The sequence below is a fragment of the Chrysemys picta genome, chromosome 2, assembly GCF_011386835.1.
Source record: "Chrysemys picta bellii isolate R12L10 chromosome 2, ASM1138683v2, whole genome shotgun sequence".
Lineage (NCBI taxonomy): Eukaryota > Metazoa > Chordata > Testudines > Emydidae > Chrysemys > Chrysemys picta.
The window spans coordinates 228996844-229285201 of NC_088792.1; the positions used below are offsets into that span (position 1 = coordinate 228996844).

Below are 288358 nucleotides of genomic sequence, written 5' to 3' on the forward strand. Positions count from 1 at the left end.
TGCATCACACAGTGTTTCAGAACTATATTTGGAGAAGTTTACATAATTTATCTGCTTTCCATTGCACCTTCAAAACAAGGTGTGTTATTAGAAAGTCATCAGTACAAATGTGCACTACTGACCATGCAAAGTTATAGCCTACTATACACTTACTTTAATTATTTAAAATCAAGCAATAGGAGGTAATCTTTTCAAAAGGCTAGTTTATTTCTTCTGTTCCTTAAAGACCTAGTGACAGTACTTGAAAAATGGTCCCCATAGCCTTTAAAAATACAGTAGTCAATTGATCTATTATAGGCTCTATGCCCTTAAAGTACAACCTTAAACAAAATCCTGTTGCAGAACTCATTCAAGTACCCCCTTTGAAAGTATGTTTCATCTATTTATCACAGTACAGGATAATAAAGAAAAGGCTATAGATGACATGATTCTAGGTTTTTTTTTAACTGTAATATTAGATGTTGCTGAGCTGAGCGACAGGATTATTGTCTGAACATGCTCACTGTAAATTTAAAATGAAAAGGAACAAAACAATACTGCCATACAACTTTTACTGGCACAATCCAGCCTATGAAAGTGTAAAGACAGTACACATGTAGTTCATTATAGGGAAGAGATTGTCTGAATGCTCACATTTCTATTTTGTTAATGGACATGAATGAATGGGATCTGGCTGCCATTTGATCATTCAGGAAACAGAGGGTGAGGATTTAAAAGTAGGCCCCGATGCCCTGTTTGGTGCTGCCTCCTTGCCACAGCACTGATTGGTGATGAGTCACCCAGCTTTCCTTTCTCTCTGAGATTGTCCTTCTGCTTGGCGTTCTTGACCTGGGTTCTTTTAGCATGCCATTCATTCTAGTGACGGCATGACTGAAAAGTGTTAGGATAAGATTGTTGCAACAAGCCCAGTTTTCACTGGCTTAGGCAGGGCCCTACACGATCAAGCTGATGAAAAGATTAAACAGAGCCCTATAAATATTCATATGTGTACATATATGTTTTATATAGAACTGTTAAAAGAACATTGAGTGTGTACTGTTAATTAAGAGGATGCTAACGCTAGGGTTGCTTATACAGCTTTTACTGTATCTCCTTTTTGTATGCATTCATTATAGCATTTTGTTACATGATCAAGCATTGCCAACCCCAACTATTCAAAAATCATGGACTTGACACCCCCCAACTCCCAAAATTGAATTTGTTTTAACAATCATGAGATTATAAAAGCCAACAGTTCTGGAAGACTTTTTATTTGCTTGCTGTATTTTGAGGCTTTACGGTGCAATTGGGTCACGTTTTCTAGCTCTTCTCCACAACCACGAGAACTAGAAAATTATGCTGTTGTTATTGTTGTTTTTAAATGAAAGCTGAGATTCTTATGTAATCACTTGACTCCAGGATCTGGGGCTTTAAGAAAAATACCAAATATCATAAGTCCTGTGATAAAGTGAGATTGAGCAACATTGTGCGATCGCAAAGTATTCTTCAAGTAACACAACAGACACTTTTTTGTGTAGTACTGCATAACTCTTCAAAAGTCATTTACATGCAAGGTGCTCAGTGATTGAAGCAAACACTTCTACAGACACCTGCACATTTTATACACAATGCAGTGGGCCACAGACACTTTCCTGCTTTGAACTGATGGGTACACTTTATAAAGTGCACATGGACCACTGCACAATTACAAGATGGATAGAGAGTGAGGCACTTTACAGGCTTAGCAGAAATGACATTTAGATGCCAAGACGATGAGGAGTCCTAGGGGGAAAAAAAAACCCTCTACTGTGCATGACCAGTAACTCTCCAATCAAAACCAATTTCCTCAGGACCAAGAAATGAATGCATAATTGGGAAGCTGAGGCAGAAAATGGCTTAGAACTAGAGAAGGGCATAGCAGGGAAAATGGAAATGAAAATGCATCACTTCAGTGATGGGGAGGAAATGACTAGGAAAGGATTTCGGGCAGTACTGTGGGAAGGTCAGCAAGAGGGAGAGATGCCTCATTTTGTTGAGAAATGGAAAAGGAACAGGTAAGAGGAAGGACGAGCTTCTGGTGAGTGTGGAGACGAGAGCAGTTTAGTGATTTTCAGTTTGTTGAGGTCAAGAAAACCCTGTAGGAGAAGGGAGAATGAATATGAATGAATAAGTTATTTGATATGAATATATCTCACAAACAAATAAGAAAGCAATCCTCAATTACAATTGTGGGGGACAACTTCGCTATCACTCCTATGCATATTGGTTCAGTAACATTTTTAGATACAGAAGTAAAAAGAAACTCCACTCTCACAGTGTAAATATTACAGAAATAATTGTGACTTGATTTAATGATCCTCCTGGAGTATGTAGCAAGTCACTGAGGATAGGCTATATTTATTTCCTTTACTCCAAGCGCCTGTAGTTGCCTGGTCTTTAGAAATATACCAATTCATATCACCTCTTAACCTGTAAATCTACAGACCACAAAGACAGATTTAAAAACAGGTGAAAAAAAAAATGTTTGTATCAACAACAAGTCCTTAGATTTTCTGCTTGACACACTGCTCCTGTTACAAAGAATTGTGTCAAAAAACAAAATGAGAATATTCAGCGCTCCATCTTGTTACTTTGATCCTCTCATGTTTAGGAGATGCTTCTTGTTTAACCTAACAACGTGACTTATTTTACCCAAACAATGTGGGACGATGCGTGTGTAAATGTGCACGTGTGGGATTTAGCACTATACAAAGCCAGCAGTGGCAGAAAGGCCCACTGGAGAGGGCCTGCACCAGCACAAGAGACCCACAACTCCTGGCACTTCACCAGGCAAAGATGTCCCAGTGAAGCAGACATCACAATTTAGGCCCAGGTCCTGCCATCAAATTATGGTAATTTAAGCAGACACCTGGCCCGGGCAAAGACCCACCAGAGTCAATGCTGCTCAGCAGCAATACAAACAGATGAACTTGCAGGTCTTGCAGGATCAGGGCTTTAGTGAGTCCAAATGAATAGAGTACTCTGAGAATACGTATGTCCGTTTACACAGCATCTTTCATCCAAAAGCATATTACAGATTATATACATTCAGCACCACTGAACTGCAGCAGTTTCTGGAGAGGACAGCAGAAGCCAGTTGGTACACAGAATGCTGTACCACAGGGACAGGAGAGGGTTAGTGAAGTGACTTGGAAGCACTCTTACAAAATGCATCAGGAGCCCAGCTTCGGTTTGTAAAGTCTGGGTTGCTGAAGCTGCAGTGCCAGAAGTGTCTCTGAGCCCAGAACATGAAAGGCCCCCCACACTGCTGCCACGGGGCAGAGGCAGGCTCCCAGTTCAATGGATGCACCATGATAAACTGCCGAGGGTACATCGCCCACCCGCAGCAGCACCCTCCACAGTGGCACCGCAACACTAATCCCAGCCTGGTGCAAAGGGGAAGCCCCGGCGGAGAAGAAGGGTCCTGGGAACAAGCCTGCCCTGCACTCACCCTGCAGCAGCAGCTCCTGTCCGGTGAAGCCAGGCCTTGCTCCCCTCTCTGAGCATTGCGAGCTGGTGCACATGACAGAGGGCAACTGGGCCAAACCTGAGTGTCATTGCAACTCTATGTGGCAGGTTGCAAGGCCCAGAGCAGAGAGTTGAGCCCAGACCACTGGGACAGGAGCCACTGCTGCAGGGTAAGTGCCGGGCAGGCTCACTCGCTAGCCGAGCACCCTGCTGGAGGTCTCCCCTCTGCACCAGCCCAGGAGAAGTGTATATTTGCCTGATTTTGCACCCTTGGTTTCATTTGTATGTGAGCGCAGTTGAACCCATGAACCCACAATGAAGTTGCCCCTGTGCTGCTGCCTCGATAAAGTGGAGAAATGAGGCAGCAGTGCCATAAGAGACCTTCAAGCACAGTGCCTTGGCACAGAGACATCGGGTCCATTTCTCCCAGTTCCCCTGCACAGCTCTGGTCTCCCTGATCTCAGGCCTATCTATTTCCATACACTAGTATTTTTCCCAAGTCCCTGCCCCTCAAGCCCTCCCCAGTCCTGCTATGCCTTCCCAGGCTCCTGATAAATCCAGCTCAATCCAGTTTACTCCCAAATGCCTGCTCACTCTGCATACCACTGCTCCCACCAGGATGTGCCCTGCTCACCCATATGGTTTCCAGAGTCCCATTTCTCTCCTACAAGCCCAGCCCATTCTCCCAGCCGGTGCTGGGACTCGCTAGGGGTATGCGCACAGTTGGTGATTTGGGAAGCAGGCTAGCAGCCTCAGAAGACAGAAGCAGCTGACACATCACAGCAGTTCTGCCAACTTGAAACAGTTATTTCTGAATACAGGGAACAACTCCTTATGTGTTTAATTGTAAAATTTCATGTGACCTATATCCAAAGTATTTGCTGCGTGTCTGAGAAGTTTGGAATTTGTGGGGAGTGTACTTCTTTGCCTACAGCCCTCCCCCCCCCCCAAAGTAAGGCAAACTGGGCAAAATCTCAAAAGGGGATCATTGGAAAATGTTACTATTTCACGAAAAATAAAGTACATTAAAAAAAAATCAGTTCTCCCATGAAGGATTGTGCCAGATTTGAAAATTAAATTCAACAAATATGAAACTGGGGGATTTTAGTCACAACAGTCTTTACCATGGAACTGCTGTTGCTACCTCCATAATAATATTCTCACTCTCTCTTTCTCTCATTCTCATATTTGCATTTTCATGTGAAACTTGCAATTGTTTTGAGATGTAACCTGATCATTTTACTAGAGTTTTCTTATTTAAAATTTACCATGTTTTTATATTATCTTAGACACACACAAAAATACTATTCTGTTATTAAGAAAGCTGTGCTGGACTGAATCATATTTTTAAGGTTCAGCAATTTTCACTACTTACAGTTAATTATGTACAATGTATTCAAGAAGACAAATTCCAAATGGTACTGAGCTATCTTTTAATGTTAACTATGTATTTTATGAACTCATTTTCCTTGTATGCACTTTAAATATTTCATCATTTTCTTTTACTGTTGCTTTTTTATGTATTTTTTAAAACAATAGATGCTTTGGCCCAGAGCCTTAAAAATTAGATAAGCATACTATTGCCATAAATATTGCAAGCAAATACTATTATCTCTGTTCATATAAATTGATCAGCATTTCATTTATAGTTTAAAATTCTATTATCATCCATTAAATTCTTAGACAGGGAAAAACTAATTCTGAGATACATTTTTCTCATCCATGTAAATGGAAAAATCCTGTAAATATTACTCTGTATTCTTTTACATTGTGTTAAAACAATAGGCTATTGCTTTTCAAAGGGACTCAGGTTTTAGCCCATGAAAGCTTATGCTTAAATAAATTTGTTAGTCTCTAAGGTGCCACAAGGACTCCTCGTTGTTATTGCTAATAGTGTTTGCAATTCCAATTTCAAATATTTTCTGTAAGCTCTAATAAATATGTATATTCAGACTTCTGATGGTTAAAAAGAACATGAATTATGCTAATTAGTGTATTTATACTATGTGCAAGAATAGCTAAAAAGCTAAAGACTTTCAGCTGAGATCAAGTTTGTAAAAATAACTCACTTACTTCACTCAGAAAGCCTACCAACCAAGAAGCTTTGAGAATATTATAGCTTTCTCAGAGAAGAAAATGTTTTCTTGGAAATTCCAAGATAAAGTTCCTCTTTATTTACAAACAAAACAAAACAGAATAAATAAGGTAAACTAATATGCAGTGAAGGTCACCCAGATAATCTTAACTCTGTTCCCAGTCAACACTACGAGACTGACTAGAAACTCTGGGACAAACTTCTCTATCACACAGACGTATCCCAGTGACCACAAAACTGCATTCAGTCTAACTGATCCGTGCACACTAGTTAAGGTTGTTTCAGTTCATGAAAGTCTCAGGGTGGTACGATGGGACATCTGAGCTTGTCTGAGTGACTTTAAATGTGTATTTGCATACTTTTAAATGTTTGCTTTCCAAGTTGTACTTTGGAATTACCATGGTTTCAAACTTTCTTTTTTCTTGTTCTTGTTTTTTGTTTTGTTTTGTTTTTGTTTTCAGGATGAGAGAGGGAAGTTATTTTTGGAAAATTACAATGTTATCCTGAGTGTTTTGGCTGAAGTTTTAGATTCTTTTAACCTTAATATTAAAAATACCTGAACTTTTCAGCATGGAAAAGAGATGACTAAGGGGGGATAATGATAGAGGTCTATAAAATCATGACTGCTGTGGAAAAAGTGAATAAGGAAGTGTTATTTACTCTGTCACATAACACAAGAACCAGGGGTCACCCAATGAAATTAACAGGCAGCATGTTTAAAACAAACAAAAGGAAGTACTTCTTCACACGACACACAGTAAACCTGTGGAACTCATTTCCAGAGGATGTTGTGAAGGCCAAAACTATAACTGGGTTCAAAAAAGAATTAGATAAGTTCATGGAGGGTAGGTCCATTAATGGCTACTAGCCAAGATAGTCAAGGATGCAACTCCATGTTCTGGGTATCTCTGGCCTCTGACTGCCAGAAGCTGTGAGTGGATGACAGGGGATGGATTATTCAATAATTGTCCTGTTCTGTTCATTCCCTCTGCAGCACCTGACATTAGCCACTATCGGAAGAAAGAATACTGGGCTAGATGGACCATTGGTCTGACCATATATGTAATTATGAAAATTACATTTTCTTATGTAATTATAGGTTCACAAAGGGTTTTTGGTTTGGGTGGGGGGTTGTTTTGGAGGTTTTTTGGTCTGGGAATTTCCTTACATTTTAAAAGATGAGTAAGAATTGCTCTGTGACAGGAATCCCTGTAGGATTTACAAACCATGCAGAGACTCCCGACCTTGCAAACCATACAGGAATGTCCTTCCCAGACAACCTCCCTCTCATTCCCCGTGCTGGGTACATTTCCCCATGAGGTTTTCCCTCTTCTATGACTCCCAGATAGGCCCCCCTTATCCTTCATGTGGTTCCTCCATTTAATCATCTGCATCTATGAGTAGTGTGCAGACTACCTATGGAGTCATGGCGACTTTGCAAAGCATATATCAAAATGTGTATGTGGGTGTGTAGTGCACAATTAGTTCAAGGCCCAGTTTTTCAAAAGTGACTGATTTTGGGTGTCTCCTTTTCTGAATGCTCAGCTTGACAGTCCTTTAAGCTCTTTTGCAAATTCTGACCAATGTGACTGATAATATGTATATGAGAGACCAGGTGGGTGAGGTAATATCTTTTATTGGACCATCGTCTGTTGGTGAGAGAAACAAGCTTTCGAGCTCACGCATAGCCAGACCTGAAGAAGAGCTCTGTGTAAGCTCAAAAGCCTCTCTCTCTCATGAACAGAAGTTGGTCCAATAAAAGACATTACCTCACCCACCTGGTCTTTCTAATATCCTGGCCCAGCATGGCTACAACAACACTGCAGTGTAACATGTATAGCAGGGCCTGGCTCAGTTCCACAAATGTATTTAGGAGCCTAACTCCCATTCATTTCAACCAGTGCCTTGGCTCCTATGTAGGTGAGGTTTGGTGGTGCAGTGTTGCATGTGCTTTCTCTATCCATTGAGTAATTTGTTTTTTTAATAACGCTTTTGACCCCATAGCAGAAGGGATGGGACCTGCCGTAAGTAATTAAGTCTACAGGCGCATGGCTGCTTACTTTTCATCGCAGCAGATAATCAGAATGTTGTTGCTCAAGTGTAAAATGCAGAAATAAATGATCCTATATAATACAGCTTGGAGTTTTCATTTTAAAAATTATCAGTGCAGAAGAACAAAAGTAGGGAGCCCAGCACCCACTCTGGAATTTCAATGCACAGGATCTTTAACATATTTTGAGAGGCAATCTGAATATAAAACAGAACAAAATTCAATAATCTGATATTTAAAATGACGGATTAGATCAGAACTCTAAGTATTTTAACCTCCCTCATTGCTGCTTTGAAAGAGGCATTGTTGTACACATTCTCTGGTTCGTTTTGTAACTTACAAACCCCTAGTGTTTAATAAAGTGGAAAGTTTATCCTCCATACACAGAATAAAATTGTGCATTACCCAGAAGAAAGTCTAATTACAAAAGATACTATTTTAAAAGTTTGACTTCAGAATCTCAGAAGAACATTTCCTAGAACAGTATTACTCTAACTTCCAGCTGACTAGAAGTTATAAGATGATCCACTAAATTGCCTGTTTGGCCTAGAAATTTAATATTATTGTTTGTTGTTACTTGTACTGCGGTTGTGCTTAAGGCCTCAAACAAGATTGGGGTCCCATTGTGCTAGGTGGTACAAATATAGCAAGAGGCACCCCTTGACCTAGAAAGCTTATGCAGTATAAGGTAACAAAAGAAAAACAAGGGAGGGGGAGTTGGACACAGCATACAAGCACAGTGGTCAAGTTGGTGAGAAAAACACATCTTGTTAGCTCCATTTATTCTGGCCTGGGGCAGATGACTGGATGACCAAAGGCTGGAGGCGAGGGATATTATAAGAATGCATATGATATTTACACACATTAAATATTAATAATGTTAGGAAACTATGCAATGGGAAGATTTTTTTCTCAATGCTGTGAACCAGGCTAAAGTATATCCACAAGTCGATGAACATCCCAGCAGTCAGATACAATGCTAGAGGCATCATTATAATTTAGAAAGATGGTTGACGAAAGGGAGTTCATTGTCCATTTACAGTAGCTTGTAGAGTTGTTGTTTTTTATCTTGGTCCATATTTTTAGTCACTTTTTTCCTTTCTTTTACTAGGCCTATCTCAACACTGCTTCCTTAGGAATGTGTGGCCTCTTTCTTTTTCAAACAATACTGCATCAGTTTACTCACTACCTGATTAATTTGGTTGCCTTTGCACCAAAGCCTATTGAACTCAGAGGCCCCAATCCTACAATGACCTCAAAGGGGTTTGCTTCTACAGAACTCATGGCAGGCCTGGGGCCAGTGGGTGTCCTTCCATTGACTTCAAAAGCCTTTGGCTCCAGCCCATTTGGGATCAAGAACATCGTTCTCTTCATTCATGTCTGGAACTACAAATAGAAGGAGAAGATGGGAGGACCTTATTGACACAACACTCTTTTGTAAGCAACCAGTCTATTGGTTCATTGGCTTCCCTCGCTGTAAAAATGAGGATAAGGATACTGATCTTCTTCGTAAAGTTTCTTTTAGAGCTATGGATGCAAAGCTCTAGATAAGATGTAGGTATTAATTATTATTAATTATTATTTATTATCTGTGTCCTTATGCATTGGTGCAATTTCTCAATCATAATACTAGTTATTTTAGTGTGCACTTTGTTTCTGCCAACATTTGAGTAACCTCCCTCTCCTAAGAGAATCTCTCAATCTCTTCCCTAACAATGAACTGTGGAGCAGATGATCACATGAGTAACATTCAGATTGAGACCAAGTGACGCATCAAGTTGTATTTTTTTTAAACTTTAACCTTCATTTTACCTGCCTGCTGACATAATCATTCTGCTTTGCAGGAGATGAAAAACAGTTATTTGCTTCTGCAATGACAAAACTGGCAAAAAGTGATTTCTCTCACGCGCTCGCTCTCTCTGTCTCAGTGATGTATTTGAAATTGGTGAAAAGGGGTAATTTGTCACTTTTGCTCTAGGTGCATTGTTTTGGCACAACTCTGAACCCTAACAGAAAGATCTCAACATGTCTAGAATGATGCTTGTTATACAAATATAGCCATGTCTCCACATTAAGCTCTGCTGTATGCAGCTGTAAAAGAATAAGCCTCTGCTGCACTACTTCTACTTCCATTTGACAAACATAAAAAGCCCAGGGCATTGGTGTTGGCTTGTACATCATACCATTGAGAGTTTCATTATAATTATGTGGTCTAATGTAAGCCCATGAATTTGCAATGATGAACTCTGTAGCAGAGGACCTGTACTGTACACTTCAATTTTCACTTCAGCAAGGCTACATTCCATAGCAAGCTTTGCTTTGTGCAACATGATTGATTCAGTGGATTTGAGTGCAGGGTCTTCCAGGTCAGATTCGACTGCTGAAATTCTACGGTGTTGGGTTGTCAGAAAGCCTGCAAACCACATTTTGAGCATTATTAATGTACTCACCCTGAACATCATGCAATCAGAAATGTAAGTCCATTGGAAATACATTTTGAAATGACTATTTCTTTAAGCAAATCTAACTAGAAAGAGAAGAGGATTTTAAAAACAAGCTATAAAAGGAACATTTGACACAAAACAGGTTGACATGGATTCAACCCTGGTGTAAATTCACTGTTGCAAGGAAGGCTGTCTGCATGACATTTCCAGCCCAATGAAGAGTGAAAACAATGCAAAGGGTAGTGTGATCAGGCCCATTATCTCTAAGTACTCTGTCCCCAGATTGTTCCATTAAGGTACAGCTCTCAGTAGGAAGCTATGTGGGGCTGAATCACCTGCTTCAGACATGATGCTTAAAAGAATTGGCTGAGGAACTCTTGGAACCACTAATGTTGATTTTTAACAAATCTTGGAACACTGGGAAAGTTCCAAGGGTCTGGAGAAAAGTTAATGTTGTACCACTATTTAAAAAGGGTAAACAGGATGACCTGTATAACTATAGGCTGGGTACCCTGAGATTGATCATGGGCAAAATCATGGAAAGGCTGATCTGGGATGGAGTCAGTAAAGAATTTAATGATGGTAGCATAATTAATGTCAATCAACATGATTTTATGGAAAATGAGTCTTGTCAAGCAAATTTGATATAGTTTTTTAATGTGTTTACAAATTTAGCTGTGTTGACATAATATACTTAGACTTCCGTAAGGCTTTTGACTTAAGGTATGTCTACACTGCAATCGGGAGGTGTGAGTGCAGCATGTGTAGACATTCCCAAGATAGCTTTAATCTAGGTAGTGCAAATACCAATAGCAGTGAAGTTGTGGGAGCATGGACTTCAGCGTGGCCTAGCTCCACTAGTAAGTACCCAGGGCCCAGGCAGGCTTGTGTAGTGCTGCCACAGCTGATGCTGTTGGTACTCACACTAGATAGAATAAAGCTAGTTCAGGTATGTCTACACATGCTGTGGTCACACCTCCAATTGCAGTGTAGACATACCTTCAGTCCCCATGACATTCTGATAACAATAATTAGCGCTATACAAAATCAATGTAGTCATATTAAATGGATTTTAACTGGTTACTTGATAGATCTCAAAAAGTAATTGTAAATAGGGAATCATCATCCTATGGAAATTTCTAGTGGGAATCTATTTTTGTCCAATGCTATTCAATATATTTATCAATGGTCTGCAAGAAAACATAAAATCACTGCTGGTAAAATTTGCAGATTACACAAAAATTGAAAGGGTGGTAAACAATTATGTGAGCAGGTAAATTATGCAGCCCCATCAGGATCATTGAGTAGGATGTGCTCATTTGAATAACACATTTTAATACATCCAAATACAAGATCACACTTACAAGATGGAAGACAATATGCTGGAATACAGTGATGTTGAAAAGGACTTAGAGGTAACAGTAGATACCTAAAGCTGAGTGGGAATGGAATTTTTTGCAGAACTGCAGCCCGGCACCAACAACTGCCAACCAAGCAGCCAGAGAGGCGGGCAGCTCACTCATGCACTCTCCATGGGGGAGACAGCTGGCCAGCTCCACAACAACCCATAGGTCATTGGGAGCTCAGGGTTCGGGGTGGAACAGGGCATGAGTTAAGCTACTGGGGAGCCTGGTTAACCTCCTAGGTGTGTAGCCGAGGCGGCTGGGAGAGAGGGTTTACCTGGACTGATGCTCCAAAGCCAGGGGCTCTGAAAGCTTTTATATCCCTAGCTGTGCGGCAGCCTGCCAGATGGGTTGGAGCTCAGAGCTGGGAGCCTGGAAGCACTGAATCTGAGATACCATATCTGGCAGGCTGCCCCAGAGCTGCCCAAGAGCTGGGGAGTCTGGAAACCCTGGGCTTTAGCGATCAGATACTTTTTTAGCCATCATATTTTTTCCCTTTTCCAACCAGCACTCACTCTTCCTAATGCCCCACTGGTACCTTCATGTAAAGGAATAATAGAGCTAGGTCAATGCCTTCCCTGACCCGTCAACAACTATGGGCAAATCCACCAAAAATCGTGCAGCTTCTTTTACCGAGTCATCAAATACAACAGCAAACTGTATTCCAGCTATGCACAGTGTGTTCACTGTTCTAGCTGCAAATAACACCACCGTATATGCCAGTTTCTTTATTTAAAAAGGTGAATTAGCAGAGAGAGAGAGAGAGAGAGAGAGAGAGAGTGATGATTACAACATTTTTTTCTTTTTTCCATGCACATATGTTAGCTTTTTTTACATGTTATTTTAGGTAGGAGATTCACAGACATTTATTCACATCCCTATTTTCTTTTATTTCTTTATTAACTTTAAGTTGGCTTGTGAACTTGGTGAGTTCAGTTATTTTTTTCTTTATGAAAAGATGCTGGCTAATCAAGTAAGTTTCATCACACTTTCTTGGCTTTATTTAAAAACTGTAAATAGTTTTGGTTTCTAACACAATCATCCTTATTTCTTAAAACTTCTTCAAATATTTTTGGGCAAAAGAAAAAAAATACTTGTTTTAGTCAGATCAGACTTTTCAGCTAATAGAGGGGGGTATTTCATTTGTACAAACAAAAAGAAAAGCCAATCCATAAAGCTCAGTATCTTGCACTGTAATTCTTGAGCTGAACACTTTCAGATACATTAAATGTTTTACTTAAATATGATTTCCAGCAGCCAAAATGTATGCAAAGGGAAGTGGCAGGAAGAAACATATTCACTGAATACTGACTAAAATTCAGCAACTTCCTTGAACCTTTCAGGTTGCTTGGAATTGTTTTCCATATTCTGACTTCCATTATCTGTCTAGTCAGCACATTTACAGGCAAGAAAGACTGAAATAAAAGGGCAAGGAAGTTTAAATGTTAGCGGCTCCCAAAATAAGGGCATTTTAAAAAAATCAGAAAAGGAAAATAATTTTAGAAAGCATTCTATATGACTGTTACCATTCATGTTTCATCACTCACTAGGAGTTGCAAAAGCCCCTCTTATCTCCTCAAGGTAACTTTTAATTTTATAAATGTAATCTACAGACTGATACTAATTCCAATAAAACTTTCATGTCATCCCCTATAGGAGTTGTGGTCTAGTTTTTCCAACTCACTTCATCAGAGTCTATAACAGCAAAGACAGAATTTCTAAATTGCCAAAAAGATCCTGGTTTAGGGCATTTATAGGATAAATCTTTTCAATTAGGACGAAAACAACCACTACACAATAGCCTTTACAGGCTCACAAACTACCATACCACCCAAGATGTTAACAAGCTGGCATGTTTTGAGCATCAAAGATAGAGAGGAAACTGTGTTTACATGTTTGGCACAAAAACTAATGAGGAAAGTCAATTGGCCCTTTGTCTTGAGGGTCTGAAGAGCTGAGCTCTAATGTTTGGTTTCTTGGTTGGCACTTGTTCAAGTAATCACTCGTGGCCTGACAAAGCAGCACTTGTGTTTTATTAGTGGCCATGCTGAACTCTCCTGTCTGGGCTGTGTTCTCTCTCAATAGAGTGCTGCACCAGAGGGCACACTTATTTGAAAACACTAAATCAAAGCATGATGATCTTTGCCCGACAAATGAAACTAAGAGAACAGAAAAAAATGTTTACAGCAGCTCTCCTTTTGTTAAAGGGAGGTGGGGAGACAACAACTAGAGTGTGTAGAAACTTTGGAAATGCCAATGACAAAAATAGCAAAACTTTTTTCATATAAATTGGACAATATTTTCAGAACCTGCAGCATTCCTTTGTGCAATCTGTTTAAAATCAATGTGGTGGAAAGACTAAACTTGTTATTCACGGTATGCAGTGTGGTCATAAGCATTTTTAACTGATAGGTTCTGCCTGGCATCAATGGAAATCATGTGGGTGCAAGAAAAAGTACATTCCAAGGAAGCTGGGAAGCATTGTTTCATTTTCTTGAATCAGATGATGGGCAAACCTCAGCAGGTTTGTAGATTGTTTTGTTAAACTCAGAAGCAAACTTTGGGTATTTAAGAAATCCTGTAAAATCCAGCTGGAAACATCATGAGACTGGGCTTTCTTATGAAATTGCTACTGTACCCTGCTTTTCTTTAGGCTGAAAACATCACGAGGTCAGACTCGCAAACCCTTACACTTGGCCATAGTCCCACTGATCACAAGAGATAATCTCATTGATAAGGGTTTGCAGAGTCTCTAAAGATGCCTTCATGGCATCACTTTCACATCCAGGACACAGCTGGAACCAGAGAGATGCTAAAATGAAAAACAATGTCTAAGTTAACAATGTTTTAGAACCTTCAGTATTTGGCTTAGGTGGAAAATTGGGTATTTTATCCAAGCCAGCTTTCTCCTCCCTTTTTTGAATCTCCCTTTTCACATCTTTAGGATTTACAGAAGTTGGATTTTCACTGTGAATATAGGTCTGAGTTTGTAGGAATCCCTTATTTTCATAAGTGTCTCAGTGAGGAATGTTAGCCAACTTAGGCCCTGAACCTGTAATACTTAGGCAATACTTAAGAAAACTTTACTCATTTGACTAGTCCTATTGACTTCAATTGACTAGCCACACAACAGTAAAGTTATGCACACGGTTAAGTATTTCCATGATCGGGGCTTTAGAGAGGGCATTTCTTAAAACTGGAAAAATCAGCAGCTTGAATCTGTTTGAAATGTACTTTTAAAAGGACAGAAAAAGTCCTTAGTAAATGTAGTTCTTTTTCAAGGACAGTTTAATTAAATCTAAATGAAATGGGTATATAATTTATTAATTCATTACACATACAGAAGAGAAGCACATATTTTAAAGTTTAGAATTTATGGCATATAATTATGTAAATTTTCCTGTGCAAAGTCCATGATTATGGAGGGCTATGTTAAGGTTTTAAAAACATTATAGGATCATATCTTCATTGGGAAAAAGAGCTAAAGGGCTTTTATTAATTAATTATTATTACTATTTTATTTTAATATAGTATTATTAGCCCCTAGGCCCCAGTCATGGCCTAATGTGCTAGGACAAACACACAACAAAAAAACAGTCCCTGGCCCAAAGAGTTTAAATGTTCTGGTATACCAGAGATGATATTTAGATGAAGGCAGTGTCCTTAGAGCAACTAATACAGAGCACTGTGATATCGTATTCTCGTGTTGATAAACCTACAGTGTCAGTGCCACAGTGTCGAGTGTATATAGTAAAGTAACACAGTTCTCCTTTTAGTGAGGTCCTTGAGGTTGCCTTCTTTACATTCAGAGGCTGAACTATATACCAAGAGTGCATTTAGTGGTACTATTCCAAAACACAGTGCAGGGTTTGGTCATATGACATAAAGAAGTTGGTGAAAGTTGAGTGGCTTAAACCCCATACATTCCCATGGAAAAGTTCCTGCTAACGTCCAAACTGATAGAATCCCAGTGTTTGGATCAATTTCTCAAGATAAAATTTCTACTTTTTATCATGCTCTAAAGCAAAATTTCTTTCTATCCCTTAGTGTCAGCAATACATAGCTGACGCTGAACCTTCATTTAAAAAACGTGGTTTCTATTGATTCAGACTTGTCAATACTTAAGTTGACCTAGGAGACTGGCAGTTTTCACTGACTTAGTTTTCACTGACTTTGTTTTCTCCTCTGCAACATTGCCATTTACACCTCTACTTTGATATAACGCTGTCCTCGGGAGCCAAAAAATCTTACCTTGTTATAGGTGAAATCGTGTTATATCGAACTTGCTTTGATCCACCGGAGTGCACAACCCCACCCCCCCGAAGCACTGCTTTACCGCGTTATATCTGAATTCGTGTTATATCGGGTCGTGTTATATTGGGGTAGAGGTGTATTTCAGTGACTATTTTGAAATGATTTTTTAATGTCTCAGGAGTCTATTTGTTGTCTTCAGTGTAGTGCAGTACTTCACATTGAACTGGTGCTCATCATTAACTCATGCACTGCAGTGGTATGAATTATACTTTAAAACTTAAACAAGGCAAATACCAGGTGGGACAGCATAAAGAGATTTTCAGTATTTCCTCCAAATTTAGACCAGTGTGGTAGTTAATAGCAAAATAAAATTCTGAAATTTGTGTACATATCATTTCTGTGGAGAGGGTAACATTATTTTTTTTTAAAAAAAGACTGATATAAATGATTTCTGATAATTAAACACTGGAGACATTTCTCAAAGATTTATAAAAGACTAACCAGATAGTGATTACTATTTGCTTGCTTAGCTGCATTGTATTACAAATACAAATTACCCACCATTATTGTATGACTCAAGTCATAGTAGATATAGTTAACAATTTTCAGATGTAAATACTACACTGTGAAATGCTACAAGTCATCAGTTTACATTTTCCAGATTTCTCTATTCTTATTTCTTATTTTTATACCTAGTTTAAATTTGGGTAAGTACTTACAGAGATATACTGAATTTCTATATTGCATTTAAAACAAACATATTCAATTCTGTTATCTACAAATATATATATTTTTAAATTGCTAATTTTCTATGAACACAGACATAAGAACAGCCATACTGGGTCTGACCAATAGTCCATTTAGTCCTGTATCCTGTCTTCTGACCAGGGCCGGCTCCAGGCACCAGCTTCTCAAGCAGCTGCTTGGGGCGGCTGCTCCAGAGAGGGGCGGCATGTCCAGCTATTCGGCGGCAATTCGGCGGACGGTCCCTCATTCCGCCTCGGAGTGAAGGACCTCCCGCCAAATTGCCGCCATAGATCGCGATCGTGGCTTTTTTTTTTTTTTTTTTGGCTGCTTGGGGCCCTGGAGCCGGCCCTGCTTCTGATAGTGGGCAGTGCCAGATGCTTCAGAGGAAATGAATAGAACAGGGCACTTTTGCATGATCCATCCCATGTTGTCCACTCCGAGCTTCTGGCAGTTAGAGATTTAGGGCCACACAGAGCATAGGGTTGCGTCCCTCACCATCATGGCTAATAGCTACTGATGGACCTGTCTTCCACAAATTTATCTAATTCTTTTTTGAACCCAGTTATACTTTTATACAACAAGTTCCACATGTTGACTTTTATCTGAACAATTCATTAAAATGTCAGCTAGGGCCTGTTCCTCAGTGCGTACACAGAGCAAATGCAATAAAAGCCAAGTCCTGCAGCAGCTACCTAAGTAATTACAGTCATTACAATGGGAGTTTTACTTGTATACAAAAAGTAGAGTTTGGTCCTTGCAGCTGAATCCCGCAACCTCTGATTACAGAGTACAGTGCTTACTGGAGTGAATAGCTGCACTGAAGCCAATGTGATCATGACTTTATGGTACAGAATAAAACGAGCAGCCAAGCAGTAGAGCTGGATAAAAAGATTCACATAAAGTGATTGATTCTGTAGGACTACCTGTGGGGTTATGACGAGTAGTAAGGGTTTACAGGACTGGCCCATTCCACCTCAAGCCTGCAAGGAGCTCATCCACATAGATTCCTGTGTGCCCAAGCAGACATTCCTCCCTGTTGGACTGAAGACTTACTGATAAAATTTGAAATATGAAAAATATCTGCCCGTTATCTCTCTGATGGCTCCTACTCTGTGCCACTGGAATGGTAGAACTGCTGAGATGGTGGAATAAAAGCAGTAAAACATCTTTCTTTATACATATCTTTGTAATAAACATGTTTGTGTGGCAGGATAGAAGGGCTAGGCACAATTAAGTTTCTTGATAGCGAATTTCCATCTGCAATATGGTTCTAGATGTAATTGTAAATATGACTGTATCTATGGATATTTTTACACTGGGACATACTGTAGTTCCTGAATCAAATGAAGGCAGGAATACAGCAGTGTTAGATCAGGAGAAAAGCAATGGTGGTTGTTTGGTGGAGCAGTTCAGAGCTTCTGGCCTTCTTAGCAAAAATGGAGACATTCATGAAAATATCTGCAGTGTGAAATTGTATCACATTTAATTAACTAGCACAAATGTCCATTTGGTCCTTAATTTTGCAGTAATTTCTGGCAATACTTGAGAATCTTTCCTAAACATTCTAAAAATCTTTCTGCTTTCTATAAATATATTTCTATAAATACGCAGCAAATTTGCTGTCATCTTGGGTGCAATCATGCAATGCTTACTTAAGCAAACCTCCAATTGACTTTAACATGAGCTTTGGCCTGCAGAGCAAATTTTGTTCTTTGGCCTAAATTTTTAAACATAGGTCCCTAAAGTTAGGCTCCTATATCCATATTTAGGTTACTAAATAAAAATGGCCTGATATTCAGAGTTGCCCACAAATCCCACTGGAGTTAAAGAGCTGCTCAGCACCTTTGAAAATCAGATCATTGTTATTAAGTTGCCTAAATTTGGATTTAGGGACCTGACTTTAGGCACCAGTCTTTACAATTTTGACCTTTGTGTGTGAGTCTCTTCCGCCAGCTCTTTACTACTTAGTCACCCTTTTTCCTTCAGCTTGTAATGGAGTATGACTATTATAATTAGTAACCTTTAAACATTCCCTTTACACACTAAGTCCAGTTTTCAGATCACAGCCACATAGACATCTTCTGTTCTTACAAATGCACTAAAATGAACTTCCTTTAGGTTCTCGTTATGTAAAAAGTCAGGAGATAAATTTACAGAGATATATTTAAAGCCGTCCTATAACCCAGATGACATGCAGAACGTTGTTTTTAATAGACGGTACCGTGTTTTATGCTGCCCTCACTTCATGGCACAACAGCCGCTGAAATGAAGGGAAGCTGTGTGTGTAGGTCTAGGTATTATGTTGTTTGTTAGGTTCTGGGGGTGCAGTCCAGACAAGAGTGGGGTTGTGTCACCACCTGCTCTCTTAGCCTGGGCACCTGGAATGCCCTGTTGCTATGGCTCACAACCAGCAGCCAAACATGCGGGTCATACCATGAGTGCCAATGTGCTGTACATCCCTGAATCAGCAATCCAGCAGCCAGCCAACAGCACAACAGCTGTGTGTCCTGAAGTGTCCAACCCTCTCCTAGATCACTCCGAGAAACAATAAGGTTCGTTTGCTCCTTAAAAAAGACAAAAGCATTATTAACTTAACTGCAGTTTACACTTTAAGCACTGGTGAAATAGTTTTAAGTGATTCTCAAGTGAAAAGGCTGGGAACAGTCAAAGAACAGTTGCAGTTATATTATTCTCTCTTTGTTAATTTCAGGCGAAGGAAATAGAACAAGACAATGTGTATAGATGAGTAAGCGGCAGAAAAGGCAGGAGGAGCAAGAAATGGATGCTGAGCTCACCAAGAAGCAGTTAGAAAAGCTGTGTGTACGGTGAGGTCTGTAAGTAGCTGATCAGAAGAAATTGGAGCTAGAGGTCATGTTGCACTCAGATGCCATGAGGTAGGATGGGCACCTGCTTCCAACCGGGGGCCAGAAAGAAATTATTATATGGCATTTAGTGTTAGGAGGGCCCTAGAAAATTGAAAGGAGAGGTGTTAGATTTCCTCTTGTCTTAAAGGATAGGGACCCACATTATTCCCTCCAATGACAAAACCCTCAGGAGAGTTTTAATGAGGTGAGTATCCCCTCATTAAGATCCTCACACACGTTCAGGTGGGTGGGTACAGGAGGTTGCCCCACTGTGTTGCTGATGTTTAGGCTTGCCCCCTAACAATCAGCAGGAGAGACCATCGTAGGCCCCCCAGTAGACACCGCTCCAGGCCTCCCAGGCCACCATATAGGCCTCCTCCACCTCCCTCAATGTAACCCTGGACAGCACAGAGAAGTTGCTACAAGGCCCAGAGGTGGGAAACAGCGCCACATAGGCAGGTGAGCTCTCTCTTCCTTGTAAAAAGGAAGATATCTATTTGTGGAGGGTCTCTTCTGTGCATAGCGCTGGGGGTGGGGGAGGGCACAATCTGGCAGAGGGGTACATTCTGCCTTTAGTTACACTGACCTAACACCATTACCTTCACCAGTATAGCAAAGTACAGAATTGGGCCCACCGTGTTTGCTCGGCCTACTTGTCCAAGGGATTTAAACTGAATACAGTTTAGTATTGTCTAATATATGGTACTCCTGTTGGAACATTTTAGGCCTAAATATGAGCAGATCAGATATGAACAAGGAACTGCACATACAATTTTGCCCCTTAAGTCTTAACACTTCCAAATGTCCCACAGAGCATTAAGATAATGCAAATGGACAAAAGCTCCAAGCCAGGCTTCTGAATAGACAATCTACATCCTGCAAGTTCGATTAAGCCAGCTAATTTTCAGTCAAACAAGCTAATTTCCAGACAGATTCTTCTGATGTTTTCCCTCTGTTTGTAATTTGCATCATTAAATAGCTTGGTGTTTCAAATCACCCACAGTAGTGAGGTCACAAGGTTTTATGTTAAATAGCAACAACCTCAGCTTTTTAAAGAAGAAACAGAGCAGCTGATCTGCTGGTGCATAATTTTCTTTCTTTCTCTCTTTTTTTCTTTGGGGTGAGAGAAAGAGGGATGGGAGCTTCTTATGGATCATAGACATTTTACTTTGGAAGGGAGAGCAGCTCTATAGGTCTTTGTGCTCTAGAAAGTAATACAGGATCACAGATGTACTTGATTATCAAGAAATCTTTTTTTTAATGGTTTCTCCTTCCCTCCCCTCAAACAGCAGGTCATCTTTCTGACATGAATAGATCATTTTAAGTGGTACAAAATTTAAATGTAAAAGGAAAAATTAAAATACCAGGAAAAATTCACGCATTGAATTTGAAGATAAAAATTGGTTAACAACATTCAATATTCTAGAAAGTGATGCTGTTCCAACTACTTGGTATATACAGTGATGGGAAACAGATGTTTCACAATTATTTCTGCCTGCGCTGTGTTTCCACATCTGAGCAACAACATGCCATATACAGAGCATGAATCAAGGACACCTTGGTTCAGTCTTCCTCTCCAGTAAAATAGCATTTTTTCTGTCTTTTTTTAATGGTCACACACAGTAAATTGATGGGATACAGGTATCCTGAAGCAGTTTTTCCTGCTTGGTCACTGGGATTGGAAAAGACTGAATCTTACAGCTTCATGCTGTTTTCACTGATGTTGAAGACACATATCAGTAAATATTCTAAAATAAAATTATCGCACCAAACATTCCAGATCCTATTTAACTAAGGGATCCAGCATGTACAATCTGTTGCTAGGTTCTATTGTTGTCTGTAGTGCTACTAACGTTTCTTCTTTCCCTACTGTAACATGATTTATGTATGTGTGTATATGTGTCAAACATGCACACATTCATACATAAACGTGGGAAATGTTCAGCAAGAAACTGTCAAATATCATGAAGAGCTGCCTTAAAATTGAGGCATTTCGTGCAATTATACAATGTGTGTGTATGTTTATGTATGAATACATGCCTGTGCATATGAGGTATATACTCACATACCCAGAGGTAAGACTATGGTAACTGTAGAGGATTGTGGTAAATAATCTGAGTGAGATTCGAATAGGCTGATTTACTCAGAATGGTCTCACGTTTGAAAAGTCAATAGGTAGAGAAATGGCAAGATGTTCCTGGAGAAGTTTAGTTAAGCAACAACCTTGCTTAACTAAACACACTGAAGGGATATAGATGTTCTGACCTATCTACATGAAGTACAGATAAATGAAATATAAAGCTCCATTTTTCAGGAAATATCATTGCAATCCCATCACTGGTATTTATTTGGGCAGCATTATAGTTTATGATGCATTGCACTCTTTCTTTTCTTGCAAGTTATCTGTTGTTTTATTCAATACAATTAAGAGATAGGAGTTGAAAATGTGTTGTAGTTTAATTCATTATACATTTTCCCTTTAAAAAGCCATCCTGTGATGTAGCAGAAGATAAGAGATGGTGCCTTTTCATTTAATATTTATTAAGCAAAATAAAAAAGCCTGTTTTGTAGAAAACAAATTACATGTTGCCTGTCACACGGGGGCCTCGTACCAGTGAGATCTGGTGCACAGAATACTGACTGAACCCAATGAGTTTGAAGTAGGCTGTGTACACAAACATTTTGGTGTAAGCGTCCTTTACTATTAGTATGTGTGGAGACCAAGATGAACTTGCCATGCACAGATCTACAAGAAGATTGAGAAAAGAAGAACAGGAATCCATTATCTGCTCTTCCCTATTTAGATACTGCAAAAGAATATGAAAGTAGTTCAACAAGGCAAATGATCCAAGAACAGTTCTTTTAAGTGTATTCTGGTGTGTGCAAACATGACATATTTAATTAGTATTATGTTCTAGCTTTTTAAGAAACCCAAGATTTTAGATAGTATAATTACCTTTTAACAATGTACAGCTGCTAAACTTCTCAGGTAAATAGTACCCAACACTGATTTTTTGAGCACATCACAAATAACCGCTTTCCTAGCAGAGCTTTTATAAATGTCAGGACGCAGAAGAGTAAAACTACTGTAGGAAGGGAAACACTTTGAGTTCTTATAGATAAAGCAAGGCCTCAGAACATCATACCTATGCAGTAATCAAACGTGATTTAAGGCAGAACAAACAAGCAAAAAAGCCCCATTAAATAGATCATGAATTTGCTTGTGGGTCTGTAACAGATGTGTTACTAAGGATGCTTTGTTTACCCAGTTGCCAGTCTGTCGAAGAGAATCTTCCGTGTGATGCTGCTTATCGCGCTTTTAATTCTGCTTGGGTGAAATTGTTAGCCTTGAAAAAGCAATTTTTTTGGCCCCACTCTATCTGGCTGCACAGAATTTTCAAAGCACCACTATGTTGTAAAAAATGCCCTTTTAATCAGATTACCCTTGGCGAACGTCCCAAACTCAGGCTGAAGTGCAGTGCTTGTGGTTTCTCAACAGCTTACACTAAGCCTGCACCATGGAAATAATCTACTTTTAAAACCCAGGAAACAAATCGACTGCACTAAGGACATAAGTCGCTGTCATTAGGGAGTGATTAGGCTAAACATTTTCATACACTCTGGTAGCCCAGTTTCATATTGTGCATCTCTGTGCTGATAGAAAGAATGGCACCTCAGATAATTGTTTGACTCACCCATACCAAAAAGATTTGATATTATATAAATTCAAATTAATTTCCCTCTAATAATTGCAAAAAGCAATATATACAGAGAATGATTTTCTTTTCATAAATTGGAAAATATAGTAAAATCAACTTTACATTCAGTCCTTGAACTGGAGATCGTGAGTTTGATTAAAGGCTATACACTATAATATTTTTTGACGTGCATTAGCTTCTCCTAAAAATCCTGTCACCTCCTATTATGTTACTGCTACTTGTTTTATTCAAACATTCTTCCTTTAATACATAATTTATGTAGGAAATTCTGTGTGTTTTTGAAGAGGCAGCTACCATTTTTCCAATTTACCATTATAACTCCATGTCTTCAGCTTTCTGTGATGTTGTATTTTTCATAGTGGGAAAATACAACATCACGATGTTTGAACAGAAATTATTCTGCTCCCTTCCCCAATTTTCCTTTTACAAAACAGAAAGAAAAAAGAATTTGGATCTGACTCTGTCTAATCAAATTATCTGGTGTATGAGTCAACCTTGCTATTTTTGTACACACAGAGCCAAAGAAGAAAGGATCTAGATGTCAGGTCCTGGTGACTGAAGAGCAGAAGGATTATTTTTTTCAAACTGGAGGTTGATCTAAGATCTGACAAAGATAGGATATTCAACTGGTCCAAGGCATAAGCCTAGTCCACTCTTGATCCCTACTTTGGCCATTCTGTTGATAGTTTCATTTCTAATTTATGAAACATTTCATTAATCCTCAATCTGTCAGGCCCTTCTTGACAATAATGCAGCCTGACATTTGAAGGATTAATATTTATTAAACATCCTATCCTTCAGAAGTCAAAGAAATGCTCAATTCATTTCAGCAGCAAAATCTTCCAACTCTCAGCTAGCTGCAAACACCTTGCCACACCCTCAAAAAGGCAAACAAACAAGCAAAAAATCAGAAGGCTACAAAATTAAGTGAAACATACAGGAGAATTTTTTTTAAAAAGAGTTACACAGAATACTCCTTCAAAAGACTTTGTTCTGTGTACATTTAAGGTATTCTTCTTTCCAAGCATATGTTCTTGCACTCTTCCTTCCACTACGCACCCCCCTTTCCCACTTCATAAATAATTCATAGCCTGATAAATATGCAATTTCAAAAAGTGCAGACATGGAAGCACTGCATTAAAAAAAAAAAAAAAGCTTTGCTTTTCACACAGAAGACCTGAGCTGCACTGAACGGATGACAAATTTTCCAGTATTCAGAAGCTGTATTATATATAAATATATATATGTGATAGGAGTGAGACTGTGTTTCTGGTCTGATTCCTCGCCTTGCTATACATGTTGCAAATTGTCTGTGGAAAACTGTAACACAAAACAGATTTTTTTTAAACATGAAGTTAGCAATGTTTAAAGTTTATTATAGAAAGTAGCGATTAAACGCTTTCAAAAAAGCAATGCAGTCATTTGCTCTCTTGTTTATCATGTGCAGATATTGCAGGTATTGCATGTACTGTACGTAATTCTCTAGTACTAACCCCATAAAGGTCTCAATCTTCTAAGTTTTCCCTTAAGCAATCATTTATTTGACATCATGGGAATATTCTTTGGAGGCCCATTTAACAAGATCAACAGTAAACTGTTCTGTCTGTTGCTTTCCTACAGGTAAAGATCACCTAAAGTAACATGCAGTATAAAAAGCAAAGCAGAGAACCTCCATTTTGTGAACTAATTGCTTGATTACCAGACTGAAACAAAATGGAGGAAAGACTTTTTTGCAAAAGCAGCTCAGTGCTGACATGACAGAAGAGAAAAAGCATTAGAAGAAAAATGGTGCTTATAGAACATCGGTCATAAAATCACAAATATAATATGGAATATGAAAAATATAGATAATTCATACATATTCCTAGAGCTACTAGATGCCCAGCATTCTGTACAGATGGTATTTTAGTTTAGCAACAGTTAAAACACAAAAATGATTTCAATTCATGAAGTGTAACCTTTTGGATGAACACTTAAATTGGAAACACCATGGGTAAGAAATAGACCTGAGCATTTAATTTGGACGGACTAGTTGGAAGCCTATATTTACTGTACAATAATTTCAGATTTAATTAAATCACTCTGCTTCTGCCAGTCACACCAACACTGTAAAGATGATTAATTGCATGGTTAAATGAAATATAAACTGCCTTAAAAGTAACATCAATGCACAGCTCTGCAAACAGACACCATGTGATAGATTTAAGTGCAAGAGCCTACCTGTGTCTCTTAGAAGCATGCCATAATTAGAAAGTGGGCCCTGTATAGGAAAGTAATCATTGTACCAAAAATAGAAGCTTTTACAAGGCATTGTTTTTCAAGACAAATCTGAATCCTTCCCCTCCCACTGACGTGATTTGTTATCTTATATAAGAGTTTTCACACAATTTGCATTGTCATCTTATGAATTGGCTACCGGTATACAAACAAGAGCTGACACACTGTAATAGCGGGACTGTGCTGTCACAACAAGGCAGCTGGACAGTTATATATTCCACTTTGCTTGCATTGTATTTTGATTCACAGCAACAGCAGGACAAAGGGCCTGACAGAGTTAACCATGGATTGTCACCTTGATTTGTCCAGTCTAGCAGATATGCAGAAATGAATTATATTCTCCTGCTTATGAACACAACACAGAAGCAAATAAGCTTGCAAACAGTATTTTCCAAACTATAGTATCTGAGAAACATCAAGCATCTTCAGAGATGCTGCATGCTGCATATCTCCATAGCAGGAAAAAAGCAGAAAGAACTAGCAGATTAGTGAAGACACTGAAAGCTGCCTCTTCTATAATGCAGGATGTTGTCGATAGTAGAAACAAATTCTTTTACTGAGTGCTATATAATTTGTCCTGTGCTCTGCTTTTATTTTTGATTAATGGTTTGACAGTGCTTCGCTATTGAAGTTTCTATCACTAATGTAAGCTCTTTGGGGCAGGGACCACTTCTTATGCTATTTTTTTTATAAAGGCTAGCCTGGTGCTATATGCTTAATAGTAATAATGTTGAAAAGAAATGTGTTTATATGTACGTGGAATCCAATAGCTATGTTGAATTAAAATTTTATCGTCTAAAAGATTAAAATCAATGACTTCAAATCAATTTCTACTATACTATAGTTCCAAACGAAATATAAAGAATGCCCTATTTTATATTTACTGTCTGGAAGGGTTGTAAATATGAAAGGTCCAAACTATGAGGAAGTTTACTGCAAGGTGAACACGACAATGGTTTGAATTACTAATTTTTGACAACTTTTCTTTAATGTAATGTGCAGCATTTTAATAGACCCAAATGCGTACATGAAACAAAAACACCAGAAATTTTCAAAAATTATAAAGAACAAATTGTCTTCTGCCATCTTTCTTAGAGGATAAGAAATCTAGCTCCCTCTGCTTATCAGGAAAGCAAATTATTGCAGTGTGCGATGTACATTCTTGTATTAAAAATGATTCCAGTAAGCAAAGGTCATTTTAAAAATACTTTATTTTTTTATACAAGACAACAAGCAGAGTGAGTCTTCATTGTGGTTTTCTACTACCACATTTTTATTATTAACTTTATGAAAGACGTAATCAAACCCTCATTTTGCTTAAGCTACACACCTCACCATAATGTGCAAAATACTTGTCTCTGAAGAAAAGCCTTTCAGAAATTCATCATTTATACATCTTTTTTATTTATGAGATAAGGCTTATCAGAAGATGTACTGTTACATATCACAATAATGTGTTCATTTTTGAGCATGCAGTATCTTAAGCAGGCATGGAAAACTAAATAGATGTAATATTTGTATGGTCTTTATTAGTTCTGAATCATAAACTGGGTATTTTTGCAGTTGTATATACATTTTGTTCTACCATTCACTGTGTGTCCATTTTTTTAATAGTGAGCATACACCAAAATATTACATGACATCATAATGTTTCTAAGCATAGCTGAAGCTATATTATGTATTAAAGAAGGAAAAAGTAAATAAAATCTTACCCAGATACAGAAATGCTAATGTGCATCCATCAAAGAGCTATACATTCATAGTAAAGGTTTCAGCACAAATAAACCCCTTTATTTTAGTGTACATGTAAAAAAAAAGTAAAAGTAAAATAAAATAAAATTAAAATAAAAAAATCTTATGATTTCTTTACCAAAATTGTTTAGGAAAACCTAAAAGCACCAAAAGAACTATTTATTGTCCAAGGAGAAAATTGCATAGATTTGTCTTTCCTCGGAATTCTATGCAGCCAACCGTAATAGCTCTTTGACAGTTCACCTGACTGCAGCAGAAATGGGAATGTGATGGTTACAGTGGATGACAGAAAGGGGCCATTTGAAGTGCTATTATGCAGTTTACATGAGAAAATTTCAGCAGATTTCAGCTTTATCTACTTATGCCATGAACATTTTTTTGTTTTTTTCTAGTTGTGCATGGCTTACAATAATGAAAGTTGCATTCTCTTCTGGTGCTGCCATACAGGATTGTACACCTTAAGATGTAAAATTTCATTAAAGATTTATGTATTGACTTTGGTGATTCACTATGGTTTAATAGTAAAACAAAAATGCATACATCAGTTCTGTCTTGTCCATGAACTATATTTTAAATGACTGTTATATTTGTTTTATTCCATCTGGTTCGTCTTGTAATTTCAGGTCTAATATAAACCAGATATTATATTTTAATACTTAAACTAATGAAGGAACATTCACTTTTTCAGTGTCTCTAAGAACAGACTCTACTGTAGAACGCTAAACATTTAAATAATTGAATTAAATCTTTAAATGCTTTGATGTAAGGACCCAATCCTGCAAGCTCTTATTCACCTAACTGGTCCCATTGAAGCAAATGCGGCTATTCCTGTGAGTTAAGACTGCTCATGCAAACATGGGTTTGCAGGATTGGCCCCTCAATTCTTAAAAATGTAAAGGGTCCCATCACAGCTTTTGAGGTGTCTTTCCCCTGCAGCTTTGATATATTGTACAGATGTTGATCTTAAAGGCAAAAAGAACAGCAACATCTAAAAATACTAGTTCTTTTTTCCAGAATGCAAAAGCAAAAACAGAACCCAAGTGGATGTTAACATAGTGGTAGTTTTCCACCAAAATATTCTACATATCAAAATAACCCTGGAATGGTAAGGGTTGAATGAAAGAATAGTTGTGAGGTAAACTATCCTAACTTACATTGTATTTACAGGTGATTTATAGATTTTACAAAATAGAGAAACTAAGCAACTGTACCCTTTGACATATTGTTAAGCAGATCGTCTATGATTCTAGTTTCCACGCAGGGTCAAGAGTGTTGACATGCGTTTAATCAGCTACTCCTCCTAAACCATGAATCAGAACAATTGTTGTCAGTTTCAAATAGTACAATTGCCTGAAAATAGCAAAATATATAAAGTAAGAACACACATCAAGAGTACTAAAAGTTACCAGTATTAGTTGTAACACTGATTTAACAATAAGCATTTTCTGCTTTTTGAGGCACTGAACCGGTACCAAGAGCATGACATCCATCAATTTTTTCCCACTTTTTGGTGACATAATTACACTTGCTAAATATATTGCTCTGCCAGAATGTGTATTTTACTTAAATGCAAAACTTTTGCATTTATTCCTCAACATATGTCTTTTCATATGTACATTTTTTATAAAAAATATATAGTTATACACAATATATATTTTATATGCTATGTATACATACATGTATTGTGCTACCTATCTTGTTGTTAGCTTCTTTGTCAGTGTGTACTTGGTAGGATTGGAGAATATTGGGTGCAAAGTGTCTTCATGAAGGGGAAATGAAATCACTCACCATTAGAGATAAGTATGACAAGCTCCTTTTTACACTAGGATACACTTGTATTAAACAGAATGGCAGGGTGCCTGAGTGAGATTGCATCTATTACCAATGATGGCATGAAAATGGACACTTATTAATCACATGTTTTGAAAATAATTATCCATAGCTTTATAAATGCTATTTAGAGTAAATCTAAGTCAAGTTTTTTTTTTCTAAGTACATTTGCATTTGAAAGATTGTTTTCTCATTAAGTAGCTTTAGGAGTTTATATTTTCTGTAAACCAAGTATTAAGTATGTGTAACAAATCTATCGTTTCCAAATGATTATAAAGTTAACATGACACCAATATTGCATGGCTAGTTTTAAAAAAAACAGGTCATAGTCATTATTCCGAAACAAAAACTTGGGCCATGTAGTATTCTTTGGATGTATTTTGATTAACAGTAGGATATAATATATAAAAATGTCCATTTATAACTAAGAAATAAATAATTAATGTTTTGGTACACAGAGTATTTAAAAGGACATTTAAAACAAATATGATGATCTGAAGGCTCTTTTGGGATTTTTGTGTGTAAAAATGATTTTTGTGGGTAAATAGTTTTCTGTGTATTTTGTTTTATCTTCTATACAATTCACAATAGAGATTAAGCAAATGTAATCTTTGCAATCAAACCAAATATAGTAGTATGAAAAAATGTATTGTAAAAAAGTCTTAGAACATAGTAGAGTTTCTAATATGCATAAAATTTATCCATTAAAACCATATTTTTCATCTGACCAAATTATATATATTAATGTTCTCTCTATATATACAGTACAAACATTTGTAAAAAATATTACTGTAAGAAATAATTATAGTAAAAATCCATTATCTGCACTAAATATGTACACACAATGCTTTTATTATGACCATATTTTCTTTAAATTGAAGCTTTAAATTTCCTAAAATAGTTGTTAAAAATAAAGCGATTAATACTAATTAATTACAAGTAAAAAACTATGTTGCACTTTGAAAAAAATCTATCTGCACTCTCTTTTGATAGAAATGATTCACAGGATGTTTGAAATGTTCCAAAGCCTTCTTGTAAAGAAACTGAGCTATGTTGTATGATTTCAAATATTGACTGTTTTGGCTAGTCAGCATCTTGAAGCTTGTCACTTCATATCCACTTAGATATTTGGAAGGTTTGTGTTTTGCTTTATAAGAATATTTCGAACTGTTACTGCAGTAGTAATCGTCATCATCTGCTACAAAGTATAAAAATATTATTTATGATTGCTGGTGCATGATAGTGTGGCAACTTTAATATGTTGTATTTTGTGAAAAGAACAAATTTGTAGAAGGAAAAAATGCCACAGGAAATAAATAAATAAATGGGTAAATAAATAAAAAATGGTCTGGCTTTGAAAAATATTTGTAAACAAGGCATATCTAGTTTTTAAATCTAAATATATATTTTTTTAAAAATAATGCCTTTTATAATATAAACTTGAATATTTAAATAATTGTTTGTTCAGTTTTATCATAAATAATGGCTACCATAACTTATAGTAAATGTTTTGACAATGATTTACAAGTCTAATAAAATTATTGTAATTGTTTCATTCTTGAAAACATCTACATATTTTATTAATTTGATCCAAAACTACATAGAGGTCTTTTTAAAAAAAATATTTGGAGAATTTTATTTTCATTTGATAACAAAAAATAAAAAACAAAAAAACAAAAACAAACCCTCCCCTAGGAATCTTTTTTATAAATACAGACAATAACAAAATGTGTTTGTTAAAGAGTTTTTCAGAACTTCTTTTCTAATATTAATCTGATGTCAATATCAAGACATCAAATTAATTTGGGTGTTTACAGTACATGTTATTAAGGATTAAACCCTACATTTATTTGCATAGGTAAAGGATTGACTGTAGCATAGGTTTGGTAATTTGAGGACTACAAATAAAGCACTCTATATAAAGAGGGACCTATGTCCCTTTTTGGAGTCTACTTATGAATTCAAAATGCAAAATATGGTTATATATGTAGTTACCCAGGAATACAGATGATCTAAAATACAGAAAAGATTGAAATACCTGCAACTCATCTTTTAAACCCATGGAGCTGACCAAAAATAACTGCAGGTTGAATATTTGGTACTGTACCAGCATATTTATTACAGTGTTGTTGTTTTTTTTTAACTTTTTTTCTTAAATGAATGAAGAATATGTTTGAGGCATGGCAATGGTTAATATTTTAGCAAGGCAACTAATACATGTATGTACCTCTTTAAAATTCTCACCTAAAATACTTGTACATCGCAGTCTTTGGCAAAGGGATGAACCATTCCATGGACTACTGTATTAACTTGAGGGAGATAAACACTTCTCTGCTTCTATATGATTAAAGCTACAATTAGTAAAATATACCTGCATTAGATAGGCCCTGATTCAGCAAAGTTCACTAAGCACATACTTTATTTTAAGCACATGCTTATGTCATCCCTATTCAGAAAAACACTTAAGCATGTGTTGAACTGCTTTGCTGACTCTCATACTGCATGATATACAAACAAATGCACCATGTGATAAACTAACATTCACTCATTTGTCTCCCTCTTAATGCCACACTTTTTCTTATGCTTTAAAGAAACATTGACTTACTGTACACACTGTAGGTACTCATATAACTCTCCTGCTGTATATTGTGGCACACTGACTATATCTTGAGTTTTATCTGTGTCGAGTACCTTTTTAAAAATACTATGATTATCCTTTTAACTATACATATTCGTGCAGGAAAAACAATTCAATAAAAGCAGGATAAAAGCTAGAATTATGCAAAACTGATTAAAATCGCCACATGAAAAAAATGTTATTTCATTTTGAGTAATTTTGAACCCCTTCAAAGTTCCCTTTATGAAATGTGATTAAAAGGCCTTTTAAAATAAAAAACCACACAACAATTCAAAGTTCAAACTATTGATTTTGAAGTTACCTTTTTCCGGGAACAGGCCCATTTTTGTTTGGAAATGAGTTCTCTTCCACTGGAACATCGGTCCAATTTTGAGTTGAAAAATCATGACACATTGAATTTTTGGCTAAATGGACACACGTTGTGTCTTGAACAAACTGAAATATAGAGAATGTTCCTGCAAGTATTTCTCATGCTTGTGGTAAGCAGGGCCGGCATTTCTGCCGCCCCAAGCAAAAAAAAAAAAAAAAAAAAAGCCGCGAGCGGTGGCGGCAGTTCAGCGGCAGGTCCTTCACTCCTAGAGGAAGTGAGGGACCTGCCGCCCCCGAATTGCCGCAGGTGCCGCCCCTCTCCCTTGGCCGCCCCAAGCACCTGCTTGTTAAGCTGGTACCTGGAGCTGGCCCTGGTGGTAAGAACTACTTCTATTTGCTTCAGCCTGCCTCTGTTCTTCTATGTTTTATTGCATAGCTGAGTGTAGCCAAAGTAAATTCCTACAGGTGATAGTCTGAGGACCCCCTCAACACAGTTAACTTTCCCAGTTTATCACTTTATAGTAACAATGCTGTGTCACTTTGAAAATCCCTTGTATCTTATCTATGTTATAGTGATCTGGTAGTCAGATACTATGCTGCAGTATAAAGCATATATATAGGACAGACAACTGCCTAAAGACATCTTAAAGGGAACTGTTATTTACACTGCCTGGAAAGTACTCTGTGCTTCTTTACTGATCTTGACTTTGATTCAAAATTTACATTTGGTGTCAATATTTATCGGATTTTGAGAGTTAAATTCAGATCCAGGGACTCATCCTGGCTGAGGCTGCCCCCACAAACCACATAGTTGCGAGCTCTGTAGAAAAGACAATGACACCTCAATGTTTCCCAGTCACTGCTCACTTCTCCAGTACAGATCCCAGATGCTGTGGAATCCAGACCAGAAGGAATAGAGGCTCAGAGGTGGCCAAGACACCTTCTGTGCAGGCCAGGAATGTTCTGCATGCAGGGGGGGTCCCTTTTGTTTGCATATCTTTGGGGGAGGGGGGGAATGATCCAGGTCCAAAGAGGGAACTGTGATATAAGGCTTGCTTTGAGCCCAGGAGTCTCCCATTTTACAGTTGCAAGCTACAGTTACATGCCACCTGAGTAGTTGAAAATATTAGAGAAAGGAACATGATTGTGGCTTTGTATCCATGACAATCTTATGTGGAACTTGTTCATCTTTTTTGGTGAGGTTGAGGCAGTGTTTGCTTGTGACTTTTGAGGGAGATAAGCATGTGTAGTTACCTAAAAGTCTAGAAGGGACATCAGAGGAAGCCAGATCAAGCCTATTATTCTTTGGCCAAGATCTGCAGGAGGTCACTTGGGCAAAAACAGTGTAAAATTGTTATGACAGCTTTTTATAATGTGTTGATTTGATAAGAGAGATGATGTGCAAATAAAAATGGTGAATGCTGTTAAAGGTTCATACACTAATTGAGAGCCTTTTAAATAGTAACAAGGGGCTCTCTCTCACTCTGAAAAATTCCATTAATTGACAGAATGGTTTTTTATTCGAATGGAGGTTTTGTGAGTTTTAGGGTTAGAAAGACATCCCAGGGATGACTGCCAACCTATGCAAAACTAAGGGCCCAATTCCCCTGCTGCAGGGTAGGAGTATTCCTCATTGAGTTCAATGGGAGTTACTTACATAATGCAACAAAAGGACAGGACACAGGGAAGAGGTACTTGATGATTGCCAAATCATTTTTGCCCACCTGCTTTAATATTGAATGATATCACCATGAGAAAGAATAAAGGGAAATTCTAGGAACTTGGGGGACCAAGATTCTTGAAAGTGACTAATGATTTTAGGGTCCTCAATTGTTACATATCTAATCTTATACCCATTAAAGAGGCCTGATTTTTCAGAAGTGGGATTTTCAGCACTGTCTGAAAATCGGGTCACTTTAAGGTGTCTCCAGCTGGGAACACACACAAAAAAGGCCCCTACTTCTGAAAAATCTTGCAAGGTTGAGGTTTTATGGCAAGCAACTCTACTCTTCTGAACTGCACTGCAACACAATTCCAGTGCTTTATAAAATATCAAAAACATGTATATACATACTATACAGTTGCATGTAGGATCAATTATTAGGCCTCTATTTTTCATTTTAAGTAACAGAGTATATGAGATCTTTTCAATGAAAGCGGTACACAGTACATTTAAAGATACAGTCTATCAGTGCTTTAAAAATGTTTAAAATAAAGGATTTTGCCTATTTTGTTAAAATGAATATGCCATAAGTTGTGCTCTCTCAGTTGTCCTGCTGATTTATTTTAATATGAACAAAATCTAATCTCTGATTATAAAGCAGATTATGCATGTATTAAATTCTTTAAAATTAGAATATACTTAATGCCGTTCCAGACATGCAAAGCAGGAGAAAGTATTACACACCTAAACAACAAGAAGGGTTTTAAGCTTAGATTTCTACTTTAGTACAATTCTCATTTAGGGAAATAAAGAGTTGTACAATCTACCATTCTATGAAATGCAATAATGATTTTCATTTTTCTCAGCAAATCACAAAGTAAAAGAACTTAAACAGTTTTTTTTTAATAGCTGGGGGGGAAAAAAAAACCCGATGCATTGGTTTAGCCAACTGTATGCTTTGCTTATCGGACATTTTTTCCCCAGGAAGATAAATTTTATTTTGTAGTTAGTAGAAATGTTTTCAAACATTCCAATTTGGTCACTAAGACTTCAATTCTGCATTGAGGGAAGACTACTGTGCCCCAGCAGAGCAGTGCTGACTCCTATAAATCTGGGAAGGTGCACAAGCTCACCCAGGCAGAATGCACTGTAGGGTTGGGACCTAAAATGCCTTCCATTCAGCTCCCTGGGTGGGAAACATGTTTGGATCTGCGGAGGGGTAGGCAGCCCCAGAAGGGGTGGAGGAAGTGCATGCTGGGGAATGCGGGCATGGGGCCCTCTTCCTCCAAGAGCTCTCTACCTCCCATTGGCCAACCAGATGAAGATGGCAGCTCATTGGCCTTTGCTCCCCTCCTCTTCATTAATTTAAACCTTTGCTCAGGCTTTTGGGTCCTCTTTCTCCCTTTAGCAGCGTTCTTTATGGACAATGAACTTCATTCCTAAAAGTGGTTCCTCTCAATTAGTCTTAAGGCACGTAAATGTAATGGTGTGGGTAAACTTGCATTGATGCTGCTTGTGCTGTATCTTTGCTATGGATAATCAGAGAACTTCAGTCTTCAGGACTGTAAGTTTGACACCTTTCATAAGTACTATTATATATAATCTATTTATTTATACAGTATATCCCTTGTTCTACAGAATAACTTTCCTTTGGCCTAAGGATACTGGAGTTCTTTTCCCTTTGGTTGGTTAGGGTGGTTGATAGGAGCACTGATATTAGTGCTGACTAATACAGACATTAGTGCCTAATTGTTTTTAAAGTAGATAAATTCAGAGGTCATGGCAAGTGGTACAAAATAAATTATTAAATCATAAATTCACTACAAAGAAGGAGACTACAATGGAGCTGCTGTCCCCTTTCCCTTTCCTTGATATGAGTGGGCCACTTGTTATCTGATTAGCTCCCAACGGCAGTGGAAGAGCCAAAGGATGGGAGTCAACTGACAACATAAAAGACAAAAGAAGAGAGAGTGGAAGCCAGCCAGGAAAGGATGAAAGGCAGGCTTAGAACACTTGTGCTCTAAGTGAGCTGCCCACCCCATATATGGGGCTGTGGCTAGATGAAATGTTGTACATTGAACAAAGCTCTGAGTGGTAGCTGCTTGAATGGTGGTCATTGGACTAAGCAAATTCAAGTCATGTAAATGTTTAAAAGAGTTTATTGCTGAATACATTGAGGGTTGAACTCTGCCTAGTAAAGCAGTAAAATAGGATGTCATCTCCTTTTTATATTCATCCTGAAGAGTCCGAGCTGTATGGAGAAAGATTTGGCTTCAGATGGGGAGGGGAACATTGCCCATTTTGATCAGTAGAAGCAGGACTGACCCATGGTGTTATTCCTTAGGCAAGATGTCTATGGGATAATGTTTCTAATGTTTTTTGTTGGTGAAGTAATGTTGTGGCCTTTTCTTTCTAATTAATGTGGTGGCCTCATTTTAAGGGCTAGATCAGAGGCAAGGGTGTGGTAGAGAGTCTCCCAAAGTATGATGAGCTTTGAACAGCACGTTCTAAAAGGAAAACACAGAGCTTTCTAGAATGTTTATGGTGTTGCTCCTTATTTCAAATTCTGTTTATGCTGTTAAAATTTGCACATATTCTTTTTTAATGAATGCTACATGATTGAAAGATGGTGAAAGACATACTATGCGAAGCTTGTTAATATTAGTTCATTAAACTAAAACAGACCTAATTGGCAATGAGACCCTATTCTCTTGAACATTGTAGACAGGCTTTGAGGTAAATTATCTACCTCACAAACTATTAACCACTCTATGTCTTTCTATTTTATCTTGGATTCTTGTACATCCCCATTATCACAATATCTGAACACCTCCTGATCTTTTAATGTATTTAGCTACGTATCTTATTTACCTATTGTCTAACCTCCCTTTTCTAAACACACTAATTGAGAAGCTAGCCAAAAAAAAAAGTCTCCAGTGCCATCTTTCAACTGCCAGGATCCTGGATCCTTCTGTCAGGTTTCAGGCCAGGGCATGGTACTAAAACAAGCACTTAGTGCTCTGACAGATGGGCTTCTCTTGCCTATAGACAGGTTTGTATCCACACTCATCATGTTGTACCTCTCTACAGCATGTGGTATCACCAATTGCCACATATTCCTGTCGCACCTCCAAAAAGCTGCAGAGTGAATTTCTTCAAAGGTGAAGTACAGAGGATTGTTACAAATATATTTTCCTCCTCCTCCAAAGCCCTCACCTACAGAGTCCCACAAGGCTCAATCCCCTCAATCATATTCAATGTTTATATGAAGCCATTGAGACAGATGGAGAAATGATGTGGACTGAAGTGTCAGTAGTACTCAGATGACACCCAACTCCACAGCTCCTTTACTTGAAACATGAACAGCATCTCCCACCTGTGAACATAACCTCCATGAGCGACCTTCTACTGCAGCAATGAAGCTCTCAACCAATAGGAGGAGGCTCGTGAGTGCAGGAGACAGAACTTTAACAGGGCTGGCTCTTGGCTGTGGGATTCACACCTGCAAGAGACAAGAATGGCCAGAGATCCCACCACTTTCAGACCTAATCTTTGAATTTAGCTTTCCCCCAGGGAATTCTTCATACATAACACACTCATTCATATGCTTGTGTTCTCTTTCTCTCTCTTCTAAATTAATCAAGCTCATTTTCCTTCAGCCTGGGAATGAAGAAACAGATCTTATTATTATTTCTATTTTTGAATTCTTGGAAGGCAGTCACATAGGACAACTAGATGCTTATGTGAGAACATAGGTAGATAGAAAATAAGTTTGTGCACTAGCAAGGTGATCTTTTTAAATCAAAATTATATAGAATTTGGAAGTTTAATATTAACAATCAAATAATCTTCACGTTTTCAATCATAAGATTTCCAACTGATAATAAAAGTTTCAAGAAACAAAAAAATTCTTCTAGCAACAATTATAATTGTTTCACAGTACTCTATCTTGGCAACTTATGAAAAATGTTCCAGAAAATAACCAGTCTATAGAAAATAAAGACATGCAACAGTAGCAAGCTATTCCATCTGTTCTGAATGATTAAAAATTACTGCACCCTACCCTATTCCTAAATAAACCCATTCTCAAATTAGAAACATCAGAAATAACATGCTGTGCAAATTGTAAATATTCAATTTCATCTCGATTTTGCTTGAAGGCAGTCCCTGCCTTTGGACTGTATTACCCTACATGTCCATCATTATTCTAATATTATAGACAACAGCCAACTCAAGTACTTTTTAGACTAAAGATGGATAATGGTACTGTATACTAATAATCTATTACTAGTCATCAAGACAAACTGGGAACATCCCTGAACCTTATTAGTACAAATTATTTTACAAGTTGTATTTTGGGTATCAAAACATGAATATCGATAATAGGAATAAACGGTTTTCTTACCTATGCTACTATCCAGTTATAATCATTTCAGCAAGAGGGTTACATCATGCCAAGGTCAGAAATTGACAGAGTAATTCTGGGTGCAAATATCTAATATCCATTTCTGGTTTTCTTTAAATAATCATATTTGATTTGGTTCCATAGAAATAAATATAAAATATAAAGAAGTATTCAATGTGAATTATTGAACGGCACTAGGGAATCCTGCTTTCTGATGAGTCAATAGCCACGGTAATCTCCTTCCTAGCACAACACCACAAATTGATTCTGCTTACTTATTAAAATCTTATTACTTCACAAATTCACACAATATCAGTGATTATAAGCACCGGGGGCAGGGGGAAGGGTATAGTAAAAAACATGTATAATTGGAGAAAAAAAGAAAAAGTATTTTTGTTCACTGAGACACATCACAAAAACAATGAATTTCCACAGAAGGCTATTAAGTTCTTAAATGAAAAGTTCCTAGTGACATTTTGTAATGTATCTAATCTTGCACTACACACATTGAACTCAATAGGACTACCCACATGCATGCAGTTACTCACCCTGCATAAGTGTCTGCAGATTCGGGCCATATATAGGGATTCTGGGTAAAATTTTCAAACGCTCCTGGGTGACTTAGATGCTTTTGAAAATTAGTCTTAAGCTCTTAAGTCATGTAGGAGCCTAAGAACTTTGGAATTTAGGCTGCTAAGTGGATTAGACACTTGCAATTGTACTCTCTGTAACTGGGACTGCTAGCCATTGGAGATGAAAAAGTACTGCTATTTATATTTCAGCTTGCTCTGAGCATTCCTTTGTCGGCAAGTGTTGTCAACACTTTCCCCTTATCATAAGAATAATTATCAGATATATATTTATTAAAACAACTTGTAAAATGAAATAAGAGGTATAAAATGAATTTAATGTATTAGCTCTGGGCCCAATCCTCTATGCATGGAATTCCCACTCATGCCACCTTCCTTTCGTATAATAAAAAATTGAATGTGTTTTTATCTGCCTTAACAACCTAATTTTTCTGTATTACTTTTCATGCAATTCGTTCAAGAAAGACTTCTGGGGTTAGCCCTTGCAGTTTGTTAAGGAATTAATTAGATCTAGCATCTGTGAGCAGAATGGTTCCTACTCTTATTTTAAAAAGAGATGCTATCATTTGACTCCCCGAGAGTCAAAGACAAACACAGTTACCCGGCACCTATTGTATGTCTACATTGCATCAAGCCAGACTCTGACTCAGGTTTGAACCAAAGACCCCCTTCCATTTACACACACAAATCAGTCAGCACTTAGAACCCTGTCCTAGGACCTAACTAGAGGCCTGGGTCAAAGCCCCAGACCTTCTGGGACTTGGATCCAAGCTGTCATTTTCAAGTGTGAATCCAGCTCAAGCTGCAAAACTGAGTCAGAAGGTCTGTGTAGGGCACTATGAACATGCTAGCATGGCTCTGAGACCCAGGTCCAGCAGCTGTAAACCCAGGTTTACAATACTATGTGGACGTTCAAGCATGGAAGTGGAAATACTGTATCCACAAGCTTGGGTCCCACAAACATAGACGAATCATGCCTCCTCATTCTGGGGAGGGGAGGTCACAATCTAAAGGGGAGAAGCGTGACTGCCCCATGTGTCTGCTCTGCCCAGTGACCCCCACCCCGCCAGGTAGGGTTGCCAGGTGTCCAGTTTTTGATGGGAACACCCAGTCAAAAAGGGACCCTGGCAGCTCCGGTCAGCACTGCTGACCAGGCCGTTAAAAGTCCAGTTGCACGGGGCTGGCAGGCTCCTTCACTGGTTCCACGCGGTTCCCGGGAAGCAGCCAGTATGTCCCTCTGGCTTCAAGTGATGGGGTGACCATGGGGGCTCTGCGCACAGCCCCTGCCTCAAGCGCAGGCTCCACAGCTCCCATTGGCTGGGAACCGCGGTCAATGGGAGCTGTGGGGGCGGCACCTGTGGGCGGGGGCAGTGCGCAGAGCCCCCTAGCCCCTAAGCCTAGAAGCCGAAGGGACATGTCACTGCTTCCTGGAGCCCCCTGAGGTAAGTGCCTCCTGGAGCCCACACCCCAAACCTCCTCCCATGCCCCAACCCCCCGCCCCAGCCCATAGACCCCTCTCACATCCAAACTCCCTCCTGGAGCCCTCACACACCACATTCCTCTGCCCAAGCCCGGATACCCCTCCTGCACCCTGAACCCCCTCAGGCATCCTGAACCCCTCATTTCTGGCCCCACCCAGGAGCTTGCACCCCCAGCCAGACCCCTTACCCCCTCTCGCACCCCAACCCCTTGTCCCAGCCTGGTGAAAATGAGCAAGGGTGAGGGAGAGAAAGCAAGGGAGGGTGAATTGAGCAGGGGGCGGGCCCTTGGAGAAGGGGTGGGGCAGGGGGTGGGGCAAGGGTGTTCAGTTTTGTGCATTTAGAAAGTTGGCAACACTACCGCCAGGGCTTCCATGCTCTCCCAGCTCCATGTTACCTGCAAGGGAAGCTCTGTCCTTCTCCAACTGTGTCTCCCACCCAGCATGTTTGGCCACTCTCCTGGGCAGCTGGGCCTGGGTGGGGAGCGAAACAGAGTTGTTTCGCATACGGCTGAAGCTGGCCGCTCAGGGTCACTGTTCTGTGCAGCATGGTGGCTGCCTGAGAGAGAGGCTGGCTGTGGCAATGGGGGTGGCCACTCCTTGCCCGGGCCTGGCTGCTGGGGACAGGGGCCAAGCAAGCCAGAAATGTGCCGGGGGTGGAGGAGAGGATTCCGGCTCACTTGCCCCCAGTTCCCTGGCAGCCGGGGCTGGCTCACTGCCGCCTCTCCAGCCAGGCTTTCTCTCAGGCAGCTGCCGCACGGCACAGAGCAGTGACCCTGAGTGGCCAGTGTGAGAAGTGGCTGGTCCCGCCCCCCTGCCTGGGCTCGGCTGCCAGGGACAGGGGCCGAGCGTGCTGAGGGTCAGGTGCAGTGGGAGAAAAACAGAGCCCTTCTCCCTCCTCCCCAACAAGCCAAGCAGAAATTTGATTGGGGGCACTTGACCCTGCATTGCCCCCCTACCCATCGCCTATGGCCACAAACCTGGGTTTACAATGCGGTGTAGATATACTCTAATAGTCCCATGGAGGGGGGGAAGATGGAGTAAGGCACATTATACGGTGTGAGGAGTGCACAGTGTGAGAATTTGTCACCTGCATCAGAGTGCATGGTCCTGGAGCCTGGTGGAGAATTCAGCCTAGTAACACCACATGGGCCTTATAGTCTTGTTAAAAGCATTTACAAATGTTTTTGTCTAGTTTCTTAAAATGCTGAAGTCTGTAAGGACTGCTTCATGCTTAGATAATTTGGAATTACATTTAATAAAGTTGTGACCTAGTTTTCATCCAAAGATGACTGTCTCTATCCTCACTGAAGCATAAAGGTAGCAAAAATAAAATAAAATTAAAAAAACCCAAGTCTTCTCTAGGGGACAAATTCCACTTTCACTCACATCCCTCAAGACCTCAGTGGAATTGCATGGGATGGAACTGAGGGCAAAATTTGTCCTTATATATTTTTACAATATACCATAGAGCTAATATTTATATAGCACTATAGTAGTATAAGTACTATAATTATTGTATCGACTATAGAGCATAGACTAATTATTATATTCATTTTACTTAAAATAAGTGCTGCTCAGTACCTCAGTCACAATCTACCTACCCAGGTACTTATATGGCACTCATTATCTGCGTACCTTCCTTGAGTTCAAACGATCACAATGCTCTCCGTCTCATTAACCCTCCTTCTCTTTTCATCTCTTCAGTCAAGCCACCAATTAGGCATGCATATATGCAGCTGCTAGTTTTAATACACTTTATTTAATTTTAGTATTTACTTCACTACTTTTAAAGTACATGTGCAGATGAAAAGATAAGCAACTGAGGAGGTTGTTGCTGAGCAAGAATGATGGGTACTACTCATTGCTTGACAAAGTAGAAATTATATTTGGCCTTCCGGTAGTCCAAATACTGAAAAGGCATAGATGCTGGCTATATAGCAAACCGACCCACTGTGTTTAGAGGAAAGGTTGGCCCCCAAACTCTGCTTTTAAAATTGCATTTTTTTTCTTCTAATTTTTCTTCCCTTAAAAGAACAAGGAAAAATGAAACAAACTTAAAATAAAATAAAAATACATGAATATGATGTTAAAGTTGAGTTTTAAACCCAATCAGAATGGAAGGCAGTTCAGAAAAAGCTGCCAAGCTGACAGCTGCAGGGGGCCTGTGAATACTAGCATGACATGTTTACTACTCATACTCCAGAGCTAAATAATCTAAAGTAGGTCCAGCTTTGAGGTAGTAACTTGATACTCCTAGGGCAAGTCTACACTAGAAGCACTACATCAGCACAGCTGCACCAATGCAGCTCCACCACTGTATCGTGTCTGGTGAAGACGCTGTATGCCGACAGGAGAGCGCTCTCCCATCGGCATAATTACTCCACCTCCACAAGAGCTGTCAGTGGGAGAGCGTATCCTGCTGACATAGCTCTGGTGTGGACAGGGCTTAGGTTGCTGTAACTTACGTTGCCCAGGGGTATGAAGAAGACACACCTCTGAGTGACACAAGTTAGATCAACTTAAACAGTAGTGTAGCCCTGCCCCTAGTGAATCAGGATGTTTCCTCCTTTAATGCAACTTGTTGTGCAGGTTTCCTTTGAGGATGAGAACTGAGAGGTCACATATGGAGTGATCACTTTGTGAAAAGTGTTCACTCACGGGCGATAAGGTGTTTTTGTCTCTTATCATTTTTCTGTGTGAATTCTTTCGAGAGCATAGTGATTGTCTGGTTTCATCCATTCAGTTGTTGTTGGGGCATTTGATGTACTGGATAAGATACACCACATGTTGTGATAGGCATGTGTAGGACCCATGGATCTTCAAAGATGTGTTGTTGGGGGTACTGACCAGAGAAGACTGGGCCTTGCAATCTGCAAGCCAACTTGAGTAACTTCAGAAGGGATCCCCAGACTTGCCAGAAATGGCCCTACAACAAAACCCAGAAGGTTCAGAGTTAAATTTTCTATGGCAATCTCATTTCCTTTTGACAAGACAACACTTGTGTGTTTTCATTATGGCTGTACTTTGTGGCTCTTACTCCATTTTTATTAATCTTTCATTTCCGTGAGAGTGTGCATGAGTAAGACCAGAAAAAAAAATGGTGCAAATACCTCTGGATTTTTGTCACAGTACTTAGCTTAATTCCTCACAACCCAATTATTTCATTTCAGCAGAGCTGACCCATAAGCCATGACTTTTTGTAATGTAGCACTTATTTAGATTAGTTGACTATTTAAATTATTTTTGAAAAACTATAGTCTGAGATACCCATTTTGTTATACTAGTTTGCACAACTGGGTACTATATCTATGTGCAACACACACTTGTGTGTTTGCATATATAAGAGTATCCCATAAAATGTACAGGATGTTCAATCAAATTGTTGGGATTTCCTGACTTTTTGAATGCTGCTTTCACAACCTCAACACTACATGAATGCTAATATTTTTGTTTCATATAATTTTGGTTGTGCATTATACACATAATATATCTGTAGCTCTGGATAGATTATACCTGGTCTTTGAGTGGGAGCACAGGGTAAATTAGAAATTTACATAAATTAGAAAGCTGCAGCTCTGGATGACAGCTTAATATAGACTTAGATTAGTGGATCTAAATGTTTTAGGTATAAACACCATATGGACATTGTAAATATTAAACATTTAAAATATGCTGGTAACAGTTAGTGATAAAATGAATTGTATGTAAAAAAATACATAAGTTAGTTTTTGGATAAAGTCATTACTTCCTATAAATTAGACATAGTTACTTTGTATCTCAAATCCAGTATATCACAGGTTTATTTTCAAAACTGGCTTTATTCTTATCATGAAGGTACTTAGAAAAACAAGACAAAAACTGCAAGACAATAAGCTCCTGGGCGGAGGGGAGCCACACCTATTATGTTCTTAAAGTCAAAGGTGATCATGAATCTCTAATTTATTTCTAGCTGATGAAATTCATGAAAATAACTAGACATAAAAAGCATCTTAGCTCCAGCCGTGAAAATGATGTCTTTAAACAAAATTAAATATTTAAAACAAACTATACATATGATTAATTTAATATGTGTAATCTATTCTGTGACTAGAAAAGAAATGCATTCTTAATGGTGAATGAGAATAAAATAAAAAACTCTTCTGAAATTAATTCCATAGGGTTGGAAGGGATCTCAGGAGGCATCTAGTCCAACCCCCTGCTCAAAGCAGGACCAATCCCCAGACAGATTTTTACCCCAGCTCCCTAAATGGCCCCCTCAAGGACTGAACTTATAGCCCTAGGTTTAGCAAGCTACTGCTCAAACCACTCGGCTCAGCTCTGCTGTCCCCCTACCTGACTATCCCTTGCAGGGTGGGACATGAGTTGGAAGAGAAGCTGGAGCTGGGCAGGGGGGCCACAGGGCTTTCCTCCTGAGCTGGTTTACTGCCTGGCTGGACTCCCCTGGATCTGCATTCAGAGTTGTGGAGGGTACCAGGTAGACAGCTGAGTAGGTTCCATAGAGCAACAGTCTGCCCAGCGGAGAGAGCTGCATCTAGTGGCAGGAGGATGTGACTATGGCTACCTCCATCCTTGTCCAGGCTATCAATTCAAAACTTAGTAGGTGGGGAATAAAAACAACATTGCTGAGGGCATCAGGCTACTCTCTCCTCCTCCCTCTGCTTGCCAGGTGGATTGAGGAGAAACAGAATGATGTTCCCTACCAGCCCCCCCGAACCCTGAGCTAAAAGATGGTGGAAGCTGTCCCCCATTCCTCCCTAAAATTACACCCATGACCTGGATAGTGAAAGGGAGTAATGAGGCTAGATTTTGTCCTGCAGTGTTTTTATTTGTGAACTGTGCTGTGCAGGCATTTTATTTAAGAGATGAGGTGAGATACAGAAATATTCAGGAACTTGCCCAAGGCCACATGGCAATTCAGTTACAAAGCTGGGGATTAGAAACTAGGTTGATTTTTTTCCAAACAAAAAAGCTCTTTTAGACAAAAATACCCTCTTTTCAAAAATGAAAAAAAAATTGGGGGGGGGGGAGGTGTAACAAATTGACAGTGTTCTTATTCTTGAAATGTGCTGCAAAGCATCTCCTGCCTTTCTTTAGATGTTTCCCCCCAATTTTAATCATTAATGTTATTGAAATTGTTAATTTACAAAAACGGATAGTTTAAAAATTCATGAAAAATTTCAAAATGTTGAAGTTAAAACAATGAACATTTTGAAATTTTTCATGAAAATAGTTTTTTAGAATGGTTTTAACAGGAATACAAGCCAGAACCCACACTCCCACTCAACACAACAAAATATTCTAGTGCTTGCAAATTTTGGAAGTTATGAGTGAAAGAGTGGTGCTACTATGTGAAAGAGTGGTGCTACTATGTGGTGATATTCATTATCATGTCACAGTGCTGCATAGCTTTAGAGTCAGGCTTTGGTTCACCAAACTTTGCTTCTAGACCACAAAAAATGAACATTTCTGGGTTTTCCCTATATCACTTTTACTGAAGAAATCACACCCTGGCCTCCTGTACAGTCACTGGGGAGAATTATGGATTCACCCAATGCATCAAAAATATGTTGGTATCTTGCTGAGGCAGAAATGTGTGTGTGTTTGGGGAGAGAAGATATTACAAAGCTTCTGGGGGCACCTCACCTTATAATAATATATGGAGATATGCCTATCTCATAGAACTGGAAGGGACTCTGAAAGGTCATTGAGTCCAGCCCCCTGCCTTCACTAGCAGGACCACAAACTGATTTTTGCCCCAGATCCCTAAATAGCCTCCTCAAGGATTAAACTCACAACCGTGGGTTTGGCAGGCCAATGCTCAAACCACTGAGCTATCCCACCCCCAATAAAGATGGTGATATCTATGTCCACCCATGAGGTTATTCTAGACAGACACATTAGTAATGGGGTCTTATCACTTATAGGTGCAACTGATTGCTACTGATTCATTCTGTTTTACTGGGAATATTAATCTCTCCTGAAATGATGTTATTCCTACCTGAAAAGAAGTCTGGCTCATTAGCAAGGCCAACAGAACATTTTGTGGCGTGACTGATGTCAGCTTATTGCTACTCTTACAGTTGTTATGACATGTAAATAAAGCTGCAGCCTTTATCTTCCTAAATTTATTATATATTTGGAAAAAAGAAGAGGGTATGGAAGCTTACCAGGTTTAAAGAAACACAATTTCTTTATTAAAAAGAGTTGGTAAAGAATTGAAAGTTATAAAGCATTTAATTCCATTTTAAATTAGGATTGTTAGATAGCACTTCTAATCAACCATTGTTGTATTAGCAGGCTTAATCTATTAAAACTATGAAACAGAGATGCATTCCTTATATTTTGAAATAAATTACCAACCTAGTTTAGAGCAAATATAATTCAGTTCAGCACTGTGGTGAAATGGTGAAAGAAAAAAATTACACATTCTTTGCTTAATTCACAAAGTAAATATATACATTTTGCAAAGATATTCCTGTCAGTGGGCTATAAAAATTCTTCCTGATCAACTTCATCATTAGAATAATAGCTAGATAATTATAATGGCCATTTCTCTTTCTAATGTGGACCATAGAGTATTTGTCCGTGCTTTTGTGGCTCTCACCTGGGTTATTATAATCCACTCCATGTGGTGCAACACTCAAAGATTACTCAGAAACTTCAGCTCTTCAGCTAGTCGAAAACATGGCTTATCACGTCATCAATATTTGTTGCTTTTGTTCTATATAGTCCTATATAGTTCGAACCTTGGCCACCTAAGGGTAGGTCTATACTTACCTCTGGGTCTGGCGGTAAGCAATCGATCTTCTGGGATCGATTTATCGCGTCTTGTCTAGACATGATAAATCGATCCCGGATCGATCCCGGAAGTGCTTGCCATCGACGCCGGTACTCCTGCTCCGCGAGAGGGGTACGCAGAGTCAATGGGGGAGCCTGCCTGCCGCGTCTGGACCCGCGGTAAGTTCGAACTAAGGTACTTCGACTTCAGCTACGTTATTCACGTAGCTGAAGTTGCGTATCTTAGTTCGAAGTGAGGGGTTAGTGTGGACCAGGCCTAAGAGATGGCCCCTCTCCCTGTTTGCTGCCATGACAGTTGAGATCGTTAGCTGAAATACTCTTTACAAGCCTGTTGTGACGTTATTGATATACTCTGGGACCATATGTAAAGGGGGTCAAATGGGGTGTCTAAGACAAGGTTATGGTTTGCTGGTTATAATTATGCTGTCTATATGTATGTATCAATTTTGTAGTTGAAGTTAGGAATATTGGCTCTATACTATCTGCATTTCAAACTTAGGCTATGCTGCTGGGTGACATCCCAGACAACATGGTGTTAGCTCTGCCTAGCCTGCTTGATGGCCCATTAAGGACCATCAGCTATACAATGGACCCATTGAGAGAAGGCAGATACGCCTTGTAACTCAGCAAAGTATGCAGGGACTGGCCCATGTGACTCCAGACTCCATTTTGCTGTAATTTTCCACAGTAAGAACAAAGAGGTGTTCTTACACCTGGAAAAGACTATATAAGGCTGATGCCTCATCTCCATCTTGTCTTCAATCCTGCTTCATACCTCTGGAGGAACTTTGCTACAAGCTGAAGCTTTGAACGAAGGACTGAGGACCCATCCCAGCGGGGGATGTATTCCAGAGACTTGATTTAAACCTGCAGTTTATTCCATCGCTGCTGCAAGCCTGAACCAAGAACTTTGCCATTACTGTATGTAATTGATTCCATTTAACCAATTCTAACTCTCATCTCTATCTTTTTCCTTTTATGAATAAACCTTTAGATTTTAGATTCTAAAGGATTGGCAACAGCGTGATTTGTGGGTAAGATCTGATTTGTATATTGACCTGGGTCTGGGGCTTGGTCCTTTGGGATCAGGAGAACCTTTTTCTTTTACTGGGGTGTTGGTTTTCATAACCATTTGTCCCCATAACGAGTGGCACTGGTGGTAATACTGGGAAACTGGGGTGTCTAAGGAGATTGCTTGTGAGACTTGCGGTTAGCCAGGGGGTGAGACCGAAGTCCTCCTAGTCTGGCTGGTTTGGTTTGCCTTAGAGGTGGAAAAAAACCCAGCCTTGGGCTGTAACTGCCCTGTTTGAGCAATTTGTCCTGAGTTGGCACTCTCAGTTGGGTTCCACCAGAACCGCATTGTCACACCTGTGTACCTGAGGCAAGGTGTTTTTTGGTCTTTGATTCCAACTCTCACTGCCGCTGATGGTCCATCAGACAAGCCTGTTGACCTTCAGGACATTGTGTGATATGCTTACTCAGGCTGTTCCCTGAACAAGGAAGGGGGATAATAGGGAGGAAATAGAGCTATTTGTGGGAGGAAGTCCATTTGGTTTCATACTGTTAATGGTTGTTTACTGTTTTCACTTTTGAGGATGAAGACATTTTATAAATGGACTATTACATAAATCAGTATTCAGTATATAACAGGGTGTACAGGCTATTTGGGAATGTAAGGGGTTACCTTTTTGGGACAGAGACACTCCATCTCCTTTTAACAACCTTACCAAAAGCCAAGGCAAGCGAAAAAACAGCTGGAGTTAACCAGGCACAACTGCTTCCCTCTTCCTGATCTGATTGTGGGAGGAAGGTGGATCCTCTTTCACTAGCAAGATCAAGTGGATCCTCTCCCCAATGAAAGAGGCTGGCTTCAGAAGGAAAATTGGAGACTTATGGGAAATACTTACTTGGCTGGGTGGTTATGTCTTGGGGCAAGTGTTTTATTTTTATGCTGAATTGTTATTATTATAAATTGAAGGAAACTGAGGCTCATATACCTGGAAAAGACTATGATATCCTTTGTGATTATACAGCCGAATCTACTTTAAGTTATTACTTAAATAAAAACCCCATCCCTGGATGCTGATATTGTCATTTGGGCTTAATAAGAAGCAGGTTACTCCCAAAGTTAGATCCAACCCAGATTTTTTATTTCCTATGCAATAAAGAAGTTGACAATTAGATTGGAGAGAGGAGGAGAAGGCTGTCACTCAAAGCTGTCTTATATTGTTCTATTTATCAAATTAAATCCTTACAAAAGGAAATGAAGTTACAAATGGTGTTTTTGGCTTTTGAGGTATCTCCAGGCTTTGGGGAAAACCACAGCATAGTTCAGCTGAATAAAATCATAAATGGTGCTTATCAGAATACAAAAGGGCCTCCTGACCAAAATTCATATGTTTAATATTCATTTTTATGCAAAATGCAACTGCAGCGTAGGGTGACTTATACAGAAGGACTAGGACAAAACAGAGCAAAAATAGTAATAAGACAATATTCCTCACAAGAGAGATGCACACCAGTTTTGTTTTCCTCTCTCCCCAGCCTTATCTAGATTAGTTGCTTTCAATACACACTCACTGTGTTAGAAGAGATGAAAACCTGGAAAGTTTTATGGGTGTATATTGACCGCTATCTGTTTAAGACTGGATAGGGGGACCAGATCACAAGTGTGAAAAATCAGGACAGGAGGTGGGGGGTAATAGGCACTATATAAAACAAAGCCCCAAAATATCAGGACTGTCCCTATAAAATCGGGACATCTGATTACCGTAAGACTGGATCACCATGTGATCATTATCTCAGAAAAATACTGTGTTATAGCTTAGTTGTTTCAGTATCAAAATCAATTTATTAAAACTATACCTTATGGATGAACAAAGTAGCATAAACAGTGGATGTGTTCATAAGAATTATGATGTTATGCTCTATCTCATTTCGTTTTGTCAAGATATTTGTGGTTTATGCCAATCAATCCACACAAGCATTTACAAGCAACCTCTCATTTTTGTAGTCCTTTCTGTTCTTCATGCCTCATTAAGTACATTAACATGTTTGATTTTTAATTTGCTAATTTAGTTCAGAGTCCAGCATGAATGCACTGCACTATCTATTATAGCGATACCTATTAAGCCATTTTGTGTACTTCTGACACTTAACTTACAAGCATCTAAAATCAGAAATACTAATTGTGGTTTTGTGGTGAGAAGTCAGACCTAAGAAGCTGCATTAGTTCTTAGGAGAATAGGAAACGGGAACTGACAATTGTTCCAAAGCTGCCCAGTGAAGCAATGTTTCCTTTAATGCAAAAGCTATATGAGAGAGTCAAAAACCTTACTAGGTCACCTAGTTTATTCCCCCTGCCAAGGCAGGACTCTTTCCTACAGTCCAATATTCAATTTACCAAGTTCTTAGCTTCTGCCATTTCTCTTGGGAGACTATTCCAAAGCCTAATTGACCCACTAGTCAGGAAGTTTTACCTGCTAGTCAGCCTAAATTTTCTCTTTCTAATTTCAGCCCATTACTCTTAATTTTAACACATTAAATAATTTCTGGTGAGGGCTGACCCTTTGAATATTGTAGACTAATATCATCATGTCGCTAAATTATATATTTTTAGTTCTTTTAACCTATCGCTGTAAGTAAACCTATCCTTCCAGCCCACTAATCATTTTTTAAATTTATTTTCTATTAAGACAAAAACAATTACAAATCATTCTGGCAAAGAATCGGTTGCAGAAGTCAAATAATAGTTCATGAGCATGATTCTGTGTACAGAAACTGTGTTTAAGTGTAGAGAAAGATGTACCAAGATATTCCCTTCTCAGGAAAATCCACAAAAGAGACACTAAGGAGACAATTAGGTCAGAAAACATCAAATTATTCTTCTTGCTTTTCTTCTAACAATAGCCTGTTAATATCCTTTTGATAATAATAATTCAGAACTAACTGCAGAATTCCAGGGGCAGAGCCGTATAGACATTGCATGACATTCCTGTTTATGCAACTCTAAATTATCCTGGGCTTTTTGTAATGCAAATTCCATGTCTAATGAACTAGCCTATAAAGCCAATATGCTCTCCCCCTTTAAATCCCTCATTTAGGCCCACTTATTATTAATAATTATTTTTATTTCTGTAGCATCTAGGAGCCCCGGTCATGGATCAGGGCCTCATTGTGCTAGGCACTGTACAAACACAGACAAAAGAGATGGTCTCAGCTCAGTAGAGCTTTCAATCTAAGAACAGGACAAAAAATAACAGGTGGATACAGACAGTCAGATCACAAGCAAACAATGAAATAATGCTTCACTTTGAGCCTTACTGAGATTGCCGAATCAGGCCCTATGATGGTCAGATTTCCCAGGACACTATTGAGTGTTTTACTAAATTCCATGGGTGGAATTTTTAAGGAAGAGCCGGTTGGAGAAATTCCAAACACTTTTTCATTGGAATTTGCCAATTTGTTGAAAGCTAAATGTTCTGTGGAGACAGTTAAATTTCAGTGAAGCTCCTCTGGAACCCAGGCAGAGTTCCATCGACCTGTCTGGTTTTCTGCCCGACTCCTCGGCAGCCAGCCTGGTGGGCTGTGGGGGAGTCCATAGCTCCCGGGCAATGTCAGCTGATTGCAGCAGGACTACTCAAGAGCTTAAAGTTGAACACATGCATACGTGCTTTGCTGAACTGGGGCCAGAGTTCCTCCACACTTTGTGGGATTAAGCCCCCTTACACAAACCTCTCAAAGCACTTCAAAGTCTTTATTTAATTAATTGACCTCAGATCACCCCTCAGACGAATGCATTACTTATCACAATTTTACATACAGAGAAACAGAAGGATGTACAAGTCAGTAGTGAAGCTCAACATTCCCTGATTCCCAGTATCCTGCTCTATTAGAGTACTTCTGTATTGTACGGTGACCATAGGCAAAGCCTGTATTTACTATACCTCCTAAAACTCTGAGGGAGAGGAAGAGATGGAACTAATCCCTACATTTTTCTCTAAGAATACTCTTACTCCTCCTCTTTTTCCATTATGAAGATATTTTCTGACGATCTAATCATTCCATGCTATTGGAAAAGTGAGCTTTACTAAGAAAATAATATTATTGGCCAAATTCTCCACTCAGCTGTGGAGTTGCCCTGGTGGCACTGCATGGCTCTTTGAAAATTGCAGGGTATGGCTGTGCTGTGCAATCCTTGTTTTTGGTTAGTAACTGGCTATTTCTACAGCAAAATGCAACCTTAAGCACCAGAATTTGTAATCTTTCATTGTGTTTCTTCCCTATAAATATATCTCAGCTGTGTCTTTGGTGAGACAAGGGAATTTTGTTTTCTAGTCTGTTTGCCCTATTTTTCCATTGTATATTTCACGTGTCTACGAGAGAATTGCCCCATAGGATGAAAATCAAATGAGCTGATCTCAAAAAGAATTGCATGGTCTATTTAATAGAACTTTTTAAAGTAAACTTTACCAAACACCAAAAAAAAAAAAAAAAAATCTAACCCTTATCCCCAGATTAATTCCACTGAGATGGGAAGACTTTTTTTTCCAAGTTAATTTAACATATATGCACCTCTATTTGGAGGAGGACAGTATTTGAAATGTGATTTATACATATACTGCACAGAAAAATAAAAACATTGTCAAAACTTTTTTTCAAGTCTTTTATTGAGGACATGTATGTGTCTGAGCCCAAATCCTAAATCTTATAATCTGTTTGAAGGGGTTACATCAGAGCTTCTAATCTTATTTACAGAATACTCATATGTCTATAGTTCACTTTAATATTCAAAATGGAAAAGTCTGGAAAAAGTGATTTTTGTCACCAAATTCTTTGTGTGATCATTTTCACAACTTTTAAAAGACTGTGTCAGCCTTCAGCACATTTGTTAAAGTCTACTGAGACATAATAGCTTGGTTATATTCAGGGCTGGCTCCAGGCACCAGCTTACCAAGCAGGTGCTTGGGGCAGCCACTTCAGAAAGGGGCGGCACGTCCAGCTATTCGGCGGCAATTCGGCGGACAGTCCCTCACTCCCGCTCGGAGCGAAGGACCTCCCGCCGAATTGCAGCCGCAGATCGCGATCTCGGATTTTTTTTTTGTTTTTTATGGCTGCTTGGGGTGGCCAAAACCCTGGAGCCAGCCCTGGTTATATTCTTTCAGAAGGGACAATGGGTGAAATCTTGGCCCCATTGCAGTCAATGGCAAAACTCCCATTCTCTTCAGTAGGTTTCTATTCAACCCATACATTTGTTTATTTCTATATAGAGCATTTTGGAATAGACAAGAGATTACTTAAATCAAACCTCTTCTTATAACACCAATATTTGTAAGACTGCTATCACACCCTATAAAATGCCATTAGAGTTCTCTGACTTTTTTAAGTTCATACTTAAACTAACATAAAATTGGCATTAGATTCTGTATGCAAGGAGGACTAATCTCTCATACTGCTATAACCCAGCTAAAATACTTATAGTACTTTCCTAATCCAGTACTCTACTATTTCTTGATCTACTAAAATATATGTGTGTGTGTGTGTGTGTGTGTGTGTGTGTGTGTGAGAGAGAGAGAGAGAGAGAGAGAGAGAGAGAGAGAGAGAGAGAGAGAGAGAAGGGGGGGACTGGAAGAGGAGAGTTGCTGTGTCATATTCATTTTATGTATTTATTTATTTTAGAATCATTCTAGGCACAGCACGATCTGTACAAAACCATGCTCATAAAAGTATTGCTTTTGTTTGTTTGTCAGACATAATAATCAAAAAAGGACGTAGAATCAGATTAGTCCATTTGTTCGGCTAACAATTATTTCTTATTAAGTCCCAGAAAGTTTCATGTCTGGCTAATCTTGAATGATAGTCCTAATCAAACTTTCTGTTGTCTCTTTCTCCCCGCATCTGAAGAGTGTTTAAAAGTAAACACAAATGATGGAAAGGGAATCCCTATGGCAGAAATTAAGAAATAAAATACAGGGATTAACCTCCAGCCTTATGTGCCTTTATCTCTAGTCTGCCTTGCATCCAAAGAGAGACTGTTTAACCATTAAAAAAGATTAAAGGTATTAATTAGACTAAGAGATAGAAACCTATCACCCTTCTGTCAGAGCAGACCGGAATAAACCTTCTACGAGATTAAAAAAAACAAATCTATATTTTTAGAGTTTGGCCTAAACAACAGTCCTGTTGATCAGCTTTTTTTTTATTCTTATTGTTGGCTAACAGATTAAACAAATGGAGCTGCAATCGAATAAAATATTTGATGCATCAGTGTATGAGAGGCAAAAACACTACTTTCTCCTCATATCAAAGTAGTTTACAGCGCTATATACAAACAAATATAATGATGTTGGGATTTCATAAATCTATGTAAACAAAACAATAGAAGAAGATTAGCCGAAAGCTCCAGCAATGGAACTCTGAGTTGCCTTGTTTTCCTAAAATGAATCTACTATAAAGTACATTTAAATTATGTAGGATACTATTTTAAATGTCCTTTTCAGCAGAAACAGATATTATACCATTGTCAGTTTTATGCCATATCTCACAACAGATTAGATGTTGTTTAGAGTCAGTTGTCATGGGAAGATTACAAAGTATTATTCAAGAAAGGAGACATTTTGAAGAAGATGGTTTGTTTTTATCCAAGAATAACCCGTTTTGTATTTTTTCAATCTTTGTATGATTTTAAAGTATTTCTTACAGATTAAAAAAAGATTTTTTTCTTTCAGCTTTCAACTCTGAATTAGACATCCTTATAAAAAGAATTGATGTTAATAAAATACGTTCATCTCATCATGTGCTAAAGGTGACCCTGTTAGAAAAATAGATTATGATGAGGTTGGAGAATTATAATGGGCTCTATTAAATAGCACTATTTGAAATATGTTGAAGGCAGCTGCTAAACAGCAAATTGAAAAAAATGATATTAAAGGTCACAATCAAAGAAATACTTTGGGCATATACTAAGAGCTGATAAACGACAATGGACAATTTTGCATAAAGGTAATACACACACACACACACACGCACGCAGTGTTAAAGTCTGATCTTGCCTACACCAGTGTACAGCCCGAGTAACAGCTTTAGAGATGGTAGTAGAATATACTGGATTTACACTGATGTAAATGTTATGAGTCTGTCTCACTATATTCTGTGTTGCCTTAACTTTTATTTATTTAATCGCTATATCAGAGGAGAATTTCTGAGAACTCTGCAAAGAAGTATAAACAAACAAAACGTTCGAAGAGATGCTTCTGGTCTCCAGAGCTAGTTTACTGTTTCTCTGTGCTTTATGGTATGAATAGAAGAATAGGTGTGATCACTTCTAATTCTTTATTTAAGGTTTTCAGTCAACATAGGCCAACTTCTGCTCAATTAACTGGTATAAATCCAGAATAACTTCAGGGAGGATAAATTCAGCTCTCAATAAGACTGGTATAAATCTGGAAAAACACTTATTCGGGGTGAAATTTGACCCCATAATTTGAAGTTAATCTTCACGTATTTAAAATATATTTAATAGTGTTATCCTGACTCCTTGATGCCTAAAACTAATACAACCACAACAATTTTCTTCTGGAAAATAGTGTCTCTGGTTAAATGATATTCTAGCAGTGTCTTCTAGACACTCAATGTCTCATTATAAACACTGAGCAAAATTCCAGGTCATGTTGTGCACATACTTACAGTCAGACACCAGACTGAGGCGTTGGGAACTGCATCGGTGATGAATATACCAAATCCTGACATGGCACAAAGTACACAGACTTTTGTTTCCTCTTGTTTCATAAAAAGCATGCTGAAGGGTGCTTCAGAAAGGGGCAAGGCCAAGGGAAGAGAGCCATAGCACTGCTATGAAAAAAGCACAAATTTTATGGATTTTAGCCAAATGAACTATTCTGGAGCACGAATACTGTATATCATGCACAGGACTTCATGGCCCACGATAAGGCTATTTCTCAAGTGTTTGGTCACATACATATGGTAATACACTTTACCCCTAGTTAAATTCTCATGGTTTGTGGGGGGATGAAAATACCTCCCCTGTGTCATTCATGCTAGAGTTACACTCAGTCGGAAGTCATTGGACACATGGGTTATGCCAGGATCAGAGTTCTGGCAATTGGCATTTCATTAGCCAGTTTTGTCATCCCAATCTCCCAAGCTTCTCATCCCAATTGCCTCCTCTCACTCACAGTTGCAGTCTCGTTGCCCAATCATTTCAATTCTGCCCCCCAAATTCCCAGCTCCTTGTCCTCAGTCTCCTTACATAGCCAGTTCCTCCCACCACTGTTCCTCGTCTAAATCGGTCCCTCTAATCTAGCTTGGCCTCCAGTCACCTCCTCACACACCTACATTCCCCATCCCCACTGGCTCCCAGTCCCAGTCTCCCTCCCTAGACTCCAGTTTCAGTGTCCTCTCCCCCCACTGCTCCTTTTCACGGACAGTCCCAGTTGTCTCCCTGCATCCCAGCTGCTTTTCACATCTGTCTTCCCTCCCCCATTACTTCATTCCACCGGCTCCACTGGTTTGCAGTCTCCTTGCCTAGCCAATAACAATCTCTCTTGGCTCCTCATCAGATCTCAGTCTTCCTCAATCTAGTGGCTCTAAGTCCCTCCCTGTTCCCCTCTTCAGATCCCAATCCCAGTCTCCTTGCCCAGACAGTCGCAGAGTCAGTCTCTAATCCCAGTCCCAGTTTCTCTCTCCACTCCTGCCAGCCTCCAATCCCACTTCCTGGCTTCTCGTCCCAAACTACTCCCCCATCAGTTCCAGCTCTTGTCCCCTCTCATTTGAATCAAGCAGCTTCCTCCTCCATGAGCCCATCAAGGAGGTCCAGGTTTTATCAGAATCATCTCCTCTTTGAGGTAGCTGTTCTGGGAAATCTGTCAGGGTGCTCATTACCCACTGCCATCTGTCCAGCTTTATGGGCTCAGAATCATCTTGGATGTCCTGGTTTTTTTTGTGCCTCAGAGGTGGCAACCTTAGCAACAGCCTAGAGATGGAAAGTTCTGTTCAGCCCTGAGCTGGAGCCCTGTGTGGACAGAATATTCAAGGAATTTAGCTTCTAAAATCTAAGAAGTCTGTACTAAGCATGTATGAACTGTGATTTTTCACGGGCTTGTGACTTGGTCAAATTTAGGCTGGTTTTCATGGGTGACAAAAGGCACATCCCTGACACAATGGCCACTCTGCTGAATTTTAAGTTCATGCACCAAAGGCTTAGGGCACTAGAAATTCTCAAATGAAAGGTCATCAGAATTTTTTAACGTGAGCAAAACAACGTTTTTTTCCCCTGTGCCTGGTGTTTTGTAGTGGCTGAAACTTTGTAGCTGAAATTAAAAAAAAATAGAACTGGCATCTGGCCTAGAAAATTTCAGCCCAAATGGTTAAAGTTTGACATAGTTACAAGCAGTTGAAACAGGGGTTTTATAAAAGGAAGTGTCACACAACTTTAATGAAGGATGGTGCTACCAGCTGTGCTTGTAATCACTATTTGGTGTATACAGGCCAAGATATGTACAGAAGGACATACTGTCTGACATCTAGTAGGTTATATCCATTTTGGTATATAATGTGGGGTTTGGCCACCATATTTAGAATCTTGCCATTTGGTTTTAACAAGCTTCAAATCAATTTAGTAAAACAAATACAAAGAATTATGTTGAGATAGAGTTAATTGTCTGACTTAAATTGACAATTAAAATTCTTAGATAAAGCAGCCTTTTCAGCCTCAACTGAGCTCAGTGTATCTCTATGTTGTACAGGTGTTTCTGAAACATTCTGAAATTTCATACCAGCAGCTCCCATAAGAATAGAATCAGTTTACCAAACTTGCTACTATGTGGATCTGAGAAGAGAATGTTGATGTTAAACTAGCAAAAGCAAAGAAGTTACTACATTGTCACCATCACTTCATTTTTCATGTATGCAAAGGTGCAAAGTTTTTGTAGCACACTTGACCTCAATGGGAGCTCCATGCAGTTAGGAAGAATACCAAAGTAGAAAACTACCATGTGGAGAGAAGAATGTTGACCTGTTCTTATCACTTTTTTAAATAGATGATGTGTTTTATTCTTTTTGTTTTTAAATTAGAGCACAAAATAAACAGGGAAGGAAAAGAAAAAACATTAACAAGGAGCAAGTGTCAGTGTCACAAGTCACTTTGACTATTGTATCATGTACACTGATCTTAGGACCATTTACAGTGTCCTAAGAGCATTCTCTGTCTTTTACTGGAGCCATTCCAAGGTCAGCCTTTTGTCAAGACTTTATGCACTTAATGCAATAATATGCTGAAACTCTGCTTATTAAGGACACTATAATTACTTTCTTAAGAAAGGAAGATCCAAGGAAAAATTGATAAATTAAAGAACCCAGAGGCGCAACATGGGCCAGTCAACTAATAAGACTAGAAGCCAGACACTCGAGTTCTAATTCCAGTCTTCTCATTGACTGTGGTCCCAACCCTACTCTCATGATACTCCATGGGGCCCAGATCCTCAAAAGAATTTAGACACCTAACTCCCCTTGAAATTAATTGGAATTAGGCATCTAAATACCTTTAGGATCTAAGCATGGGATTCACTTCAGTAGAGCAAGATCAGGCTTATATTGCCAGACCTTGGGAAAGTCACTACCTCTCTCCCTCCATCTGTAAAACTGGAATTATTATACTTAATGACATAATCATAGCACTGTAAAGATTAATTAATGTGTATACATTGGTTTAAAGATGAGAAGTGCTTTATGGAATTATGTTTGAATTGGTTAACTTAAACTTCAATATTGTGGGTACAGTTTTGGGGTCCACAATTACACCCATTTTGATGCCTAACTACCTGACTTGTGGGTACAGTCATGTTGTTAGACTTCAAAATGGGTACAGCTATGGGTGAAAATAAGTGAACCTTCATTTAAGTATGGGCGCAAAACTATGTCTGCAATATTAGAGGTCTTTTTTGAAGTTGTAGGCCTGTAAGTGTTAATTATTATTATTATTATTATATTATTTTGTATATTAACACACAAAGTTCAGTTGATAGATAGATAGATAGATAGATAGATAGATAGATAGATAGATAGATAGATAGATAGACTTCTTTTTAGCTAGAAGAATCTAAAACAATTTTGATGGGTTTAAGATGCTAATTTGTCAACTAAAAACAGCTAAACTGTTTTAAATGCAATTTTGGGGAAAAACATATGTGGACTGAGAACTTCTGTGTCATGCATCAGTCCAAAGCAAATTAAAATAGCTGTGTTACTGTGGAAAACACTCAAACACAAGGCTCATAATGGATCTGTTAACAGACCCTTAGTTATAGTGGTGATGCTGAATGCCTCCATAGTAATATATTTCAAATGATTTAGTTGACTAAGTGCTTCAAAGAACACAAGAAAATATCATTTGAAGTACTAGTTCAGTTGGGCAATTTGAGCAAATGTCATTTTGAAAGCATTTTGGTTGGCTTTTCACTTCAAAACCCAGAGATGGGCAAAGAATTTTGACGCATAATGGACTTGATTTTCCTCTTCCATGCACTGGAGACTACATTGACTTCAATGGTGTTACTCCTGATTTTTTATGGAGTATGTGAGAAGAGAATCAGGCCCCATATTGGAAAACATAATCCCAACTATACATATAAAATGATGGGGTCTATATTAGCTGTTACCACTCAAAAAAGATCTTGAAGTCACTGTGGATAGTTTTCTGAAAACATCCACTCAATGTGCAGTGGCAGCCAAAAAAATGAACAGAATGTTGGGAATCATTAATAAAGAGATTAGATAATAAGACAGAAAATATCATATTGCTTCTATATAAATCCATGGTACACCCACATCTTGAAAACTGCATGCATGTGATCGCCCCATCTCAAAAAATATATATTGGAATTGGAAAAAGTTCAGAAAAGGGCAACAAAAATTATTAGGGGTATGGAAAGGCTTCTGTATGAGGAGAGGTTAATAAGACTGGGATTTTTCAGCTTGGAAAAGAGACGACTAAGGGGGGATATAATTGAGGTCTATAAAATCATGACTGGTGTGGAGAAAGTAAATAAGGAAGTGTTATTTACTCCTTCTCATAACACAAGAACTAGGGGTCACCAAATGAAATTAATAGGCAGCAGGTTTAAAACAAACAAAAGGAAGTATTTCTTCACACAACGCACAGTCAGCTTGTGGAACTTTTTGCCAGAGGATGTTGTGAAGGCCAAGACTATAACAAGATTCAAAAAAGAACTAGATAAATTCATGGAAGATAGGACCATCAATGTTTATTAGCTAGGATGGGCAGGGATGGTGCCCCTAACCTCTGTTTGCCAGAAGCTGGGAATGAGTGACAGGGAATGGATCACTTGATGATTACCTGTTCTGTTCATTCCCTCTGGGGTACCTGGCATTGGCCACTGTCAGAAGACAGGATACTGAACTAGATGGACCTTTGGTCTGACCCAGTATGGCCGTTCTTATGTTCTTATCTGTGATGTTCCCTTCCCACCCTTTATATTTCTATTCCCCATCCTGTTGATGTATGGGCTACTATATGGTACCTGGAGGGCCACTGACTTTTGAATCAGAATGATGATACAATTGCATAATATTGCACTAACACTTGCATGTTCCTGCACCTTTTGTTTAAATGAAAACAGCACCAACCAACAAGATAGGAGAGAAAGCAGCATTTTTAAAAATTAAGAAAATGTAAAGTAAACCCACCCTGTTACCCTATTATGAATCATAACCTTTATGTGAAATCATTGCAGTACTATTGTCCTTGCCAGTAGGCAGACCTATCAACCATGCATTTTACAGTGTATGAGCACTAAAGATAGTACCTAAATCCTTTTTATATTCCCCTTTGGCCGCCTTTCTTGCTCTGGCCTCATTCTCGTTTCATGGGCAAATGCCCAGTTGGCCAGCCCTTCTGGCTAGTCCTCTGGCCTTTTCAAACAATAGAGGAGGAGGACTAAGAGTCGTCATTTTAATGTGCATCTCCTTGATCCCTTAGGGAAGGCCCCAGGTGATCCAAACCTTTCTTGGATTTCTCATCTCCTCACCACTGACATTTCTAATGGTGTCTCAAGCACACCCCTCATCCGACACATTAACACCTAAAAGCAAATTGACGCTTCCACTGTGACCATTCCTGACCTATTGGTGGAATCAAACTTTACTCTCTTGAGCATAAGCACTAGCTGTTCAGTTCTGAAAGTGCTGTGCCTCACTGCTAGTTCTTCCAGGTGTAGGCAATTGATAACAAAAGGATTTAATTGTGTTTAAAAAGAGTGCCACTATCTACGATCAGCAGGTATAGCGGCTATATTTAAATTCAAATTTCTACCAATGCACCTTTGTGAAAATGTACATCAGCCTGTGTGTGTTCACTACACTCAGTCTTAGGAAAACAGTTTAGTCTTACATCTAATTCTAGGTCAATGAACCCCAGGGATGCAAACAATATCCTTTTAACAATAACCTGGATTTATTGCACAGGAAATATAATATTAATAAACATCAGAGATGAATATGGTAGTGCATGCAGAACTGGTAGCTGATCACATTTAGTTACCAGATCACATTTCACTCTGTTATGGAGGACAGGCTGCACTCTGTTTTCATTCAAAATGTCTTTTTTTTTTCCCCCTGGGTTTTGGAGTATTTGAATTTAAATATTGGCACAGCCTGTCAAATGAAAAAATCTTGGCAGCCATGCACTCTGCTGTAGAGACATTTTACTTAACACGAGTACCAACATTACGACATTTAAAATTGCCTGTATATATTTTTTAATTATGCAGACCTCCTTTGTTTACATATGATCTTGGATATTCTGGCACTGATAGAAGTTTACCAGGTTCTAGCACCGAGTTTATACTGATAATTACTCTACCTCGTGAAATGAAAGCAGCATGAAATAGCCTTGTGTTGTATAAAAGCCATTCAGAGGTTCCACCCTAAGATCTGATTTGGTGCAGCTCCATAAAAACCAAATGCACATCCCAGGCCAATAGGCCATGTCATTTCCAATTATTACGAAGCCAGATTAAATGCCTTGTCAGCTTTTTCAGCCCTGCAGTTCCAACAAAGCCTCCTCCAATCAAGGTAAACTGCTGCCATTGCTACCCTAACCCCAAATCTCTTAATACAATGATTTCTAGTTTAAAGAAAAAAGTTCTTTATGCAAACATTTGCTATAACATGTCTTTAAAATCATGAACTCCTACAAACAGGCTTCAGAGGATATTAAATTCTTGTTACGGTTAGATTAATTCCCTTCCCAGTTTACCATTCACACAGGCCCACATGCATTCATGGATGCTATTTTGTTTGTACATTTTTATTTTCAATTGTCCATTAGGCTTTCTTTTTAAAAATGTAAAGTTAATTTCAGTACATATGGTTTTAATCGAGAGCCCTGTGGCCTAATGGAGAGAGAGCTAGCATTTGGGAGACATTACTTCTGTTCCTGGCTCTGTCACGGGCTTGCTGGATGATGTTGGACAACTCACTTCACTCCCTGTGCCTTAGTCTGCTTGTGTGTAAAATGGAGATAATGATGCTGTACTCCCCCGTAAAGTGCTTTGAGATCTACTGGTGAAAAGCACTGTATGGTGGTGGCGGTGTTGCAAAAGAAATCAGACTGGCAATCGCACCCTAAACATTCAAGTACCAGGCTTATACCCAGAACAGGAACAGCACAGGGCATCAGAAGTGCCAGTTTTATCACACTGCCCTTCCGATGTGCCTCAGTTTTGATTAAGAAGCATCTTAATCAACATTAAGAAACAGGGGTGGATCTATGTTTTTTGCCGCCTCAAGCACGGCAGTCAGGCGCGGTTTTGGTGGCATGGTCCGCTGGTCACACAGATTCGGCGGCATGCCTGCGGGAGGTCTGCCGCTGCCGTGCCTTCGGCATCCCAGCCGCCGAATTGCCACCGAAACCGCAGCACCAGCGGACCTCCCACAGCAAGCCACGGAGGGCAGCCTGACTGCCGCCCTCACAGCGACCGGCAGGCCGCATCCCGCGGCTTGCCGCCCCAGGCACACGCTTGCTGCGCTGGTGCCTGGAGCCGCCCCTGCCTGGAAGGGTGAGTTGATACTTCATTCTTCCTGTCCAACTGAGACTGCCAACATGGGTGCCAATTAGAGCAAATTAGAGTGGTGTTTTTTGTAATGTATTCACTATGAAATGGACAGAAACCACCAACTTATTGTCCATTCTGGATCAGATCTCCCCTTAGACCAATGCAATTAACAGTACTAGAATTAAGCATGTGTTAGTGTCTCTTCCCTTAAACCACTATTGTCAGGATTACATAATTGGTTCCAAAAGCTTGCTATGGACTGTAATTTAGTATGCTCTGTTTTGAATATTTTTTTTTTACATCAAAAGGAAAAAAAGTGACTTTTAAATTGAAGGAGAAAGAAATACAGGATACTTCTTAGAGATAGTTTTATTATTCCTCTGACTCAAACAGATCTTTTATTTTTTAAATGACATTTTGCAGTCCATTAGTTCATGATGTGAACTATTGCCTTTGGATATTAAGAACAAGAAAAAATATTTTCCTTTTTTAGAAGAAACTACAGAATCTCTCATGTTCAAGTAACTTTTATTTTTAGCAAGGTTTTTTAAAAGATTGTTCATTTATGGAGTTTGTGCACAACTATCTCATCCTAGAGATGCCATGACAGTGCACTGCACCACTGATCTAGGAACAAAGAAGTCTTCAAGCAAGATACATACATAGTTAGAAGTACTGAGGTAAGCATGGACAGCATAAACTGAAATGTATATGGAAACATTTACACTAGTGATGGGCAAACCTAAAAATATTTCAAGATCTGGTTCAGTTTTTATAAGCATTAGAAGAGGGACCCCAGTACTTTTTCTTGACCCCAGTGCATTTATCACTCTGGGGTCAAGAAATATCCCGGAGATAGCTATGCAAAAAGAGATTGGGTCCAACATGGAATCCCTCTCTTGAGCATCTTATATAACATGCTGAAACAGTTCTACTGAGCTCATTAATTGGGAAAGCTTAATAACCAATGAGTTTGATTTCCACTTATACCAGACAATGAAGTCTTCAAGAATAAGAATGCTTGAAGATTCCAGTACCATATTGTATCACACTGTACCTCAAAATGACAACCTGTACCCACATATTCACCACTGTTATATGATTATGATTTGTACAAAGTATGCCTTGTGTGGTATCATTTGAGAAGTCATGATTTGTTGATGATTACTATCCTGTTGAATTATGTATTATCATTGTATGTGAAGTTAGGAAGTTTTGCTATATGTATGTTACTGAAATGTGAAATTCCTTATGACATGTTCTCTGCTGGCTAACTCATTTTCTTCAGTGTAGTTAACAAGGACAGAATTTGGCCCCGAAGATTGGTTTTGCCATACATACAATGGTCAGATGTTCAAACTACCTGGTCTTATCCAAAGAGTCTACTCTATAATCAAAGATGAATCAAAAAGATGGGCAGTCATCCTCATTTACATTCCGGTCTTCACCACTGAGCTTATCACCATCCATTCTCACTCATCATACACATCAGTCCTACCCCAAAGGATATAATGACAAACTAACTAAGGGCCATATATCTGCTTTCACCACCAGTACCACTACACTGCTAATCCACCAAAATACTCTGTTGTGCGTATACAGCTACGTGTAACCAACATTACTGCAGAAGAGTACCTGTACCATATTGGATGGGGCAGATCTTCAGCTGGCGTAATGAAGTTATGACATTGGGGTCACCCAATGAAATTAATAGGCAGCAAGTTTAATACAAACAAGAGAAGGTACTTTTTCACACAGCTAACCCATGGCGCTTATTGCCATGAGATGCTGTGATGGTCAAAAACATAACAGTTAAAAAAATTAACTGGATACGTTCATGGAGGATAGGTCTATGAATGGCTATTAGTCAAGATGGTCAGGGTTGCAACCCCCTGTTCTAGGTGTCCCTAAGCCTCTGACTGCCAGATGCTGACAGTGGACAAAAGAGGATGGATCACTCCATAATTGCCCTGTTCTGTATACTTCCCCTGAAGTTCAGGTATGGGCCACTGTTGGAGACAGGACAGTGGGTGTGACATACCCCAGTATAATGCAGACTAATGAGTAGCTGTGTCATTCCTGCCCTCTAACCTGGGGTGCCCTTTAAACTGCTTTGCTGCTGTAGCTTCCAGCATGGACTGCTCACAAACAGCGTCCAACATGCAAGTCACTCCCAGCTATGTCTTTGTGTGGGCTGCAGCCAGCCAGCCACATCTTGGCTCTTACCAGCCTGCGGGGTGACCACAGGGTTATACTGCAGGGTGACCACAACACATTCCCAGTTTTATAATTTCTTCCAGAAATGTATATCCTGTACTTCCCAGCCCTCGTCTGGACAATACAAGTTTATATAAAGTCTGTTATTTCTTTAATAGAAAAAATAAACACACAATTTACCACCCCAAAAGGAGTTTCTCAGACACTTCAGTTTAAACACTCTGGATTAGATAAAACAATAATGGACATTTGTTAACTACAAAGGGATAAATTTTAGTAAGTGCAAGTAATAAGGCATAAAAGTCAGAAATGGCTAAAAGAAAATAAAGTTAAAATGCTACTGGTGCCTAACTTAAACTATATAAGATTCAAGCAAGGTTTCTCACCATATGCTTTCAGCAGCATTACTGATCAAACCCTGTAGGTCAGGACCCCTTCACCTAAAATCCAATGCTTCCTTTGTTACTTCAGGTGCCATAAATGCAATGGAAAGGGGTGCTTTGGGGTTTTTGTCCCTTCTTTTTATAGGTCCCTTTTGAAAAACATTTTCAGTTGGGTGCCAGGAGATAAACGGCTACGGGGAAGGATTTTCCCTGCTGCTTTTTTCTCACCTGTCTGATGACTCTGTTTACTGCTTAAATGGAAACTAAGTGGAGCACACATTCCTTTGTTTAGGACAGACCTGTTTGCCAACCTCAGTTTGGAACATGTGTTAATAACAACATACAGTGGAATCTTAAAACTTCTTATACAATGTTGACACACATTTTATCAGAACAATAATGACTAGCAAATTATGAGTTTTCAAATGATGCCTCACAATGGACAATGATTATTACAATAGTGTGTAGGGTGTGGACATGGGGTACATTCTGTTACACTGGGCAAGATGGACTATGGTCTGACCGAGTATGGCAGCTCTTGTGTTATGTTCTCATAATTTACACCTGCAATAATCAATAGAAATATCCACAAACTTCCAAGCCCCTTGAGAGAAATATCTTCAGGACTCTGGAAGAAATGTTGTGCTTGGATTTCACAACAAATTAGAGATTTAATTAAAAATCTTGTTAAATTGAACACTAGGGATTTAAAATATAACATTACACCAAACCCATATGGCTTTGCCCTTAGTAATACAGATGGATCTGAGTGAAGATCCCAGACCTTCAGTCTCTATCTGAGGATTTCAGTGCAATTTACAATTACTGATTAATATAGCTTCCACACAAAATGTGTGATTATTGTCCCTCTTTTTCAGATCAAGAAATAGGCTAATAGAGGTGGAGTGACTTGTCTGTGGTCATAATTTTTATCTGTGGTAGAACCCAGGTCTTTCAACTCCCAGGCTGCTGTCTTAACCAGAAGACCAGCCTTCCTCCTTTTGATAACACTGTTAGTACATTTTACTACAAAAAAAGTAGAAATTCACTTTGCAATTGGGCTTAATTCTACACATTTTTGCATTTTCACTTTTTCTACTTTGCCAGAATGTTGGGCTGCTGTTGTCATATTCTCCCAACATTTCAGCTACATGTCAGAAAAAATCATACCCTGGAAAATAATGAGTTTCAAAATAAAGATGAAAGGAACCATACTTCTTAAAAGCCTTCCAATGTATATATTTGTACTTTGGAAATCATATAGATGATTATCACTAAGGCCCTGAAAGATAATCTTGAACAGATCTAGACAATTAAATCTAGACAATTTTCAATGTCAGGTACATTCCATAGGTGGTTTTGAATTGTCTTTTGGTTGAAGCTCTGCTCTCTTGAATTGTCAGAGGGCAGTTGCTGGATGGAACCCATCTCTGATTTAATAGTATATATGAGCACTTCAGTTGGTTTCATACTTAGGTCCTGAATAAACTGTACAGTAAAACTGCAGCATATATATACCTCATTAACAAAGACAAATACTATAACAATGTGTGTATATGTTTATTAAAATTCAGCTTAGTGGCCATAAATTCACATCTGTCCTGATATACAGTACATTCCTTTGTCACACTAGGCTTTTTAAAGATGTTGGGAACAAAATTCACACACACACACACACACACACACACGTAAGGTTGAAAATATATTCCCCTATTAAAGAATGTAAGAACATTAATAGAATGTTTATAATTTAAAAAAGAAAACAAAAACTAAACCTACTAAATCACAAGATTTAAAGTTAAGATTCTAACATAAATATCCACTCAGCCCCTATAAACGATGCAAATTATCAGTGGTTGCCACCCTCACCAGTTGCCACACACTGGGAGACCTCTTGCCAGTTGCCACACAAAATGTAAGACCCTTGAGTACATGAATGGCTTCTTAAGTAAATGAATTCTAGCAGTATGTTCTAAAAACTACACCTATCCTTCCATTGTATCATAGCTATGAGAGGGTCTCTGCTATGTATCAGTAGTTTGTCAATGGAAATAAGATCATATCACTGTATCCTTGAGATGTCAAGTCTGTGCTGGAGAGAACCTCAAATGTTTTGTTAGCAAACAGTGCAAAAGACAATTGCTGATAATTAACAGTAAGTCATTGTCTAAGCGTGCAGGACCCAGGCCAAGCGGATAATGTAATAGGACCATCTAAACCGCCTCAGGTAATGTCATGTGATCTAGTGACTGACCTAAGGAACAAGGGCCAAGAGGAATCTGACAGTCATGTGCTGTGGTTCAACAAGGCTAATGGGGTTGTCTGATATTATTGTTCTAAGACCCTATTCACCACCTGTGTGAGTGGAGGGAACTTTACTTGGCAGATCTTATCTTGGTCATGTGGAACGTGGGGAATGGATCCTCTGTGGCATCATTTTTCACTGTGTGGGGCTATGCAGAAACTGCTCTGCACAAGCTCTGTGGGGTTAGGGCTCTGCTGTGTTTTGGGAGTGAGGGGAAGTGGATGAAGGGAACAGCCAGTTCCACAGAATTGTCCTCTGCTGACCCTGCAGATTTCCAAAAGGAAATCCGATCAGGAGTTAATACAGCTTGAAGTTGGGTCCTATATATAGCTAACACTGTGCAACTGTGGGGGGCTCAGAATGGTAACATGGTTCCTAAAGGACCATGATGAGGGTCAATAGTTGTGGATTAAGACTAAATCTGGGGCAGGACCTATCAAAGAAAAGGTGCTTCTGCAGCATGTCAAAGTATTCATTGCGTATGCACGGTACATTTGATTCTGGGACATAAGCTTCAGAAAAGGTCTCATTACAGCAGAAATACATAAAACAGGCAACAGGCAACTTCACAATAAAGTAGCACCTCACTAATCCACACTTTGACCTCATTCCTTGGCTGTGCTGGAGCCACTTTTTGGTGCACTCTAAGCACAAACTGGCCCTGAAACAAGAATTGCCAGCCCACAGGCGGATCACAACAGTGTAAGGGAAGACTCTGCAAAATGGTGGATTCTCTTCCCCTTCCCCCCAAGCCCCGATAATAGAAAAAAAATATTCCTAACTAGGCTACTTTACAAAATAGATGATTCTGGAGCCTGTTTAGTCACAGCAAATCACTATTGGCTCTGAAAAGAATAACTTATTCTCCTGAACATATTCAGATGTGTAACCAATAGGGGGCTGACACAGCGCAGAGATTGAAATGCAAACTTCTAACACCATAGGACATCACCTGAATTTGTGAGACCCCCCTGCAGGGCTTAGAATCAATAAACCGATGGCTGGATTACTGTGATCTAGATGTATAGAGGTGTTGTTTTTCTGTGGCAGGTATACTATTGCTAATATTTTGCATTTTAATATTTAATATTAATACATTCATTTTCAAATGTAATTTACTTAGTTAAGACGTTTTAATTTTACATAACAGTTTCAAAATCCCAGGCCACATTCTGTTCAGGTATCAGTGGATGTATAAGAAGTTAGGCAGGGCATTCACCTAAATATTACAGATTAGGCACACAAAAAGTATAACATTTAAGACTGAAGTCCAGTATCTGATCCTGGTTACACTTGTGTAAATTTTGAGTGAAATCCACTGCAAAAAACATAGACCATTCTCGAGGCAACCTCAGCTAGTGGTGAACAAAATATATATGACCCTACAAACCAGTGTACAGGAAAGAACTCCTGTATTAAGAACATAGTGAGGTTATACCATTACTAAGGTACAAAAGAGGCATGAGCAAACAAACACCACAGCAGCACAAGTCTTGATACTGCTGATGAAACTTCTTCCTAACACAGTTTCCTAGAGCAACACACACACAAATAAAAATGTGCTATCCCAAAGTGCATCTGACACACCCCCAACACAAAGGGTCCATTCAAAATGTGAAAACTTTGTGTCCAAATGTGTCTATGTTCAGAGAGCAACACATAAAAGAAGATACCTGTACAAAAAAACTTGCAGGTTTTGGAGCACATAATACATGCCCCCTATAATAGTGCTTTGGTACCACTCAGCAAATGACTGGCAGTCAGTGCCATTTGAGAGTCATAGTGTAAGACACAGGAAGTGTTGCTTATTTGCATTTGGCAGCATACATAGGCTATTGCTAATGTCCCCTGGCAGGTTGGTATGAGTAACCCACCTTCCCAGTCTATCTTCCTTACTAGCCACAATCTCCAAAGCTTTTTCATCACTGCTACATTGGCTCTAATTTTCAGTAAACTCACACCATCTCCAGTATCCCATTTCCTGTTTACAAGCACCAGGAGCCAAATTGTGTTCTGTTACATTGGTGTAAATCCAAAAACACTCCACTGAAGTGATTTACAGAGATTTCCTAGTTTACATGTCTGCCTCTCTTCAGGGAAACCGCAATACAGTTGTCAGCATACTGAGCACCCCCAACAAGCCCCTAATGTTGTGGGAATGTCTGCTGTCCACCCATATTCAACACGGAAAATGTTTTAAAAATAATTAAATTGATATTAAGTAGGTACCTTTTTACGTAACTATGGCATCTAAGCCGTATATATTGAAAATCTGTTTCAAATATTCACCGCTGTATGTTTTAAAAATTACACACATTTTAAATATATATTATATTTGTATTAATCTATGGAGAATATATATTATACCTGCAACAATATTTTACAGCATAAGTATCTCTATATTTAATATATTTAACAAAATATTTGTCATAAATATGAGATTCATGATGACACTATTGTTTATTTGGGAGCATGTTACAATTCTGTAATAAAATATATAATCAGTGTTAATAGATTTTGCATGTGATTTTGATATATATTAATTATAGGTAGGGCTAGTAGCACAGCCTGTTTGTAAGGTTACTTGACACTTCACATTATAAGACCTTGTTTTAAGTTGCTTATTACTTTGCCAAACTTTAACCATTTGGACTGAAATTCTTGGGTGTCTGCCTCAGGCTAATATATATAAATTTAAAAGTTCTGGCAGCCTAAAGCTTTTTCAAAGATCAGGGACTTGAAATGTGGCAGCGGGTAGCTTTTGTGGCAGGGATGTGCCTTTTGCTAGCCCTGTGAAAATCAGCCTAAACTTGACCAAGTTATAAGCCTTTGAAAAACCACAGTTCACACAAGCTCTTTACAGACTTGCTAGATTTTAGCAGCTAAATACCCTGAAGATTCTGTCTGCACAGAACATGCTCCAGCCTCGGGCCAAATGGGACTTTCCCTTCAGTTGAAGTTGGATCTAGCCACCTGACCTACCTAGAGCAGGGACTGGTTGCCTGTCTCTCCTGTGCTCTGCCTGCTAGGCCCAGGAACTGTGGAGGAGGATGTTGCCTGATTTACATGCCAAGGGGACAACAGCTGGACCTGCTGGCTATGTAGGGGGAGCAGATTGGGGAAATGAGCTGGGACTGAAGGTTATCAGGGGTGCAGAGTGAAATGAGGACTAGCGGTAGAGCGGAGATTGGGATAGGCTGGACAAGGAGACTAGGAGCTGGAGAGGGAAACAGTGGGGGAACTGGGAGCCAATAGGTGGGTAGGAGACTGGGACTGACAACCAGCACGCTGAGGGGAGAGGAGAGACTGACCTAGCAAAGGAGCTGAGGTGTGTAAGGAGAGCTGGGACTGGCTGGGAAGAGACTGGGATGAGGAACCAGGGGAAGGGGGACAGACTGTACAAGGAGCCTAGGGTGTGATATTGGAACTGGGATACAGTTGGATGTAGAAAGCAGGTGGGGGAAGGGTGACAAGAGGCCAAGGGGGAGAGACACTGATTGGACAGGAAACCTAGAGGTGATGGACTATGGCTGGTTGGTTGGGCAAGGAGACTGGGAACGGGGACCAGAGGGTGGCAGGAATGGGCATGGTTGGCCAAGGAGACTGGACTGTGAGTGGAGGAGGGAGATGGGCACGGAGAGTCCAGAGGGGTGAGACGAGGCTGTGCTGGGCAAGGATATTGGGAATGGGAAGCCTGAAGAGTGGAGACTAGGACTGGCTAGGTGAGGAGAATTGGAAAAGACAGGACTGGGGACAGGGGAGTGAAAAGACAGGACTGGTGACAGGGGAGTGGAATGGGCAGAAAAGTCTGTACCCACTAGAGCACATTCTTTTCCACAGCCTGCAATGGAGCCAAGATTACTGAGGCTAACCTTTCCTCTGCTGACAGGAAATATTTATTAAACCCACTGGCAAAGTGTCCCATCCACCACTAATGTTGGTCCCTATAGAGGATGACAACCTACTATAGCCATCATTTACTCCATTAGTTCAAATGGCAGAGGTTTGGACTCTAAAGTTTCCAGTCCTGCTGATGACCTCTGTGTGTGTCAGTCTGGGGTCACATAATGGAATTTCTGTTTTATCAGTTTGCTTTTTTTTTTAAACCTAGGAAATCATAGAATCATAAAAGTATAGGTCTGGAAGACCTCAGTAGGTCATCTAGTCCAATCCCCTGCACTCAAGGCAGGACTAAGTAATAATTACACCATAAATGACACAGACCACTACATTAAAAGAAGATTATCAAGGTTGCAAAGTCATAAGAATATAAGAACTGCCATACCGGGTCAGACCAATGGTCCATGTAGCCAATTATCCTGTCTTCCTACAGTGGCCAATGCCAGATGCTTCAGGGAGAATGAACAGAACAGGTAATCATCAAGTTATCCATCCCCTGTCATCCAGTCCCAGCATCTGGCAGTTAGAGGCTTAGGGATAACCACAGCATGGGGCTGCATCCCTGACCATCTTTACTAACAGCCATTGATGGACATATCTTCATTGAATTTATTTTGTTCTTTTATGAACTCAGTTATAATTTTAGCCTCACAACATGCCATGGCAATACATTCTACAGGTTAGTTGTGTGTTGTATGAAAAGTACTTCCTCTTGTTTGTATTAAACCTGCTGCCTATTAATTTAATCAGGTGACCCCTGTTTCTTTTTAATTGTGGAAAAGAGTAAAGTAACACATCTCTATTCACTTTTTCCATACCATTCATGTTTTATAGACCTCTACAATATCCCTCTCATAGTTGTCTCTTCTGTACGATGAACAGCCCTAATCTTTTTAGTATCTCCTCATATAGAAACTGTTCCGTACCTTTGGCTATCTTTGTTGCCCTTCTCTGAACCTTTTCCAGTTCCTTTTTGAGATGGGGCAACCAGAACCAGATGCACTATTCATGGTGTGGGCGCAATAGGGATTAATATAGTGGTATACACCTCTACCCCAATATAACGCGACCCGATATAACACGAATTCGGATATAACGTGGTAAAGCAGTGCTCTGGGGGGGCGGGGCTGCGCACTCCGGTGGATCAAAGCAAGTTCGATATAATGCGGTTTCACCTATAACGCGATAAGATTTTTTGGCTCCCGAGGACAGCGTTATATCGAGGTTGAGATGTATTTTCTGTCTTATTGTCTATCACTTTCCCAATAGTTCCTAACATTCTGTTAACCTTTTTGACCACTGCCGAGGACTGAGCTGAAGTTTTCAGAGAACTATTCACAGTGAGTCAAGATCTCTTTATGGAGTAGTAACAGCTAATTTAGCAGCCATCATTATATATGTGTAATTGGGATTGTTTTTTCCAATGTACATTACTTTGCATTTATCAATATTGAAGTCAAGCAAAAGTTAGGAAGTGTCTTAATTAGATCCCCTGGTGCATATGCATTATGATATAGTCTTTAATTACATAATTGCAAACTATTTTTTGCCTGGGACTTAGAACTTGTCTATATGAAGAGCTAGTGCTGTTTCAAACAGCAGTACATCAAACCACACTACAGAACTTCTTGTCCACGGTAGAAGGGTCCACATGGCAACTTAGTACCCAGCAGGCTACAGCAGTGTAGATTTGTGCCCTAGCTTGCTGTGCACTTACTTTCTTTATAGACAAGCCCTTATACTCTCTCATCTTGCACTTTTGACATTGCAGAATACTAACATCTTCTATACAGTGATTAAAAAAAATAGTAGTAGTAGTAAATTTAACAATTTTTTTGCCAGCGTGCCCTAATAGGATTTAAGATAATTTAGGGCCACTGAAATCATTAGAAAGGCTTTGTTTTATTGCAGGTATTACTAGATGAAATTCTATGGTCTGTGTTATACAGGAGAAAAGACTAAATGATCATAGTGTAGTATTACCAACCCCATGTGTTCAAAAAGAATGAGTCAGCCTCCTCACCCCACAATAATCATGAGATTGTCTTAAAAGCATGAGGGATTTTAAAAAACAAAACAAAATCCAAAAATATTGGGCCTCTATTTTTGTTCTTTTGTGCCTTTTGGGGTGGGAAGGGTCACATTTTCCAGCTTTTCTCCACAAGTATGAGGGCTAGAAACTGTTTTTAAGTGAAAGCTGAGATTCTGACATTGTCACATGATTCCTGGAGCACAGACTTAAAAAAATATTGCAAGACTCACAATAAAATTGAGAGTTGGCCACACTGTCAATCTGTGTAAATGCCTCGTTTTAAACAAACCACAGTTACTGTTCATTTTTTTCAAACTCACTTTATATCTGTCCCTTGAAAGCTTTAAAATGAAATCTTTCCTTATCAGCCTTAATACCTCAAATGCATCTACGAGTACAGTTGTTTGTTACTCAATAGTACAAGGTTGTTGACATTACTATTTTACTTTGGAATAAAAGCAGCAGCAACTCCCTGTTTAAAAAAATACATAGTCTAAAGACTTATAAGTACTTAGTAACTAGACAGAAAGCCAAATTAGGCAGCTCAAATTTGGGTCTGCAAACCTTTGACAGTGTCATTTTAATGAGCTAATACAATAAACTTTCCTCCACCAGACATGTTTCTGCTATCTTTCTCCTCGTTCATGGAATTGTTGTCACTCAGGCCTGACACGCTCAACACAGTTGGAAAGACTTTGATAGTGACCTCAATGCCTGACACAAATCATTACTGCTAGCACATTTGTTATTACATATTTGTAATTGCTCCAGATACTTTGTATCTGGCAACACCAATCACCACAGCATGAACATCTTCTTTTCTTGTAATGATAGCATACTTGAAGAAATTAAACATTTTAAGTGCAGAAGCTTATAGTCGCTGTAATTAAAGGTTGCAAATCTCTGTTGTACAGTTGCACATGACTGAAAGAACTCCTTGCTCACAGTACCGCATTATTCTCTGTCAATGAAATTTGGGACGCTAGTTCACCAAATAGCATCAATCATAAATTTCCTGGTGAGCAGCTGAAATGTTTGGATGGTTTTATTGAAAGGAAACTAGAAAAGCCTCATTACCAATACCAACAGCACACAGGAATGCTTGGAGAAAGCACGACAGCTGTAATCTCAATGGGAATACTTGATCATGTAATGGACAACAAAGGATGGGTGTAGAGGAAAAATCCAGTGTTCAACACTCAAAAATAAAGGAAAACTAAAATGAACAGCTATAGATAAAGATTGCAAGGAACTCTAGAGTGTGTTTAGAGGGGATATGCTCATTGCATAGAAATCAAGGTAAAAAAACTTAGAAAAAGTTTTTGTTTTTTTTAAACAATTATGAGTGATCCCTCAAGGGAATTTTTATATGTCAGTTTTATACTTTCTTATGTTAAATGAAGTGAAACCACTGAGACCTCAGGCAGCTAACTGCTTCACCAGGCAAGGATTGAGTAAGTAATTTCCTTTTTATCTGGACAGTAAAAAATATTACTGTGCCACCATAGCTTATAGGTTATGACAAGGCAAAACTTTATGACTTCTGGGTTTCAAAGTAGGTTGTAGAATAACAAAACAAAACAAAATAGTGGATGATTCTGGGTTTTGTTTTAAATAATTACTTTTAGGGATTGAGATTCAACTAATAGATTAATGCACAATTTCTGTTGTATCCTACACTCTCTGTATTGACTTGAGATTCCTAGGGAAGAGAAGCCTGAACTAGTAACAGCTTAAAATAGGAGAGTTCAGCTAGGGTAACTCTTAGCTTTTTCAAAGCCAACTGTTAACGTTGATAATAAATTAATAGGACATCATCATTCCATTTTTGTTTAAGACCACGGTTGCTTTTCTACTGCAGAGACAATATAATCCTCTTCATCCTGATTTGACTAAAGCCTGGAAGCCTGCTGAATTGGAGCAAACATCCAAAAGTGTCTCTGCATGTCTAACTTCCTAGTTTCTGTTCAAGATCTTTCCTGAAAGCTACTATAATACTGAGATTGGCTTAAAGAATCTGTCTTAGGTCTTTATAGAACTTCTATCGCTGTGGTATCTATGCACTGTAAGAAGACACCTCCCAGACAGAGGTCTCTCTCCAGACAAAATTTGACTCCACAGATCCAGAGCAGGTTCCACTAGCCTCCTGGATAACACAGTCACAGACGCTGCACCTCACTCGAAGAAGGGTACTTCCCCTTTGGCAGCATCAATAACAACCATTCTACTGGTGTCCAAACCTGTGCCCTTCCCAGGGATATATCATGGACTCAGGTAAATGGGAAAAGTAGCAATGTAACCGTCTGTGTCCTTACCAGGAGCAGATTCCATGCTGGTTTACTGATAGCCCACCAGAAAAGGCATTTTAAAGGTACCAGTAACCAAAGCATGATATCCTTCTGAACAATTTGTCTACAACAGAGCTCAGAAAGGGAGGAAGAAAGGACAGAGACCCCAGGGTCAAATATTGTCCCCTCCTGACTCAAGGTGCTCAGGAAGCAATGGAAGCTGCCCTTGAATGACACTCATGGACAGGAGAGCAAAACAGTGTAACATATCATTAAAACTGAATTAGTGTAAATTTACAAATGTTCTTGACAAAGTGGTGATTTATGTCAATGTCATGCATATACAAATGCCTCCGAATGATCAGTATATATTTCTGTCTTCTCTGTTACTTACTAGGTCCCAATCCCAAATACAGGTGCCTCCATGAAGTCCTATTGACCTCCGTGGAACTCCGCTCAGATACAGAGATCTGTATCAGCACATCTGTTTCCAATAGGAGCTGCTACATGTCCCTGTGTAATACAATTGACTTCACCATTAACATGAATAAATAGAAGCCCAGTCAGCACCACTTATAAGAACACTTGTTATAAGAACTCTCTGGGTACAGCTGCTGAGTCTCACCCGTCATGCTCACAGAGAGTTTTCCCCTCTGTAAAAACACATTCAAGACTCCAACATTATCACTTTTACCTGAACAATTCAAAAAGTCCATTTTAGTTAACTCTTTTGGCTTCTGTGACTTTAAGGGTAATTGATCCGCACCCCTGAAAATTAGGCTATCTTCATTTAGGTTCCTAATTATGGACATACACACCCAATTTTGAAAATTTTGGCTTGAGCAGAGCTTGTTAAAAAAGACATGAGAGGAAAAGAAACTTCTATCAGCAATAAAGTCTTTAATTCATTGGTGTGAAAATGCAAAATTTACACTTTGCCAGTTTTACAGGAAAAGTGAAAACTTATACTGCACTGAGTTTAGAAATTCCACTAAATTGTTTAAAAATCCATTTTTCTGCTTCCATGGTAGGTGCAAACAGTCATTGGTAGCAACATTTCCAGAAAGTAACTTTTTGAGTGGCAAAACCTGTCTGTTCATTTAGGGGAAGTTGTGCCAGATGTTGTATTTGCAAACATTGGATATCAGCTTACATTCCTCATGTACACAAACTCCCATTTAATTTGCACTGGCAGTATGCAGTAGGGAAGGAATGTAGGATCAGGACCTTTTCCATATTGCTTTGGTGTTTAATTCATGCTCACTGCTGTCTCTAGAAATAGTTGTTTTGGGGGAGGTTTTAAATGCCATCTTTGCCAATGTTCAGTTTATGACAATTTATTAAAATCATTTGTTGAGTTCCAGTTATGGTATAGAATGATGGAAACTAGTTTGGAAAGCAACATTTTAATGAAAGCCTATTTATCTAATAAAATCAGCAACAGCAATAAGATTTAGGCATAAAATTTAATGGCGATACATCTGCATATCACACACAAGTAGCATTTTTTTAACTTGGCTCTTAGTTAGATTCCAAGAAACTTGTCTGCCATTTACAGTCAGCATACCATGAAGATATGAGCCCTAACATAACTATCACACCTTCTGCCTTTTCTTCAGTCACTGTGTATAACTGCAGGGCTCATATTAACATTAAGGGGAGTTCCATGCATGCATCACTTGGAGAAAACACCCTCTGAAATATTTTAACGTTATCTTCTTAGACAGGTAGGTATGGCATTAATGATGCAATCGCAATGTGCATTATTAAAGCATCAGGGCAATGAAAAAAAGAACCACGCAGATTTCCAAACACTTTCTTCTTAAAATAGTAAGCTGGATCAAATGGAAAAGTTTTGAGAATCCTGCGAGAACGACATGACTTAGCTGCATATTTCTCTGTAATTACAAAAGATCTAAAACCAGCGCACACCCTTTTTCCTTCCAGAGACAGCAGTGATGTGATAATAAAGACCGACCTCAATATGTAAGCAAATCACAGAAAAGATGCTCTCAATTTATCATAAACATCCAGAGGGTGAAGAGAGAAAGGGGAGTTTACGCAGGAACTGGTTGACCTCTGCCTTCTTTTCTTTTCTTTTTTAAGATATAGATTTTCTTTCCTGTTAATATTGTTAATATTTCACCAGAATTGTAGTATCTATTATATATATTTGGGGGTGTAGAAAAAGTAGTATTTGCAGATAATGAAACATGAGTGGTTGGTGCTAATCAGGGCATGGGGCTGAAGGGGACTCTCAATCTCCCCAGTTATTCCCAGGTAGAGAAGAAGGTGAGGAAGGAGCAGATAGACTGAGGCAGCAGTACATTCTTTCTTCTCTCCAAGATAGCTGCCTTGGGAAAGAAAGCTGCCCAGCCTACTTCTGGGGTCACTCTTCTCTTTGATAGCTGCCAAGTAGATGACTCTGCTTCCCTCTCTGAGTTTGCACTGGCTCCCTTTCCCGTCTGCTTCCTTTCACTATCTGCAATATGGGAGGTAGGATGTTCAAATGGAGAGAGTCATCATAGTTGCCATCAGATAACTTTACTTTATGTCTAACATGACAATTATAATTACACAGGGCTCAAATTGGAGCTTGCAAACCCTTCTTGATGTGTTTGCCCAATAGAACTGTACACATTGTATCTATGGGGCAAAATCCAGGCTCCATTGAAGCCAATGGGAGTTTTACCATTGACTTCAGTGAGGCCATGATTTCACCCATGGGACTCACGGCACTGCTTGTCATAATAAGTACCAATCAGTTGGGATCACATCATTGAGTACAAACCTTTCAACAATGGCTATGATGCACATTTCAAACACATGGAGTACACTAGTTGTCCGCTAACAAATTATTTGCTAGAAGCCACTTTTTATTCAATGATGCATTTTTAGACTAACAAAGGCAACAATTTATCAACCTTGTTACCGCAAACATAGACCTAGGGCCATACACAAGAGCAACAGGACTAACATTGCACAGGCCCCTAAAGGACAGCAATGGGTGCATCACTAAGGTAGGGATTTGGTTCAGATGGATATGCATCCAGATTCTCTGATTCTATGTACACAAACACACCCTTCTCCCTACAGCAACATGTCCTGGCTTCAGAGTAATGCTTAAGAACATAAGAACGGCCATACTGGGTCAGACCAAAGGTCCATCTAGACCAGGATCTTGTCTTCTGACAGTGGCCAATGCCAGGTGCCCCAGAGGGAATGAATAGAACAGGTAATCATCAAGTGATCCATCCCCTGTCACTAATTCCCAGCTTCTGGCAAACAGAGGTTAGGGACACCATTCCTGCCCATCCTGGCTAATAGCCATTGATAGACCTATCCTCCATGAACTTATTTAGTTCTTGTTTTAACCCTGTTATAGTCTTGGCCTTCACAACATCCTCTGGCAAGGAGTTCCACAGGTTGACTGTGCACTGTGTGAAAAAATGCTTCCTTTTATTTGTTTTAAACCTGCTGCCTATTAATTTAATTTGATAACCCCTAGTTCTTGTGCTATGAGAAGGAGTAAACACTTCCTTATTTACTTTCTCCACCCCAGTCATGATTTTATAGACCTCTATCATATCTCACCTTAGTTGTCTCTTTTCCAATCTGCAAAGTCCCAGTCTTATTAATCTTTCCTCATATGGAAACTGTTCCATACCCCTAATAATTTTTGTTGCCCTTTTCTGAACTTTTCCAATTCCAATATATCTTTTTTGAAATGGGACGACCACATCTACACACAATATTCAAGATGTGGGCATACCATGAATTTATATAGAGACAATCTGATATTTTCTGTCTTATCCATCCCTTTCTTAATGATTTCCAACATTGTGTTCACTTTTTTGACTGCCTCTGTACATTGAGTGGATGTTTTCAGCGAACTATCCACAATGACTCCAAGATCTCTTTCTTGAGTGGTAACAGCTAATTTAGACCCCATCATTTTATATGTATAGTTGGGATTATGTTTTCCAATGTGCATTACTTTGCATTTATCAACATTGAATTTCATCTGCCAGGTAGTTGCCCAGTCACCCAGTTTTGTGAGATCCTTTTGTAGCGTCTGTTTGGGACTTAACTATTTTGAGTAGTTTTGCATCATCTGCAAATACTGCCACCTCACTGTTTACCCCCTCTTTTACCCCTTGGTGATCTCTTGCCCTCCTCTGGCATATTCAGGGCATAGATGACAGATTAGTTTCTCTCTTTCTCATCCTACACCGGGGCATGGTCTTGTAAAACTAGCCACTGGTATATGTGATGGGGTATTAGCCTTTGGTAACCCTGTGAATATCAGGGTCCAGACACCCCAATGGGAAAACAAAATGTTTAACCCCATCCAAAATAAGCAGCTAAACCAACTGCCTAAAAATACTACATATTTTACTGTATTGAGTCATGTTTTTTGTGAAAGCTTGTGTTGAACTGAACTTACTAGTCATTCTGAGATATGTCTAGAGGGTGTGGTTAATAATGTATGTATTATATATATGTAGAAAATTATAAGGGCATGGCTACACTTGCAGATGTAGAGCGCTTTGAGTTAAACCAGCCTTCGTAGAGCGCAGTAAGGAAAGCGCTGTAGTCTGTCCACACTGACAGCTGACAGCACACTGACGTGGCCACCTTAGCAGCTCTTGCAATGGTCTCAGAGAGCAGTGCATTGTGGTAGCTATCCCAGCATGCAAGTGGCTGCAACATGCTTTTCAAATGGGGTGGGGGGTGGAGTGTGACAGGGAGTGTGTTGTGTGTATGTGGAGGGAGAGAGAGTGGGTTTTGGGGGGTCTGAGAGCATGTCAGCATGCTGTCTTGTAAGTTCAGACAGCAGCAGATCTCCCCCTCCACCTCTCTCTCTCTCACACACAGCATTCCACAGTAATGGAGCAGATAAGCATGTCAGCTGTCAAATGGAGCTTTCAAAGGGCATATCCAAAACAATGACAAGAGTGGCCACTTGACTTAAGGTGATTATGGGACGTTTCTGGAGGCTGATCTGAGTGCAGTAATGCAACACCTCATTCACACTGACGCTGGGGCTCTCCAGCAGGGGGCGCATCAAACGTTATTCTACTCGCCGAGGTGGAGTACTAGGAGCGCTCTAGCCGTGGAGTCAGAGCACTCTACGTGCCTTGCCAGTGTGGACAGGTAGTGAGCCAGTGCACCCGGGGCTCCTTTCATGTGCTGTAACTCGCAAATGTAGCCAAGCCCTAATTGTAACTGTGGTGGGACTTCAGCATCACCACACAACAGGGTGGTGGAGCAATCTGGCAGGGAGGGGCTACCTCCCCAACCAGACGAGACTGGCTTCAAGCACCTAGCCATTGTCCAGAGCAGCAAGTTCCAGTAGCAAGAGGTGCACCCTTTAGCTACTACTGCTGCAAATAATATTATTTTCACTGTGGCTATTATTAAAAAATGTTCCTCAGCTCTGAGATACAGGAAAACCTCCCCCTCATTGGTAAAACAGGGATTTTGCACACTTTAAGCAAACTAACGGTGTGGGGGGGAGGGGCCTCAAAGAGGGATTCCAGACAGATCAACCCCTTCTTCCAGTCCCCTTGGTGGAGAAGAGTCACAACTGCCAGGAGTCATTCATCTCATGGAATTATTTGAGTGGCAGGCACAGATTTACTACCACTGTCACTCTGCCACTCATCTCAGCTGAGATGTCCCTCGTAAGCAGGGCCTCAGACACTGCAACTGTGTGTGAGAGAGAGATGTTAAGTAGGAAAGAGACAGAACAGTGAAGCCCGGTGGGCTGCAATGAAGCCAGTTCTTGAGCCTCACCATCATCCAGACTGATCAAGCAGAGGGCTATATTTACCTGATCTAAATAAATACATAAAAGTGGGGCATGGGGGTGGGAATCATGACACCCAGGAAGGAAATCTCAAGCTTTTCTAGTGTAGGCAGGGTGTGCTGTATGCAGTTCCTCCTCCCAGCTACTAGGCACTATTCTCAGGCACGATGATCAGGCATACAAGGCTCCCACCCCTCCTCCTCCTCCTCCTCCCCTACCCCAATTGTACCTCACAGTCAGAGTGGGTGAGAAACAACAAGGAGAAATGGATCTGTGCAGTCGCAGGTGTCAAACACTGGTTCATATGTGTTACAATCTCCCTCTGTGCCCAATCCACAGAGGATTTGAGTCTGTTACAGCCCTAGCTAGGAAGTTTTAGCTAAAGCTGTTCTAGCTCATGCTTTTAGTTCTGGAGGTCTACAATTCATTTCTCTGTGTGTCAGCTAAGATAACAGCTATCAGGGTCTTTACAATGGAGGCCACACATGCAGGGAAGTGTGCAGGATCGAGCCCTAAGTCTTCATGACAGACAATTCTAATGCTTTATGGTGCAAACTTTGAGCATCATTTTAAAAAATGCTTATTTGCAGTTGAAATGGAGTTCAGGTGCTGAGATACAGTTCTCACCCACCAGCAAACTGCAAGCTCAACATTTAGGCTATGTCTATACTAGAGCGCTTACAGCGGCACAGCTGTACCAATGCAGCTGTAAGATCTCTCATGTAGCCGCTCTACACTGACTAGAGAGAGCTCTTCCGTCGACATAATGAGACCACTCCCAATGAAGCTCTCCCGCCGACATAGCGCTGTGCACACTACTGCTTATGCCAGTGAAATTTATGTCACTCGGAGGGACTTTTTTTCACACCCCTGAGTGACACAAGTTTTGCCGACATAAGTGATAGTGTAGACATGGCCTTAGGAAAAGTAACATTTCTGGGTATGGGATATATCTGGATAAGATGGAGAATACAAAGCAGTGTGGGGAACAGTGATAAAGGAAGGGGCAAGACTATTCTTTAGATTGTCAGCTCTTTGGGGAACAGGCCTTCTCTTAGTTCTGTGTTTGTACAACTACTAGCACAATTGGGTCCTGGTCCATGACTGGAACTCATAGATGCTACCAAAATATAAATAATAATAGCAATAGAATGTGTGCAGTTAGGGTATCTTCTATGCATAGAACTGCACGACATAAAACTGCTACTGAAAGACAATATCAACTCTAAGACATGGCAAATTATTTTAGCCTGCAAATCTCCTTAAAAGACTCTGACAATACAGTACAGACAATAATAAATTCCAGGACATCTAATGGAATAAACATCTCAGCCATCGGCCTCCAGTACTTTGATACAATATGGTACATTTAAAAAAAGAAGAAACAGCTTATGTTATTTCAGGGCACTCAGATTTTGGAAGACAAAATGTTAGATTCCCTCAAATTTTTGATTTTATTATTTGATTCTAGAATTAACTATTTGTATTATGAACGTAAGAAGAGGCATAATAATGTATTTATAATGTCTTTGTTGGACAAAGTATTCTTGTGAACTAAAATCGAATTTGCATTTCTAACACATAGATGGTCAGAAATATAGAGTACATGACAATATCGTCCTGCAGTTTTAACATTTGATCAGTACACTAAAATGTACTCTATTTACCGGAAAATACGAGTGCCAAAGCTAAAATGCCTTATAAATGTTCTGAGTGATCATACATATATTTGAGAGGGTTTGGGGTTTGTTTGTTTTTGTTTTTTAATAAAAAAAGGTTATCTAACTGTAAGACATTAGGAGTGAAGTCCTGGCTCTATTGACATCTATTGCAAAACTCTCACTGACCTGAACAGGACCATGATTTTGATCAGTGTATATGCTATATATAGTATAAACCCATCTGACTTGTGACTTCTTCAGATATAGAGCCTCCTGCTGTCAACTGACTACCCAGATAGATAAAACTACTTACCCATTCAATGCCATAGCCATCTACATGCAGTGTTGGCAGGCCATTCATTTCCATTTTATAGGAGGCGTGCATAGCTTTGGTTGTATCGCCATTGGTCTTAAGTCCCATAGATTCTGCAGTTTTTTGCATCTCTTCCAGCATTTCCAGCAGTCAGTCAGTTGTCTCTCCACGTACGCCAATATCATCCACATACCTGAACTCTTCAAAGATGAATCTTTAAATATCTCATCCTCTAGTTTGGCCTCAATCAGCTTTGTCATCAGATAGCCTATTAGAACATTAAATAACGTTGGTGAGTGAATACATCCCTGGTGTACTCCTGCTTCCACTGAAAACCAGTCTGTAATACAACCATTGACCTGCACACAGCTAAATGTACTGCGGTACAGTTCCTCCACTAGGCACTAACTTTTCAGGCACCCATACTGACATAGTAGTATCCATAGTGCTGATCGATGCACTGAGTCAAAAATGGCTCCAAAGTCTATAAATGTGATGTTAACTTCCATTTGTCGTTCTAGTCATTTTTCAGTAACATTCTACAGAGCATATATGGCATGGATTGTCGATCAAACCATATTGATTGTCTCTCATTTTTTGGGTTGAGATAATATGTCAGTTGGTTCAGTAGTATGATTGTAAATACCTTCCCTGGGACTGACAACAGCGCTATTTCCCTATAATTTGAGCAAGCTCATCGCTCTCCTTTTTGAATGAAGGGATGATATAGCCTCTTTTCTAACCTTCTGGAGCTTGACCAGTTTCCCAAACTTTAAAGACTATTCTATGAAGCTAGTGAAGCAACTTTGGCTTCCACTTTTTAGTAGTTCTGCTTGAATATTGCCAAGATCAGGTTGTGATGCTGGTATACCAGGTGCCATCTCATGCCAAGGTCTCCAGGTTTCAACTGAACACTGAAAAAACACATAGTTGGAATCAATCTGACTTACCAGTGTATTCGTATTGTTAAATTAGGTATTAGGATTATATAAGAACGTGTTTAGACTTTATTGAATGCTTGCGAGTTACTGCATGCATTAATCTAACTTATAGAAGCTGTATCCCATATTGTAAGGTAATATTTTAATATTGGTGATGTAAGCTTCTGGGACTGTGTAAATCACTAGACAGGAGAGAGACATTAACTAGTGTAAAGTGTTGAAACATTAAAGGAAACAAAAGACTTTGTTGTTCTATGCTTCCCCCAAATGAGTTCCTCCCATCAGCTGAGTTCACAGCTCAGAGCACACTGGGACAAGGGGAAAAACACACCTAACAAGAAGGAACTGGACCTCTATGCTTTTTGGACTCTGGGGGCAAGTTTTCTAAGCATAAGCAAGGGATCCCCAGAGGCTTAGCCCGGGAAAGCCCTAAAGGACATATAGAGCTTGCTTATTATAGAAGCTTCTATTACCTCTTGAAACTTAGATTGTAACTCATTTGTGCATGTATGTTTACCTGCTTTAACCTTGTACATAACTCTCATTTCCTTTTCCTATTTAATAAATCATTAGATAGTTTATGATAGGATTGGCCCCAAGCATTGTTTTTGATGTGAGATCTAAGATGTAACTGACCTGGAATAAGTGACTGGTCCTTTGGGACTGGGAATAACCTGAATATTGCAGTGACTCTTGGTATAAAGGACTATCTATGACAAAGGTAGGCTTATTTGGATGGTAAGACAGATCAGAGTACCCAAGGTCTGTGGCTCCATGATTAGGCTGTTATAGTGCCTGAGGAGTTTACCCTTGATAATTGGTTGGTTAAATCTAAGTATAGAACTCACAACCAACTTGGGGTCTGCACCCTGGTTTTTCACTGTCTGCCCTGAAGTTGGTACTTGCACTCCTTAGTCACTGCAGGGCAGTTTGACACAGGTGCTTTATCATTTTGTAATTGTTTGACCACAAGCATCACTTCCTCCTGTGTCACTGGCCTGTTTTCTGCTGGATTCATTTTTGGATTAAGTTGTAGTTTATATCTTGGGAGGGATCTGTTCATTAATTCACAAAAATTCTCATGCCAACACTTACATTCTGCATTAATGTCCTGGCTGTATTCCCCATTTTTGTCCTTAACTGGCAGAAGCTGTGAGAGTGGATGTCCAGTTAGAAACCTCACAAAGTCTCAAATACACATTTCTGGCCATGCCTTTCAGAAGCTTCTTCAATGCACTGCACCATACTATTCTCACAATTGATAACGATCATTTTGACAGGGCCTCCTAACTGTTCAAAGACATTTTCTATACTGTCCATTTCCTCCATTCTTCACTGACCCTGACCTTCCAATGCATCCATTCTTCATTGCGCCTCTTTTTTCTCTCTCCCATAATTTGATGGTATCATCTGTAATCCAACATTGCTTTTTCATTGTCCTTAGTCCAGTTGTTCTCTAGCAATCTCTGAGATAGAATCCCAAAATAAAATCCACTCTTCCTCCACGGTAGGTAGATGGCATATAACAGTGGTATGCAACCAGGGGCCTGGGGCGCCCTGGGGGGCCACAGGCAGGTTTCAGGGGGTCCATCAAGCATGGCTGGCATTAGACTTGCTAGAGCCCAGGGCAGAAAGCTAAAGCTCCCCCATGCAGGACTGCAGCCTGGGTCCCTGGGGCTGAAGCCAAAGCCTGAGCAATTTAGCTTAGCGATGTCTCCCATGGTGTGCGGCCCCAGACAATTGCCCTGCTTGCTACTCCTTATGCTGGCCCTGGCTTTTATAGGCAGAAAAATAGTTGTTGTGGCACAGCTGGGCCGTGGAGTTTTTATAGTATGTTAGAGGGGCCTCAGAAAGAAAAAGGTTGAGAACCACTGGCATAGAATAGAGAATATTTGTTGAAAATCACTACTGCATAACTATTAGCAATCACTTCATCATAATGCTTATCATCAATGAAGCATTTTGCTTTAATAGTTACTCATCCCTGGAATTTTATTAAAATGAGTTTAGTCAAGTGTTTCCGAACTGGAATGTGATCCAAAGTTGCATTGTCACCCAATGGATATTGAAATGTATACTTACGGCAATTCTTGTGCTGAAACCAGGTAACCATTAAAAATAGGCCAAGCAAATTCTAATAGACGCACATCATTATCTGATTCCTCTTCTGGTAAGCTGTGTGGTCCCAGTCCCAGTTCAAATCCAGATGTAGCATGGCCAATTCTCGCATTCATATCTCTTAAGATGACTATATAATTAGGGTGACATATTGGATATAATGTCATCTAACATGGCATAGAATCTTCTTAGTGCCAGTCTCATGCACATCTAAAGTGGGAGAGTTGGGCAATGACCTGGCAAAGCATCGCTAGTTTTGACATGAACAAGAAAAGGACATAACCCTTTGTCAGATTCATCTTCTTTGGCAGTTTCCTCTGCTACACACAATGGAACCAGGCTTCAGTATTCATTTAAATCTTCTACTACATGCAGAGCACATGATGATGGTTCCTCCATAACCCACAGACAGGGGGAAGCACCCAATAGAAAGATTGTATATCCACTTCTGCAGTGACATTAGTATCTGAAGATGGGATCATCGATGGTTTGATCATTAAAATCTGTTGAGAAAAATGACTCTCCTGGCTGAAGAACTGGAAAAGTTGAATGTTGCTATATGTGGCATTCAGGCATCATGGTGGCATCTGAACACTGAGAGCACAGTTCTGACTTGTAGTGGTCAGATCTTTCAATTGTTGCATGCCTGTGATACATCCGAGAGGCACACTGATATTACCCTGGTTTTAGAGTGACCAGATGTCCTGATTTTATAGGGGCAGTCCTGATTTTGGGGTCTTTTTCTTATATAGGCTCCTATTAACCCCCACTCCCTGTCCCGATTTTCCACATTTGCTGTCTGGTCACCCTACCTGGTTTTGGCCTCTATGGCTCGATCTGTGCACTTGGCAGGCTTTTCCTCCACATCTGAAGGTAGGACATATGCTAATTATTAGTGCATATGCTCCATGTGGTGCAAGGCCTGATGCCAAAAAAGAAGCTTTAGGAATATCACTGCCCAAATATTCAGTGGGCCTCTGATTTTTATGCACCCAAAATTACTGCAGGCAAACAGATAACTGCATTGGAGAAAAACTCCCCTCTCCCTCCCTTGCAGGCACAGAAGGCCATGACTAGAGAGGAACTGGCGTGGCTCCATTGTGTGAGCTAGGGACGGGGGCATGATTCAGCAAATCAGTGCATACGGCAGAACAGTCATAGGCACGGACTCCTTCTGGAGCAAAAAATTATAGGGGCACGGGCTTTGCTAGGGAAGGATTGGGGCCTGTGTATGCAGAAACATCCCTCTTGCTGCTAGGTTAAGGGGGAAGGCATGAGAGCAAAATTCAACCTTGAAGCTGTTATTCCATATAGTCTCTAGGGAGAGGAATCGCTTCCCCAGGCAGACCTCCTCAGAGCACATTCTCATCTATTCAGGCTGCGGACTGGGAAGAGGATGAGACATTATCATGAAAAAGTAGCTTCAAGCCGCACATCTGTCTTCAGTGCTTTGTGCAGGCTCAGTCTACTTGTGCACACACTGCAGGACTAGGGCCTTAATTACCAGTAAATCAGAGGCGCACTGAAAAATATGGGTCCCAAACCTCCAACCTAAGTAGCCTATTGAAATCAATGGGACTAGCTGCATGCATACGGTTACTTGTTTGTGGAAAGGCTGTAGAATCAGGCCTTTATTTATATGTTTGTTTAGTAGATCAATAACATCCAAATATTGACATTTTCTAAACTATTAAAATGCATTTGAAAAACACCTTCAAAATATATATATAGTTTTTCAGTGTCTTATTACCTTGTATTTCTGCATTGCACAACATTTTTCAAGTAGGAGACTAGACCAGAAAGTTGATTCAGATGCAACTATTGGATAACAGAAATAGCAAAACAACACTGCTTGGGGGGGATCTAGTTACTAGAGTACAGCATGTTGGAATTGTCTGACCGAATCGTTTAGAAAATGACTTAATATTTACCATTAATATACTGTTGATATTTTTTTATATGGAACAGGAGGAACAACTACTCAGACATTAACAACATCATCCAGGCTCTTAGATAACCAGTTTAATCTTCTGCTACATGTTTTGCAAAAAGAAAATTAATATTCCTTTTACATGGAGCTTGAAACAAAGTCTAATTTAAGAAGATTAGCTGACAATTTAACGGATTGATCCAAAGATTGTTTTAATTTGCAAATAATCTCCTAAATGTAATGAAATCTCTCAAGTAACATGAAAACTATTCTGAATCCAAAACTAATGAGCTATTGATTCTTTTGTTATGAAATCATTCTATTGGTCGGCAATATACCTTTGGGCCACAATGTATTACATGAGCAAATTACAGTAGCTGATGCTGACAGTGAAGAAATGACAGCAGAGTTTTTCCTCATTAAAATCCATGCTGAAAAAATGTAAAAGCTAACTTTTTCCTCTAGAAAACAAACAAAAAAAATCAAGTATGTTTCATTTCTGGCCAAACACACACACGCAATATATATATATATATATATTGAATAGCTGAATTTCTAGTGAACCTAAGCCATCTTTATTTCCAAGTCAGAAATCTATCCTTATAATTTTTATATCTACGTTGGATGTGGTTACAGAGAATTAGACAAAGCCTGTGTAAATACATTTTGAAAGGCCAAAATTGTCAAATCTGGGTGGAACATAAATTAGCAAGGCACCTAAATCCATGTTTAGGCATCTAAATTGAAGTGGTCTGATTTTCAAAGTTGTTGAATAAAACTTTCATTGACTTTAAAGGGAGTTCTGAGTATTCAGCACCTCTGTAAAGCTGGAAAAATTACTTAGGTGCCTAAATATGGATTTCATGTTCAAGTATGTTCAAGTGAGGTCAGTTCTGCCATTCTTAATCAGGCAAAACTCCCACTGACTCACAGATGCATGCTCTCACTCTGCCATCCACTCTCTCGCGGAGGACCATCATCCTACCTAAACGCAAAGGAAGAGGGTAAGAAAGAGAGTTAGCCTGATGTCCCTTTGGCACTGTCCTTAAATTTTCTCCAAATAAAAATTTAGTTCGACCATAGGGCAGGGCCAGATTAAGATTCAGGCACTATAGCCTGTGTCTTAAACCCCAGCTCTTGGAGTTGCATGATGAGATCAGACGCTCACCTTTCATTAAAAATAAAAGGTGGTGGTGCCCTTATTTTTGTGAAGAAAAGCTTGAAAATGTGAGTCAAGCATAATCAATATCAACCTGAGTCTGCAGAGAGCCTGAAACAACAGCTCAAGGAGGTGTGAACTGCCCCATGCATTTTATCACTAAAAGTTGTTGACTTGGGGGGCCCCACTAATATCAACTTAGCTAAGGACTCTATATGGCAGGCCTCTCGATGCTGCCACCCTATAATAGCTCTGCAATGGTGATGTCAACGAGGGCCTCCTATGCAGAGTCCTATACACCATAGGATGGGAATGAAAGCCTTTCTCCAGACACTCTGTATGACTGAAGCCAGGGAAAGGTGATTTGGGTTGGGGGAGGCCTAGCCTACCTAAACAAGAGGGATAGCAGGCCCCCACTAGCCCAGCAGACGGCTCCTGTGTGAGTGGCCCCTGCCACTGCCATTCCAAGGAGAAGAAGCTGTACAATGCATGGTGGTATGCAAAGATTCCATGTGTGGTGTGGGAAGGGCCCTGGATTGCCTTAGTCCAGTACTTGAAAAATGAGCTAACTCTCCCTAACCATCCTCTATGATCACCTACAATCAGAGTCTAATCCTGTTCAGGGAGGAGTACACAATACTGAAGATATGTGTGGGGGGAAGCCACATAATCACGTGATTAAATCAGCCACTTACTCCACATGCAGCTCTCTCTTCAATAAATTGGAGGTAAATCCAGGCATGATAGCAAAAGTAAAAGCCATGGGGCAGGCCAGCTATTGCTGAATAGGACAGGGCAGGAAAGCACATCAGATGAACAAAGCTAGCACAATCACAGTGTTATCCAGTCCTCATGCACAAATGCACACATTAAGATGTAGGAGGGATTGCTTGAGTGGAACACATTGTACCACCAGCTTGCACTGAGGGGAAGCACCATCTCCTCAAGACAAAAGCACTGATAAAATAGTTTATCCCGGTACCTTGGGATTTTCTATCCTACCTATCACTGCAGTATCTCAACATTTACCCTGCCAACCAACATGGGGCAGCCTTTTGAACAAGAACCTATTGAAATCAGTGCCCATGCAGGTAAAATACACAGTAGGGGAACCCAGGAGGAAAGTGTAGCCTGTGACTCACCCCGGGACAGCACTCACTACAGCGTAGGCCCTGGTTTGATCCACTTCACCACTGAGACAAGATTTTCTCTTTACAGGGCTGCTACTCACCGTGATTTAGTGCAATGTTTTGGACTTAATGCCCATTTCTAGTCCTGTCCTATCTTCACCTTCAGCATGCCCTCCCTTTTCAAAACTGCAAATTTAGTAGGAATGTGGCATGAGGGCATAAGGGGAGGGTGGCTGGTAACATGCCAAGACTCGATCTGGATGTGCAGTTGATTTTCTGCTTTTGAGTAGGCCACTTACGCCCCTGGTGGGAGATTTAACTGTTTTACCCAGTGATTTATGTCAGCTGTAACCCTGAGCAGTATTAAGCTTTCTAGAAGGCTGGATCTTGCTCTTGAAGTATTCCTATTGACGTTGATGGGAATAAGCTAAATCAAGTGGCAGTTGGTTCTGAATTCACAGAAAATGTTTTCCTGTTGAAAAGAAATGGAACACAAAATTAAAGAATTCTGTCTCTTGCTCAGAGCTAATGGAATAAGAGTGCTTGATCAAAATTTGGTGAGGTGAATGGTGGGTTCTGAATATATTTCCTGAATATAAATTATGAAATATATTAGTTTCCTTTTTCATTTATTGCATGCTTGTTGTTGATTTTTTTCTGAGCATATTACTATCCTAGTAGACACATGTACTAAACTGTTCCACATCTCTAAATAGTTACAGATTTATTATAATATGTAGTCAGCCATTTGTATTGTTTATGTGCCAGAAATAGCGATATGTACATCATACAAATTTAGATATAAAGAAATCATTACATTATTGCTAAGTGTTCTAAATGAAAAACTCTGGCAGTTTATGTGAATTATCAAGGGACATTTGGAGTATCCCTAGTGGTTATAGGACATTTCCATAAAGCCTGGTAAGGTGAAAAATTTGCAAGGACAATCTGACCATCTGTCATCAGCTGGGTTCCGTGACACTGAGGGCTCCTCTGAAATGGCCAATAGGCCTCATGCATAACCAAGGCCTTGTGCTTTTGCATATGTTGACCTGGGCAGATAATCCTTCATAATTTTTTTTGTAACCATTTCCATGCTGCCTTTTAAAGAAAAAAGTCATTTATATCAGCTAGAAAATAAGTTTAAAAAGCTGATTCTCTGTTGACACTCTGTCTAAACAAATTCACTGCAGATCAAAGACATTTTATTAATAGCTCTTTCGAGTATTCCATAAAAGCTAGAGAAAAACTGTTTTGCTAAACTTTTGTGTGACTTGGATGCTTCATTTAAACTGTAAATGTAGATGTTAAGAACATTTATTACACTGCCAAGATTTATTGCTAACAGTCTCATTACAACTAGATTATTTAAAAGCAGAATGCATTCTGAAAAAAATAAAAACATTCCTGCAGCCTAACAAAACCATGTTAGCCTGGCTATATAGTTGCTCAAATAATGAAGTCCGCATCTCACAGCAAAAATCAAAGATAAACTGTTCTTACAATGATGTCAAGCACCACTTAAGACTTGCAAATACAGTACTATCACATGATAGGTTTTTCACTAATATGTAAGGATTGCAGCTAAAACTCTTACAATATTGGTGAAAGGAATTAAGACATGTTAGAAAAATCAACTACCGGGACACATTTTTACACTTTAGCTTATATCCCTTACTGCTTGGAAATGAAGGATGAATACAACATATGTCCAACATTTGCTTCTATCTGAACATCCAATTGTTAGCGAGTAACAGCCACTGTCAGAAGAAAAAGAATGGAATGAATATATGATGGGAACCTCCCTTCTGTCAGTATGACACAATCCTATGGGCTTTATTTCGTCCTTGACACATGCAATGTTTACATACGTAGGACCAAACTCCCACCATCTTCAAACAACACATTATACATGTGTGGAAGTAGCTCTCTCACATATGGGGGGAAATTGTTATACCACAGTCCATCACTGTATTCTTCTAGTAAACAAAGCCTTTTAATTACTTACGGCTATATTCTCCTCTCTACAGACATAGATCCCACTGATGTTAATGGGAATTACACCTGAATACTGAAGGGTGAATAGATCCATTAAGGTCTAGGCCTGCTCTCAGATCTCCACCATACACGGTATCACAAAAATATAGAATAAGCTAAGTATCTTCCCTGTACTTTTTATTCCACTGGGATACCTCTTTAAGCATTGACATCCAGAATCACAGGACATATACCGATCTTGAGCTGTGTGTATACTCTCTATCCTGGGATTTCCATATAGACTGTAAACTATGGCCTTGCACATCTTTCATGTTAGGGACAGTGGACCTCTTAGGAGACTGCAAAGCCAGCCTTTGTGGCCTGTGAATCCAATGGCTGCTGCCTTTTCCTGATTTGAGGACCTAGAGACATAAAGGAGTATCTTAGTGTTAATGCATTTCTAAAATTTGCAGATGTAAAGCTACATAAACTGATCACTAGGGTTGAAAGTTTAGTGTTGGTTATTCATGAAGATCACAGATTATTCACACTCATTACAGCCACCCAGGGTTAGCCTTCAGGGTCTGTGAAAAACATGCCCACAGGTACCTTGATTTTGTCGAAGGACTTCAACACAGTTTGCAGCTGTGGGAGGCATGGCTGTCCAAGCTTCCCAGGGAAGGCATCTCGCTACCACCTGCTTTTAGCATGAGAAAACTTTGTCTGCCTGCTGTGGGTCAGCTTCCGAGCTCCACCAGCCACAGGTGATGCAAGCACTGACTTCCGGGTCTTCTTAGGCCCCACTCTCTCTTTACATGTTAGCAATAGACACACTGTAGCTCCCAAGCAGTCCAGGCATCTCCCTGGAGTGTCCAGCCCCGACCCTCTATTCACTCATAGAATGCCCACAGCTGCCATTCCTGAAAGAATAGTACATACCAGCTTCCCAGTTACACCTCAGGATCACCACTCTGTGTAACACACATGGCATTTAGATGTATTTATAGTAAAAACAAAAAGTTTATTTAACACAGAACGGAGATTCAAGAAGAAGCAAGTAGAAATAATGGAAACAAATGATTATGCGTAGACTGTCGGTCCTTCATCAGTTGAGACTGAGCAGATCACAACATGTCTTCCAATCTTCTCCGGCCATCCTTTGCCATGCTTGTCCATATCTCCTTGTTAGGAATCATCCCACCTCTTTGAAGGCCGACCGCGTGGCCATTTCTGTTCTCGCAGATATCACTCGGATATAGCTGCAGTCCATCTGTTGTCGCTGAGTCCCATCCATCACATTTTGCTGATCCTGCTTTCAACAACGTCTCACCCACTGCATTTTGCTGATCCTGCTTTTAACAATGTCTCGCAATCCAGACCTCTGCCTAATTATTTCGTTGGGGATGTGATCGCTGAGCGAAATGCCCAAAAATGTTCATTCCATCGCCCTCTGTGTGACAGACAGTTGATGTTCTTCAATCTTTGTCAGCAACCATGTTTTGCTGCCATATAACATCGCTGGAAGCACGGTCGAGTTGAAAAGATTCGCACGAGTTGTTTTGCTGATCTTTCCTTGGAGTCATTGAATGTGCACCATCCAGCTTTTTTTCTGTGCGGCAGTTCACCTTTCTGATTGTGGCTCATGTAGGATTAATATCAACTGTGAGCAGCTAAACCATCTCAGGTTCACAGATGATATAGTGCTGATAGCTGAAAATACAGTCCAGCTTGAGAGAATGCTTAAAGAACTGAATGCAAAAAGTAGTCAAGTCGGATTTAAAATGAATTGGTTAAAAACAAAATACATGAGATCAGATGTTCTGCCAAGAACCCAAATAATTCTTGGAGGAGAGCAGATCCAAGAGATTGATAAATACGTTTATTTGAGCCAGGAAGTCAACAAATAGTTATATAGAAAATAAAACCTTAACACACTTTCTAGAGCCTAAACTTAACTAACAAGCTATTGTCATGTCATACAGAGCAAAAGCTTCACCTCAAATCCTTCCAACATATTACAGCCAGGCTTGGTTGTGACCTTCTATTCAGAAGACAAGTCACTCTTGGCTCCTCAGTAGAAAGATTCCCTGTGTCTCTTTGCAATCCAAGATATGTTAAAACAGCCCTTTGATCTTGATTCATAAACATAACACTCCCCTACTGAATGTTCTTTCCTGTGGCCTCCCTCCCTTGTTGATCTGGCAATCTTTTAATTAGCATCAGGCTCCACATGCAGATATTGTGCATTGTGTATCTCACAATGCAGCCTACACACTTGACCAGACAAAAAGAGATAAGTGTCTCCTATCCCCTGCCTGAACAGAATCTGTCCAAGGCCAGTCACCTCTTGGTGACCTGCTTTTAACTATAAGTGTTTTCAGAACATACATTTCCAGTGTAGATACATAACTTGAATAATACTCATATATACATTTCACAGTGACTAAAATCACCTGTGTGTTACTGGCTATTGGAAGAGACCTCACATGCTACCCTTTGGCGCACTATTATGTAGAAATGAGACCCAGGGAATCCCTGTAAACCCCTATGCACTCCTGTGCCCTCTTCTAATTGGCACCAAGAGGTTCCTGGGTCACACATGATGGATGATGAAAGCTCCCTCTCTGTTGGCTGCCTCCAGGGATGCCTTCAGCTAGGCCAGCTCCCCTCTGAACTGCCAATGTTACCCTTAGCTAGAAAGAGGGGGATCTCAGTAGCAAAGAGAGGCTGTGTAGCCTTGGCATGAGAGACTCTGGATTATTAACTACAGCTCTGACACTGGCTCACTCTGTGGCCTTGGTCAAGTCACAAACCTTCTGCCTTGGTATTATCCTTTTACAGATGGGAAACTAGCACTTCTCTGGAGGAGAACAGAGGAGACAAGCCCCTGTTCCTTATGGGCAGTAAGTGAGTTTGGTGTGTGTTGTGTGGTTTTGTTTTATTACTCTGCCTTTTTTTTTCCTGTTCAGTTTGCCGGGGCTGGTAGGGGGCAATGTGCTGTGAGACACAGAGCCCTGCGTAGGGGCAGGGCTTCCCTGATTAGGATTCCTATAAAGGCAGCCAAACAGTCAGCCAGTAGTAAGCAGAGCTGTAAACAGGGGAGTTTGAATGGGAGTTCTGTTGGAGGAGTTTGGGGGAGAAGGGTATGTGGTGGCCTAGTTTGGTTTTTGTTTTTGGTTTTTCTTTTTCCTCGAGAAGACTTTAGGCAGGAAAGACGTAACCTAAGGAATAGAAGAGACAATGAAGTTGCCTGGATGTGGAAGCTGCAGGATGTACATGATCCTGAGGTGAGTACCTGAAACGAGCTTTATTTGTGTGAAGTGCCACCTGATAGAGCTGATGGAATAAAAGATCCAAGATTTGGAGATGCAGGTGGAAACTATGGTTGAGTTTTAAAGGGGATTGAAGCAGATGATGAGGGAAAGCAAGAGGAGGCTGAAGGGAAAAGTCAACACTCACAGATGGAAGCTGGGCTGAAGAAGTCTGAGGAGAGACTGCTGGGTGAGGAAAGTGGCCATTGGAAGCATGTGATTACAAGAACCAGGCAGAGGAAAAGACTGACTAGTGAAGGAGAAATAGAGCTCAGGAATAGGTTTGCTGAGTTGAAAAATGAAGAAGGTGCACAACAGGCAGTAACTGAAGGTGGGAAGGCAAGGAAGAAAAGAAGAGCAGCTAGTCCTATAAGAAAATGGGGGAAAGTCAATGGAGATAGCCAGAGTTCAGAGCCCCAGGAGGATACAGGATGACTTGCAGCCAGAAAGAACAGAAGGGGGAAGGCTGGAGAATCACACCATCACCAGGAAAAGGCAGGTCTACGTAACTGGTGATTCCCTACTAAGAACAGACAGGCCTGTCACCAGAGCTGATCCAGATAACAGAATGGAGTTCTGTTTGCTGGGAGCTAAAATATGGGATGTGGACCTGAGGCTAAAGAGGATCTTAATGGGATCAGGAAAGAATCTACTGACCGTCCTTCACATGGGAACAAATGATACGGCTAGATGCTTGCTGGAACATGTCAAGGGAGACTGTGATGGGCTGGGGGAAATGCTTAAGGAAATGGAGGCTTGGGTGATCCTCAGTGGGATTCTACCTGTCCCTAAAGGAGAAGAGTGAAGACGAGACAAAATTATGATGATGAACAGATGGCTCAGGCAGTGTGTATAATGTGTGGTTTGGGACAGTTTGACCACTGGGAAGCATTAATGGATATTGGACGGTTCTCATGGGATGGATTCAGTGGCTTGAGCATTGGCCTGCTAAACCTAGGGTTGTGAGTTCAGTCTTTAAGGGGGCCACTTAGGGATCTGGGGCAAAATCAGTACTTGGTCCTGCTAGTGAAGGCAGGGGGCTGGACTCAATGACCTTTCAGGGTCCCTTCCAGCTCTATGAGATAGGTATATCTCCATATATTTTATATTTTTGACTCCATCTGAGTAGGGAGGGAAATAGACTTCTGGGATGGAGGTTGGTGCAACTGATTAAAAGAGCTTTAAACTGGGAACTGGGGGAGACGGTTGGGAGATTCTCATGTAATCTCCACCTCCGATTCTAACATTGAGTCGGAGGAGTAGGAAAGGCTACAACTATGAAGAAAGGAACAACTCTGGGTAGGAGAATGGATGTTAAGAGGAAAGTTAGAGCTTCATTGGTATCGGCAAACAGTCAGGTAGGCGATACTGGCAGAGGAATGACTGTACCCAATTGGGTGAGGAATGTGGGCGAAGCTAAGCAGAAACAACTGAGATGTTTGAACACCAATACAAGTGTAACCCACATGCCTAATAGAGAGATCTCTCTTTAAAAAATCTATTTGGGAACTGGGGTAGGAATGAGTTGTGGCTGGCTCATTGTTGGTAGGCAGATGCACAGTTAGCTCTCCACACTCAGAAGTTTCTGGAATTGAGTGTGGTAGTTTTGGGTATTCTCGGTAGGTTCCCTGTTATGGACTCATACTCCATGAGGGCAAGTAGTCAGGACAGCTGCTTTGCAAAAGGCCATGTGCACTGTGTGGGTTGGGAAAATTGAGCCCCTGGAGCAGAAAGCAGGCTGTTTTCCCTAGCTCTGAAGCATTTTGCAACAAGTTAGTGATATTGTTAACCTTCCAACAGGGAAGCCCTGGCCATGTTAATTATAGAAAGGGAAAACAGAGGGAAAATAATTTATTTATTTTATTTTAATTGTATACTTTGAATGTTTGATTTTTAGCCAAACTGTTTTAGTTAAATTATTTCCACTAGTATGAGTCACCAACTTTTCTCTTATTTAAATGGGATAATGGGGAAAGAGTCACTTATATTTTGCTATTCTCAGTTTTGTATTTTCTTATATATTTTTTTTTACTCTATATGCTTAACTGAGTGGTTGGTTAATTGATTACCTGACAAGCTAATTGACTGGTTTCAGCAGAGAAGGAGGAAGAGTCTGCATGGATTCCAGCTGGAGACTTCTACAAGCAAGTAGAGGGAAGATGTTGCCTTTAACTCAGCAGATTTGGTGATCAACTACTCTAACTGAAAGAACGAGGAGTATTTGTGGCACCTTAGAGACTAACAAATTTATTTGAGTATAAGCTCAGGTGAACTCAAACTAAGCTTTTGGGAACTCTGAGTTTATTCTCACTGTGTTTCTGTGGGGACTGACCTATTTAGATTTAATTTGTTTTATTTATGTTTATGCATCACTGTGAAGATAATGTATGCAACTCAAAGTAGCCATGTTATGTTGTAAATATTAAATTGTTATTATTACTATTTATTGTTTCTTTATCATAAGATTTTATGTAGCTGCTACTTAAGAATTAAGTTAATTCCTTTTGTTCTTTTTTGACCTGATTGTGAGGAGATTGAGCCTGTGCAATCCTTGCTGAAAATCCTTAGTGACTGAATTCTGGATCTCCAGCTGCTTTTCTATGGGAGATGGACTTTTAGGCACTGGAGAAGGGCAATGAAGTAAACACCCAAAGGTTACACAAGGAGCCTGGGTAACAAAATGGAGGAACTAGAACTACTGGTGCAGGAATTTAAACTATATATTATAAGGATAACTGAAATATGGTGGAATAGTAGTCATGACTGGAATTGAAGGGTACATGTGCTGTTCAGGAAAGACAGAAATAAAGGAAAACATAACATTGTATATTAATGATGGGGTAGACTGTAAAGAAATTAGAAGTGATGGAATGGATAATTGCTAATATAGGTCCCATTTTTAAGAAAAGGGGAAAAAGTGATCCAGGAAACTACAGGCCTGTAATTTGACCTCAATTGTATACAAGATCTTGGAAAAAAAATTGAAAGAGAAAGTTAAGGACATAAAGGTAAATGGTAATTGGGATAAAATGCAACATGGTTTTACAAAAGGTAAATCATGCCATATCAATCTGATCTTCTTTGAGAAGTTAACTGCTTTTTTAGACAAGGGAAATGCAGTAGATCTGGATGTTATAGTTGTTACAGTTCCGCATGGGAAATTATTGGTTAAATTGGAGAAGATGGGGATTAATATGAGAACTGAAAGAAGGATAAAGGACTAGTTCCTAAGTGGCTGCAAGACTGAGTTTCATAAGTTTATGGAGGAGATGGTATGATGAGACTGCCTACAATAGCATGTAGCCAATCTGTGACAGCTAGCAGCAAATATTTCCAACACCAGGTGATTGGACACTAGATATGGAGGACTCTAAGTTACTACAGAGAATTCTTTCTCAGGTGTGTGGCTGGTGAGTCTTGCCCACATGCTCAAAGTCTAACTAATTGCCATATTTGGGGTCAGGAAGGAATTCCCCCCCTCACCCCCCGAGACCCTGATTTGTTTGTTTTTTTGCTTTCCTCTGCAGCATACGATACAGGTCACGTGCAGGTTTAGACTAATGTAAATGGTAGATCCTCTGTAACATGAAGTCTTTAAATCAAGATTTGAGGACTTCAGTAACTCATCCAGAGGATATGGACTTCCTACAGGAGTGGGTGAGTGAGGTTCTGTGGCCTGCCATGTAGAGAAGGTCAGACTGGATGACCATGATGGTCTGTGATGATAAAGTAGCTAACGTTTGTAAAGTGCTATATGAGTGCTAAAATCCATCAGACTACACACTCAAACCTCTGCTGATTAGTGGCCTAATAGCCCAAATGCTCCTTGTAGAACTTATACATATTTGGGCATCTACGCACAACCTACAGTCTAAACAAGTGGAATCCACTTGTGCAGCAGAAAGAGGAACGTAAAGCTTCCCTGGCCCCATCTACACTTTTAATGAGTCCAAAAAGTCTGGGATGTAAAATCACCTTTGCTCACCCTTCCCAAAAACCTCCACGCTCCCCCGAAGCATAATGGTGTAATTGCAGTGGACCAGAGGAGTCTGTTTATATTTTGGGTGAGGGCAGTGACAAACTATTTTGGAGACTTGCCCCAAAATGCTATGGCCAGCTCCGAGTAAAAAGGTGCAGTTTAACCAAAAAATGATTGGATTTAACCACATAACCACATTCTTAATGCTATTTCCTGAACAAGTGACCATTCAGCTAATTTAGGAGCATAAACTGCAAACATAATAGTATACTCCTAGTATACAACCTTTTTTGGAATATGTTACTCTCTAGAGCATCATTAGTTATGTTACTAACAGCAAACTGCCAGTGTATATATATTTTAAGCATCTCATAGTTAATTAAGGGATAGAAATGCAAAATACAGCATTCAAAATCATCATGTGGATTTCTGACACTCCCTGCAGGATTTAGGCTCTGTAAATCAGTGAACAGATTACTACAGTTCCACATAAAGTTAATATTGCCATCTGTGACAAGCATAGCTGTGTCCCTATGCCTTTTATAGTTCCTGTTTCAGAACAGCACATTCTATATGAGAGCACAAATAAAGATTGCACATATCTAAATGGAAATGACATCTAGACGGTGCCATGTGGTGACTGACCTTTGCCAAATACAGGTGTGGATCACTTTTCTCTGCCTTCAGTGACTTCTATGCCACAAAATAGGACAGTTACAAGTGCATAGCGTGCAATATATAAAACTCATTAATACTTCATTTCTTGACTATAGTCAGGGCCCAGTGGACTGTGTGGCAAGTCAGGCCTAAATTCTGTATCAAAGTCCCTGAATTCTGCAGCACTCTGATGAAAATTTTGCAACAACTTCAGATACATAATTGAAGTGGAGGTTTTTAAGGAACATGGGTTTTGCTGAAAATGAATAATGCAATGAGCACAGAAGTCTCTTGGTTATTTTATATTGCCTATTGGGTTCAATTTTCAATCTGCTACAGGCTGACATCTTCAAGAGTTAACATTGCATCATGATCAGTGATACTGGAGCCAGAGGGCCCATGTTCCCTGGAGGGACTGTTATTGATGGCACATCAGTGGAAAGAGGGAACTGGGGAGATTGGCTGGAACGAACTCAGCCACATGGACAGAGCAGTGCACAGATGTAATGAAGTTCTACTTATCATGCATTCAGCTTCCCTCTTTGCAAATGAAACATTGTGGCAGTGCTGGAGCTGTGAGTTTGCTGAATGCCGTCCAGGACCGCCTAGTGAAGGCCATCGACCCGCGCCTGGGAGAGGTCACCGTCAACCGCGCCATCCCCGGCACCGACAGCCAGCTGCGCCCAGACATTGTCGTCACGGATGAGGTTGGAAAAAAGATCATCCTGGTGGACGTAACGATTCCATTCAAGAACAGGACCCCGGCCTTCCGTGAAGCCCGAGCCCGCAAGCTCGAAAAGTACGCCCCCCTGGCTGACAAACTGCGGACAAAGGGCTACGAGGTGCACACCGACGCTCTGTTCGTCGGGGCCCTGGGTGCCTGGGACCCATGTAACGAACGCGTGCTAAGGACCTGTGGGGTAGGCCATCACTATGCGCAGTTTATGAGGCGCCTGATGGTCTCGGACACTATCCGCTGGTCATGGGACATCTACACGGAACACATCACCGGCCACCGACAATACCGGGAGTGAGCCGGGGAGACCTCGTCCACCTGCAAGGGGAAAGGGACCTATAAACCACCCCCTGCTGACTTTATCCCCTGAGCCCTGAACCCATCCAACCTAACTGAATCCCACCACGTGAGGGTTGCCCCATCCCCATTACCCAGTCCACTTACTTATGCCCACGACCGTCTCTACTCCCTGTATGAGTGATTGACCCTCACCGCTTGTCAACTGTATCTTGATCCCGCCCATTGTCTACCCCCCCATTGGGGACATTGCAGTCTGTATGTATTATGTGTGCTGCCCAACCCCAAAATACTATCATCCCCCCCATACTCTGTATGTTACCCCCAATAACCAACAACTGACGCTTCAAATTTTCTGTCTCATTTATTTTTAAATATTCTCTAATAAAATTTTAAATCTGGCAGTGTGAGCCATGGAACTCGGCCAGAAGGTCCCCAGAACCCTGGATTTTTCAAACATAAACCTAGTCCAGGGATGGACCAAGTGGAAGGAGGAGTTTGAGCTGTATACAGACAGTGCCTTGCAAAAGGACAACAACAACAGGAAAGTATAACAATTATTTTACCTTATAGGGGGAATAAGGCAGTAGCAAAAGTCCAGTGGCATTATGTAATCCAGCACAAAAGGAGCTCAGAAGTCCACAGACCAAGGGTATCATAATACCTGTAGAGGCCATTACAGCCTGGGTAACCAGCATGATGGTGGTAAATAAGCTATCAGCAAATTACGCATCTAAAGCCACTGGACCAGGCATTGAAAAGATGCCACTATGGACTACACACAATTGATGACCTCTTGCTACAACTTTCCAAAGCCAAAATCATTATGGTCTGTAATGTGAGGAATAGGCTTTGGCACATAAGTCTGGATATAGAGTCCAGCATGCTGACAACCTTTGCAACACCATTTGGTCACTACAAATTGCTGCACATGCCAATGGGCATAAGCCCAGTCCCAGGGATGTTCTGAAAATGCTCTCCCAAGCACTGGAAGGTCTGCCTATGGTGAAAATAATTTCACTGTAGGTGAAGGGATCAGTGATACCAACATTGAATAAGACAATGATAGAAAACTACAATCTTTTCTATAGTGTTTTAGGGACAAGAACATAAAATTCAACCCAGAAAAAATATGACTCAAACAGCAGGAGGTGACATACATTGGACATCTGCTTGCAATGGAGGGACTGAAAGCAGATCTCAACAAGAGCAAGGCAGTCAAAGACATGCTATCTCCAGTGAGTGTGAAAGTAATACAGGGCTTTTAAGCCATGATAAATTTTGTGTCCAAGTTCTGTTCACACCTGGCTGCAGTAGCAGAACGCCTATATCAGCTCACAAGGCAGGATGTTGGGTGGGACGGGGCAGGTTCCCAAAAACAAGTATTTGACACACAAACAAATGATAATTGAAGCCCCTGTCCTGAAATACTACCAGTCAGGAGAGCCACTGTCACTCCAGCACGGTGCATCAGAGAAAGGATTGGGTATGGCTCTTTTGCAGGAGTAGCCGTTTGCTTATGCAAGCACAGCCCTGTCAGAGACTGAACAGAGGTATGCCCAAAAAGAACTTCTGGCTGTGGTATTTGGAGTGGAGCAATTCCATCAGTACACCCATGGCCACCCAGCAATAGTGCAATCAGACCACTAACACCTAGAGACGATTATGGCAAAGCCCTTCTTAGTGCTCCAAAGAAACAGCAATGCATGTTGCATCTTCAGGGCTATCAGGTAGAGATCAAATATTGTCCAGGATGACTACTGGTGTGAGCTGACACCCTGAGCAAGGCATATATCCCCAGCATCAGAGAGCTGAGGGAAGAGGATCAGGACACTGAATCCATTAACACACTGCACTATCTCCCAGGTTCAACAGTAAAGCTAAGGAAAATCAAAGAGCCTACAGAAAAGGATATCCAGCTACAGGCAGTCAAGAGAGCAATACTAGCAGAGTGGCCAGAAGGCAGAAGCCAAATACCGGCAAGAGACTAATCATATTTTCAAATTACCGATGAGCTGAATGTGTAGGATGGAATCATATTTTCCAGACAGAAAGCTGTTGTCCCCGCCTCATTATATAAGCATGTCATGCAAAAAATACATGCTTCAGACCTTAGACAGGCTCAAGAGTGTGTTTACTGGAGAATGAATACACAAATCTGCTCCTTGGTAGAAAGGTGTGACACCTTCTGGTTGTGTGATCACCACCACCAGAAAGAGACTGTGACTACTTGTGCTGCCCATCTGACCATGGGAAAAGGTGGGTGCAGACTGATTTACCTTCAAGGAAAAGCAGTACTTAATTACAGTTTATTACTACCCATTTTTTCCAGAGCTTGATGCCTGACCTGATGCAAGAAGCAAGTGAATGATTGGCAAACTGAAGGCTCACTTTGAGACAAGGCATTGTAGACACTGTATTTACCGACGAGGGACCCCAGTTCGCCTCAGAAGATTTTAAAGGAATTGGCATGCAAATGTGAGTTTGATCATCACACCTCCTCCCCAGCATACCCACAGAGTAATGGTGAAGTGGAACCAGCTGTAAAAACAGCTAAGAGACTGTTACAAAAGGCTGTTTCTTCTCTTTCAGATCCCTTGTTAGCATTTTTGGCATAAAGAAAAACCCATCCCAGGGGTGCCAAAACAGTTCAGCACAGGCATTGATGGGATGAAGGACCAAAACATTGATACCAGTGAAGGGAGACTTCTTGCAGCCAGAAGGATGGAGACGCTACAGAGAGGATTTAGCCAACAATCAGAGAAAGCAGGCACTAGAGAATGACAGGTCAGCCAAGTACCCACCAGCCCTGGAAACAGGCACTCCTGTGAGAATCCAGCCATTAGAGAGACACCAGAAGGAGAGAACTAAAGGAGAGGTGGAACCCAGGTCATACAAGGTGACTACACAAGAAGGGCAAGTGATCCAAATAACAGGAGACATGAGCTAGCAGACATGACACCCAGAGAGAGCCTACAGAGATCATCACAGAGCAGACAGAGAGAGCGAGAGAGAGCAATCCACCTCATTGAGATGAATGAGGCAGTTTCCATATACTGGGTATTTTTTCAGATTGTCTACAAACTCATGAAAACAATACTGCATCAGTCACACTGAAGCCATGTTTTCCAGCTTTTATTTTCAATCAAGAGGGCTAGAAATATTTTTTTAAATGAAGCTGAGATTCTGGCACATAATCTTGTTATCGGGGTCAGGACTGAATTAAGAGCAGTAGGCACGTTAGGCCAGTGACTAGGGCTCCAGCTGCTGGAGTCACATGATGAGATCAAAATCTTAGCTTTCAGTTTATATAGAGAGAGATGTCACAACCCTTGATGAGCTCCTCCCTCCGGAATGCTCTCCAGGCTGTTGTACAGGACCCAAACTTGGGTCCCACTTGCTCTTGACTTCCTGGGACTGGGCAGAGTTTAGGCCTTCTCTCTCTGGCCCTAGGTCTATGGCATACCCTCCAGGGGCAGACCCAGTGTCTTTCACTCCTCTTGGCAGTGGTGACCCCACAGTCAAGTCATCTAGGCCCTGAAACAAGTGCTGACTTTCCCAAGCCTTGCCAGTAATGGTTGCATCCACTCAGTACTGCACAGAAAATAGTGGATATGCTGGTTTACTGTTCCCCTGTACAGGGAGGAAGGGGAGGGCTACATGACAGTGTGAGCAAGTAACCCACAGACTCTGCAAAGGAATTTCTAAACACACACACACACTTTACTCAAAAAGAAAGCACCGATTTACAGAAAAATAACACAGCCTGCACACAAATCCCTCCTCCCAGGGTCCTCACCACTCTGAGAGGCCTTTGGGTTTTGGTCAGTTCTTTTAAGAGTCCCAGCTCCTTCCTGCCTCCTTCTCCTGAATCTTCTGATTCTGATCAGGTCTCTCTCTCCCCTTCAGCAAGCTCCTCTTAGCTTGTTCAGTTGCAGTGGTCTAAGGTTCAGCTGCTCAGAGAGTACATCCCCTTTTAACAGCAGCTCCAGTCCTAGCATCTCTCTCTTTACTCCATCTTCCTGTTCAGGATTTTCCTTTGTTCCAGCTTCACCTCCTGCAGATCATCTGGGAGAACCAGTTTCCTTTAGTTTGGCCACTCTCTTTAGCATACTCATTGCTCTACCAGGGCAGAGCCATTCAATGTTAATGGCATTTTGGTTGTGTGTAGCAGTTTTCAGTGAAGAACGTTTGTGAGATACGTGACCAGACTTTGCTAGCAAATGGCTGATTCAACACATAGAGAGAGTTAGAGTTATACAAAGAGTCATTAAGATCAGTCAGAATTCATATTTTACATAAAAAAATCCCCAAACTGTCACTATATATTGTACATCAAGTATCAGCGGGGTAGCCGTGTTAGTCTGTATCCACAAAAACAATGAGGAGTCCGGTGGCATCTTAAAGATTGACAGATTTATTTGGACATAAGCTTTCATGGGTAAAAAAACCACAAAAGCTTATGCCCAAATAAATCTGTTAGTCTTTATGGTGCCACCGGACTCCTCGTTGTTACTATATATTGTGTTTCTAGCCCTCCTTTATGTAAAGAAAAGCTTGAAAACATAACCTGAGAGTAATTGATGCCTGCCTGAGTCTACAGACAGTGTGAAACAATAGTTCCAATCCAAGAGGTGTGAATTTACCCATTTGTCTTAACTCTGAGACCTGCTGCTACCACAAAGAAAGACAGGATCACAGGTTAGGGACAGGCCGATAATGGGAGTGTGCATAGGGCCACAGATTGCATTCCAACTGGTGACTTCTATGGCATAGTCTGGGGCTGCAGAATTGTGGAATACATGGGGCATGGTTATACATTATGTAGTGTTTAGATACAAGCTAACATTGATGACATTTAAACAATGATAATACTGAAAGGGACACTAGACTGCTGTCTGAACAAAGTGCGTGCAAACTTCTTACGCTCCAGATATTGTGCAACACATTGTACACCTCTTCATATTTCATTGCCATAGATACTTTTCTGGTGCATTGCCTGGTACATACTTTTTGCCTTTATTATGCCTTTATATGTGACATTTTTGGTAAATATAGGCCAGATAATCCATTGTGGAATCACTGCTTAAATTATCCATTGGGCCTTTAGAATATAGGCACAAACATCCATTATGTAAACTGCATTGTGTCCCCCAGTTATGATAAAAATTAGTGTATCTCCAAGCAAGAGATTAGCAGAGAGCCCATTCTTTCTTTCAAGGCCAGATTGGTGCACCTTGAATGAGGAAAACAATGCTTTAACCTAGTCCTAGACATGGGATTCACCATGAGTTGAAAGAGCATGTGTTTTGAAGGTAAGGATTTACAAACACCTTGCACAGGTCACAAATAGCTGGATCTCAAACAACCCAAATCTGTGAAAATCCAACAAGCCATAATTCAGCAGTTCTGTTGCCCTTGCAGCATGTAAAGATCTGCTGAAATTATTGGCCTAATCACTTCTTTCTTCCATGGGGCAGTATGTGGCCCAAAGTCTTTTTCATTTACATTTTATTAATGAATATTAATGAGTTTTCTGAACACAAAGCTAGTAAAAGGGCTCCTTAATCCCAAAGTAGAGACAGTACTTCAAAAGCCAGGTTTACTTGAAAAAAAAAAGAATAACTTGTAAATTATTAAAAATATATTTTTTATTTTTAGAGCCATCTGCATGTCCATAGACTTGGTATCAGTAAGACCATGGCTTGAAAAAGCATTTTCATTGCTGCTACTTAGCTATGGTATTAAAAGTTGCCCTAATTTGATCTTTTAAATAAAAATGTGAACTACTAAAATAGTACAGAAGCTGAGAACTGCTTCCTTAAAAGCATGAAAACACCAGACTTAACGAGCTAAGTTTCCAATAAAAATATGTAAGATTTAATTTTAGTGGAGAGCTCTGATAAAACACATAGAAAATTATGTTCCTACAGATCAAAATTCAGATTACAAAGTGTAAAACATACATCTTTCTAGGGCTAAAAATTCCAAAATGGCATATCATGTCTGCACTTGTGATATCAGAAGGCTGTGATTTTCACGCTTTAGAAAAATAACAGGATTGATTTGGCTTGTTATTTTCACTGAAGTATAGCCCTCTTTTCTTCTTCTTCTTCCCTCTCTCTCTCTCTCTCTCTCGCTCTCTCTCTCATAGACATAGACACAGACACACAAATACGTCTTACAAAAGACCATGGCAAGGTTAATGTTGGCTTGGTAACTCTGTGCCAATAGCCCATATCTTTTTGTAACTTATGGGTCACTATATTTTACATTCCTAATTAATAGTTTGCTGCTGCATTTTTGTCTTTGAAAGATATTCGAGAAACAAATCATTTTAACGGAAAAAATTAAAGTAGCCCGCATAAAACATATGCAAACATCTGTCCTTGACAAGGAAGAATGTAATTTCACTTCAAAATTGGCCGAGATAATACACAATCATATGAAGCATCTTATTTTATATATATATATATTTGTAAATCATGACTAAATGTGACTAAATACTGTAATTTCCCAAAACAGCAATGTTTCTATGACCAAAAAACAAAAAATCCAAAAAACCAGCAACAGTAGCTGAGAAAGGTTTTATAAACATCAAATAAGATTTATAGCCAATACCATGTTGAGGAATGCTGAGGGGGAAAATATGGTATAAGAGAGTTAGAAGAAATATGAAAGGTGTTTAATGATTCAAATACATATGCTCTGGTGAAGCTCTAAGACAATGTTATGAAAGTGGTCGATTTATTTACAAACCACTTGTCACCACTATTTCAATGCACCCTAGCCATTTGAGGCAGTCTTAGGAATTTTGTGGCTACAGGCATTCAGCAGTTGAGTGTTTATAGCAAACCATTCTATCCTGAGTATGCAATGAGGACTAACAATTCTCTTTTGTAATATCAATTACAGGCAAAGACAGACCTTTTATTTAACCTTTGACTCTAAATAAACATTACAGTGGTATTATTCTTGATTTCAGAAACAGCAGCCAGATGTGAAATGTAGTGCCAGAGCCTGCCTTCCATAGAAGGGAGCAGGTTTGAGCAGTTACTGCTGAAACAGCATTGTCGATCTGTGGTGGAATCCTTGTTCATTTCATTCACAAGAGGTGAAATCATCATGACCTCACATGTGAGAAAGACAAGCAGGATTTGGCTCCTGCTCGTTTTCTCTTGGTACCATCATAAGCTCCAGTACAGGCAAGATACTTAAGTATGCAAGTAGTCTTGCAGAAGTCAAAGCAACGACTCACATACTTAGAGTTATCTGCTTACGTTCTTTGCTGAGTTGGGGCCAAAGAGCCCAACTCTGTAAGTGTGTGAGAACTTCCTGCGAGGCACTGACTCTAAGATCCCACTTACAGTGTGTTTGGCTAGTATGTAGAAATACTTAATCCCTGTTATTCACTGTTGATCCTGAGCAATTTTCAGTCAATTCAAGTTATAAACTACAGACTACTGTCATTTTAATTTCTGCTGGTTCATTCCTAGATCTTACATATTCTGTTCTCTAAGGTATGGTCCACATATGGATTCATCAGTGTTTTAATTGTCAAAACTTATTTTGTACCCTTTAAGCAAAACAGTAACTTATTCAGATTTATTATATCAAGGATTAATACTGAAAATTCCTCAAGGTAAATGGTGATCCTAAGTATTGCAACATGCCATCAAATGTCAATTATTAAAGCTCTCTCTTTCTAATGGACTATTATTATTTATTACCATCACTTTCTGACATTTATTTCTCCGTGTCTCAGACCATAAATTGGACTGTACCTTCCTGATGATATTATTCCCCACAAAATAAATCACTCTTTTGATTTCTCCATCACATTGTATTGCTGGAAAAGGGATGGAAAGTTCTACTGCTTATAATTCTGTTTTAAAAATATTTCTCAAAATAAAAGAGCAATATTTTTGGACTATTGCATGGAGCAATGACACATCTCTTCAAAGGGATGTCTGCGACCTGAATAAATCAGCAGTGTGTTAATATAAATTCAGGCACTCACGTTGAAGTCAGATTATTTCTAAATCTTACTGGATGAGCACAAACATTATCCCCTCTGCAGAACAACACTGCCCAATCACTCTTATGCAGTCTCACTTGCCTATAACCTATAGGAGGATGCTTTGCGCACTGCAGGTTAATATTGTATGAAAACGCTCTCTGTTTAGATAATGAATTGAAAGCATTTTCCTCATAGGGTTGAATGCTGATCTACTGGTCTATAAGAACCTAGTGTTGTGCTTCATCATATTTAAACTTTACTGATGCATACCTGGTACTTATAATGTGTATGTGATATAACTGCAGTATATGCGATTAAATGATGTGATTGTTTATGCCATGATAATGTTGCACAGGCCACATTTTTTTAAAGTCAGGAAATGCAGGAGTTGTGGTTCCTATAAAAGCATAAATGTGGCCACAATACACAAATGTAATTCCATAAATACTATATAACAATAAAAATAGAAATGAAAGCCCAGATGAAAATTGAAAGCTGCCAGTCTCCATATGACTATTATTTGTAAGCACTTTCAGATTCCATAGTATGCAACCCAGAAACGTTGTAACCTATAGTATGCAACCCAGAAGGGAGATTGTCCAAATAGTCCTGAGGTATAAGGACTTGTCTACACAGCAAGTTAGTGTGCAACAAACCAGGGTGTCCATATGCAGCGCACCAGCTTGCCATGCAGTGATGTCCTCTGTGGACACTGCTACAGTGCAGTGAAAGTCCCAAAGTGCACTATGCAGAAGATATCTGGCCAGATCTTCCCTAAAACCTAGAGAAGGTGGCTAAGAGGGAGGCAAACTCAGTAATGATTCCCTTTCAAAGTTTTGCCCATATTTGGGATTTAGTCCCTTGCAGAATGAGCAACGGATCTAGCCCCCAAATCCTCCAAAAAATCTGCACAGATCTCTTCACATGCTCTGCAGCCCCCACAACTCAAGTCCCAAACCCTGCACCCTAGCAGCAACTCCAACAAAGCCTTGATACCAGGGCTTCCCATCCTTTCAGCTGGTGTTTGGACAGGAGTATGTGAATTAGGGCAGTATGGGGGTCATTGCTTTTTCTGGCCAGGCCACACCTAATAGTAATGTATTTGCTGTGTTGCCAACCCTCACAATATTTGGTGGCTTTATTAAAGACCCAGCTTCTGGAGTCATGTGAATATGTGAGAATCTCAGCTTTCCTTTTTAAAAAGTAAGCTTCTAGTTGTCTGTGGTTGCAGAGAAAAGTTTGAAAACATGATCCAAGTGCTCCTTCCCTATAGGCTCAAAAACCAAGATGTAAATAATGCAGTATATGTTTTTATTTGTTTATTTATTTATTTTTAAAATCTCATGATTTTTGAATGCTTAGGATTAGCAATAATGTATTTGCCCCTGTGCAGGTGTGAAATGCATGCAATGCAAATCGCTGCTTGAGCCATCAAATGGGGTGCAGAAATAATGGCTGTGTTGCAGACAAGAGAAGCCCTTATTTCTGCCACCTTCTGTAGCTCAGATTCACTTGCACACCTGAGAGGAGAATTTCACTGTAAATGTAGATTTCTTTCTCAAAAATAATAAAGATTTTACAAAGAGTGTAAAATATTGTCTGACAACTGTGCAAATAACACAAGCCATCCAAAGCTAGCCAATTTTCCAGTCTAGTCTGCCCTCCAACTGGCGATAGGATTTCAAACACAAAAATAAAAAGCACCACAGCATTAAAGGCACCTGAGTGGAGACAAGCCTGTGCCTAAGGATCTTTGCCTCTGCAGCATGACTTTCCCCTGAGTCTGTACAATCTCCCTGTCATGGGAGCTGGGCTGGGGAGGAAGCCTCAAGTCTCAGCTTAACACTGTTATTGCCACCCCATCATAAATCATTGTAGATAGAGTTTACTTTAATTTACATTGTTTCCCCCTCCCAACCTAACACTACTTTGAGCGGGTTCCAGCGTCAAGAGATTGCTTGGTTGCATGGGTCCTGCGGAAGTTGCTCTGTCCAGGATCCAGTGTGCAGGGTGGCAGAGCACAGATATGGGACCTCCCTGAAGAAGTCTCTTGCCTTTGGTAGGTCTTCTGGGATCAGCAGGTTTAGAGGCCTGTGATTACACCACAACCAGTCACCTTTTGTGAGGGAATAAATCCCACCTCTTCCTGAAGGAATTGCTGGGAAATGCCATAGGTTACCTTTCCATTTGTGGTGTTTCCACTCCCGAGAATAGCCCATTCAGGAGAGAATTTGTCCCATAAAAATGTAGATGAAATAGGACAAGAAACACCCAACACCGCACCCCCCACATGCGCGCGCGCACACACACACACACACACACACACACACACACACACACACACTCCTTTCACCATTCTTTCACAAACCAACTCTAGATCATTTTTGTTGCTGCTTCAATAACTGACCTTGCTCAGAATTTAGTAAAGCATTAGTGTCTTAATCAAAACACAGATATATGGCCTGGACTCTCACAGAAAGCATAATAGTGTGAACAAAGAGACTCTGAAACTGTATCTGAAGAACTACTCTAAGAGGCAGAAAAACATCTAGTTACATACTAAACAATTCAAAACAGGCCCTCTGAAGTCTTGCGGGCAAATAGCTTACCAAAAGAGACATCTTTAAGGATACTCTTTGATCTTCCTAATGCCCCACATAACTGTACCCTAATATTTTATCATTTAAGCAACAACAAAAACCCCACAGGCAGCATAATGCAATTCCCTTGTTATATTATTTTCCCTTATGAAAGTTTGAGGGCACAACAAGAAGATGAACAATTATGCAAAGTGGGGGTGCGCATCTGTAGGCTTCTTAAAACTGGATAGGACCTTTCCAAAAATTGGTTCCTAAGTATAAAATGCCTTGAGCAGGTTTAACATCAGGGAACGACAATAAATCATGATAATACAAGAAGCAATATTTGCTTATTCTGCATTACCTAGCAGTCCCTTTGCAATTATCATTCTTTACACTCTTATCAATGAATACATCTTTTATCACTCCTACCTCTAACCCCTCAATCACCCAGTCCCACATGCCCACTCATGCTATTTGGTAGCCAATCTCCCACAATAATTTAATATTACATTATATAGTGCATATGCAGTGCTGATAGCCATGTGACAAATTACATTTATCATGCATCTTTTAATACAGTTACATTAATCATGTCCCTGGTGCACTCTGCCCATTAATCCATCTCTGTCCTTGACTAGTCCTGCCATTCCAAAGCTTTAAGCCTCTTCAGTAAGGCGCCATTAAAAAAAATTAAACTGTCTTGTTTCTTTCCTAAATGTGGAATTTCTTCCCCAGAATTGTCCCAAAGCCCAGGATGGACAATATTAAGTTCATGAATGGTTTAAGGTGTCATTTTACATAAACCAAGAAACTCATGGAGGGCTAAAGATGGGAGAGTTATTCCATTAGAAAGCAAGTAGTCCCCATTTTCCATTGTTACAATGGATTCTAAATCTAGGGCATTCCATGATACTGGACACTCAAACTGAATCACCATGATGTTTATAAACAAAAAGCGCTTATAAGTAATTGTTAAGAGGTCTCTAAAGTTTGTTAGCTAGAGTTTTTCACTCTCTTCAAAGCCTATAAGGGTGGACTCACAATTAGGACTGACCAAAAAACAAGAATTCACTGTCTTTAAAAAGTGAGAACTTTTGAAATGTTGTCACAAAAAATAGAGAGAGAGAGAGACATATTCTACTGGAGGGATTTTAAGCCACTGCGTAGGCACAGAATTCATGTCCCCCACAAATTTCTTTGCTTCCCCACAGAAAAATAACTTTCTGATGGGGACGCAAAGGGAAGCCACAGGAGTGGTCATGCACCTTTCCCCAACAGCACAGGAGCATCATTTCAGGCTCCTGGAGCAGCTGGCAAAGAGGTAACTCTCTGCAGAGTGCTGGGAATGTCCCAGCCAATGCTGGGGCAGATCCAGCTGGGGCTAGGGCCAGAACAGACTCCCACCCCATCTGCCCAACCCCTGTGCATCCGGACACACCCTCCCATACCCTATACCCTGAGCCTCACACACATACCCCTGTATCCAGAACCACCTGAGGAGTCCCCCCACACACACACACCTGGCCCTCCCCAGCCCCACCTGGGGCTGGGGACACCCTGGCCAGTGGCTCCTACTAGTCTCAGCTGGGCTGGGGGTGGAGGAGGAGCAAACTTCACCTGCACAGAGCAGCCAGAGCTGGGTCAGACCCACCCACAGAAACCTCCCCTGGCTCCACCCCCCATCCCTGCTTCCTGCCCCCATCACACCTCAGCTGCAAGGGGAGGGGTCACTATATGGGGAGCTACTCCCCCAACAGCCCAACCCCCATGCATCTAGACCCCCTCATACATGACCCCCCCACACCGAGCCTCACCCCCACACATATCCAGAACTCTGCACCAACCCCGCTGCACCCTAACACCCACCCTGCCAAGCCCCACCCCACTGTATCTGGACCCCTGTTCACCATCACCCCTGGCCCCAGACCACCACCCCCGCTGAGACCTCTGCACTCGAACTCCACTCCAATGAGTCCCACCCCCACTGCACCTGGACCACCCTGATGAGCCCTCCACACCCAGACTCCCACCCCACCAAGCCCCACTTCTCCAGCACCCAAACCCACCCACTGAGCTCCCACATTCAGACCCTCCCTGCTGAGCTCCAACCACCTTCACTTGGAACCCCTCATTGTACTTCCCAGAGTTTGCATTGGTCATGTCTCCCACCTATAGAAGCTTCATTCAATTCCACACTAATATGTACACTTTGCATTTTTAATACAAAGCACTCCAAAAGTACTTCAGCTTAATTCAATAAGGTTTGACTTAATTCCATAAGATAAGTCCAGGATATTGCAGGAAATTGCCGTATCCAACACAATGTTTTTAATTTTGTTTAACATATTTATTTTATATATCATTATGCTTTTGTTGAAAATGCTATTTCCGTTTTGCTGATAATTCATCTGTGATGGACGTCATCATTGCTGCTCTGACCCCTCCCCTATTCTTCACTTCTTCATTCTTTCTTCCTCCTTCCTGTTCTCCGCCTTTTCCTTCCCTTCCTGCGTATACCCTGCAGCTGCCCTTGAAAAGCCCATCAGTAGGTGGTGGGATTGCAAAAACAGAGGTCAGCTATCCACTCATGTTTCTCCTCCTCATGCTCTTCATCTCTAACTTTTAATGTTACAACCCAAAGACAGAAAGCCAGTCATTATCCTTACATCTTCCTCCTCTCACCATCTCTCTCTTGCTCTCATTGAAAAAACTATCATCACATTGGCTAAAATGCCTTAATAAGAACATAAGAATGGCCATACTGGGTCAAACTAATGGTCTGTCTATCCAATATCCTATCTTCTGACAGTGGTCAGTGCCAGATGCTTTACAGGGAATGAACAGAACAGAGCAGTTTCAAGTGATCCGTCCCCACTTCTGGCACTCAGAGGTTTAGGGACACTCAGAGCATGGGGTTACTTACTTCATTCTTTTTTGGGACCCAGTTATAGTTTTGAACCCAGTTATAAGTTCTTACATTTTATTTTCTTTAATTACCAACCAGCTCATTGTTCCTGTCCATGTGCAAAAATGAAGATCAAGTGATTCAGACAAAGACTTTATTCATGTAAATGGGATCAGGAGTTTAGAAGTAGAGCACTGCACATACAAACAATCAGAAACTGAATGGGCAAATGTTTCCTTCCCTACTGACTTGCTTTTTATGGTTTGGTTGCCAGCAGAGCAGAGTGTGCAGGGTTTTCCTTTCATAGAGTCAATCACAACTCAGAATTCTCCCTCTCTCCAGCAGGGTCTTCACTCTTCCCTTCCTATTCTACTTCACTGCATCTTGTTCCTTCCATAGCTATATTTTGCCTATCTTTATACTCTGTCAGTGAGTCTGAATTCTTCCTTGGTGAGTGTCTGTATTATTGTTACCAAGCCACAGAAAGCAAGTTAGCAGGTAAGGAAACATCTGTATTAAGTGACTTGAATGTCACAGACTGAGACTGTCGCCTCTTCATTCTCCAGTGGCTTCAGCTTTTTCCCCCACATTACAGTCCTCTTACACAGTGCTTCTCCCATCCATATTTTGTAAAAGGGTGTGTGCAAGTTTCAATTTGCTGTCTTTTCTTTCATCCGCCCCTGAAACGACAAGTTAAAATCTACGGCAATATTTTCCTATATGGCCACTAGTCCCGCTTCTGTTTTTGGAAATCCAGACAATCCGACCATTACTTTTGAATCTGCAATGGGCCAGATTCTGCCACTCTTCTTCATGTTGCTTCTGATCTATCCTGCAAGGAGCTCCATGTGGACATAGAGGGTTGCATGTGCAAAATTTCTTGCAGGATCAAGGCCATTCTGCAAGTAGCCCAGTAGGATTCTATTCATTGGGAGCAAGGGTGACAGATTTGGGCCCAAGGAGACTACAACATGGCGTGGGGGAAAGAATTCATTTGAACCCAAACCTTTCCATACATCAGGGTCTGCCACAAACCCATTTGGAATGATTTACGCAGTTCTAATGACTATTCAGTCCCTAATAACTCAAAGAATTAATTTCAGGCTCCTCAAGGACTTCAAACCGCAGGAGGTAGAAAACTCTCAAAAACCAAAATATTGACAAATCAAAGACACTCACCCTCTCTTCCTGGGCACAGTTGAATTAGCTGCTGTCCTGACATGTTATGGCCACTCAGAGCCTTAATCATGAAAAATTGCTTCAAAAAGAATTAACCAATTTAACTAACTCTAACAAAGCTTCAAAGCTTTACCAACAGCAGGAAACCTTCTTGCTAATTGGGAGCATATATCTGAACAAAATTAAAATTATTCAGTATAACTAATGTATTTCATGACTGCCTAAATATAATTTTAAAAGAGTTTATATCAAAATTACTAATATTCATACTAGCCTAAGAATCTTGTTCAAAGGTCTCTCTGCTCAGTTTTATTTATTATTTTTTATTATTATTATTATTGTATTGTAATAGCACCTAGGAGTTCCAATTATGGACCAGGACCCCATTGTACTGGGTACTGTGCAAACACAGAACAAAAGATGATCCCGGAACCTTGTGTCTCTATGTTTTTGAACAACTAACAATTATTTCTGGAAAAAAAACTTGGAAAACTTGAGAAGGCACTGAAAGAATGGAGGAAAGCAAATTGGAATGAATTTTCAAATGGGAAAGAAGAGTGATGCTAACAGTTACTTTGAGGCAGTGCAAGCATAACTGAGAACCACCAAAGTTTAAAAACAAACAAAAAACCAACCAAACCAAAAAAACCCAAACACTTAGCTATAGAGATTTAAACATTTACTATTACATGCTGCATAGCTGGAAAAATCTGATGATACTTTTGTGCTTGCACCTAATTTAAGGGCTGATCTCACACCCACTGAAATCAGCTGGAATTTTCACTAACTTCAATGGGTTTTGAATCAGGTCCCAACAATTTTAACAGACAAGTCCTAGCCACTTGCACTAAAAGTGATCAAACACACCTGAATAAAATGGATTCACCATGATTTGAGAACTGAGGTTTTCCAGCAAAACAACCTCACCCTCTGCCAATGTGAAAATGTTTTTTCTACATAAAATGTATCAAATAATGGTAAATTATTGTAATGCTTTTGTAGGGATTTATTATAGTGTAAAGATCACAATGAAAGACATTTAATGAGGTTTCACAATACTGATCAGAGTTAATATATTCTGCTTAAGTCAAAAATGCCAGTCAACCATCAAGAACTGGTAAAATAGATGAAGATTGGCTCTTTTTATCATGCTATATTTTTAAGGCCAGCATTTTATCCCCCTATTTTTAGGGTGGGTGGAAATAAATATATCTAAATGTATTGACAGTTAAAGTTACAACAACAATATTTGATTAACTAATTGGATACTCTTAGCACATAGTGGAGAATTGCATAATGGAAATACAAAAATATTACTGCTATTAACTATAAATAACACCATAAATAATAATAGATACTTCCCTTAATAAATGAATAATAAGGCTGTGACAATTTGCAAAGCCAGGAAATTCAAACTCTGACGCTGTTATTTTATTAAATTTAAATAAATTATTAATGTAAAGGATTTTATTTTAAGCCTAATTAAAAGCAAGTGTGAGGCCACTGAAATTAGGGGGGACAGTCCCAGTAAAGAAAGGCCCCAATCAATACATTAAGGTAGTTGAGCGCATGCTTAACTATAAGCACAACTAGTCCCATTGACTTCAATTGGGACTGAAGTAAACCACACTTGTGGGGGAAATGTCTATGTACAATGTATGAATTCCAGTTTGATTTTATTAACTCCCTGTTTATCCCTTATAGCTGTCTTTCTGTAGTCTTGCATCACTCTTTTGGATAGGGGGAAGCAGTAGATGTGGTATATCTTGACTTTATTTAGGCTTTTGATACTGTCTTGCATGACCTCATAAACCAACTAGGGAAATACAATGTAGACGGAGCTACTACAAGGTGGGTGCATAACTGGTTGGAAAACCATTCCCAGAGAGTAGTTATTAGTGGTTCACAGTCAAGCTGAAAGGGCATATCAAATGGGATCCTGCAGGGATCAGTTCTGGGTCTGGTTCTGTTCAATATCTTCATCAGTGATTTAGATAATGGCATAGAGAGTACACTTATAAAGTTTGCGGATGATACCAAGCTTGGAGGGGTTGCAAGTGCTTTGGGAGATAGGATTAAAATTCAAAATGATCTGGACAAACTGGAGAAATGGTCTGAAGTAAATAGGATAAATTCATAAGGACAAATGCAAAGTACTCCACTTAGAAAGGAACAATCAATTGCACACATACAAAATGGGAAATGACTGCCTAGGAAGGAATACTGTGGAAAGGTATCTGGGGGGCCATAGTGTATCACAAGCTAAATATGAGTCAACAGTGTAACACTGTTGCAAAAAAAAGCAAACATTATTCTGGGATGTATTAGCAGGAGTGCTGTAAGCAAGACATGAGAAGTAATTCTTCTGCTCTGCTCCACACTGATTTGACCTGAATTGGAGCATTGTGTCCAGTTCTGGGTGCCACATTTCAAGAAAGATGTGGACAAATTGGAGAAAGTCCAGAGAAGAGCAACAAAAATGATTAAAGGTCTAGAAAACATGACCTATGAGGAAAGATTGAAAAAACTGGGTTCCTTTAGTCTGGAAAAGAGAAGACTGAGAGGGGACATGATAACAGTTTTCAAGTACATAAAAGGTTGTTAGACGGAGGAGGGGAAAAAATTGTTCTCCTAACCTCTGAGGAGAGAACAAGAAGCAATGGACTTAAATAGCAGCAAGAGCGGTTTAGGTTGGACATTAGAAAAAACTTCCTAACTGTCAGGATGGTTAAGCACTGGAACAAATTGCCAAGGGAAGTCGTGGAATCTCCATCATTGGAGATTTTTAAGAGCAGGTTAGACAAACACCTGTCAGGGATGCAGGGGACCTGACTAGATGGCCCCTTGAGGTCTCTTCCAGTCCTATGAGTCTATGAATCTTGTGTTAAGAAGAGGGAGAGTGGTGCCTGGGTATCTCTTTGAATGAAATGGTTGTTAAGGACCATGAACAATGGAACAGGCACTGTCCTAACAAAACAGCAATGCTCATGCTAAAGAGTGTGGCCAAAGCTGCAGCTTTTAAAGTCTGGATTCCACGTGGGTGGTAACCAAGCAACAGACCACGTGGTGGGGGACCTTGATCACCTGATGCACAAGGGGGCTTGAGGCTGACCAGGAGTGTCACATGACAGAGTGGACTGGAAGCTATGAAAGCACAAAATCCACTCAGAGCAGCTTTCTCGCACTGACCTGAACAAAAACAGAAGCCTGTGTTGGAGAAGTGAATTCCAGGAGCGGGGACCTGGAATCTTGAAAGGACAATGGCCAGATCCCAGAGAATGCTCAAGAATGGTCAGAAAACTGAGGCAGGGAGACGTAAAAATGTTTCTTATTTTGTATGGATCAGTACAGCTCTTGTGCTGTCTAAAGAGTGATCGGTTTCAAAATCCCTCTGTGTGTCTTACTGGCTTCAACTAAGAATTAAACTGTGAACTGGAGTACCCAAGCGGATGGAACTCTGGGCAGAGTGTGCTTAAGCTACTGGACACAGTTGGGTGGTCAGCACTGTTCTTGCGGCTGGACTGTAGCATCACACTTCTGAGAAGGGGTGCCAGAGAGAGAGAGACTAGAGGCCAAAGAAAGAGACAGTGCTTGGAGTCTACTCAGGCGGAGGGGAGCTTAAAGCACACAGACTCAGCATGTGGGTCCAAACACAGCAGCCTGGCATGTGTCTAATAAGAGGATCCCATCCAGATCTGTGACAGTACTACTTGTGTTTAAAGTAAACCACATGCACAAGTTATTTGTTGGGTTGTTGGGTGACACACGTTTACACAAATACTGTGATTTCTAACAGTTATCTAAGGTCTTCCTTCTTAAAATAATTTTAGAGGAACCTAGATATTTCTTCTTCCAACTACATACACTTGTTTGGCTTTCCTTGATCTGGAAAAATGTGTGACCTTTCGAGATGAGAAATCAAAGAACCCAACACCTCGTTCCCCAGTTTAGTCGTTGAGTCTTGGACAAGGAAACTCAGAAACTGAGAGAAATGACTGCTGGACTGAGCTAAATGACTGATGCAGGAGGTGCCTGTCTGCTGACAGGACCTTCCAACTCTCACTTCTCTCTGATCTCTAGTTCTTCTTCTGACTTGCCCTTAGAAGAACAGGAGTAGTGTGAGCTAAGATAGAGAAGGGCAGGAAGAAAGTAGGACCAGGACCCTGCCCGCCTCCACATGTGCCTGAGAAGCTGATCCATCATGCAGGAGGAGGCAGGCTGCAACATCCCAAGGCACAGTCCCTCTGAGGAATCTCCTTAGGACTAGCAGCTATGCCAACACAGGTTTGTACCTGTCTGACACAATCTAGCCCACAATATTTTAAAGAAGGATACAATCCTGGACATGAACCAGGGGAGGTTTTATGGTTATGGAAAGGATTTGGGAGCCTAAAGTATCACAGCTTGTAAAACGTTTTGTGTAGCCTCCTGTTTCAATCACAAAAGTGCTTATGATCATGCTTGCAAGGTGCCGGTGTACGAGCAGTTTATTGCACAACATGAGTAACTGACATTTGAAGATTGGTTCTAGGCGAGGAGCATATTCATTACAGTCAATTCAGTTCTGCCTTGTGCACAGCACATCCCACCTTAACCTTTCCTCAGCTTTACTACCACCAAAAAAATACAACAATGTATCAGCTGCGCAGCTGTAACCAGGCATTGTAAGTGACAGCCCAGCAGGAAGAACAGCCTTTATTTGTCATCTAAAGTTAATGGCATAAATTCAGAGACCCCCCTCCTTCCTGCCCTTCTACAAAGAGAACTTGAGGCCCTGATTAATATGCAGCCCTATTAACTCTAGTGGCTCTAAGGAGGTGGTGGCTGAAGGGGAAAATTAATGACCTCCTGCCCAGGATTTGCCCCTTATCTGAGAGGTGAACTAAAAGCTGCAATCTGAAAGGCAACAGAATTATTAACTATTGTATAGTGAATTCGTACAGAAAACACTCATCAGAACTAACAGCTCTGATAAAATTCAATTTTCATTCATCTTGTTTGATTTGTCTTTATTGCTGGCTGGCACTGGCCCAACCAAGCTGTTGCTTCTCTTCCCCTTGCCATTCAGATGAGCTCTGAAATAGAAAAAAAATACTTCTCTCTGTGCTCTGCTTGAGGGGACTGGTCCTTACTAATCCAACATGTGCCATGAAGGGGAAGAGACAATAGTTTAAAAAGTGTCCACCTATGAGAAAACTCCAAAAAATCTTCAAAACACAATTCTGCAGGTCATATTACAATCAGCACTGTAAAACCTGACTCACCAATTAGACAAGGATCTGTAATAATGAACATAACTTCATCTTTTACTGTCAGATTCTCTTTTATCTTCCCCATTATTCTGAGACCAAGTACTTAGCACAGTGAATGTGTGCCATCTCACAGGACACAGCAGGATGAAAGTATGTTGACTCAGACTGTCTCAAAGAATCGGGGAAGATGAACATGTACTAAAATGGCTCCCTTACTCCCTGCCCAGTACTCACAAACAGTGCACTCTCAGAGTCTTTGATCTGATATTGTATGCTGTCATCTTTCTCCTGCATAACAGTAGGCCAAATTCATGCCTGGTGTAGGCCCATTGACTTACACTAAGCATGGATTTGGCCCATTGTTTCTGTGCAATAATAGCTTTATATTGAGGATAAAGTTGGGGCCCAATGTATTTTTTGTTGGCGCCCTGCATGAAGTCCAAAGACTGGAGTATGGTGCTCTTGTCCTCAGTGTTTCCTTATTATATGATGCTCTTCCTTTTAGCGGGAGTTGCAAATGCTCCTTTTCCTCCATATTCTAAAGTCTGAGGCCTGACTATCCATTTACTTAGCATTGGTGTAAGTCAGGAGAAACTCCACTGAAGTCAGTGGAATTACATTGGTATAAATTGAGATAAGTTAGGAGAGAAGCAGGCCCCATAGTCTTCTTTCTTCAGACATTATGAAGTAATTTGAAGTGAGAGTGCCTAGCCCAATGGGGTCCTGGTCCATGTCAAGGGCTCCTCATCATTATGGTGATGCAAATAATAATAAATAACTAACAAGAACAGCTCTCTCTATTCAGAGTTAACTCTATCTTATTCTCTCCTCAGCCCAAGTCTAGTTTGTGCTCTCTTTGTTACCCTGAAAGGCATTTCCATTTGCTCTTCTGCCCTGCAGTAGATGTTTTCAGTTTTGCTCTACACTCAATATACTACATTATTTTACTATCCTTGACATGTCTCTCATTCCTGCTGTCTGTTTGTAGGTAGTGTGTTCAATCTCTCCTTATTTGTGACAGCTACATTGTTCCCACTTTCCTTCTGCTCTTGAGGAGTGCATCAAGTGCCTCTTTTTCAAGGTAACAAGTACCTAGCGAACCAAGCATCTGTCTACACTGTAGTTTTTACCTCAAGTTAATTGATTGCCAGTTAACTTGTGGTAGTTAACACATTTGTAAAGGCTAGCATAGAAATTCCACAAATGGTTTGTTCCAGGGCACAGGAGTATCTAGGGAAGTCACAAACACTTTGGTTTGGAACAAATACTTGTGTTGTCTCCACATTAACCGCCACAAATGTGTTAGCTACCTCAAATTAGTTGGCATTCAGTTAAATTGAGGTAGAAAATTAGTACAGACAGTAAAAAGAAGAACAGGAGGACTTGTGGCACCTTAGAGACTAACAAATTTATTAGAGCATAAGCTTTCGTGGACTACAGCCCACTTCTTCGGATGCATCCGAAGAAGTGGGCTGTAGTCCACGAAAGCTTATGCTCTAATAAATTTGTTAGTCTCTAAGGTGCCACAAGTCCTCCTGTTCTTCTTTTTGCGGATACAGACTAACACGGCTGCTACTCTGAAACCTTTCATTATGCAAAGTACAGACAGTGACAGTGACAAAAGTGACAGTGAGAGCTCCCCACATTTCCTCAGCTTTCTGCCATGATTCAGCAACATGTCACATTGCCAAACCATTTCCACTTCCAAATTTCAGATGTAGAGGGATGGGGGGGAAGAGAAATTTGCAGCAAGAAAAGGCTCTGAGTTTGTGGTAAAACTCACCTTTTCCTTTTCATTTGGCAAGTATACAAACCAGTACTATTGGGATGAAGAATAATAAATTATCCTTGTTTTAGTCTAGCCTTGTCTTGTTTTAATTGAAATCTTAATTTATTTAAATCCCTGTTAAAATAATGGAATTAAGGAATGAGTAAATACGATTCAGAATGAACCATGGTTTTCAGCTTTAAAAGCACCAGAAAAAAGTCAACCCTTCGACAATAATTGTTTTATGTCAAACAAGTATTTTTGGACTTTACGCCTTAACACACACTTAAAACTTCCTTCACCAAACAAGAACAGAGAAGTAGATTGCATCATGGAATGGGCCACCCAAATGCCTCAAGAACCTGCTTCAATATGGGAGGGGGAGAAACCTCTGACTGCACACCCCTGATTGTCACCTATCACCCCACACTGGAACCCATATGGAGTATTTATCATTAAACAATTACATTCCACACTCAGTGGGGACCACAACCTGAGAGAAACCAAACCCCCTCTTCTGGCCTTCAAACAACCCCACCGCCAGCCTCAACCTCACCAGCTCATCATCGGAAGCAAGTTCCCCTCAGAGCAGGACACACCAACTCAAAGCAGCACCAGACCCTACCGGAACAACAGATGCACAACCTGTAAGCATATCTCCACTGCTATTATGATCAATACCCCCCACAACACACCTTTCAAGATCCCTGGGTCCAGCACATGCCTATCACAACATGTGGTGTGCCTCATCCAGTGCATTAAATGCCCCAACAATAACTCTCAGGTTAAACCAGACAATCACTATGCTCTTGAGTGAACTCATACAGAAAAATGATAAAAGATAAAAACACCATGTCATCCATGGGCGAACACTTTTCCACAAAGCGATCACTCTATATCTAATCTCTCAGTCCTCATCCTCAAAGAAAAACTTCACAACACCTTAAAAAGACAAACCTGGGAGCTTAAATTCATAAATTCACAGACACTAAAAATCATGGACTTAATTAGGACACTGGATTTATGGCTTATTACAACAATCTGTAACTCTCTAAACCCCGTTTTGTCCTATGACTCAAGAGGTGTTAACTGGCCACTTCACCTTGTCTCTCACAATATGAGAGATAAGATGGGTGAGGTAATATCTTTTATTGGACAAACTGTGTAAGCTCAAAAGTTTCTCTCTCACCAACAGAAGTTGGTCCAATAAAAAATATTACTTACCTTGTCTCTCTAATATTCTGGGACCCACATGGCTACTACACGACATCTTACATTCTGTGCTAACTGTTTACGCTAAACAATCTGTTCCATCTTGTATTTAGCTGTGACACTTTCCCAGACCTGAAGAAGAGCTCTGTGTTGCTCAAAAGCATGTCTCTCTCACCAACAGAAGTTGGTCCAATAAAAGATATTACCTCACCCTGCTCGTTACTTTACATAGACATTCATGGTCATTCTTCACTTACCTGTTTACTTAGGCCCCTAAGCAATAATAAAACAATTTAAATACGGTTGTGTCCATGACACTACTGTTTGCCTTTGATCTTCTTAAGTGATTTCTACATCAAGTACTAAGTCCTTGTATCTTCCCTCCATCCCTTTTCTTAATGAAAGAAATTCCAAAAGCCCAACAAATATGCTTTGATGTACTCCCTGGATTCTTCTTAAATATTCATGTAATATCAGGTTTTCATGATTTAAACATTTGTATTGACGGTGGCCAGGTGCCTGGTTTCCGACCGGAAAGTCCAGTTGAAAAGGGGACCTGACAGTGTCCAGTTAGATCTACTGACTAGACAGACAAAGTCTGGTTCCTGCAGGAGGGGGAGGCAGAGAAGTACCAGGTCATCATCTGTGACAGTCCCTACCCAGCCGGGGCTGCCTCCTACCTGCATCAGGCAGGTGCAGCTCCCAACCAGGGCCGGCTCTAGGCACCAGCGCTCCAAGCATGTGCTTGGGGCAGCACTTTCCAAGGGGTGGCACTCCGGGTCCTTTTTGTTTTTGTTTTGTTTGGGGTCCAAAAAGTGGGGAGCCGGCCCTGAGCGGAGGTGAGCTGCGGCGGTGCGGGGTGTGGGGAGGGCTGCAGGAAGTAACCCGGGGGCGGGGGGCAGAGGAACCGCTCCTCCCAGCTCACCTCAGCTCCACTGCCGCCTGCTCCCCCGAGCACGCCGCCGCTCCGCTTCTCCCCCCTCCCTCCCAGGCTTGCCACGCGAATCAGCGGGGCGGCGGTGCGCTCAGGGGAGCAGGCGGCTGTGGAGCAGAGGTGAGTTGGGGCAGTGGGGGGCGCGGGGAGGGCCGCAGGAAGTAACCCTGGGGAGGGCAGAGGAACCGCCCCCCCAGCTCACCTCCACTCCACCTCCGCCTCCTCCCCAGAGCGCGCGGCACAGGAATTTTTTTTTGCTTGGGGCAGCAAAAAACTTGGAGCCGGCCCTGCTCCCAACCACAGCTCCTCAGGCAAACCTAGAGGAGAAAGGGGAATAGCAGTCAGCCACGGAAAAGAAGCAAATGGGGAGTGGGGTTTTGGGGGGGAGAGGCATGGCAGATGTGGGGCCTGAGGGGGAAGAGGTAGGATGGGGGAGGTTCTGGCACTCCTGCTAGAATGTCCGGTTTTTAAAAATTACAAAGTTGGCAACCCTATTTGTATCTCTCTCCCATTCATTTTAACAAAGCATTCAGAGATAAATTCAACCACGGTTACTTCAGAATACACTCATGTAACTCCATTAACATGGTTTACATCAGTGTGACTGAGAAGAGAATTTGCCCCAGTGCATCTATGGTGCACACACATTTAATAGACAAAAGGAGAAGGTTGCCTTCATTCCTGTCCATTCTTTGTTAGTTATACAGTTTAAATTCCACCAGCATGTTTAAATACTTTTAAAGGTAGCCTGCACTTATGTTTGCCAGGAGAAATCTAGCAAAGAGAACAATGGAATATCCAAGGCAGGGAGTGTCTTGGCATCTGTGTCTGTATCGCACCCAGCACAATAGGGACCCAGTCTTGATGGAGTCTTTGGGTGCTACAGTAATCTAAGTGAATAATAAAAAATAAGTGTTTCTGATTATGGCTCCTTGTCCTTAACTGGATATTTAAAAAGGAAAGCACAAATGATTCAAATGCACTGACAACCAGCAGAGAGTTAAACCTGTCTCTGCACTTACATTTATTTTTTCTCTAAGTTGGAACTTCCCTGGGTCTTTCTCTTATTAAAGAAGATTTGATTCACATTCAGAGAGAGCCCTCAGTCAAGACCAGTTCACTATTCTTTCACTGTGATGCAGTTAAACAACCATCTGCCCTTCCTCTATTACTCATTTAATTTATACAGCATAATACATTTACTTATATATTTTTTGTCTGAACAGTTTTCATTTTAATATCATTATATCCTTATTTTTGCCAGTCATGAGTTCAGTCTCAGCTGGAGAAAATGCACTTTCCCCTCATGTTATTTTCCTCCTTTCACTTTTCTGTCAATGTTATTTTATTAACACACAGAGCAGGATATGGGATTAGTATTAAACAGCAACATTTTAAAGTTAATTTCACTGTTACATAAATGTTACATACATCATAGAATTTAGCTCATAATATACATCACCTGCAGTGCCACACTATTTCTAAACATTTAAAGGAGTTGATACTACTTGCTTTTGAAAGTTTTTTTTAACCCATGTGATTTACACTCTACATAATTATTGTTTTTCATTTTTTAAAAATCTGTATCTTTTCTTTCCTTTTAAAACAAATATCTCTATGTCACTCTACTTAGCAGCTGTATTCAGTCATAAAAGGGCCACTTGGTATCAGAAAACTCATACATATTTGCCTAATAACACCTTTTAAGTAATCTGCCCCCTTTGTTAATGGCTTTTTTTTAAACCAGCAATACACTAGGAATCAAAATTAGCATCTAAATGAGGATGTTTTAAACGCATGCCTAGGGGTTGTAGTTTTCACCTTATTTTTTTAATAGTTTGCCATGTTAAATTATGTAAAATAGAAATGGTATTTTAGTTTTTAATGAGCTAATGTAGCCCTATCAACCCTCCCTCCCTTTCACTTGCTCTTTCTCTCTCTCTCTCTCTCTCTCTCTCTCTCTCCTTCAAACAGAGTCCACAAACTGTTTTGCAGGTGTGAAAAATGGCCATGAATGAGAAACAAAGTGTCAGCAGACAGAACAGACATCCTCCTCCCCAGCACAGACTGCCTCTCTGTGCTCCTGTGGGCTGGAAGTGTTTGTCTGACGTTTCTGTTGAAATGAAACATTTCTTCTTTATTAATCATTTATAATATATAAAAATAAGCAATCATTTTTATATTTAACTGCAGAAGAAGAGAGTTTATTATGGCTCCAGTCAAATTGCCTTTTCATTTAATTATGGAGCAAGATTAAAAGAACTGAATATGTATACTGTAGCATGGCCAAAGGGTGACTGAAAGGTGGAGGGGAATGTGCTAACCATCTACAAGTAAAGTGTTGGAAGGGTGTAAACAGCTAGAAGGGAAAGGAATTCTTTAGGTTGGTCCAAGGAGGTCAACTAAATGGGGTTGGCTCAAGGAGAAAGAGCAACAATAGCAGCCGGAGCAGCAGGGGACATGCCCTCCCCTCCCTCAGGAGTCTCTTGGGACAGATTGTTTCTATAGGAAAAGGGGATTGGACCAACTGCTCTGTGGGAAGGGGTTGGGAGTGCGAGGAGTGGGGAGGATCTAGATTGGATAACCTACTGAGTAACTCCGAAAATGGGCTGAATCGAACAGGAGTCCAAAACTAAATCAAAAATAGAGAAATGAAAAGAATTATCAAGATGTCCATATGCCATGACAGAATCACCCCATAACCTACTACAGTCTCCTATTCCCTGTTCTTCTTTGGCCCTTCTACCCTGTTGTGAAACCCTCACATTATATCATGTCTAAAACGAAATGAGAAGCTCCTCAGGGCATAAAATGTGTCTTTTTTCTTTTTGGTGTGGCACTCTTTGCACACTTTTGATGCTATAATAATTCCTATACAAAGAAACCTGTCTTAAGAAACCCTCCAGAAACTGACAAAAGTCCAGACATGGTTTTCTAATAAAGGTGTGGAGATTTATACTCCCTACATTTAGGCTGCTATAAGGTATTGCCTCAAGATGGGAGTTGCTTATTAAGGGTTGTCACTTGTACAAGTTTTGCAGAACTGCCTCTCAAAGTAGCCTCATCCCTTGAGCCATTTAAAAGTGAAGAAATCACAGAGTAGTTCTTAGGATTTCACTCCTTTTACAAAAGCGTCTCCATGTAAATAATAATATACACACTTGTGAGGGAAGATACAAATTAAAAAACCCAGCAAGGCATTTGCTAGGGACATGGTCTAATAAATATTAATAATTAATAAAAAAATTAAAGTATTAATAAAATAAATAAAAACAAGTAGCATAAATATTATGCTATATGGAAAATTAGACCAAATTATGTGTATCTATCCGTTCTCTTCTCCGTAGACTCCCATGACTTTTACTCAGGTCTATTGTAACCTCATCCCTATTCTGCCCAGCCTCCTCTCAAGCTTCTGGTCCCTTCATTCCTGCCATCTTCATTGAGGCTTTTGGTGACTTTTTTTCTTTCTATTTTCCCCATTTCTGATCCTCTCCCTGAAGCTTTTGGTTCCTTCCAGGCAACCCCAAGTTCTTTCCCCAGTCCCCCCTTGATGATCCCATGGGAAATTGTTTTCTAGCACGCTATGTGACTCTCCCTTGGGCCTTGGCACTGTTCTAATCCCCAGTGTTCTCAGACTTCCCTGGGAGGAGTATACTGACTGCATTTTGCAGCAGAGCTTGCAACCACTGAATGGAGTGATGCTTGGAACCAGCACAAAAATACTGTCCATTTTTCAAAGAAGACACCCATCTCCATAATGGGATCATCAAAGATAGCGGAGATCTCAGGAAGATGGGGGAAAGGGAGAGGTTGAGAGACATAAATATCAGGGGGGAGAATGAAGAGGGAGCAAGACAGTGAGGTAATTGGAGGGGTGGAGACAATGTAGAACCCTCAGCCAACCAATTCAAACCTTGTACATCTCATTTAGAGGCACATGCACCAGCATATACCAAGATCAAAAGATCCTTCTCTGTGACCATAATGTCTGCCAAATCCCAACCAAAGGAGCTGTTCTGACCCATGAAGAATTTACTAAACCTATGCTGCCTCTTGTAAACCGCAGATCTGGCTACCTCTTGCTAAGAGGAACTATCCTTCTTCTATGCTGACAAAACAACCCACAGTAGTCTCTCAGGCCCAGAGATAAAAATGCTTGTGCTGGAAGAAGCAATCATACCTTGCCAGAACTTAGCCTGGGACTGCAAACAGAAGTATTAGGAAAACTACCAGAAGTATTAGGAAGACTAAAAGATGACCTTGGCAAGTCAGAGTCAATGATGAATACCTTGCAACATAGTCAACTCCTCTTTTTGAGACGGCACTGTAGTAAATGCTCTGAAATCATGGTAGTCTAGACACACTAGACTCCACGCTAGTGACCTCACTAACTACTTACTGGTATCTTGCCTCTGATGCCAGGGGAACATCAGCAAGAGGGTGATTTTGAGCTGGTTCCTGCCACTCCTGGGAGGAGTATACTGTACTGATTATCCGTATTACCAAGCCCTAATCATGGACCAGAAACTCATTGTGCTAGGTGCTGTACAAACACAGAACAAAGAGACAGTCCCAGCCCCAAAGAGCTTACAATCTACTATCTCAGATCTCTACCAGTCTTTCTTCAGGTCACAGCATGGTACAGAAACAGCACTGATCATACTGATGAAGGATGTCCTCATGGTAACAGACAGAGGTGAAACATATTTAATGCAGCTGATCACAAAGTAATGATGCTCCACCTACTGCTCATGTCCAGCCACAAGCCAGGGGAATGGCTCTATGCTTGCTACTCCTATTCCTTTCCAACAGATAGTCCTTAAGAGCGTGATGGGCAGCTGCTCGCCCTCACCCATAGATCCAATATGCAGAGGCAATGTGTGGGGCGACGAGTCTGTGCTTTCGGAGCTGCGATCGAAAAGACGGAATGTGAAGATCTACAAGAAGATCTCAAAAGCCATGACGGAGAGAGGATACAGCCGGGATGCAATGCAGTGCTGCGTGAAAATCAAGGAGCTGAGACAAGTGTACCAGAAGACCAAAGAGTCAAACGGACGCTCCGGATCCCAGCCCCAGACATGCCGTTTCTACGAGGCACTGCATTCCATTCTAGGTGCGGCTGCCACCACTACCCCACCACTGTCCGTGGACTCTGACAATGGGGTATTGTCGACGGCCGCTTCCTCAGAGCTGTTCGCGGACGGGGAAGATGAGGAAGGAGATGAGGAGGATGAGGCAGTCGACAGCGCTTTCAATGCTGATTTCCCCAACAGCCAGAATCTCTTCATCACCCTCATGGAGATCCCCTACCAACCCTCCCAAGGCGGTAACCTGGACCGTGAATCAGGGGAAACATCAGTGGGTAAGTGTTTTAAACATTTATTTTGAATAGAATAGGCAGGGTATGTTAGCAATGGGTTTTTAATGATTAGTTTGCCCTAGGCGCTTAACTTTTTAGTCCTTGCCAGTGCAGCTACTGGAAAAGTCTGTTAACATGTCTGGGGATAGAGTAGAAATCCTCCAGGGACATCTCCACGAAGCTCTCCTGGAGGTAATGTGAAAGCCTTTGCTTCAGGTTCCTGGGGAGAGCGGCCTTATTGCTCCTCCATGGTAGGAAATTTTTCTGCGCCAGGCTAGCAGCAGGTACTCCGGTATCATTGCCTGGCAAAGCATGGTGGCATACGGCCCTGGTGTTTGCTGGCATTCACGCAGCATGCGGTCTTTCTCTGTCTCCGTAATCCTCATCAGAGTGATAACACTCATGGTGACCTGCTTTGAATTAGGGGAATTTTAGTATGGGGACTGATTGCCTGTTCCTTTAAATAACTGTAACCGGCGGTTTACAGCCATGCGGTGGGGGCGGGGACGCAAACCGATCATGCTGAGCGGTTCACTGGCAGCGTGCAGGGATCTTTCCCGGGGACAGCCGCGACGGGGGTGGGACAGGGGCAGAGTTCATGCTGGCTGGATCGCCAGCAGCAGGAACTGGTCAATGCTAGGAGCATTGCTTGGAACGTGAAAGGAGGGCACTGCTGTAAATTAAGCTTTAAGCAGCCAAAAGTCTACGGCTTACCATGGCCTCCTGCTAACAGAATTTCATTGTCCGGCCCCGCTTGTGTGATCTGTACAGCAAGATCCCAGACACTCAATGTGAAGACAGAAAATTCGACCTTGTACTGAGTGCACATATGATAGGTACTGTGCATGGTCTTGTTCACAGAGAAAGACTATATTCATTGTTTGCAAAAATTTATCTTTTTGAGGAATTCACTCCCTTTTTCCCATCCCACAGCTGCGAGTGTCTCCCGAGCTACCCCGGCATCCCCCTCCCAGAGGCTGGCGCAGATCAGCGAAAGGAAAGGACAAGGGACGAGATGTTCTCAGAACTTATGGTCTGTTCCCGAGCCAAGGCGGCACAGCAGACCCAGTGGAGGGAGAACATGTTGCAATACCAGCGATCACACAGTGAACGGGAGGACAGGTGACGGCAGGAAGACCAGCAGGCAACTGAAACGCTGCTTAAACTAATGAGGGAGCAAAAGGATACGCTCCGGCGCCTTGTAGATGTTCTGCAGGACCGGAGGCAGGAGGACAGAGCCCCGCTGCATTCTATCTCTAACCGCCCTCCCCCGCCACAAAGTCCCATCCACCCCTCACCCAAAGTCCCAAGAAGGAGGGGTGGCAGGGGCCATGAAAACAGTCACTCCACCCCTGCAGACTGCTCAAATTGCAGAAGGCTCTCATTCCCAAAGCTTTGATACGTCCTTTCCTTCCCTCCAAATGCACCTCACCCAAGCCCCCATCCCAGTTTCATCCCCTAACTGTGTAGTTCTTAATAAAAAATATGTTTCTGTTAATTACTGTTTCCGTCATGTTCTTTTAGAGGACAGTGTGTTTGAAGGGGGAGAAGGGGGTTGGTAGTTGGAGAGGACAGTCACCTTTAGCAAAGTACAGACACGGGGGCAGGTTCAGCAGAAGGTCACACACACATTGCAGTCACTAGGCACACTGGTCAGTCTGGGAGGTGGTTTTCATGTTCTGTGTGTGGGGGGCTATGTGAGTTTGTGGCTGGGGAGGGCGGTTACAGATCTTATGCAGCAGTCCTTAGCCTGTATGACAGAGCCACGCAGCAGGGGATCTGTAACCGCCCTCCCCCGCCACAAAGTCACATAGCCCCCACACACAGAGTCCCGAAAAGGAGGGGTGGCAGGCTCCATTGAAACAACCAGTCCACCACTGCGGACCACTCTAGGAGCAGGAGCCTGTCATTCCTCGAGTTTAGAAGCATCCTTTCCATCACTACACCCACTCCCCACCACAGTCTGCGTCCCAGTTTCAACCCTTTACCGCAAAATCCTTAATAAAGAAAACTGTGTTAATGAACAAAGTTTCATTTATTTTATTTTTAAAGGTGTGTTGGAAGGGGGGGAAGGTGGTTGGTAACTGGAGAGGATAGTCAACATTAACTGGGTAAAGAAACGGGGGCAGGTTCAGCTTCTGTTTAAAAAAACGTAATAGTCACAGGTTACCCTGGTCACTCTGGAACCTAGCTTTCAAAGCTTCCCGGATGCACAGCGCGTCCCGCTGGGCTCTTCTAATCACCTGGGTGTCTGGTTGGGAGTAATCAGCAGCCAGGCAATTTGCCTCAACCTCCCACCCCACCATAAACGTCTCCCCCTTGGTCTCACAGAGATTGTGGAGCACACAGCAAGCTGCAATAACAATGGGGATATTGGTTTCGCTGACATCAGAGTGAGTCAGTAAGCTTCTCCATCTCCCCTTCAGACGTCCAAAAGCACACTCCACCACCATTCTGCACTTGCTCAGCCGGTAGTTGAAGAGTTCTTTTTCACTGTCCAGGCTGCCTGTATAGGGCTTCATGAGCCAGGGCATTAGTGGGTAGGCTGGGTCCCTGAGGATGACTATAGGCATCTCCACCTCCCCAACAGTTATTTTGTGGTCCGGGAAGTAAATACCTTCCTGCAGCCATCTAAACAGACCAGAGTTCCTGAAAACATGAGCATCATGAACCTTGCCTAGCCATCCAACGTTGATGTTGGTAAAACGTCCCCTATGGTCCACCAGTGCTTGCAGCACCATTGAAAAGTAGCCCTTTCGGTTAATGTACTAGCTGGCCTGGTGGTCCAGTCCCAGGATAGGGATGTGAGTTCCATCTATAGCCCCACTGCAGTTTGGGAATCCCATCGCAGCGAAGCCATCTATGATCACCTGCACGTTTCCCAGGGTCACTACCTTTAAGAGCAGTAGCGCAACGATTGCATTGGCTACTTGCATCACAGCAACCCCCATGGTAGATTTGCCCACTCCAAATTGGTTCGCAACTGACCGGTAGCTGTCTGGCGTTGCAAGCTTCCAGAGGGCTATGGCCACTTGCTTCAGGACAGTCAGGGCTGCTCGCATCCGGGTGTCCTTGCACTTCAGGGCAGGGGACAGCAACTCACAAAGTTCCAGGAAAGTTCCCTTACACATCCGAAAGTTTCGCTGCCACTGTGATTCATCCCAGACCTGCAGCACTATGCGGTCCCACCAGTCCGTGCTTGTTTCCCAGGCCCAGAATCGCCATTCCACAGCATCAACATGACCCATTGCCACCATGATGTCCACGGCGTGGGGTCCCATGCTTTGTGAGAGGTCTGTGCCCCTCTAAGACTTAATGTCCTCACCGCGCTGCCGTAGCCTCCTCACCCGATTTCTCAGCATCTGCCTCTGAAAAAGGTGGATGATAAGGCGCGAGGTGTTGACAATGGCCATAACTGCAGCGATGAATGCAGCGGGCTCCATGCTTGTGGTGCTGTGGCATCCACACTGTCAGTCACCAGAAAAGTGCGCGAACTGATTGCCCGCCGGCACTTTCACAGAGGGAGGATGGGAGTGAGGGTTGAATGACAACAGTTACCCAAAACCACCCTCGACACATTTTTTGCCCCAGCAGGCATTGGGGGCTTGACCCAGAATTCCAGTGGGCAGCGGGGACTGCGGGAACTGTGGGATAGCTACCCACAGTGCACCACTTCCAATGTTGACGCTTGCCCCATTAGTGTGGACTCACAAAGTCGAATTACTGTCTTTAGTGTGGATACACACGTTCGACTTTGTAATATCGGTTCCACAAATTCGCTTTAAGTAAAATTGAACTACTCTCGTAGTGTAGACATACCCTTAGGGGCAGGCTAGACTCATCACAGACCCTAGAACAGTGGTTCCCAAACTTGTTCCGTCTCTTGTGCAGGGAAAGCCCCTGGCGGGCCAGGCCGGTTTGTTTACCTGCCACATCCGCAGGTTCAGCCGATCGCGGCTCCCACTGGCCGCGGTTCACTGCTCCAGGCCAATGGGAGCTGCTGGAAGCGGTGGCCAGTACGTCCCTCGGCCCGCGCTGCTTCCAGCAGCTCCCATTGGCCTGGAGCAGCGAACTGCAGCCACTGGAAGCTGCAATCGGCCGAACCTGCGGATGCGTCAGGTAAACAAACCGGCCCGGCCCGCCAGGGGCTTTCCCTGCACAAGCGACGGAACAAGTTTGGGAACCACTGCCCTAGACAATCAAATGGCAGAAATCACTACACATGCCTCATTCTGTAATGACTCTCTGACCTTTCCTCTCTGAGGATGACCTGTCCATGCACAGTGGCTCAGAATGGACTCCCATGACACGTTCTTGAGGCCTGATGGCTTAACACCTCCCTCCCTTAGAGATCACCTCTTTCCTCATGACATACTGCCACAGCTGCAATCACTGGAGGCACTCAAGGGGGACCATCCTCAATTTAAGAGAGAGCAGGCTGGTAGGAGGTGTGATTCTAAGAGCTCTGAGGGTTCACTGTTATGTAACAGCAACTCTTATCAGGCCGGACAAACTCACTACACCTAACACATTGATGTCATAGTATTTATCTATAAAGAGCCTCTTGTAAGGTATCCAGTGAAGGCTGGTAATACACTGGTGATTAATATCATTGTGAAATGTATTAATTGTATATGAGGAATTCTGGATATTTACTGATATCATGCTTTGAAATCTCTGACCAAACAAAGGAAGAAACAGTTTTTCTTGCAGACAGTAGAGAAGGTAGTTATCTCCTCATTTGTAATGTAAATTGAGCATTGAGGATCCAAACATAATGGAAGATGCATTTGCATGGAAGTCAACAGTTAAGAGTCAGGTTGACAGGAGGATGTGACATCAGCCTGGGAAGACACTGGAGATTGAACCCCAGGGGTTCATCCTGACTCTGGAAACAAAGACAATAAACTCTGGGAAATATAAGGAGAAGCAAAAAGACATTTTGTTATCCATTTGTGAGGAGACCCCTGGTAGCGCATAGGGGAATCATGAAAATCTGGATCCTGGTTTGATTGAAAAAATCAGTAAGCTCTATGAGGGTGAGAAAACTGTTTTAGCCACAGAACTGCAGCTTGCTAAAGTTATGCCTAGTCTCTTAGAAGTGTGTTATCCTTTTGCTTCCTTTGTAGCCAATTCTGTATCCACTATTCTTGCTTTAGATCACTTAAATCTCTATCTTTGTTAACAAACTTCTCTTTGTTTTATCATGAGTAGATCTCAGTGCTATAATGTTAAGCAAAGGGTGAATTCCTAGTTGAATCAAACAAGCTGGTGTGTACACTGTCAACTTTAGAGATAGCAAACTTGGTAACTTCTGTGAGCATCCTCTGACAGAGACTAGATACTCCTGGGGAGGACTCTTTCAGGGGACTTGGGACCAGGGATGCACCACATGTTACCTGCAAAGCAAATTAAGGGCTGGCTGAGAAGTTTGTCTGTGGTGGCTATCGGACTGGATGGCAAGGAGTTTCCACCCAGTTTAGCACTAGCAAATCTCTCTCTCACTGATGCAGGGAAATTACACAGCAACCTATGGTTTTGGGCACTGTGAGAAATCATCACAGGAGGGTACTCTCTGTAGGAGGCCCCGAAGCAATCCCCCCACCCACCCTGATCTGACAGAGCCCTGGTCTGTTGGCCTTCAGGATATGCTAAAAGGTATGTCATTTGTGAGGGCTGATGCAGAGGGTGGGTCTGTCCATTGCCATGAGCATATCCCTAGGGAAGAGGAGTTTTGTGTTTTGTAGACGATTTGGTGCTGTTGAGGGGGGCAGGCTGCTGTTTAATTTTACTTCTGTAACTTCTGGTAGAGGTTTTACGTCTGGCTAGGACCCTCTTTTTAGTATTGTGGAAATTCATATAGACAGATACACAAATAAGAAGCTCACGAGGAAGCTTAAATGGGACATAAAGTCAGACTACTCACACAATTAAGGGCTACTTACATGAGTAAGAGTTGCAAGATCAAGCCCTCAGTTGCTAGTTCTAGTGATTCTTGAGTGAGTAGTTGATAAAATATTGGAAATTTACATGGAGGATGCGGAGGACAGGGAACAAGATCATAATCAGTATTTTGAGATCAACTCTCCCAAGCACTGCCAGGAGGCACTGAACTCACAAGAGTCATCCAGTGTCCTGCAGATTTGAGCCATTAGAGAATTAGATGTTAGAGGTGGTCATCAGAACGTCTGAAATAGATTAATAGACCCACAAAATATAATGCCAGAAGGGACCCTCTAATCATCTGGTCCAAAATCCTTCATAACAGTGGCCATGGAATCTCACCTAAGCCTTATTTACACAGGGAAATTGATGGCCATAGGTATTGTGGAATATGCTGTTCCTCAATAGCAATTCCAAATAACTCCCTATATAGACATTCTATTCTGGAATAGAAGTGATTTTAGTAAGACATCTAATTTTGACATAAATATTTCAAGTGACGGAGAATCCACTATATCCCTTGGTAAAATGTTCCCGTGGTTAATTACTCTGCTAAAAACATATGCCTTATTTCCATCTTTGATGGTTGCTCATGCTTTAATTTTATTTTTACTGTTCATCACTTTTTATCATTTGAAGTTAAAAAAGCAGGTACTATAACAGGGATAATCAATAGGGTTGAAGTTTAACGTAGGAATAATCCAACTTAGTTATGGACGTAATCACCTTGAGCAGATGCCCTTGTTTATTATGATATCAACCAAGTTGGATTATTCCCTCATAATCCATAGCTCCTGTTGATAATCCCTTACATTGATAACAATTGTTAAATAATTACTAAGAGTTAAATATTTGTTAAATTGCTATTTTTAAACTTTTCATTTGGATTCTTCCTATATAGCTATTTTTAATTTCCTTTCTGGTTTTTCTTTTTTTTTTTTTTCTTTTTTTTCTTATAATTATATGTCTCGTTTTAGATATTGTGTCTGCTTATTCCTTATACTAAGCTTTGGCATCATCTCATGTATTTTTAATAACATTTTATGGCTAGTTTTTATAATTTAGTTTTCTGTTCTTGAGACTCAGTTCTCTAAATCTTTCCAGTTATAAATCCACTTTTCTTCTTGATTCATTCTCTGAGTTATTTTTCTTTGATTATTTTTCTCCCCCATTTTCTTTCATTTCTTCTCTGTTGATTCATTCAGTATATTAAATGCCGATCACAAAATAAATGTACATTCACAGAAACTATTTCCCTCCCTCTTTCACCCATCCAACATTATCTAAACGATGTGAAAAGTGAAAACAAGAATTGGATTATAATAATCTATGTATTTTCAATGTTATTCCCTTCACTTGCAATTTAACATTAGGAATGTGTAAACTCCTACTAGCTGTGCTGTGTGGCAGGGTAACAAAGCCTTTGCTATTTGTTCAGCCGAGCTAATTATAGATTCCAAGGACTGCTTTCTGAGTTAGTGTTCCTCCACATTCTCTGAAAAATAGTCTCTCTGAGGACATTTGAAAAGCCCACGTATTTTCCAAGACTATTCAGACACTTAATATTGGAACCAGAAAACAGAACAAGTCTTAAATTTATTGCAAATATTGTGTCCTGTGAAAAATTTACTTCAGTCCTAAATAAGGGTCCTATGGCTGGATCCAGGTTCAAATTAACAAAGAGGATTTAGGTTGAGCATTGCACCATCTGATGTTTAGAAGCCCTATTGCCAAGTTGAATCCACAGCCCCAAGTTTGTCACCCAGGTCCCCATATAATGCACGAGGATTGTTATCTGTCTAAAAATGGGACTTACAAAATCCAGCATGCTGAGCAGGGAGTTGTCCCAAGCTAGCCATTAGGAAATGCCTAGGAGAAGAGGAGGCCCCTCAAAGAGGTTTAGGGGCCAAAGGGAGGTACCTCACTCTGCTCGGGATTCACAGCCCAGAACGCTCTCCTGGAGGCCGCAGATCAGCAAGGGACTTAAGCATGTACATGACTTTAAGCATGTGAGTGATCACAATGATGTCACTGGGTCTATTCACATGCTTAAAGTTAAGCACATGCTTAAGTGCCTTGCTAGATTGAGGTCATAGTGCTTACTAACAGGAGTAGTCCCAGTGTAATCATGGTAGTAAGCACTATGCCCAATGCTAAGTGTTTGCAGGAGTAGGCCCACACTTAGCAGCAAGTGAAATAGATACATATTGGACAATTTTCCAAAGAAGCTGGAAGTCTGGGAGCTATGACCCCTTCTGTGAGAGGATTCCAGACACATTCAAGTGAATTTTATACTTAGTACTTCTGTCTATCTCATCCAAAGATCTTGGAGCACTTTATGCGGATTTAAGTCTCTCAACACACCTGTGATGGCAGTATCAGATCCATTGTACAGACAGATACATGGAAACAACAGATAGATAACTGACATACCCAAGAGCATAAGGAGCAAGCCAGTGGCAGAGCAGAAACAGAACTCAGTTCTCCTGACTATAATTCCCCAACTCCATCCACCCACCTGAAGACCATGGTTCTGCCCTCTTTATTTCCAGTGTGGGATAGTACAACAAAAGAGTAAGTGCGGATGCAAATAAGCAGAATGATTATCTGCTCCACAAACTACCAGAGGATAACATTCAATTCCCAACCCAGCTAATACTGTCATCAGATTACTTAGCACTGAGATTTATGAAATGATCTGTAATTCAAGGAGTACATGCACGGGGCTATTACTTGGAAGGGAAAGGATGCAATGGGAAACCAGGGACCATCTCAGCCTCAATAAGTCGCTTGCCTGTTTGAACTAGAGTAAATGGTGGATTTTCTATAACTTGAAGTCTTTAAATCAAGATTTGAGGACTTCAGTATCTCAGCCACAGGTTATTGGCCTATTACAGGAGCAGCTGGGTAAGGATCTGTGGCCTGTGATGTACAGAAAGTCAGACTACATGCTGGTCCCTTCTGGCCTTGAAGTTTATCAAACTACAACTTGGGTTTAAGCTGTGTAAGTTATGATTATTTCAGTTCATTAAAATAAATTCCTATGGCAGAAAATGAGTTGGCCAAAGTTACCTTAAGTTTTCATACCTACCCATTTAGTATATTAATAATACTTTGCACGTGTATAGCTTCTTCCATCTGAGCATTCACAATGCTTTACAATTTTCCATAAATTCAGACCAAGCTACTTATGTATTATGCTCATTTTACAAGGGGGACAATTGAGGCACAAAGTGGTGATCTGATATACCCAAGGTCACATAATAAATCAGCAGCAAAATTGAGAACATAGAGCAGAACCTTCAGGCTTCCAATTCTATGCTTTAACCACTAGACCTTCTTCCCACTCTTTCAAAGCCTTTCCTTCAAAAATTAACATTCATTATGGACACAACATGTGAACATTCTTTATTCTTCATCCTCTTTGTATTAACATCTCATTTCCAGCCTCCACTCCTCACCCCTACTGTGTTTTATTGTGTGGGGAATAATTTGTATTGATTAATACAAGTTTTCTGCATGCACTATACAGGACATGAAAATCAACCTTACACTGAGTTTCACAAAATAGTATTAATAATCTTACTGGCTGGAAGTTAGCCAACTATCTAATCATTACTGTATGAGTACGGACACCGCACAGCATGCCGTATCACTGAGGTAATAAACAATAGATTTGTTAATTTAGTCTGAAAGCATTCTTGGTTCTCTTTAGTTTGCAACCACCTCCAAATCTGTTTTACATATCTCTTACACTGCAGTTACATTTAGTTGTGTTCCACAATAGAGAGTCTGAAAGATTTGCATGAGCGTGTGCTATTTTACAATATAACTCACATTGGACCATTGCATTCTCTTTGCTGGTCTCCTCTTGTGAGCACTTGTGAGTTAAATCAAAAGCATGTAGCTGCAAGACTAGAGTTGCTTCTTGTGATTCATTCATTATCTTTACAAAATGTAAATACAAAAATATACCCTGTTTATACCTATGAATTCAATGAAACCAGCAAAATAAAGTAACATCTCCTTTCTGAACAGAAATTTGGCCAGGAGTGTGTCTCCCCAGTTATGAAAGAATTAGCACTTGATAAAGTTTCTAGGGATTAAGTTTCCAAATCTTTATCAGACACCCTGGATTGCATTTTTAAAGATTACTGTACTTAACTACATAATCATCTGTTGGCAATAATAATTTATCTTATCGCCATGCTACATCCTATCTTAAAGCTACCTTACTATACACAGTGTTGATATAGAAACACTTGATCGGTAATTAAAAGGGCAAGGCAAACTGATCTGTAAACCATATGAATATATTTTATGTGACTGACCAATAATAAACAATTATCACCCACATTTTGTGGGATTGTGGTGGGGGGAGTTAATTTCACTGCTGGTGACAGCAACACTTGGTGTTTCTAAACCTGAACTCGTGTTTTCTTAGTAATGAGAAATGGAAAAGACTTGACAGGTCATCCGGGTTTATTCATTCTGCTATGGTAGGACTGTACATTTTCTAGTGCTTTATCCAATCTAGTTTTAAATATTTCTAACACTGAGGCTTGAAACACTTCCAGGATTCCATTCCAGTTTAGTGACGTGCAGAGAGGCATGCACAAGCGCTATATTAAATCCAGCAGATCCTATGCCCTGTTGATGCTGCCTCTCTCAGCTCCCTGGACTCAGAGATGGGGGAGGAAGGCAGAGGAACTAACCATTTTGAGATACTGACCCCAGCAGGAGGCAGCAGTAGTAGCTCCTAGTGGAAAGAACCTGGCGCGCAGCAGGGGCAGGAGTAGCTGAGTGCACGCACTAAGTGGTCCAAATGGGTCTCCTGCAGTGCTGTGCCCCCAAGCCACACAGGGGCTGTGATAGAGAGATTTGCTCCCTTGGTTTGCAGGCTGTTTTAATTTAACCAAAGCACACATTTAGCTCTTTTTCCTCAAAAATCAGTTGCCTCAGACCCTAGCTAGTTTTGTTGCATTTCTGTCTGATTTGTGTCTACACTTGTCTCTATGTATCTTCCAGTTTACTCCTTCTCATTAAATGGACAGTTTTCCCTCAGATGGTTAGTTTTCCCAGCTGAATTGCATTTTGTTACTTCCTGCCCATATTTCTAACCTCGGCAGCACCCTTTGTGTTATCATGTTTGTCTTCACCACACCTTCCAATTTAGAATCATCTAGAGATGTCATTCATGTGCTGTTTACAACCTCTTCCATACCATTAAAATATCAAAACAAAATGAGAACTAACAGTAATGTCTCACCATAATAGATACACTGATGTTTATTATTACCCTTTGCTTTAGCACATATAGTACCTTCCATCTGAAAGTGCTTCAGAAATGACTGATTCGGGCCAGGTCTAAAATTTAGGTCCACTTAGCTACATTGCTCAGGACTGTGAAAAATGTCATACCCTGTGCGACGCAGATTGACCTAACCCCTTCTGTAGACACAGCTCGGTCAATGGAAAAATTCTTCCGTCAACCCAGTTACCACCTCTCGGACAGGTGGATATACTACAGTGATGGAAAACCCCTTCCATCAGCATATGAAGTATCTATGCTACAGCGGCACAGCTGCAGCACCATAGCTGTACTGTAGTGTACTGTGCTGTAGTGTAGACATACCCTAAGACTCACAAAACCCCTGAAAGGTAAGTGTATAAAGTTCTATTATACCCATTCTACAGATGAGGAAAGGGTAAGGAAAGTTGACTTCAATAGTCACTGAATCAGGCCCAAATTGAGGAACAAAGAAATTAAGTGATTTGTCCAAGGTGACACAGAGCATCAGTAACAGGACTAAGTCTTGAATAGAGGTGTCCTGATCTCCAGTACAATGTTCTAACCATTACATAACTGCCTCCTCTTTAAAAGTTTCCTTTAGTAATCTACATCACTGCCACTTTCCTTGCATGGGAATTGCTATATAAATGTATAAGCATATATGCTCTTTCAGCTAGTTTCCATCTAAGCCAATTTAAATTATTTTTGAGAGTAAAATTTCATTAGACTCTGTATCAAATGCTAAAATACAAATATATTAGATGTCCTACACTCCCTTCATCCTCCAAACCATAAATCTATAATAAAATGTTTTAGCAATTGTGATTTTTTTCCACTCCTATTTTTCAGATAGTGTGTTTTCCTAACCAAATGTAGGTCACCCTTGCTCACTTTGAGTACCACCTTATTCCAAGAGTGGTGAGTCCAATGGCACCACTTGCAAAGCAAAGTGCTACTCAGTGTGAGCAAGGGTTTCAGAATACATCCCTTTATTCACAAGCTCAGTCTCGTCATCCATGACACAAAACAAATATGGAGCCATAAGACAGTCTTGGAGCTTTATTTCAAGCTTGATAGGTGAATAGCTTCTTGATCTCTTCTTTGGGGATCCATGCCGATTTCCACATGGAGACATTTTTGGAGACTCCATGTGAAAATCAGCAAGAGGCATTTTCACCCGCTTAAATTGCTGTATCTCATTTTCTTGCTCTTTCATTATGGAAGAGCTGAGTAGGCCTGCAGAATAATTTAGCAGTGGATCATATTCAAGGTCAGTTGCTGGACAACTATGGTCAATGACATATTTACTGGATACCAAATGACAGCTTTTGCTAGAGTACTTCGAGACTGGGCCGGTTTTGTTTAATATCTTTATTAATGATCTGGAGGATGGTGTGGACTGCACTCTCAGCAAGTTTGATGATGACACTAAACTAGGAGGCGTGGTAGATACACTAGAGGGTAGGGATCGGATACAGAGGGACCTAGACAAATTAGAGGATTGGGCAGAAAAAAACCTGATGAGGTTCAACAAGGACAAGTGCAGAGTCCTGCACTTAGGACGGAAGAATCCCATGCACTGCTACAGACTAGGGACCGAATGGCTAGGTAGCAGTTCTGCTGAAAAGGACCTAGGGGTCACAGTGGACGAGAAGCTGGATATGAGTCAACAGTGTGCTCTTGTTGCCAAGAAGGCTAACGGCATTTTGGGCTGTATAAGTAGGGGCATTGCCAGCAGATCGAGGAACGTGATCGTTCCCCTTTATTCGACATTGGTGAGGCCTCATCTGGAATACTGTGTCCAGTTTTGGGCCCCACACTACAAGAAGGATGTGGAAAAATTGGAAAGAGTCCAGCGGAGGGCAACAAAAATGATTAGGGGTCTGGAGCACATGACTTATGAGGAGAGGCTGAGAGAACTGGGATTGTTTAGTCTCCAGAAGAGAAGAATGAGGGGGGATTTGATAGCAGCCTTCAACTACCTGAAGGGGGGTTCCAAAGAGGATGGAGCTCGGCTGCTCTCAGTGGTGGCAGATGACAGAACAAGGAGCAATGGTCTCAAGTTGCGGTGGGGGAGGTCCAGGTTGGATATCAGGAAAAACTATTTCACTAGGAGGGTGGTGAAACACTGGAATGCGTTACCTAGGGAGGTGGTGGAGTCTCCTTCCTTGGAGGTTTTTAAGGCCCGGCTTGACAAAGCCCTGGCTGGGATGATTTAGCTGGGAATTGGTCCTGCTTTGAGCAGGGGGTTGGACTAGATGACCTCTTGAGGTCCCTTCCAACTCTGATATTCTATGATTCTATGATTCTATGACAGGGAGATCAGTCTGAGAATTGACTCCCCATTCAGTCCTGCTGCCAGCATCATGGGAGGGAAACTGAGCTGGTCCATGAATTTTCAGATTTGCACAGGCTACCACGTAGTTGCATGGGATGCTTGTGTCTGCCAGGCAGATACTAAAATTATTCTCCAAGTTGCCACCAAAATACCAGCCAGTCACACAGTTTACCAAAAGAAAAACTGAAATGGATTGGAGACAGCATTCAGACAAGCTCCAAGTCTATTTCATTTGCCAGCCGCAAAGCTCACTGGTTCAGCCTTGTCCCGCCACAGCTTGGTGCCTGGTGCAGAATATATGGATTAAACAAGAGGCAGCTGTGAATTACGTAAGATTTGCTAGCGATACACAGAAAATCAAAACAAACCTTGTGTGGTTAATATAGTCACCACAACCCAGTGATAGAATTATAGCTCTGTGATTCAATATTTACCTGTATTCATAAGAAGTTTATATGGCTATAGATCTACTTATTTTTTCCCTCCCCATCTCCCTTCTCTCACCCTTTCTAGTCTCCATTTATCCCTCTAGGCCTATCTTTACCCTCTCCTTACTGACTTCTCACTTGACCTCTTCTCCCTTTGTGTCTTTTTTTTTCTTCTAAAAGATTTGGTTAGTGCAAGTTGAAGGCCATTAGAGTTGCTTTAGCTGAACTCTACTCTGGACTGTTTGTTGCTGACACGCAAGAGGCAATTGCTGAAGTGGACAAAAGCCCCCATGCTGTAATCAAAGACTTTGATCATTCGTACGTGTAATATCCTGCCCACAAATGTAACTGGTAGATTTTCATCATTCCCAGGTGTGTGACCTTCAGTCTGTGGAATTATCACTTTTCTGTACACGGATTGTACAGCTGTAATATGGGTTCCAGGCACAATTGGGTTAAATGTATCACACCTTTCACAAATGACTCACTGTGTGGTATGTACCTGTAGCTTCTTTGCAATGGACTGCAGCAGCACGGCAGACACTCTCGGGTTCAAAGCTACCTCCTTTTTCTCTCACGTGATTTTTCTGATTTCGTGGCAACAGGTGTCCTGAGGTGCAATGAGGTTTGATATGCCGTTCGAACAACCTAATAAGTTGGCCCTTCGTGTTAAAAAGCTTCCAATATGTTTTGCCACACACAAAAAACTGTAACAAGCTTTGAAACCAAAATCTCAACTCAAGGCCAGTTTTGGATTACAACTAGGAGGATAATCCACTAAGCGATGAGCTTCAGACCTCACTTCTCTAGCCAGCTATTTGTGAGGTAGAGGGTTTATTTTTCCAATAAATGTCTGACTTTGCACCTATATTCTTTGATCACAGATCAATCCTGACCCACTGCAATTTCCTCCATCACTTGGCAGACTCCCTGATGCTGGTGGAATACCCCCATTCTGGTGGTGCTATTTTACATTTCTTTAGCTCCAGACAGCAAAGTCCTCTTATAAGATCAGATTGTCCCTTTTTGCATAGAAAGTCATGGAAGAGGACTTTTTCTGAGCTTCCCTTCATGGTACTGTCATGCAAGAGGGGGTATAGTTTGCATCCACCATGGAAAAGCTGCCCTCAAATTTGGCAAACCCTGGGGAATCCACAAGAGGTCAGAGCCTTCTGTATAGATGTCCTATATTAATGCCTTCTCCACTGGCTCTTCCTCCAGGCAATGCAGTTGCGCAGTTGCACAGGTGAAACTGAGAGTAGGGAGGCTAGTACTAGTGATGATGCAAGAGTCAGAAAGAACAGTTTGACTTGCAAATCCCAGGGTGAGTTTTCAGGGCTGGCAAATAGAAAAGTTATCTTTACCCGTATAAGCTGAGCAAATCTAGTATGGAGACAAAATGAGACGAGAAATATGGAGCCACCAACCATGTTTCTTAATCCACTTTTTAGAGTCCCTTTTCAAAATAACACCACACTTTAAATGTAGTTTAAAATAAAATGGCAGCATGACATAGACTATATTTAGAGTGCATGAATTTTGCTGGGATCTATTCGACAAGCCATTTTTAAAGGAAAGATTAAACACCAAGAATCACAGAATCACCCCAAGAATCACGTTGCGTCTGACAAAGTGGGTATTCACCCAAGAAAGCTTATGCTCCAATACATCTGTTAGTCTATAAGGTGCCACAGGACTCTTTGTCACTTTTTAAGAATCACAGAGAAGCCCAGTTCAAACAGATTCCAAACACGACAGGGTGCTGATTTGCTACTGTAATTTAATTCATGTGCATAATTAGTTCTGCAAAGACAGTGAGGGACATAGTGTCAATCCTGGGTCAGGCAGAGGTCCTACTGGCAAAATATCAACCGTTAAATTATTTGGCAAGAATCCCCATGTTTCTTCATAGGGTACTCAGGACATCTAAAATTAATACCTTGAAATCGAAAAGAGCAGACGGAAAGGTACACTACTATCACCAGCTAAGCAATTTTAGAGCAATAGATTAGAGTTCCTTTATTTTGCCCCCAGCATCTTTCAGTGAGATAATTAAAAACTCTTAAAGGAGTTTGCTGGCTTAGCAGTATTTCTTAACATCAGTAAGGCAGTGGGCTACCTAGACGAAAGTACAGTGGAACAGGTCCATCAGTCTCTCCCTCTTGAGGTATGGCTGTGGCCAGCTACTGTAGATGTATTTGTTGGTTAATTTGTCAGCAATGTACTCAAACAAAGAACCTCTTTTTTATGGGCAGGTGCAGACAAAGCTTGCAAGAGCTACAAACACACACAAAAAAGACTCCATAAAAAAGAGAGATGGCCTTGCTGTGATGGTTGTTCTCTCTGATTTTCTGTAATAGACTTCAGTTTGCCATGAAATTAAATTTATAGCATACCTGCGAGACATGAAGGGCCACATTTATCCCTGGTGTAACTCCACTGAAGTCACTGGATTTACACTGGAATTTGGAAGGGAGAATCCAGCAGAGCTTTGCTATTCCCTGCCTAGACATTAAAGGCAGCATTTTCATGGGGAGGCCATTTCAAGCCAAATAACTGGTTGTGTGAATGGTTTGCAGAAAGGCTTTTTATAAAAAATGGAAAATGTACAGGCTCCGCAGTTTCCAGAAACTATTAATAAAAAGACACAAATTTAAATGTTGTTTTCCTTTGAGAGTACTCTTAAAAGGACAGATGCAATATCAAACAATGGAAAGCTTTTGGGGCCACTGTAGCACCTCCAGGCTTTAATATTCTGAGACAAACTAGTGCTTTTTCAGGCATAGGGTTGAAAATGAAGCTGAGGAACCATTTTTTCACAATAAAATTCATCCTCTCTAGTGGTGAGTGTTTTTTCAGTTGCTTAGTGTCAGTGAAAATTACCTTAAAGGTAGTCTATATTAGGTTGTCTACAAAATCATGACTAGTGTGGAAAAAGTAGACAAGGAAGCGTTATTTACTCCTCCTCATAACACAAGGACTAGGGGTCACCAAATGAAATTAATATGCAGCAGGTTTAAAACAAACAAAAGGAAGTATTTCTTCACACAACACATAGTCAACCTGTGGAACTCCTTGCCAGAGGATGTTGTGAAGGCCAAGACTATAACAGGGTTCAAAAAAGAACTAGATTGATTCATTGAGGATAGGTCCATGAATAGCTATTAGCCAAGGTGGGCAGGGATGGTGATCCTAGCCTCTGTTTGCCAGAAGCTGAGAATGGGCAACCGGGGATGGAGTACTTGATGATTACCTATTCTGTTCATTCCCTCTGAAGCACTTGGCATTGGCCATTGTCAGAAGACAGAATACTGTGCTAGATGGACCTTTGGTCTGACCCAGTATGGCCATTCTTATGATGCCACAGTGGCTTGTGCCAGTCAGGATTTTTGAGCACAACAATTGGGCTGAATATTATCAGCACACAGAGGCTGAATCAATGTTAATTTTTATCATGCACTCGTCCTGTCCATGTGTTGTATCCACGTGTTGTCTCGTTTTATTCTTAGATAAGCTTTTAAGGACCAGGGAGGGTGTTTTTGTTGAGTGTTTGCTCTGCACCTAGCATACTGAGGCTGGCGCTTCTTGGCTCATAGCACAATACAAGTAATAAATAAACCATAATAACAACAGGTAAAGTCAATGGAAAGCTATCCATTGACTTCAGATCATGCCCACAATGAAGATTGAGATTAATGGTTTGCTCTCTGCTGACATGCTTCTGTGGCTGATGACAATCCCTGGAACATGTTTGGTGTGACTTTTGCAGCTTACTGCAGTCAAATGTGGAGCAGTGTGTCTTTCATCAGAGAAAGTATGCCATCTAATAGTGCCTATGGAGCACACAATAGGGCCAGAATGATCAAACTTGGGTGCCCAAAGTTAGGCTCCTAAATAAAACTGGCCTCATTTTCTGAGGTTCTGTGAGCACCTGCAGATCCCATTGAAGTCAATGGCAGCTGCAGTTGCTGGACAATATGAAGATCAGGCCACTTATTCAGGTGCCTAATTATGGACATAGGTGCCTAACTTTGGGTTCCCGTGTTTGATTAATTGGCCAAATTGCACAAGCCAATACAAAATTTGGGGGGTGGAGTTTGGCTTCTGAATGACTAAGAAGCATTTGTTTGAGTTCCTTTGCTGCTGCTGATTTTCTGCCTATCTTAACCAAACACAGTGTTTCACTTTATTGGTCACTTATTTTGGCTCTGAAGGTGACATTAAAGATGTTATGCTTATTTCTGGAACAAAGATGCTAAAATAAAGCTAACAAACAAGATTTGCTTTCAGGAGCCAGACTCAGGAAGATACCATGTTGTAATCTGGCAGTAAGATCCTCAGTCCTGATACCCACAGAAGAATGTGCTGCCCATGAGATGATGGAGGTATCCAGAGGTATTCAGAGCAGAGTTGGACAGCGCAAATGTTTTCATGACTAGAAAGTAGGATAAAAGGCATTTTCAGTATTACAGAATCATAGAAACTTAGGGGTAGAAGGGATCTTGAGAAGTCAGCTAGTCCAGCCCCGCACACTGAGGCAGGATCAAGTAGACCTAGACCATCTCTGGCAGATGTTTGTCCAACCTGTTCTTAAAAACCTCCAGTGATGGGGATTCCACAGCCTCCTTTGGAGACCTATTCCACAGATTCGCTACCATTATAGTTAGGAGAATTTTCCTATTATTTAACCTAAACTATTAAAGGGTTGAGTGGGCAAGGAATTGTTTTGTAAATTTGGAAGCTAAAATAAATGCCTCTAAATAAAGAGCACAGGGCAGTAGTGTAAAAGTAGGTAATCTCCTCTTCTCATCACTTGAATTCAATAGTTCATTTAAGTGGCTCCAATGACATAATGGCAATGGAGCAGCTGCATTACACCACACCCTATCAGCGGGTTGAGGACGAATTCCAATCCATCAACCCTGGTTAGCTCCCCACACTAAGCCTGATTACTCTGTTTTGTGGAAGGAATCATGGATTTCTTCCATAATGAATACACGGAAACAAGCTGACATCTAGAATGTTCAGATGTTTCTGTAGAAGACAGGAAATACTGATTTTACTTTATTTCAGTGATAATTTGATTGCCTTCATTTTGAAATGTAGGACAGTAAATTGCCAGTGTATGGTCAAACTCTCAGAATCCTTTAAATAAAGCATGAATCTGGTACTTTTGAGTACACATGAATACAGAAGGGGGAAGGAAAGAGTCAAAAAGAGAAATGCTGTTGATCCAAATGGGCTTTGGATCAGGCCCTAAAAGCAGGGTGTGACATCTGAGAATAGTAGAAATAGGAATCACAAAACAGAACAAGGGAACACTGGAGTAACTAGGAGGAGGAGAAGAGAAGGATCTGGGAACATTGAAGTGCAAAGAAAGAAAGCCTGGAAGCAGAAAAAGGGAGTTAGAAGTCTTGGTGCAGAAAGAGAGGTCTAGGGACCCAGAAGGGTTTGGGAGATGAGTGGAGGTGTTGAAACACCTGAGTAATTTCCCATAACATTTTGTTTTCATTTTAGAAAACATTGTTCTGCAAAAACATTAGAAATTAGAAAGACAATCCTAAGGGAAATAGATGTGATTTACTAAGTTTCATTTACAGCATTTTTGGTAAATCTCTTATTTGCACAATCACCTGATCTCCTCTTCCCACCCCTTGAATTTAGTAGTTTAGTATACTGCACTTAGAAAGAAAAGGGGCCATATAATCTCGCTGATTTTAGGCAGATCTCCCCATTGACAATATGACCCAAGGTTTTTGCTGCCTTTTAACAAACCAACAGGCATATATGAGTGGGTCTCAAAATTTGACCATCTACTGTGCTTTTTATCTCAACCTTCTAATTGCTCATGTTCTTCATTGGCATGGTCAGAAGTATTTTACAATTTGCCAAGAACTGAAGGTAAAGAGGGAGACCAGCAAGAGTTGAGGGGAGGAGGAAATTAGCTGAGAGAGAGAAACAGAAAACTCAGAGAAGCATATGGGCATGGGAGGGGGGAAGCCAGCCATTGCGTAGTTAGAGTTGCAAGTCCAAGGTAAGCACTAGCAAAGACTTTTGCCTTTTTGTAAATATATTCATGCCAAAAATTCCACAGTGGGAGACCTAAAACACAGGGTAAGACATTACCTTCAGGTTGTCAGAACAGATGCTTAGTCATCATCAGAGTCACTAAAGGTGTAAACCCCCCAGGAAAACTTAATTCTGCTTCCTGTCACTTTCATTTGTGGACTGAGTCTCACAATGAAAGTTTTTCTAAACTCATTTAAAATGGCGAACAGTGCCCATGCAGTTGGTTTAAAGGAATAATGAGTAAGTTGAAAGGTCTCTGTGTAATATTTGAGTTTCAGATTTAATTTCAGGAGGATTACTCACTCCCTCTGTGATTGGCTGCAAGCTTTCCAAGTTTTCCTGATTGTCATTTGAAATGAAAAGCACTGCCAGTTTCTAATGAATCTAAAAAAGGACATTCCGTTCCTGATACACTGTACTTGCATGGTACTTTTTAAGGCAGTGTGTAGATCCACTGAACACGTGCTTCTGAAGTTGGAAATTTAAATCCATTTGTTCTATTAGCTCACTGGATTTCCTTTCATCAAGTGATACTGTTTTTATCCACAGGCTTCATTCACTGGACCCTTGTGGAGTCCCCCCCCAACACCCTCCATTTTTGTTAAATCTTCTCTGTTGCTGCTGTGTGTATATATGTGTGTGTTCTCTCTTATCCAACAATAGTGTCTCTCCAGAAGTATAGGACTTGTGGTTGTGGCTTACATAACCATTGTATTCCTATAGACAAAAGAGATGTGGAGTAAAGCAAACAAAGTTCTGCAAATGCGTTCCCTCTTAAGGTAGAAGTGCCTAACAATCAGAATCACTGTATCATTCTCTGGCATATTAGGCTTTCTGCTAACCACCAGTTTCAAGACACACTGTCAGGAAGGGTCTAACAAATGGGGAGAAGCTTTGAAAATATTACTTGCTCAGTTTTCATTAAAATATTTTAAGCCCAGCATTAGTCTTCACTTTGAGGTTAAATTAAGGTACTTAAGACACAGCCACCTCACTAGAGTTGTATGCCACCAAATTAGGAAGCAAAGGCTCAGTAATAAATGCAGTATGGATTTTTTTTAAAGAGATTTTAGATAATGGGCAACATTTTCTTTATTATTTCTCCAAAGGAAGATAACAAGCAGCATAAAGTCTGATTCTGAAAATGATTGGGGGGGGGGATTTTTTAATCTTGCCCCCTGTCATAGATTTTTTCTTCTGCTCAATTCTCTGTGTGAATAACAAGAGTGGCAGCCATTTTCTCCCAGCTCAACATCAAAACGCCTTTCATCTGCTGTCTAAATGCAAACAAAGCAAACCTTCCACCAGGCCTTTCTTTCCAGATAAATTAAAACTCTCATGTCCTGGGGACTAAATCAAGCCTACAGGCCTTCCCTAGATAAATCCATTCTGAACCTGAAATCTTCTTGCTACACGTGCTCCTTGTAAGATAATTTTGCAGTAGCTAATCAATAATGCAACAGTAAATTGCATTTAAATAAACATTAGCAGCCCTCTTAATGAATAAAACCTCATCTGCAATTTGTCAAAGTCAGAAGTGCTGGACTCTTTTGATATTCATTAGAATATTGGAAATTGGAGCTTTGACAGGCTTTATGTACATTGCAATTATGATTTTTTGTGAATAGCGGGACTGCTTTATTTTCACAAGAATTTTTGAATAAAAATGGTGATCTATACCACAGGTTTGATGGATTTCAATCACATCCTTGCTACAAGATTGACAAAAATTAAAACAGCCCGTGTTAGAGTCCTAGACCAAAAAGAGCCTGAAATATACTATATATTCATATACTATAGGATCATGGTATGAAATTCCCTTATTTTGTATGAAGAATTTTAATTACCGTAATTTGCTATGATCATAAGCTTTGGAAAAATGCAATTCTGTTCTTGTTTATATACAGAAACATATTATTACCATGGTATTGTATGCGTCACAATTTTTGTTGTGAGTAACAAAATAAACACAATTATATATCATATGTAGTAAATTAAATTATAATTGTTATAGTTTTAACAATCACCATTTTTTCAAGAATGGCACTTCAAATAGATGCCCCCACATGAATTATCTGTACCACATACATTATTCTTGGGATTCTGTGCTTTATAAACAAAGGGTCAATACTGGGGAAAATTTCCTAATTGTGAGAACTATTAGACTGTGGAATAGAGTCCCAAGGGAAGAGGTGGAAGCCCCATCCCTGAGTATTTAAAACTGGATTGGACAAAGCACTGAATGATATAATGAAGGGAACAAACTATCAGTGGAAGAGGGACAGACTGGAAATGACTTAAAAGATTATTTCCATTTCTAATTTCTATGATTCTACGGAATGAGCAATCTAAGCAGAATGCAGACCACTGTGATGAGCAGACACAATATTTTATCCATGCAGTTTTCTGTGGGGGTGGTCTTTGGATGAGATCTCTCTTTAAAACACAGAGAGAGAGACAGCGAGAGAGACTTGTCTGCTCTATATGGACAGTAAAGATTTCCTAGCACCTCTAGTAAGAATATAGGTTTATTTCCCAATCTCTTCTCCCCACCCTCCCACACACAATAATGTTGTGATGGGTGCTGGTGCCCCCAGCTGTCTAATGAGATAATGCTACCCACTCAGAGGTGGCTGCCATTCAGCCGTGCTGAATGTATAAAGTGTATTGTGTTCCTTTAGAGAGATGCTAAATTTATGCAAAACACTATTACTGCTCTCCTGGCTTAAGATTCTAAGACATGTTTGATTTTGTGTGTAAAAATAAAAACAAATATCATTTCAGATTTTCTGGTTGTGATGGATCAGAGCCTCCTATCTGAGGAGGTTTGAGTTCTGTATATTGGCAAATTGAATACTAACCCTACAGTAGGACTCAATGCATTGCTTGCCTTACTCACTATACTACTCACTAAATTAGAATAGAAGAGATTTTCAGTTTGTTACCCATCCAACTATTAATCAGGTCCAAATATGCTTTGCTTTAGAAAATAAACACTAGGAAGACAGCTCCAGCTATTACTCTTTGAATTGGAACTTACTATGAGTCCTAGAATATATTTATCCCAGGATTTACTAGGGTTACTGTTTGGAACCCCCGAAACAGCATTTCTGTCATGTCACTAGAAGGAAGCAGGATAGGAAGGCAACAGATAAAATAGTTTTGCAAGTGTGAGAGAGTTCTTCATAACGGGTTCCAGGACCTGGGCAGGGATTTAGTAACTGAGAAAGGAGTTAGGGTCAGAGCTCATGTAACAGAAGGAGAGGTCAGGAGGTTAGTGTCCCAGTACCTGGGTGGGGGTAGTGTCTCAGAGCCACAGATTCAGTGCTCCGCCTCCAGTTTTGGAACAATCTCTTCAAAGAACCCCTTTGGTGTGCCAAACTCCAAAGGGTCTCACTCTCTCTTCAGGGCAGGCCACATAGCTTCACTACCTCCTGAGACTGAACCTCTGAGCTTCAGCACTCTTGCTTCACACCGTGCACTCTGTTCAGTGAGTCCAGCTGAGATAGACTCCTGTTAGAGATTTGTACACTCTTCGGGATCAAGGCACCTCTCCCACAATTTACAGGGACACTCAAGCAGTGTTTTCAAAACAGTAGGGTTTATTAGCTAACTGGAACAAAGCTTCAGAAGTCCTTAGGTTAGGACAGAGAAATGAAAGTTAACGCATAGTCCATTCTGGTCAGCACATAGTGCCAGCCAGGCTGTCGTGAACTCCATTTTCAGGCTCTCTGTCTGACTTCCTTCCTTAGTCAGTTCCCAGGTGAGAGAGCTCCAAGCTTCTTTCAGAAGCCAGTTTTTATTCCCCCCCACACACCTCATACTTCCCAGTCCTTTGTTCTTGGGCTGGGGTCTCTGATCAGCTTCCCAGCTTACAGGTGGGGAAATCCGCCTCTCTCTAGATGTTAATGTCCTGGTGAGTGGGCTTTCCATTGTCTTCTCGGATTTTCCATCGATATGGCTCGGCCTCAGCCAATCCTTGCTAATGACCCGTTCAGTCCACTCAGACAGCTAAATGACACATACACACCTTTGCCTCTTAGCTTTCTCTGAGATCAAACTTAGTCCTTTTCCCCCCACTGGGTAGCCATGCAAAAGTATAAAGGGAACTGAGGCACACAGAGGATGCATTAAAAAAATTACAAAAAATCCCTACTTCACAAATAGTGACTCAGATGAGCAGGAGGAGGTGGTTTTTTGAGTGGCGGGATTTTGAGTGGTGAGAAGGAAAGTTTTGTAGACATATATCACTATAGGAGTGCCCATCGCCTCCCTGGCCCATTCCCTCCCTGGCCTTCCAGCTTTCACCTCATTGTGTGACTTCCCTGGAGCTCTCCACCCCTCCCCATATTGCTGTAAAACTCTGGTCCAGCTGCTTCTGTGTAGGACCCAATGCATTACTTGCTTGAGTCTCACTTTCAGTTTCAGCTGCCTCCCACCATCTCTGTCTTGGCACCCTATCACAAGGGAGTCAGGGGCTTCAGGGATCATGCCCAGACTCCTTATCCAAATCACAGAGGTTGTATGAGCAGGTGGCTTGCAGGGTCCAGGCAGAGGCAGCGCTGGAAGGTACAAGATCATTCTGTCAATGGTACAGGAGACTTGAGAGAGCAAGAGTGTGAATGGATGAAGATCCACAAGCCCTATTATTCTTGCATCTTTCTGCGAGTCTCAAACTGGGGTCACGACCCCAAAGTGGATTGCAAGTTCATTTTAATGGTGTCACCAGGGCCGGCATTAGACTCACTGGGGCCCAGGGCAGAAAGCCCAAGCCCCGCTGTGAGGGGCTGAAGCCGAAGCCTGGGGGCTCAGGCTCAAGCCCCGGGTGGCGGCGCTCAGGCTTCAGCTTCAGATGCGCATGGCAGGGCTTTGGCTTTCTGTCGTGGGCCCCAGAGAGTCTATTGCTGGCCCTGCTGAAGCCCAAACCCTGCCACGCGGAGCTGAAGCCCAAGCTCAAGCAACTTAGCTTCGCAGGGCGCACTGTAGTGTGGGGCCTTGGGCATCTGCCCTGGTTGCCACCCACCAATGGCGGCCCTGATTCTAGAGTAACACAGGGCTGTGGGGTCATTTTTGTTACTAGGAGGGGGTCGTGGTGCAATGAATTTTGAGAACCGCTGTTCTAGAACTACCAGCAGCCCAGCTCAGTGAGGGACAATGTGGCAGAGCAATGGCGTCAGAAAAGTCTCATCACTGTGGGAGTCAGTACTCCACTTCTGCATATGAAGAAAATCATATGGCCCTTGACTATTATTCACTCCATTGTGCTACTAATGGCAGCAAAATATCTGACAGCTCAAAGAAAATTATTGCAAATGCTTCCATTCTCATATGAAAAAGCAGAAAGTCCTCACCTCTAAAACATCTTTAAACATCTCTCCAATCTCTTCAGTTACAAAGCACAGAGCAGACCTCTTGAATGCAAAGTTTTGGCAGCCATCAAATATTCTTTTTTAAAGTATTCTTAATAAAAATTGTATTCTCAGTCTTCCATGTCCTTTCTTGCTCTTCCTCAGGTGCCTCACATTATATAGCATTCCCTTACAACAGTGAGCCATTTGTTAAGTATTCTGTTATGAAATTGGCAGAATTTAAATGTATTCTTATACTATACATACTCTGATATTATGGGAAGATTTTATTTATTTATGCAGTGAAACTCAGCCCAGATGCAGCATCTAGTATTGAATGAAGACTCCTTCAGTAATTACTGGGCGGGGGAGGGGCAGCCAATGTTTAGTCCCTAAGGCCCTTCATTTTGGGGGAAGGGCGGGAGAGGGCTGTTTACAATTTTCTGGGAATTTATAAGTGTTTATTACAAAAAAATTAAAATGGTTGAAAATCAGTGCAAAAAATTCACTTTGCCGTTTTCTGGGTAAATATCACTCATTTGTTTTTCTTGTTTTTAAACTTTCAAAATTTCTTATATTCTGAAAGGTAGATGGGTACAGTTTTTGATTTTGAACCATTTTAGCACAAGAAGTAGTTCACTAACTTTTGTTTGTTTTGAATTCTCATAACCATCTGCACTATCCGTAAGGCTGGTAATGTGTATCTGGTGAGCATGGGATTGACAACAGTATCCCAACGCTCAAGTCATTCCAATACTTCTGGTCCAGTTCTCCAGTCAGGAAAGAGAAGTGGTGGCTCAGTATTCTGGATGACCATGGGTACCGAGCCACCATCTCTCCTCTGGAGTAAGGAGCTGAGTCCAGGGAGTTCTGGAACTTATGAAATTCAGGTGAAAATTGGTAAAAACTGAATAATGTCTATCAGTCAAAACTGAAAATGAAGGACCTTATTAATCTCATACTTGTGATTGAGTTTAAAATGTTGTGGGCAAAAGTTTGCCATATTCTATATTTATGTCAATTTATTTGTGACTTAGATTGGCAGTATGCACTAAGAAGAGAGAATTGCTCAGATTCTATACACTGGAAATTATCCTTCCGATAATTTGTGGAGGGAGCTATTTTAATTTAATTTTATGTATTTATTTAGTGGTACCACCAACTTCTGGGTCTTTCATCATGTGTTATGCAGTCTGTCCATTTAGACTGTCAGACCCTTGGGGTAGGAGACTATTATTCTCTATGGTTTTATGCAAAACATCAAGGGCATTTTTGATACTTAATGAATAATAAATCAAAATTTGACCCTGTTTAAACATATTGACAGAAGCTATTAATTATAATGGTATTCCAACCTTCATATTATCTCCACATGATTAGTATGGTGTATATTACTTGCCCTCAAAAAACAAGGGGAAAACGTCTAAATTGTAGCAGAAACAATGAGGAGTCCTTGTAGCACCTTAGAGACTAACAAGTTTATTTGGGCATTAGCTTTCAATTAGGGATGCACTAGATTCAGTGATACCATATAGACAACTTGAAAGCAAGTTTTCCTTAACTGTTTCTTTGTCCATAGATACTTATAAATATTGGTTCCTGAATGGAAGTGAAGAGGAGGAATTATTTGCTTGTTAGTGACACAAGGCTCAAATTATAACTACTACAAGGGACAAGTAATATCTTTAAGAATACAGCTTTACACCTAGGAGAGGATACAGATTTGTGAATTTCCATTACAATGCTTCAAGCTATGACCTTTGTCCTTTTATTATGATACTATTGAAATGAGGCTGTGGGAACAAAGATGAGGCTCCTAATTTATTCATTGACTTTTTTTTACCTGTGTGTGGTAGAAAGGTCTGAAAATGATTTAAAATCAGATACTCATTTTTATCTATGATAATGCTTTCCCCTTGAATGCAGGGCTTTGGTGTATCTAGCAAAGATTAACTTTGTCCTGAGGTCAGGACACGTAAAAAGTCCTAATGAGAGCTCTGAAATCCAGTTAGCTGGAAATCAGAAGCATCCCACATCTCTTTGTAATCACTTCACTTCTTTTCCCATTTCCACAGAGTTGGAGGTGCCCAAGATTCTTTGCCACACCTTCTGGTCCAAAGAATAGGTTCATAGGTCTTGGAGTTCCAGTCCTTTTCTCTTCAAACTTTTCTTGATAGAGTCTTGACAGAGTCTTTCGATTGTATTCTCAGTCTTCTGTGTCCTTTCTTGTTGTTTTCTCCTCTCATGCCTTCATCCCTCATCTGTTTGTAATCACAACTTTAAAAACAACACACTGAAAAAAAATACATACAGTGCTATATTGGTTCTACTAACCTACCCATCTTCACATGTCCTCTAGCAGCTTCCCAATCTAAAGGAAAATATAAATAATGAGTATTACAAGTGTATGAACAAACAATTCCTGTTATTGCTTCCTGCAGTGTATGTGTACAGGGAGAGTAATATTGGTGTGGCCCTTTTAGAAGAAGCACCATATGCCCCCCTACCCTCTGGCATAACCAACACTAGAGTCAGCCACAACCTGGCCCTAAGGTTACACAAATATTATGGTTTTTGCTCAATAATGATACAGTTTTAGTCCTCTCAGTTCTACTTTCCTTGTTAAATATGTAGCTTGGTATATTTCTCTTTAATAAATACAAAGCATGATCTACAATATGGCTGAGTTAGCAATGCTGTAGATACTTTAACTTTTTTGTGTGTAATGCTGACACCCCAGGTGGGGAGATGGTGATCAATCCTATGACCTCTAAATTTTCATGCATGAGATGCTACTGCCTGAACTGAAAGACTCCCTTCTGTTAGCCACTCCTGAGCATCAGCCTCTAGTTGATCTAGCCACCACTTGAGGAGCACAGAGTGCCACACCATGTATGCATAACTTGTATAGCGTAATCACACATCTTGCACATTAGCATAGTATTTTTTGCATTTAATTTCCTTATATTTATTTTTTTAAACTGTCCATGCTTAATGCTGATGTCTAAATGTTCCCACTTATGCTTTGACATTAACAACTCATTAAAGTGAATGGAGGAGGTGAGGCAGCAGAGCTCACATCTTGGGGAGGTGGATGAGGGAACTACACACCTATGACACTTCTGTTTGGTTGGAGACAGGTAGGATTCTCAGCTGGTGTAGCTCCCCTGACTTCAGCAGAGCTACACTTGTTTACACCAGCAAAACATATTTTCAGTGAGGCTGGGATAACAAAAGGTTCACTAGGTTCCATTAAGCCTATTTTTAAAATGTCTACTGAGCCTGCTCAGAAGTGATTTTTCAGTTTATAACTTGGATGTGGATGCATTACAAACCAAGGATTATTTATATGTCATGTTTCAAATTTCAAAGTTCAGCCTTTATTGAGTTCTGTGTGAAAGTGTGTGATAACTCAGTATAGTGTGGAACATGTACTTTTTTCCAATACAAAAAAAAGACAAATATATTTTCCTCAAACTTTCCAAATTGTTCTCCTTTTGGATGAGCCAAAGCAGAGAAAATGTTAGCCCCAAGGGAAATTTGGTAAAAATAGTTAGAAATTATTGAACCTTTTGCTATTTTAACTATAGGAATCCCTATAAAGAATGTAGTTGTGCACACACACCAGAAGTACCACAGATTAAAAAAAAAAGTGTCAGAAAATTTTCTCAGAAAAAATGTTCTGTAGTTGAGTAATGCAGATAGGTCACTAGATGCCACTAAAGCAGTTGCTTTTACTTCAGTATCTGCAGTAGAATCAATGGACAACAAAGGAGATTTAAATCCCTTCTAATACAGCAAAGCACAGTAATGATAGATTAGAGAGACTATTTTATGTTAAGTATGATTTAGCCATGGAACTGTCTTCATCTGTAACATTAGTTTTATAGCTTCCTAATATCTGCATTATGCCTCTCGCCGTCCTATAAATTGCCTCACTTCTCCTCTCCTGCTACACTATCATGTGACCACATCACCACGAGAGAATGAAGTGGGATACCATTGCTGTTTGAAACACTCTTTGAGAACTTCAGATGAAAGCTGCTATGGAAGGGCATAGCATTATTAGTATTATTATTTCACTCATGTCAATGTGAGCTGCAATGCTTTTCTCAACTGTGTTACTTAAAAGAGAAAGAGAAATTAGTCACTGTGCTATACCTCTATAGTTTATGATGGTGGCAGAGGCTATTGAGGAATTTACAGCTTTCTATATCTGATATATGTTGACCTCTTTTACCCTACGCTAAGCCACAGAATTTTGGTAGAATAAGGTAGACCCATTCCCAATACAATTAGCACACTGGGAGCAAAGAGCTAAGACATGCAGTAGTAGGTTTTGCTGTACTAAAAGTATGTATTCATTATGGGATGTCATAACCTGTATGAGTACACACTAATAGCAAAGGAATGACTATATTAAATGCAAAAACCTATATTAATACAATGCAAGATTGTACATTTTGTTAAGCTTTAAGGTTCAGCCTCTGTGTACAAACAAGTATTAGGAAAAGTATATTTCTTCCCATCCACCCCCCCTCCCCATAGCTCAACTAAGTAAATCATCTGAATGGAATGTTCTCAAACTTTTTCCAGAAACAAGAAGAATCGCCTTTTAGATAAGATAATGCATGGAAAGCTTCAAAAATAGGCCATTTAAGAAAGCTTTAAACAGGTGAAAGTTGGGGGTTATTAATATTGTTTTGCTACATAATTTATATAGTTCATGGTAAAGTGCTCTTTTATCCACTACTATGGTGTGTAGTAATGTGGACAGTTCCTTATTGTGCCCATAGATAACTTGGTGGTCAGTTGAATTTTAGTCACCAGCAACACCAAGATCCTCAAAGTCAGGTGGCAATTGGCAAGTGGAAGAGTTTTGGAAAACTAAAAACCTGTTTTTCAGTTCCTTGAAGTAGGAACATCACTTGAGACAGACAGGAGTGCTCAGTTTCTAGCTATCAGAAAAAAATAATGAGAGAGAGTGCTGAAAATTGTCTGATTGAATAGAGTGGACTGGTTACCCTAACTTAGGTACAGTAAAATCCAATTCCTTAATTCTGTTCAATTCATTTCTGTAATTTCCTGTTCAGTGTAGTGCAAAAGAATTCATATTTTGTAAGTTTTTTATTTACAGATTTTTTTTCTTTTATGGTTAATTTTATACAGCAAGTTATTCATAAACTTCTATAACTGAATGTTGATTATTAATGAATCCCTTATATATTTAATAAGTATTTAACATCTGTTTTTAGACAAAAGTATATGTATTTTAAGATCTGCATGAACAACAGAGAGCCAAATCTTGCAAGCTGTAGTCAGTCTTTACTCAGGCAAAATTCCACTGTAGTCAATAGCAAGTTTATCTGAATGAGGTTTAGCCCCAAATTAATTTAGGTTGTGAGCTTCCTGTTGTTCCATGCAGATCTCCAATTCAAGAGGATGGGAATGGTGGGTGCATATCAATGACTTGTTTAATCCTTTGTCCAGAGGCAGGTGGGAGAGCAGAATTTGGTTTAAGATATTTAATAGAATGTGCTATTGCTTCTGGCATTGACCTGTTAATTCATTTATCAACACTGGCCTTTCTTATGTCTGATAGGAGAAAAAAGTGGCTGGCCAAATTTTGCTGGCAGAAATCAGCCTCTGTGCTTGCCTTGGGCAGTTCTTCACCATCCATCTCATTTACTACTACAAACACAATGTTCATTTTCTCTGCAGCCATATGGACAAAATATATATCAAGAGTTTCAGTCACTGGAGTGGAAAAGATTCAACAGGACCCAAGACCAATGAGAAAGCTTGAAGCCTGGAACACAAATGTGATGTTGCCATTGTTACCCTGTAGTCTTGCACCACCCCAATAAAGTTAAGCTGCAAGTTCTGCTTGCTCAAACTGGATCTCGATGGATAATCGAGGTGGCATGACTTCAGACAGATTGTTGGAGGGCTAACAATGTCCAATTTGACTGGGAAAGTGGATGAGAGTTCCCGGCATCTTTTAATAATGCTGCCTCATAACGAAGTGTAGAAATGGAAATTCTGGAGAAAACATGCAGCCACATAGCTGGGATGAACCTAATATAGCCTGTTGTTATAATATACTGCTGAGTATCCAAAGTACTGCAGTGGGATGACTGGTTGTAGGCCTGGGCACAACAGAGCAACAGGAGAGAAGCAAAGTACCAGAAGACACATACAGGCATGATGGCATGGCAGCTTTGTATGCTGATGCTGGGTAAGAAAGAACTATGTCCTTTATCCATTCCCAACAGAACAGACAGATACAGACATGAAGTTTGTGCACATATTCCACTCCCATCCCCTTTCCTGGGGTCTGGCTTTATTAGAAATACAAAAACCAATAAACATGGCCTAAACTTCCTCCCAAGCGTGTCTGTTCTTTAGGATTTGCCTCCTATTAAGACCAACTGGACCCATCTGCCAGCATGACTCAGCATAAATTTTAGTGCAGGATTTCATAACCCAAATCTAGTGTTACTCAACAGACTCACTTTCTATATGGATTCTTAGCCTTTGCCACTCTCTCACACCAGCAGACTTCTTGTCCGTCCTGCACTGAGGCCTGAATGGAGCTGCAGGGCCACAGAAGTCTTCTCAGAGATCTCCCTCTTCTCTCTCACACTCTTTCTACTGAGATGAGGGAAGAATGGCTCAGAACACTGGACATAGGTTCCCTTTCTAGCTCTCCTAAAGGTCAGGTCATGGAAGTATCCTGTAGTGGCTCTTCTCTCCTGTCCTCACAGGAGGTTGGTGCCTCAAGTTGCCAAGTTTAGAGTTACAAGGGAGAAGAATTTCTCTTCTCCCACATCACCAAGTAGGCCACAAGAAAGGAGTCATCATCTCCCCCTCCCCCACATGGAATGAGGAGGAGTGCCCAATCCCAGGCCTCTCTGCCCCCTGGGCTATGAGATGCCCCTTAGAGAATCTCAGCCTATGTGAAAAGCATTCCAAGGTGTGCATTTCACAATTGTGACCCATAAAAGGAAATGTCATTTATTTTTAGAAGAATGATTTCTATCTTACATTACCAAAAATATCATTTACTTTAAGTAAATGTGAGTAATACCAAGAAACATTTCAATAAAAAATTTAAGAATTAAAACTCTGGAAATTTACTGTTCAGAGAAGATGCATAAATATTAAAATACCTTCACACTTTATTACCACTTCCTACTTTTTAAAAACACTGACTGTAAATGACATCATAACATACTCTCCAGACACGGTAAATTTCTTCTTTTGTTCATGGTAAATAAGTACTGTACTATGCTGGATGATGAAGGAGATATTGTGAGGCCTACACACTATGTGTAGAATTGAATGGATAGATATAAACTATCTGGAAAGCGGGGTCTCCAACTTGCATCAGATAGGTGAAGGTATAGTGGGGTTTCCAGTCCATATAGGGAGCATGAATAAGGTAGGGTCAGTTTTGCCTTACAGTAGAATGAAATGAGTAGTTACAATTACTAGGGAGAGGAGGAGAAATTTTGGACTATCCCTAGGGTGACCAGATAGCAAGTGTGAAAAATCGGGACATGGGGTGGGGGGTAATAGGAGCCTATATAAGAAAAAGACCCCAAAATCGGGACTGTCCCTATAAAATCGGGACATCTGGTCACCCTAACTATCCCCAAACCATAAAAAATGACATTAGCCTCATGCTGCAAAACTACACACTGAGATAAAACCAAGGCTGCAGCCCATTACAGCACATCTATGCTAAGTAAAGCATCTGTTGCAAGGACAAGGATTTCATTTAATGGTTGGTTGCTTTTCTGTCCTTGCAGTGATACACTACATCCCAACAGCAGCAAAGTTTCTGTCGGAACAACATCACTATGTACCCACACACTGAGCAAACAATGTTTGTACCAGATTCCTGAACCTCCTATCCCAACTTGCCCAGTTAGTATGAACACATCTGGGTAAATTTCTAGATGTTTATCCCCACCTAATAAAGTATTCTGGGTTCTGAAGGCCTTTGGGGGAGTTTTCTGTAAGTATTCCTGCATTTCTCACAACCATTTAGTAGGTATTGCTATTGCTAGCATGAACCTGAAGCTGCACTACACCATAAATGAGCACTGCTTTCTCTTTACATTGGCAATTCATTTCCTAAGAAAAAGAATGGCATGAGAAGTTCATGGGCACTGGAAGTAGGAAATGACAGATGACAGAATTCATGAGTAGGCCTCAGGGTCTTCAGATTGCAATGATAGGGTGCAGTAAATGGGACACGGCCTAGTACACTGCATAGAAGGACATCAATGTACACTTTACCCACTTTTTGAACCTGGACCACTGTTTTTAGACCATACCATCAATCTACTCAATGTGACATTATATACTTCTGTGGTATATAATCTGTGGTAACTGAAAACCTTCCCATGTCTTGTACTGTCACTGTCCAGAGCATGGCCCAGCATTACAACAGGAGTCCACATGGAAAAAAGCTTCATTCACCGCAAACAAGAGAATGTTTTGTGGAGGCTGACTACAAATATAGAGTACTCCTCATTGGCACACCTTTGATCAGGGCTGGCTTCAGCCGATTCCCCAGAATTGGGCCCTGCAACGTCCCAAAGGAGCTGCCGCCGAAGTTCCACCACTGTCTTCGGCGGCAGCTCAATCGTTGCCACTGTCTTCGGCGGCATTTCGGCGGAGGGTCCTTCCTCCACGGCAGTGATTGAGATGCCGCCGAAGACAGTGGCGGGACTTGGGCAGCAGCTCCTTTGAATCAGGCCCCGCGGTGCCTAATGCCGGCCCTGCCTTTGATGTTGCCAATGTTGTGGGTTAGGCCAATGTTCTACAGATGTTTGCAGCAATAATCATCCTGTGGACGTCTAAAACTACCACTAGAAATATCCCTGGTGTTATAGAAGAGTTTGAGCACAAGTGGGCTTCTCCAGCTGTGGTGGAGCTATAAGTATTTGCCCATTCTTGCCCCATCCCAGGCAGCACAGGGTTATACCAAATGTCAGTGCTACTACTCCATTGTGATGCTGGTGGGCCACAGAAGTCAGTTTCTATCTCATTATCACATTAAATGGTTGGTCAAAGTACATGATGCACAGGTTTGGGGGAATTCACGTTTTCTATGAGAAGGGATAAAAATGTGAACTCTCCCCACCGGCATCATACAAATAGGGCCTCTATTCCTAAAACAATTCTTGAACAATCCTGCCTATCCTTTGCTTCCTTTACTAATGCACCCTTACAGAGACTACACCAGACAGACACTTCTCATCTTCACCTACCATCTCAGCAAGAGTCAAAATGATTGAATATGCCTTTGGAAGGTTGAAGGCAAGGTCAGCCAAGGGAACAGACAAGGTAATGGAAGACTCTAAGCAGACACTGCAGTGGTGAATATTTCTGCTTTACTTAAGAGTGCCTTTCAGGCTGAAGCTGCCCTGATGCATTCTAAGCTGTTTTACCGTGATGATCAGAGCTGCCACCCTAGCATAGTCAAACAGTCATGTCAGTTTTAATGGGACCCGGGTAGGATGCTTTCCCGCATAATCTGTTTGCAAAGTTGAAGGAGAAAGATTGATGTAATGACAGCAGGAGAATGGAAAAAGATTAAATCTAAGATTAAATTTTATCTGTGTTCAATATCTGCTCTTATCCCGCTCGCCAACAGCGATGTGCTTGTTACACTATTAGCTTTTTATTGCTTGGTTTAGTGGTGTGCTTGTAGAATGTAGTACAATTACTTGGCTTTAGATTTCTTTCATTTTATTTCTCTTATTTTAAACTTTGTTGAAGTTCAGGTGCCATATAGGGTGGCCCAGTGGGAGTAGAATCTTCTGAGTATTTCTCCTCTGACTGGGCTACTTCTGCTATCTCAATCAAAATGGTGGGACCCTGTTCTTTAAACTCCCAGGCTTCAAGTAAACACACCAGTCCATACAAGCGCATGCAGTAAAACTAAGAATAGATACATTACAAACAAAGAAAACACAACACATTCATGAAGGGCTCCTACTTTCCTGATCTATCTTGGCTTCTTCCCCATTGCCTCAGTGTCCTCTGCCTGTAGTTCATCCTGCTCCACAATATTATCTTCCTCACTGTCATCATGTCAGCCCCAACCACCTCCTAGCAAATGTCAATACAGTGGGCCAACATCTCTTGGCGGATTGTGCTCCAGAACAGAGCTCAGCTACTTAATAGAAGGGGTGGATGATTCAAAAGACTCCAAGACATGATTACTGTGCTGGGCCTCATCATATTGGATCTCCACCTCTGATTTTTTTCCCAGCACTGTTGAATCCTGCATGCCTTTACAACATCCTGAGGCAGACCAGGAGATTTCTACTTTGACACCCTAAATCATAGACGGGGCCTTCAGTCTCCTCAGGAGAGCCTGGAGCGTAGCTCATAAACAAGTGCTCACCACTCTCATGGTAATAAGTGCTGATGAGCAGGTGCAAGCTATTGTTGCCTGTAGTAAATCCTGGTGAGGGACTTGCTACCAGAGGCAGAATTCCCGTATGAGAGTGGATACAGAGCACTGACTGAGAAATGTGCAGCACTGCATCACAAGATGGAGTTACAAGAAAGTTCAGCTAAACTACTGCAGCTACAATTCTTCCTTCCATACTGGGGAGAACCCACTACAGATTTTTATGCTAGTTCAGCTGGATCTCAGTGAAATACTATGTTCCAATAAATCATTGAAAACAGTGCTTATAAAATGACTGAGATAGCTTCTGTGCATGGACATGAAGGACTGTAGAGGTGTTACAAACACAAAACTTTTTGACTAATTATTTTTCAAACAGTCTTTTGCCTAACTAATGTAGATGGAGCCTTACACACTCTACAACAATTTCCTCTGTCTTTCCTATTTTGGATTATTGATGCTTGTGCTACATCCATTGCTTTGGGACTTTAACCTGACCTTGTAATCAGGTCTGAGTGGTTGCAGCACTTTAAAGATTACTTAAGCAATTCTGTAATTTGTTAAAGAATGAAAACAATCTTATTACTGAGAACAGAAGACCAGAACATATTTCAGCTGTGTAATTCTACTGTAGCTCTACTAAAAGGAGTACTTAATTAGTGCCTAATGGGATTTCTTATTTTATTTTTGCTATGTAGATACTTGTATAATAGGGCCTGGATTGAGCCATGGAGCTGTCATCAAATAGTAACCAAAAGTCTTTACTATCAACTTGTGTTGGATTCAGACTCATTCCCTAGAAGTAGGAGAATCTCTAGCTCCATACAATTTCCAGAGCTAGCCAGTCTGCCTTGTCAAAAAGGCTTGCGCTGTGTGCTGGGGCACTTACATGGAGGTGATTGTTCTTGACAATTCAAGAAAATTATATAGCGAAACATTTGTTTGTTTGTTTGTTTTAATTGGTCTTTTGGAGGTAATGAGCCAAAATCTCTGCTTGTGTAACTTTGCTGATGTAAATGGAGATACAACAGCAGAGAATTTGGGCGAGTTTTAAAATGTGAATTTCCTTAGCAATTTGTTTCATTTTTTTTTCTTTATCAGATCAGCAAACCAATATGTTTCAAATGGAGACATAACCGGCACTAGTTCTGGAAGCACATATACCTAATGCATTTTCCTGGTGGCAAAAACAGAGTCCTATGTACATAGGTATAAAGGCAACACAGGGAAGATATGTACCATTTTCACAAGTTGTGGCTGAACTTGTATAAACATAAGCATAATCATATTTCCATTCCCCTTGGGATCACTCCATGTTGTGGTTTCTTTGCTTTTTGATGTGCTCTATGTCATTGCCTTCTTTCAAAGAGCTGAATTGTTAGTTGTTTTCTTAACAGCAGTTGTGCTCCTAAGAAGAACCTGGAAATCCTTCATTGCATAAAAAGGTCATTATGTAATAGATAACAATGTTAAAATAAAAAACCTACATCAACTGGTGGTATAATCCCCAAGGGAAAACAGACTTTAGTTGAACAATCAGAAAACTGGCTTGCTTTATGGTATTTACACTGCTGCTTGCTAATGGAACACCATAAAAGAAGCAAAAGGGCTCTTACACCATTGAGTACGTTATCATGGGAGTCTTCTGAGTGTGCCTTTTTCATTTGCAGCAGTCAGGTTAATGAGCTCACCAGCCCACTTGATGTTGAGGACTTTGTAACAAAGCAATCTCTCATTAAATGCTGCCTGGCACCACTCTCTTGAAGCAAAGGGACATTCAGATTATTGAATGCCTTTGTATTCTTCATTCCTACCAGGCTATGGAGTCCAGCAGTGGCATCAGTCCCACACACTTACTGGCAGGCATCCAGTCATACGCCTGCCCTCTTCAAACTGCATGGGCATTTGCCAATCTAAGCAGCACTGGTAGGCAAACAAGCATGGCACACGACTGCTTTGGCTGATAGCCAAACATGCAGCTGAACAATCTAACTTGTTTCTCCTGTACAGGGAAACACATTCTTCCCTATTCTCTCCTATTCAGCTGATTTATATGTAAAAGTTTTGTTATGATACAAAGGAATGTGCATTTATCTACATTCTCTTTCTGCTTTAACACCTTTTAGTCTCAGTAATGCAGGTCACAAATTCATCTGTGACTTTATTTAAATACCTACTGGCTGACAGTTTCTTCAATGAAATGACCCCAGAGTGTTATCAGCTAGCTAGCAGGTGCATCTCTTTATTCAAAATCTTGCAAGCGACAGTGCATCCTGGGTAAAGAGCAATCTATGTATGATCCAGCTTTTCTCTACATTACTCATGAGATTTAATGGATCACTGTCATGAAAGAGCTTACAAAGGTGTGTGGGTTTGTTTCATTTTGTTTTGTTTTGTTTTAAGTTAGCTTTCCAGTGAGTATTGTATTCTGAGACATAGTGACCAAAACAAAACAAAAAAGGTCACACATGTAAATATTTTTAATGCTTCCTCCCATTAAGGAAAAAAAAGTCTTAACCTTCAGACAATTGATCATTTTTCATTTTGAGCTATTGAATAAGCACTTTTTTAAACAGTGGAAATATACGCAAGACAGCTACTCAGTATTAAATAGTATTTTTGTGCTCTTAATATATTGTGTGCTGAGACTAATAGAGAGAGCTGTGTTATTAGAAATACAGAAAGAAGCATCATGTTTGCTGATTACATACATGATCTGTTCCTAGTCAGTCAATTTATAATGCTGAAGGATTTTAATGACCATTTGTTAGTCATATGGGAACAATCTGGGCTGAGTTTTTTAAGCAAAGATTAAATAAAGTCAATGAGTAGATATAGCTGATTCAGGCAGAAGTAATCCTCCCATGCCTCTGAATATTGGCATGCAATATTAGGATGCAATTCATCAAATCACATGAACTCTCAGGCCCACATCCTTCCTCCATTGAGAATGAAGCCGGCAATCCTCCAGTGATTCCTGAAGTTATTCCAGGGGGTAGAGGGAAGCAGCTCTTTGTGGCATTCCCTCCTCCTAAGCCAGGAAATGGTAAATCAATGCTAATCTTGTCAGCATTCATTTACTAATGTGTTCACCAACACCATTTCGGCAGCTCCCCATCACTGAGAGGAGGCTCCAGGATGAAGAGAGCTGGGAGCCAATGTTTAGGCACAGGCTTTCCACAAATCTTGGAGGGGGGATTTGGATGCTGAACTCCCAACTGCCTCCATGGGTGTATGTCTGGGTGGTGGTGGTGGAGGTGGTGGTGGTGGTAGAGGAATCATATTCCCTCAGGCACCCCTGGAAGAATTCAAAAAAACTAAGGGTTTTGTCCCCTACATGACAGTAGCACATATAGAGGATGACAGGGAACTGAATCCTAACATGAAGTCAAATGGAATTTTGCCTGATTTGGGGCAGTGCACATGTAGGGCATGGCTCTCCAGGTTAGGGTTAGGGTCTTGATTCTGCTTCCACTGAAATCAATGGACCAAGCTCCCATTGACTACAACAGGACTACAACGGAGCAGGCTCAGGCACTTGATTTGCAGATTCGAATACTCCTCTCATATTTTCAGCATGAGATTTTTAAAAGATCACAGAATGCAGAGTCAAGATTGTTGCCCCCAGAGGGCTTTGGTTTAAGATCAGGCAAAGATAATAAAAGCAAAATGCCTACCTCTAAAATATTCAGTACGCGCCCGCTGAATTGTCTAATGCAAAGAGACTATGCTAACCTGGAGAACGGAGGGAGCTCCTGCCCATGGCCACTATTTCATGTTGTCTTATCTGCCATGGCAACATGATTTTTTTAAAAATATGATTATAAAGTTAATTTGACTTATCAAAGAAAACCTGATACACTTTTTTAATGTTTGTTTTCAGAATGCTGGTGTAGGCTAAAAGGAAAAAGTATAACATGCAATTGCATAATTTAACAGCACCACAGAATGGGAGCATCTTTCATGTAACTGTATGGCAAAATGCTTTAAAGTGAGGTCAAAATTATAAGAAAGAGACCTTTCACCTCTGTTATACAGGATGATTATTAAGAAACAGAGTTTGCAAGAAAATTCACTCATTAAAAAGATAAGCTAATTTAATAATTCTCTAAGTTAGTTCTACAGTAATAATTTTCTAATAGTTGTTCCAATGCATTGGGAGAAATTTTGCCCCTGGATGCATGCATTTTGCTCCCAGGGAAGTGAATGGGAATTTTGCCCAGTGTCTGGTTTACTTGTTTTCCCTGCAATAAATCAGATATGGCAGTTTATAAAGTTCAATTACTTGCTTATTTGAGGTTCATGTTTGTGGTGTGGTCTTATTTTAGGTTATTCCAACCCTCCACGGGGTCCATGGAGTTGAGCAGGGTTTGCCCAGTCTGATAATGAGTATTGCCCATCTGAAAAGGATAAAGCAAAACAATCACAGCTCGTGTTTCAGTCACTTAGGCTGGATTTTATATCCATGTTCACTGAAGTATTCATATAGGATCAATTTCTGTATAGAGAATATCTTCTAGGGCAACACACACCAATAATGAGGATACACATTTTGAGGCCAAGAGGAACTATTATGATCATCTCGTCTGACCTCCAACATCGAATTTCACCCAGTAATGTAAATTGCAATATGGTCTGAGTAACTGGAAAAAAGAGAAAACCTGCAGTTTTCATTCTCCCCTCTTCCTCCCCACCCCTCACCCCCCTTCGGAAATTTTGTATTTATTTATTTTTAATGACATACACTTTTCTACGTACCTTCTACGTACCTTTCTACGTACCTTACACGTACCTTGATCCTAACTGGTGCTAAGCAGCCACAACTCCAACTGAAATCAATGGAAGTTGGGGCTGTTGGGCTGCTCAGTCAGCATCATTCAGGATCAGGCCAAAAAGCAGGGTTGCATTGGTAAGCAGGGCTGGCTCCAGGCACCAGCTGAGCAAGCTGGTGCTTGCGGCGGCAGATTGTTGGAGGCGGCACGGCCGCCCTTTTTTTTTTTTTTTTGTTCCGCTCCAGCCGCAGTCCTCTTCCTTCCCTCCCCGCCGACCAGAGTGGAGCCCTCGCGGCAGGCGGCAGGAGGCGGCGCAGCAGGAGGGGCCGCGTGGCAGCGCCCCTGCTGTAGCCCTGGCTGCCCCCTTCTCTCTCTCTCCTGCCCGCTCCCTCCCCCGCCCCAGCCAGTCCCCCTGCACCCACACTCTGGCCGCGCTGCAGGTTTTTTTTTTTGCAGAGCCGGCCCTGTTGGTAAGAAAGCTGAAAAGATGGCTAGGGTCTTTGTAATGTATGAAACCTTCTCTCTTTTACACCGCTGGCTTGTTTTTGCATTGAGAATGTAGGCTATGTATACCAGTTTTACATGAACGGCAATCAACGTACAAACACATAGCCAGCTTTGATTTTTGGATCTACTGGGTACACTTGCCTGAATCCGGACCCCTTGCACTTATTTATGTTCATGAGTTTTTTGCTTTCTATGAAAGCACTCATAATCGCAAAAGGTATGAAAATTTGCCAAGTATGCATTTACTCTGCAGGTTCTTAAATTGTCTCTTTTCTAATAAATATCCATTTTAAAATCTGAGTATAGAAAATTATTCAGAAGCAAGAGGTCATCTACTAATCATACGGATCATATTTTTTTTATCTTGGGCAATTAAGCAATAGAGAGGCAAAATTGGAATAAAAGAAAAACAAAAGCATGCTTATTAACAACCCCTTTGTTTGCTTTTCTAATTATTTCCCTCAAACACTTGTCTCTGTTATTACAACCAAACAGACCATTCCTGCAACCCTTACGCATGTGAACAGTGCTTGCTTAATTCATGCAAGTACTCCAAAGTAGGGCTACTCACTTGCGCAATTATTACTTATGCATGCAATGGCGGCAGAACTGGGTCCATGCTGAATGATCGAGCATACTGTGTAAGCATGAAGGCAAGGCCTGTATGTCTACTATGGCAATGCCAGTCTTTTCTTCTACTTGTACTGATTTTTTTTTTAAATCACATTTTAACTTTTGGATAGATGCTGAATGGTGATTTAACTGCAGATCACAATCTATACATACCACATGTACTATCCACTTCTTTAGTCAAAATAGTTTTACCCTAAATAGTTAACAGGCAAAATTTGCAGCATAATATCAGTAGGATAAAAATCCCAGCCAGTCTTGTATGCTTGTGATTAGAAGATTGGTTGGCTAAATTCTCTGCAAGCAGCCTTCAATTTTTTATCTAGCTATTTATAGAAAACTGCAGAAACAGCTGAGCTGACTGAAGTGATGTCACATTTGCTGATAAAATGGTTTGTTCCGTAGCAGGCTCGGAGGCTGCATGAGTCCGCTTAAGCCTTGGTATGCAGCCCTAAGCAGTGAGAAGGTGTAAACATGTGCATTTTTCAGCTCCATTGATCAATATTGCATTGATGACTCTCAGGTGACCTTTAACCCCAACGGAATACCAATAGCATGGCACTGCATCTTGCAGTCTGCAAGGACTGCGTAGCATAAGCTACAACATTTACAATCGATCCAAAGTCATCTTTGTGAATAAAGCTTGAGATTTCAAGCAATGGCAAGCAATTCTTAAAAGGTCAGAGCCGGGGTTTTTATTTGCTTGACCTCTGCTTTCAACTGGTAGCATAAGTTCCTTAGAACCATTAAAAATAGTAAGAAAATTTAAGATTTTTTCTCCCCATGTATTTTTAGTAAGCCTTTGGGCATTTTCACTGTCCCTAAAAGAATATGGTTGCATGGCAACCTCCACAGTTGCTATGGAGACTCCATGTGTAAGCAGCTGCTGCAATCAGCATTAACTCCAGGCTCGCAGGTTTGTCATTCCAATACATAGGGAGGGGGAGACAAATAGGACAGCACATTGCCGTAAAGGGGAAGTCACCTAGATAATGTCACTCACAAACATATGTTCCACAATTATTCTTTCCACTGTTTTATTGCGGCAATTATAGCTAAACTAAGATTACAAAATTATATGGTTTTAATTTGCCTCTATTGACTATGTTTCACTTCCATTAAAATTAAGTCTAAACCCATTTATGTAGCAAACTGTTGGCTTTTGAGGGGGTTGGGGATTTTGGCTCACCCATTTATCCCAAGAACTGGGAAAAAATAATTATACCAGTAGGATTCTTCACAAGACAAAAGATTTGGGCAAAACAGAAATTAACCTGCCATATAAAATGCAGTCTCCTCACTGTATTCCCAGCCCTTTCTTCTATATTGAATTACACACCCAAACTGCATCAGATAATGCTGACCGGAGCCCCAAAAGAACAAGCTATCTTATAATTCCATCCTTAACTCACCCCATCATGCCTTAGTACTGCGGCTTATAGGGTGCGTATTTGTGTGATCACTTTGTGTTTGAAGACCCCTGCAATGAACAGGCACAGTGGGGCTGACTTCAAAATGAGTTAACGCAGCATTAACTCTGAATTTCCTTGCATCTCCAGGCTTAAGTCAATCCCTTAACATTATTTGAATGCATTTCTTTGAGATTTCATTACCTTTGTTTCAGGGTGTTGGTTTTCTTTCTTTGTTTGTTTGTTTAGGTTTGGTTTGGTTTTTACCCCACATTTGTTTGTCACAATATTAAAAATAAAAGGGAAAAATCTCATGGAAGTGTATGCCAGTTGATGCAACACTACTTAGCAGCTATCTTGGAAATACTGTGGTTAGTCATTTAAGAGCACAGCCATGTATTTAAGCTATTTGAAATGCATGCATTCATCCACCTATGTTGGTTCTGTCATGTAAACATGAATGTGTGCAATATTTAAAACTTAACCCATAGAACAGTGCTGGTTACTTCAGAAAGGTTATTCTCCGCTCTATAAAATAACAATTTTAGACAATGTTTATAAACATACATTTACAGCACAGACCAATGCAGATCTATCTTTTGATTTATATACTTTTAGAAACAGTCCATTTTTGACCCTGACAGAGCTTACTTAATCATATCTGTCCATAGTGTAAAGGTAATGTATTAATATTGATTTGCATAATTAAAATTTATATAAACAATAACCAATTTTCATAAATTCTTTCTATCCAGGTTCTTGCTAATACCTACATTAAAAATTCAGCCATTTTAGGTTTCTTTTTAATTAAAAGATACCTAAACAGGATATCCTAATACCCTTTACCTAACGATTCTTTGATAATAATATATAATTGTAGCTGAAATCTCATTTTCATATTTCACTCTCAGGGCTGAATATATTTCTGTCGAAAGACTTGCAAAATAAAAATGTGCTCCTTGGGATAGACCTAGCATGCCACCATTTAGACAGGAGCTTATTTCTATGGTCAAGCTACAGTCTATAAATCCCCCCAAATAGGGTTTATATAGAAAACACAGATAGACCCTTAACTACAGTAATGCTAGCGGGTGCTGCTATATTATACAAATCCAGATAGCATATAGTGACCTATTTTCGAAACCAGGCCAAGAAAAATGACATCAAGAAATTGAATTCTTTGCCCTTGCTTTAATAGTGTCTTGTCATGCAATCTTCAAATCAGGAAGGGTGATCATCACAAAACAAATCCCTAACCTGGTGTTCAACATGAACATTCTATGCTGTTCCGAATGCTAATGCCCAAGGCCCATCACCCTGTTTATGATTACGAGCTGACGGCAGAAGATAGAGAGAACTCAGACCTAAATAAGCCTAAAGCCTTGGAAAACATTTCAAATGTTTTCATTTCACCAAATACACCTTTTAAAACTGTATATTTTGGCATATTTTGTCAGGTTATTGAAAACATACAGTAACTGGAACAAGTAAATGTTTTCCAAACATATACTGTTAATATACAGTGCTATTTAAAATGAGTTAGAAGAAGGATTGTATCTCTCAGTTACTAAACTCTGTTTAACCCTTTGATGCCAAGAGTCAGGTCTTCTCATAGCACAACCCCTTTGCAACAATAAGGTGTACTCAGATAAAAAGCATTAACCTCCAGAAAGTTTGTTGGATATAATTAGCATGGCTGCTGCTTCCATTTACTCTTGGTTGTTAATGGTAACTAAATTGAGATAACTCACAAATTCCTGGTTTTCTCTTACTGCATTTTATTTTGTTACTTGTTTAGGACCCAATCCTGCTGCTGTTACTCAGGTGAGTAGTTTCATTTCAGTGGAATTATTCAGATGAGGTATGGGTCACAGGATCAGGCCCTTGCGTTGACAGTGAGGGCAATGGAGCAATATTTGGGGATATACAGAGCCCCATAATTGGGGCAGGCAAAGTATTTGTAATGAAATGAAAAGCTATTCAAAATTCAAAGGATTTAATTATGAAATTGAAAACAGACTCATTGTAGAGGAAAATTTTGCTAAGGTAAACACATGTTTCCAGTGAAAGTAGCCTAATTTTATAGATTACAGATTCAATTGTTTTATAGATTAAATTGCTTTTGCAGTAAAAACATTCAAAATTAACATTTTTGCATGACTGATGTAAAAATACCACATTTTGTTGAACCTGCAAGTGATGCAAAATTTCAACAGGCATGAAACCGCATGAAATAAATATGGTGAGATTTTTCAAGTGAAATTACACAAAACTAAATTGTGAATTTTGTACAATTCTGCTTCCAAGTCTTTTTAATTATTTTGCCAAATACAGTGTAGCAAATCTCATCTTCAATGGCTATTCTGCTCATCGTGATTAGAACAGAAGATGCATTTTCAAATGTACCTGGATTAGCAACATATCGCAATTTTCACTGCAGTTGGTTCAAAATATTTCCCCAGGTGCAGCTAAACTTTTGATCACTAAAAACTGAACCAAACGTTTTCATATGGCTTTCGAAGTTATTGACCAGATTTTTGGAAGTGCTAAGCTTCTACACCTTTCATTATTTCAATGGGGAAAGTCAAGTCTCTTAGGTATATAACTTTAGATACTTGTGTTTGAACATTCTGGCTTTGTTGCTTGTGTTAACTTAATACCTACTTGTCTGGTGGCAAATTGTATTTTTGGAACATATTATCAGTTTATCTGAAGGGAAAGTTCAGATTCTCCCAAATTTGCAAATAAGAACATTTGAAATTATAAAAAAAATAAGAAGAAAAAAGAAAAAAAAGAAAAAGATTCACCTATGAACATGTCAGAGCCACATACAAGTACAGTGTGTGGAATATTTTACATCTGAAGGCAAAGAATTCTGGGGTGGTGGTCCAAGGAAGCAACTTTTTATATGAATGGGATTTATCCTTATTTTGCCCCAGGCACACCGTTTGTATCTAGGGATTTGCCGGGAGACAAATCATTTGAATGTCACAAATAGAACTTGCATTCCATTCAATCATCAAATTTGCGTGTTGGCAGGAAGGTTTTCATAGGACTAACACAAGAGAGATGAGAGAAGGGATAGAGCCAGGAAAAAATCTGCCGATGTTTCCCTGTGTTCATGTTCTTTTTGTTCTCTAAAACAAAGTGTAATAAAATATTCCTGGAAAAGACAATTGTCACACATGCACAGGTCTACACACTACCATCAACCATCATCTCCAACTGATGTCAATGGGAGCTATGCACATGGAGTGAGGTCAGTATATGGCCCTTACCCTGGGTTTGAATTTTCGTGCATACTTTACCCTCTTCTTATAATCCTTTCATCCCATAGTCCCACAGGAGCTTTAAAAAGAAAACCAGAAAAGTAGGCAGGTCCCAACCATACACTCCTCTTACCTAGAAAAACTCCCCTGGCTTAATATGTAAGGAGTGCAGAATTAGGCTCATATTTACCATCCTAGCAATCCCATAGACATAGGCTTTGCACATGGGAGAACTAGTAGATTAATAGAACATATTTAAGAGCTTTAAAAGTTCAAGGACTGGACCTCATTCATATTCCCCTTATATATGGAAAGGAAAAAATAATAATTTAATATTTACCCCTAAGTACCTTTGTCGGGTCAAAGTCAGAGCCTCAATCCTTTGTTTCTTTAAAAACCTCCATAATTGAAATTTTAAATAAATAATAAATCATCATCATCATTTTGGGCATTTTAGTCCTCTAGAAAATTTTAGTTGAAGTTTGCAACTCAGTTTATTACAAGTCATTAACTATATGTACAATGTTAAAAGATAGAGGTATTTCAATTGTGGTGGTTGTAAAAAAGAGGATTAAAGGCCCTGTTTAAGCAACAGATAAGGCAAATTGTTCTCTTTTTTAAAAAATCAGTTACAAAAGATGGACAGCTTGTTAAACCAACCCCATTGGGGTTTTTTTGTAATTGTCAACCCTGTCTGAAAACCATCCTGTACTATATATTGCACACTACTAACAAAGCATTCGTATAAGCTACCTGATATAGTCATATAGATAGCCAGAGGGAAAAGTTGCTCTCCATGGTAATATGCAATTGACTTGGTAAACACAGGGTCACACACATCACCCCCTCCTATTGTAACAGGATATCTGAAGATATGCATTTTTCTTCCCAGTATAGAAACATGCCAGGAAAAAATCAGTATCTGGATTAAGTCCTTTCTCAGGCAAAATTCCCATTAAAATCAACAGTGTGTCAAAGAATGAGTATGGATGGCAGGATCTGGACCCTACTGACCAGCAGAAAGATACAGGAAAATAGGATGTACAGTACAAGTGCATATCTCCAGAAGTACTGAACCTGGCGCTTAGAATGTTGTGTGAACTGCAGTTACCTATGAAACTACTTAGAAGATAGCAGTGCTATAACTGAAGGGAAAGTCTGTAGTAGTTTCACTAGTATGTTACCCAAGGACTGAAAGAAAAAACAAACAAACAAACAAAACCCAAAACCCTTTCTTACACAGAGATATAATAGTATTGAAAAAATAAATATTAAATAATTATTATTTGTTCCTTTCCATATATGTTTAATGTGTGTGTAAATCTCTCTTTTCTAATTAGACTATCAGTCTATTTGGGAGGGGAGAACTCATAAATGTTATGGGACTCATACTAAATACATTCATAAAATCTGGTTTCTCCAATATAATTTTGGTCTAATCTGACAACATTATATTGGTATTATCATAGGAACCTGCTCCAATACAATATTTTTATCAGCTGTCCATAATATTTCAGGAAAATATTTTGAAAGACATGGTAATTCCCTGAACAAGTCCTAGGTAGAAAATATTTGAATGTTGCTTCGTGTTGTAAAAAGCATAGGTAGAAAAAAAAGTAATAAAAATGCATCTTCTGTTTGCCTAGAAGAAATAGAGGTGATATTCTCACTTTCTGAAGGCAGAATTCATATTTTCTGCTTTAGAGAATCACAAATGAAAATCACAAGACTTTGCTCTCCAATTATAAACTTATGAATCTCAGAGTGTGTGTGTGTGTGTGTGTGTGTGTGAGAGAGAGAGAGAGAGAGAGAGAGAGAGAGAGAGAGAGAGCAGGAGAAATGTTCTTGTCTTGAGAGGTCTATTTGTATTATTTCTGAGAATCACAGTTGGTAAATAAGAGAAACAGGAATATATAAAATACTTACAACATCTGATGGTAAGCAAATTATTTTTTAAATATAATTTCTATTGGAAATATTATCTTCATTATAGAAAGAGAACTGTGTCACTCACTAAGGCTTATAATTCAATCGTTTGATTTTTACTACAAATAGAGGGGGTTTTTTTGGTCATTTTCCCTAGATGTATTATACAAATTGTGCAGCTTGCTTTAAAGTGTCCACTAGATTCTATTCTATGCCTACTATCACTGTTAACAGATAAAAACAAAACAAAACAAAAACCTATGCTCTCTCTTATGTGATTAAGAATTGTAATATGTAGAATCATTCTCTCTTTCCTTCTTTCTGTGAGGTTGTCTCCTTCTTAGTATTCTTTCCAGTTTTCAGACACAGGTTTAATTTATTTATTTATTTTAACTTTTGTGCGGGTTTGTTTGTATTTTTTTTTTTTAATTTACTTTTCATTATCAAGGTGTCTTTGGAAGGGGGATAAAGAAAAATATTAGATTTGATGGGTACTCCAACATTGTTCAAAACTAAAAACAAACAAACAAAAACAGACAACTGTAACAGCAACAATAGTTAGGCTTCCCATAAACAATTTTTAGATTGTGTCCTATGTTATACCACCTATTCATTCATTTGGGAATACTGAATATATTTCCACATTGACATTTACTAAAAGAGTTAAAGTTAGCAGAAGTTCTGAACCTTTTTTGAGGGTAGTACAGATAGAAAGAAATTTGAAAGTTCCAGTTTGGGACTGGAGGTTACTACTATGTTGCCTCTGCCATGATATATTGTTAAACAGCATAAGTAAACATATAACACAAGGACTACCTCACACAAGCAAATTTCTTCTTTACAGACCTTGAAAAATACTTATAATTAACTAATTAGTGACAAATAATATTATATCTACTTTTACAGATGAGTATGTCAAATGTGGCACAGAAAGACTAAGAGCCAGATTTTTAAAGTATTTAGGCACCTAAGGACATAAATAGGTGCCTAGTGGGATTTTCAAAAAGCACCTAGGTACCCATCTCTATCTTTACATCCCTAAAAACCTTAGTAGGTTTCAACTGTACCCATTTTACAGATGGGTTAATTATGGCTTAGAGTGATTTTTTTCCTTAATTCACACAGTAAGCTATTGGGCTAGAGCTAAAAATATACCCTAGGAGCCTTGACTCCTAGTTGTGTGCTCTAGACATCAGACAACACTGCCACTTCTTGAAAGACACAATATCCAAAGGCAGACAAATGACTGCTGCATATTTCATTAGACAGCATTTTCCCCACCAATATCCAGATGTAGTTTCTTCCAGGCTGAGTTGAAGAACAGGTACCTGCCAATTATAACCCTAAAGATATGCCAAGCTCTTTTGGCCCTTTTAATAACACGGATTCACATTATTGCCAGTGTTGCCCTTTTGAATTTCACAGATGAAATCTTCTGTAGCCCTAATGACCATAATGCCCTCTCTCGTTCATGTACACAGCCTAGTCAAATTAAGCCAGTTGAACAGAGTTGTGATACTGACCTGAGCACATCAAAAATTTTATGGAAGAAGCCTAATCATTGTAGGCTGCTTTTGTAGGCTTTCATAGGAAATTCCTTTTAACAAAAAAATGATATTCACACAGCGATGGTAAGAACAGAAACTAAAGGGTTGAAAGGCCCACCAGGAGAGGGAATTCAACCCACTTATATTAAATCAGATGTTACTTTCTCTCTCCCTCCTTCTCCCATGTACTCGGTACCCAAAAAGAAGATGATGTGAATCCATTTTCAGTACTGATTCTTTTTAATCGTCTAGATCAAAACTGTCCTACCGCTTCCAAATGTTTTTTTCATTTTAAAGGTAAAACATCTCACATGAAGCTGCAAAGGGAAAGTCTTCTCAATCTTAGATTTTAAACTCAGCCTCTTGCAAAATATAATGATTTTTTTTTAAAAGGGACCTAAACCTGAAGACAATGGGAGTTTTGCCATTAACGCCTAGTGGGGCTCAAAGTAATCAGTCGCCCAACAAGACCTTATCAATATGTAATCAAGAAAAGAGATTAAAGGAAAAAATATATAATGTCATTTCACAGTAAATAAATGTTCTGTTGAGATTACATCTCAACTCTAGAATAGAATTAGTGATTAAGACCCAACTGTTAAAATAGGAGCTATATATATATGTCTATCTATCTCTATATGTCTGCCTATCTATCTATAGATAATGATATTTTTAAAGCAATGGAGTTTTCATACGGCTTATCAATAGAAAGCATTTTGGGGGCAATTTCCTGGCTTGCTTGAATCTAAATTCTTACATCTTAAAAGCAGAGTATAGATTGTTCATAACCTTGGGAAAAAAACAAATAGCAAGGGAGTGTTTGTGACAGAATAATTGAATTGACTCATACTGAAGCCTCCCTTCTGAAGGCTAAGAAATTATGATAAAAGATTTTAAAATAATGCTTCAGTGTCAAATGTCATATTCTCAGTGTATTAATTGTTGTAAACAGGAGAGTTAAGTAAAAAGAAAACTATAGCTTCCATCTTCTCATACTAATCAAAGTACTACTGAATTTTTAACCTTTTTAAAACATGTTCAACATATTTAGTTCCTTGTTATAAAAATCAGTGCAGAAGACAAAAATAAAATCTTGATAACATTCTTGCTGTTTCCCCATTGAGTGATTTCCCCAAAACTAACAAATTATCAAAGCAGAGATTATATATAAAAAAAAAAAAGATCGCTATTATGGTCAAAGTACCAACCCTGTGTTCAGAGAAGGCACATGTAAATATATGACTTGATTAGAGATTAAATTGTTTGTTTTTCCAGTTTCTTAATTGACTTTCCCGGTTAAAACCTCTCCTTGCTTCCCAAACACGCTTTCCATTTCCAAAATGTCTTTGGATCTGATTCTGGGATCCTTACTCAGACAAGACTCTCTTGATGCTATTCATGATGTCTGAATGCAAAATGTGTATAGGTTGTTTCTCCATTCTGTGCCATTCCTAGCACAGCACACACTAGACTCCTAACCCTAACATCTATTCCCTCTTCATTTTTAACCCAGTGGCCCACTCATATACTTCAGCTCATTTCACAGAACCAAATGATTGTGTCACTTTTCTCAAATGCACCAAATTATAATTATTAATGCTCAGCCTTGATTTTATTCTCAAAATGTACCTTATCAGTGGGCTGCAGCCGTTGTTCTGAATTCAGAGAAAATACTGATTATTAATTATAGTATCATATATCATTGTTACATAATCATTTTTGTATGTATCGTTTGCATAAGTTAGAGTACCATGCTGGGTTTCTGAACCCATGTGAAAAAAACAAATCTGTAGGAGAGAATAGAGTACATTTCTTGCCCCAGAAAAGTCATAACTAATAAGGAACCTATGTGATCTTGTTCCATGACATCTTGAAAATTAGACAATATTTGCCCAGTCCTTATATTTTTTGCCTTTTTCCTCCCAATAACAGAAAATTTGAATGGGAGTTGATTTTAAAGTAACTTTTCTAAAACAAATAAGTGTTTAGGTCATACCTTGTATTTTCTAATATACTTGATATACACATTAGGTAGCTTTCTCCCCTGGAGTGCCAGAAAAACCGCACACATTTCTTCTTGCTACAAATCTGTAAATCTGAAAGAAGAGGCCACATGAATAGGGAAGCTCTTTACAGAATAAAAAGCATGGGGTGTTATTAAGGAGGACTGTAAGCCTCATTCTATTCACAGTAATTACAGAATCAGATCAGGTTAATGTGAGGACCCAGGCCAATAAAGTACCATAGGTTCACTCTTTTTAATCCCTTTCAATCCTATAGCCTGAGTTTTTGACTGCTCTGTTTGATTTATAGAGCCACTATAGGTAATAAAGATACACTGGTAACTGTTAAGAAAAGACCATACATTTCTGAATGTAAGATCTTGGGGGAATAAAAAGGGACAAACTTTAGGAATACTTCAGTGCCCCATTATTTTTCATTGGGCCATTTGGTAAAATAACTTTCTGAGAAGCTGAAGGAAAAGCTCATGTTCACAGTGTCTAGTTAGAACTATTTTAATTATGTCTGTAAATATTTTTCTACTGAGTTTCTAATTGCATCTTCTTCAAAGTTTGAAAATACTGTTAAACCTATTTCCTTACTCACAATTTTACTGTAAGTAAGGAAATTGGGTATTCACAGTGGTTTGCTTGTGAATATTGGGCTGGTGAGATTTTGTGTTTTTGAAGAATATGTTTTGCAGATTAACATGCAGGAGGAAATACAACTGTTCTTCTGCGCTGGCTCCCACAGCAAAGAAACTGATATGATTCTGTTGTGCAAAAGGAGTGGGCAGGACTCCTAGACTCCCAGAGGGTGCATAGGAGAAGACCATGAGCAGGCTAGAGTAAAGACTGGCGGGTCGTCCTTTCCTCTCCCCCATAGGTGCATAGGCATGCCTGTTGAAGGAGTCACACGGCTTACTACAGCCAATGAGCTGCAATAGCTTTGTGGAATAACTCTACAGTCATTTTGCCAGAGGAAGCTGGGGGTGAGGGGAGGATTCCTACCCCCATTTGATGACCTGCCAATCACTCAACCTAGCTTCTCAGGCCAGACAGAGGAGCTGCACCATAAAGCATTATGTAGACTTTACAAACATATTACAAATTAGACAATCAACGCTATACATAGACCCAATCCTACATTACTAGCACTCCCAAAACTCCCACTGACCACAAGATTTGGCTCTGTAGATGAAATCTTAGTACCACTGAAGTCAAAGGCAAAATTCTCATTGACTTCAATGGTGCCAGGATTTCACCCTGTATGCTTTTCTCTGGCTAACATTTTGATTTTGATTTCTCTTGGTAATCGATTGACTGTGCTTTCCTTAAAATGAAAGCATTCGACATAAATCTCATTACTTTTTTTCTCTCACTTGACCCTATTGTGCCATCAATTTCTAAGATGTGAAATCGTTGGGGAGTTCTACTTAAAAATGATATCGACTAATGTAGGGTAGCTTCTAATATTTTACTTAAGATTATTATTTGGTATAAAGTGAAAAGAATAATTCCTCTGAAATAACTGCAAATGTTCTTTTGGAGTACAGTTATGTATATATTTCCCTTATGGAATAGACAGAGAATTTACTAGAGAATATTTTTCTATACAATTATCAAAAACTATTGTGGAGAAGTAGTATATATGTTGGTTTAAAAATTCATTAGCAAGGACCCTGTTCTCTATTAAATTCTAATGCATTGATACATTGGTTGTGGGGATTTTTGGGAGAGGATGTTTTGTTTTTGTTTGTTTGTCTGCCTGTGTTAAATAGGAATTAAACCAATGGGGTCCTACCAAAATGACTCAAAAAATCTATCGCGATAAAAGAAAAAAAAACCTTTATAGGATGATTTACAAAATAGAGAGAGTTCTACAGAAGAAATATACTTTTAGACATATATTTTCATACACTGTATTGTATATACATTCACATACTACATTGTATAACAGATATTATTCTTTTATTATATAGTTATATAGCATAGTTTAAAAAACATATAGAAAGGTTAACTTTTTTCTATTAATTTCCATAGGTTTCTGGAGTCATTTTTATAGAACCCTAGTTATTTCATCATTATTACATTCTATAGGACTTTTCCATGAAGATTATGATACAGAAATCTTAGGTGACTGGTTCTATAGCCCAATAGGTATAAGGTGTATTTTTCATTTTACCTTTGCATTTTAAAAATTCCATTTTAACACAGTATGTATTTCTGTGCTCGCATGCATAATTTGCACTCAACTGCAGTCATCGGGAAAGAGTTAAACTTCCTGGGAAATATATTAGAATGCACATTGTGTCTTCTGTATCTTCTTTTCTCTTTATCATAAATGATCAGTACCTCTGTTATTAATGTTTTTTTAATGACTAAAAACAAGAATAAACCATTTGGTTAGGAAATGAGTTATTTTCTTTAGGATTAAGGAAGTAAGAAAAAAAACTATTATGAAAGCAGAGGTCATCCTGAGAAACTGAAAAAATGAAAAAGTACCAAAAATGTTAGTATTTGAATGATGTGAACTCTGGTAAACGCCAGCATGCAATATGGCAAAAACGAATCAATCAGTTCAGCTTAGTTCAGCCTCTGCAACTGGCCATCTGGCGCAAAATCAACCAAATGTATCCCTGCATATTCATCTTCATTTTCACAAATACTCAGGAGAATGTCATTCTAGGGCAAAATAAAATTAAATCACCATAATTTTTAAGACATCTTTTCCTCTGATGCTCTCTTGAGATTTGTGTGTTTATGTGAGAACACTTATTCCTATAGGGTTAGTGAATAATTTCTATTTGTGTACTCTCTTTTTTATTCAAAAACAAATACCTGATTTTACATTACATTACCTTACTTCAGAGTCAATTTTAATATAAACACAAAACAGATATTTTGCAGGAAACTGCTTTAGATACATTTGGCACAAAACTGAGTCAGTGTCAATAAGCAATTATAGACTTAGGTACCCAACCCTGCCCTGAGATACCTCCCTGAGAGTCACACAGCTGTAACAGGAACATGTCATGTATATATCATGTATATAACAGCAGATCTGGGCTCTTAACGGTTAAAGCTGATGCTGAAAGGGGGAGAGAAGATGCCTGGAAAAGTGAGGAAGAACCAAGGGTGATTAAGACTATTTGCTGATTTTATGTAACTTTTCCTCAAGTGTTCAGATACGACAGTAATGAGCATCGGATGGGTGGCTCAATAGATTAGGGCAGAGAGAGAGAGAGGCAGGAAACAAGAGAGCAGCCAATGTATACTGTGTGTGTGTCACAATTACAGTAATCTTGGAACATACACTTTGCGCAGTTGATTATTCAAGGTAATCAAAACAATCACAGGTCAGGATAGATAGTTTAAAAGTTTATATCTTTTAAGCACTTGAATTAAAATCTGATGTGCCTGTCATCACATTCCCACATGGAAGTACCTTCAGGTCGTTTATTTACCTGATTGGGATAGATGCTCCTGGGGTTTTCTTGTTTTTGTTTCTTACTGTATATAAGTATAATCAAATATTAAACAATCAAGTGATCATTACCCAAACAATTTGACTAGAGATTGATTTTGTCAGAATAGATTTTGGTTGCCCATTCTTTTCTTTCTAACTGACATCTTAGCAAGTCTTAAGGTGCTTCTGTTGATATTGTCTGTTTGTTCTTGTCCTAGAACTGTCCCACTTCATTCGATAAGGGATAAACAAATGCCCTGCCTCATTTGAATAAACGTGTTAAGCAAATGTTAAACACGGCACATCAAAAGGCAGTAAACACATTACAACTTCAGGCTGCTAGGACACTCGTACTGCACACAGAAACATGTTTCCACGCAGACAGGGAACTGAGGGAACTAAAGCCAGTGTATCCACTTCTATCTACCTGCTTTTGGGATTTATGTTAAAACCCATCACCATAGATCTTTCCTCACCTATAGTATATACACATTTTTGGTTAGCTATAAAAACTCCAGCTGGAAGACTTAAAAATATTATACAGATTTAAGTGTTTTTACTGACAGGGGAAAAAAAATTTTTTTAAACCATTCAGAGAGTAATAACTGATTTTGTTTCCAAGTGTTTCATGTGCTATGATTATCCATTCATTTTTAAAAACTGTTAATTTACCAAGAATATTGTTCATTGTTTCAGCATCTGAAAAGGTCAATTATAATTGATTTTTATAAACACTGTACTATAGAAGCTTTTTTGTTGTTTTGGTTTTTGGATTTTTTTCCGTTTCCTAATTATGTCAGATTTTTCATGACAACTTGCACTTTGTTCAATCAATGATTTTGTGGGTATAAAAGTGTACACTAGATAGAGCAAAAACAAAGCTAACAGACAAATTCCTGGCAGAAACTAGAATTAAAAATCTTATCACACTCTTCACTTTTACTTAGATGTATTTTAGTATCCTACCCACAAACTGTGTTATACTTCCACCTAATATTGTTTATCTTGACATACTACTAAACTGAGAGAGTAATCGCAAACACAGTAAGCTGTTAAAATATTTTCTGTGGATCTTTCCATTTTGTGCATCATCTTACTGTTTCTATATACAGGTGTATTGTTATCAGTGTGACAACTTTATTTTTTAGATCACTAAAAATGTCACCTTAGAAAGTACAGAAATACCATGTAGAATTCTGAAATGCTTAACTGCATCTTTTGTATTTGCCAACTATGTGACATTGAATCTATGCTTTTTGATTAATAAGAAAGTTTGAAATATTTATTTAGGTCTATTCATAAGAAAAGCTAAGTCAACAAATAAAAAAATTAAGAGCTCAGTCCCACAAATTCTTACACAAGTAGTCCCAGCTCACACAACCTGCTGTATAGAATACTTGCTTCAGTAAGGATAACACACGTGTAAGTGTTGCAATCACAAATCCAATATCACCTCATAGATCATAAAACTTGATCCTGTAAGATGCAGACAATCTCCTGCAAGACACCAAGCACCTACAATGTATACTGTCCTAGGTGCTCAGTATCTTGCACTATGAAGTAAGGAGCAGCTGAACTTAAAGTGAAATTGTTACATTAAAATTTAATATTAGACTTTAAAAATGCATATTTTCCACACAGAGCAAGTTATTTTGCTTCTTTGTTACAAAAATGAAAAAAATAGAAATTGTGCATTTTATTTTTTCAGCTAAGATCATGACGAGTAGTAGAAAAGCAACTACAGCTGTCTGTAGTTAAATTTTGTTTCCTGCTCTTGACCATAAGCAGATGCAGTGATACATAATACATATTATGTAACATTTTGTAAAACTGGTTGCTATAAAATGTTAACACATTCAGTTACGTCATGTCACGTAGCTTTAAAGGGACTTTCTAAAGAGTTGCCACTTCAAGTTGTAAAACAGTTTTTACTCTAATTGAACCAGTATTTCAGTATTTAATAATCTCTTCTTTTCCTTGACTGGACAATTTGTGTTAGGAACTGACCCAACTTATGAGGAATAATAAAAAATGTAAAATTTTATTCACTCAGTTATGACATGATACTAGCTTATATTTTGGTTTTCTTGAAGATATAACAAATTCAGCTTTATAATTTATCATCCAATTAATATCCTTTAGTATTTTCAATTAATTACTGTACATACTGTGCAAGAAACACTTTGAACATCTTAACAGAACTAAATGAACTCATTAAGAAAAGTAGCTTGCACATCCAACAGATACAGCCGTAATCCTTATCTTATTAATATTCTAAACTATAAATACAAGTCTTACCTATAACGTTCCACCTTTTATATCTGTTGTATAATTGGCTGTATCATGCAGTACTTAAGTCAGGCTAAAGGCTTATCGACTTCAATGGTAGTTTGACTTGAGTAAGGACACCACCAGATGCAGTAATGGGAGTTGAGGTGCCCAGAAGCCACTCAGCATCTGACAGGATCAGGCTCATTATGCTAAAATACCATTTTAGGGCCAAATTCAATAGCACTTAAGTCAATGGGGCTTCTTACCATTGACTTCAAAGACAGCAACTTTGGGACCCCAGTGGAAAGCACTTAAGTACATGTTTTAGCATTTTCCAGCATCGGGATGATTTCCTAAATCAGGGTCTGGGCCTTTTGAGCATTGATCTATTTCTAATTGAATATATTGGACAACACAACCCACATTGAGGAGAAAGAATTAGCAAACTTTTGAACTCTTTAAAAACTCTTGAATACAATAAGTGCTTTATTAGGGTTTTTGCTGGAGAAGCCTTTTAATATGATAGAGACATATCAAAAATGAGATAGTGGGGAAAAGTGCACACATTAGTTCAAATTCCAACATTTATGAAGTCTACATTTCTTGTTATTTTTAAGAGTCATACTAAGAAATTTTTTTAAATAGTTAAGAATAAATATAAGAGACTTTTCAGAGTAGCGGGCGTGTTAGTCTGTATCCACAAAAAGAAGAGGAGTATTTGTGGCACCTTAGAGACTAACAAATGTATTAGAGCATAAGCTTTCGTGGGCTACAGCCCACTTCTTCAGATGCATAGAATGGAACATGTATTGAGGAGATATATATACACACATACAGAGAGCATGAACAGGTGGGAGTTGTCTTACCAACTCTGAGAGGCCAATTAAGTAAGAGACTTGACATTCATAGTGAAATATATCAGATTCTCTGATGTAAAATAAATACTTTTAAGTTTCACATTTCTGATACTCATTGAAGCCACCTATGGCTGAAAGATTAAAACAATTTTAAAGGAAGCAAATAGTCTTAATTCAGACAATGCTTTTAAATATCCCCACACAGTTGTACTTAAGACATTTTCACTAACAGCAACTAAACCTGAAGTACTGTTGCTCAGTTTAGTATCTAAGCTTTCTAATGTAGAAGTCTGAAGATTCAATTCTGACATCAGTTAGACCCATGTCAATCTGGACTAAATCTATTTAAGTCAATACAGTTACTTAGATTAATTCCAGGGTAAATGAAATTAGATGCTGGCCCTCAGATTTAGCACTTTCATTGGTAATTTATACTATCATCAGGGATTTATATAAATTGGAATGTATAGCTCAAAAGCTAATTGAGAGTTGTTAGTTGCAAATAAGTGCTTACAAGAGGTCTGCTTGGGGTCATCTTAGAAACCTGCCTTTCCCTCACAGCTTGTTAATTTCATACTGTTAAACTCACGTCATAGAGCCACTCCCTGGGGCTGCTAGTAACCCTGCTGCTCTGTCCTGTGGCTCCACAGTAGCAACTGCAGCAATCCCTCCCCTGTTCCTTCACCAGCCCACTCCAGCACCAGCCCTCAAATTCTGCAAAGCCATCATCTGCCTCCCAGAGATGGGATCCAAGGTGAAGATGTGGTGTGACTCCTCTGAATGCGCTCCTCACGCCCTGGACCTGGGCAGGAGGGGATAGCTCTGGACAATCAGAGGTGTAGGTTGCTGATGGCAGAGCAGAAGTGTTCTGAAACTAAGCCAGACTGGGACAAGGAGGGAAAAACACCACTCTTCTCCTTTGCAAGGTTTTCTTCACAGTCACGAAGACTTAAAATAAGAGCTAAGATTCTACAGTAGTCAATAGCATTGGTTATAGACACTAGAGAAAGCTTCTGATTCACCCCAAGTCTGCTGGATTTTGCGTGACTGGCTTTAACATAATTCTGCCAAAAGTCCCTTCCACAAGTGTCCCCACAGACACATCTATGGTATATTTAAACAACAAGAGACCTTGCTTAGTATTAGTACTGTAACCTTAACAGATAACTGGGCCTTTTACCATTAGGATTAAGGCAATGATGTAAATGTACCATAACAGTGGCCCAAATCCTGCCATCATGTGACTCCAATAACGCTGACAATTTTTAGATTGAATGGGACTCAAACAAGCTTTGATTACATATACACATACTGACTAAGGAGTGATTAGGGAACTGCTAGGCACTATGGCAACACAAACAATAATAGTAATGATAATACAAAAGAGAGGTCCAGCAAGGTATCCTAATGCATGCACCGCATCTAGTGTAAATTGTGCTCACGAATGTGACTAGGGACAGAATTTGTCCCATAACACCTGAAAATGTGGAAAAGTCTCCATGGATCTGCTTTCCTTGTGCCCTCCACCAAGACGTGACCTGGAAAGGTGACTATTTGTCAATAATGTTCAGAGAGAAGTGTTAAGTGGTTTGAATGGCTTTACAGTGTGTGTTGTATATGCCATCAAACAGAGCAAGAGACACTCTCATATGACAAGTGTGGCAGGGTGCTGCAGGGGAAGCCCTAATCAGCTCCTGACACTCCAGTCCCAATCAGGGGAAATAGTTTGGGGCTGGGCCACAAGCTAGGAATGGCCTGGAAATTGGCCACACCTGCCAGCCTTGTTAACAGGGGCTAAACACTTGGGAGGCAGTGAGTCCAAAAGGACGGGGGTGCTCAGAAGGAGCCAGGCACCTGCTACCCTGTTGCCACTGAGGCCTGTGCTAGGCCAAACCTGTAAATAATCTGTAAATAGTTGGAGCTGGTGGTGAGGACTGGACAGAGGAAATAAAGAGCATGGATGCTGCACCAGCTTGGAGTGGTCCTTACTCATTGGGGTGAAGGGCCAGGAGGCTGAACCCAGTGGGGTGCAATGATCACCCTGTTACACAAGTTACACAACCTACTGGGTCACACAAGTCTCTGAAGACTTCATTGATGTAATTTCAACAGAGAAGTTACCCTGGTGTGCAAAACCCAGTCTGTCTCTCCAAGTCACCCATTCAACTGGTGGGAGTAGCAGAGCTTAGGGGTGGAGAGCTCATGTAAATTATCTCCCTACTGTCTGAGCAACACAACTCCCTGTTTCTGGCCTGTCTCTCCCACTTTGTGCTGGGGCTGCCCAGGAACCCCTGCTGAATAGTCTCCAGCGGTGGGAGACACAAATCCCACCCCCAGCCCAGCCTTGGTTTTAAATTAAAACAAAGGCAAAATACTTTAAATCCTAGCCCCAGCTGTTTGATGAGGAAGTTGACTTCAGTAGTTTTGTAACCGCATAACAGAAAATATGGCCCAGATTCAGTAAACAGAACCTGATTTTTATGAGAAAATCCTTCTTCACTCTGGATATCTTCTGAACTAATAAACAAAGACATCATCCCTGGTGTAGCTATAATGAAGTCAATGGAGTTATGTTACAGATGAATTTGACCAAGATGTCTGGTCATCATTGAAGATTTCAGTCAAAAAACTAACGTTAATGCTTTACATCTACTATGGTAGTATGCAATTTTCTCTGTAAAGGAATTAAGGGAAGTTAATCTGGTGTTTGTGGTACGCAACCATCTAGAAGAAAAAAATGTGTCATGTATTTAAGAAGAAGGGAACTATATTTAAATTCAGCCTGGTGCATGTTAACCAGGAAAGGTCAGAGCAGCTCGTTTTTAAGAAAAAAAACACACATAAGCCAGTAGGAGATCCAAGAAACTTACTAAACACAAAGATGACAGAACCTTCTGCCAGTAAAGAAGCCAAACTGCAAACACATCTCCAGAAACTTCCCCAAACGTGGGGATGGATGCTGTCTCACATGCCTGTCAATGTCTCAGAAACAAAATGAAGAACATGGGAGAGATTTCAAAGGCACACAGAGTAGTTTGACATCTAACTCCCACCGAAAGCCAACAGGAGTTTAAGCATCTAACTGCCATCTGTGATTAGGAAAATCTCTCCCTTCGTGCTAGGATGAGATTACACAACGTCAGGTCCTGGGATTGGGTTTCACTCCTCCCACATTCCACCGAGGGCCAGAACATTTTTAGATGCTGTTTTACTGGAAACAGTCAAACCACAACTAAATGATAAATTGAAAACATTGAGTGAAACATTTTCATAAACTGAAGAATTTTTTAAAGTATACTATGTCACTAGTCCCCTCATCTTTTCTGCCTTTTCCATAGCTTAATACATCTTTTCTTCAGTGCCCTAGTTTCCCTCACAATAATTTTCTATCATTCCAGTGTACTCCAGAGACATAGCCTTATGTGCAAGGAAAAATGGGGAAAAAGGAAGACACAATACGGCACAATGTCCTTTCAATGAACATGCTTCTCCATGTAGAATCTTTCTCTGCCCTGGCTAAGGTACAAAAATTACAATGGCTTGTCTCAGCCACCTCCAACAAGAGGGAAAAATACTAGCCCAGTGATGTCTTGCTTCAGCCAAGGATCAAAGAGAGGCAAAAAGAGAAACAACCAGTCCTTAACTTAAAATCTGATGAGTAGCTATGCAACCCTTCTAGGTCATCAAGATACTCAGTTTCCCAGCTTTTCGGTGCTTCCTGGTCTTAGCTTAGTCCAGGATCAGCCACAGTGTTTTCTCCCTGGGGTAAAAAAGTGCTTTTGGAGCGGAAGAATTGTCCAATGGTTAGGACACTACCCTGGGAGACCAGAGTTCAATTCCCATCTCCACCACAAACTTCTTGTGTGACCTTGGGTAAGTCACTGATGGCCAGATTTGTAAAGATATTTAGGCACTGAAGACATGACTAAGTACCTATGTTCCCTCTGTATTCCTCACTCCCTCTGTTCTCTGCCTCTGGTACCTTCCTCCCAGTACTCTGTACCCAAACAAACCCCCTTTAGCCCTGAAACACAGTGCCAGATTCACCCATAGGTCCCATAGGTCAGGGCACAGGACTCCAAAATGGAGAGAGAGAGAGAGAGAGAGAACACGATGGGCTCAACTTTCAGAGGTGCTTAGTGCCTGCAGCTCCCTATGATTTCAGTTGATATTGTGGGTACTCAGTACCTCTGAAAGTCAGGGCCAAGGTATTTCATGTTGGACACCCAAAATTCCACTCCAATCTCCGCCCCAAAGGGCCACCATAAACATTAAAAATAATTCTATAAACAGTAATAATTTTCCAAAGTTAAAATAAAATATTGGACCAGGGCCCTGTTGTGCTAAGCGTTATGCAAACAGAGATCCTGCAGAGCCACACAAACAGACCTTGTTCCCGTGTAGACTTTACCAGAACTCCACCATGATGCAGGGTGGAAGATCTTATTGTTCTGTGAAGATCTTATTGTAAAATTGCAGAATCAAGGCCTTGGAGGTAGACATGATCCCTACCATAAAGAATTTGTACTACTAAAGACCCCAATCCTGCAAAGAGCTCTGTACAGATAGACTCTCGCCTCCATGTGGAGCCCAGCTGAAATCAGTGGGATCCTCTAACACAATATAAGTGGCAGGAACAGGGTTTAAGAACAAATCTATTTAATTTAAGGACAAAACAACCTTCTCATCAAGATAAGCATGAAAACAATGACGTATTTGCTAAATCGGTAGTCCCTAATCAAGCTCAACTCCAATTGACTTCAGTTGCAGTTTTGCTCAATTAAGTATAGCAAAATTTGAGCCATGTTGTCTCATCTTCCCTTCATCAATTCATGCTTTTTTTCCATATATTATTTCTTCTTATGTTATGATTGAGACTTAAAGTTAAATGCAGTGGTCCCTAAGAAAGGAAATCTCCCTGTACTCCCAGGACCACGAAATCTGACATTGAATTGTAAATGCTTTGGAGAAGGGATTGTCTCCCATTTGTCTGTGCAGTTCTATGGAACATTTGTGGCTCTTAAATAAGAGTGATATTACTTGCTTTAAAAGGAAATCACTAAGAAAATACTTAATTGTATGTCAAATGGTGCTTATGCATCATGAGAAATTACCATGTCTCAAGAATAAGAAAAACAAATCCAGTGAGGGGAAATATAACTAGAGATAAGAACACTTACCAGCTAGAAGAGAGGAAAAGGCAGCAGCTAGTACCAAAATGGCCACTTGGCAACAGCTGTTGGTCTCTGCCAAATTTAAAGGATCAGCCCCTAGAAAGGCATGCTGGGAAAAAAGTTACTATAAGATGGCAAACCTGCCCTAAGGCAGCTCATTACGATTTAGGCAATCAGAGAGACAGCTACGGTTGAGTGTATTAATATCACCACAATATCTCATGCATGGTATATTTAATGCAGATTTAGGGCATGTTTGATATGATTATTATTCTGATCTCAATTAGACTAGAGGGAGAAATAGGGTTTTCACAGAACCTGCTCAGACCCTAGGGGTGATGATTAAAAATCAAAGCCCTGATTTCTTGCGTTTGGTGGAAGCATCAGAAGGCTTTATTGTCTGAGGGAAATAATGTGGAGAATCTTGGGATAATTACTTTTCTGTAAGATAAAGTGTGCAGGAACAGAGGAAATGAAAGGAAAAAACATGTAATTTGGCCAAAAAAATTCTGTCTCAAAACCTCTATTTTCCTGAGGCTCATGTTCTAATGCTGCACAGAAGAAATGACCTACAGGATACCACAAAGTCCCGTTGTAGAGTTTCCATGGGGCATGGAAGAGAAGGGGTAGGGTTTGTCCACCCCATTTTCACTCATGGACTATACAAACTGTTCATACCCCAGAATCCACTGACCACAGAGCTCTATTGGTCACAACTGTCCTCAACCTGTGACTCTGCAATGCGTCCTATGACTCTTTGAGAGAACTCAAAATCTTACATGTTCCACTGGGGATCAGGCAGAAGGTGCAATAGCTCAGCAGCTGGGGCTGTGCAGGACCTTATGGATCTTGAATGATCTGCACACTGCCTCCCTCCATTCCTTCCCAACGCCTTCTGATGCTGGCAGCCTATGTCATAATGTTGCAATGCTGCCATTGACTAGCTCCCAATGGATCAGGGAGCCAGTTACTTATGAGTAACTTATGATTAAGTCCCTGTGAATTTGCATCAAGCTTGACCTAAATTCTAAAGCTTGGCCCCTGGATTCAGACATTGTGTTGGAAATTCTACAGCACCTTCAGCTAAATATAGAAATGGAATATTAGGGTGCTTGGTGAGAGCTTGAGCAATAGTTTGGGATTCTGGCATAAACACAGTAGCTAGTTGTTTGCTAAAATTCAATTGGTCAGCAGTGAAATAATATTTACAGCAGAATTGTCATCTTTAGGTTTTAGAGTTAAATCACCATTAAATGAATGGCCCAGTTCATGTCTCTCAAAGCTGTGGTATTAGGCTGTCAGTAGATGTAGGAAGACAATGCTCCATCCATTACATTCAGGATATATTTTCAAGGTTCTTCCTACAATCATAAGGGTTATAAAGGGACTTCATGGGGGATAACCATGAACATAAGCTCCCGGTGTGATGCAGTGGCTAAGAGGACTAACATAATCTTTGGGTTTATGAGTATTGGCATATCAAGCAGAAGTAGGGAGGTATTATTACCATTGAATATGGCATTAGTGAGATCATTACTGGATGACTGTGTCCAGTTGTGGTGTACATGTCTTAAAGAATAGGTTGACAAATTTGAATAGATTCAGAAAAGAACCACTAAGAATGATTGGAGAGTTGGAAAACATGCCTTACAGAAGACTACAACAGTGCAATCTATTTAGTTTATCAAGGTGAAGGTTGAGAGGTGACTTGATCACAGTCACTCCTCCCTCGGCCTGCACCGCTTCCCACAGCCCCCATTGGCCTGGGACGGCGAACAGCGGCCAGTGGGAGCCGCAATCAGCCGAACCTGCAGACGCAGCAGGTAAACAAACTGGCCTGGCCCGCCAGGGTAAGCACCCTGGCGAGCCGCGTGCCAAAGGTTGCTGATCCCTGTAGTAGAGGGATCTTTAATGTATCAGACAAAAGCATCAAACAATCCAATGGCTAAAGTTAGACAAGTTCAGACTAGAAATAAGCACACATTTTTAACAGTGAGGGTAATTAAGTATTGGAACAACTTACCTAGGGATGTTGTGAATTCTCCATCACTTGAAATCTTTAAATTGAGGTTGGGTGTCTTTATAAAAGATACGCACTAGCTCAGCCAGACGTTACTGACTTGATGCAGAAATTAGTTGGTGAAATTCTATGGTCTGTGTTATGCAGGAGGTCAGATGATCATAATGGTCCTTTCTGGCCTTAAAATCTATAAACTTTTGCTTTTAAAGAAATGTTGCATTCTGGAGCACAGTTCTCCAGCAAAGGGAAGACTGCAATCATGAAATGTATGGGGCCCTGCTTATGATCCATTTTGCATCAGATGGCACATTGTCCAGCAAGGGGAACATGCTACATAAAGTGGTTGTTCCTTGACTCCTCCCTCCTGCTGACCATCCTCGCAATCACACAGAGGTCTGCTCATGCATTGCCAGCCACCATGAAGTGTGTGAAGTAGCCATGCAACACAGAAGACTCTCATCTCTGCATAGCCTGCCAATACTCTATCCACAGCACTTCTGCATTGTTGTTCCCTGCCATGTAGCATTAGGGAATTTGCAGGGCTTTGATTTGGTGAGTAAGCCTAGACATAAAAATCATCATGCACCGGAAAGAGTTAATATCACAGTGAAGGATGCTACTGTGTGAGTGACATGAGGATCATACCCTGCCATTGTTCCACACACACAATTCATCGATTTTAAGACTAGAGGGGACCCCTCTGATAATCTAGTCTGACCTTCTGTGTAAACCAGGCCATAGAATTTCCCAAAAATAATTCCTGTTTAGCAAAACATCCAATATTGATTTAAAAGTTGTCAGTGATGGAGAATCCTCCGCGACCCTTAATAAATTGTTCCAGTAGTTAATTACCCTCACTGTACACAATTCTCATTGAAAGTATATACAATGGCCCTACATACTAGCATGAATATGGTCCTGCTGTACAGCAGCAATTTACTATTGCAGTATATTTGCCAAAAATAGATCTTTATATATAAGCACTTATGGTGATTGTCATTTACAAGCCAACATTCATCAGTGGTTACCACAGTATGGTACCCGAGCTATGAAAGTTTCCTCCTATGATGAACTTTTTAAATACAGTGGTTGCAATTTGGTTTCATTCCAATAATAAAACTGGACAAAATGAAAGCATTGTGTTCTGGGTATTGTTACATAATATTACATATATTAGATCATATCACTTTAGCATGGCTTGGTTAGTAACAGCATCTTATTCATTTGTATAGCATTGATACATCTGAATCATACAGCATGAACGTGGCTAATGTTAAACCATTGTATTACCATAGAATGCTGTATTTTACACTTGTGTATTGAACAATCTGCTGATCAGAGCCCCCAATGTAGAATGAAATCTACCATATCTTGGTATATGATTCTTAATAATATTTAACACTCTCAGCATTTTACATGTTCAAAGACCAAAAGAAACAAGAACATTTATTACTACTAGTTATAATTTAAGTATCAGCCTTGACTGGGACTTGGGAGACGTAGATTCCATTCTAGTTCTATCACTGAGCTGGTGTTTGACCTAAGGGAAGCCTCTGTTTCCCCTCACATCTTGTCTACTTAGATTGTAAGCTGTTTGGGGGCAGAGACTGTCTTATTCTGTGTGTATACAATGCTTTGCACAATGAGGCCCTGATCTCAATTTGATACTTTTATAATACAAATTATAATTAAGCTTGATCTTAAAATAAACCAATGCAATGACATTTTAAAACATTGTATGGAAACTAATCCTTTGTGCTTTATTCACACACTTACAACCATTTAAAACCAATGTACCTGCTTGCAGGAAATAAAACAAGTGGATTTGCCCCAGGATGGCAATAGATAGGAATAGATAAATGCAGAATATCCAAAATCAAGCTTGCTAATATCAGGTGGAATCCCTAATTTCCTTTTCTGGCCTTTTACCATCTTCCTTTTATTAACCATTTCCCACTGAAGTCAACAGGATTATTATTAATATTACTTACACCACACTATAAGGTATGACAGGTGATTGTCATTTACAAGTCAACATTCATCAGTGGTTACCACAGTATGGTACCCGAGCTATGAAAGTTTCCTCCTATGATGAAGAGATAATAAGAGATAAAAGGACAAGGATCCTGCACTTACAGAGAGTTTACAATCAACATTGGTTTTTACATGTACAAATATTAATATCTTGTATGCATCTAGGGCCTGATCCTGTGCACTGTGGCGTGCACAAGGAATGAGGTATTGGGCCTTGTGATGGACCCAGCCCGTTTAGTCAGGACATACTCCTTTAGTTTAAAGCATATCAGGTTTCCTTTAATAAAGAGTGCAAGCCATTCTGTGAGGCCATTGCCCTTTTTTAGGCTATTCTTCACAATGTGCTCTGCTTACCATAGAGCCTAAGTCAAGGTTAATCATTCACTATGATTACTCCTTACAGTGTACCTTTGGAAACCAAAACAATAGGAAGTTTGATATTTTACTGGCCCATAATTTGTCAGTTTCCTTCATCAGAGAGAGAGTGTTCTAATTTTGCCAGTTGAATTCTTAAAACTGTGGGGTAAACTTATTTAATACAGGCAACAACAAAAAGCAAATGAAAGGACCACATTTTCCACAATTGACCATTGGAAGGTGGGCGGGGAAATGTGCCTGGGGAGAGAAAATGTAATATTGCATCACACTGAAAAAAGTCAGCTTAGTATTGCTCAGGTGGTAATTCTAACTTATCCAGTCACTAACTGGCACCAGCAAGTTTATTAAACTTTGACGTCAGTATTTTCATTTATTGAACTTGGTAAGTACACAGCCCTGTCAGATGACATAGAAGACAAAGCCCTGACAAATTTACGGTCTAAAGCAAATACATAACATACACATTGGAAAACAGTCAAAATCTGAAGGCGTGCTGACAAGAATGGTGAGATCAGAGCTGTTTTAGGGGCCCAGGACTACATACGCCTCCGATTTTTGAGACTCAGTCAATGCACATCCTGGCTTGCCTTGCAAATAAAAAAATGAGTCTCTCTCTAGCCCTTTTTGTTGAAGAAAGAACCACCAAAATGTGAACAGATGCTACAGATGAAAGTCTGTGATTGTGATTTTTCCTGAAACTTCACAGGCCTTTGTGATATCTGAAACAACTGCTGTCTTTTTAACTTTGGTGAGTACCCTGGCTGCCACTGGTGGTGTAAACTCCTTTCTGGCTTACTGCCTATCATCCTCACAGTCATCATGGTCCTGGACACAAAGGGGAAGCTTAGTAATAGGAGAAACAGCATGGTCTAGCAGTCTAACCACAGATCTGGGAGTAGGGGTTACCTGAGCTCTTACCTTAGCCCTGACACCAACTCCCTCTATAGAAGTCAAGTCCATCAACCTCTCTCCCTCATTTAACCACAACTGTAAAAGAAGGAGAATACTCACCTATCTCAGAGTGGTGTTTGAACTATTCAATAGTTTATATATATAAAATGCATTAAGTTCTAAAGTATATGGGAGAAAGAGAGGATGGGAGGCCCGAAAAGACAATATAATATAGATAGGACCAAGGGTGACAGAGAGGTGTGAGTTTGGGGAGCAAAGCAGACTGAGAGAACAAAAGAAATGGAGCAAGATGGAGGGGAAGTATAACATATGTTTGTACAATGCTTGTACAAGGGGGTCCTGGTCCATGACTGCAACTCCTAGGAGTATGATAATACAAATAATAATATTTAATAATATGGGAGACAGCAATGGCCAACAGAATGAGCCTGGCTCAGACAATACAAAAGAAAGGAGCTGCTGCTTTTCAAAGGAAGAAGAAATATCAGAAGCGGGTAGCAAGGGTGGATGCAGAAGTTAATTTTTTTTCTTTAAATAACCTTTTGGGGGGTTGTAGCGTTTAAATTTGGCACATTCTGTTTCTAGCATTGGATAAAGAACCAGTGCCAAATCCTACAGCTCATGAATCTAAACTGAAAACTCTCCCTGACCCCTTCAGAAAGGTTGTTTAAAAAACCACCCGCACACCTTTACATGCAAGGCTGGTGTCAAAAGGAAAGCTGGCAAACCAAGGGATGGAAAGTCATCCACCTCAGAAGTGGGGAAAATGGCACTGAGCAGAGGGACGAACATTTTTAAAGATATAGGGAGAACCTCGGGGCTGGTAAAATAAATCTGTGTGACCCTGTAAAGCTATGAAATTGGTGTCCTTCTAGGTTTTTTTATTATTATTACTACGATAACTATTTTAAAATTAGACCGACTGCTTGGGGCATTCTTCTCCTGATCTTGGTTCTCTGGCTGCTATTTGCTTGGCTGAATTGGCCCTGGGGGCCTCAGTCTACTGTCTCGGCAGGGGGGTCCCAAAATGGCTGGTAGCAGCCTGTTCTGCTGTGAAGAAAGACATGTATAGAACAACCCTGTTTATGCCAGGTCTAGAAACTTTCAGAGAAATGGTGTTTGGCATGAAGAGAAGAGCTGTCTGGTTTAAAAGGGGGGTAACTATGTAAGATCACAGAGTGTCCATACAACTTCCAGGAATATTCCCAAACCGCAGTTAACTTTGAGTTTTGGCTAAATGAGATGTACTGTAATATCATTGCCTATCTTCATTTATATGTGCAATGGTCAACTATATAAAATGGTAGCTACACAGTCCACTTGCAGTCAGGAATTCCCTCAGTCCGGGACCTGGACCTACATAATTGCTTCTATCATTTTTAGCCATGTAATAAAATTACCTATATGCATGAAATAGAAAATTGTTTATTTCCTAGTGGTAACCAGTAAACTACACATAGTACATATCACGAAATCTGCAGTACTGGTGTCCAAAGTAGGGCTCATAAGAATTCTGTTTTGTGAAAAAAAGACTGAGGTTTTTAAATTTGTTTTCATTCTGAGACGGAACACAAATGAGCTCTTTTGATTTTTTTTTTTATTGGTAGAAAACCACACAAAAGCTCCATTCCAGGATACCCCTGAGCATAAGGCACTCATCTGAGATGTGGGAGACCACGTTCAAGACCTTGCCTGAGTGTGGCAGAACCTGAGTCCCTCATATTCCAAGTCCCCTAACCCCTGGGTTATTGGCTACTCTGGTCTCTCTTTCTTTCTCTCTCTCTTCCCTCAAAAAAACATCCTGTATCTGAGAAACCTTCCCAACCAAAATTTCATCAAACCAATACATTCCTGCCGATCATTTCAGTTTTGATGAACCAGCATTTTTTTGTTATGAGAAAAAGTTTCACTAAAAATTTTTTGACCGCTCCTACATACTAAGTTCATACCAGGTTGAAGGTCTGCACAGAAACCTCAGATCTGTACAATCTAAACAGGAGCCACTGTTTAGAAGGACAAAGCACAGGAGGCAAGTCAAATTTCTGTCAATCCCATCTTATCTCACATCTAGCATGGAGATTTACACTGACTTATTTTTACATAAAAGAAAATGGTATGCATTAAGTCAACATTCAACAGAGATTACATTTATACATCACCATAACCTATTGATATCTTAATTTGTCAGATCATTTTGGGATCCATTTGAACTGAATTTGACAAGATGGCAAAAAAGGCATCTACAGCTACCAGGAAAATAAAATAGATGCAAATATGTAAATGTATTGAAGTATACTACAAATATAGTCAGTGAATTATATGTCCACTTCATTTTCTGTTATCTCAGCTGTCTCATATTCATCGGCATGTATATAAAAGAGAGAATACAAGACTGAATACAGTAGTGTGCTAAAGTTTCGTTGGTGTTAATTTGAATGGCTACATTGTCCTGAATAAGGAATAAGACTGTTTGAATAACTGAATATTCAGTTCAGGTGTAGGTCTAAAAAATCAGGTCGACCCACCACAAAAATGGTTTGAAATTTGCTGTGAATCAAAATGTCAAAAAAAAATTGTTTTGTGTTACCTGTAATGTTTCAACCTGAAACTAACCATTTTGTTTCAATATTTTAGTTTTTAAAACATTTTAATTTTTTTTTTAATAAAAACATCATTCAGAAATGAAAAATCAAAAGATTTCATTCTGGAAAATGCCAAAAGAAACCATTTGACATTTCCACATTTTTTTCTTTTTCAGTTTGCAAAAAATCAACCCAAATTCACTAATAATTTTGATCAATCCAAAACTGTATTTTTTGGTTAAAAGTTTTGAATAAATAATTTTGCCCTGGTCTAGTAGTGACATTAAGAGCAATTATTCAAATCATTGCAAATGAGCATTAATAAATCCTTTATAATACATCACACATTACATGTTCTGTATATCCCACTTACCTAATGGAGAAACTAATAGAGAAATATTTTAGTTTTATTTTCTTTTATTGGGACTATATTCTGTAACCTTCTACCAGTAAAGACAGGCACAACAAGCTTAGCATCAAGCAGACAACTACACAAAACTCAGAGAGAGGGAAATCATAAGTTTAAGTTTAAAAAATATCTAAAATAGGTTTTCTATAAATAAAATTGTCACGATTTACAAGTTCAGTGTCTCAGGACATTCTAAGGCTAGAACCAACAACCAAGGACTGTATATCCCTTCTCTTATGGTATAAAGCTCCCACTTCTAGCTCTGCAAAGTTGCAAGATATTAAACCAAATCTTACCACTGGGCCATGACTCAATATTGACCAGCCTGGAATTCATTCTACTGTAACTGGAGGGTTGGAGTTGGAATTATATATTTGGGGAGAAAGAAGGAAACATTTCTCTGACAACTTGATTCTTTAAAATAAATGGTGGCTGTTTGAAGTTGGTCTGGAGTATGGAATGTTGGAATAAGTCCTGCTAGAGATGGACTACTAGTGAGCAGAATGTGGAGAAGATGGTCAAAACCATATACTAAATATGATTTGTTATACATACTTATACACACATACAGCTGCATCTATGATCATTGATAATTAAAAAGTGTTTGTCTTAGCACCCTTTTTTATTTTTAGTGTAAGAGAGAGTAGCCGCACATACACATTCAGTTATTTTCACCTCTGCAGGCAAGTGGTGCCAATTGACAGTTACTAGAAATACTTGCTGGAAATTAAATTAATTTTAGCTGGTTTTATAAATTCACAAAACAAATTAATTTAGACTGAATATTTCCAGTTCTACAATAGATTAGATAAAATTAAACAGACTGAAAGGCAGACCCCGATCACACCCACTGTAATTAAAGATGCAAAACAGTTTCCATTGCAAACCCATTTTCATAAACTCTTAACTTTCCAAAACATTCGTCTTTTGGGCTGAGATGTCCCATGCTTGGTCTCAGCATGAAGGTGATTTTCTTTCAAAAGTCTGAATAAAACCCTTCAAGCAGGTTTTGGTTAAAAAAAAAAAAACAAGTGGAAAGAAAAGCAGTGAAAATAAAATCCTACTGTAAAAAACCCTCAAAACAAAACAAAACCTAATCCCTTGTTCTGACCAGAGTTACAGCCAAGAAGGCTGAAGTTTGAACTTCATCAAGGAAATAGTTGTGCTTTTGTCTGGCTTGGGGGAGTAATAAAATAGGCAGTTGTAATTAAAAGACACTTGGGGAGTATGTAGATGTAGGAGAGCCTAATTTAATAACCCCACACCTTTTTGACATCACATTCACACTCTTCCTGCTGGACTTGACTGGGACCTGGCAGTTATTAAGATTTCATTGTGAAGAGTCCCATATCAGAAGCTATTTGCAATGCACAACAATAGGGTTACCATATTTCAGCAAGCAAAAAAGAGGACGGGAGGAGCCCCGCCCTAGCCCCGCCCCTGACCCTCCCACTTCCCGCCCCCCCAGAACCCTCAACCCTCCCCCCATTCCTTGTCCCCTGACTGCCCCCTCCTGGGACCCCTGCCCCTAACTGCCCCCCAGGACTCCACTCCCTATCTAAGCCTCCCTGCCTCTTGTCCCCTAACTGCCCCAACCCTTATCCACACCCCCACCCCCAGACAGACCCCTGGGACTCCCACGCCCCATCCAACCACTCCCCACCCCCTGACAGCCCCCCCAGAACTCCCAACCCATCTAAACCCCTCTGCTCCCTGTCCCCTGACTGCTCCGATCCCTCTCCCCACTCTGCCCCCTGACAGCTCCCCCCCAGAACTCCCAGCCCCCCACCCCCCCCGCTCCTTGTCCCCTGACTGCCCCCTCCTGGGACCCCTGCTCCTAACTGCCCTCCAGAACCCCACCCCCTACCTAAGACTCCCTGTTCCTTGTCCCCTAACTGCCCCCTCCTAAGACCCCCCCCCAACTGCCCCCCAGGACCCTACCCCCTACCTGTACCCTGACTGCCCAAAACTTTCTCCACTCCCCCCAAAAAGCCCCCCCCTGAACTCCCGACCCCCCCCCCCCCCCGTTTCTTGATTGTCCCCTCCAGAACCTTCCTGCCCCCTGGCCCCCTTACCCTGCTGCTCAGAACAGGGTGTTGGGCTCTGTGCGAGCCGAACACATGGCTGCGCTCCCCAGCGCAACACAAAACCCGGTCCCTGGCCCTGCACAGTGCTGCCGGAGCCGGGCTGCAGGGGAGAGCTGCCGGCTCAGAATGCAGGGAGGAGCTCCTCTACAGCTGCTCTGGAGTCCAGCCCCTGACTTTCCTGCAGCCCTCTCAGCTGCTCGCTCTGCTCTGCCGGGGGAAGGGGGAAATCCTGGACATTTTGAGTTATTTACAAATTCCCCCCGGACGCTATTTTTAGCACAAAAAGGAGGACATGTCCGGGTAAATCCGGACGAATGGTAACCCTACACAACAACTTTTATTAGTCTTAAAAAGCCTGTGAACAATGCTGCATTTTTTTGAGCACCATCTACTGGCACCATGTTGATTGACTAACTGTTTACATATATACAGCTATAGCACACTCTCATAACAGTAATCTTAGCTGGGCAAATTCAACCCTGATTCAAGTTTGTGTATTCCAGTGACTTTGGTGGAGTTAGTCTTACATACTTCACAGCTAAATTAGGCCCACAGGCTTATTCTTCTCAGTCTAGTGGTGCTTATCTGCTCACTCATCAGATACACAGCCATGCCTCAGTCCCCACCATCCTTATTCTGTGCCTATGTAGCAATTACACACCACTCAATTAGAGTTGCAAAATAAAATCTCCCCTTCTTGGGGCTGGTTAACTGATAGACTAATTAACTTCCAATACTTCCACCAGAAACCTGCTCCAATCTATACCTTTTCCATAGGCTTCCACAGTCCTCTAAGAAAGGGTCTGTAAATAGTCATCCTTTAATCCTTCCTAGCCACAAGAATACATAATCGCTCCACTCAATTCCTGGCCCTTTAATCAGCTCCATAGTGTTGCCACCACTTAGTTTCACCATTTGCAATATTTGGAGTTTTCCTTGAAGTCCCAGCTGCTGCATTAAAGAGATTTGCATGAGAATCTCAGCTTTTTGTTTTTTCTTTTTTTTTTTTTATGTAGTTTCTAGCCTTCATGGTTGCAGGCAAAATCTTGAAAATATGAAACAGATGCACCCTAAAGGCTCAGAACACAAAAAAGCAAATAAACAAAAGATGTATTATTTGGGGGGGGAAATCTCATGATGTTTAAATTTGGGGGGTCTAGACTCATGATTTTTGAATGCATGGACTTTACAATACTGGCTTCCAGCAGTAGCCCCAGTCAGACTCCCTTATTAGGACACAGCTATAGCTGTTAGTTTTCAGCTAGCATGTATGTTTGCTCACTCACTCTCAGATGAACCAATAGGGCCTGCTTTTATTTCCTGTCTCTTCTCCCAGCATGCCTAGCACTCAGGCTAGCCATGTGATCCATCATGTGACACCCCCGCACCCACATCAAAATTACACTTCTCACAATCTTGGCCTTAAAGAATCTGAGGCCCTGTAAAAGGCATGCTGAGCAATGCTTGCCCTTAAAGAACCAGCATGCTCTATTACAGGGGGAGAAGGCTCAGATCCATAAAAGGTATTTAGGCTCCTATCTTCTATTGAAATCAATGCAAGTAAAATCCTCCACAAAATCCAAACCTACCTTACCATCAGGTTCAGTAAAAAAAAAATCACTGGTGTGAATAAGAGTGCAAGTACATTTACAGTGTCTGCATCATTTTTGCTGCATTCTACAATATTCTAAAAATTAGAGGCTTTCATTGAACAAAATGTGTATCTTTTTCAGCTGTGAATTTACAACCTTCACAGTTTTAACAAATGTACTGATTCACTTTGAATCCAATTTTGCAGAAAACTGTCTTCAGACATCAATAGCACTATAAAATATGTCTGAGATTCCAATTTCCAATGTGACCAAGTTCATATTTCCATTCTAACTTAATTTTGCATTTCCTGTGTCTGTAATGTTAACTGTGTGCTCTTAACTTTAAATAAACATGGCTTTGCATTAGATTTCATGGACCAGATTTGCCTATCAAATACCCTAGGCAGTGTGGTCTGTAGGATAGAGTAGTGCACATGGGGGCTCAGGAGAGCTGGATTCTATTCCTGATTCTACCATTGGCCTCCTGGGTAACCTTAGGCAAGTCATTCCCCGTGTCTCAGTTTCCCCATCTGTAAAATGAGCATATTGATATTTACCATTTGAAAAGCGTTTTGAGATCTATTGATTAAAAATGCTATATAATACCTAAGTATTATTACTACTCTTGCCCACATCCAACCTGCAGGTACTCAAGATAAAATGTGCACCTGCAATCTCTGTTTTTCACAGGTAGATTTCGATATGTGCATACAAGCCAGATGTTGCACGCCCACTTAAAAGTATGGTTCTCTGTGTGTGTGTGTACATGTGTGTGCAATACCTACATGCAACACACATTGTGCAAAGACTATATATCTTGCTTTCATTGCCAAATTTTCAGACACACTTCATTTTATTAAAAATTGTTCTACATATATAGAATTGAAAACGTAGAGCCCAGTTCTGCCCTCAGACATACATGCACAACTACTTGCACGAATGTATCAGAGGGCAGAATCAAGCCCTTAGTAAAACACATCACAGGGCACATATAACTCACAAATGAATAAAACAATCTTTATTGAGTCTGGGCTGGCTCTTCTTCTTCAGACCAGGCAAAACCAAATGCCTATGGACATCAGATGGGGTTATTTTTTAATAAGAAGTCCAGGATCCAAGCCCAGGATGTGTTATGTACCAAAACAATTTTGGATTGTTATTCTGGCTATAAATGGCTTTTTACCTTAAAATATCAGTTTAAATATAAGAACTCAAGAACACCTCCTGCTCCCTATGCTCTTCACAGTCATTTGAACTTGATGCTCCTTTTGTGTTCTTCCTCCATCCTCAATTTTACACTTTTTGTCATGCTGTCCCCTATGCATGGTACACTTATCCTGGTTCCATCAACCAACCACGCTTGCCCTCTCCCTTCAGGCCTCCCCTCCATTAAGCCCTACTTCTTCCTGCAATCAATATTTCCTTCTTCTCATCACCAACAATCTCCACCAGCCTCGCTCATCTTAGCTGTTCCAGTGTCTTGTCTTTGTCTATCTTTCTTACTTAACCCACACAGTTTTAAGTATACAATATGTTAAAATATGTTTTTAAAGCACTGGATACTGTGCTGTATAAAGGATGGGTTCTACCACCCTTCCTCTCATTAAATAGTACCTTGCTCTTCAAATAGTCCCATTCATTCCTATGGGCCAAATTTTGCTGTCTTTTCTTACGTAGCATAGTATCTTAAAGTACATCTACTCGGCAATGACATACCCACAGCACCGAGTCTCTGAACCAGGTTCAATTGATTCAAGCTCATGGGGCTCAGACTGCAGGGCTAAAAATTGCAGTGTAGACATTTGGGCTCGGTCTGGAGCCCGGGCTCTGAGACCCTCCCCTTTCGCAGGGTTTCAGAGTCTGGGCTCCAGACCCAAGTGTGAATGTCTATACTGCAATTCTTAGCCCTGCAGCCAAGCCCCACTACCCTGAGTCAGCTGGCCCAGGCTAGCTGTGGCCATGCCACGGATCTATTGTTGTAGTGTAGACGTCCCCTTATTCCATGGGTGTTTCCACAGATTTTGACGGGACTATTCATATAGTCAGGTGCTACTCAGCATTTGTAAGAGTAACAGAATCTGACCTAATAAAATAATCTATTTAATACATGTAAAAAAATAAACAATACTGGTAACATAAAAGAATGTGCTAATGTTATTCAGATGTGAACCTTTACTAAATCTAACATTGAACCAAATCTAACACTGACATGTGCCTTTTCCTCTTTCAACAAACTTGGAAAATCTTTCCTATTTTGCATGAGCAGCATTAGCTTTAACTGGTATGGTTAAGGGGATAGCATTATGATGCCGTGCAGTGAATGCTCAACAGAAAATACTTTTTGAAATACCTTGTGTCTGTTTTTCTATACAATATAACAGAGTAGAATGCAATAAACCATTTATTTTAAAGATTTCTTCCCATGTTCAGTATAGTAACACATATAACCCATCAATGTTGAAACCATTCACAAGGAAACCTATTGAAAAGAATGGTACTGTTAAATAATCCTATGTCCAGTTCACCAAACCTAGATGTGGAAATGGCGTTAGTTTAGCTGTTATAAACTAAATTTCTGTAAATTAAATGACAAATTTAATTATTATCATCACTAATTTGCAATACACAGGAACCTGAAGTCAATGGCAATTTAGGGAGAGCAAGCAATGCAGGATCAGGCCTCAACATGTAAAGAAGATTAACATTTGAAACAGCCAGATTTGTTGAATTAATGCATGCTCTGTGTGCCAAACCAAACCAGAGTAAAATAATGGAACTGCTTTCAAAAAGCACCTGTGAAAGGAACAAAGTAGTTAAAAGAGTGACACTGGAGATCCCACAATATTGTGTGTGTAATAGGTTTCCACTGTATTTTGAATAGTCTTATTAATTCCTTTGGAGAACAACTTGTAAAAGAATTATTCATTCTTTCTGTGCATACAGTTTGAGAATAATTCACTGCACTTTTCCAAATTATTTTCAAAGTGTATACATATAGGAAAGAATACAAAACTTTCCCCAGTCTATATCTGAAAGCTTGTCAGCACTCAGCACTAAGGCCTTTAATCCCAGGCTTTAAATAATTTAGGTAACACTTGATTACTCCATTGCTGGAACATCAAGCTCTGCAAAATCTGAGTCACACAATATTTGGGGTTGGGACAGGGAGAGAAGAGAGAGAATACTTAGGGTGACCATATGTCCTGTTTTGGCCGGGACAGTCCCTTTTTTAAGCCCTGTCCCAGCCATCCCGACTTTTTTTCCAAAAGAAGGCATTTGCCCCGTTTGCTCTTGCTGACTTGATCAGTTGGCAAGAGCAAATAGGACAAATGCCCACTTTTGTCAAAAAAGTGGGGAGCAGTACAGAGGGGGCAAGCAGAGATGCCAGCCCCCCACAGTGGGGAGGTAGGACGGGGGAGGTAAGCAGCGTTCCAGCATACAAGGGTCCCCCCACAGGGTTTCAGCGACCAGGCAACAGCCTGGTGCAGGGGAGGAGGCAGAGTTCCAGTGTCCAGTAACAGCATGGCGGTGCGGGGGCCTCGGGCAAGCAGCTGTGGGTGTCCTGTTTTCTCTTTGAGAAATACAGTTACCCTAAGAATACTGTAAGCACTTAAGTAAAATACAGGTCATGAGAACACAACATGCAATACAGTCTTGTATTTGCAATGTAAAGTGTGGTAAATACCAGTGGGGGCTACATACCAAAGCATTCTTTATTCTTGTTTTCATTAACAAAGCCCTTAGTTAGGCGTTCCACAGCTCAGAATGTATGCCATAAAGAATCATATTCATAAAGTTAAGGGGAAGCTTTTCATCAGATTCAGTTAGCTATTACTATTTAGTGCTTTTCCCCAGATATAGTGTGTACTGCTAAGAAAGAAAGAAAGAAAGAAAGAAAGAAAGAAAGAAAGAAAGAAAGAAAGAAAGAATCAAACAATCACCCATACAATATAGTCGGCAAACATTTAAAGCAGAATCTATCTTCTGTGTTGACATTTTTTTCCTCTTAAGAGAACAATTTCTTTTTCTCAGCTGATAGACAGGGGATCCAATATCTGCTTTCTCTGCTCATTTGGTAAATATAAACTAGTACAAATTGCTTTGTTTACTTAGATAAGTCTGTGCACTTAGACAAAACCCCAACTGTCTAGATAGAGAGGATTTTTCAGAAAAGTTCTCCATCCAAAAATGGTTAGTTTTATTCCAGTCACACTAAACTTACTTGTGCAAAGTTACTCGATTCCATTTTCAGGTGTTATATATTTGTGAACATATATATGCGAAGGCTGTGTATTATATGATAATATAGGCATAGCTAATTACACAAAAACGCTGGCTTACTTGACAATAATTAAATTAATCTTGCAAAATTATCATAAATGAATAAAGAAAAAAAGCCCTCCCTCCTCCCCCAGAATTAAATAACCACCTATTCGGTATTAATACATCCTTTAAGATCACTCAGCACTCCATTGCCTCTGAATTCTTGTTTACACCTAGGAATAAATGTTGCACTCTTAAGCCTATGAGCTCCTCTTCAGCAAAGCTCACCATTTTAGCAATACACAGCACTAGAAATCGGGAACAGCCACCACCACCCTGCGGATTGGTCTCAGCAGAGTCAATCAGGGGCACATTCGACTCCCTCTCATACCATTTTGAAACAAGTCCTCAAACAGCTCCCTGGCCTGACAACTCATCCATCAGCTTTAAAGCACAAGAGCAACAGCGCACCACAAGCAAACCTCTTCTCTCCTGCGCCATGTCCGGACTTGAGGCCCAGATGGGAAACAGGCTTCTCTTCCAAGAGCAATCCTATGCCTGTAAACCCAGGTCTTGGCAATCTGACCTCAAGCCAGCCTTACTTGCAACAAAGTCTCCATCCTCTTCGGAGCAAGAAGGAAAGGGAGAGTGAGAGGGAGGGTCCAGTCCTCTGGGCCTGATTTGAAACTTTGTTAGGCATTGGGGGTGGGGGGGCGGAAGGGACACACCACTTTGGCCAGCGGAAAAGTGCCTATGGCTGCTTTGGCTTTGGGAGGGTCTGTTCAGGGTCTCCTTGTCTTCTTTTCTCTCCCACCCCCTCTCCTTGTTTCAAAAGGGGCCTCTGGTCAGCGCTGATTAATAAGTGTTTTTTGTTGCGGCTGTGGTGAATAATAGAAGATGGCCGGTGACCCAACAAAGCCTAAACCTTGTGCTCCTTTATTGTGGCAAGCTGAGAAAGGGGCTTTAGGACAGAGACCCCAAGCACTGACCCGCACACATCCTGCGGCTTCCCTATTCATTCTCACAGCCGCACAGTCGCCCGGGGCTCCCATTGTTTGCCAGACAACAATGGAGAAAGTAAAGCTCCTTTCAGATGCCTCGCTGATGGTTTGCATTTAGGGAAACCCCATCCTGAACGTTTTCCTGGATGGCTGTTCAGATGGATTTGACGTCAACTCCGACGATTTCGGGGTTTATTCACAGTTCTCAGCAGTCCCCACATGGAACCAGAGAACCAAACACCAAATACCTTTTCTGATTTTTTTTATTTATTTTGCTGCTTTATTTTGCTGCTGTTGTTTCTTGCGAAGGACACTTTTATGTTCCTCGTCCCCAGCGACACTGCCAGGAAAATAGGGGCTTCCTTTATTTTGGCAACTCGCTGTACTTTAATGTATATTGCATAGCACTGCAATCCCTAAAAATAGCTGCGTTCTAGCAGCGTCTCCTCAGGAGGGGCACCCGCTGGAGTACGGCTCCTTTCCAAAGGCAGAAGCTTGCAATTGCTCGGTGTGTTGCTGCTCTGATTAGGCAAACCTAGCTTTTGTCTCCTTCTGCTCCCGCCTTACAACCCAGGAGTTCGCAGCCAGCCACCAAGGAAGGCGTCCATAGTGCTTTCCCTGTGGGTCCTAAGCCACAATTCTAATTCGCCCCCGTGCCTTTAGCTGCACTCTACTCATGTGAGTAAATAACACATACAGGCTGTCAAGCCAAGACAACTAGCTGGATCAGGGGCTTCAGAGTTGGGGAGATTTGTTTAATTGGTTCCACTGACCTGTGGATATTTTTATTATTAATTTCTACTAATACATAGCCTCTACTTACACCTGTAACCAAAGGGCTGGAAGATTCTGGTAGCCTCGAGCTTGTTTTTGTTGTTCCTTGGGTTTCCTATGTTGGGGGGTGGAGGGATTTCTGCTAAATAGCTAAGAATACGAAAAAAATGCCATGTCTTTCCTATTGGCTGAACAATTTTTAAATGCCCCATTGCTTTGCCAGGATGTTGACACATCCCTACAAAGATCTAGAAATGCATGGATTTGAAAGCAAGGGAGATGAGGGTCTGCCAGGATGACCTTTCAACACCATAAAGACAGAAGGGGGACAACAACCTAGGCGTTATTAAGGATACTGAATATCAGAAGTAGGTCCATGGCCTTTGTCCTGTAAAAGATCCAATTGCAAATGCTTCAACAGTAAAACTCCAGCCTGGGAGAAAAATCCAAAAGGCCAAAGTCTTACGATTTGTTAGCTCCATTCAGGGAGAGAGCTCATAAAACCATTGGAGTTGTGTGTGGGTTTCCAGGTGGTCCAATGGTTCAAATGCAATAGACTTTCACCCATGGAGGCTTGTATTCAAAGTAGGCTTTGGTTCCAAGTGAAATGAATCTAGTAGTCTCGGGTCAGTCTTTAGTAGTAATTTGCCTATCTCCTGTAAAATTTAACATGAGAGGTGCAGAGTTGGCAGCTCTGCTCCGGACAGACCCAGAACTGAATTAGCAACGGGTGTGACAGACTCAGAGGGAGATGGAGGGTTTGCTAAACCCGACTGGACCGCAGCCTTTCAGTTTCATGACTATCAGATTCATTTAAAATGTTAAACGGGTTGGGGGGGAGGCAAACCCTATTCTATTGTTCCCCTTCTACATTGATATGCTAATCCCTCTTGTGATGCCATAACAAAGAACACCTTGCACTTTTAAAAGACTTTTTTGTCCTGTCCAGAGAAGTTTATTATCAACTAATTAGCAACAACTTTCTTGCAAATGAGTTGGGTTACATTTTCATAAGCTTTGAACAAACATACTGGTCTGCGTTGTGGCAGGTGATAGACTTGCTAAGGAAAACAGAGCCCTACATCAGGAAATGAACCTTAATAATTAATGCGGGCTATATGTGGAGCCGCTATCTATGTAGCTTCTTCCAAGGCACTTGATTCAACGTGCTTCCAGACTTGCAAGGACCAGGCTATGCACTCTACACAACAAAATCTTTGAAAAGGATGACTAGCCATTTTTTTTTCAAATGCAGGCCCTTATAGTATATTAGCATAACCTTTTAGGTGGTCCTGATTTACTCCAGTGGTAATCAGAACAAAAGAAGGCACATTAAAATTAGGAATTCATACAAAATAAAACAGGGTTTAGACAGGCTAGGTTACAACTATCCATTTAAACCTATCGGGGTGAGAGGGTATATTTGAACTGACAGATAAGGAGAGAGATTTAGAATCTCTAAGCACATTTTTTCAACTGCATATTTATTCTACAGACCTTCCACAGAACAAATTGGTCTCAACGTAATAGACTTGTTTAGATAAATGTTACACTTCTTTATAGATTTTTCGTATCATTTTAAGCACAAGATGATGCTATTTCCTTGTTTTAAAGATAAACGTGGAAAGCACCCCAAGATTTTATTTTCGTATCGACGTAGTAAGTGCTAGCTGTTTACGTGGCGGGTTTAAGCGATTAAAACAACACATTCACGTTCCTCTGTCTACAGGTAAGTAGATTCTAAAACTTGTTACTATTGTGTGCAAATAATGTTCTGTTTCTTATCTCATCGCTCGTGTGGGGAAACTGAGATCCCTTTCTTCCTGGCCGCAACTCGGGTCACTCTCGGATTTATTCTGTGGATTGCACATGCCAGCTCCATACATGGAATTTTTGCTATTAACTATAGGCTGAAGAGAAGAGGGTATATGGAAGCTTGCAGGCCTTGGGGCCATTCTCAGGCAATGGGTGTTTGGGGTGCGGAAGACAAGCAGAGGGAGAGCACTGGCTGCTTTTGCAAACTCACCTTATTCTGTGCCAATGAATTCATCAAACGGAAAAAAACACTCCTTATCTCTCAGTCTATTTCTACTTCAAACGACTCCAGGTATTTAAAATACTAAAAGGGAATATAAAGTCTGATTGAAACTGAAAAATACATGAGGGGTGGAGGGCTTGAGAGGCGATGGATTAGATCCCTTCATTTCCTTTTGGTAATCCTAAACGCAGCTATCTCTGGCTCTCTAATCTCCTCTAGAGTCGGATTACAGCCCATTTGAGCAAGTGCAGTTGGAATTAGGAGATGACAGGGGTGCAAAGAAAATACAAAGGAAAACTTTTTATATAACCAAGATGTTGTGATCGCCCCGAAGGGTCAGCTCTAACCCTAGTGGCCAGTGTGCATGAAGAACAGGTTTGCGATACGACAGACAGACTGGCACAGGCTCTTCTGATTAACGTTTTCGATTGACAACGTTTATTCTTTATTGCATTACGTTAGACGTTTGGTTTCCGAGTGCGAGAGCACCCAAAATGTAAATGATTTTCTATTGATTTTAGCTTCTCAAAGCCAAGGACTACAGCTGAATCTCTTCAGCATATTTTATCTCTGACAGGACCTGCCAGCACTGGCGTTCTCAGCCTCAGCAACAGTTAGACGGTAACATACATGTAGCTGTAGAAGTAATCAACGTCATAAACTGACCAAAACGAATATTTATCGAATGACATAGTGTGTGTCTCTGAACAAATGAAATCCACATCAAATTGCACTGGGTTTGTGCGGGGTTGTTTAAACCATCTCTGATAGTTGATTGCAATTGAATATGCCACCAGGTATATTTAAGATTAAAGCTTTATTTTGAAAGGCTTGTAATCCTTTCCGAGAGATTTTGTTGATATAAGACTTCATTGGCAAGTGATTGTGGCTTGTACAGATCCGACCTTTCCAGGATGCAGGGTGCAGGTCTCCTAGCTGAGAAATGCTGCTCGTCAATTTATTGTGGAGTCTTTGCAGGCTCGCCGAGTATGAGCTCAAGTTCAGGAATTTATTAAAAAGGTTACAATTAGTGGTTCAATCGCCAAAGTTGGGGACGTGGTATTTTTATATTGGGCGAAATACATGATTTAATTATACTCCAAAAACAAATTAAGGACAGGCCTTCTACACAAATTGGAGGCAGCTAAATGCTCTTTTGTGCCCGCAGCCCTGGGGTTGTTAAAGAGGCTGCTGATGCATGAGAAGGAAAGTGACTGATTTAACTCATTGGGATTCAGGGAGCGACCTGCCCTCTTTTGAAAAAAAAAAAGTGGTGGGGGGAGGGGGAGGAGGGGGAGACACACACAGAGTCTTGCTTTACTGAGCTGAGAGAGCTGCTGAATCCCAAGCAGAAACTATTAGAAGAGACACCGCATCGTGTCTCTTTCCTGCATTTAAACAATGAAAGAAATCCATTACTGCCGGCCGGCAGAGCGGTATTTTCATCCATTCTGAACCATGGAGAATAGGAGCAAACAAGTACTAAAGGCAAAGCAAACCCTACCTGGGATGAGGATTACTCACTTTAGCGCCGGCTGTAAGTACAAACCTCCTGCTGCAATTTTAGGGCGATGCTGCGAGGGGTGTTTTTGTTTTGTTTTTCCTTTTTTTTTTTTTTCTTTTTTTTTTTTTTTTTTTAGGAGTCTGCTGCTTTGTACGTTCCTGAACCCAAGGTGGAAAGGAAAGGAAAGGAAAGGAAAGGAAAGGAAAGGAAAGCCCTGCGCTTCCTTTGGGCGGTTGGGGACGGACCACCCTGCACATGTTGGCCATTGCTGCTGCCGCAGTAGCTTAACACAGTGGAATGTCAGGTCGCATCGCAGTTTTAGGGGGGATTTGCTAGATCTATTTTCAACTGTGTTGGAAGGTCTTTTCTGGCCCGCGTGCAATTTTTTGTAAGGCAACGTGGTCGTGCTCTGAGTCTAGCCCCTTCGGCACATCGTGGGGGTCTGAGTCCACCCAGCTTGAAGGAATTCCGGGATCAAAATCGCTTTCCCGTTTTGCAAACGCCCTTGTGTTGGCCGGATTTGATTTCACTATCCTGAGATCAATACACCCGTTCTCCCCCCCCCCCCCACCTAATCGCCTTTTCTATGTGAGCGCGCCTGGGAAACCGGATCGGTTAGGGGAAAGCTTTTGAATCCGTGGGGGGAAAATGTAAGAGAATTCAGCCGGTCCATGCTTTCTTTGTGTGGTGCTGAAGCCGCGGAGCTGCTTTGTGCTTTGGCAGGAGAAAATGGCGAGTCCTATTGTGTTTAGGCCATTTTCTTCCGGTACAAGGGTCCCCCCCAAATCCTAAATACTTCAAGGCTCCTTTGAAAGAAGCCACCGACCCTATGAAGTGTGAATGGCTGCAGCACTGCTTTTTACCCCGCCGCCGGTACCGCGCGTTTGAGTTTGCACCTATTTTCTTCTGAGAGAGCGAGGGGGCAATTGGTAGCCCAGGGCTCCGAAGCCACTTGCATTGAAATGGGAATTGCAGGCGCGTTTGCAGATGAGTTTCTTTGCATAAAAGAAATTAGAAAGCGCTGGCGGTGTTTTATACTTGGGGGGGGGAGGGTTGTTTAATTGTCCTTATAGGTTAAGCAAGAACACTGAATAACCCAGACGGGAAAAATTCAACTGGGAAAAGGGTGATCCGGCAATGAAATGGTCCTGAATGTCTCTTGCAACTTATTAAAGCTTTAAAAGTCTGTAGTTGTAATCAACTATTTTTAAACAGGAAAGGGATTTGTATATACCGATTGCATTGCGAGTCTCTGAGTAGTATTTTAGATTCTGAGTAATATTTTAGATTCGTGCATATTTTATGTCCGCTATAAAATATAAAGAAATGGTGGTTTTCCAATAACTTCAATTAAGGTTATGTATGTTCGCTCCCTGAATCATAGTTGAAAATCACTTCTTAATTTCCACGTTAATCCGTTTAAAGAAATAGTTAAAGAGCCCTAGATTTGAAGAGTATCGTGCTTAATAGTCAACATTTCATTATGATTTTGAAGTATCGAACATCTGTCAGCTATTAAAAACAATAAATTATAAATAAATGCAAATTCCCCCACCTGTGTTCAGTGTTCTGAATTGGAAAAAAAATAGACTTCATTTTAAAAGTGCCCTGGAGAAACTTGCAGTTTACTTCGCCATTTGACAACAACTTCAAATGTATTATTGAGTTTGTGTAAATACACAGCGATTTACATTCTTTTAAATGTAGCATTCATCTCCCATCATGCAGATCAAAACCATGGACAGCGAACGGATATTAAACTAAAATGGGAAAGGAATATCACGCTAGAAAATATAGAGTAAAGCGACCACAGGATAATATTCAAAATACACACGTGAAAATAATAAGAAAACCAGCTGCTCTGTCTTTCTCAATACGTGTGGTTTCAATTTCTTGTAACAGTAAAGGTTTCAAAAACAAAAGATGAAGGAAGTGGCATTTCTAATTTTGCTGCATAGCAATCCGCCTTCTATTCTATTGAATTAGTATTTGTAAGACTTTCAACCGTTGTTACCTGTTACGGAATTAAAAAAGATCAACCCACTCTGCATCTGTGTGCTTTTCTTACACGCAGAGACAAAAATAAATCTACAATTCAATTCTAATATCAGCTGAGTGACATTGGTGTAAATTAAATTGATTTTATCAGTGACCAGGTTCCACAATTGGAAAAATTAAATGCCACTTTGACAGACAAGGATAATATGGAACAGAGCTATAAAACAGCTCCTTAAAAAATAATCTAGATATCGAAGGGCTGCTTTCCTCACCCCACTACATTATATCATAACATTTATTTTGCCTGACTGCGATACCGAAATTATTGAAACAATTGTTTGATGCAGCGAGACTGGGGTGATGAGTCATCGAATTTATTCCATAGCAAATCTACAGCCATAGCTCTAAGGCAAATTTCCTTTTCGTTTTGATCATGCCTTTATTTGAGCTGCCTTTTCAAACCCTTTTAAATCCTCCCAAACCAGTCAATGCAGAAATATGCACAGAAAGCTCTCACGCGCACTCGGGAGTTTCAATACATCCGAGTTTAGGAATGGCGAATTATGGATGTAGAGGCCTTACCTCGACCTACACGATTTATAAATACACTTTTCCTCTAAATCATTTAACTATAACATTCGATTTTGTTTTAAACAAGCATCCATTTGGGTGAGGCCTTGAGCGCATCTAGATTCTTTGGAATTTGGGTTGTTGCTTTGCTTTTAATATCTAAACAGAGTTACTCGATACACAAAAAGATAGCCATCTATAAATATCCTACTTCCAGTTTCTCTGAATAGGATCTCTGGATGACATGGATAGATCTAACCATTAAAAAAAAGTTTCTCCTGGTAATATGAAGAGGTGGTGTTTTATATAACCTGCTTAGGTTTGCTCAAACCCTGAATGTTTCAAAGGATATAGGTTAAGGCCATACTGGTTTCATTTGTGAGTCTGAATTTCAGATCACTGTTATTCAGGACAGCGTCTGTTTCGGTCTGATGAATCAGTCCGCTGGAGGATACGGGTAAGGGGTGGCTGTTCGGAATACAGAGAGTTTTAGGAGACTGACTGGATCAGAACTAGGTTGCAGTCTGCGGTGAAACGGTGGTTAACGCATGGGCTGTAGTGAGCTAGCGGATCCTGTTGTCAAACCACAGCGAATGACGCTAGAAGCCCCAAAGCGGTGCCGCGGTGAAGGGGATCTCACTGAATTCAGCTATTTCCCGGGGAAGGGTTGAATGGGGTGAGGCTGGGATTAGGAGCCACTTTGCTGCTGTCAATGTGCAGATTAAGGCGATACTGAGGCTGGGGGAGCTGCGCTGGGCTAGACCTTTCACCTCCCCCTCCGAAGTGGGAGAGTTTGCTGGCGAGAGAGCTGGTTTGTGGGGCTCGGGTGAGATTCTCTCGCCCTTGACGGCCCCGGGCTGAGCAGCTCAGGGCTGAGATCCTGCCGGGTTCGCTCTGGTTTCAAGGACACGGAGAGATGATCAGGACTTTGGGAGCCAACATCTGCCTGGCTGGTGACGTCAGCAGCCCCGTGTAATCCTCTTGTACTGAAGGCAGATGCCTTATTTGTTTGGCTGGAGAGCCATTAATCCCTAATTCGGGATCAGCAAGCGAGGGGGAAAGACCAGACCGCGCCACCCCCACCCCCAAAAAGCACCCAGCACCGAAGAGGACCCTCACCTCGCGTTCTCTGCGGGCTCCGGCGCTGCTAGGGGAAAAGCTTGAGCTCTCCGCAGGTTTGAACCTTTCTTTTTGTTTAGCTGGTTTTTCATTTTTGTGTGTGTGGGGGGGAGAGGGGTAGAGGGGTTGTTATGGGGGAGTGCTCGGATTTTCCGGACGGATTTCGCGCTCGGCTCGTGTATTCTGAATGCACCTAAACTAGGGGGATCGAGGAGGGAACCTTTTGTTGCCTTTTTTTTTTTGGATGCCCGTTTGTGGCTGAGGTTTGCGAGCTCTGGAAAGATCCTCTCTGGCTCGAACGGTGTCGTCGACTGGAAAATTCGCTTTGCTTACATAGAAACTCAAATGCGGGGCTGCTCCCCCATCCTTCTCCTGGCCCCGGCTCTGGGCTCCGGGGAAAACTCCCGTCCTTCACTAGCTCTTCTGCCTGGCTGAAGGGGCAGCTCAGGAAACTCGATTTCTCCGTTTCTCTCTCCCTATTCAGTGTATCCCCCCCCCCCCCCACACACACACACACACTTCTCCTGATCAGCCTCCCCTCTCCTCCTTTGTCATTTGCATACATTAGCCAGTGCTTTGCGGGCGGGCTGGAGCGCGATTCCCCCCCCCCCCCCCGCCTTTCTAATTCTCGTGCTTTGTCTGTTTTCTAGGAGATCACACTCCGGATCTATGATGGTCAGGGCAGGAGCAGCGTCCCTACGTCCCGTACGCACAGAAGCTGGTGTGCAACTGAAATCCTTGGGAAACCAAACTCCTGGACCCACCCATTTCCGTTGCCAGAATGGAGCCGTGCTCGACTAAAGAAATAGCCCAGTGTGCCTTCTCTCTCTCTCTCTCTCTCTTATCTCTCCCACTGAAGCTAAACTTCAGAGGCCACCGGTAACGATCAACTTGCCCAGTTTTAAGGCACTGATCGCATTCAGACTGGGTAAAACGCTTTGCACAGCAACCCTCCTTGGCTCAGGGATGCCGTCCGAATCAGTCTGGATTTGATGCCCGTTAAAAGGGCAGTAAAAGCGTAGGTTGTTTTCCTTCCTTCCTGCACAGTAACTCTAGGCAGGCCAGATGGGCTGTCCGTAGCCTCCCGGGAACGGGCAAGTGCGATCGGGTTAATTTTCTCCGCTTTACAAAGAAAGATGACACCTCCTGCCCTTTCATTTTTCAGCGCTCCCCTTCCGAAAACCTTCCTAGCGGAGAGGAGCTGGAGATGCTGGGCCTGTCTCCGATGCACAGAGTGCCAAAGCCAGCGTGTGTGGTGGGGGGAGGGGCGCAAACTCTACCTTTGCTAGCCTTAAAAAAATAAATTTGAGAAATCAAAATTAGAGCAAAACCAGATTCTCTATTTCAAGCGAAGAGAAAAAGGCTTGCCAAATTAGAGCAGCAGCTTAGGAAGCGGCACGCACACTTCACAGACCCCTGGCCCTTGGAAATAACAGATGGGCTAGGAAGACAACTCGGACATGACTAACCTTCAGCACAGGCCTGGAGGACGAGCGGGTGGGGGAGGAGGGATCTACCTTCCTTGCAAAGATCAGTTGCTATTTTGTTTCCGGAGTGAAAGATGCGAGGCTCTGACTCTCCGTGTTCACAGCGGACCTTGATTTAATGTCATACAATTAAGGCACGCGGTGAATGCCAAGAGCGGAGCCTGAAGCCAGCATTGAAGATCTGACCATAGCACAAACCAACCCAAACACAACAGTAAAATAAAAACAGGCGAGACAAGAAATAAAAGTCCACAGTCACTCACCTAAGAAAATCTAGACTGAATAGGAATGCACAGCTCGAATGGCTAAGTCCTTTGGCGAACGCTGCCACTGGGTAAAGCTTTTGCAAGGGGCAGTTGTCCGGAGAAGGCTCTGTGGACTTGCTGGTTTATTATAGGCAATACAGCAGCAGTGCTTTAGCAGGAGAAGTAGGTTACTCTTTTGCTTCTCTGGGCTAAACAGTGTAAAGTCAATTAAAGAGACACATTATGTATTGTCATCCTCTTGCCAGGATCGTTTATTATGCAGCTTCCTGCCAACCGGCCAGGAGCATTAAACTAGGAATGCCCGATTGTTATTTTGTCCCCTTTGTGAGGCTTCTTGACATTCTAGGCTACCTGATTGGACTTGCAGTCCAACTAACATGATACTGAAGAAATTAAAGAAGCCAAGCAATTCTAAACGTCAGAGGGCCTGGAGGAGAAGGTTTCACAGACAGGGAAGCTTGAAAGGACAGAGAATCTGACTTCTGTTGAGATGCTTTGGGTGGAGGTCTTAAAATGTCCTACGCGTGAGAGTAGGGTAGTTAGACATGGGAGTGCTGGAGCTAGGGGGAGAAGCCAGGGCTCAGAATGTAACTCTTGCTGAATGTCTTTGTTTAGCCAGGCCTAAGCCTGCAGAGGAACAAAGGCGGGAGACAGACTCTGCTCAGGTCCCATCGGCAGCCGCCGGAGCCCGTCCGCTGTCCATGGTCCTGAAGGCAGTTCTTGCGCTTTATTCTCCTGCTCGGAACTGCAAGACTCCGGTTCACTCTGACGCTAACTAATTCGCATCAGGAAAATACATTCGATAGCGGGAGCCGGGCTGTACCAGCTCGCGCTTTGCGATCCAGACCAGTACTGGATACTCTGACCAGAAAAACAGTCGATTTGATCAGGGCTACTTTATTTTCCTCCTCCCACCCTTGAATCGTTTTACAATTGCGGACACAAGTATATTTCATTCACACAGGATCCGGGCTGTACCTGAAAGGCACCAGTGAAAAAGAGGGTGTGACTCTCCCATACCTAACGTTTAGCAACAGAATTTTGTAAAGCGGGATTATTGTATTACCCATTCTGACATTAATCTAAAGCCCTCTAACCGCTTCCCCCAAAATAACAGGTATCAGGCACCATATTGATTGTCAAGCGGATAATAGAACTCAGAATGCGTCTGTCTACAAAATGCAACGTTACAGCGCCAGAATCTATTGATTCTTGGCGTTTGACAGAGGATGCCTGCCGCTGAGAAAGTGCATGCCTTTAAAATATGCCACTGCGGGAGAAAGGAACATTAAAATAAGCGATATAGGGTCTGCAAAATAACTGCAGCTAATGAAGGCTCAGGTATTTATAGGACACACTGCTACTTAATCTAGATTAATATATAGGGGCAGGAAAGCGGATTACCTCCCACACACTGACTGTCTGAACATTAGCATGGCAGGGTACCGAGGGTGCAAGCACATGCTGCTGCTAATAGCAATAGAGGCGGGTGATAACTTTTCACAGCACATTTAGTCATTTGCTAAGGAGATCAGGACACTCCCCAAACCCTGATCTCTTTTGCAGATGAGGTGAAAACTACCTTTTCCCGCTATTCTGGTCATTGGGGCCTCGGTCCTGGCGCAGTTGAAGTCAATGAATAAATTCCCATGAACTTCAGTGGGAACAGAAACCGGCTGCTGTCCGTGGTAGAAGCCGGTTAACTTTGGCATATTACGCCCCCCAAGTTTAGCCTAATATATTTAAATAATTCAATAGGCCAACACAGCCACCTCCCGGCATTTAGGTGTAAATATAACAAACATAGGCACCATGAGCTGTTCTATGCTTTTAGAAGCAGAACAAGCATGTTAGAAGTGGACCCCTGATTCCGCAAGTCCTCACTCATGCGAAAGAAACCACTGGTTGCAGTGGGAGTTTTGCCTGAGTGAAGACTTCAGCTCGGACCCATTACATTCACCACAACAGAGAACAATGACCTCCCTGCCTTTGCCCTCTCCGAAGCTTTTCACAGTTGAACTCTTTTTGGGCTTTCTGACACAGATGAGTCAAAACTGACAGGTGCAGACCCTTTCCTGGGAGCTGATTGAACAAATGGAAGTTTTAATTTCGTGCCCACTTTTTCCTTTTTAAAAGCCCGAACTGTTAATGCTTTGAGACTGCATGATTTATGTTTACAATTCGTTGTAAACAGCTTTCCAGTATTTAAGAAAAATGTAATTCTTGGAACAATAAAATAACCATCCAGACCTACGCATCATTGTATATGTATATCTGAGAACATATACTATTTTGTTTAATACATTAAAATCTAAAGCAAGTTCTAACTCTGTTCAGGAATAGATTCTAAATTTATAAGTTAACTAAGCAATATAAAAGCGTAGCTCTGAAACATTAAATTCATTGGTTTAAGGATTTCAAATGCTAGATTACCCCAGTGGTGAAACCCGCCTCTCTTTCGCATATGAATTAAGTAAGTCATATATACTATTAAATGTATACTGTGTAATACCAAATAGGGTATATACATGAAATGTCAAATAAAAATGGGGAAGTATTTTAACCGACTCATTAATTGGACAAGAGGAATCCTGATATTTTCTAAACGGTAATAATATAGTGATTGCAACTGGACAGTATGCTATGATCTAGAGGAACCATGAGCTCATAAAGAAATGTTCTATTAAAGGCTGAATAATTCCAAGTCTGATGATATTTCTGAATCCTTCAGAATACTGATAAATTCTCTTGTTTGAAAATAATCTCAGAGTTTACTATTTACCACCTTCCTTCCTCTTTCAAAAACGGAGTCAAAAGTTCTGCTCTCAGTGCAGCATAATGTCCTTTCCCAACTCAATGAAGGCTTCCCTGTGGGAGGCGAGCAGAGAGATTTGTTTTGGAGCCCCCTCTGCAGTCAGAAGCATTTAGATTTGTGTTTATTTGGTTAAAGTTAAAGCTTCTTGGAGAACAGTCATGCCCAGTGAACCACTCCTATTTTGTTTGAGTTGAAGCAAGGCTGCACCATCGGGAAAACGTATGCAGGCGTATATTTTCTTATTTCACTCTAGCTACCCAGAGCAGAAAACTTAAACCAATTCGGTACACTGCGTAGGTTAGTTAACTAGGTCATGGCACCCTCTATTGGCCAAAAGAGGAAGAACATCGATTTACAAATGTGTTCAAAGACATCTAGGAAAAGAATCCGAAACTAAGCATTACATAGTAACGTAATACTTAGAATAATCTTAAATACTTTGCAATTTAAAGGACTGAGAGATAAACCCGCCGCTTGGAACCCGAGGATTTCCCTCTATTGTCTTGAGGTCACAAAGCGAGATGGCGACTTCAGGGAGAAAAGGTGTTGCGGAGTTCTAAATTCTAGAACGTTTGGTTTGCAGACCAGTACCAAGCCCTCCAGAGACACTCAGGAGCATGGGACTGAGATTAAAGCCTGGGAGCTGAACAAAGTAAAAACAGACGGAAGGCAAAATATTGCCCAGTTAGACAACTCAGGAGAGAGTTCCAGTGTTGACATTTTAAATGTGGCGTAGGACACCTGAAATGACACAGGTAAGTGGCGGGAAGACCAAAGAAAACTCTACCACAGAATTTGCCCTGTTGAATTTATTTAATCCTATCCTGAAATCCTCACGAATAGGATCCTCAGATTTCAAAGGGTGGAAGAAAAGGGGAATAAAGCATAACTTTCAACCTACCAAAGACTAGTGTGTGACAATGGCTTTTACAGTCAGACAACGACCCAAAATAAAAGAGGGGTCCAACAAGAACTAGCAAAGGAATGACATAAGATTCATGTCCCAATCCCTGCTACACATACACAAACTTCATTGCTTCAATTGCATTATCGAGCTCTGCTGATGTCAATTTACTGCCATAAATAGTGATATAATACCAGGTTGTAAATTTGGATCTAAAAGAAATTAAGTCTATCTTAAACTATTGAGAGGTAAAGTTAGAAGATAGTACAGTTGTGCTACAGCAATGTATTCTTTCACAAATTAAATATCTGACACGATTCCTTTTTAAAAAGCAGCACAGTTGGAAATAGGGGGAAGGAGAAGCTTGTTTTATAGTTACACTTCTTCAAATGTTCTATATAAATTGATATATATGTACAGCTGTATTACTTGAATGTTTTGACTTACTAAATTATAATAGGACCATAAATACACTTGAATCATTTTCAAATAAAAGAATACAATGTAGTAATTATATCAGTACTGATGTAATGAAGTTCATTTATTGTTCACACTGATTTGAGGGACTAGTTTATAATAAATCCTCCAGAAATAAAATTTGATGTATTAAATTGTGTCAGTATGCAATGCTTAAATGATACTCACTTTAATGTAAACTAAGGTTTTACATGAAAATACTTAATATCTAATTTAACAATGTTAAAGCAGTCCCTAGCAATTATACTTTTACAAGTTTTTTGCACTAGAAAATATCAAATTAACTATATTATTCATAAATTGGTAAACCTATTGTAAATTTCCATCAATCTCTAGGGAATGCAGCAGATAAATTTGGAAACAGAAAAGAAAAAATTGTATGCAAAGGTTTGTGCTAGAGCATTTCTCCCTCAGCAATTACAACTGAAACTTCTATGAAAATTACTTTGCAGTTATTTTAACAGAGAAAATAATTAGAATATGTAGGTCTTTTCTGCCTTTGATAATGACACATTTTACTATTGTTAGTGTACATCACAGTACAGAACACTTCAGTGAAAGAGCTTTTTGCGCTGTTCTCCAAATGTATAACCCTCCTCAGGATAATATCCAGAGTTCACCAAACCTATAACAACACATTAATATGAAGGGATGTTTTGAACCCTTCTAAGTTCTATAATTAATTACACTATTAAAAGCACTCAGAGTGCAAGAGAGTCAATCAAGCCATTTTCAAAGAATGTACAGGTCACTACAAAATAGTTCTCACCCGCAAAGTGTGTTTTCCCCCTTAAAACTTAAAGAATTTTGTGCAGTAGGTTGGTTTCTTTGGGTCATATACTCCTTCTGCATTCAGTCCATACAACTGCCTTTAACTTCAGTGGGAGCTGTGAGTGTAAATTGAGGGGAGCATATATAGTGAACACAGTTAAAAGTGTATCCTTTACATTTTTACCATGTTTACTTAAGTGAGACTTAAGATACTCAGATATACTGGGTGAAATCCTGGCCCTGTTGCAATAGATAGCAACACTCTTATTGACTTCACAGGGTCAGGAGTTCATCCTCAGTCCTTCCTCAGGCAGATGCCTCTTGAATTCTATGGGAATTTGTACAAATTAGGTGAAAAGCAAGTAAAAGTATCAAGATTTGGTCCTCAGTATTTAAAAAGAGAATTTAAAAAATGTAACCATTTTAAAAGATTCAAAGTTTCCCCACCCTTTGTTGTATACAATATCCCATATATCATCAGAGCAAATAGTCTGAGTTTAAAAGACAAAATACAAAATGAATAGCTTTATATAGGTCTCCCTGCCCTATTGTCTGCATTTTGAGCTGACGTTAAATATTAGATATTCGACTACACTTAAACTAAGAAATGCAAAGGCTGCAGATCAGAAATATTTCCATATCCCGGAAAAGTTGCCCAGGAACCTGAAACCTAGATCTATTGGGTTACAGGAAGGAAATGTTAGTCTTAGTGTTCTCAGCATAAAATCTAAACAGTTTTTAACTGGTCCCCAAACATGCAGCTGCATCTGTTTGTGCACACAGCCCTCTGCAGTTAAGGCATGTAAAAGACCAGATTTAGAAATGCAATTTGGTAACTGTACATCTAACTACCTGGGTTTGAATATGCAAAACAGACACCTGCACATGACATAGAGACAAAAAAGTAATATTAAAAACAAAGCAGTTCATAACAGTAATAGATAGTATATCCCCCTGTCTTAGATTCTGATTCAGGAAAGCACTTAAGTACATGCTGCAAATTAAGCACATGCTTAAATCCAACTGATTTCAATTTAAGCATGTGATTAAGTGTTGTCCAGAGTATGGTGCTTTCCTCACTCATGACTGACATATCCCCAAAACACTTATGCATGTGCCTACTCCCATTTTGTTGAATGGGGCAGTTCACAGGCATAAAGTTATTCACATGTAAAAGAGTTGCTAGGATTGAGACCTACATTCTCATTATATACAGACCACTCTATAGCCAAGTACAGCCAATTCAATGTACCCCCACACAATAATGAATACAAACAAAAGAGAACATTAATGCAACGTTAAGGTTGTGACCAAATTCATGGAAAACAGAGCTGGACAAGAAATGGTTTTCCCATCCTGTAAAAACTGGCAAGATAGCATAAGATTTTTCCATCCCAGATAAAGACAAAAAGTCAAAATCTCAATTTTTTTTAAACTGAAAATCCAAACATTTTCATTTCAAGTCATTCACAAAGTTTTCTTTTGATCATTTTGAAATGTTTTGGTTTGATTTTGCTTCCCCCCCCCACACTTCATTTTCCCACCTTTTTTGGTATACATTTACTACAATTTCAAATCAAAAAGTCATCTTGACTTGAAAAAACAAAGAACATTCCAGTTCAAAAATGTCAAAGTGGGACATTGACAATTTCAAACCTTTTTTCCCCAATAATTTCTCTACTCAGGAGATTTGCTGAAACTCACCCTGTTTCAGGATCCGTTTCAGTTTCAACGAATCAGCATTTTTTGGTGAAACATGGATAGAAAATACAAATGTAGTCTGCTCGTAAATTCTTTGAACTAACAAGAGAACACTTCATCACTTACATTTAGCTAACTACACACTAACTACAATAGCGTCACATGCATATTCAGTACATTCATGTTTAAATGTAAGTCTGTAGACTAACAGTTTTTGTAGGTCCACAAAAATTCCAGGTGCATCAATAGTGATCCCTTTCTCTCTCTTGCATTCTCTCTCACACACACATTTATATATATATATATATATATATATATATATATATATATATATATATATATATATATATATATATACATACACACACACACACACACACATAAACACACATGTACCACAATATATATGAATCCTAAACACCACTGCCTGATTATTTGAAAATTGCATGTCACTCAGGTTTGTTATACCATCACCAATTTTTTTTTCAACCAAGGTATTAATCATCAATGGAAATTATGTCTAACCCAAGTTTACCCCAAGTTACTTTTCCTCAAACTTTGGGGAGAGGCCAATCATGGACAACTGCACCTGAAGATGAGAACATTTTGGAATATTATAACTGTAAACAGAGGAATCTAGAAACTTTTAAACTTTGTTTACACCCTTAGTTATACAGGCAATGCCAAAGGCCCAGTAGAATACATGCTCATGTAATGTACATTATATGATGTAGCTCATATTATGGATGTGAAAGAGCAGAGATGAAGGGCTGTACTTCCCAAGGTGCAAGGAAAATGCTAGCATGTTGGGAGTTTGGGAGAGCAGAATTTGATTGTTTTATTAGAAGGAAAGAAATCATGTGCCAGAGAAAGAGATTAGTTCTGAAATGAGATATATTAGTGAGAACTAGAAATTATGGCCCAGTGAAAAGAAAGGGGGAGTGAGACAATATACAAAGTGAATGAATTAGATGAAGAGAAATCAACCAACTATTTCAGATGTTTGGGTGGAAGAGAAGGGAAGGACTGCAAGAGAGAAGAATACTCAGCATAGAGAGGAATACAGCTGCAAAAAAGATGTGACTATTTTATTGAATTTTTAAATACATTTGTTTCAGTCATATTCTCATCACTTATGTTGGCCTTCTGCTGACATTTGTGCAATTGAGTTGTAATGTTTGCTGAAAATCAAAAATTCAAAGTTCTCTGGGCAGAAATTCATAAAAAAAAACCACACACAAAATGTCTTGACATGTAACCGTTCATGCCGGAAATGCTTGAGCACTTGTCTAATCAGAGAGATGAAATAATTCCATCTGGTAAGAAACCAATGCAGCTCATGTGAATGAATGATGAATATATATAAAGAACTGTTCCTGATCAATCCAGAAAATTAAAACATCCAGTGAACACATTTGAGGACATTATGATCCACTCATACATTTGTCAGAATAAATTATTGTAAAATATTTATTCTGCTTTAAATAGAATGTAGAAAGAAGTTTGGTATTTGAGACATGTGGATGGGATGGTGAATGTGAAGAGATGAGGTCAGAAAGGTTGTGGGGAGGTAAAAAGTCTTGAATGCTTGGATTGAGATTTCATCCTGAAGTATGAAATAAACAAGAATCCAGGGGAGGTTTCACAGGATGAGGAAAACAAATTCTTGCTTCCATTTCTGCATAACAGACCAGCTGCTACTCAAATGAAATATTGAAATCAGGAGAGTTGAAACTTATGGAGACCATGATGAAGGGAATTACAGTAGTCAAGATCACAGAAGATGAAGACATGGACAACTTCAGTGGCATCACTGAGATAGTGTTAGATATTTCAGAGATGAAAGCAAACAGGGTTGCAGACCAAAAAAGGAAGAGGATGGGTGAAATGCTGGCTCCATTAAAGTCAATGGAAAAACTCTTCGACTTCACTGGGGCCAGGAGTCACTTTTTAAATTTATGGACTACAAACCTGACAATGAAGAATGATAGTTTTGAGCAGAGGAGTGAGATGAGATATTAAGGGACTGGTTACTGATTAGAGGCACATAAATTATGGATACACTGAAGAGAAAAAAAGTTATGATGGGCTGATGAATTGATGACGAGGGAAGGTTATAAAGCTATAACTTGCTACAAAGTTTCTCTAACACTTCCTCCAAAACAACCTATATAACAAAAGTGGAAAGTTAGCTTTCCTGAGTTTGTCAAATTTGCACTAAAAGATTAAGTGTCCTAAATATTAAACTAACATGTATGTTACACACACACACACACTAAATTATTATAATGCAAAATTGTACCTTATAAAATCCTCTCTTGCTTTCACACTTTCTTCAGAAATCAAATATTTGTTTCCCTTGAGTATCTCTCGTATCCCAAAGTTTGGATCCTGTGGAGTATATATATGCCTAATATTTTATGAATTCCAGAAATTCTTTCCACTTACAGCCACAGTATTTCTGTCTGAGGAGGACAGAATAGGGCCTCCCGCAGACACCAATCAACACTGGTCAGTTAAAAAGCAAAATGGCATGAAATATTCTTTCTACCTATAGGCTAAGTGTGTTGGCTGCACAATTCAGCCCTGTTAACCTGAAGACATCTGGATTGGAAATCAAACTTAGGTCTATTTCATGGTATATACCATAGGAATAGGTTACTGTCCCTGGGCTGTCTGAAAAACCAAGCATTCTGAGCACTGCTTAAGGTGAATAAAAGAGATTCCTTAATTATTTTTTCCTAGTCTAATAATGGGTATCATATCTACCTGTAGAAGGCCCAATAAATGGACCAAAAATGTCTGAGCTCTTCAGTTCAATAAATTTCCCAAACAGTAAATATTTAAAACGATGCAAAGAAACCTGGTGAGCAAAAGAAATATAAGAAGACAACCAAAAGTAGTAAGAAAAGATGAATTACCTTGCTTTGGTTAAAAACCTCTCACACTCTAATGTGCTGAACACTTAGTATTTAAAAGGACCATGAGAAGACCATCACCCAGTATTTTATGTATGAAAATCCTTAAAAGATCAGAACACTAGAAAAGGAACAAGAGCCCCACCAAATTATCTCAACATGAGGGTCTCAGGCCTGCCACATTCAGACACAAAAGAAATGGGGCAGTCCTGATTCCAGAGCAGTATCCTGTATCATGACAGCTATCGGGAGGGCTTGCAAGATAAAACTTACACAATTCTTCTCAGCCACTGCAAGAAGGACCCATCAGCCAAACGTATGGTCTCAGGCCTCGACCACTAGTTAGTCGTTTCACACAAAATCATGCAGATTTGCTAGGTAGAGGGCTGACTCGACGAGTCTACAATATTTGTTCCTTCTAGTGGCTGCTCCGCACAAAAGCTAATCGCAGCTGATGACCTGTGGCTGTGGCCTGTGCTTGGGTTTGAATGCCTACTGACCTCAGATGCTTGAGATCAGCTTGCTCTAGCAGGAGCGTGTGTGAATTACACACCAAGTGTGTTGTGTCACCCACTAGAGGCTGAGGACTACTCCCGCAGCCTACTCTGCTGCCAGCTAAAGTTCCTTCTTTAACTGTGCTTTTGATACAGAAGGTCAGGACTTGAAAAATCGCTATTGTGGCGGATTACAAAAGCTGCATTATTGTCCACTTAGGTTTTGGTTAATTCCAAAGAACCCATGTGGAGTACTATGGCAGGGCAGATGAACTAGCAAACATAATAGGCCTTTTCAGTTTCCAATACCTATGATTTTGTGAAAAACTTTCCATTACCCATGGGATGCCACTATATATATATATATATAGCAACAGCTTCATACAGTAGAAGCTGCTTCATTGACATAACCTGATTATAGTCAATTATCTAAAGCTGCATATTTTCTAAATTCTGCAAGAGCAAGAATGCTCTTCGGAGCTCTGTAGGGATCAGGGCTGCTAAAGAGCTTCTAAGAAGTACTCCAGGGACCAGGAGGGTTGTAATTGGGAAATACTCAATGGGAAAGACACTCAACTTTGCAGCAGCCTATTTAAAATTATATTTTTATTTAGTGCTTATTACCATGCAATCTGCTATAGTTCTCAGATGGTTGCAGGAAAAAATTGGTTAGCCTGCTGCTTTTCACTTTTATGGCATTATTAGTGTAGCTTAAAATGGTTCAGAATGGGAAGAAAGCTAGAAAGTTGTGTCAACCACAGTGCTGGAAAAATGTACTACATAAGCAACTTTTCATGCCAGTTCATACTTTTTAATTTTATCAGTCCGTTGTATTGTGTCTTGACTTAATATATTTATTTCTGTTTTATATAATAGGAGACATAACAGTGTAATACAGCTACTAAAACCATAGGTTCCCGAAACAAAATAACATATTGGATTTTTCAAAGAACATGCTGCCAAAATATAGGTCTCCTCTCTCCCCCGGCCAGTTTTCACAAAACTTTCAGTCCTGATCTGACCCCTCCATTATTTGATCTACTGAAGTCTGGTATATTGATTCCCACAGTTCCTTTTGTTTTCCTTTAATTGTAACCCAGTTACTATGCTAAAGCCCCTGTTCTGGAAAACATCCCTGCCCAGGAAAGCATTTAAACATGTGCTTACAAATACTTTCTTGAATAGGGCCTAAGACTTTAAGGCAATATTTATCAATAATAATAATGATATTTGATGGAGTGCTCAAAATGAACTTCTGCTTTCCTATTGTTTTGTGTGTTGGGCTTACTGCTAAGAAAATACTAGGAGCAGGACTTCCAAATGTGACTAGAGTTTTTGGGTACTCAGTTTGAGATGCCTTTAAGGGGCATGATTTTCAGAAAACCAGATCCATTTTTAAAGTATCTCACATCGAACACCCAAAATAACTAGTTACTTTTGATAATCTTGGCCTCCTCTCATAAGCAGAATATCGTATCCATGGCAACACACACTTCAATTTCTAACTTACCACTACAGCTGGTCAAATACCACAAAAACTGTTTCACAAACATTTATTTGACTTCTGAATAGCTGCTGGATCCAGGCATATTTGTGGCCCTCTGTATATGCTGTGATGAATGAGTTTTTGTTCACACAAATGTTGGGGAATGCTGTTCTCCATTCCAGGAGTCGCAATCGAGCAAGTATATTCTTGTGAGAAGGAAAAGTATTCATTAAATACTATTCGCCACTTCCAAGTCTCCTGTGTAAAAAGTTTTAAAGTCACATTAGAGAACAGTACAAACATTATGGACCAAAATCCTCAGTCCAATTCATCCACACTGCACTGTGGATCCAGCCAAGGGAGGATCACTCTAGAGCAGGAGATCTTTCACTGGTATAGCGCCAGTGTAGCATTTCCTATACAACTGCTCTCAGATGCCACTTGAAGGGGTAACTGGAAGAGAGAAGGGGCCACAGCTGGTGCTGTCAGATGTCCTGCTCATCTCCAATGGCTGCATCAATCTCTTAGGGTTGTTGGCAGCTGACATGTACAGCAGCCTTCAAATTGCTGTAAGTTACACTCAGAGCTATTGGCCCAGCACAAAGCCTGTCTAGAATTGAAGGAAGAGTACAAAGAACAGCTTTGCTCCCTGCCCTCAACCTGAATTGTTTTATACACTCTCCTCAGCCCAGTTGAGACACTGTGGCCACATGACCAGTCATGCGCCACAAAGAGTCAAAATGAACCCATCAGCTGAAAACGGTTAGTAGTTTGCATGTATTTGCCGTGTACATTCACAGAAATAAGGATGGGTTCACAAATGATTCATGGTCAGAAAAAGAAGGCCTAAAGTCATTGGGTACTTTATTCACAAACCACAAATTTGACCAGCTCTGCTTGCTGCACAGAAAGGTAATGACTGTATGTTTGTGGTTTATAATAGCAATAATGATCTGCAGGTTAGGGATTTCCTGGCAGCAAATGACTAGCTGGGTTAAAGGCTCTTACTTGGCTTCGAGGACAAGTATAATCAAGACTTGATTGGAAGTTCTATGGGCTTTGGAGAGTGGGCCAGTGTTGTACAGCACTTAGACATAAAATACTAAGTATTGTCATTGTTACCCAGTCCCCCGTGTTCTCCCGCTAGTCTCAGACAGAGCTCTCTAAAGAGAAAAGTGAAATGCATTCACAAGAAAGTGAATGGGAATTGGGACCTCTGCAATCTGAGTCCCTCTGCAACATCAAAATTGAACTAGGGAAACATGCTGTTACTATCTCTGGTTATTGTATTGTTGCAGCTACCTTTGCCGTCGCTTCTATTATTATTTCCGGAGTCACTAAGGTAACGTTTAGCAAATTCACATGTCCTGAGGAACTGCATTTAGTTATCAATGATGCCTGCAAAAGTAGATCAGTCAATGTCACTGGCGGCACAAGCAGTTTTACAGCACTTTCTCTATTAAACATGCTAGTAAACGAGACAGAATTACACTTGAATGAAGACAGCTGTTGCTATAGTACCGGATACTTCTTACTCTGGCCAGTAGAACATGCTGGACTACCCAGCAATGGAAAAGGCAGACGTACATACACTGATTCACAGTTGACACTGTGCATTTAAGGTTCAATTTGTAAATGTGTTATCTTAATTAATAAGTGAATTACTGTTATTGTACATTCACTAATAACACAGTTTATAGGGAACTACATTAAGCATGTATTAAAGCCTGTTCTATAAAGCATCAGTCATATATTCCTAACAGAGGATTCAGCAACATCATCATTTAAAGCAAATTATAACCTGTAGCTATTGTTACAGAGACAACCAAATTCTGTTCTTATTTACATCCATTGAACCCCACTGAGTTCCATGGAATTGCATGGGTGTAATTGGGGGCAGAATTCAGTCCTGTATGCAGTGCCAGATTAAGGCAATCCAGGGCCCAATGCTCATCACCCAGCACAGGGCCACCCGTGGCCCACTGCCAGGCTGTGGATCTGTGCCCCAATCAGAGTGGTGGTGGCAGCAGGGAGCTCCTTTTCTGTCCCAGAGAGATGGAGAAAGCAGCACTTCCCCACCTTTTGCTCCACTCTAATAACCTGGGAAACCCTTAAAAGGGGCCTCAGGGAGCAGAGTGTCTTGGCGTTAACATTACCATTTTGATGCATGGGCAATTCACACCTCTCCGAGCTTTTGTTCCATGCTGGCCTTAGGCTCAGGCAGACACCACTGTGTTGATTACACTCAGGTCACACTTTTGAACTCTTCTTCACAAGTGTGAGGGCTAGAAACTTTCATTAAAAAATAGCAGAGATTGTTATATCATGCGACTTCAGAAGCAAAGGCCTTAGGCATGGGCCTGTAGTGCCTCTGCTTTAATTGGGTCTTGTCTATATATTTTTGTATAATGGGATTTAATTTTATTAAATAAAATCATTTTGACATATTGAACAATACAGTTCATTATATGACTCTCTATAGCAGTCTATTAGTGCCATGAAACTGAATCACTATACATCATATTTTCTCCTCAAAAGAGAAAAATGACCCTTGTGAAAGACTATGGGCCTGGCTGATTCCTCACCCTTACACATTATTATTGGTATTGTGACAGTACCTAGGGGCCAGTGCCCCATTCTTCTAGGTACTGTACAAATATAGAACAAGGAAATGGTCCCTGCCAAAAAGAGCTTAGATATAAGATGAGGCACAACAGGTGGATACAATGGGCATAAGAAGCACAAGGAAGCAAAGGAACAACTACTGGTTAGCATGATAAACAGTGGTCCCAGCCCACCAGCTGCCTAACTCTTGTTCAGTTTTCTATAGGCATCACAGTAGAGAACATACACTCTTGCATAAATGAGTCGGTGGAATTACAATGTTGTAAAGTGCATGAGAATGGAGAATAAGGTTCTCTTGCAATACGCACTGGTTCTCTCCTCTAACCCCCCACCCCCAAATAAAATAAAATAAAAGCCCAAACAGCTTCTAGCTGTTAATTACAGACCCAAACATGCACTTGTGAGTGTACAGCCATGTGTACATGTAGTTCTGGATGAAGCTCCTAACACGTGCAAGCTGCTTTACTTGAGATTAAAAGGACATCTGATCATCTTAAAAATAGAAGTCTGAAGGGTTTGTTTGTTTTTTTAACCTCCCACTCTTGCTACCAGGACTGAAAGAGATTGCAAATAAATAAATAAACAAACAAAACAAACAAAGTAAAATACATTCCCTCTTTTTTTACTCTTTATTTTTGTTGTACATTAGAGTCAGTTTCACCATTTTCCCAGTTGTGGGTTTTTTTTGGAGGGGCGGGGGTGTTGGTGGTGAGGGAGGAGAGTTCATACTGGAATAGAGAAAAAAAAGAGAGAGATAGAAAACTATTTGCAGAGTTGATCATAAAACCCCCCAAAATTGGCAGGAGAGTTGGGGCAGACACTGCACTTTTAATTCATATTTTGAAAATCATTAAAAATTTTAAATAAATGGTGTCCCCTTAAACAACCAACTACCTCCATACATAGTAAGGCAGCATTTCATTCTCTTATGGAAGGAGGAGGGAGAAAAATTGTTCTTCTTAACCTCTGAGGATAGAACAAGAAGCAATGGGCTTAAATTGCAGCAAGGGAGGTTTAGACTGGACATTAGGAAAATGTTCCTAACTGTCAGGGTGGTTAAGCACTGCAATAAAGGTTGTGGAATCTCCAGCACTGGAGATTTTTAAGAGCAGGTTAATCAAACACTTGTCAGGAATGGTCTAGATAATACTTAGTCCTGCCATGAGTCCAGAGGACTCGACTAGATGACCTCTCGAGGTCCCTTCCAGTCCTATGATTCTATGATTTTAAGAATGATGCCCATTCACTGAGCAGAAAACTGAAATCTTTCTAGAACTGAGAACATATGATTTTTGTAATTGGTTCTCTGTAAAGCAACATACCAGAATAAAATCCAGGATAACACAGAAAGCTGCATGTTTGATGAGGATAGAGCTCCTGCTTCACTGATCATTCAAATTGTTCAGTGCAGAGCATTCTACTTCTGTCTAGCATATAGCAGTGCCTGGGCACATTTCTGTTTCTTCATTTTTCTTTTTTGAAATTAGAGGAAGTTACCTACAAAAGGACACAAAACAAAAATCAGGAAATGAGAGTTAAAGCGCCTGTGCAACCTTAACCCTGCTCCTTGTGCATATGCATTACAATATAAGCTTTAAATGATCACCTGCTATTTGTGGCACCTGTTCTAAAAAGAAGAATCAGTTTGCCAGTTTGGATGAGAGATGCACAAGAAGTCAACAATATCTCCAGTCTCAACTGGTCATCCCAAAGGAAACCAAAAGGAGCTGAGTTTTAAATTCTGCCAGAACTCGTATGCTAAAGTTCAAGGTCCTGTTGTCTAATTTAGACTTAGATTTTCAATTTGGCCTCTATGCAGAAAAATCCCATATAAGGGACAGGAAACTCCAAGTTCCCACATTCACAGTTGCAACCTTATTGTTCCAACATGATGGCAGTATTTGTACCCACAACTACTTTCAGAAGAGGCAAGAAAGTTGGAAAACTAAATCCATGGACCTCAGGTGATTCCCAGTTCCTCCACATTGCCCTGGGCCCCCATCTCAAACCTAATGGTTGCATGGTCTCTGCATCTTCTAGTGCAGGTTTCAAAACTTTTGGTCTTGCTCAGGTAGCTTCAAGGACTGTTATGATGATCTAGTCTCCAGATGCCAATCACTTGACAGGAGGACGCAAACCAATTTTCTTGATCTTATTTTTTGAAACTTGTATTTGCAATACATACAGTATCTCCAGAGGAATCAAATCATCTTCCTGGTTTAAATAAAATAAATAAAGCAGGATGTTGATGTATGTGTTTCAGATAATTAAAACACATTCATTTGTGGAACTGCTTATTTTCTGAGGCTGGGAGTGGGTATTTCAGATTATGCACATACTTAAGAAAATAAAAATTTTGTCATTCATAACCATAAACAGTATGGTGAGTTAGCAGAAAGCTATTACATTTCAATTATACAAGTGTGTTAAATTAGCCAGCCAATTGACACATCTGGCATGCACTATAAGATGTTCCTGAAATTCTTTATAAAAGATTATTAAGATTAAGCTTAATAATAATTTATTGTTTAAATCACATTGGAATATATTCATTTAAAAAGAGGTGCTCCTGAAATTAACCAGTATCATTCTCCCACCTTGACTCATGTTGAATGTCTCTCTACTTCCTGAATAGTCAATGGAACTACTCACAGAGTATAACATACTACACAGTTTTAGTATGGATGGCAGAATCTGGCCCTAAATGTGTGGCTAGATGTCAGCTTTTGAGATCAAAAGACTTTTTTAAAAGTGTTTCTTGTGGAAGATGCTTGTATTTCCCAGAGACTAAGAGTGTTCACTTGTAAGTCATGCCCTCTAAAAGAAAAAAACACAGCATTTCAAAAACATTTTGCATTTTCCTATGTTTCCTAATAATTGGTTACCATCACTTTTAGATTACCCAGTTCAATGAGAGATCAGCCAGTACAGGTGTAAGACATTATAACATATTTAGAATCTGTTTATTTAGAATTATGTGCTCCTTTCTGGGCTTACTAAGCTATCTTGTAATCTTTAGGCAGCAGAACATTTTATTTAATGTTGATGATAAAAATATTGTGTCATTGGCCAAAATAAACATTTATAAAAATAATCAAATTTTTAGGCCCCAATCCTGCAAAAGTGCTCCTGTTTAAGCACACATGTAGTCCCCCTGAAATCAAAGGGAGTTGTTACAGTTTCACATAGTAGACTTTGTTTTCACATTTTCCTTTAAAAAATTACCAGGACATTCCACACAAAACCTACTAAATTAAAATAACATTGTCTGGGTTGAAAAAGTCAGGCATTTGAATGCCAACCTGACAGTTGCCAGTGCAGCTTAATTTGGCCCCGTGTGCATGTGCATATTAATATAATCTATTACCTGATCACATATCACTTTTTCCACAGGAGCCCTATCTCATTCAGTACCCAGGCTAGATACACTGGGGGACAGGGGAATTAAAGTTGCACTGGCAACCATTAATCTAGCATTTCCCAAGTTTCCAGTACTTGACTTTGCAACCTAAATAATGTTCTTTTAACATAGCCATTGTGTGTATATTTTTATATAAAAGGGGGAAATCTTAGAGCCAAGTGTTAGATGACCACTTAGCTCATAGTTGGACACTTACAGTACACCTCTACCTCGATATAACGCGACCCGATATAACACAAATTTGGATAGAACGCGGTAAAGCAGTGCTCCGGGAGGGGGGGGGCGGCAGCGCACTCTGGTGGATCAAAGCAAGTTCAATAGAACGTGGTTTCACCTATAACGTGGTAAGATTTTTTGGCTCCCGAGGACAGCGTTATATCGAGGTACAGGTATATTTGCCATCAAGGTTCAATATGCACTTATCCCAAGTAACATTGCTATTGATTTACATGCACGACTGCACTGGATCAGGCCTATGCAAAACAAATGTGTTTAAATAAATGAATGATCATGATCTCTCTTTTACCCAGTGTCTCAGAACGTCATTCCCAGAAATATCATGTTGGAAGCAATACTTTCATAGAACTAATGACTAGTAAGAGGTTTCAGTGTAGCAGCCGTGTTACTCTATATCATCAAAAAGAACAGGAGTACTTGTGGCACCTTAGAGACTAACAAATTTATTTGAGCATAAGCTTTCGTGGCCCACGAGTACTCCTGTTCTTTTTGACTAGTAAGAGAGATATCAGCTCCCAGAACAGCAGCAGAATATCTACCTGCACTCTCAGGCAGTGTTTCCCAGAGCTTGGGCTGTGCAAACAGATTGCTCAGTTGTTCTCCAGAGTCTCTGCTTTTGTTTTAAAACAAAGGTCGTATAGAACTTTAACAGAAAGTATATATGGTTTAGATTGCAAAGAAACAAACTTCAAAACATGAAGCAATTGTCACTAATGCAGAAACATCTGTTGGAGTTTGGAGAGAGCCTGAAACAATAGTTCTGAGGTGAGAACTGCCCCAATTCATTTCAATGGGTGCTAAATCAGAGGCCAATGGTGACACTTGGACTGTCAGCATTCTTAACTATTTTACTGCTCAAATAAGGTAAAAATGGAAAGAAAATATATTATGAATTTCTACACCAGAGTTTCTCAAAGTGACAGGGGTGCAAAGGACAAGCTGGGGAGTGAGGAATGGTGAGCAAAATACATACTTTACATAGAAATATGGTAAGGTGGCTGGGCCTTTAAACATCACATGATGGATTTGCAGAGGGTACAAAATCGATTTTAATTTCCTGAAGGAAAAAAGCTTTGGAAATATTGCCCTAAGAATAGCAGCACATATGTTTAGAGGTGCCAGATCATCCTTTTCAGGTGATCCTGCTATCACTCTGCAACAGGAGGCCTCAAGTCTGCAACTCCACATGAGTGGAAGGGTCCACCTGTATGCAGTCAATTACAGGATCAGAACCTAAAGTGTGTAACACAGAGCAGAACAGAACAGAATTAAAGAAAACTAGATAAAGTCATGGAGGTTAAGTCCATTAATGGCTATTAGCCAGGATGGGTAAGGAATGGTGTCCCTAGCATCTGTTTGCCAGAGGGTGGAGATGGATGGCAGGAGAGAGATCATTACCTGTTAGGTTCACTCCCTCTGGGGCACCTGGCATTGGCCACTGTCGGCAGACAGGATACTGGGATGGATGGACCTTTGGTCTGACCCAGTATTGGCCATTTTTATGTTCTTAATTAGATTTCTCATGAAAAGTTCCCTGAATCACTACATGGTGGAGAAATCCTTGTATTAGGGAAACATTAAGTATTAAATAAAAGGTAGAACATAAAATACTGATAATTTAGGCAGTTATGATCCTGTAGTATCAGATTTCAAACTAATATTGCTTAGAATTATGAAATCCCAATATAACAATGATTATAGCAAAATAAACGTTTCCTGCCCCACCTAAGCTAAAAGCATTTTTCGGATTCATTTTTGAACAGTTATCAGAATATGCAGCCATAACATATATACATTACATATGCCACATGGAAGTCTATTTTGGTTTTTCCATAGGCAGTTTCAGTTCTGTGGAAGTTATTGTCACATCACTGTTCTAGCAACATTTTTCTTAGTTTTTATGTTTTTAAAAGATAGGCCTGCATCTCACAGATAATGACAAAGGAAAGTGTCAGAGGTTTGCTGTTAGTGGTTTGTTTGTGTTTTTAAGAAGGGGAAAAACAAACAAAAAATACACTCTTCATCACTGTTTCTTGAGACTTCACTTGGACAACCTAGCTATATGGTGCCATCTAGTGACCATTTCAAACACTAAAACCCTAAAATCTGTTAAGAAAATGATCTCAACAGAGCAGTCTTTCAGAATGACTTGCTATCTAGTTGTTCCAATCATTGTCTCCAATCTGCACTTGGAAGATTTCAAATACCTTGTGGGTCCTATGTACATCTGAATGCCCTCTGTTAATGTATTCCAGCATTCAGACCTAACACACTAGAGGACAACTACTCTGACCAAAAAGAAGAACAGGAGGACTTGTGGCACCTTAGAGACTAACAAATTTATTAGAGCATAAGCTTTCGTGGACTACAGCCCACTTCTTCGGATGCATATAGAATGGAACATATATTGAGGAGATATATATACACACATACAGAGAGCATAAACAGGTGGGAGTTGTCTTACCACCTCTGAGAGGCCAATTAATTAAGAGAAAAAAAACTTTTGAAGTGATAATCAAGCTAGCCCAGTACAGACAGACAGTTAGATAACAAGTGTGAGAATACTTACAAGGGGAGATAGATTCAATGTTTGTAATGGCTCAACCATTCCCAGTCCTTATTCAAACCGGAGTTGATTGTGTCTAGTTTGCATATCAATTCTAGCTCAGCAGTTTCTCATTGGAGTCTGTTTTTGAAGTTTTTCTGTTGTAATATAGCCACCCGCAGGTCTGTCACTGAATGACCAGACAGGTTAAAGTGTTCTCCCACTGGTTTTTGAGTATTTTGATTCCTGATGTCAGATTTGTGTCCATTAATTCTTTTGCGTAGAGACTGTCCGGTTTGGCCAATGTACATGGCAGAGGGGCATTGCTGGCACATGATGGCATATATCACATTGGTAGATGTGCAGGTGAACGAGCCCCTGATGGTATGGCTGATGTGATTAGGTCCTATGATGATGTCACTGGAATAGATATGTGGACAGAGTTGACATCGGGGTTTGTTACAAGGATAGGTTCCTGGGTTAGTGGTTTTGTTCAGTGATGTGTGGTTGCTGGTGAGTATTTGCTTTAGGTTGGGGGGTTGTCTGTAAGCGAGGACAGGTCTGTCTCCCAAGATCTGTGAGAGTAAAGGATCATCTTTCAGGATAGGTTGTAGATCTCTGATGATGCGCTGGAGAGGTTTTAGTTGGGGGCTGAAGGTGACAGCTAGTGGTGTTCTGTTATTTTCTTTGTTGGGCCTGTCTTGTAGGAGGTGACTTCTGGGTACTCGTCTGGCTCTGTCAATCTGTTTTTTCACTTCAGCAGGTGGGTATTGTAGTTTTAAGAATGCTTGATAGAGATCTTGTAGGTGCTTGTCTCTATCCGAGGGATTGGAGCAAATGCGGTTATATCTTAGAGCTTGGCTGTAGACAATGGATCGTGTGGTGTGTCCTGGATGGAAGCTGGAGGCATGTAGGTAAGTGTAGCGGTCAGTAGGTTTCCGGTATAGGGTGGTATTTATGTGACCATCGCTTATTAGCACAGTAGTGTCCAGGAAATGGACCGCTTGTGTGGATTGATCTAGGCTGAGGTTGATGGTGGGATGGAAATTATTGAAATCATGGTGAAATTCCTCAAGGGCTTCTTTTCCATGGGTCCAGATGATGAAGATGTCATCAATGTAGCACAAGTAGAGTAGGGGCGTTAGGGGACGAGAGCTAAGGAAGCGTTGTTCTAAGTCAGCCATAAAAATGTTGGCATATTGTGGGGCCATGCGGGTACCCATAGCAGTGCCGCTGACTTGAAGGTATATATTGTCCCCAAATGTGAAATAGTTGTGGGTGAGGACAAAATCACAAAGTTCAGCCACCAGGTTAGCTGTGACATTATCAGGGATACTGTTCCTGATAGCTTGTAGTCCATCTTTGTGTGGAATATTGGTGTAGAGGGCTTCTACGTCCATAGTGGCCAGGATGGTGTTTTCTGGAAGATCACCGATGGATTGTAGTTTCCTCAGGAAGTCAGTGGTGTCTCGAAGATAGCTGGGAGTGCTGGTAGCGTAGGGTCTGAGGAGAGAGTCTACATAACCAGACAAGCCTGATGTTAGGGTGCCAATGCCTGAGATGATGGGGCGTCCAGGATATCCAGGTTTATGGATCTTGGGTAGCAAATAGAATACCCCTGGTCGGGGTTCTAGGCATGTGTCTGTACAGATTTGTTCCTGTGCTTTGTCAGGGAGTTTTTTTAGCAGATGGTGTAGTTTCTTTAGGTAATCCTCAGTGGGATCAGAGGATAATGGCCTGTAGAATGTGGTGTTAGAGAGCTGTCTAGCAGCCTCCTGGTCATATTCCAATTTATTCATGATGACGACAGCACCTCCTTTGTCAGCCTTTTTGATTATGATGTCAGGGTTGTTTCTGAGGCTGTAGATGGCGTTGTGTTCTGCATGGCTGAGGTTATGTGGCAAGTGATGTTGCTTTTCCACAATTTCAGCCTTTGCACGTCGACGGAAGCACTCTATGTAGAAATCCAGTCTGTTGTTTCGACCGTCCGGAGGAGTCCACGCAGAATCCTTTTTTTTGTAGTGCTGGTAGGGAGGATTCTGTGGGTTAGTATGCTGTTCAGAGGTATGTTGGAAATATTCTTTGACCAGTATCTGTCCAGAGATGTTGGGCTGGGCAAAAGTCTGAGGTTAGGAAGGTGCTGAAATTCTTCCCCATCCCTCATCATGCTGGGGTGTATGAGTATGTACTTGTTGATCCTTCAGCCCTTGACAGTGCCCCACCTCACTGCTATGCAGGGAAGTTGTGCAGAGCAGGACTCTATAAGTTGAGCAGTCCTGCCTAGTCACCCTCTCTCCTTCTACGCTGCAACTACACACCCTCTGGTACAGTTGAACTACACCAGTTCTGCTGCTAAAGGCCACCTAGCACCAGTGGAATCGGGAGCCAGATTTGTCCCTACTTTAAAAAAAAACCAAGCGATATAATGTACATCCACTTAAAGTGGGGTCTGCACCGCACTCTATCGGTGGGAGATGCTCTCCCGTCTACATAGCACATCTTCACCAGACGTGGTGAATCAGCGCCACTGCATCAATGCAGCAGCACCAATTTAGCGTGGTAGTGAAGACAAGCCTTAACTCCTGCTCCAAGGAGGAGAGCTAGGAGGCTCCTGTATTAAGGAGAGGGACAAGGAGACAGTCTGAAGTAGAGCCCAGCTACGGGAGAGGGTCTGCGGGCCTGCGGCCTCCTGAACTGGGAAGGAAACTGATCAGGACTTATGTCTGTAGAAGGAGTGAATGAAACCCACTCTGTAAAGGGGTATATGCTGGAACTGTGAATAAGTCAGACCCCGCAAAGAGGCATTGGACTAACCTGGTCTGGGTAATTGTTTGAAGTGCAATGCACCTACAAGGCCAAAAGAGGGCATGCTGGAGAGATATGCACCAATGACAGACACACACACACACAAAGCAAAGACAACTGGGGAATAATACACCCAGAAAACTCTACAGAAATGGGCAAAACCTGAAAAAATTAACCCCCATCTCTCCCAAAATACAGCCAGACATCGTCCTTTTTAATAGACCCTAAAGAAGGGTGGGAAAGGATAAGGGAGGGGGGAGAATGTCCAGCACAGTGTTCACATTACTTAGTAGTCATGTTAAAATCATGGGAGAACTCTAAGGAACCAAGCTCAGAACATTTGTACAATTAATCAGTACCCAAGTACCAGCCAGTTCTGAGAGGTGTTGTGTGCATCAGGGCTTGTATACAAAAGGAAATGTACCAGCAGAAACTATAGCACTATAATTATAGCTATAGATATACTGGTCAATTTCCCCAGGTAGAAAAACCCTAAGTATAAAACAGATCTGCTATCAATCTACCGCAGCCTGGGGAAGATCAGCAGTTCTGTAACATGTAAGAGGTGAAAGACGCAGCAGTGCCAGTATTGCCAGCTGCAAGTGTTCAAAAATCATGAGTTAGGCCCCAAAAAGATCAAGAGATTGGCTCAAAAAATGAGATTTTAAAAATAAATTGTGGGCTCTGTTTGTTTACCTTCTGTGTTTTGAGCTTGTAGGATTCACATTTTCCAGCTTTTCTCCATAGTCATTAAGGTTAGATACATTGTCGTTGTTGTTTTTTTAATGAAGTCAGAGTCTCACCCACCTAATCACATGGCTCCAGGGACTGGGGCTAAGACAAATATCAAATACCATGAGAGTTGGAAACATTGAGTCCTAGTGCTAGGTAGAGGGAGCAGGGCACTAAAGTAAGTGGAAGACTTTATCACAAAGGCTTGCGGTAGATATCAAAGCAGACTAGTCCATGACCTCACATAGTCAAAAACCTTCCACCTTGCTCTCCCAGAGAACAAAACTAGCCATGTTTTCCAATTGTTTTCAATGAGGCTTTAAAAAATAATATTTTCTATCTGTCTAAATGCCAGCATGCAGTATGCATCTGGGAGCAGTAAGGTGTTAAGGACAGTAGGCAAAATTTAAAAGACCTAGAGAATCAAGAACACAGCAGCTGTTTTCCCTTGAATCATCTACCTAGGAATCCCTTTTCTGCATGCTCAATACAGGAAAAAAGTGTAAAAAAGCACTTTCCCCTCCTCCCAGTCACGGTTGGCAGCCTGGGATGGGCTGTTTGACATGTTGCAGGGCTAGGATTGGGCATTGGGAAGGCTCAAGAGACATCTTTGATACTTCTTAGCAGCTGTATAGAACAGTTTGAAAAAGCCTGAATTGCAATCCATTCAGAATCCTGAGCCAAATGCCAGGCTGAGGCCATTACACATCCATATCCCAATCTATTCAAATGACCATATAAGGATACTGGAGATGTTCACATCTCTTTACTTATGTAAAAAGCAAGTTTTACCAGTTTACATCTAAATTGGACACAAAATAGCTACCTTGAAAGAGCACTGATGTTCCAGAATCAAGCACATTTAGGAAATGCTAGAATGAAGGCTCCTGGTGCAACCTTACGCTGTCCCCCTTGTGCATACGCATTATGATTCAGTCTTTTATGGCATGATGACATACTATTCTAGCATTTCCTAACTTGTCAGTACTTGACTTTGCAACCTTAATAATGTTCTTCTTACACAATGTGTGTGTGTGTGTGGAGGGGGGAGTTGTTTTGGGTTTGTTAAGGGGGGAGGAGGGAAGGAGCTGTAATTTCTTAGGTATTTAAAAAGCAAATTGAAAAGAAAAGGCCATCCTGTGGCATCATATTGACACCCATGTGGGTCATCAGCTGGGCTGGAAACTTTAGATCCATCACAAAGACCTCTGCTACTTGATCTGAGTTATTGATAGCAGGTTGCCATCCTCTCTGTGGACCACTACTAGAAGGGCACATACAATCTGTGCTAGTGGGTTTTATAAATATTTGCTGACAACACAGAAATTGTGAGATTCAAGAATCTCAGATTCTGTTCCAGGTTCTGGAGCAAAGTGTGCGCTAGTGAGCACAGACTCCTCTGCCTGTTCCCCCAGAGGTTGATCCCTTGTGCCGCATCCCCTTCAGTATATTCTGTCCTAGTCCCTCATCCAAGTTCCATTCTCATCTCGCCATTTCCAATCTCCAGTCCTCAGACTTCTCATCCAAGTCTGAGTCTTCCCTGACCACTCCTGTAGCAACCTGCAAGGAGCTTGAAGGGAGGAGCACAGGTTGCAGGAGGAAAGAATTTAGAGGTGGCACCAGGAAGTCAGTCTGTGTGCACATGGCTAGAATGCCACCTACAGTTGCAGCACCTCTGTTAATAGGTCACATAATAAAAAGACAGGTTAGTTTTAAAAGCATGGAGCCCTTTCATATAAATTACCCTTTCATGTCCTTTAATGTGGTACATGAAACAGGTCACAGTCTTCACATCCCTACTCCCAGTGACATCCATTCCCAGTTCCCCCTGCCACCTGCAGCTCCCCCCCAATCTCCTTTCTCAGTCAGTCCCAATCTCCCCTCCCGGCTCCTCATCAAATCCTTCTCCTTTCCCCTGCCCCAATGGTTCCCAGTTTCAGTCTCCCCCAGCACCTCATCCAATCTCAGTCTGTCCTCCCTCAGCATTTCCCTCCCTAGCTCCAAGTCCCATTTCCTTGGCCAGCTTCCTCCTTTATGCCACCTGGGCACCAACGAGAAGTGGGGGCACTGACAGCGCAGGGGAGAGAGGCTCTCTGCTTTCCATTCCACAGCAGCCCAGAGCTGCAATTGCAGGCAAAGTCCTGCTCAGCCTCTGCTGCCCTGGGCTTGAGCATGCTCAGCGTGAAAAGAATCTTTGGGAAATTTAGCCACACTCTATCTAGCAAGTCTCTACTGAGCATATGCTAACTGTGATTTTTTCAAAAGCTTATAACTTGGCCAAATTTGGCTGGATTTTCACAGAGATGGCAAAAGGCTTATCTTTGACACCAAGGCCATGCCCCAAGTCCTTGCTCCAAAGCATGGGGACTCCAGAACTTCTCAAAGAAAAGGTCACCAGAGTTTTTTTTTTTTTTTACATGGCAAAACAATGTATTTTTCTCTAAGCTCATTCTTGTAAATGGCTTTGGATGAAAATTTCCAAAAATCAGTCTTAGGCAGACGGCCAGCATGAAAAATTGCAGACCAAATGGTGAACGTTATAAGAAACTAAACATGGTCTTATCCTAGGAAGTAGGGCCTGCAGCAGAGCCAGTCTCCGGGCAACCTAACGAGCACAGTTGGCCTGTGTTAGGCTGCCTGATTGGTTACACTGCCTGATTGACTGGAAGAGTCAGCAGAGTGGCTCAGCAGGATACCAGCAGTTCAGTAGTTGCTCAAAGCACATGGCTGAGATAGCTCCTGCCCCTGCCTTAGACCCAGCCTTGCCCCACTCCAGGTAACCCAGTTCTGAGCCTCGGCTCTGATTCCTGACTTCAGCTCTGATCTTGAGCGCCAACTTCTGTTCCAATCACTAACCACGATCACCCATGTCCCAGTCACAGACAGTTGGGGAACTCTAATAATAGGTGATGCTACTGGTGGCCCCTATAAATTACCGAATGGTTTGGAGTCATCTTTTGTATTTGACCAGACATTTTTTTTTAATTAAAGGGCTCTCATCCAACCTCCAGTTTTGAAGTGTGGATTTGTAAACATATGTCACGTAGCTAGACACAGAGGCCTAAATTTTCATAAGTGACTAGCAATTTTGTGTGTTTCAGTTTTTAGGTATCTCTGGTGAGACACCTTAAGGGTCCTGATATTGAAGTTCTGAATGCCATCTGCTGTACCGGATTTACAATGGTGCCAATGGCACCGTAGCGCCAGGCCCACACTGGGAAGGGGCCCGTTACAGACCCCTGTAACCCATCCACACAGCTGCCCCGCGCCCGGGGAGTCCAGCACCCAGGCCTTGGTGTGTGAGCAACTCTCAGCCAGCAGGTTCCACTCACCTGTAGGGGGCTCATCACCCAGCAGCTGGGGTCCACTATGTGGGCAGGGCCAATGGGTGTGGCTGGGCCTGGTGGGATCTCAGGAGTCACATCCCAGGGATCTGCCCCGCTCCCCAGCACGGCTCCAGCTCTGAGTGGTCTCTGCTGCCTGGGACCTGTGGGGCCCCTCCTGGCTCCCCGGGGGCAGAGCCACCTGGGACTGGTGCAGAGGCTGGGCCAGTCTCAGCCAGTCGCGGGAGACAGTGAGTGGGGGCTCAGCTGCGTCCTGCCAGGCATGTGGGTCCTGAGGGAGCCTGGCCTGGACAGGCCCAGCTCTTGCTCTGGCCTGGCTGATTGCACCACTCCCAAGCGGCCAGAGTGATCCTGCCCTGGGACCAGCCCTGGCTGCCCTGCCGGCTCAGCTTGGTAGACAGAGTCACCTCCCATCAGGGTCTGCTATTGTGGCTGGGGGTCAGGGCATGGCAGAGTAGGTCTCTAGGAGGTCTGGGGGGTGGGGTACTGGGCAGTGAGGGGATGGAAGGTGCTCGGTAGTGGGGAAGGTTTGCGTGTTTTGGGGTGCTAGGCAGTGGGGGGGATGGGGATATCTGTGTGTCAGGGTGCTGGGAAGTGGGGGGTCTGTGTGGGGCACTGTGCAGTTGTGGCGGTGGGGCTGTGGAGGGCACTGGGCAGATCTGTGGAGAGGGTTCTCGGGAAGGGAGTGCAGGGTGCTGTGCAGTTGTGGTGGGAGGGCTGTGGGGGGTGTTTGGGTAGGGGGGCACTGGGCATAGTGGGTTGGGGGGTGCTGGGCATGGGGTCAGTGGGAGGGCACTGGGCATAGAGGTTTGTGGGGGTCTCTGGGCAGTGTGGCACTGGGCGTAGGGGGTCAGAGTGGTTCTGGGCAGAGGGGTAGCATGGTGTGGCAGGGGCCTGCCCCCAAGGGGAAGAAGCATAATGGCAGCGCAGGGCCAAGCAGCCCAGTGTGCACCTGGCAGCTGCTGGTTTGTCAACAGTGCCCTCCTGCTGGGCTGGGTGGTTGCTCAGCCATGCCATGCCCCACTGCGCCCGGCCAGCCCCCACTCTGCCACCCCTCCCGTGCCATGTCCCATTGCCCCCATGGGGGTCCACAAATAGGTTTGGCACCAGGTCCACAAAAGGTTAATCCGGCCCTGGCCATCTGAAAATCAGGCTCTCTCAAGTTAGGCACCCAAAATCTAAGCCATCCATAATCACCAGTCACTTATGAACATTTAGGCCAGAAATTCTAGCATTTGCAATTAACTGTGGGCCAAACTATGCCTGCAAAAGCAGAGGCTACTTTTAGACTATGAAACACACAGTCCCACCATGCTAGTCTACTTTAAATTTGTTCTGTTAGATAAGTGGGTCTGATACCTGCTCTTTCAGCAGTAATCACAAAAAGAGTTCAAGTACCTTTGTTCACCTCTCTTCCGAGCTCAGCACCGTTCCCATCCAAAAGGACAACTCAGGGACAGCTTGCCTCTCTCTTTACCATTTATCTTTTTGGTTTCTTTTGTGCATGCTCTGTATGTAAAGACAAAATGTCCATCTCCTATTTTAAGCTGTAGTTTATACAAGAGGAACCTCGCAGTTACCCACACAACAGTTGCACTTTTGTAAAGGCAGAATTTAGGATGATTCCAGCTTCTGTCCCAGAACACTTTTTAAAAAAATTTAATCTGTAAAAAGGAAAGTTCAAAATGTGATAACTATGTTCAGTTTGGTCACACCCCACCCAACCATATGCTGTTGTTTTTTCAGCACACATGGAATTTTTCCATGGTGGCAATATGTTGGATTTTTTTTTGTTTTGTTTTTAAGTGCTGAAATTAAAGTACTTCTAGTGTGAAAGCTGTTACCTCCCTCCAGCAATGTGCAAGAATTTCTGGAGTTGTTGTCGTTTCCATATTTCAGGAGTGGGGTAGGAGGGTGTGAGCCCTATCCATAGCCTTCCAAAAGGAAGTAAAGATATAGCAAGGTCTTGTACATACATGATTTCTTGATTAAAACACGCAATCAGAGAATGTAGATAAATGCCAGTTGTTAATGCCAATACACTGCACTCCACTTCTGTCTCCTAGTAATATGATACTGCATGAATATAAATGTCAGAGGAAAACCAAATTATTTCAGATGATTTCTGACAGCTATTGAGCTACAATTTAAAGACCCCATTATTAGAGCACATGAAATTTGTCATCCGAAAATTTTTTTCCATCTGAAAAATGAAGATTTGGGTCAACCAGAACATTTTGTAAATTTTGCCAAATTGTTTAGTTTGGGGCAAAAATCTGATAAAAAAAAAAAAAAAAAAAACTCCATTTTTTGTTTTGACATTTTCAAAATGTGATTTTTAAATTTGAGATGGCTTTTGAATTTTTCCTCATTTTATTAAAGATAAAACTCGGAATGAAACATTTTGTTTGACCTAAAATGACATTTTTGTTACTGTCAGGCTGTCTGTAGAGGCTCACGAATGTGGGTGCCATCCTCAGGGCACACTGCTAAGAAGCAGGGCACAAACCCCAAAGTGTTTGTATGTTCTGTAATTAGAGTTCTCTAACCAAGTAACAAGTGTGAACTCCCCATGTACTACAACAGCCTTACCATGGAGTCACAGACCATCCCTAGGGCACTCTTGTCTATCTTGACAAGCTAGATTTAGTGATAGATGGTCCCTTACACCAAAAATCACAATAATACTCAGGTTACTCCCAGTCCCAAAGGACCAGTCTCTTACCCCAGATCTCTCTACAAAGGTAATGCTTGTATCCAACCCTGTAATTAACTAAAGATTTATTAACTCAGGCCAAGCCTACAATACAGAATTACTTCAGTATAACTACATCACTCAGGGGGTTGAAAAATCCACACCACTGAGCAATGTAGTTATACTGACCTAACCCCCACGGTGTAGACAGTGCTAAGTCAGCTGGACAGCTTCTCCTGCCGACGTAGCTTCCGCCTCTCACAGAGATGATTAACTATGCTAGCAGGACAGCGCTCTCCCATAGGCAGAGAACATCTTCATTTAAGCATTACAGCAATGCCTATGCATCGTTTTAGGTATAGACCTGCTCTCAAAAAAGCAATGAGAGTTGTTTACAAGGTTAAAGCAGGTAACCATACACACACAAATGAGTTACAGTCTTAGGTTCCAAAAGGTGACAGTAGCTGCTATATATGCAAGCTCTATATGTCCTTTAGGGCTAACCCAAACTAAGCAGCTTGGAGATCCCTTGCTTATGCTTAGAAATATTGCCTTTCCCAAATTCCAAGCATCTTAGTGATGATAATTTCTCCTTAATGGGGATTTTTATTCTCTTCCTGCAGCATTTAAGATGTGCTTGTGCACCTACAATCTTCATGGGTATGGGGGAAGCAATCGACAGAGTCTTTTGTCCACTGATATTCCACAATGGTTTGTCTGATGTCTATGGGCCTTCTTTGTTGGGGAGGATATGACACTTCTTGTGGTAAACTTGTATTTCACACTTAGTAATGTTTCTCTCCTGACTGTGGGGTTTACAGCCTTAGCAAACATTTTTATAGTTACAGAGCAAATACTTAACTATTACCTTATAACATGGGATAGAGATATTATAAGAAGGATCAATACATGCAGCATCCTACAAGCATTTCATAAAGTCTAAACACATTCTTATAACTCTAATATCTATTTAACAATAACACCACACAGGAGAGCCAGACTGGTTTCCAGCTTTGCATTTGTCAACGTTCAGTGAAGCCCAGGGACCTTCACATGAGCTGGCAACTCATCTACCAGCATCACAGTTACTTCTTCAGTTCGACAAAAAATTCAAGAACTTTTCAGTTTGGGTCAATCTGAAACTGAAAAGTTGGTTCTTTGCACAGCTCTTCCCCATAGCACGTTGCGAAGAGAGTACAGAATAGACCGAAAGCTCTAGTCCACATTTCTTCTGTCAAAGAATAGAAGTTTGAATGTCCAAGGCTGTTTTTAAGCTATTGCTGAGTGCAGAATGGCTGACACATTTGCATACAGACATCATTACCATTACTTAGGAAAGCACTTTAGGAAACTGGGAACATATGAGATGCTGTAGAAAATCACATTTTATTCAGTGCAGTTGCATTTTATATGTTTTGCACCAATAGATAATAGAAAATCTCTGGGAACCTGATATGCAGAAATGTTACTTCCACCAGGCATTCTACATATTCCCTTTATACAGAATATGCTTCATTGCCCTATTTGTTATTTTTATTCACTTGCTTGCATGCTATCTAAAGTGCTTTTATGGCTCTCATTGCCATAGTATGTGAATAACTCATAATCTTTAGTGGATTTATCCTCATAACACCTTGTGAGGTAGGGAAGTACTCTTCTTTCCAATTTACAGATGGAAACTGAGGCACAGGGACATACTTAACTGAGGTCACACTGGGAGTCTGTTTTGAATTGTTAAGAGGAACCCCTAGATATTGAACCCAGCCCTTGTTGTTGCCAACTCCACCTGGCAGAAGGGTTACATTTTTGGGGGGGTTATCTGGGATGCCTGGGTCAGCACCCTTCACAAGCACATCTTGAGTAAACCATTAATTTGGGGAAACGTTTTGTTACATTTTTTGGGAAACTACAATGTGTATAATACATATTCAGCCATTAGAGGATTGGTGCAAGGGAATGAATGAATATTGACCCCAAGAACTGTTTTCTAGTAACATGGATACCTGAGGCATTCAATGAGGGCTCAAGTTGAATCCACTTTATGGATAAGCCCCCAAAATGGCCAGGTTCAATATTTAGGGGTTCCTCTTAACAATCCCAAACAGATCATGCTTCAGCCCCCATCCAGTAATTCTGGGAAAACTGAACACCACTGCTGCTGCCTCTAAAAGGTAATACTTCCCCACCTACCAGCACTGAGCCGGTGTATAACAAAAGAAAAACTTTTATTAAAAGGGAAACGGAACCCAGCATTAATTTGGGAAAACACCACAACCTTGATTCGAAAGCATGTAACCGTGAGCAAACACTCACCCCACATTACATTGGGCAGTGTCCTTTGGCTCAGTTTCCCACCTGGCGGTGTGAAAGTTCAATGAACAAATGTCCCTTTTAACACTCCTCTCTCCTTTTCCTCTACTGCTCCCCACTCATGGTTGGTTGTCCTTAATCAGTTAAGATCCAGAGTTCAAAAATGCATTGAGATAGGACCACTCCCACCCAGAAAAGGGGTTGGGAGGTTACGGAGCAATGCCTCCACTGGTGCTGCTGTTAGGTCTGCTACCTCTGCCACCACTCATCTCTGCTGCCATTCATTGCCACGTCTGTGATGCTGTGTTCTAAGGTTCTCCCACTTAGCCCAGCTCTTAGTGATTTCAACTCTTATTGATTTCACTAGGCAGTGAGGAACCTTTGTGCTACTACCTCTTTGTTGTCTTTTACTGCAACACTGTCACCATATCAGGTCTAAGGCTTAGCCACTAGACCTACTCAGAAGTGATTTCAGCTCTAGTAATCACTGAACAGAAACAAAGACTCTCAATTGAGTCCAATCAGCTCCATCTTTAAAAACTGGAGAGGGGAGAGCCACATGTGGTGTAGGACTCAGGGTAGACTCCATATCATCAGGTAGGAACATACCCACCCCATCTTTCACTGGGATTTGTCATCCCTACCCCTGTTTATCAAGTGAGGTTCAGTTTAGGGTGACCCCATCAATCAGGGCATGCGAAGTACAGTTTTGCTGTCCTGTACTCATACCAGAGGCACTGACTTCCTGAGTGCTCAACCCTCTGCCTCATCCCCACTCCATCCCTTCCCCTCCAGTGCGTCCTGCACACCACTGAACAGCTGATCACTGGTGGGTGGGAGGTGCTGAGAGGGAGGGAGAGGTGCTGATCTGCGGGGCTGCCAGTGGGTGCTGATCACCCACTATTTTTTTCAGTGGGTAGTCAGTGCCTATAACTCATATGATAAGCATCATGACATTTCATTACCCCTTCATTCAATACTAAAGTGAATTGTAACCGAAAAATCAGCCAAAATTGATCAAAGCAAAGCAGCTCCATCTGCTGAGCACCTAAGCAGAGTAGGTGTGTCTATGCAAATAGAAGCTGTTCCTGAAGTCTTTTTTCCACCAATTCATTGTCCAAGCAGAACTCATTCAGACCCTGTTTACATGCACAAACAGAGAGAAACACAACCCCTCCCCACTCTACTCCACAGCAAGAGAGAGCATTTCCCCAGCACATCCACCCAGGCAACATTTCCACTGTGCTCACCTCTCAAGGCTTGCTGTTAACAGTGCTGGATAAGCTGAGACGGCAAAGCCCCAGGGCTGTCCCAGCCAAATCATGAAAATGCCCTAAAGCTCATATGGTCATTAGAATTATCAACATGGTAACAGTTACACTTTTCTCGGTTTCTTTTTAACCAATTGGGACAGGCAATGCTTAGGGTCATTATAACTAAAAGAGGAGGAAAAAATATTACTTCTTTTTCAGTCTGTGTAGTTGACAGCACATTTTGCTGTTCACCCTGTATATTGGGGGAGATTTTCAAAGTCACAAAGAGGAGTTCCCCTTAAAGTCTTTCACACAACAAGGGAAAGCTGTCACATTTTTAAAAATATGAAACTGTGATTGTAAAGCCACAGAATTTTGGCAGGGGACTCCAGGAAAGGACACTATATTCAGCTCACTTTTCAATACTGACCATGCTTTGAAGTTGCTGGTGTCCTAGTTATCATTTTAGGGACTGAGCAAAGAGCACAACAAATTTTCTGTGAATGTTTGTTCCAAATTCCAAAGTGAATCTCAATTTCATTGCATTTGGAACCTTTTGACTTCCTTACCGCAAACATTCCAGTGCTTAAGTATCACTAGACTGAATACTCAAACAAAGGGCATTTTACGTTAGAATGCTGAATTTGTGGTTTCCTGCGGGAAAATGATCTTCAGATTAACAATTATTTGTTGGGCAAATTTATGAACAAATAATAGATGCAAGGATTTTTTAACTTATTTGCAGTACACAGACAAGTCATGAACAGGGAAATGACAAAGTTAACTGAAAACGATTTGTTGGGAACTTTTCACTGACCTCTAATAATTACTGCTTAAGCCAGAGTATTGATAGCAGATGTGTAGCGGGGTGGTTACCCACTCCTGCCCTGAGGGGTTTAAAGACAGCCCTGAGGGAGGGCTGTTGGAAGGGAAAAGCTGTTAGGCTGATTGGGGAAGTAGCCACAGCTGGGCCACGCCCCAATCAGGCCTCAGCTGGCCCTATATAAGAGGCTGGGAGCCAGGCACTCAATAGTCTCTCTCTGTTTGTAGAAAGAGATGGAGCTAGAGACAGGGTACCTGAGTGGAGCAGGGCTGGGGAAAGGCAGAGGAGCTGGGGAGCTTCAGCCTGGAAAGCCACAGGCCTGCGGCCTAGCAGAAGGCCAATGGGTACTGGGGGTTGCAGAGGGCAGCCCAGGGGTAGGCAAAGGTAGCAGGTCCAAACCCAACCTTGCCAATGATGAGTGGCTTATATTGCAGTCTGCCCCAGGGAGCGGGGGCTAGTTGAGGACTGGCAGTAGCCAAGACTGAGGCAAAGTGGGGATAGTGGGTGGAGGTTCCCCTGGGAGGGGGAGACCCAGAGCTGTGAGGGGTTACTGCCAGGGGGCAGCACCCCAGACAACAGGGCACCGGGTCCGGGAGGGACTCGGCTCGCTAAGCAGCAGTGGGACACCGGCCTGCAGAGGGTGCTCCAAGGCTGGAAACGAGCTAATTCCCGAGACTACCAGCAGGAGGCACTGCAGGGGTGAGTCCTGCTCATTTACAAGGTATCACAAGGTATTATTTCTACAAACCAGTAGCATTTTCATCCTGCTGTGTAAAAGAGGAAACACCGTGTAAAAGCCCAAACTCACCCCCTCCCTACTTTATTAAGAAGGTAAAAGACACCATGAATTCCAACCCAAACCTTCTCCAGGTTCTTTGGCCATTTTCTTAAGACTCGTTCGCCCCAAAGGGTGGATTCTCTGGACAGAAAGTCATTCTCACTTCTTTTAGATCTAGGGTGGAATTAGCAAACCACCTACCACAATGAATTAACAGGAATCAGTGTGCAGCTGCATGCAGGGTTATGTCACCTGTTAGAGTGGATCCGAAGAACTCTGGCATCCTGTTACACTTCCAGTAATACATAAGCATCTATTAGAAGTGTTCGGTGGTGCTCTGAAACAGTATCTTACTTTGGTCCCAAATATAAACATTTATTATGATTTGTAACTTCAGGCAAGCAGCATTTCTTCGCTGGCATATTACACTGCCAAAGGAAGGCCTTCTGGTGACATGGTATGAGGTGCACTCCACTACCTTATGTTCAGAACTACCCTGGGACAATAAGACTATATTTCCTAAATTTGCATAAAATGAGAATTACACAGATGGACAACACATGCTTCCGATAAGTCCAGTGTGAAAATTACTCTCTCACTTGTCGTTGTAAACCATCTTTCCACATTTCTGGCAATACATGTCTTAAACAAACAAGAATTGTGACAAGTAAAGCAGATGGTATCTCCTCCTCTCCCCAAAAGTTCCAAAGGCACATTTCCCCAAATTCTTGCTTTACAATGATACTGTACCACTTATCACAGCAGATCTGAAGGAGCTTATGGGACTAGACAAATAGAGGGCCTGATTCTCATTTACACTATTGGCCATTTAAAAACCTCTCTGCTGTTATAAAGGGGTCTTTAGTGCAAATGAGATAAAGGCCCAAAGTCTTCTAGCTAAGCTTGCAAAGGAAGTTAATTTAACTCAGCTCAAATGAGGCTCACTACAAAAAGCTGAGAATGTAGGTTCTGTTTCCTTTTCCTACACCATCTATAAACCATGATTATTAATTGGTATTGTATATAGGCCCATCTATTCAATTTGTAGAAGCTTCTCTAATCTCTACACATTTTTTGCTATTGCTGCACTCTACAGATGTACTGTAAGGGCTGGTCCACACTAACCCCCCACTTCGAACTAAGATACGCAACTTCAGCTACGTGAATAACGTAGCCGAAGTATCTTAGTTCGAACTTACCACGGGTCCACACGCGGCAGGCAGGCTCCCCCATCGACTCCGCGTACTCCTCTCGCGGAGCAGGAGTACCAGCGTCGACAGCGAGCACTTCCAGGATCGATCCCAGAAGATCGATTGCTTACCGCCGGACCCGGAGGTAAGTATAGACGTACCCTAAAAGAGTGACTCACTGGCCTGCATGCCCCCACAGACTCTCATTGTCTACCAGCCCCTACTGACACTCACTCTGGCCCTCCAGCCTGGTCACTTTAAAATCTCTCCCATTCCAGGGACATCACAACTTGTGATTCACAAGTCCAACAACCAGTAGTCCCATTGCCTCCAGCCGAGTCTATGGCCTGAGTCCTGACTCAATAGTCCTTCTACCCCTGATCTCCGGGATCTTTGCACCACCTTTTCCAGTAACTGGTAGGAGAACTCAGGCCCTCCCACCTTCTCTGGGTTCTAGCCCACGTACCCTGTAATAAGCAGGCAAAACCTGTCTATTTAGGCCTCATGCTTCCTCCCTAGGCTTATTGCTATCTGAGCCTGTCTGCAGGCCTTTCCCACGAGCCCTGTCCTGGGCAAACCATGCTCCTATGTTCCTCTCAGGCTCCCCAAGGTCTCAGGCTTTGACCTTTCTTCAGCGCTGTGGCTCACAGGATTCCCCCCTGGAATCCTCCAACAAGTCCCAAACCAAGAGTGCAAACTTATATCACTTGCACCCAGGGGTGAAAATGAGCCAGTACAGCATACTGGTAAGAAGCCGGTACCGGCCCATACACGGCTCACATTAAAGCACTGTTGTGGCAAAGGACCCTCCTTAAAGCACTGCTGCAGCAGTGCTTTAACATCGCTGCCCCTTCCCCCACCCATTGGCAGCCCTGCTGGTAGGGACCCTACTGGCAGGGCTGCTGACAGGGGAGGCAAAAGGGGCAGGGACATAAACCCCCCACCCTGAGCCCCAGGCCCTCTTAAATCACCACTAGAGCCCTGGGCAGCACAGGCGGACTGGCTGGGGGAGGCTGACCCCCCCGCCCCTTCCGCCCAAGGCCCTGCCCTTTCCGGGGGCCGGAGCCAGCCCCCGTACTGGTAAGAATTTATTATTACTTTCATCCCTGCTTGCGCCCTTCCTGGGCTTGAACTTCAGTCTTTCACAAACCTTCTCTGTTCCTCAGCTGGCCACAACAACACCCCAGGGCTGCCTTCCTGGACTCTTGCCCTGTTTTGAGACTTGCCACAGGAGCTAACTCCCTTCCTGTGGGTTTTCCTACTTCTCTTTTGACTTCTGTTCTCAGAGAGCATGCACTCTCAACCTCCTCTCTCCTGAGTCTCTCTCTCCAACTGAACTTTCTCAGTCCTTCTGAAGAAACCTGACTGCTTTCCAGGTGGGCTTGCTAACTGACCTACTTAATGAGTGCCAGTAGGTGGGTTAATTGGGCTCTCAGAACTAGTGTGGTGGTTACACCCCATAACAAGTACATTGTGAGCTAACGTTCTGCCCTCACGTACACCCAAACAACCCATTTAAAAAAAAAATCTGAAAGGTAAGAGTATTCCACAAACAAAGGACATTTTAAGTCAGTGGCTTGTAAACCTTTCTGGCTGGGAATCCTCCTTCATGTCCCATCATGCTGTAGGTCTTACAGCAGCATCTAACATTTCTCTTCTCTTTCCCCTGCCAACATTAAGCCAAGCAGTGAGTACTTTCACTGTGGTGAGGTAATATTCCAGTGTCCTTGTCCCCACTGCTCCTCTGAACACTGGTGCCTGCTGTTGCTACACCCCACCCCAGTCTCTTGTCTCAGAGGTTAGAGAGATGATAGAAGCAAAAGACACCTTTGTTTATAAAGTAATTGATGGAGCTGGGGACTACCTGATGCCAGCAAGTTCTATGCACCTAGTTCCCTTAAATTGGTAACCATCGGACTAAGCAAGAAATGCAAGTACACAGAAATCTTATTTTGAGAAATACATAAACAAATCTTCTGAAACAGATCCAAAGGTATGCAATGTAAAATAGATGACAAAGATATGATCAAGAGTATAATCAAGGTCTATACCTAAGCAACAGAATCTTAAAAATCAGTTATTTCATAAGAAAAAAATACTTGTGAATAACACAGATAAATCCTCCAGTCTAAACCATACCATCATGTATGCTATCCTGGTATGTACATCTGTACACACATATTCTATAGGGATCTAGCATGACAAATTCCTGACACCAAACTACTGGAGTTTCCTTTGCTGCATATTGTCCATCATTGTAACTCCAGCTACATATCTGATAGTGTTTTGCAGGTACTTACCGAAGTCATTAATTTCCCAGTTAAGAATAATTCTTTTAGTATTTATGTGTAAGTCCAGATAATGAATGTTACAAATGTCACCGACTGATATAAAGATTTTACTTATAATGGGGACAACATTATTCCAATTGAACAAGTGTTACATCGGCATTTGATAGAGCTTATTCCTTCAAGATATCTGTTACTTTTAGATAATTAACTAAAGGTCCCTCACTTTTAATTTTGAGTGTTCTGCTTGTTTTTTAATTGAGGCTTAAAACCAGGGATGATTTCCATGGAACCACTCTGTTTCTTTCCATAGCAACTGGATGAAATCTTGTAGCTTTCAGATCACTAATAATTCAAGATTAGCCTCACTAATATCTATTTCAGGCAAAAAATATATGTGTGTTTTAGAGATACTCTTGTCTATGACACTCTCCCACCAGAAATACAGTAGTTCAGAATTATGGAAGTAATCTAGTTTAATTTATTAGTCTTTACAAAATGCATATTTATTTTTTTACCAGGAAACATATGTTATATTATACCGATAGCAAGCACTATGCTTAAGGCTGCATTTCACCCATTTTCCATTCTACGCCTCTGTTTTCACTGTGAACTCTTCAGACTCACCCTTTCAAGTGAAATTTTCCATCCTTTGTCTCTACCCAAAGGTGCAATTTCTTTGGTAAAATTTGAGCATACCAATTCAGCTGCTTTTGAGTACAAAAAGCACACAGTTAACAGTACTTATACTTAATCTGTAACATGTTGTTTAACAGTTGGAGTAACAGTGAAAGTTTGCTGACACCTATAGGCCACCTAAATTCACAGCTAAGTTACCTTTATATTAAACTAACTCAATCCTCTGGATTGCACCTAAGGCTGCACTGCTGATTGAAAAGAAAATGTACAGGACATAGGTTCAGACTAATGACCAAAATCTTACACTGTCACTTGCAGTGAGTATCACTTTACTCTGCAAGTGGTCTCATTAATTTTAATTGACCAGGTTAAGAAAATGGAGGTTACTTCCTGTAACTGGAGGTTCTTCAAGATATGTGGTCCCTATCTGTATTCCACACGTGGATACACATGCACTCCACATGACTGAGACCGGAGATTTGTAGTGAGTAGTGTCTGTTTGTCTGCACATGTGCAGTTGCTCTCCTCGTGCTCTGAACCGAGGGCATAAAAGGTGGCACAAACCGATGCCTCTCCAGTTCCTTCTCTTACCATGCATCAGATCCCAAGTAGAGGGAAAGGAGAGCAGGTACTGAAATAGGGACCATACATCTGGAAGAACCTTGAGTTACAGTTAAGTAATCTCTATTTCTTCCGTGAGTGCTGGTCCTTGTGTGCATTCCACACATGGGTGATTGGTGAGTAGTATTCAAACAGGGTGTGAGGATGCAGTTGGTATGGATGTCTGTAATGCTGTTGACCCCACAGCTGCATCTGCCAAAGAAGACTGCAATAGGCTTTGTAAATGTCTGGACAGATCTCCAAGTGGCCACCTTATAAATGCCCAGTATTGATACATCTCAAAGAGAAACCACCGAGATTGCTTGTTTTGCTCTCATAGAATGGGCCTTTACCCTGTCTCAGGGAGGAATAGGTGCCAACTGATATAATTTAATGTTGCAAACAAAGATCCACTTATAGAGTCTCTGGGCTGATAAAGCTAGTCATCACGATCACTCTGCTATAACAACAAATAGTCTTGGTGTCTTCCTAATTGGTTTTGTTCTATGCAGAGAGGTGGCCAAGGTCTGTCTGACGTTGAGAGAGTGCAGTCTCTTTTCTCCAATAGAAGCATGAGGCTTTGAGATGAATACCAGTAAGCAAATAGATTGGTTCACGTGAAACCTTGCAATTAGCTTGGGGATGAATTTTGGGTGGAGATGAAGGGAGACTTTCTCTCTACGAAATATGTTGTACAATGAGTCAGCCATGAGTGCTCCCAATTCTCTCACCCATCTGGCTGATGTGATGACAACTAAGAAAGTAACCTACATGGACTATGTAGCCATTGCTTCAAAGGGTGGTGTGGTAAAAGCTAAGAGTACCAGGTTGAGGTCCCATTGTGGTGTGGGTTTCATCACCAGTGGGAAGGTCCTAAAGAGGACCATTCAGGAATTGAATTATGGTAGGATGAGTAAAGATAGAGTGGCCTTCCACTGGAGGATGGAAGATACTGATTGCTACCAGGTGGCCCTTCAATGAGCTAATGGAAAGTCATTACATTTTGAGAGACAGGAGATAGCAGGTAGACAAATGCCTCCATTTAGCTAGATAGCATTTTCTAATGGAGATTTTATGTGCTGTGATAGAGTATTTCAGACAGCCTCTGAACTCAAAGGTTCCAGGTGTGACACCCATCTAAATACCAGGCCGTGAGACAAATCAGGTGTAGGCTGGAGTACCTTACTTTAGGTTAACAGATCCAAAAAAGGTCAAATATAGATGGGAGGATGGGATGACATTCATAGAAGGTCTGGAAACCAAAGTTGTTTGGACCAATTGGATGTGATGAGGATAACCCTGGCTCTGTTGTGGTGAATTTTCCGGAGAACCTGGGGTAGCAGGAGGATGTGGGGGAAAGGTACCCTGGACAGACCATCTAATGTAGAACAGAACAGGATTGCCCCTGGAGTCTCAGCCTAATGCTGATCTGGGGGAATAAAGATTGAATTTCTTTTGTTTGGGAGGCGAACAGGTCCCAAGATAGTTTTCCACACTGGGTGAAGAATTTGGTCAAGATGGCATTGTTAATTTCCCACTCTTGGCCTGTGGAGAAGTGCCTGCTGAGATTGTCATCAGAGTATTCTGGACACCTAGTAGGTATGTTGCTGAGAGTGTAGTTCCTGGTGCACCAGTCCCACAAATTCACTGCCTCTACGCGGAGGAAGAGATCTTGCTCCATCCTGTTTGTTTATATAAAAGACGGTCATCATGTTGTCTGACAATCTGGATGTGACAGAATCATATGAGGGGGAGGAATGCATTGCAGGCTAGGAGAACTGCCATCATCTCCAGCAGATTTATATGCATTCTAGACTCCCATGGGGATCTTGTGCCTTGTGCAGTGTGATTGTCCATCAGGGCTTCCCACCCTCTGAGGGATGCATCCTTAATTATGGTTGCATTGGATGTGGTGGAAGAAAGGGGACTCCTGCTTGCACCTGGAGCATATGAGAGAGGCTCTGACCTTTTGTGGGATTGTTACCCTGTATTCACATTGTCCTTGTCCAGAAATAGATCGAAGCCAGACTGGCAAATAGCATTACATATGTACCTGTAGCCATGTGACCTAGTAGGGAAAGACAGACCCTGATTGTGGTGCAAGGTCTGAGGGTGACTCGATTTATCTGGCTGCTCATAGTCTGAAATTTGTCTATAGGGACTTGCCTTTCCTGAGCACATGTCTAGGGTTATCCTATGAAATCTATACTTTGTGGGAGTCTGGTCACAGAATTCTAGCTCAAGCCAAGTGGCAGTCAGAAGGAACTGGAAAGATGCCAGTCCACACTGCCCTTTGTGCCCTTAGTTCAGAGCACAAAGACAGCAACTGCACATACGCTGGCCAACAGACATCACTTGCTACAAATCTCCAGTCTCAGGCACAGGCAGCACATGTGTATCCACGTGGGGAATACACATAGGGACCAGCACTCAAAAGAAGAACCATTAATTAATTTAAGCAGTAACTCGTTCCACAACTAGTCCCATTGGTATTAATGGAACTAATCTACAGAATAAATTACTACTCAGTTTGAGTACGGGTATCAGTCTGGCCCAGAAAAAGGAACACCACAACATGACCAGAATTTAGCCCTAAATAATTAAAATACGTACCAAGAGAAAAGAGACCTTATTAAATATAAAAATCTGTCAGTACAAATATTCTGGACCATGATTGTGATAATGTAATTATACAAAAATTAAAAAATAAACAAATATTCAACATGGATATCTAACCTTCTTCTCTAGAAAAGAAGTATGATATTTATTCTTTGAAAAATAGTCTGAGATCATGTACTTAGGCTCTGGTTGAAAATTTCAAAGCAATCTAGAGGATTTAGATATATATCTTCCATTAACTTAAATCCACAGGACTGCTTTGAAAATCTCATCCTATATATTTTTCCTTATATAAAATCATGTGAATTTATTGCTTGTGAAAGATGAAAAATGGTAGACTCGGCGAGTGAAGTCCAGAATGCAGCATAGGTTAATAGCACTGTAAGATGCCACATAATACCTTGCCTCATGTCTCAACACCAATTTGGAGGAATTAATTCTAGAGCTAAAAGATAAATCAGCCTCCCAGCTCATTCAGCTACTGGTTTCTTTGCTTTAAGCCTTACAGTCAGAGTGTCAAATTAGTGTAAACTGTGAAGTGGGGTCTGAATGAGTTCTCCCTCCTCTATATTGAGGAAGTAGGGGGAAAGACCACAGGAGCAGACTGTATTTGCATAGACACCTGCTTTGTCTAGGTGATCAGACAGACAGACCTGCCTTGCCAAAGTAATCAATGTTGGCTGTTTTGTGTTAAAATTCACTTTAGGCTTGGATGCAGGGGTAATGAAGTGTTAATATCCTTACTGTGTAACTAAAGGGCAGCAGAACTGTACTTAACCTGCCCTAATTGAAGGGGTTACCCTAAATTTAACCTCACTCACTAAAAAGGAGGTAAGGATGCCAATCCAAGGGAAAGTCAGAGGGGGTGGTGACAAATGTTCCTATCTGGCTGTGTAGACTCTTTGAACAGAGTCCTAATTACCATTTTATGCTCTTTACCAGTGACTAAAACAGAGGTAATCAGACTTGATTCAGAGTCTGTGCTTCTGATCACTAAAACTGAAATCACTGATAGGCTGATCTGGAGGGATGAAACTTTAGGTCAGGCATGGGGACAGCGTTGTAGTAAAAGACAACACAGAGAACACAGTAGCAGCAAGGTTCCCCACTACCTGGTTGCACCTAGAGGCAGAGGTGGTGGTGAGCAACAGAAAAAGCAGCAGTGAGCGAAGACAATAGCGGTGAGCAGCAAAGGCATTGCTTGACAAACACCCATTCAGGGGTGGGAGGTGAACACACCCCTGAATTCTGGGACTTTGCTGACTTTGGACAACCAACTCTGAGTGGGGTGCAGCAGAGGGAAAAGGGATTGGCAAGTTAAAGGGAAATTCCCCCATTGGACTTTCACACTGCAAAGTGGGAAACTGATGTAAAGCACAGTGCCCAAGATACTGTGGGATGAGTGTTTACTTACCGTTTGTATACTTTTGAATGATTGCTGTGGTGTTTTCCCAAATTAGTGCTAAGTTGCTTCTCCCTTTTAATCAAAGTATTCTATTGTTATACACAGACTGGGGAAATATTGCCTCGTAGAGGTATCCAGATGTGATGGTAGTTTTTCCAGATTTCTGGATGGGGGCTTGAGCCAGTTCTGTTTTGTAATGTTACACTGCAGTCGGTGATTAATATGATTGGCCCCTGCCATGTGACTGATCCCTTGTCACAATGACCCAGATCACATGATTGGGGCCAGCACATAAAGTCTGGGTTTTGCTGTTTTTTAACATATCAGACTATTATTACAAGGACTACAGCCCACTGAATATTAACCAGCCAGCAAAGCCTATTCCAGGGTTAAAAACTTTAAAAGAAAAAAAAATGAAAAATATCCATTGGCTGTCACTCCTTTAAAAAAAAAAGGGGGGGGGGGAAATCAAACCACTTGACACTGTTAGGAAGATAAAATAAAGACAGACACAAAATTGGACTGTTTCTGAAGCAAGAAGCTACAGGCTGTTCTATGGGAATCTTTAATCATAAACCACTTGAGACAAGAGACACATGTAAATCTCTGTACCATACTCACACTGCATATTAGCAAAATGATATCCCAGGGGTTTTAACTTTACACCCCAAGGGCTTCCTGGCATGTTAATTATTTCCAAAGTTTCAACTTAAAAATACACGGAGCGCCAACTTAACAAGCAGACTAAATGCCCAAGGCAAACCAAGCCTTTTGTCAGAAGCAGAAAATCTTCTCCTTTCAGACAATGGGCTGTGATATTGGGATACAGATTCAGCTTCCCCTACATTCCGGATATTTAGATCTTGGGGTTTGCGGTTTGGGCCCATACCTGCTGTTAATGGTGATAAAGGTGGAAAGAAGCAAAGGAAAGTGATTAAATCTCATTCTTGTGGGGGAGAGGTTTCACCAACTTTGTGCAGAAGATTAAATGAAAAGAACAAGGCTCAAGAGCAACCTGTTCTACACATTAGCCTTCTTTTAATTTTTCACTCCTCCTCACTGACCTGAATTTCTTCTAGAGCACATGCTAGCTCTTATTGTCCCCTTAAACCTGCTCCAAACAGCTGAAAACACTCTCTTACCATGTGTCTATCACCATCCATGCTTCATCCATCCTTCCACTGTCACAAGGAGGAGAGTTTAATCCCCAGATCTACAAAGAAAATTTTTATAAGTGTCACTTAATTTTTAATCTCAAAAGGAGAACCTTGCAGCCCCAGCATGTCCACTTCCCCTCTCCCTGTGCAGTTCAGCTGGCCCCAGCGACAGAATCCTCACCAACCTGACATCACAAAAGGGCTGAGGTTTCTTCCAGGCAACCAGGTAACTCAATGGGATAGCTTCCTGGCCTGAGCCTGCCAACCTCTTTGATGGAGGATACACCCCTGAATCCTACTGATTTTCCCCTCTGCGTAAGGTTTCCTGAGTTTAAGGGCCACCCAGAGCTGGAGGTGTGTCAGAGGACAGTTTGAAGAACATCTGGTCAAAGAATCAGTTGTTTCAAGCCACAAATCAGACTGCAGCATCTCTTGATGTTCCAGTAAATAGTGTTTCCCCCACCCCACCTAAAACACACAATCTTTACAGTATAATCCAGTCCGACTCCAGTGCACCTCCTGCTACTCCAAATCTCTATTCCATTCTAGCTCTGCCAACACGTCTTGAGAGTATGGTGTAGTGGTTAAAGCTGGCTCGGACTAGCCACCCAAGCTCAGATGCTGGGGGGCCAGGTGGGCTTGAGAGCCTGAGCTGTGGCCAGAGCTGCAACATTCACACTGCTACATGTAGTGCACTAGCTGAAATCTGTCTACTCACACTGGGAAGTTCACTCCCAGTTGCAGTGTAGCTATACTCTCAGTTTCATTGGGTGTCTCACTGTCCTTACATTGTAAGAAAGAGTAAAGAGCAATGCCCAATTTATCTTTTCTCCATACCATTTATTTTGTATACTTCCCGCATGTCCCTCTTATTTGCTTCTTCTCTGAACTAAACAAGCCTAATCTGGTCAGTCTCAGAGGCCTCAAGCCATTTTCATTATCTGTGTTTGGACCCTTTTATTTCTGCTATTTATTTATTTATTTAAAGATGAGGTGACCAGACCTGAACACAGCAGTCCAGGAGCTGTCATAGGGAATACCTATAATGCACAATAAGAGTGTATGTGTGTGTGTATTTTATACACACATATACACAGAGAGAGGGAGAGAGAAGAGACAATATTTTCTGTATATTTACACCAGTAAATCAGTCGATTTTCTCACATAGCAAATTGGTATGCATGGGTGAAATCCTGGCCCGCCATGAAGTCAATGGGAGCTTTGCCATTGATTTCACAGTGGGATCAGGATTTTACCATGTATGTTTCTATTTAAAAAAAAAAAGTCAAAATCAATTTAAAAAAGACAAGAGCAAATTAACAGCATGCTTTAGGGTGTTGGTGGTGAAACTGATCTATCGATTTTGGAGATCTTCTCAATTGTTACATACACACACGCGTATTATGGAAATTCCTTTTGTACCTCATTTGATTAATTTTTCTTTGAACAACTATGCAGGGAAAAAGGAAGCAGTGAAAAGGCACAATAGGAATCTCAAAAGACTATTCAGTGTCTGACACTTAGTGGTAGGAATTAGGTACTACAATTTTTAGATCAGAGACTACAGTAATAAAGAAAGACACCTGGAAATCTCTCTGTTAAAAAAAAAATCTTCCAGTTTATTGAACTGTCACTTTTAAAATGCATTCTAGTAATTTTCTAAAGTTACAGTATCAACACAGTAGGAATAAGAAAAATGAGGGCTTCGATTAACTTCAATAGAACAGAGATGTAAGAAATCAAGGCATTTTCATTTGGTTTGAACTAAGTATTGCAAATCAAAATCACTTTTATTTGATATAAACTCTTAAGGGCAGTGACTAGCTTCATATTTTTGTATATCAGCTCTTTATATTAAATAATATTTTCCACAGTGATGTTTAACCCTATCATGGTTTGCTATGATCACTGTATTTGGGAATCTGGGAAAAAGTAACTAGCAAGTAAGGTCTTTCCTTCCTATTTTTAAAACCACCCAGAAACTTAAAGGGGAATAGTTTGAAAACATCAATGGAGAATTAGAAAAAGAGAATAATTAAAGTAAGAATTACTAATAAAAACCCAGTTAGACCTTGAAATCAGTCCAAGAGAAATCAGAAGGGCACAGTACCAATTACCTTATAATAGGCAGTGAAATCTAGTCTACCAAGAATACCCTTGGTTCTAATACAACGGCTCAATACTGCAAGTTCCTGAGAGGCCTCAAATCCCATTGGCTTCTAGAAACCAAGAAAGGTTTCAGAGTAGCAGCCGTGTTAGTCTGTATCCGCAAAAAGAAGAACAGGAGGACTTGTGGCACCTTAGAGACTAACAAATTTATTAGAGCATAAGCTTTCGTGGACTACAGCCCACTTCTTCGGATGCATATGAAACCAAGAGGGTATTCTGCACCAAGCAAGAGGTATTCAGTACCTTGCAGGCCCAACCTCAATCCTTGTGTACAAATCACTGAAAAAAGAAGAATGGAAATAAAAAATAGTTTGTATATAAATGCAGCCATTTGGGGCAAAGCAATACAGGCCTCTTTCTGATTTGAGGGGTAGGACAGGTTCAAGATCTACAATGCTATGCACAGTGGAAACTACTGTGAGGATATCGGAGACTCTTAACAGCAAGTCATAGTTGGAGATGTACAGTGGGTATGGTAATCTGATTTTATGGACAGGAACACTCAAAATCCTGTAGTAAATTCTGCTTCCTGGACCTCCTTTCCCATAGTTGATAATCAGGTATAATCAAACATATAATAATGTATTAGTGCAGCACAGTGACTAAATACTGAAGTAATACATTTTAATACTCCTGATTTTAACATCCATATTGAAATCTCATTTTCCTCTCTTGCTCTCTTTCATACTACAGGTGTATGTACCTAGATCAATCTATCATACTGTTGTCCTTTTGGCCTGAGTAGTTAACCAGTGTTTGGAGCCTTGCACGGTTGTGTTCATTAGGATGAAAAATGGATGGTATGGAGTCAGGTACATACTTGGTGTAAACTTGTTTATTTATAGAGAACATACTCAAAGTCCTGTTTCCCTGAACACAGTTGACATAACCAACAAGTGATTTCCTTGCCCAGAAACCACTATAGTCCCACTCCAGCAGGCTCTATACCCAAGAAGATCTGATTATTTGCCTCCTTTCAGGGTTATTTTCACAACTAGAGGTGGTCAGGAACCAACCAGGTTGAACCTGAAAGAGAGTGCTTGACACATCCATTGGCTGTAATGAGGTCAGTGACTGTCCTTGGATCTAAGAACCTCCCCATCAATGGTAGCTATTAACACCTTTCAGCATAGCAATATCTATCAGGGTGTTTTATTGGCCCAACACCTTAGCAGCTAGAAGACAGAAGCTACTTTCTTTATATTTTTAACTTAACACATGAATTGCTTTATAATATTTATTGCTTTTAGTCAGGTACAATTTTAAAATGGAAATGAATTAGATATGTACACTTGCCATGTAAGTGGTAGAGCGGATATCCATGCACTCATTTACATTACTGTGAGATGCCTGCAATACATAGGTACATAAATGCCACACTGCACCCGCTACTCCAGAATCCTCTCTCTGAGCATGGCCACTGTCAGAAGCTTCCGAGGAAGGTGCAAGAAACCCTAGAAGCTGTGTGATAACCTGCCCATGTGGGAAGTTTCTTCCTATTCCCTCGTGACTTGGTGGTTGTTTTATGCCCTAAAGCATGAGGCTGTTCTAATTGGACAACAAAATGGCAGATGAAATTCAATGTTGATAAATGCAAAGTAATGCACAATGGAAAACATAATCCCAACTATACATACAAAATGATGGTATCTAAATTAGCTTTTACCACTTAAGAAAGATCTTGGAGTCACCCTGGATAGTTCTCTGAAAGCATCTGCTCAATGTGCAGCAGCAGTCAAAAAAAGCTAACAATGTTAGGAACCATTAGAAAAGGGATAGACAATAAGACGGAAAGTATCAGAGGGTTAGCCGTGTTAGTCTGAATCTGTAAAAAGCAACAGAGGGTCCTGTGGCACCTTTAAGACTAACAGAAGTGTTGGGAGCATAAGCTTTCATGGGTAAGAACCTCACTTCTTCAGATGCAAGTAATGGAAATTTCCAGAGGCAGGTATAAATCAGTATGGAGATAACGAGGTTAGTTCAATCAGGGAGGGTGAGGTGCTCTGCTAGCAGCTGAGGTGTGAACACCAAGGGAGGAGAAACTGCTTCTGTAGTTGGATAGCCATTCACAGTCTTTGTTTAATCCTGATCTGATGGTGTCAAATTTGCAAATGAACTGGAGCTCAGCAGTTTCTCTTTGGAGTCTGGTCCTGAAGTTTTTTTGCTGTAAGATGGCTACCTTTACATCTGCTATTGTGTGGCCAGGGAGGTTGAAGTGTTCTCCTACAGGTTTTTGTATATTGCCATTCCTGATATCTGACTTGTGTCCATTTATCCTCTTGCATAGTGACTGTCCAGTTTGGCCAATGTACATAGCAGAGGGGCATTGCTGGCACATAATGGCAAATATAACATTGGTGGACGTGCAGGTGAATGAGTCGGTGATGTTGTAGCTGATCTGGTTAGGTCCTGTGATGGTGTTGCTGGTGTAGATATGTGGGCAAAGTTGGCATCGAGGTTTGTTGCATGGGTTGGTTCCTGAGTTAGAGTTGTTATGGTGCGGTGCGTGGTTGCTGGTGAGAATATGCTTAAGGTTGGCGGGTTGTCTGTGGGCGAGGACTGCCCTGCCTCCCAAGGTCTGTGAAAGTGAGGGATCATTGTCCAGGATGGGTTGTAGATCACTGATGATGCGTTGGAGAGGTTTAAACTGAGGACTGTAGGTGATGGCCAGTGGAGTTCTGTTGGTTTCTTTTTTGGGCCTGTCTTGTAGCAGGAGGCTTCTGGGTACATGTCTGGCTCTGTTGATTTGTTTCTTTATTTCCTTGTGTGGGTATCGTAGTTTTGAGAATGCTTGGTGAAGATCTTGTAGGTGTTGGTCTCGGTCTGAGGGTTTGGAGCAGATGCGGTTTTACCTCAGCGCTTGGCTGTAGACGATGGATCGTGTGGTGTGTCCAGGGTGGAAGCTGGAGGCATGAAGGTAGGCGTAGCGGTCGGTTGGTTTTCGGTATTGCATCTGAAGAAGTGAGGTTCTTGCCCATGAAAGCTTATGCTCCCAATACTTGTTAGTCTTAAAGGTGCCGCAGGACCCTCTGTTGCTTTTTATAAGACGGAAAATATCATAATGCCACTATATAAATCCATACACCTCCACCTTGAATACTGCACATAGTTCTGGTCATCCCATCTCAAAAAAAGATCTCTTAGAACTGGAAAAAGTACTAAGAGGGGCAACAAAAATGATTAGGGGTATGGAACACCTTCCATATGAGGAGAGATTAAAAAGACTAGGACTGTTCATTTTAGAAAATAGAGGACTACGGGAATCTGATAGAGGTCTATAAAATCATGAATGGTGTGGAGAAAGTGAATAAGGAAGTGTTATTTACTCCTTCACATAATACTAGAACTAGGGAGTCACACAATGAAATTAATAAGCAGCAGGTTCAAAACAAACATCAGGAAGTACACACAGAACTCACTGCCAGGGGATGTTGTGAAGGCCAAAAGAATAACTAGGTTCAGAAAAGAATTAGATAAGCTCACGGAGGATAGGTCCATCAATGGCTATTAGCCAAGATGGTCAGGGACACATCCCCATGCTCCAGGTGTCCCTAAACCTCTGATTGCCAGAAGTTGGGACTGGACAACAGGGGATGGATCACTTGATAAATTGCCCTGTCCTGTTCATTCCCTTTGAAGCATCTGGCACCAGCCACTGTCGGAAGACGGGATACTGGGCTAGATGGATCTTGGTCTGACCCATTATGGCCATTCTTCTGTTCTTATCCACTTAACTGTCTAATTCGTTTTTAGATACCATTGAATTTGGACTCAGTGGTATCTTGTAGCAATGAGTCCACAGGTTATTAACATAATGCATAATTATTTCCTTTTATCGGTGTTAAACTGGTTGCCTTTCAGCTTCACAGCATGTTCCTTTAGTTCTTGCATTACAAGAAGGGTAAATACGTTACTTTACTCTCTTTACCTACCTTTTGCCTACCTTTACCATATCCCTTCTTTCCTTCCCTCTAAAATGTCCCAATCTCATCAGTCTCTTCTAATTCTGAAGTTTCTCACATGGTTCCACAATCTATCCCACACCTTTGGCCACCTCACCTGCCTTCTGCTCACTAATCTACCACCTACAAGCCTATCCCACTATTGCAAACCTCAAAGTAACTTGCAATAGCTACCATTTATTTTAAATCAGCTGACTGATTTCCCTTTTCCCCACACACCCTATCTGCAAAGTACACATGCCACAGCCCAGAAACAGAAATATTAAGTCCTAACCAGTGATAAGGAATGGTGTCCCTAGCCTCTGTCTGTCAGAAGGGAGATGGATGGCAGGAGAGAGATCACTTGATCATTGCCTGTTAGGTTCACTCCCTCTGGGGCACCTGGCATTGGCCACTGTCAGTAGACAGGATACTGGGCTAGATGAACCTTTGGTCTGACCCGGTACGGCCTCTCTTATGTTCTTATAAGTCTAATATTGTATTTCACAACCTCAATAGCTCTAGAAATGGGAGCTTTATCCCTCTGGAGAAGGCACTGTGACAGTTTTCTGATGGATCCCAGTACTTGCTTCTATCTCTAATTAGACACAAATTAATCAAAGCACCTGTTTCTTCATGCAAAGAGATACAAACAGAAGTCCCAATAAAAATTTTAGAAAAATTCTCTCAAATAGCTGCAAGCAGGACCGGCTCCTGGCACCAACTTTTCAAGCAGGTGCTTGGGGCGGCCGCTCCGGAGAGGGGCGGCAGGTCCAGGTATTCGGCAGCAATTCGGTGGAAAGTCCCTCACTCCGCCTCGGAGCGAAGGACCTCCTGCCAAATTGCCACCGCAGATCGCGATCGCGGCTTTTTTTTTGGCTGCTTGGGGCGGCCAAAACCTTGGAGCCGGCCCTGGTTGCAAGATAATTTTTCCATTACACATGTTGTATATACAGATCACATAACTGTGTAATAGAAAGGTTCTTTTGGCTTACATTTGGGATGGCCTACATAACTCACTGTTCATGACTTTGTGAGTAATGCCTACATCCCAAACTCATACTATAAGACTAGCATACCACTTGATGTGCTCTATATGAGTCACAGAGAAGACATTCACAGTTAAGATAATTTACAAATTAGGCTATCGATTAATCGCAGTTAACTCATGCAATTAACTCAAAATTAATGATGTTCAAAAAAAATCACAATTAATCGCACTGATAAACAATAGGATACCAATTGAAATTTATTAAATATTTTGGATGTTTTTCTACATTTTCAAATATATTGATTTCAATTACAACACATAATACAAAGTGCATAGTGCTCACTTTATATTATGTTTATTACAAATATTTGCACTGTAAAAATGATAAAAAATAATATTTCTCAATTCACCTCATACAAGAACTGTAGTGCAATCTCTTTATCGTGAAAGTGCAACTTACAAATGTAGATTTTTTTTGTTACATAACTGCACTCAAAAACAAAACAATGTAAAACTTTAGAGCCTACAAGTCCACTCAGTCCTACTTTTTGTTCAGCCAATCGCTAAGACAAATAAGTTTGTTTACATTTACGGGAGATAATGTTGCCCGCTTCTTGTTTACAATGTCACCTGAAAGTGAGAATAGACATCTGCATGGCACTTTTGTAGCCGGCATTGCAAGGTATTTATGTGCCAGATCTGCTAAACAGTCGTATGCCCCTTCATGCTTCTGCCACCATTCTAGAGGACATGCTTCCATGCTGATGACACCCGTTCAAAAAACAATGCATTAAATTTGTGAATGAACTCCTTGGGGGAGAATAGTATTTCTCCTGCTCTGTTTTACCTGCATTCTGCCATATATTTCATGTTATAGAAGTCTGAGATGAAGACTCAGCACATGTTGTTTGTTTTAAGAACACTTTCACTGCAGATGTGACAAAATGCAAAGAAGGTTCCAATATGAGATTTTTAAGATAGCTACAGCACTTGACCCAAGGTTTAAGAATCTGATGTGCCTTCCAAAATCTGAGAGGGATGAGGTGTGGAACATGCTTGCAGAAGTCTTAAAAGAGCAACACTCTGATGCAGAAACTACAGAATCCAAACCACCAAAAAAGAAAATCAACCTTCTGCTGGTGGCATCTGACTCAGATGATGAAAATGAACATGCGTCAGTCCCTACTGCTTTGGATAATTATCGAGCAGACCCTGTCATCAGCATGGACGCATGTCCTCTGGAATGGTGGTTGAAGCATGAAGGGAAATATGAATCTTTAGCGCATCTGACACATAAATCTCTTGCAATGCCATGTGAACGCCCGTTCTCACTTTCAGGTGACATTGTAAACAAGAAGCGGGCAGCATTATCTCCCACAAATGTAAACAAACTTGATTGGCTGAACAAGAAGTAGGACTGAGTGGACTTGTAGGCACTAAAGTTTTACATTGTTTTATGTCTGAATAGGTTTTTTTGTACATAATTCTGCATTTGTAAGTTCAATTTTCATGATAAAGAGATTGCACTATAGTATTTGTAGTAGGTGAATTGAAAAAATACTATTTCGTGTGTTTTTTATAGTGTAAATATTTGTAATCAAAAATATAAAGTGAGCACTGTACAGTTCGTCTTCTATGTTGTAATTGAAATCAATATACAGTAAAAGCTTTTTTAACCAGCATGCTGGGGAAATGGAGGATGCCAATAAATTAAAAATGCTGGTTAACTCAGAGGGAGGAGTTTGGAGTGAGAGAAGGGCAGGGTCATGGGAGGGGCTGTGGGGCATGCTCGGAGGGATTTTGGGTCCAGGAGGGGCTTTGGGGCAGAGGTGTGGGGGGGGCCTCACCTCCGGCAGCTCCCCGCAAGTGGCTCCCCATCCCTGCTGCCCCTGACGGAGGTGCAGCCAGGCACCTCTGCAAGCAGGCACGCTGCCTCAATCTGCAGGCACCGCCCCCGCAGTTCCCATTGGCCGCGGTTCCCGGAGCCACAGAGTCAGTGCTCAGGGAGCGGGGGACAAAGGCAGCATGCCTGCAGAGCCGCCTAGCCGCACCTCCACCAGCAACAGCAGGGACGGGGAGCTGCGTGCGGGGAGCTGCCAGAGATGAGTGCCCCCCCCCGCATCTGGCGCGCCGAGCCCCTCCCATGCCCCAGTCCCCTGCTGGCCCCGCACCAACTGCACTATAAACCGGACTTCCGCTGTAGATCAGAAATGCCGGTTTAGAGAGCTTGCCGGTTGGTGAAGTGCTGGATAAAAGAGCTTTTACTGTATTTGAAAATGTAGAAAACATCCAAAAATATTTAAATAAATGGTACTATATTATTGTACGATAGCGCAATTCATTTTTTTAATCGCGTGATTAATCACGATTAATTTTTTTAATCGATTGACAGCCCTATTACAAATATTTGAGAGCTTTTAAAATTATTGGGACTATTTTCCACATTCCTCTGCATGTAAAGTCAGGCAACTTAGTAGTCATAGTTCAGAGGGAGTCATACAAACTTCTAAAAATGACTTAAGTACATTTCCTATATATAAAAGTCAAGATTTAAAGCATTCTCAGGTAGTTTGAAACATTTCCATCTGGAGGAACCATGAAAATATGTCTATGGCACCTAGTTTCCTCAATTTTTTTTTTAAATCAGAAGCCAAAAACAAAAAATTCTGGTCAAAAAACAAAATATGTTCTATTGGCTAAAATTAATTATTGGCTAAATTAATATTGGCTAAACTTAAAAAAAAGTATCTTTTGACAAAAAAAAATCAATTTTCCATAACCCCCTCCAACATTTTATAACCATCTCTAATCTCAGGCCTTTCCAGGGCTAGAAGCAAGTACTAGATGTGCCACTGAGAAACTAAGAATTTCTCATCAGTGGAGTGGAGCCCTGCAGGTCCATGGGATATTAGGCCTTAAACCTATCATTGGTACAGGACTGTCTTGGGTGAGTATAATTTTGAGGGGGACATTCCACATTTTGGGGACAGTAATGAATCATGCATTTGGCGAGATTTTAAAAAAGAAAAAAATCTCTCTTTGACACTGCCCAAGGGTTTGGAATGTTAGGATAATTCCCAGGGAGTTGGATTAGTGGGAAGAGAGCAAGTGAGATGGTGAAAGATACATGATTAATCAATCACAGGGTTTTGCAATTTGTCACACTTCCACAAATTTGGTGGTTGTGTATGTAAATATATATAAAAATCACACACAGAGAATTACCCATTATAATGTGGTGTGACAGCAGCACTGTGCCACGCTCCTTCCCATTAGGAGTCAAGTCTCCCGCCAAGTGTACTTTGCAATATGGGTAAGAATTTTTCCAATTATTGTTTAACAATTTAGCAAATATATAACCAATGGCACTCCGTGTCCTTCACTCACTCACCTCCATGTCAGGAAACTCAAGGCTGTTAAGACCTGCTATGGTATCATGGGAGTCATGTGCAAAAGATTCCATTTCACCAACAGCTTTTCATCTTGAACTGACATTACACATCATTCATCACCCTCCACATCAGAAACTATATCAGGGTTTACAGCAACGTTTCTATATTAACCTTTTAGGATGTCAGTCAGCTATGTTCTCAGTGGTCAGACTGGTTCATCAGGCAGCAATACAGGAAACTGTATTGAAATATATTCTGCACAAATACAGAAGAAGGAGAACACCTTACACTCTTGACAGCAGCTATATTCGGAGGAAGCTGTACTTTTCCCCACACAGCTAGCATTTTTCCCATTGCCACTGCAGTTGTCCTCCACTGAAAGCAGCCGCTAATAGTGGGATGGTAGGGTGCTAGTTTAAAAGGGGCATTTAATAGTAAGTACTATAGTGCAGGAGTGTGTATTTGCAGCATTCCTTGTGCATTGAATAGGAAATACAGAAACCACTGTGGCAAATTCAACTGTTGGCTGTTGAAGGTCCAGTTCTTAAAAGGGTTCCCACTGAAAGCAATCTTCAATAGGTCTGACTGGCAGTGTCAAAACATATACTCAGCTAGTACCTAGGTCTTTGTGCCTAGAATTCTCTCTCTTTGAAGACAAAATCCATTCTAAAAAAAAGTGTAGAATCAAGATCTCAGGCAATAATCAGATCTGACACTCAGTAACTCCTATAAATTGCTCAGGGAAGAGGATATTACCGTTAAATCTGATTCATCTGGTTTGACCAATAGGGGTATGCAGAGGGTCTATTACCCTTTATCCAGATATTCCTTTTTACTTGCATTTGAGAAAGGTATCCTGCTAGATCACTGTGCATGGTAGAAGTGGAAAGAGTTACCATCTTTCACACTGGGATTGCTGAGATCATCAATATGATTAGCAAGTCTATTCACAATGGACATGACGTGCTGTATCAACAACGGCTAACCATTCTTGTAAAAGAATACTGCAAAGTCTGAGGTGCAAAAAGTGTGCCATGAAGAGATGCTCGCCTAATAGAACTACAGAAAGGATTTAAGAAAATCAGTTCCAAACTCCTGTTACTTAAAGAGGAATCCTGCATTTCAACCCTACTGCTCAGTCTCAAGTGGTAAAAGTGTGGCTAGTCAGCAATTCATTAGTATCTTCACTGGTTGCATAGGTTACCCACTCATAGATCTGGGATAGTGAAAAATATACGTATATCCCAACAAAAGCTGGGTGTCTCGGGCTTGTGAGCTTCAACACCTTAGTAAGAAAGGGCAGATCTATTAGCATGTCAAGATCCAAGAGTCAGACCTCAGTGCCGATAGCACTAAACCATAGAGCCCTCACGCTAAACAAAAACTAGCTCTGAATGTTTTGAGCTCCAAGTTGACCTGAAGCTTGGAACTCCAATGTGGAGGATCTAATAACATAGCAGAGCTTTGCATAAATGCCATATTTAGGGTAGAATCTGCTTTGACAGTTCATGCATCTGAGGACTCCTGTAATGACATCCCCATGGCTAGGATACAGACATGCCCTGACATCACGGAGGGAGAGTCACGCTGTTGTATATGAGTAGTAGTAGCAGCATTGTGGAAAATACTGGTGCATATATTGACATAATTGTTCTGAAAGAAGTGTTAGTGCTTATTAATTGAGTGTGTGAAATCAGGGACATCCCTAATTGGCATGGTTTAGGATTCACACTGGCAGAAGCCCCTTCCTGATAGTGACTAAGGTGTGGGCCACCATAATAGGATCTGCACCAGTGCCAGGATATGGCTCCACATGGGAGGTACAATCCTTGCCTCCCTATGCCAATCTTTGTCTTGCACAGGAGGATGATCTTAGTGTCAGTTCTATCCACAGAGGACTCAGCCTGGCCAATCTTGCAAAGCGCTGGTACATCTGTATTTGTCTGAGGGCATTCTGCCACTTCTTCCCTGCAAGGGCAGCCAAGGCTCATGAGCCCACAGTGCCTCTAGCACTTTGTCATAGCAGTGCTGGAGCAGGTTCATGCCTAGAACAGGGGCTCAGGAAGGGTTAGCAGTGTCACGATGATCCCCTGTTGATGAAGCCCTTTGGAGCCCAGCTGCACATCAGCAAGCACATACCCCATATAAGGGATGCTGACCCCATGCCCAGCAACTAGCTGGATCCAGTTGTTGGGAGGGTTCAATAAGTCCTATGGCCACCAGTTCCGGACAAATGTCCTTTTCTGGATAGGTGTCACCTGGGCATCCATCTGCACACCACTGAAGACGACGGTAACTATCAGATACTTGCTGATTAATCTGGATCATTCCCAGCCAGATGTTGGACCTAGTGGTTGCCCCTTCTGGATTCAGTCCCATGCACCAAGGACCCTCTATTTAAAGCTTCTGCCCACTGGGAGCCCCACCTCACGATGTGGCCAGCTTCCCCACTTTACCAGCAGATGGGTAGGCCATTCTGGTCGAACTGATCATTGGCCCTCTGCCCTGGCCCTCTCCCTCCCCACTGGACTTGCATCAGGTTACTGGACAGCTTCTGCATCTGTGTCTCTACGTGCTCAGCTCCTCCTTGTGTATGGACAGCTCAGCCAGCAGGTCCCTTAGGCTAGGTCCTGGCAGGGTAGAGGTGTGGGTGCCCAGTCCTTGTCTGCAAAGCTTGGCTGCTTGCTGCAAGGCTACCTCTGTGTCTCGGAGATGGGGGTGTCAATGTTGTGGGTCTCCATGCTGACTGGAAAGCTTCACTCCATCTCCAGTCAGGCCTTGATTGTCGAGTACAGGTAACCCAAGCCCAGCATGTGGGTATCAGTCTAGCACTGGCTCTCAGGTGTTTGCGACCCAACGGCATCCACAGCCTTCTCCTCAAAGTCCATATTGGATATTGGACCCACAGTTGCAAAACCTGCCAAGCAACAGGGTCCTAGGCCTCTTATGACAATCATTGCACCAAGTCCTGTTCTAGATCCTGGGTCAGGGAGGGTCTCATCTTTTTGATGGAGCAGAGGATCACTTGGATGCTATTGGCAAAGCTTTAGTAGGCTTGAGTCAGTCAACTCCGTCGAGTGCAATCTGAGGCTGGCATGCACTGCGAGGTCAGAATGGTAGGTCTTGCTGTGTGGTCTGTCGTCCCATCAGCTCCAAGCTGTGCATCAGTAAGAGTCCCCTTTTGCAAGCACCAGTGCAGCAGCTGGCTCTCCTCCAAGCAGCTCCTAGTTCAGACTTTCTCTTCCCAGCTCAGGGCTGCTGCTTTTGCTACTGCTCAGCTCTTCCTTTGTTCTTTCTGAGCTTGATCCCCATCCTACCCCCATCAGTTCACGGGCTCCAACCCTCCAATGTGGTCTGTAGTTAATTCTATGTCCTTGTTCTGGAGTGGCTTCCTCCCTCCCCGCAGGCAATCAGGTTTGTGCAGAGTAGCAGGGACAGGGGAAAAAGAGGGGAGAACAGAAGGGGAAAGGGCTCTCTACCCAGCCCCATACTAACTGGTGATACACTGTTTCAATCCTGAAGCTCCAAGAGACAAATTACCTAAGAGGAAGTTCTCAGAACATCCATGATCTCTATTTGTGTGTGTTAAAACTTCAATCTGCACATTGAGTCAATGCTTCATTGACTCCCCAACATGGAGTCTGCAGCATATGATGTTTTGGTTCCATGCTATAGCTCTGTGCTTGCATTTGAAATCAATAATATTTGCATCATTGTGTTGATACCTTATTTTTAGGGTTTAGCTTTACATCAGCATCACTCACCTTGAGTTTTGAGCATTAAAGGCCTGCTACCCATCAATTGTGCGGGGGTTTTGGGGATACTCAGCCAGAGTTCCAAGCTTCAATGAGTACATTACATATTGATGCTTCTGCCTGAATCAAGATTCAGCTTCTTGGCAGGGCCCTGAACTTATGCTATGAGCCTTAAAGCTTTTTTGTACAAACTGTCCATCCACTTGGCTTACATCCTTACAGGGTTCTTGGGAGGACAAAATATTGAATGTTTGTGAGATTCTCACCTTATAGCAATGGGGACATTATAAGTAGGGAGCAGCAAGTTTTCTGCCATGATTCTGGTGCTCTGTTTTATGTAGTGACCCCAGTGCTTAGATCTGTCTGTATGGAAGCCAGTAGACAGCTGACTGCAGAGACTTGTCATTCAGTCTAAAGACATGGGGCAGTGGGAGCATCTTCCAGACTTTCTTCTGACACAAAAGAGAGAGAAAGACAATGACATTCCCCTCCTACGGTCAAACCTGAAGCAGAGAAGGATTCCAGCATTCTCTACGAGGAGGGGGAGGGGAGCATGCAATATAGAAGAAGGAGGACAGCTGGGGCCCACACACCACATTGGCATGGATTAGGAACCACCAGTATGCAAACTAACTCAGGGGAGTAGTGGTACTCTCCCAAACTCCACTCATAAACCAAGCTCCACCCACAAGCTAAAGTCTGCTGAAATCAAATGCCATTCACAGTACCTTTTACAGAGGTTCAAAATATTATCGTGAATACTCAGCAAGTTCTCTCTTGCTATGATCCCATAGCCTGTCTAAAGTCTCCACTGCTATGTTGTTTTAATTCTGTAGTGGAACCCCAACATTCACAGGATGTCTTGGAAGCCCTAAAGTGCACAAGATTTAGAATCATAGAATCATAGAATATTAGAGTTGGAAGGGACCTCAAGAGGTCATCTAGTCCAACCCTCTGCTCAAAGCAGGAACCCCCTGCTCAAAAAGTTATGGCTCGAAAGATGCTCTGCATTCTAGGGAAACCCTAAATCTGTCATGAGCAAGGTAGCCCTGCAGAAGAGACTTTTGTCTTCCTGATTTTGCAGATAACTTTTGTTACAATGGTAATGACTGGCCTGAACTCCCACTTAAATCCAGTGAAACTTGAACAGCCTAAATCTATTTAAATAACACTATTACCCAAAATTGTTGCAATAACAATCTCCTAACTGGACTGAGAGAAGTCTAGTCTTCATTGACTACCCTCCCTAATCATCTAAACACAGTACAAGCTGTTAACTTTCATGTTTATTTTCTTGAAGCACAACAGGACTTCATTATTTGAATTACTGCATAAATCTGTAGCTTAGGAATAGTCATTGGATGAGCATTATTCATGGATGCAGAGGTCTCAAATGATTCAAACTCTGTTTCGCTCACATCCTCAATAATTATCACCACAAAAGAGAACACATTTTAAAGAACAGGATGTGAAATCAATGTTCTGGAGAATTTGTAAAACAAAATCTCTACAGATTTTTCTCAAGTTCTCTAGGGATTGCTACCGACTTCTAATAGCTTAATCAGGAGACACCCCACCCCCACCCCCTAAATGAGCATAGAACAAGGCTTTTTAAAAAATGATAAAAACCAAGGAAAATGGTTAGACTGCCCGAAACTTGAAGAACAATTGTAGATCATTTTAAAGTTGTTATATACCTGTTTTCATTAGAACTCACAGGATTTAAGTCACTTTGATTGTGTTACTGAAAGGTGCGTGAACTGGATAAGATCAAATAAGGGGAACCTTTGCCAAGAACTTAAACTAAAGCTTTTGGGAGATTCAGAAACCATTTAGTTAATTTAGTTGTTATGTTTGGGTTCTTCTGCATGTCTTGATTTTAGCCAGGCCCATAAGCAGAATAGTAAAATATTTTTATCCCTTTGACCAAGCAGTTAGGGTCTTGGGGGTTACTTCCATTAGGAGTGGAAATTTGATGATGGTTTCAATTCTGATACAAACCTGCCTATTTACAAGGAATGTACATCAAGTCCCGTTTCCCTGGTCACAGTGAGAATCAAACAGCAGGAGGCAGTTTCTTTGCTCACAGTTCCAAGATTCTTTCAGACAACACTTGGCTCTGGGCTTTTTCTCAGGACCATATTCCCAGTGCTTGTTTTAGCTGTCTCCTCTTATGTTCTAATGTTCCTGGGCTTTCTGCTGCTGCTCTTTGCACACACACTTCTCCACCAAAAAACAAAAACACAACACAACACCACCAAGGCCCCCTGCATTTGCATTCTGCCCCAGTGAAATCCCTCCATCCACGTAGCTTGGATTCCTGATCAACATTGCATGTGGCCTGTGTTTGGGTGGTGGCTCCTATTCTTTCAATATCTCATTCCATAAAGAAGCTTAATTGTTTTACATTTATTCGGAATGAAGGGCAGCTGTTACACGCACCAGACTCAAGGAGATTTCACTCAACACCTAGCATCACAAAATCAAAAAGGAGCCAAACTGCATGAAACTTCTAGCCCAAAGCAGCGAACCTAAAATATCTGGATTAGAGCCAGTAAAATAATATGGAAAAGTAACTCACAAATATCCTGTGATTAATCACTGCAAGTTTGCTCTGCAATTATTAGCCGGGATGTATTATTTGAAAGTTTAAGATATTCTGACATCTGCTATTTGTGATTTTCATAGATGTCAGCGCCAGAAGGGACCATTGTGATCATCTTGTCTGACCTCCTGTACCATAAGCACCCACTGGGAAAAAAGTGGTGGGTATTGAGCACCCACCAGAAGCCCCCCATTAGCTCCCCCACAGAACCTCCCGCCTGCTGGCAGGCCTCACAGATCATTGTCTCCCTCTCCGTCCCCGCACCTTCCACCCGCCATGAACAGCAGTTTTGCAGCATGCAGGAGGCTGGGAGGGAGGCGCAAGGAGTGAGTATGCAGCGCACTCAGGGGAGGGGGTGGAACTGGGCAGGGAGTGGCGGGGTGGTGGTGGGGCCTCAGAGGAAGGGGTGGAGTGGGGGCAGGGCCTGGGTCAGAGCTGGGAGTCGAGCACCCCCCAGCCCTTTGGAAAGTCGGCGCCTGTGTCCTGTACAACACAGGCCATAGACCTTCCCCTAGAGCATATATTTTCTTGAAAAACTTATCTTTTAGAAAAACATCCAATCTTGATTTAAAAATTGCCAGTAATGGAGACTCCACCAAAACCCTTGGTAATTGTTCCAATGGTTAATTACCCTCACGGTTAAAAATGATCACTGATAGGATAGATTCCCCTTGTGTGGAGTCCCCTTGACTTAATAGGACTTTGCATATTTGCAGGGGTCAGTGCTAGTGGATTCAGGTTCAGGAGTGGTGTCTATAACAATTCAGTAACATGTTATGTTGGTTCTGTATGACAGTGAGTAATAAGAGTTTCCAATATGAATAAAATTCCTATCCGTTTCATTGCACACGTTTGAGCTTATTTCTTTTTGTTGCGGAGGAAGTTGGCTGACATGACATGCAGGGCTGACCTTACCCATTCGCAAACTATGCAGATGTATAGGGCACCAGGAAACTTGGGGCACCAAATTGCCCCAAATTTCCTGGTGCCCTACGCAGCTGTGTGCTGCTCCAACGGCCAGCCCAATCCCCCGGCCGGCTGAGCCAGCCAGGAAAGTTGCCTCCGCCCATGCTCCACCCCTGCCCATCCTCTTCCCACTCCTGCTCTGCCCCAGTCCCGCCCCCACTCCTCCCCTTCCCCTGAACTATGTCCCGGGGGACTGCAGCAGGGGTCAGGCATGCCCTGCACTCACTGGGCAGAGAGAAGTGGAGTGACCTGGCCCCAGCCTGCTCCGCTCTGCCGGCTCCCAGCCGTGCTGCCAGTGAGTGCTGGGGGGCGGTTCCCTCTGACCCCCCAAGTCCCAATGCTGGGAGCCAGGGGAGCAGAGCAGAGAGGACTGGGGCCAGGGCACTCCACTTCCTGCTGCCCTGTGAGTACGGAGTCAGACCTGCCTTGCAATCACTGAGTGGCAGGAAGTGGAGTGACCCAACCTTCTCTGCTCCGCTCCTCCGGCTCGTGTTGGGGGGCGGTTCCCCCCCATCCCCAAAGCCTGCTCCTGCCTCCCGCAGACCTTGGGTGCAGCCCCCACCCCACCCCACGGAGGCCACAATGTCTAGGGATGGCCCTGGTGACATGAACATTCATCTTGACAGAACATGACCTACTAATAGTTCTATCATGGATAGAGATTAGTTGTGACGTTAATGCTCATCTTGTTTTTAGCTTGAGTCAAAAGGAGTAGAGGATAGAAATTACTTATACGAATAGAGGAAGCAATAGATTGTGTTAACTCTTTGGCTAGAAGCATATCCATTCATCCTAAAACTCCAAATCACATCATTAGAAAGACAAATAGTTAGATGTGTTTTAAAACAATTTCCATAATTTAAAATATTTCAGCAAGTTAAGAAATCCAAAAACCTGGAGTGAAAAAGCCAGGCTCTTAAGCTTTACCCACCTTTAGCAGGATACATTCTCCTTGGGTACATCTGTATGTTAATAGGATGTGCAGACATAAGCAGATGTTGCATGTCATCCTGATGATCTATCAAGTCCGGAAAATACACAGGAAGAGCGTGTGTGCCGAAAGTCACAGAGAGAAGAGAATGACATTTTATTTTGTTCGACTTTCAACTTCTTACCAAATAAAAGCTAAACTTTCTCCCATGTCAGCTGGTTCTTTCCAATTAGAAAATAAAGAATTTTTGGACATTTCCAAATGGGCACTGTTAAACCTGCCTGTCCCCAACTTCTCCAGGATAAGGTATTCTGAATTAATCTCATTCCACATGTTCTAGTAGGGAGAAAATATGTTTGAGGTAGAGTTCAACACTTCTTAAAAAATGACCCATACTGTGGAGTTCTGTTAAAATCAAAGATCTTGTTCCTCCAATTCAGAGAGGATGAGGAAGCATTGTACAGAAGATGTAGTAAAATAAGGAATTTCTGTGTAGGAGGTTCTCTCACCCCACTGAAATCAATGGAAAAATTTCCATTACTTCAATAGGACCAAGATTTCCCCCCGGTGTCCACGCCTCACAGCCAACTGGTCCCACAACACATCATATATGAACATGAAAGCTGAATGAAGAAGTTGTCATTAATGAACATTTTCCTTGCTACAGTTATGTTGTTGTTTAAACACAGTTTCTACACGGGGTATCCAAGACACATCACAAAGTAACTATTTAAATAATGATACTGCATGTGAGCTAATATAACATCCAATATATGCTTAGCAAACAGTGCTCATAGCTGAGCATGCTCAGCCCACAGCGTCTGATACTGGAAATTAATTTCAGGAATTTGGGGAATTTTGTTTAGCTGGTGGAAACAAGGAAGAGAGTCACCACCATATGACCAACCATTTCTTCATGGTAGTGTATGCAGCACCTTTTGAGAACTGCAGTATCAGTGTTACTCAAAATAGAACACTGCCTCCTATAGCATCATGTGAACAGTACTCATCTCATCATTCAGATACTTAGGCCTAGTCTTCACTTACCGGCTGGTCCGGCGGCACGCCATCGATGTTCTGGGATCGATTTATCGCGTCTGGTTAAGACGCGATAAATTGATCCCGGATCGATCCCGGAAGTGCTCACAGTCGGCGCCGGTACTCCAGCTCGCCGAGAGGAGTACGCAGCGTCGACGGGGGGAAGACTTCCAGCCGCGTCTGGACCGCGGTAAGTCCGGACTAAGGTACTTCGAATTCAGCTACGTTATTAACGTAGCTGAATTTGCGTACCTTAGTCCGAAGTCCGGACTAAGTGGGGACCAGCCCTTAGCATGTTAGCACTAGCAGATTTTTCAGGTTATCATGATAATAAATTTTAAAAAAATATCACATACTTGGTTCATGACTTGGATTGATTAAATCAGAGAAATAAAGCGAACAAAAATAAGTGAAGTGTCAATCAATGGTCAACAATGGACTTTCTTTCAAGACAAAACTCTATCGGCCAGGAAAATGCAATAAAACAAGTAAGCTGTAAAGCTCGGATCTGGATCCAGGCCTGATTAAATCAACATCATATACAGCTAGGAGACCAAGCCACAAAATTCCTAGCAGGATTAGAGTTAAATTTCCATAGAGCTCAGGGTTGCGTGGAGCCGCAATTTCTGTTTGGGCCTATCTCTAAAAGTATAGAAATATTAAATAAAGTAAAATGTACGAACCTTAAAAGTTGAGTCTTTTACCTTTATTGCAATTTTTGTATTTCTTCATTCCCTCCTTCTCTAAGACTGTCTACACAACACAGCTTTTAGTAACACAGCCATATTGACACAGCCATATCGCTAAAAGTCGGGCAGTGCAGCCACTGTTTGTCAACACTTTTGCTGACTTCCACCCCCAATGAGCGGTGTTCACGTTATCGACAGGAGAGCACTCCTGCCGACAACGCGTTGTTCACACTGACACTTGCCACGGAAAACCTTTTGTCTTTCAGGGAGGGGGGAGAAGGTGTTAGCACCTCTGAATGACAAAAGTTTTATCGCTCAGTTGCTAGTATAGACATAGCCTTAAACCTTCTACCTTCTCTTTGCTCTTCCATCCATAACAGGAATGGAGCCCATAGCACAAATGGCTCCATTAGAGAAGTTTGATTTTGACAACTCAGGCAATTGATCTTATAGGATCTGAAGATCTGAGTTATTCTGGATGGCTATCGGTTTAACAGAGAAAGTACAAGAATACCAGGTAAATGCCCTGATACTTGCCACAGGGGATGCTGCTGCTGCTGCTATGTGCCCTACCTCTTATGGCTGAGAAAAAGAAAGAATACATCATAATGAAAGAGTCTTTTGATTCATAGGCAGCCAGCACATTATATATGAAAGGACCAAATTCAATAGGAGCTGTCAGGAACAAAGGCAAACAACTGAGACTTATTACAGCAGTTCATAGTGTTGCTGAACACTGAAAATATGGACTATTATTTAAAGAAGAACTAATAAGAGACAGGATAGCTGTTGGCATCAGAGACACCATTTATCAGCATGGCTTCAGTTAGACCCAGATCTTATATGAGCAAAAGCTATAGCAAAAATGAGAATGC

At 40.9% G+C, this 288358-nt stretch overlaps 2 long non-coding RNA genes across 2 annotated transcripts; one reads left to right on the forward strand and one right to left on the reverse strand.

Moving 5' to 3' along the window:
- Positions 1–76994: 76994 nt before the first annotated feature.
- On the reverse strand, positions 76995–211972 carry LOC122172733 (uncharacterized). The gene is made up of 3 exons (XR_006173268.2): positions 211820–211972; positions 83807–84074; positions 76995–78502 (listed from the first exon to the last, which is right to left on the reverse strand). It is a non-coding gene; the product is annotated as an uncharacterized LOC122172733 (long non-coding RNA).
- Positions 211973–216322: 4350 nt separating this feature from the next.
- On the forward strand, positions 216323–226304 carry LOC103306478 (uncharacterized). The gene is made up of 3 exons (XR_509463.4): positions 216323–216567; positions 220872–221239; positions 225242–226304. It is a non-coding gene; the product is annotated as an uncharacterized LOC103306478 (long non-coding RNA).
- Positions 226305–288358: the final 62054 nt, after the last annotated feature.